A 288,358-nucleotide genomic window follows, 5' to 3' on the forward strand; every position below is an offset into this window, starting at 1 on the left:
CTAGGGTTTCAGTCTATGAAAATTTATGGTTATAATTTTAATAACATTTGATCTGATGAGCTGAGGCCAGAAAAGGGTGTTGGGAAAAGGACCACAAATACTATTATAAATAGCATACCACCTGTGCAGGTAAACAGGCCTTTCCAGTTGGTTCCAGGTGCTTCATTTTCCCTTCTGGTTATTTTATTCTGAAGGTGGAGCAGGTGCTGTTTCAGGCTAAACACTTTGTCAGTCCATTTGTCTGTGTCCTGACTTGGCCCATTAATTCTTCTCACGCCCTTACATTCCATTTTATGCAGGTATCTCTTACCTGGAAGCTTTGGTATTTGTAAGCCTCCCTTATAAAAACCTAAGAACAAAGACAATGATTGAATCATCTCAATAGTCTGGCTCCTCGTGGAGTCATCAGACTGTTATCAACTTTTAGGAGCTGCTTGAAATAACCACAACTTCCTCCATCTCTGTTCCTTTTTCTTCAGCTCCTTTTTTCTTGGTTATAAAACAATAACGCACAGCCATTTCAAATATATTACATGATACAAAAAATATAAAGAAGAAAAAAGTCATCCATAATCCTACATACAGAAGCAATCACTGAAAATTTTGGAGTCAAATTTGTTCTCTTTATGTGTTTATTATTTTAACATGGCTGGGAGCATTATATCTATACCTATTTTTATTTTATTTTGTTTTTTTGCTTAACCTTCTAACATAAATATTTCTCATTGTCAAAATGTTTACACTTTAAGTAATTGCATAATATATCATTGTATAATAATTTACTTAAATTAGTCTCACTTTGGGAATTTAAATCTCCAGTTTTCTGCTTTTATAAATAATAATGGTATTATAAATAAGAATGTGTTTATAAATAACAATTCTATTATAAATAGAAACATCTGCCACCAAGTAATTAGTAAATTTTTTGCCAGCATTGCAGCCTATTTTTTTTATCTTTTAAGATAAGCACTTTATTTATTATTTTATTGTTTTTTTAATGTTTATTTATTTATTTTGAGAGAGAGAGAGTGTGTGAGCAGGGGACGGGCAAAGACAGAGGGAGAGAGACAATCCCAAGCAGGTTCCATGCTGCCAGCAAGGCTGGATCCCACGTACTGTGAGATCATGACCTGCAGCTGAAACCAAGAGTTAGATGCCCAATCAACTGAGCCACCCAGGTCTCCTTATTTTTTATTAATTAATTATTTAATCAATTAATTTATTTATTGAGAGTGTGGGGGAAGGGCAGAGAGAGAGGGAGAGAAAGAATACCAAGCAGGCTCCATGCAGTCAGTGCAGAACCCCATGTGGGGCTCGAACTCATTAACCATGAAATCATGACCTGAGCTGAAATCAAGAGTAGGATCCTCAACTGACTGAGCCACCCAGGCACCCCTATTTATTTTTCATTTTATAGAGAGTGCATGAGGAGGAGAGAGGGGCAGAGAGAGAGAGAGAGAGAGAGACCAAGAGAGAGAGAGAATCCCAAGCAGGCTCCATGCTCAGCATAGGACCTGACACAGGGCTGGATCCCATGACCCCAGGGATCATGACCTGAGCTGAAATCAAGAGTCAGATGCTCAATGACTGAGCCACCCAGGCACACCACCACTTATTTATTAAGACAGCGTTTTAGACTTACAGAGACAAAGGCTATTTAGTACATAATGCGAGACTTTTTCCTGAAAGATTATATAAATTTTCAATCCTACTTGCAGTATATGAGAATATACTTTCACTCAACTCTTATCAACAAGGACATTCACCTTAAAATTGTTTTCTTAGTGATAGGCAACACATAGTATCTTATTTTAATGTACTTAAAAAAGTTATTTGTGTTATTGATATCTCTGGTTGTTGACTATTGTTTTGTGAATTTTCTGTTCAAATACCCACCTGTTTTTTTTCTGCAGTGTGGTAGCATTTTTATTTTTGAGGTTTGGTTTCTAAAAAAATATATAGAATTAGGTTTTTTACCTTGTGTCATATAACAGTGTATTTTTTTTTGCTGCCAATTTCTTTTTAATTTTGGATTAAATAATTAATTTGGATTAAGTTAGTAATAAATAATTTAGATCAAAAACATAATTTCCTTTTGTTTTGGATATATCACATGAGTTTACCTAAACTCTTGGAACCTATAGGATTTTTCCCCCCTTAAAAAAAAAAAAAGCTCTAGGGGCACCTGGGTGTCTCAGTCGTTTAAGCATCCCACTTCAGCTCAGGTCATGATCTCATGATCCATGGGTTCAAAACCCATGTCAGACTCTGTGCTGACAGCTCAGAGCCTGGAGCCTGCTTCAGATTTTGTGTCTCCCTCTCTCTCTGCCCTTCCCCCATTCACGTTCTGTCTGTCTGTCTGTCTCTCTCTAAAGAATAAACATTTAAAAGAAAAAGCTCTATTGCCCGACACGGGGCTTGAACTCACAACCCCAAGATCAAGAGTCACATGCTCTGCCAACTGAGCCAACTAGGTACCCTGGAACCTGTAGGATTTTTTATGTCCTTCAAGCATCTAGAAGTTTCTCCTTGTACTAATTTTCAGAGTTCGGTAAACAGTTCCTCAGCCACATTTAATTACCTTTCTTTTTGGCACTTTCCCTTTAGCCTTTACATTCCCAGACAGAAAAGGCTGAGCTTTTCAGTTGGTTTTCCTGAAGAATATCTTTCACCTCTAACTCTATTTGCAGAGAACAGAAATGCATGAAATATTTCCTGTGATTTGTACAACTGGATCTCAAAATTAAGATGCATATATTTTGCACATAGTCAGATGCATTTTAAGTTTGTGAGCATATGAAACAAATTTAGAGATTAGGGATTAGTTGGTTTGTTTCTCCATCTTTATGCCAAATTGTGGTGTTTTATCCCTGAACTATGTTTAACTGATTGTCAGTCTTTTCAGAATGATCATGCTATCAACTACTTTCATTGCTTCCCATCAATGTGTTCCAGGGAAATGAGGACAAGCTAAGGATTAGACTAGGATTTAAATTCTACTGTTACAATTTACTTGTCTAATAACCTTTGACAAATTATATGACCCTAGTAGGCCTTTGTTTTCTTATCTGTGAAGTGGAAATGATAGTAGTTACCTCTTAATTTTTTTTTTTAATGTTTATTTATTCTTGAGACAGAGACAGAGCATGAACAGGGGAGGGGAAGAGAGAGAGGGAGACACAGAATCTGAAACGGGCTCCAAGTTCTGAGCTGTCAACACAGAGCCTGATGCGGGGCTCCAACCCACGATCTGTGAGATCATGACCTGAGCCGAAACTGGACGCTTAACCGACTGAGCCACCCAGGCGCCCCCCTTTTTTTTTTAATTTTTATTTTTTTAATATAGTAGTTACCTCTTAGAACAGATGTAAAGATTGAATGGGATTTCATGAACTACCTCACTAGCTTAGGGTATAAATTTGGTCATGCCTTTTAAAAATTTCTAGTCACGGGGTGCCTGGGTGGCTCAGTCGGTTAAGCGTCCGACTTCGGCTCAGGTCACGATCTGATGGTCCGTGAGTTCGAGCCCCGCGTCGGGCTCTGGGCTGATGGCCCAGAGCCTGGAGCCTGCTTCTGATTCTGTCTCCCTCTCTCTGCCCCTCCCCCGTTCATGCTCTGTCTCTCTCTGTCTCAAAAATAAATAAACGTTAAAAAAAATTTTTTTTTAAAATTTAAAAATAAAAATTTGTAGTCACTTGAATCCCTACATGCCAATAAATTTAGAATCCCCTATTTAAAAATCTCCTTTTAGATATTGACAAGAACTCCAAGTGCTTACTCTTTCAAAGGAGTCTCCTTCTCCTTTGGGAGACAAATTGGGAAAAGCCTGGCATTCATTGATAGGCCCTGGTTTTAGCTACTGCTGTTTTGTTGGGACCTTTTGAATGAACTGGTTCCACCCAATTCATGGCTCTTACCCATTGCCACCATGCCCCTTTTAGTCCAGATCCTTGCATACAGCATGGTGGTGCTGAACTTGGCCTCTCAAGGTTACTTCTTTTCAGGTTATATCTACATACTCAAACATTGTGTCCTGTATCATCCTGTGACAGCTGTACCAGGGTGACTTGATCCAGAGGAAATCGTTACCAGTCCAGACACCCCTTGCTTTCATGGTGGGCAGTTGGACTTTAGTATCTTTTCCTAAGAGTGGACCTCAGTTGGAACCATCCTAATTCATTTGAGAGATTCTGATAACACTGCATTTCAAAAAGTAAGTGTCCAAGGTCACCTTCCAATTTAGAAGTTTCCTAACATCCACTATGAAAACATAGCCCCCTTCTCCCCAGCTCTCAGGGCTAAGTACCAACCAAATCACAAAAGTTCCTATCACATTGTCCTTGATGTTGAGTGGCTTATTAAACTCAAATTTGTATAATTAAGAAGGGCCATTTGATTGATTCCAGGAACAAAGAAGATGTACCGAAAGCCCTTTTGACATTACCCAGACAGAAATAATGTGATACCTTCTCTCACTAAAGTAAAAAAGAAAAAAAAAAAAAGTTCTGCTTTACCAGGCGCACACATATGTGTAAAGGACCTAGCATGGCCTGTTACATAGTAGGTGCTCAGAAATGTTTGTTGTCTCCCTCCTCCATTCTTCTTCAGCTTGACCGCATCTCTGCTTTCCAGAGACCTAACCCAATTCCTAAGTGTCCATTTCTCTGCCTAGCTCTGCATCAGTCAGCACAGGTGGTTCTGGGTTGTCTTCCGGCAGGCTTACCAAGCTTGGTGTACATGTAGGCTTCTTCTTGGGCAGGAATCAAGAGTTGGTGGCAGCAGGCCCTCGTGCTGACTTCGGATGGCCTCCAGCAAGGTTTTAACTTCAGAGCTGCTTTTAAGGTATCTTTGCCTGAGCCAGTTTATACTTTCTTCAAAGAGTTAGATTTTATTTTTACATTTGTATTTAACTTGTATTTTTATGTAGTAAACAGGCTCAGAGCATTTTGTCATGGAAAATACTTTGCTAGTCCAAAAATAAACAATGCATAGCTAATACACCTCTTAAGACAGGTAGAGGTGTTTTATAAAGTGTGCCTTGTTGCCAACCTTTGCCACATAAATAAACTTTCTGCTTTCTGTGAGAAAGGGCGTGGCATCTGCCCTTTTGTAGGTTTAGTTTCATGGAACCATATTTTCCTGTCTGGTTTTGCCAATGAAATGTGCATCTGTGTGGTTAAGAAACACAGAAGGGCCCCTGGGCCATTGCGGTCAGAAACTGGCCTCAGACTTTGTCTCCAGCCTTCATGACAAACTCTTAACTACATTCTTTTGCAGAATTCCCAGACCTCACCACGAGGGCCAGGGGTGTGGCATCTGAAAGCCGACTCTGTTCTCCAAAGGAAAGTGACAGCTTCCTTGAATTATTTTGCGTACAGAATTTTTCCACATTTGATGAAACAAATCAGGTGCTTAGTACCATATTATTCTTACAGGTGTTTAATTATTGGCTTTAGAGACAAATTCTAGTAGAAATAGAAAGAAGAGAAACTGAAACTAATTCTGAAGCACTCCTGAAAATATCCTTAGTCCCTCTCGACATTTCCATAACTGATCTTTCGCTTTAATATTTTCGATAGAGTTTTTTTGCTAGTGCTATGGGGAGTGGCTTTTGGCTTAGTGCCTTTGTTTTTTCCAGTTAGATTTCCCCTCTGCAAAACATTGCATCCTGGTTCTTTGAAATCCCATTGAATTTGGAGAAATTATGTCTTGGCATTCAACCTATTTTCCTGGAACATAGCGTGATGCTGACGACACAGCCCAGTCACTCCACTTGACAATAAATTTGCTTGTCTCATTTCGCTTGAATATTCAGTGGTGAGTAAGAACAGAAGTGGAAAGCCTTACTTACCAGTTTATTATATGTTTCATGCCCATGATAATTACTTTTATAATGCCACTCATGAATACATTGATCAGATTAGGATGAATCACCTGGCTGGCCAATAGCTATTGGAATGACTCTCCATGCATGACTTGGTTGTGTTATTACAAAACGTGGAAGAATAGACCTGCCTAGCTGTTGCGGCAGATGTTCATTTGTCATGCTGTCTTAAGGAGATGAAGAGATGAGAGCAAACTGTTCCAGCAGCTCAGCCTGCCCTGCTAACAGTTCGGAGGAGGAGTTGCCCGTGGGACTGGAGGTACATGGGAACCTGGAACTTGTTTTCACAGTGGTGACGGCTGTGATGATGGGCCTGCTCATGTTCTCCTTGGGATGCTCTGTGGAGTTCCGGAAGCTATGGTTGCACATCAGGAGACCCTGGGGCATTGCTGTAGGATTGCTCTGCCAGTTTGGCCTCATGCCTCTTACGGCCTATCTCCTGGCCATCAGCTTCTCTCTGAAGCCAGCCCAAGCCGTTGCTGTTCTCGTCATGGGGTGCTGCCCAGGGGGAACCATCTCAAACATTTTCACCTTCTGGGTCGATGGAGATATGGATCTCAGGTAAGTTACACTAGGGAAACCCAGAAGCCTTCCCCCTGATAGCACTGAAACGTTCATGTTCAAAACCCTACCAATCTTTAGGTAGAGATTATGGAGTTCAGTCCTGCAAGGAGTTTCCTTTCTGAGCTTAAAATGTACTTTGCTGTGATTGTCTTCTGTTTCACTGGCAACTGTCTCTCTGAGTAGTGGGGTTGGTTCATATGTCATAGGAGAAGCAGGTCTCCGCCTCACCCTGTGGCCCTTCCTAGGCATGAACTCATTCTCACCCACACTGGTAGCTTCCACAGTCCTGGCTCACAGTCTCCCAAGATGTAGGCCGAGAATCCCAGGAAGCTAATGATGGGTTTGTTTGGTAGCTGGAGTGGTGGTGGTAGTAGTGGTGGCAGAACCAGAATGAGACCCTCCATGCTCTCATCAGGTGTTACATTTGAGTCTACTTTAAGAAACAAATCTTTAGGGGGACTGGATAAAGGAGCTTTAAGGGTATATGATAGACATATCTTGTTTTAAGTGCAGGGGGATGGCCTAATGAGTTGACTTGGAGAGCAACATACAGAGTTTTAGGACTAAGAATGTTATCTTTTTTTTTTAATGTTTATTTATTTTGAGAGAGAGAGAGAGAGAGAGAGCTAGTGTGCATGCCTGAGTGGGGGAGGGGCATAGAGAGAGGGAGAGAGCGAGAATCCCAAGCAGGGTTCATGCTCAGCACAGAGCCTTACGTGAGGCTTGAACCCACTGCTGTGAGATCATGACCTGAGCTGAAATCAAGAGTTGGATGCTTAACTGACTGAGCCACAGAGGTGTCCCTAAAAATGTTCTTTCTTGTTGCTTTGCAGACTAAACATTCATCACTAGAATCTAATTCCTTTCATGTAAGTCAGGGACCTTATTTCCAATTATGGTGTAAATAAATGCCCTTGGGAGACATTAGGCTTTATCATCGATTTACACTTTAATGAGGATGAATTAATCACATATCTTTGGGAGTACATGTTTTGGTGCTGAAAAAGAACATTTGAAGAAAGAGTAGAGAAGTCACAATCAGAAAGATAAAAGCAAAAAAAAAAAAAAAAAAAAACCAAACAAACAAAAAAACAAAAAAAACCCCAGTGGTGTTTCTAGATTCTTTGCTTCCTTATTAACAAACTGTTTCACCTCCTGCCCAGGGGAAGAATGACTTATAAATGTAAATCTTTGTTCAATGTGTGTGCCATTTAGTTGAGATTTATTATGCGATGCACGGAATGAATCAGAGGTGCTGATGGTGCTGGGAGTTCACTTTAGTGAATCAGCTGCAGCTCTGGGTTTCTAGTTCCCTGCATGTGTTGAATGCTTAGCACATGAACATATTTCACCTGTAAATGTTAAGGGGCTCATGCCATGCAGAGGAATTAATCTTCATATGGTAACGTTTTTAGTTACCTACTTACCAGGGACTTGAAAAGAATCACGAATTCAAAACAATGCATTAATTTGCATTGTGGTTTCAAATTCAATAAACTTGATCATTAATGTAATAATTGGAAGATGATAAATATTCTTTCCACAGAGTCTACCTATCAGCGATAAATGCAGGACCTATCTGCTTTTGGAAAGAGAAAGGAAATGTTACTTACTGAATTTATTGAGGGGCATGAGGTAGATGCTTTCATGTACTCTCTCTTCTTTCTTGGTTCCCATAATAACCTTGTAAGTGACCTTTTATTTTTCTGAATGTTACAGCTGAGAAAATTGTGACTCAGATTGGCTAAGGAGGTTGCCAAGTGCTGCAGCTGAGCATAGAAGAAGGCAGATTTGAAGTCACATCTGTTTCTCATCAGTCTGCCATTTAGGCACATTCTTCCATGAATTTATTAACACAACTCGGTCTTCTGTTCTGAGTAGGAGCATAAATCTTAAACCAGTGTTCTCAAACACTTCTGCTCTGGGAAAGAGAACATTTATTAACTTCATCTTTTCTTAGCCAACATTATAATAAAAGCACCAGTGAGTAGGAAGTCTATAAAAGATAAAACTCATTTTGCTTCCCTTTGCCAACTCTATACCTAATTAGCTTTTCATTTAGTCAAATTATTTAACCTATAAGCCTCATCTCCCCATTTCTAAAATGGGGTTAAAATGACCTATTCCCCACATGACTGTATTTTAAGGAGGAAATATACATGCAGGATGCCAGGTACATGCAGTAATTATTAACTATCCCCCCCACCCCTGCCTTTTAAATTGATTCTGAGTCTCACAAACAAAACAAAAAATAAGCAAAATACAACCTGTAAGAAATGAAATTTTAGAATGGTGACTAAATATTACATTTTCAAAAGCTTATAGATATGAGAATAAAATCTTAACTCTCAATAAAAATTGCAAGTCGGAGAAAATTCAGTATTATTGAGTGAAACGATATCGAAGTTCACTACATTTCTTCCCACTTGATTATCAACAAAAATAACTTCTAGGCCAGAAAAATAAAAATAAAGGAGACAGTGCTTGATTGGAATTCTGTTTTCATGCTGGATAAAATTCATGAAGAATTATAACAATAACTTTATTTCACAAATGAGGAAATTGCGGTTTAGCTCTCTGCAGATCTCACATATTTCTCATGCCTTAATTCTGTGCTTCATTCAATCTACCTGTAGTTCTCATGTGTTTGTTCACCCCAAGCAGGGCATTTCAGAATCAACATGTATGAGCCAGTTTCTGCATTCTGTGTATCTGAAGATAATGCCGATCACTCTCCCAGGCATCTGGGCTCAGCATCTAAGCAGTCCCCTGTGGCTCTTTTCAGTCTTCACCTCATTCACTCAATCCGATGTCTAGACCTGTCGCCCATCCTCTTGCTGGTTACTCACAGACAGTGCTTCCTATTTATCTCCAAGGCCATTTCCTCAGGGCAGGCCCTCATACTTTCTTTCTTGGCCAATGGAAGTATCTTCACAGATACTTCTCTACCATGGTTTTGTAGTAAGTGGATGAGGCTGGCTCTGGGGTCAGACCATTTATATTTAAATCCTGACTTGCGACCTCTTTCCTGTAGCTGGAAATCCTAACACTTCCCTATGGTATTGTAAAGGGAAAATGAACATGTTAGGCATTTAAAGGCTTCTCAGCACCTAGTAACTTAGGTAGCAACTAAGCCAGGTCTACCCTACTTCTTTGGGTTTATTTCCCAATAAGCACAATGGTCTATAGTCAAAATGGACTATTCACTATTCTCTGAATATACCCCGCACTTTCCCACCTTTCCTTTGCCCATGTTGTTCCCACAGCCTGAAAAGCCAATTCTGTCCCTTCTAGTCATAACATTATCCTTCATTATAACTGTTCTAGAAAGCTACTGGCTGGTATGTATTGGGAATCTAAAAAATTATCCTATTCCTTGACTGAGCTCAGCAAACCTTGGCTGGGTTCTTCTACATGTCTGGGGACTAGATAAATGTAGATTGGTCTTGGATGGCCTCATCTGGGACAGCTGGGCTCTCTTCCACATGGTCTCTCATCTCCTGCAGGCTAGCTTAGACCCAATCATATGTCAGAGGCAGGGTTCTGAAAAAGAGGAAGCATATAAGGTCTCTTGATGTCTGGGCTGGAAACCAGTTCATCATTACTTTCCACCACATTCCATTGGCCATTTCCAGATTCAAGGAATGGAGAAGTCGATTCTGCCTCTTGAAGGATGAGCTGCAAAGTCACACTGCAGAGGGCATGGCTAAGAATGGGGTGAAGAATTGGGGACATATTTGCAACCTACTGTCCTAAAGATGGACAGGATTCTTGCCTTTGAGGGTAGGACATGAAAACTAAGATCTAGCATTACAGAGTAGTAGTGAAGTCCACTCTGGAGCCAGGAAGTAGAACTGTCACTTGCTAACTGTCATCTTGGTGGATTATATAAGTTCTTTATGCTTCAGTTTCCTCACTTCTACAATAGGGGGAAGCATAATCTACCTCATGGATTGTTGTGAAGGTTGAATGAATTAATATATATAAAGTACTTAGAATCTCACCAGGCACAAAATACTGCCTGAGTTATTGTATGAGGCAGATAAAAGAGCACTGTGTCAGGGTCTGTGTTTTAGTCTCTGCCCAAGGAGCTGTGTGACTTTGAGCAATTTACCTCTCTGGACCTCAGTTTCCTCTTTTGTAAAGTCAATGGGTTAGACTCTCTGAGGTCCTTTTTAAAGAGTATACAGTACATAAAAATCTACCATTTTCACCATTTTTAAGTGTGCAGTTCAGTGGCCTTAGTACACTGTTGTACAGTCACTAACACCCATCCCCATATCGTTTTCATCTTCCCAAATTGAAACTCTGTACCCACTAAACAATAACTCTCCTTTCCCTTCGGACCTGTCAACCACCATTCTGTCTCTGTGAATTTGACTAAGTATCTCGTACAAGTGAAATCATAAAACTTTTGTCCTTTTGTATCTGGGCTACTTCACTTAGTATAATGTCTTCAGAGTGCATCCATGTTGTATCACATGTCAGAATTTTCTCTCTTTTTTAAGGTTGTATATCATATGCATATAGCGCTTGTAGTCATCCGTTCATCTGTTGATGGACACGTCCGTCATTTCCATCTTTTGGCTGTTGTGAATAATGCTGCTATGTGTGCAATGCGTGGAAATCTGTCAGAGTCCCTGCATTCAATTCTTTTGGATATAAACCAGAAGTGGATCTGAGATCTTTTTAAGTATTTTGTACAACAGGAAAAGATAAGCAAGTTATAAGGTCTCTGTGTCCCCCTCCCTCCACCCCAGTTTTTAATGTTTCTCCTTAAACTATTTGACAGAGATGGCTCCCCAATCTGTCCCCATAGCGTCAAGTATGCAATTCTTATCATCTGTAGGAGGGAGTTTTAATAGCTCATCTCCTAATCCGCCTCACCCAATAGGTCTGTAATCTCCTTGAGGGCTTCTTCAGCTTTGCATACTCAGTGCCAGCCTGATGGTGGTAGGCGCTCCAGCAACATTGAGTGAATGACTGAAGGAAAGTTTCTAATTGCCTGTGTGTGTTATAAAAACCCTGCTTGAAATGCAATCAGTTTATTGGTGCAACTCAGGACAGCTGCCACAGTCTTTAGTTTGACAACTTTTGATATACAAGGTCCATACTTACCTGAGGATGTAGTTGTGTCGTGAACTGCAGAGAAAGGATTCTGACCGATGGTGGTGGTGGAGCCTGAGGGCTTCAGTGGCCAATTTTGACCTTTGACCTTTAAAGTAGCTCTTGGTCCTTTAGCAGACATCTGGCAAATAGAACTTCAGATTCTTCAGGTCAGTCTGACATGGCCTGGTGGAGAGCCAGAGATCATCTTAAGAGACAGAACTTAGATTGAATCCATGTGACTTCATGCAAGTTTTGGTAACTCTCTGTACCTTAGTTTCCTTGCCTATGAAATGGAAACACTATGGGGTGCCTGGGTGGTTCAGTTGGTTAAGCGTCTGACTTCAGCTCAGGTCATGATCTCCTAAGTCGTAGGGGTGAGCCCCACATCAGGCTCTGTGCTGACAGCTTGGAACCTGGAGCCTGCCTCAGATTCTGTGTCTCTTTCTCTCTCTGCTCTTCCCCTGCTCATGCTCTGTCTATGTCTGTCTCTCTGTCTCTCTCAAAAATGAGTAAAACATTTAAAAAAATTAAAAAAAAAAAAGAAACACTACCTACATATATGGTTATTGTATAGATGAAAAGATAAAATATATCTAAAAGCATGAGGTATAACACTTAGCAGGTAGTGTTGAATAAATGCTAGTTATTGTTTTTTTAATTTTTTTTAATGTTTATTTATTTGTGTGTGAAAGAGAGAGAGACGGTGTGAGCGGGGAAGGAGCAGAGAGTGAGAGACACAGAATCGGAAGCAGGCTCCAGGCTCTGAGCTGTTAGCACAGAGCCAGACACAGGGCTCAAACTCACAAACTGCGAGATCATGACCTGAGCTGAAGTCGGACGCCTTACCAACTGAGCCACCCAGGCGCCCCAATAAATGCTAGTTATTGTTATTGAGAAGCAGCAGACAGGAGTAACATTTATATCTGGGAGTGGAAAACCTGGCCTTTAACTCTTCCAGGACTGGCTCTGTTCACCTGATATGATAGCATACCCCCTGTCTGTCTGCTTAGCCAGGTGGTTTTTACTTTTTTTTCTAGTGGAGAAGCAAGTGTGTGCTGTCATAGTTTTGAGTGTCAGAGTTCCTAATTTTATTAGTTTGATACTAAAAGATCATTTGAATAATTTAAACCCAATAGCAAAATGGTATACTTACACACATTGCATTTTAATATAATGCATATATAGATAATCTACTTATTTTAAGAGAGGTGCAGGATTTACCTGTTTGTCCAGACTTGCTGAAGCAGTCTCATGATTTTCTGTAATAGCTTGGGGATGGTGATGCCATTCTTCTCAGTGCAAGTGGAATCTTGTTTTATTGAAGTCAGCCTTGGCCAACAATTTTCCTATACGTGAACAGCCAAGAGACCCAGTTAGCTACATCCTCCATTTATGCCACACTGGAATTTCATGGCAATAAAACCAAAGGTGTGACTTTGCACTGCACTCACACACATTCACTGTTTACAGTTCTGCGGGTGTTTCTAACAGCTGGCAGAGCACCATCTGCCAAACACCACGGGCTTGGACAGTCGTGTAAAGGATGAAAGCAGAAACCTATGTAATCGAGGATATAGAATCAGTCTGCTAGAAATCTCACATTTGCGTCCCACAGTCATGAATCTTACCTTTCTGCTGTTCGTGCCAAAGCAACTCAGTGGAAACATGCTGTGCAATTTCTCCAGAAGTTCAAGATCAGAGTGACGTAATGTGGAATTTCTCCCAGGACTTAGTATGAAGAGTCAAGGAATGTAGCATTATTGTAGGCTAAGAGTTTGGAAACGCTTCCCAAACACCTTCTTCGTGGACAGGGGTTTGAGAACTGTGGCAAACTGCTTTTCTTCCTTTACCTGTTCCTCTAGTTAGGAAGAAGTCTTTGCTCAAAGTAAACATTCTTTTTCTTTTTTTTTTAAAGTTGTTTTTGAGAGAGAGAGAGAAGGGGGGGAGGGAGGGAGAAAACCAGTCGGGGAGAGGCAGAGAGAGAGGGGGACAGAGGATCTGAAGCAAGCTCTGTGCTGACAGCAGAGAGCCTGATGTGGGGCTCTAACTCACGACCCATGAGATCATGAGCTGAACCAAAATCAAGAGTCTGACTCTTAACCGACTGAGCCACCCAGGCGCCCCAAAGTAAACATTCTTAATAGGATAGATTACTTAAATTAATTTATTTTTTTGAAGATTTTAAACATATTTATTTTAGAGAGAGAGAGAGAGAAAACATGAGCAGGGGAGGGGCAGAGCGGACCGAGGATCTGGAGTGGGCTCTGTGCTGACGGCAGAGGGTCTGATGGGGGCTGGAACTCACACACCGTGAGATCATAACCTGAGCCGAAGTCAGAAGCTTAACCGACTGAGCCACCCAGGTGCCCCAGGATAAAATAATTTTAAACTTCATAAAGAATAACATATGTACAAGAACTGCTATGACAAGTTTGAAAAAAACTTATGTGGAAGTATTTGCTCTACCACATGTGAAAACTCACTATGAAAACACCGTGTTTAAAAGTCTAGTATTTGATTAGAGTACATTTTGAGTACATTTCGGCATGTAACACATAATGAAGTTGGGACTTCAATTTAGTGGAAAATTATTTAGTGAATTAGATTAACATACTTGCCCCTCTTTATAGAAGACAATAGATTAGCCTCTGATCTTCTACCATATAAAATATAAATTTTAGATGAGCTAAAAATATAAATACAAAATATCAACCTATAAAGAAGTAAAAAGTGGGGACGACATTCGAATACCCTCAGGAGAGGAGGTCTTTAACAAGACAAGAAACTCAGAAGCCATTAAAAAAAGGGACACACGTGGGGGCGTCTGGGTGGCTCAGTCTTTTGAGCATCCGACTTCGGCTCAGGTCATGATCTCACAGTCCGTGAGTTCGAGCCCAGCGTCAGGCTCTGCTGACAGCTCAGAGCCTGGAACCCGTTTCAGATTCTGTGTCTCCCTCTCTCTCTGCCCCTCCCCCGCTCATGCTGTCTCTCTCTCTCTCTCTCTCTCTCTCTCTCTGTCAAAAATAAAACATTAAAAAAAATGGACACATGAGAATATCTCAGTGTTCATTATTTATTATGGCAAAATCCATCAGTGTAGTCAAAACCATGCAATAAGCTCGCTGAAGCTATTTGATTACGCATGATCATACATACTCTAATTTTAAAGGAGCTCCTACAAGTAAAGAAGAAAAAGTCAGACAAGCAAGGCTGCTTGGGAGAGGACATCCAAAAGGTCAGGGACTATGACAGAAAGCACAAGCACATAGACAGTATAACAAGATATCAGTGAGATGCATTTTTCAATGTTCTCATGAGAATTAAAAGGGATTGATCATATTCAGTGTGGGAAAGATTGTGAAATGTAACAATCTTTTTGTGAAATAATATGGCAGTATCTATTAAAAGTAAAAAACAAACCTTTGATAAAGCAATTCCACTTTGAGGAATCTACAGAAAAAAAAGAATTATTTCAAGGGAAATACATACAAGAATGTTTATCATCACTTTGTTTATAATGGAAAAACACTCAAAGCAATTTATTCATCATTAATGAAGTGATTGAAGAAATTATGACATATTTAGATCATGGTGTACTCTTCATTCTTTAAGCGAATGAGTTTAAGCTTCATGTATTGTCCTGAAGGGATACCTATGATTAAGTGGATTAAAAAAAGCAACCAAGCTACAGAGTAAGGTGTATTGTGTGATTGCTTCAAAGAGAAACAAACAAAGAAAAAGCCTCTATTCATTGAATAAGCAGCAATAAAATAGGACTGCATAAAAGAAAATCTTAGAAGACTAAAAAGAAAATAGAAGATTAAAAGAAATAAGAGGAGAAGGGAAATATATAATCACTTGTGAGTTACCTAAGTCTGGATTTCTGAAAAGGACTCCAATCAGCTAAATATTTGCTCCTCAAAATGTTTTTCACATTTGAACTTGGGAAAGCATGGTTTTAGTTATTTTTTAATAGAAAATTTCTGTTCCTGGATTACGGTTGGGATGTTTACCATTGCAATTCAGTGTAAAGGGATCATTTCACTAAGATTTGCAACGTTCACTTGCAGATATGTGACATATGAGGAAGAGCAGAGAGAACATTGTTCTAGCACCAGTGTTTTGATACATTGGTTCATTCTTTGATTTATACATTTATTTGGTATTTAATGAGCTCCTCCAAGATGCTATAGCATGAGACTGCCAGATCCTATGGGTGTGGAGGTCAATATAGTCCTTGCCCTTAAGCAACTCAGAGTTGATAAGTGTACCACACATTGATAGGTAAACAAGCACTTATGTAAGGTACAGTATGTGAGATAATGCAAATAAAAATGTCTACAGGGCAATGGGAGCTGTTCCTCAAGCCTGAATGTTCTAAGTGCAGAGAGGTACACAGCAGCCCTGAGGAAGGAAAAGAAAGCCCAAGGCCAGCCAGGGTTGGGCAGAAGATGCTTTAGATAACCCCATGCCGGTGTATGCATTATACTAGATTTACAACAAAGCCTCTCAACGTAAAATATGATACAAAAAAATCCTGAATCACCAGATTGATAGCAGTCTCCCACTGCTATCACTGTGGGAGATATACAGTCTCCCACAAAGGTGGAAGGGACATTTGTTTATTTTTTTACTGTGGGAAATGGCAAATATATATAAAAGTGGAAAGAATAGTGAACCCTCTGGTATACTTCACCCAGCTTTAGCAATTATTAACTTATGATCCATCTCATTTCATTTGTATCCCCACTTACCCAATGGATTTTTTTTTTGAGGCCACGTATTATTTTGACTGCGTATATGTATTTTAATCCACGTATTATTTTGACTGCGAATATTTTAGTATTTGTCTTTGATAGATCGCAAAATATGGCCACAGATTCCTTCCAGTCTTGTATGCACCTTCCTTTGTAATGTGATAAGGTTCGTCCTCCCATCCAGACAGGGGCACCTATTCCCCATCCCTTGAATCTGGGCTGGTCTGGTGACTTATTTTGACTAATACAATGACACAGAAGTGATGCCCTATTGCTTCCAAACTGAAGCTTCAAGGGGCTTTACAGTTTCCACTTCTACTCTCCTGGAACACTATTGCCAGAGATTGCCAGGTAGAAAAGGTATACTGAATACATATATAATAACCTTGGGCACGTGTCTTTTCATAGTTTTGATAGTACATTCTAGGGATAGATTCCCATAACCTATAGCATTGTTGGGCTAAAGGGTAAACCCATGTGTAATTTATCTATATCGTCAAAGTATCTCATTTTGCAAGTTCATCAGCAATGAATGAGATTGCAGAGGAGTATTTTTAATATCCTTGAAACAGAGTGGTTGGTGCTTTGCCAAGAATATAAACACTCTGGTAGAAAATGTCAAAATAATCATAGATGGTTTATAGGCAAGGTAATTAGATGGAAACATTGGTGATCTGTATTTTGAGGAAGAACGATGGTGACTTGAAGGCCTGATGAAGTGCTGGAGGACCCTTGTTATCCCTGCAGAAGACCTTAGCCCTGCAGAGGGTCTCCTTCTCCTTGGTGGGCTGGGAGGTGGTTCACCTCCCCGTCTCTTGGCCATTTGGGCCACGGACACAGATTGGACATATACCCTGCACAAAGTGGTCTGCTGTGAGAACTCAAACAATGAATATTAAGAAGTTTCCAGACTCTGGACCTGGATTTGAGGTGGATAAACTCTTGTTTTCCCGCGAGTTGTGTTATGCGATGCTCCATTTGCCTCACCTCATTGAATAGAGCAGCGTTAACAGTGTCTAGAAGCAGTTTGTGCATGTTTAGACAGATTGTGTAATTTTCCCCATCAGTTAGAAAATATTTTGTTGGCCTGAAGGATCTCTCATTTCCATTTACCCATTTCCTTTTGATTTATTCTTTCACTGGTTCTGTCATCCAGACAGGGACAAAAGGCAGCTTGGGTTTGGGAGCTGGGGGTGGAGGTGAGTGGAGGAAAGGATGGTTCTGGGGTAGAGGCACAAAACACTGGGGAAGGTTGGATGGTCCTAAGTGGACTTCTTGGGTTTTCATCCTTTTTGATCTACTTTTGGCTTTTAGCCTACATTTGAAGTCTCTCCTTTCTCAGCTTTAATCGAATGTAATCTCCTAGCTCTCCACTCACTTCTCTGTCTTTCTTTACATGCACGGTGGCCCCTCTCTGGCCCCAGTCCAAAGCAGGAGAGCTCTTTCCATGGCTCTGCTCCCCATGCCCCTGGTCCCATTATGCATGCTTTACCCCTTGCACTGAAGCTATGCATTTTAATGTGTGACTAAGTCCTGTTCTCCAATTAAGAAATGTAGAGACTTGGAAAACAAGTCTTTATTAGTCAGAAAAAATAGAAACAACATATTATAAATTGATGAAGCGATAACATTTGATAGGATGCAATAAAAGTACAGTAGTCAAGATACAGAGTCTTTAAAGGTTCTAAACTGATGGATTTTTACTCTAGATATTATGTATTTGCAAATCTTCCAGACCCACAGCACTAACTTTGTTATCTTTTTCATTTGGAGATAATCTCAATAATGACAGAGATAAACAAACCCAGTAGTCTATCAGAAATCATCCCAGCTTTGTTCAACAAAGACCAAAACTCTGTTCTGATCATTTACCTTTGTTTTCCTGGTGAAGTTGTGTGGCTTGGTTATTGTCAGGCTGTTTGGATTTGGTTCATTCAGCTCTTGCACCTACATTTCACTTCCCAAGATGGCCGGATTTGTGTGTCTAGTGATGACAGCAGCTGCGGTCCTGAGTTTTCCTTTGCCTACCTGGGATATTTCTGGTGGATGTTCTGTTGTCATCCCTAACTTAACATGTCCTCTCAGATGCTAAGTGACCACTTATTCTGTCAATCACACCACCATTTTGAAGTCTAGAAATCTTACTTTATCACTCTACTTCAATTCCTATCTATAATCATGGGGTTATACAATATTAGAATTCAAAGAGAATTTTTTGAGAGAGAGAGAGAGAGAGAAGGAGAGAGGGAGAAGAGAGTGAGCAAGGGAAAGGGGCAGAGGGGGAGAGAGAGAGAGAAAATCCTAAGCAGGCTCTTGGCTCAACGTGGAGCTCGACCCCATGACCCTGGGATGATGACCTGAGCCCAAATCAAGAGTTGGATGCTCAACTGACTAAGCCATGAAAGTGCCCCAAAGAGAACTTTTAATTTAGTCTAGCATCCCATATCAATTCTTTTTTGCTATGGTTTTGTAACTTCGCTGGCTCTGTCCAGCTTGCTCTGAGGATCTGTGCTGTGGGGGTCCCTTCTCTATCCAATGGGAAACTTAGGGCATGTGGTATTTGGATACCCTCTTCTGACAGATATTTATAGCACTTCACACTGGGCAAACACTTAGCCTTGTGGCAAAATTGCCCTATTCCCATCTCCCAGTAGCAAAATTAGACAAAGACATTACAGGAACATAAAACTACACACTAATATCCCTCATGAATATTTGTGCAAAAATTTTTAACAGAATGCCTTCATATATTGATGGCAGAGCATAAAATGGTGCAGCTGCTTTGAAAATGGCATTTCCTCAAAAAATTAAACTACGATCCAGCAATTCTGCTCCTGGTATACACCTTAGAGAATTGAATTCATATGTCTGCACAAAACATCGTGCACAAATATTCATAGCTGCATTATTCATAATAGCCAAAAAGAGGGAACACCTCAAATGTTTATCAGTTAGTGGATGGGCAGAAATAATGTGGTCTATCCATACAATGGAATATGATTCAGTCATAAAAAGGAAATGGTGTACTGATACATGCTAAAATGTGGATGAAGCTCAAAAACATTATGCTAAGTGAAAGAAGCCAGACACACCAAAAAGACCACATATTCTATGATTGTATTCATATGAAATGTCCAGAATGGGAAATCCTATAAAGACAGAAAGTGGAATACTGGTTGCCAGTGGCTAGGAGAAGAGAATGAGGGTGGGGTTCCTTTTTTGGGATGATGAAAAAAGTATAGAAATATATAATGTTTTTGCACAATCTTGTGAATGTACTGAAAACACTTTAAAAATAATGGATTTTATGGTCTATGAATTATATCTCAATAGAAAAAACTCTATAAAGAAAAAAACCCTTTAGGACCTGGCAGAACATTTAGAACAAGTAGATTCTTAAGTAAATAGGAGTTAATGGATGAACGTCAAATACTGCTGGAGATCTGTTTCTGGGCCACATATGAAGTCATTTGTTGAATAACAAGATAGGAGTGAGCTTCAAGTAATTCACCCCATGTGATCTCCAAGGTATGCTCTGGGAGTTGCTTTGGTCAGGACTTCATCATTCCAAACTCTTCCTCTTATGCATCCTTTTATTTTCACTTTCAGCATCACTATGACGACCTGTTCCACTGTGGCTGCCCTGGGAATGATGCCGCTCTGCCTGTATCTCTACACCTTGTCCTGGAATCTTGAGCAGAATCTCACCATTCCATATCAGAATATAGGTCTGTACTGGGCTTCTGAAATGGAACAGTAATAGTAATGGTGATGGTAATACTAATAGCCATTGTTTATTATGTGCCTCCTTTATGTGGATTTTAAAATAAACTACTCGGATAGTGAGCCTGGGTGGCTCAGTCAGTTGAGTGTCCAACTCTAAAAAAAATAAAAAAAAAAAATTTAGGGATGCCTGGGTTGCTCAGTCGGTTAAGCGGCCGACTTTGGCTCAGGTCATGATCATGCGGTCCGTGAGTTCGAGCCCCGCGTCGCGCTCTGTGCTGACAGCTCAGAGCCTGGAGCCTGTTTCAGATTCTGTGTCTCCCTCTCTCTGACCCTCCCCTGTTCATGCTCTGTCTCTCCATGTCTCAAAAATAAATAAAACGTTAAAAAAATTAAAAAAAAATTTTAAACTTAAATCCAAGTTATATAACATATAGTATAATAATAATTTCAGGAATAAAATTTAGTGATTCATCACTTATGACACCCAGTGCTCATCCCAACAAGTGTCCTCCTTAATGTCCCTCACCCCTTTAGCCCTTCCTCCCACCCAACACTGTCCATCCAACAACCTTCAGTTTGTTCTCTGTATTTAAGAGTCTCTTATGGTTTGTCTCTCTCTCTGTTTTTATGTTATTTTAGCTTCCCTTCCTTATGCTCATCTGTTTTGTATCTTAAATTCCACATATGAGTCAAATCATATGATATCTGTCTTTCCTTGACTGACTTATTTCACTTAGCATAACACACTCTAGTTCTATCCACATTGTTGTAAATGGCAAGATTTCATTCTTTTTGATCACCAAGTAATATTCCACTGTATGTATATACCACATCTTCTTTATCCATTCATCAGTTGGTGGACATTTGGGCTCTTTCCATACTTTGGCTATTGTCAATAGTGCTGCTATAAACTTTGGGGTGTATGTACCCCTTCAAAACAGCACTCCTGCATCCTTTGGATAAATACCTAGTGGTGCAATTGCTGGGTCCTAGGGTAGTTTATTTTTAACTTTTTGAGGAACCTCCATACTGTTTTCCAGAGTGGCTGCACCAGTTTGTATTCCTACCAGAAGTGCAAAAGAGATCCTCTTTCTCCACATGCTTGCCAACATCTGTTGTTAATGTTAGCCATTCTGACAGGTGTGAGGTGATATCTCATTGTCATTTTGATTTGTATTTCACTGATGAGGAGTGATGTTGAGCATTTTTTCATGTGTCTTTTAGCCATCTGGATGTCTTTGGAAAAGAAGACATGTCTTTTGCCCATTTCTTCACTGGATTATTTGTGGGGTTTTTTTTGGTGTTGAGTTTGGTAAGTTCTTTATAGATTTTGGATACTAACCCTTTATCTGATATGTCACTTGCAAATATCTTCTCCCTTTCTGTCAGTTGCCTTTTAGTTTTGTGGATTGTTTCCTTTGCTGTGCAGAAGTTTTTATCTTGATGATGTCCCAATAGTTCATTTTTGCTTTTGTTTCCCTTGCCTCTGGAGACATGTCAAGTAAGAAGTTGCTGCAGCTGAGGTCAAAGAGGTTGTTGCCTGTTTTCTCTTCTAGGATTTTGATGGCTTCCTGTCTTACGTGTATGTCTTTCATCCATTTTGAGTTTATTTTTGTGTATGGTGTAAGAAAGTGGTCCAGGTTCATTCTTCTGCATGTCGCTGTCCAGTTTGCCCAACACCATTTGCTGAAGAGACTGTCTTTTTTCCATTGGATATTCTTTCCTGCTTTGCCAAAGATTGGTTGGCCATATGATTGTGGATCCAATTCTGGGTTCTCTATCCTGTTCCATTGATTTATGTGTCTGTTCTTGTGCCCGTATCATATTGTCTTGATTACAGCTTGGTAGTATAGCTTGACGTCTGGCATTGTGATGCCTCCAGCTTTGGTTTTCTTTTTCAGGATTGCTTGGGCTATTTGGGGTATTTTCTGGTTCCATACAAATTTTAGGATTATTTGTTCTAGTTTTGTGAAGAATGCTGGTGTTATTTTGACAGGGATTACATTGAATATGTAGATTGCTTTGGGTAGTATCGACATTTTAACAATATTTGTTCTTCCAAGCCATGAGAATGGATGTTTTTCCATTTTTTTGTGTATCTTCTTCAATTTCTTTCATAAGTTTCTATAGTTTTCAGTGTACAGATTTTTCACCTCTTTGGTTACGCTTATTCCTAGGTATTTTTGGTGCAATTGTAAATGGGATTGATTCCTTGATTTCTCTTTCTGCTGCTTCATTATTGATGTATAGAAATGCAACCAATTTCTGTACATTGATTTTATATCCTGCGATGTTGCTGAATTCATGTATCTGTTCTAGTAATTTTCTGATGGAGTCTTTTGGATTTTCCACATCGAGTATCCTGTCACCTGTGAAGAGTAAAAGTTTGACTTTCTCCTTCTGACTTGGATGCCTTTTATTTCTTTGTGTTGTCTGATTGCTTAGGCTAGGACTTCCAACACTATGTTGAATAACAGAGATGTCCATGAGAGTGGACATCCTTGTCATGTTCCTGAGCATCTAACTCTTGATTTCAGCTCAGGTCATGATCCCAGCATTGTGGGATTGAGCCTTGCACTGGGCTCCGTGCTGAATGTGGAGCCTGCTTAAGATTCTCTCTCCCTCCGTTCCTCTTCTCCATTCATTTTCTTTCTCTTTCTAAAAAAATAAAAAATAAAAAATAAACAATCTAATTCTTTAAATAACACTTCCACATTGATTCTATTAGTAGTTCCATTTCCTAGATTTGTAGGATGATAGAAGTTAATTAACTTCGCTAAGAATGTGCAGCTGGTCAGCAAAGAACTGAAATTCTGACTTGGGAATATGACTGCAAAGCCAAGCTCTTAACACTGCAAGAGTTCATTTTTGCAAATAAAGAAAGAGAACTTGTTTATTAAAAACAAAAACAAAAACAAAAACACCATATATAATTCACTGTAATGCCATTGGTTAACTGGATCACAGTGGGTCTAATGAGACTTTAGTTCCTACAGTTCCACCTTTCACATGGCCTGTGAATCTTGATATCTTTACCGATCCCGCATGAATGATTCCTATTGATTATTAGAGAGCATATTCACAGGTCACAACTGTATCCATATCTCTTCCATATCTGCTTTCCTCATTGTCATTTCTCATTAAACTCTGTCCTTTCCCTAGAGATCTCAGTTTACTTACTAGGCTTAGAAGGAAACCTTGGTAAAATGATATGGCTATTCTCGTTTGCTCAGAGTTTTTGGAGAATTGGCAGAAATTATGATTCTTAAAAGTCTAAAGTGTTAATCTGGAGTCTCTAGTCATCACTTGGAGGGCTTTACAAACCATGACCCAATAGCTGAAAAACATGTGCTAATGACAGCTGGAGCCCATTACATTTGTAAAATTTGAGTGAAATCCTAGTTTAGGAAATCGTGATTTTATGCACAACTTATTCTGATCAGTAAATTAACATATTCTGTTTTGATAATATATTCTAAAAGGCACTTGTAAACAATTAAAACCCAACATATTATGAGCAACTCATGTAACTTTGGAGCCAGTATTGCAGGCATTTGGCCAGATTTGGAAAACAGCACTGGAAAAGGTTAGTGTGTGGATCCTGCTGGCAAGTGGGCCTCTGCTCTCCTGAGCCTGCCTTCAATGCCTTTACTCACTTGTGTTAATTAAAAGGCATTTTTTTCCTACCCACCTTTAGGTTACCTGGCCACACTTGCAGAATATGAGAAATTCTTTGGTATGTGTAACAGATGCTGTTTTTTATATCTGCAATAGGTATTCTTTACTTTGCAAAACAAATGGCCCATTGGCTTCACATAGGGAAGTAATAGCTGTGGTCGTAGAGAGGTGACCTCATGCATAGCAACCAAAGAATTTTGCCGAGTCTGCCTGTTTTCTAATGTTTACATTTCTGGTTGTCTCTAAAATTCCATGTGATTATCAGGGGGATTTTGAGAGAGAAATGATGGAACAAGAATGGTGGCATTCAGTGGTAACATATACCCTTCAAAGACTATCTTCCAAAGATTTTTTTCTTTCTTTATATTTGGAGGTGGATGCAGAAATGAAATGCAGCCTAAAATTTTTTTAATGTTTATTTATTTTTGAGAGAGAGAGGGAGAGAGAGATAGAGTGTAAGCAGGAGAGGAACAGAGAGAGAGAGGGAGATACAGAATCCAAAGCAAGCTCCAGACTCCGAGCTGTCAGCACAGAGCCCAGTGTGGGGCCTGAACCCATGAACCATGAGATCATGATCTGAGCCAAAGTGGGATGCTTAACCAACTGAGCCACCCATGCACCCCTAAAATGAAGCTTTAATTAAAGCCTATATCTAATTGAACTAGAAATTGTTGAGGACTGGACAGTCAAGGTAAGAGGAGATATCATCTGATGGATTTTTCTTCTCCCCAGGAATCACCCTTGTGTGCCTGACCATCCCTGTGGCCTTTGGTGTCTATGTGAATTATAGGTGGCCCAAGCAATCCAAAATCATTCTCAAGGTAAGCAGCTCCACATGGCAGTTAATGTATCCTTAGACTTAGACACTGGAAAGACAGATGTAGACAATGACTGTAACAGACTGGCCAGTCAGATACAACCCCACACCCAGCAATTTTTGTTTTTTTGTTTTTTTTGTATTTTTGTTTTTAAATTTAATTTTATTTTAGAGGCAGTCTGGGGGGAGAGGGGCAGAGGGAGAGAGAGAGAGAGAGAGAGGGAGAGAGAATCCCAAGCAGGCTCCAGTTCAACGTGGAGCCTGATGCAGGGCTTGATCCCATGACCCTGGGATCATGACCTGAGCTGAAACCAGGAGTAGGATGCTCAACTGACTGAGCCACCCAGGCACCCCAGTTCTGCTTTTTTTTGATCTAACCTCCATATTTCCTCCACTCTTCTCAGCCATCCTCTGTCATTCCCATAGGCCCATACACTGAGGCTTATGGACACAGTCAAGAATGGGACTTTTGCTTTAGTGACAGGAAAGCCAAGGCCTATGTGTGGCCAGAGAGAACCAGAGCCCATCTATTCACAAGATTCCACATGAGTGCTCTCGAGGTGAAAGCTGCTCAGGTGTGCATGCAATAGAGCCCTGGCGTTGAAGAGTATTGGCTGCTTTCATGAAAAAGTAGGGCTGTTTTTCAGAAGCATTCCTGGGGAAGCTTCAATGTTGTAGTCTCTACACATGAACAACTGCTGTGGCTGCTGACCACATGAAAAGCTGTCAGAATGAAATGCAGAATGCATTGAAGAGTCTGGTCATGGAATGATGGTAACTGGAAACTCCTACCTCCTCTTGACTTTCCAACATTGGCTTTTGTCTGCTGGAGAAACAAGCAAATGTCCTTGTTTTAAAAATATCTCTGAAATGACTTTTAAAAATATCTAAAAATGACTTTTAAATCTCGAGGCATTCTCAACAAAGGTGTCAATATCCTAGGGTGTTTTCAGTGTTTACAATTATGTATCATTTTAGAAGATGTGAGATTCCATTATGTGCCGCTTTATGAAGATTTTTAAAATGCTTTACTTATATTTTACATGTATAAAGAAATAAACATTTGGGGCTAACTGAAGGTTCAACAAATACATCTCAGGTCATATTAGTTTGGGGTTTATGGTTTGGTTCAGTGTAAGTTCCTGCTGTCTGGCTCCCCCTGACGGAGTGCTGCCCCTCCACTTGTCTGCACAAATGGGTGCTGCTTTCTCACTTTGGTACAAGACTGAACAGCTCTCACTGTTCCTCCAGTGAGATCAAGAGCGGGAAGAGGGGTTGACAAGCAGACAAATCAATTGAGCACAGAGAACTGGAGGAAGGCTTAAATGTTGTACATTTCGACTGCGTGTCAGTGGGTGACTTTGTTATTTCAGTAGGAGAAAATTTCCAATGTGGCCGTGTATGGTTATAATTTTATTTACAGAATAAGAGGACAGAGTATAACAGTGGGAACCTCTTACTTTTCAAATACTCTATTTTTGATGAAGTACTGTCAAGTACTCTATTTTATTAGTACTTTTTAGGTACTGTAATAAAAAACCCTACAATTTTGGTGTTTCCAGATCCTCTATTAGTCCCTCAGTGTCAATGGAGAAATAAGATAAATTTCCTGTAATCACTTATATTATCTGTAAAGAGCAGATCTAAAACCCCTTTCTTTTGCCTGTTTTATAGGATTTTTGGCAGAAAAAAATTTAATAATAAGCATAATATTCTAGAGCTCCTTGGTAAAAAACTAGAATAATCTAATCATTATTTTGATATATTTTCATTGTTTGTTCTTGGTCCTCTTTTAATTTTAGATCTGATACATTTTCTGAACAAATTGCTGTTGGTGAATTTTTAAACTTTGAGATCCTTTTTTGATAGAAAGATGGAGAGGGATTTTGACAACTGTAGGTCTTCTTGTGTGTTCTGGCATCTTCCCATTAAGCAGGGGCCCAGTCTGTCTTTGTATTTGACCAGTAAAAATAAACCCAGAGAACATCTCTGGTGCATTGGGTTATTTTTATTTTGTTCTGCTCCCCCATGACCACCTTCCTCCACGTCTTGAATCATTTCAAATCCAGATTGAGGCTATAACTAGGTTATAGTTTATGGTCTACATGGAATGGGAGCTTGTCAAAATCCCAATTTTCTCCAAACATTCTACGTCTGGCTTTCTCTCCATCTGATCTAAAACTCAAACTATCGGAAATTCTTTTTTGTTGAACAACAAAAGTAATAACAGTATTCATTTGGGAGACGGAAGAGGTATGTGTTAGTACCTCTATTCCAGTAATATTAGCCCAGATTATCTAGTAAAGAATGGGTAGATTTTATTTGGAGGAGAGAAGAACAGGGATGAAAGCAGTAGGAATCCATTGGTAGTTGAAGAAGTGATAGGAAGAGAGTGGCAGACGGCCAGGCAGGACAAATCTGAGACAAGAGGGTACCAGTGAGGGATCTAGGAAGTGTGTGTAGGGATGGTGGAGGCTTATTGTTACATTTTGCTTATTTCACAAATTTGTCCTATCCTTGAAAAACTCCACTCCCCAATCCTTCTGGCAAAATCTACTTCCAGGGAAAAAATACTAATCTTAAAATAAGACTTGGAATCGTGTTGAGCCCCATGAATTTCCAGTTTAGCCAAATCAGTTGACCACCTTGGAACTTAGGTTTCTTTTCTATAAAATGACATTGGATTTGGTGGTAAGTCCTGTCTTTGTTCCAAAACTTCTAGGTTCCCAGCTTTTTATTTTTATTTATTTTTTGAAGTTTATTTATTTTTAAGAGAGAAAGAGAGACAGTCAGACAGACAGACAGAGCATGAGTGGGGGAGGGGCAGAAAAAGAGGGTAAAACAGAATCCGAAGCAGGCTCCAGGCTCTGAGCTGTCAGCACAGAGCCCAAGGTGACCTGAGCCAATGTTGGATGCTTAACCAACTGATCCACCCAGGCGCCCCAGTTCCCAGCTTTTTAGAAGCAGTGATGGACTTTGCATCATAGAGCTGAGAGAACATGATGTTTACATGTACTTATTTTATTGGTTTGCTTTAGATTGGGGCCATTGTTGGTGGGGTCCTCCTTTTGGTGGTCGCAGTTGCTGGTGTGGTGTTGGCAAAAGGATCTTGGAATTCAGACATCACTCTTCTGACCATCAGTTTCATCTTCCCTTTGATTGGCCATGTCACGGGCTTTCTGCTGGCACTTCTTACCCACCAATCTTGGCAGAGGTACAGTGAAATTATCCGTACACTTTTTTTGAGGAAGTTAAAGTAAACACACTGCCACTGGCAGGCTTTGCTGTCTGGCTATGTCAGGAGATATTAAGAGTCTTGACTTACAAGGTGGATGGAACAGGATGACTCCTCATAAAGAGAATGAAAAGATCACGGTACTTCTTGCGTAAATGAGAGCAAAGGCTGGAGTGATGGGAAATTGTAATCTGTGAAATTAGGATTGGGGTGTTAACACCACATGTTGAAATCTGGACACATTTCTCTTCTTATCCTAGTAATTAGATAGGGGTGAGATGGTTTCATTACATATAGAGATCATTCTAGGGCATGAGCAAAATTCGAGATTAAGCATTTATCCATTGTGCCAAATTCTGTAAAAGTGCTAATTATAAGGGGCAAGAGGAGGAAGGGCAAACTGGAGATATAAGATGGGAATGTATCTGATACATTGTCATTACAAGCTGGGGCATATAATTTATAAATATTGTAATATATTAAAAATGATAATACTCCATGTTGTTATGTCTGGAGATGAGTTGTTGGAGGGAATGTAAATTGGTATAAACTCTCTGGAAGGCAGCTTAGTCATATCAATAGCCTTATAAATATTTATAGCTGTTCACTCAGTGATTTTACTTCTAGAAATCTGTCCTGAATCTAGGACTGTCAGATAAGCACACGAAAATTGATGTGCAAGGATGTTAATTGCAGTTTTATTTATAAATATAAAAAATAGAAACAATTTAAATATCTGACAATAGGGAGATATTTAATTCATGAGGTATCTATGTGATGGACTATGATGCATCAATTTTAATGCTTCTGGGAAATACTTAAAAGATAAATTTAAAAGAGAATAGGAAACAGTATGCATTTTGATTCCCACCTTGTAGAAGAAAGCAGAAGAATTTTATGTATGGGAAAATACTGGAAGAAATATACCATATGCTAAGAGTGTTTAATTTTGAGTAGTAGGATTAAGGATTTTTGTTTCTTAATATTTTCTTGGTATATTTCCTGAGTTTTTCAATGAGTATGTACTATCTCTAAAGTCAGAAAAGAATTATTGAAGAAACGTGAGCTATGTAGTTGAACTTCGAAGGTGGAGTTTGGGAAATTAAAATGCTTAAAAGATTGAGTTAAGTCAAAGAGAATAGAAAGTGGTGTGTGTTTTGATGTTTATTTTGTAGAAGAAATCTGTTTCTAGTCTACTTGGGGAGCATTTAGGATTATCCCAGGTACTGAGTGAGGCTCTGCTTATGGTATCTCATTTACTTCTTACTATGAGCCTGAGAAGTAGTTACTATTAGTACCCTCATTCTACAGATGAGCAAATCCTTCAAGACGTTAAGGAACTTGACTAAGTTCGTAGAGCCAGAATGTGGTGGAGTTAGGATTTGACCTGGAGTTTGTTTGCAAAGCCAATAATTAGGAACACAGGCTGTTGAGTGGTTGAAATATAATCAGATCTGGAGAGAAAGTATTCCTATTGCAAAGTGTAGTTAACAATCTTGTTTTCTCCATACTTGATGGCTTGAGAAAGATCAGGATGGAGACACTGCATTTGCCTTGTGAATGGTCCAGATGTGAGGTCCACCTTTGCAGCTTAATGATATCAGGTAATTGACAGGGGTCTGAAAGGAGTGAGAGTGGTCTAAAGAAAGCATTGCAAGCAAGAGAGTAAATAGAAATAAAATAAGAGCGGTAGAGCTTGCTCTGTACCAATGTTTTCATGCCCACATTACCTTCTCCTTGTTACCTCCCTATTCCAAACCCACTTGCATAGAGATGCTGGTTTGTATCCTTTAAAAAAAAATTTTTTTTAATGTTTATTCATTTTTGAGAGACAGAGAGAGACAGAGCATGAGTGGGGAAGGGACAGAGAGAGGGAGACACAGAATCCGAGGCAGTTTCCAGGCTCTGAACCATCAGCACAGAGCCTGACGCGGGGCTCGAACTCACAGACTGCAAGATCATGACCTGAGCTAAAGTCGGTCACTCAACCGACTGAGCCACCCAGGCACCCCATGTATTCTGAAACACCTCTTTTCCCTCTTCACTTCCATCTATAGAAACCTGCAGATCCCCTTTATAAATTACAGACAGACAAATCAGTTAACCCAGCCCCTGAGGTCCTGCTTATGTCTTCCTTTTGCTTTCTCCTGGTTTTTATTTTTCAAGTGAGGTTTATTGAATTTTTTTTCCAATTAGGAAACCAATAAAATACAGAAAAATAGAAAGTAGGAAAAGAACGTGTTCCTAAACTCTTTCACCAAAGAGTTTTAGACATTTGGTTTTAGACATTTGGTTTCCACTTAGGGTTTTTGTGTTTACCTTCAAGTGTTGTTGAGCTTATACTTTTTCCTACCTATTTCATCTTTCCATTCTCATCTCCAACTCTGCACTCCACACAGATTGGCTTACAGCATATGCACTGCCTCCTGGTAGGTGCAGGTCATACCTGTCCCTGGATCTTTAATTTCAGTCACTGTCCCATATGAAATGCCTCTCCCACCCTCACCCTTTCATTCCCCTCTGCCTCTGTGAAGCCTTCTCTAACCATATATGCCACTTCTATGAATTTCTATAGCATCTCCCTGACCCTCCATCATATTTTGTCTTGTGTTGTTACTGGGCCTTTCCTGTGTGTATATCATGTCTTTCCACCCTGATTCCTAGGGTGGGGTTCCTGGGATCCTGCTCCAAAGAGTCTCTTGGAGAGAAGACCACCTACAGAATAGGCACATTCAGCACATTATTATGAAACAAATGGATGTTTTTGGGGGCAGAGAGACAAGGAGAGAGAGAATCCCAAGCAGGCTCTGCACTGTCAGCTCCGAGCCAGAAGAAGGGCTCGAGTTCACGAACTGTAAGATCATGACCTGAGCCCAAATCAAGAGCTGGAGGCTTAACCAACTGAGCCACCCAGGTGCCCTGCGAGTAAACAGTTTTAGTGGCCTAAGCTCATAGCTTACATTTATTGCTATATATATGAGAAAAATTTAAGAAGAGTCCTAATTCTGGTATGTAACTCTTGAAAAATTCTTTCATTGGTAGGTGCAGGACGATTTCCTTAGAAACTGGAGCTCAGAATATTCAGATGTGCGTCACCATGCTCCAGTTATCTTTCACTGCCAAGCAGTTGGTCCAGATGCTTAGCTTCCCACTGGCCTATGGACTCTTCCAGCTGTTGGATGGATTTCTCATTGTTGCAGGTGAGTAGAGCCTCCACTGTGTAGATGTGATTGAAAATTGTCAACCCAAGCCACACACTTCTTTTTCAATCTGAACATGCATGTGCAACTCTTGTGATACATTTTTAGCCTGACATTTCTGGAGAAAATAAAGAGCACAAACAAGATCCTTTGCTTTCACAGAAAAACATTAAAAACATGTGATAGTGAGCTTATAATTACAAACAAATATGCTTCATAAAAGACAATGCACTATTAGAACTTAGATTCTAGGACTTGATAAGTCTCCATGAGCAATAATTTATCTTCAAAATGACATTTGTTCTATTTCATCAAGAGTCATGAGGTCTTCCAAATGCCAAGTTATTTCACAATGCTTCTGTGAGCAAGAATTGTTCTGAACGGCTGTGAAATATTTTTCAACTATGAAATATAATACATACACAGACATTGAAATACATATTTGCATACATATACATCATATGTATCTATCCATACAGCCAAATATACATCATTTTAGAGTCCGTAATTAGGTAGGTTCACAGAAAGTAAATTAAAAAAGACATAGATATGTACATACACACATATATTTTAATCTTGGGACATTGAAAATTTTCACTGTTATCAGGGAATAGGTTCTGTGTAAGATTACTGGTATAACTGATTATATACTGATTGCTAATATAACAATCAATGCAAGGAATACTTGGGGTTGAATTTTACCAAAAAATAAGATAAATCTTAGCAGAATAAATCTCCCTGGTCTTAGATCCAAGTTTTAATTCCTTCTCCTTGGTGAGATTGTGAGGGAAGGAACATGTCTGGCTCATTCCCAGGTATCTTCCAGCACCCAGATGAGCATCTGACTCACAGGAAGCATTCCACAGGTGTTGCTAACTGACTGACTGACTGAATGGATGAGCCATCAATGACCTGATGAATATTTCAATCACAAATGGTCCATTCCAGATAAAAATAGCCATTTTGATACATCAAATGATTTTCTTCCATTGTTTCTTCTTTTTTTTAATTGAGGTATTATTGACATACAATATATTAGTTTCAGGTATACAACATGATGATTCAAATTTGTATATATTATGAAATGATCACCACAGTAAGTCCATTTAACATCTGCCCCATACATAGAGTTTTTTTCCCTTGTGATGAGAACTTGTAAGATTTACTCTGTCAGCAACTTTCAGCTACACAATAGCATTATCAACTATAGTCACCTATTGTACATTGCATCTCTATGTCTTATGTATTTTATAACTGGAAGTTTTTACCTTTTGACTCCCTTCACTGATATCCCCCACCCTGCTACCCCCCACCCCTGCCTCTGGCTCATGCCTATCTCCGTGAGCTTGGTTTTGGCATGCTATATTTCCATTTTTGTTTGTCTTGGGTATTTTATTTCACTTCTGATTTCTTTGTTGACCCACTGGTTGTTCAGTAGCATGTTGTTTAGTGTCCACATATTTGTGAATTTTCCAGTCTTCTTGCAGTTAATTTCTAGTTTCATGCCACTGTGGTCAGAAAAGATATTAGATATGATTTCAATCTTAAATTTATTAAGACTTGTTTTGTGGCCTAACATATGATCTGTCCTGGACTGTTCTATCTACTCTTGAGAAGAATATGTATTCTGTTGCTTTTGGATGGAATGTTCTGTATATGTCTGTTGACATCATCTGGTTTAATGTGTCATTTAAGGCCAATGTTTTCTTATTTGATTTTTTCTCTGGACATTCTAACCATTTATGTGAGTGGGTGTCAAAGTCCCATATTATTATTATATTGCTGATAATTTCTCTCTTTCAGTCTGTTAATATTTGCTTTATATATTTAGGTGCTTCTATGTTGTGTGCATATATATTTATAAATGTTATCTCCTCTTGTTGGATTGACCCCTTCGTCACTATTTAATGTCCTTGTCTGTCTTTACAGTTGTTGTTTTAAAGTTTATTTTATCTGATATGAGTATAGCTACTTCAGCTTTCTTTTGTTTTCTGTTTGCATGAAACACGTTTCTCCATCCCTTCACTTTCACTCTGTGTGTATCGTTACATCTGAAGTGAGTCTCTTGTAGGCAGCATAGAGATGGGTCTTGTTGTTTTTTTTTTATAGTTTTTTTATGTTTTAAATGTTTTAAATATGTTTTTAATGTTTGTTTAAATGTTTGTTTATTTATTTATTTATTTATTTATTTATTTTTAATGTTTATTTATTTTTGAGAGAGACTGAGGAAAGGGCAGAGAGAGAAAGACAGGGATCCAAAGTGGGGTCCATGCTGACAACAGAGAGCCTAATGTGGGGCTTGAACTCATGAACCCACAAAATCATGACCCGAGCTGAAGTTGGATGCTTAACCAACTGAGCCACCCAGGTGCCCTGGATCTTGTTTTTCAATCCATTCAGCCACTCTGTGTCTTTTTTTGGAGAATTTAGTCCATTTACATTTAAAGTAATTATTAATAGGCATGTACTTACTGACATTGACATTCATTGTTTTCTAGCTGTTTTGTATTTCCTCTCTGTTCCTTTCTTCTTTTGTTCTCTTCCTTTGTGGTTTGATGGCTTTTTTCAGTGGTGTACTTAGACTCCTTTCTCATCTTTTGTGTATATGCTAAAGGTTTCTTGTTGGTGGTTACCATGAGGCTTACATTTAACAACTTGTATTTATAATGGTCTAGAGATGCCTGGGTGGCTCAATTGGTTAACCGTCTGACTTTGGCTCAGATCGTGATCTCGCTGTTCATGAGTTCAACCCCTGTCGGGCTCTGTGTTGACAGCTAGGAGTCTGGAGCCTGCTTCCAATTCTGTGTCTCCCTCTCTCTCTGCCCCTCCCCTGCTTGTGCTCTGTCTCTCTCTCTCAAAAATAAATTTTCAAAAAAAAAAAAGTCTATTTTAAGTTGATAACAACCTAAGTTTGAACACATTCAAAGGCCATACATTTTTATCCCCCTTCATGTTTTATGTTTCTGATGTCACATGTTACATTTTTTTTATTTTGTATATTTCTTAACTAATTATTGTGGCTATAATTATATTTACTACTTTTGTCATTTAACCTTCATACTAACTTTATAAGTGATTAATTCACTACCTTTCTATATATTTACCTTTACCAGTGAGATCTATACTTTCATATATATTTTTGTTACTAGTTAGCACCCTATCTTTTCAGCTTAAAAAAGTCCCTTTAACATTAGTTGTAAGTGTTGATGAACTCTTTTTAGCTTTTGCTTGTTTGGAAACTCTTTATTTCACCTCTGCTTCTGAATTATAAGTTTGTTGAGTAGGGTGTTCCCGGTTGGGAGTTTTTTGTTTTTTTTTTTCTAGCACTTTGAATGTATCATGCCACTCCTTCTGGTCTGCAAAGTTTCTGCTGAAAAATCTGCCAACCCTCAGAGGGGGTTCCTCTATGTGTAACAAGTTGTTTTCTCTTGCCACCTTTATGATTCTTTCCTTGTCTTTAACTTTAGACATTTTAATTATAATGTGTCTTGGTATAGCTCTCTTTGAGTTTGTCTTATTTGAAATTCTCTTTCTGGACCTGGATGTCTGTTTCTCTTCCTGCCTCTCAGTCTGATGCTGTAAAATGAAGAAATGAATCTCTTCCACATAAAGTTCTGGGCACTTTTCAAAGGGCTGCTTCTGGGCTGGGCCCTGGGGCAGGTGAGTTGGCATACAGTTCCTCCATTCAGCACAGCCCTGTGGTTCTCATGGGTACCAGACCTGTTGGTCTTAAAAGCCAGATGTTTTGGGAGCTCATCTCTCAGGTGACTGTCTTAAAAGTTGGGGTACCTGATGTTGGGTATGAGTCCTTTGTTCCTGAGGGAGAAGCTTCATGTGTTGAGTTCCCTCCTGATTTTGGTGGTCCTGTCTGGGGTGGGGCTTCTGGGGGGGGGTGGGTTCTGGGTGGGGTTTCTGACAAGATTATAACTTGGCCTTTCCTACTCATTCCCATGTGGTTTCTCTCTCATTTGTCTGATGCAGTGGGGTTGTTTTGACAGTGTTTGGGCTTTTTCCCAGAGGCATTTAGCATGTCTATGGGAGGAGGTGAGTTCAGAATCTACTTATGTTGCCTCCTTGAACCAGAACCCCCTGTTTCCATCTCTTTTCCTTTCTTTTTCTCCTTCTTTTTCCTGTGTATTTTCACATATATGGCCCAAAGCAAACACAGCCCCAAAGTATTGACAAGTACACAATATCACTACATTACAGTGTTTGCTAAGTGATGTTTTAGTACTTGTATGTTTTAACACCTAGCATACAAGATGTACAAGAGGAGATTGAAGAATGAACACAGAAAAAAGAACACACGTTGTGAAGAAGGCTGCCATAACAAGAAATCCACTTCTCCCAAAGAGACTGGTGCTTTTTTGGAGGTGAATGAGGAAGTCACCATAACTTCTGGGCCATCAATGCCAATGGATCTCCATACAACCCTTGAGCCAACTGGCCACATCTCTTCTGGTACCTAGTAAGGGTTGCTGGCCTGACTGGTCTCCGTCTTCCTCAGTGGCCAGTAAAGACAGTGCAGAACTGATGTTTGGATCTCATTGGCAGGGCCTATGGGAATATTGGATATTTATATTTTCATGTGGTTTGTGAACTGTCATAGGATCAATTTTTGAGAATGTATTCTGCCTATTTCCGGGAGTCTTTTGGGGGTTTGCACAATATATTTACTAGCTGCGGCTGTGTGTTCTTGTCTTCCCACGTAGTGAAGAGTAACACTGTTATGCAAAGTCATCCTGGATCTTAATTTTCCTGAGACATAGGACTCTGTAGAGGAGATTCCACTGCCTGCTGCAGGGAAAGAACAGAGTCTGGACCCACTTGATTTTTGGACAGGTTCTTTGGAGAACTGGAGAGGAAGCATACAGTTCCCATAAAAAATGAGGCCATTTCTCAAATAATAATAATTTTTTTTAGGGCTTGGAAATCTTTTTTGGACTGTAGATGCAAAATAAGTTTAGAGGGAATTTAACGACCATTTGTGGTTAAAATGTGAATGCCCCATATTTTCAGTCCCTAATGATAGGCACAATATATAAACACTTTTTGCTTATATATCATTTTAAGAAACATTCCATAGATTGAGATCATTCCATATGTACTATTTCATAAATCAATGACGCATTATGGAGCATCTTTACATGTCAGTCATTGTTGACCTACCTCATTCTTTAGAACTGTGGCTTCATAGAAGTGTTCCATTGCATGGAAGTACTGTAATTTATTTAACCATTCCTTATTTGTGGACATTTAGATAGCTTTCAACCCGCTGGTATTCTAATGCTGCTACGAACACCTGTACTGCTGTGCGAGCGTTTTTGGAGGATTACTTCCTATGACTTGAACAGCCAGGCCAGGTGCATATTAAGATATTGGTCAGACTGCTCTCTGGTGATGTAAGAAGTGACTGAGTGGGCCTGGCTTTCCCATGGTTGCACCAGTCTAAAGAATGATCAGTTCTGATTTGTGAAAATATCTCATTTACAATTGCGTTTAAAAAATGATAAGCGAATTAGAGTATTTTCCATGATCACTTGCCTATTCAGGTCCTTTGCCTGCCTTACTATTATAATTTTTCCTTTTTGATTGATAACATTGTAGCACATCATGGATAGTGACACCTTGTCCTATTATGTCAACATTTTGCCTACTTTTAATCTTTTAGCTTTTGTTTTTCTATGTCTTTTGCTGTATGGAAGTTTTATATTTTTTTATATATTTAGTTTATTAGTCTATTGAAAAATGTTTTTTTGACCTTGATATCTGTCAAATGTTCTATTTTTGTGTGGATTGTGAATTATGATAGTATTTCTTTTTGAGAATGTATTTAGCCCCTTTGCAAGGTGTTCTATTTGGGGGTTTGTACCTGTATTTACCATCTGCTGTGTGTGCTGTCTGGGAGTAGGTAAAACCCTTCTTCCTCTATTCTGACATTATTAAAAATATTTCCCAAATATTTTTCTATTACTTGTATGAGCTAAACATGTTTATTCCATTTTGAATTTACGTTTTTGTATGGTGTGTTAAGAATCTACATTTTTTTTATGACTAACTGCTCCAACATCATATATTGAACCATTCATCTTTTCTCCACTGATTCGAAATGCCACCTTTCTCACATAATTTCCTATATAATGTGTGTTTGTTGGGGCTGTATTTAGTTCCATTTTTCTCTGTCTATTCTTATTTGTAAGGTTTGAAATGTGTGAGAAAGTGTATTGTCTGAGATTTAGTGCTTGGCAATTTTATTTTGTAAGCATTCCCCAGAGCCTGTAGGTTAATATAATGATAACGATTATTAAGGTATTCTCATGACAATTAAGAACATCTTTAAAAAAATTTTTTTTAAACCTTTATTTATTTTTGAGACAGAGCACAAGTCGGGGAGGGGCAGAGAGAGAGGGAGACACACAGAATCTACAGCAGGCTCCAGGCTCTGAGCTGTCAGCACAGAGCCCGATGCGGGGCTCAAACTCACAGACCATGAGACCATGACCTGAGGCCACGTCAGATGCTCAACCGACTGAGCCACCGAGGTGCCCCAAGAACATCTTTGTGGTAGTACAGAAAGAGCCTCAGTAAGTGTCACAGGTATATTTATACGGAAAAGAACTATGCAGACTGTGACATGTTTGTTAATTCTCAACTGCTGCTTTACTACGTGAGGATTTCCATTTATCCACCTGATAAATGTTTAGGTGTTGAGAAGCTAGTCTGGGCTGTGTACAGGCACTTGGGACATGGGGGCAGTAACGAGGCAGGAAGGTTTCCTGCTGGCATGGTTCACACTTTAGTGGGACTAGATCCCTGCAATGAACACAGTCAGTGGAGTTGGGCATTCACAGAGATTCCCTGTCCTAAAATGAGCATTAACATGAATTTTAAAGAATCCATAGACAATGAATTTGTCAATTGTTTCTCTACCTAGGCACCTAACACAAAGTGGTGAAATCCAATGCTCTGTTCCAAAAGCATTAAGTACGTGGTCAGTATTTACAGTAGTCAGGACTGGTATGGGGATAAGACCACCAAAAGCCATCACTTAAGACAGACATGACACAAATCAACGTAAGAGTCTGAAAGTAGTCCCATCAGAAGACTGCCATCTCCAGAAATGGTTTGTAAACGTGTCACTGAGAACTGGAAACGGTCATGTTGTCCTGGAGGCTAGTTATCTTTAGCATGAAGAATGTAACTTAAAAAATAAATAAATAAATAAAAATAAAAAAAGTCTCTAACTGAATAAATTGTATTCTAACTGATTTAATTATTTAACTGATTTAAATAATTATGGGTTCATGAAAGCCAGTGCCTATATAAAGCTCAGCAGTGGGGCCAGAGAACTATGCCAAGCAGAATGAGTCCAGCTCTATGTCCTGAAAAGAGACGCTGGATACTTGAGGCAGCACAGCACAGTGGGAAGCACATGGCTTTGCCAGGGCCACTTGCTTTGTTCCACTTAAAAAGCTAGGACGCCTTGGGAGTAGTGGGATGAAGTCAGTCCAACTTCACATTGAATTCCAGCTCTGTTATTTGGGCAACATCGGGCCCGTGACGGTCCCTCTGAACTTCAGTTTCCTCTCTTGAAAAGGGTGGTAACATTCAACCCTAAACACCTTGAAAATACCTGGTTTAATACATGGGAAGTGCTCAGTGAGTGTTGTGAACCTTTCCCTTCCTTGTGCAGTCATAATTCATCCTGGAGTACAAAGGGTATTTTGGCCTAACACAGTTCAATGGGTCATATCTTAGCCTCTAGGCAACCTTCTGACCAGCCTTTGTGTGCACTTTGCCCACCTGGAGGAGCCCAACCTGAACGATCACTTATTCTGCTGGATAGAGCTAAGCTAAAAAACTGGCAACATGACTTATCAGCAGGCATCCTGAGATTTGCTTAGCATGATCTCTAGAATATACTGAATTTTGCGTGAATGGATAGGTTTCTAAACCCATGAAGCTGGAGACTACTTTAAAAAAAATATTTATTGGGGCACCTGGGTGGTTCTGTCGGTTAAGCATCCAGCTTCGGCTCAGGTCATGGTCTCACAGTTCATGGGTTCGAGCCCCACATTATGCTGACAACTCAGAGCCTAGAGCCTGCTTCAGATTCTGTGTCTTCCCTCTCTCTCTCTCTGCCGCCCTCTACCCGCACCCCCCCCCCCCACAGCTAGTACTCTGTCTCTCAAAAATGAATAAATGTTAAAAAAAATAGTATAAATGTCTTTAAAAATGTTTATTTATTGATGGGGGAGGGGCAGAGAGAGAATTGCAAGCAGGCTGCATGTTGTCAGTGCAGAGCTCGATGCAGGGCTCGACCCCACAAACCATGAGAACATGACCAGAGCCAAAATCAAGAGTCGGATGCTTAACCAAGTGAGCCGCCCAGTCCCCCCTGAAGATCACTTTCAAATACTTCTGGTCTGTGAATTTTCAACAGCTATAAATTCAGATACCTCTGGGGTCAGGAAGATCTTAGAAGATGGACACCATGTTAGCTACTAAGGAATGGTGGAAACTGGGAGAACTGGAAAGGCACACACTACTACCATATAGGTATTGTTTCCTTTGTCCTTCTTAACAGAACCAAGATTTTGTTCAGGGAAGCGATATGTAGCTAAAAATAGCTTTCTTGAAGTTGGAGATGGTCATGCGACACAGTTCTTGCTAATAAGATAGGAGTGAAGTCTGCTTGTGATTTCTGGAAAGTTTTGCTTTCTTGCTGTAGGGACGGATGGACTCTTTCTCCTTGTCGATACTATTTCGTTCCTAGAATATGGATAAAATAGCTGGAGCTGAAGCAGCCATTTCCAGACAGCGAAGCAAAGGTCAGGATAACTATGTATCTCTTGGCATTCTTGAACTATAGAATCAATGCCAGCAACTGCCTACTTTTGAATTTTTAAGTTAATTTTTAATGTTTATTTATTTATTTTGAGAGAGACAGAGAGTGAGCAGGGCAGGGGCAGAGAATCCCAAGCAGGCTCTGTGCTGTTAGCACAGAGCCCAATGCGGGGCTTGAACTCACGAACTGTGAGATCGTGACGTGAGCTGAAACCAAGAGTCAGACACTCAATTGAACTACCCAGGAAGCCCTTGAATTTGTTTTCTTAAGGAAAGAAATCTCTGATTTGTAGAAGTTTGTTTGGCTAGCTTTTGACAACTTGCAGTCAAATGTAATTCCAAGTTAATCTGTTACAATTTACATTGACTTTAAAATATTATGCAGGGTGGGGCGCCTGGGTGGTGCAGTCGGTTAAGCGTCCGACTTCAGCCAGGTCACGATCTCGTGGTCCGTGAGTTCGAGCCCCGAGTCGGGCTCTGGGCTGATGGCTCAGAGCCTGGAGCCTGTTTCCGATTCTGTGTCTCCCTCTCTCTCTGCCCCTCCCCTGTTCATGCTCTGTCTCTCTCTGTCCCAAAAATAAATAAATGTTGAAAAAAAATTAAAAAAAAATATTATGCAGGTCAATGCATAATTTGTTACATTTATCTCCACCATAATAAAGTACCTTAAATATTTCTGAATTAATGTAAAATGGAAACACATTCTTTCACTGTCAAGGCATCTATCACCAGAGGATAGCTTTGGTGAACTGTTCTTTTAATTTCTTGAATCTATCAGATTGCACTTAGATAACTAATCACTAAAAAAATTTTTTTTTCATTATTTATTTTTGAGAGACAGAGCACAAGTGGAGGAGGGGCAGAGAGAGGGAGACACAGAATCTGAAGCAGGCTCCAGGCCGTGAGCTGTTATAGCACAGAGCCCAATGCGGGGCTCAAACTCACAAACCATGAGATCATGACCTGAGTCAAAGTCAGATGCTTAACCGACTGAGCCACCCAGACACCCTGATAACTTGTCATTTTAAAAGCAAGAGATCAAGCAGGCTATCTGGAACCATAGATGTGAACACCTGATTTTTTCTCAGCAGCCATTTTTCTCCTTTGAACGTAATTGAGAAATACTTTTATTAATGACATTTACCAAAGCTGTGACTTGGGGATAAATGCGTTTTTGTTTTCATAAGTTTATTCATTCTGATAGCCCAAGAGGGGGAGGGGCAGAGAGAGAGAAGGAGAGAGAGAATCCCAAGCAGGCTCCACGCTGCCAGCAGAGAGCCCGATGTAGGGCTCACACCCACGAAGCTGTGAGATCATGACCTGAGCTGAAACTGAGAGACGGATGCTTAACCCACTGAGCCACCCGAGTGCCCCAGATAAGTGCTGTTTCTAATCTTGCAATGCTTAAGACTATACTTAAGATACGATTCTTTTCACAAAATTAAAAAAAAATTTAGTTTTTCTTATTTTAGAGAGAGAGGGAGAAGGCGTGAACAGGGGAGGGACAAAGGGAGAGAGAGAATCTTAAGCAGGCTCCGTGCTCAGCACAGTCTGATGTAGGGCTTGATCTCAGACCCTGGGATCACGACAGGAGCTGAAATCGAGAATTGGATGTTTAACCGAGTGACCCAGGTGGCCCAAGATACCATTCTTCTACAACATACTTTAGTTTTATACACAGATTCCCTCACAATCTGTGCTTCCCCTTCTGTAGCATAGAGTTATCATGGGGAACAGCTGTTCGGCCAACTCGTTTCCCAGCTTCCTAGTACTCAGGGGCAGTGTTTGGCCAGTTCTGGCTGAGGGAATGAGAGGCAATGTTGTACCTTGCTTCCAGGCCTGCCCAGCTCCTAAAACCCCCCACAGGTGGTCCTCTATGCTCTTTCCCCTTTCTGGCTGGGGGAATGGAGACAATTCCCAGGATGACCTTGGAAGTTGTGTGTTGACTGCAGAACCTCTGTCAACCTGGGTTCCTGCACACTGGAGAGAGCTATCTTGCTTAGCTGTTTACCTGCCCAGCACTGTTAAGGAAATGAGAAGCAAGCTTCTATTATGTTTGAGCCATTATGTTCTGGTGTATATTTTATAGTGCTTAGGTACCTAATGTGTGTTAAGAGCCAAGTGGTGTTTATTCATTCGATATTTGAGTGCCTTCATGTGCCACTCTGGCTCTGTGGCATTGCCATGCTTTCTAACCAGAGTGGCCCTAGCAAAGGTCTCCTTCCATTCTATGGCAGTGGGAGCCAGGGCCCAGATGAGAGCAGTAACATGTTTACTATAATGAAGTTTCCATTCAGGGGTTGTAAACTGAAACCACATTTTCTTGCCACAGTTTCCATTTCCTAGCTACATTCTTTCCAGAAAAGGATCCTTCTTCAGCTTTCCCCTCTCCCATCTCTGTTGACTTCAGATGATAGCTAATCATCTCCAGCTGTACTGCCTCCCAGAGCCCTGCTGGCCTGGTTTCCTGTGCTTATGACAGGAAAACAAGGGCTCAGGATTCCAACTCACTCAGAACAGAGGTTTCCAAATATCTTTTAAAGCAATAGAACCCTTTTCTCCCAAATGAAGTCTTCAGCTACAATGCAATCTACAAAACCTGTTCTTTTTTTTTTTAATTTAAATTTTATTATTTATTTTGAGGGAGAAAGACAGGTAGAGAGAAAGTGCACAGAGGAGGCACAGAGAGAGATAGAGAGAGAGAGAGAGAGAGAATCCCAAGCAGGCTCCATGTTGTCAGCGCAGAGCCCGATGTGAGATCTGTGAGATCTCACAAACTGTGAGATCATGACCTGAGCCAAAACCAAGAGTCCGAAACTCCACTGACTGAGCCACCCAGGTGCCCCTATAAAAACTGCTCTGAGGTAGGAATGGTGGCGTGGATGCTTCTGTTGCCAGATTTGTAACTACTTCCGACCAGGTGGGGAGTCAACTGTATCACTGTGGCCCTCTGTGCAGACCCTGGTGTCTTCTGCCTTCAAACAGCCTCAGATACTCAGGATTAGTTTCCATCCAATCGTTGCACTTGGGTGAGATCAGAAATTCAAGTTGCCTAGTTCAGAACTGGTTAGTCCCATGAGGATGAACTGAGCAGTGTCCCAGGTTTCGAGATGTCATCACTCACAGCTGAATGGAAAACTGCTGACAGAATTAGGACTGAGGGACGCGCAGCGGTCGGTACTGAGAATCAGAAGCAGTCTCTTTGAGGCAGATCTCTTTCCCTTCAGGCAGAACCAAATATAACCTCCCAGGAAATGTGATATTGTTTTCCTTGATTACCCCTTGTCAGCTTAGATATTCTGAGTTTTACCACAATTAGAACTTGAAAGTATTCTGATTTATGTATGAGGCACAGTAAGCTGGCACCACTCACGGCGAGGCGGAAGGAAGGGAGACTGAATGTCTTAGCTACAGTCGGTCAGGACACGGACCCTCACGTCAGACCCTGATGAAGATCCAGCAGGGTTTCTAACACCACTCTTGGTCCCTGGGGCCGGCACGCCTGGGGCCAAGTTGGGGAGATGGGAAGTTGGGGTCCAGAAGTTCTTGTCTCCCCAGTGCCTGGGTGTTAAGAAATAACACACTGAAAATGTTGAATTTGTCCGCACACACTTTGGCTTGCTCATATTTTTAAGATGTATTTTTATTTACAGAGTGAGATGAAGCATAACAGATAATGCAGTTACAAATGTATCTGATAACTCCATTTTCATGAAAAAGTATATAAATATATTATAGGAAATTCTATATAGTAAACATCAGAAACTGATACAGTAAACATTTGCTACGTTTTTCTATTCCAATATTACTGTCATTTAAAGCTTAAATACTGGTTTCAAGTATCTCCTATAAAATAACTCTATTAAAATACTGGAAAAGAATTTTGCTATCAACAAGATTGGTGCATTAAAAATAGACTTGGTGTGTGTGTCTTTGTAACAATGTCAACTATAATCAAAGGCTGCCTTAATCATCGCTAAGATCTGCATTGTTCAGTTAGTGCTAAAAAATTTTAAATTATCATCACAGGTTGAAGTAGCTGTAAAAATACAGCATTTCACCATCGTTGTTGTGAAGAATGCCCCTCTAAGGTAGAGGAGAATAAGCATAATAATGTTGTATGGACTTGCGGCCCTGTGATCATTATTTTAAACAGGGAGCAGGAAAATCTGTTGGAGGTCGGGGGGAGAGATGAAGAAGCATCCAGAAGGCTGATCTTTTCCTGTTATTTCAGAAGCTGTGGCTGTTCTGTTTGTTCTTCTTTAGCCTGAAGACGCGTCAGAACATAAAGGATGACCTGATAGCAGAAAATATACTGATCCTATGGCCAAAAGAGAGAAAAAAAAAAAAGAGACAGATTCTAGATTTATAATGTGAAATAGATAGGTCATGAGTAATTTTGGAAATACGGAGAATTTTGTTATAGTTACTATTAAGACGCAGGACATAGAGTTGTGCGGTATCATAAAAATTATAAGAAGCTGAAACTGGATGGACAAAACGAGGAGGGGAAAAGCCTTGGGGGTGGAAATATCCCAGAGTCCCAACCAAAATTGTCTGTGGTACTCCACTTTTATGTTTTGTGTTTTGGTAATATTTATGATTTGCTTTTATAAGGGAAAAATAAGCTTCCTACAGAATTTCCTGTAGAGTTTATTGAGCTCATCTTGATGTTCTGAAATGTCAAAACCCGAGACACCATACAAAATAATTTTCTTTAAATATCTGGAACAAAAGAATATGGAAATCAAAGAATCAAAGTCTTTCAAAATTAACTTTTTTTTTTTTTTGGTGAAATTACTCTCTGTTTAGTTGATGGTGCAGTGATCTGAGTTTTCTTGTTATACAAAGAATTAATTCACAATATACTAAATGGAAAGCAATAAAACAACTACAGTTGAAACTCATTCAAAGCAGTCATGCCTGTGCACTTGTTTGGACTAAAGAATGTAAGAACGTTCCCTAAAATGTTGACAATTCTGGAGAGTAGGAATACAAGTAACCCTTTCGTTTCCTTTTTGCTTATCTGTATTTTGACTTTCCCACATTTTGCACAAGTTCATCTTTGACTTTCTCGCACGCCAGAAACAAACCGTTAGCAAACCTACTTCCCATGATGCCCCCTTCCCCCTATATCCACCTGTATCCACCACTCCAGTCTGCGCCACACCTGCCACCTAATGGACCTACCTGCTTCTAACCCTGCAGCCTCCTCCCCAAATCCCGTATTGTTTTAGCACAGTAGCCAGAGAGGACCTTTAAAATGTGACTCAGATCAGGTCAGTCCACATCACTCAGAAGAAAGCCCAGGCTCTGCTCCTGTCACTTCCCTTTTCCACCTCAGCCACACCAGCCATGGCCATGTTTAAACACACAAGACCTGCTCCTGCCTCAGATCTCCACATGGGTGGTTCTGTCTGCCTGAAATGCTCTTACTGTCAGACAGCCAATGACCCGCACTGCCCTTCCTTCAGATCTTGGCTCCAGTGTCACTTTCTCAGTGCTGCCACCCTATTGAAAGTACCTCTCCCAGCCTGCCACCATGCTTCCTCTTTGCCCTGATCTATTTTTTTTCCCCTCTAAAGTACTTATTGCTTTCAAAGATCTTAGATAACTTAGTTAGTGTGCCTGATATCGGTCTTCCTCCTCACCACCCCATGAGAAGATCTTTGCTATTCTAGCAGGGATCTTTGTGTCATTCACAGATGTGCTCCAAGTACCTAGAAGCATGCCTGGTCCACAGCAGACACTCAGTAAATAACTGTCTGTTGAATGAATGAATTTCCTGGGTATAAAGAACTTATTCAGATCAGTAGGTTCTCTTTACCTAAAAAATGTGTATCAGCTTACTATTTAGGAGATTTAACTTGAATTAAAAGTGTACATGAATGGAAGGCAGGCAAACTTTAATTTTGAAGATAGTCATAAACTTTTATATTCTTCAGGAGGAAGAGAAATGTGAACTTACAGACATATAAAAAGCTTCCATATCCCTCCCCACAATACAAACAATAAGAATAGTGGAACTGCTCAGAACAGACAGATAATCTACATAATGCAGTTCTTGGAAAGATACAAGTCTGTAGGTCAGTGGGTGATATAACCCATGGTTTGTTATGGTTTGAAATGAACATGATCAAAACAGGAGATACAGATCCACACATTCACTCTCCCCCAAGAGTGCCTTGTCCAAGCTAAGCAACTCCAGCCTGCCTTCTGGCCTTCTGCTCAGTGCTGCTGAATCCATTCCCTCTCGGGGAATTTCTGTAGCAAGAATGTTACCTTTAACATCTTTAAGTTGGAAACGGGGAAAGAATGCCAATTATATGCTATTTGGTACCATCCCCAATTGTTGCCCCAACATGCCCCCCTGTTCTTTGCAGTGCAGATGCACTCGTTTTTAAAAAACTAAGAAAAAAAAGTATTTTTATTAAAAATATTTATTTTAATGTTTACTTATTTTTAAGAGATGGAGAGAGACAGAACATGAGTGGGGGTGGGGCAGAGAGAGAGGGAGACACAGAATCCGAAGCAGGTTCCAGGCTCTGAGATGTTATCACAGAGCCCGACATGGGGTTTGAACCCACGAGCTGTGAGATCATGACCTGAGCTGAAGTTGGATGCTTAACCAATTGAGCCACCAGGCGCCCCTTTTCTTATTTTTTAGAGACGGGGGGGGGGGGGGGGGGGGGGGCAGATGGGGAGGGAGGGAGGAGAGGGGGAGGGAGGGAGGAGAGGGGGAGAGAGTGAGAGCGAGAGCGAGAGCGAGAAGCCCAAGCAGCCTCCATGTTCAGCATGGAACCAGATGCAGGGCTCGATCCCACAACCCTGGGATCTCAACCCAAGAAGAATCAAGAGTTGGATGCTCAACCGACTAAGCCACCCAGGCACTCCCTTTTTCTTCATTTTTTAAAAAAATAAAAGGCAAAATTTAAATATTTTCATTTTTTTCTGAATTAGTCCTCATGCTTAAAGAAAAAAAAAAAAGTCCCTCACTACCACAGATGTTTGGTTTTAAGGAATAATGTGAAGGCCCATTAAGAAGAGAAATGGTTTAACCAGAACTCTGAAAAGATCCGAATCCTCATGAAAATCCTAATTAGAAGACACCAAGACTCACCTCTGTCTGAACCATCCCATGTCTTTGCAGTCTCATGCAGCGCACGAGGTCAGAGATGTCAAACTGCCAAAGGAAACGGCTATCCGTTAGAGAAAGTGTCACCGAATCTGAACCCCAAAGGTTCACAGAGGAAGGACTTCTATAGATTTCTATATCTCATTCTCCTTCTCCTTATAGCAGCTTTGGGAAATTGTTCCAGACAAAATAAGTCAATGGACTAACTCTGCCATCATTTCATAATTTTATTTATGTTCTTTGTAAGAATTAGGGGAAGTTGTTTTATTTGAAAGTCCCAAACAGAAATTGTCTTCCCTCTGGAATTTGACTTATTTCTAATATCACCATTTATTTTATTAAAAAAATTTTTTTTGAGTTTATTTATTTATTTTTGAGAGAGAGTGAGAGAGAGCACAAATGAGGAAGGGACAGAGAGAGCGAGAGAGGGAGACACAGAATCTGAAGCAGGCTCCAGGCTCTCAGCTGTCAGCACAGAACCTGATGCGGGGCTTGAATCCACAAACCGTGAGATCATGACCTGAGTCAAAATCCGATGCTTAAACTGACTGAGCCACTCAGGTGCCCCCTCATATCACCCTTAAAAAAACACAAGGCAAGCTATTTTTCCTGCAGTTTGCTTTTCAGAATGAAATTCCTGATCTTTTTATTTTCACTGATGTTAGCAGTTTGAAACAAGGGAGAAATAGACTGTTTTGTTTTGTTCCACTTAAATCATTAATGGTAGATACAATACTGTGTGAAGAGCAAGACAGAACTGCTTTTAACCAAAATTCTCTAAGACATGATGATTTTAATTGCTTATATACAGTAAGATGTTCTAACATTGTAAGGTTTATACTAATTTAATTTTAATAAGATTGTAATCAGTAATTTTGTTTACTGAGTAATTTTTTTAAAGTAGAAGGAATTGTTTAGTGACTAGCATCAATTTGTATAGTAACAAAGTATACATTTTCCACCTACAGGTAACAGTAACAAAAAAAGAATATGTCTTTTTTTAAAAAATTGTTTTTTTAATGTTTATTTTTGAGAGAGAGAGAGAGAGAGAGAGAGAGAGTAGGGGAGGGGCAGAGAGAGTGGGAGACACAGAATCTGAAGCAGGCTCCAGGCTCTGAGCTGTCAGCACAGACCCTGACGCAGGGCTCAAACTCATGAACTGAGAGATCATGACCTGAGTCAAAGTTGGATGCTTAACCGACTGAGCCACTCAGGCGCCCCAATATACTTTCTTTTGTGCATATATATATATATATACATATATGTGTGTGTGTATATATATATATATATATATATATATATATATATATATATATATAAAGTAAGCTCGAACTCAATGTGAGGCTTTGGAACTTAGGACCCCAAGATAAAGAGTTGCTTGCTCTACCAACTGAACCAGCCCCAGTGCTTCAATATTTCTATTCCTAAGTGTGATGGTGACACTGGCTTTATCTTATACAAGCCTACAGACTATAAAGAGTAACATGCAATAGTGCATAAGGGACTTTTGAGCACAGTTAAAACCAGTAAAACAAACATAAATTTGGGGCACCTGGGTGGCTCAGTCAGCTGAGCGACCTTCAGCTCAGGTCATGATCTCATGAATCATGAGTTCAAGCCCTGTACTGGGCTCACTGCTGTCAGCCTGTCAGTGCTAGGCCCGCTTCAGATCCTCTGTCCCTCTCTCTCTGCCCCTCCCCTGCTTGCGCTCTCCCAAAAAATAAATAAAAAATAAAAACAACAACAACAACAACAAAACAAAAAATCAAATATAAATTTGAAGTATTATTTCTTCTTGATTATGATCTGGGTAGTTTTGAACAACATTTACTAAATTATAATTTGATGAAGTAAGAAAATTGAGAGATTTATAGAAACTGCTAAATAAAAAATTCCAAGATTATAGCACACTATTAAAAATTAGATTTTACCATTAGTTCTGGTCAAATGCTAGTTCAGCCTATAACTTTTTTTTTTTTTTCAGAGAGAGACAGAGTGAGCACAAGTGAGGAAAGGGCAGAGGGAGAAAGAGAAAGAGAGAGAGAGAGAGAGAGAGAGAGAGAATCTTAAGTAGGCTCCACACCCAGTGCAGAGCCTGACGTGGGGCTTGATCTCATGACTCTAAAATCATGACCATGAGACCTGAGTTGAAATCAAGAGTCAGATGCTTAACAAACTGAGCCACTCAGGTGGCCCTAAGTTCAGCCTATATCTTGTACTCACGTCAAGATCTTGACTGATTAATCCTAAAACCACATCTATGCATATCAGGGTCCCTGAACGTCCAATGCCAGCACTGCAGTGTGTGATGATTGGGCCCGATTTGTGAATGTGTCTCATGTAAGAGATAAAAGTGAGCAAGTCATCTGGCTGAGAAGGTGTATCGTGGTCTGGCCAGGCAGTGAAATTCAGATGAGAAATATGTCGCATCTCTCCTGTCTGAAATTGTACAACAAAAGAAAATAGATAAAGGCATATTGTTATTGTTCACACGTAAGTTTTAATTCTTAATAATATACTGTTCTTTCAAATTTTGACTTGCCCATTGGATTGGATGAAAGGAAAGGTGAAAGAGACAAAAAGACTCTATCAAACAACACATGGAGGGTCTTTATCAAGGAGGTTGCTAAATCCACATTTTAAATACTGGTAAAAACTACTTTTTGGAAATCCTAAAAGCAAATTACATTTTGATGTGAATAACAACCTTTTCTAAATGACTGCACTTTTAACTCACTCTGCATAAAAGCCAAAGTCATTGCAATGGCTTAATTGCCTTACAAAATTTGGCCCAGCTACTCTCAGACCTAACCTGCTCCTCATGGCCACAGAGACCTCTTTGCGGCTCTTTAAAAACACTAAGGCACAGTTCAAGCCTAGGGCCTCTGCACTTGCTCTTTCTGACTGAAATCTACCCTCCCCCATCCCTATGGCTTGGTCAACTCCTTTAGGGTTTTTTCCACAGCACCATCAACATTAGTATTTCCTCATTAGCAAGTAAACTAAATATGTTGTTTATGGGGGAGTACTTGATACGTAGAGATTTTTTAAAAACTTTTACTCACTCTACTGAGAGGTTTGACCTTAAAAAAAACCAAAACATTTCCAGCACATAGCTTCGAGCCATTCTGTTGTATCACTACGCAAAGGATGATAGATGGTCACCTTAAGAGTCCTGTGTTCTCATTTTCATTCTAATACAGTACATACTGGAGGAAACGGCTTGGTAGAAGTCATGAAGAGGGTCACATTTAAGTTTACATTAGATAAAAAATAATGGGTGACATTAGTGCCACTGAAATGAGAACCCAGAAGTTGCTGGCTTTCATTTAGGAATACACTGATGCTATCAAAGAAAGCATCTAGGCCTACATTCCAAGTAGGAGATAAGCCTTGGGAGATGGAAAGATTTAATTTGCTTACCTGGATATCTTCTAGGGCCATTGCCCTGACGACAAAGCCCTTCAGCTGCTGCATTCTCACAAGAGCCAGCCGAAGCCTGTCACTGACCATTGTCGTTTTGCCCAGGATATTAGGCCAATAGCGCTGGCATTTGATTTTTTCCCCTTCTACTTCTTGGGTCATCATGGCTATCACTGTGGATTTTTGTTCCCAAATCATCTGCCAGAAATCTCCAACAGTTGTAGGGAGAGGTCCTTGGCAGGCAATGTAAACAAACTCTTCTTTTCCCACTGGTATCTTAATGAAGCTGGCGTTGATATATCCACCTTCATCTCCAAGAGGCACTCTTGTAGCGTCATCTGTGAATTTTCCACAAAACAAAGCCATCTGTATCATGCATTTTTCTTTCTTTTCCTTCCTTCCTTCCTTCCTTCCTTCCTTCCTTCCTTCCTCCCTCCCTCCCTCCCTCCCTCCCTTTCTCTTTCTTTCTTTCTTTCTTTCTTTCTTTCTTTCTTTCTTTCTTTCTTTCTTTCTTTTTCTTTCTTTCAGTTTATTTATTTTGAGAGAGAGAGAGAGAGCAAGACAGTGACAGAGCACACAAGTGGGGGAGTGTCAGAGAGAAAGAAAGAAGCCCAAGCAGACTTCACACTGTCAACACAGAGCTCAATGCAGAGCTTAAACTCACCAACCATGAGCTCATGACCTGAGCAGTAGTCAAGAGTCAGATGCTTAACTGACTGAGCCACTCTATTTATTTTTTAAAGAATTTGTTCTATTTCTTTTTTTTTCAAGGTTTTAAAATTATTTGAAGAGAGATAGACTGTGTATGCTTGCAAGCTCAAGTGGGAGAGGGTCAGAAAGAGAGGAGAGAAAGAATTCCAAGCAGGCTCTATACTGTCAGCTTGGAGCCCAACACGGGCTCGATCTCATGAACCGTAAGATCATGAGTCCGACACTTAACTGACTGAGCCACCCAGGCACCCCTGTATCATCCATTTTTAAACAAGAGCCTTACAAACAGGGTCACTCAAAGATTATGAGAAATTCCTCAGAGTCATAAATGAAATCACAAACACATTTTAATAAAAGCATATTTTCAAATTATAGTATAGCCAAATCATTTTATATTTACCCATTTCACTCATTACAAGTATATCTAAGATGTCAACTCAATGAGTTTGACAGACAATTAGATATTATTTACATAGATTTGGCTGAAAAACTGAAATTTATAAATTAATACATTTAGAACTTCTTAACAAGTTCCTAGAGAAACAAACTTAACTTTACTATTTCTTATCCATCCTTATCTTAATGATGACAATAAGACTGAATTTAATGAATGACAATGCCAAAAGATTATTTCATAAAACAAATATTAATATTATAGTGAGTTTACTAAAGTACTTATTATAAGTATAATTGGCATAATTACCTCTTGCTCATCTAATTAAATTATGTTCTTTTAAATCAGCAGCCAACTATAAACACAATAAATCAAAAGGTAGCTCACTTTATTCTCCAGGTATGTAGGCTCTTGTCTTTGTCTGATGGTAATTTCATAGTCAGAATATAAATTTTCAAACCAGTGAAAGTATACGTAAGCCATCTTATCCAAGATAATTAATTTGTATGTACTTACACATCAGAAGCCATTTCTACTTAAAACATTTATAAATTTAACTGGTAATTTCTAGGATTATCAAATTATGACTTTCTTAATAGGTTTCAAAATCCTCCATCAATTGCCCTTCAATTACTTGACTTTTACATCATAACTCATGGCAATAAATCCACTCAGCAGTTTTAGATTCATGGCTTACTCCATTTGATTTTAAGATACTAGTCTGACCATTTCTTTTTCTTTTTGCCTGAAATAATTCCCACCTACTGTATACTGAACCATTACGATTTCATGTTTATTTATTTGTTTATTTATTTAAGTTTATTTTGAGAGAGAGCATGTGTGCACATGAGTGGGGGATATGCAGAAAGAGAGGGAGAGAGAGAATCCCAAGCAGGCTCCACACTGTCAGTGCAGAGCCTGACGTGGGGCTCAATCCCACAAAGAAATAATGCCCAACTGACTGTGCCACTCAGGCACCCCTCAATTTAATTTTTAAGATGTTAAGATTCACTTTTTGCAGGAAGTTTGCCAAAATAAATTTTATGTCTTCTGTCTTGGGTTGAGAAAATTCAGCTATTATTTATTCCATGATTTGTCACTATTGGCTCCGTTACGGGTCTTTGAATTTATGACTTCCTTGAGGATAGGCTCATTGTGTCACACATGGTGGAATCCAATGTGCTAATACATAGATATGTGGCTGATCATTACTATGAGAAGTGGCTAAAGAAAACAAAAAGTTGCTAGACATTGATATTTCGGCTACAAACAGATATAATTTAAAAAATCACATGTTGATTGGTGGAATGGGTAAAATGTGGGTAAAAAGGAACTGCTTTTTTTCCTTCCTGTATCTGAAACAGTTCAAACTATAATGCAACCTGGTAGTACCACCGTTGGTACCACTGCAGCCACATGCACATATATCAGAGACGTTTCTCTACCATAAAGTGAGTGGAATAAATAGATGTTGGCATGACACATGAACTAAGAAACCACTCATCCAGAAGTTGATTTCATATTTTCAAGAAGACTTTAAAATTACTGATTTGGCATCACTGATTAATTTCTAATACTATGCTGTAAAAACTCACAAATGTCTGAAGAAATATTTAAGATTCCTCAGTGTGATTTTTAGTATATCATAGATGATTTGAAAAGGAATTCACATTCTATATCTAAATGTATTTGTTACTTATGTAAATCTCTGAATATGTGCTTGTGTGTGCGCACACACACTTATGTGAGAAATAGGTAAACTAGCATAAAAGTTTTCAATCAGTTCAAATTATATTAGACATACATTTGATTTGAAGCCAAATTGGAACTTACAGGGAAGTATATTTTTATATCGATTCTTTCTTCTGTTTTCCTTAGTTTGCCCAATTAGACACTGATCCAAAGGTTTTAATTCTTGAAGATTCTGCAAGCAAAAATGGAAATAAAGTTAAATTTGTCGAAATAAGCAGGAATTCAGTAATAATTGCAAATACGTTAAATACACAGGGTGCAAGACTGGCTACTGATCAGGGTAGACACTGAATGTTAAGAAATAGATCTGTCCTGGCAAGGTAAGCAAGTCTAAAATCCCAATATTAATCTGATATTTGAAATATATTTCTGCAAATATCTTTAACATGTTGTAGTCATTCAACTAATTTTGTGAGGCTGTACTTTGTATCTTAATTTTACATTTCAGTCTAAAAAGGTCTATAATTATATTTTAGGGAAAAAAACAACTTATAAAAACAACTTGCACTTAAAAAATGAGATGGAGCAGAATTTTTTGACAATACTGTCTGTGGGGTCATAGAATAACCTTTATGGTAGAGTTGTGGTTAGACAGTCCTATGTTTTAAAGTCAACTCTTTGTCACTTTTCATCCACTCATTAATCCATCCATCCATTTGACAAATATATATTGAAAATGCCTACTAGATGCAGGGCACTGTAATAAGTGCTGGGAATACAGTAGTGAGAAGGAAGATATGATTCTGGTTCTCCTAGAGCTTTCAGACCATTGGGCGAAAGAGGCAGTAAAGAAGTAAACATACTGTGATATATGTGTCAAGAACTTAACAAGCTACTGTGTTAGAGAAAAATACAGATTTACTTTATAAAGGGTTGTGATGGCAGGTCTGTGGGATGGTGACATTTAAACCTTAAAGAAAGAAATCATTTCTGCAAAATGGAGGAGAGTATACCTCAACTATTGTGAGCTGGTTTCCAAATCTATTAATGGGAGTTACATTATTGTGAGTATTTAATACAAAGCATCTAGCACATTGCAGAAGCTCTCAGGAGAAGTTAGCTCCTTTCACTTCAGTGGTTATGAAAAGCTCAGGAAGTAGGCAAAGCAAGTATATGGTTTGAGAGAGATGAGCCAGGTAAGCCCCAAAACCACAGGGGTGCTACATTCCTCTTTTGTCTCATGGTAAATATGGATGTTGCCAGCAAGATGACATGAGCAAGGGCTCTGAACCATTGCCTCTTTGAACTGAGGGGCATATTTCTGGAGCTGTATTAAACTAGAAACTATTGCTAATGAACTACATCAACAGTGTATTAATTATGAAGTTTAGTGGATGGTTGGAATTGACACTTAACTTGAAAAAAAAAAAGCCTCTTTATCACTACTATGAGGCAGGAAGGGTAATCTTTCGGGAGATTTATCAAGCTCCAAAGCAGCTAAAGAGATCTCTTTAAACCACTACTATTAGGATCCTAACTGGAAAAATTAATTTCCTGCTAGACAGGACAGGATGGTGTTTGTAGTTGGAAGTAGAGTTGTGAGGTAATGGGCCTTTTCAAAATTTCTCCTAACCTTGCATAAAACTTTGATAAAGAATCACTGGCAGAAGCCACTTACCTCCAGCTCCTTAGAAGGAATCCCTTGATCTAACAAACCTCGCAACATTCGAATGACTGATTTCAACTTGGTACCGGTGTATTTACCGGAGGGGGGCACTTTGACGATGGGGACTGCAGCAAGCTCCTCATTTGTCAGGAACGGATGATCTAACAGGAAGACAGCAGTCGATGTTTTAAAAAAAAATTCCCACATAATTGATTTAGCCAATAAGGGAACGGATTCGTGCCTGTTCTTACCTCCTCTATTTTTACCAGAGGAAGAGTCTTTAGAATTAATAAGGCAATAGAACAGGTAGGCAGATACCTACAATCAACATAGGAAAATCTTGGCCATGGCAAGGCCCTTGGCTCTTGTGTACTTACAGTTTCTAGAAGAGTTTGAATTTTTTTTTTTTTGCTTCTCTTGACTCAGATGGCACTATTTTCTTGATGAGAATGTATCTAGTCCTCTTATTGTTTTGCACTTTAATTAGCTTCCAAGCACATGGGGAAAAGATGAAGTGGGATGCTTCAGAAATTCTTCATAATGGGACATTGCATTAGAAACACTGATGTCTCCTCTCTCTACCCTCCCTTGGTACTCAGTGCCAGTATCTCTGGCATTTGACAGTTTTATCAATACAAGTGAAACGTTGGGGTCTTCAGGAGCTTATCAAATAAGTGATATCAGTGCCTTAGAAGAGATATGTATCTAATTTAGTACCTGCTCTGTGGAAACTACTCCTATCAGAAAGCAACTGTTATCCTGGAAAAAAGTAGGAGGGAGTTCTTGCTATAGTCTGCATAAGTGTAACTTTGCAGACATACCTGTAAATTAGTTAACTAAAGCATTCTGATGAGAGTTACTACATAGATAACAATAATGCCAGGCTCTGTAGGACATAGGAGGCTGTACAATATCTCAAGAAATGGAACATGTGGTGGGGTGAAGGCTAGTTGTAAACACAGAATTCACTCCTCGAAAGTAGTTGTAAACTTTTACAGAACTGAGCGTAAAGGCAATGGGAGCTCAAACACTGGAGATGGGCGTGGGCTACGGGATTTGACAAAAGCACCATCACGGACACTAACAGTCCACATAAATCAAAAAGGTGTTCATTCAACTACTTTAATTTCCTTTAACAACACTTCAAATTACAAAACCATGTCTTTTGTTGCATTAGTGTAACACTGCCTTCTATAAAAAAAAGAGAAATGCAACACTGAATAGAGCTTCATTTCTCTACTGGCTCAGTTATAAAGTCACAGAGGCAGTAACAGGACACAGCAATTGACTCTCGCTTTTAAAAAATGAGGTTGAGATTCAAGGGTAATAATTTTCCCTCTTTGAGCGATTCTACCTGTTTTATTATAAATTAAATGTACTCCTTGACTTCTCGTTCCAGATTGGCAAAACTGTGACTTTGTGTTTCCAGTTAACATATTTACACATTTATTTGTGTGTTTTACTTCAAGCCACTGAGAATTTTAGCCTCCAACTGTGCAAATACCTATTTAGAGAACTAAACGCTGATGTTTGCCTATGTAATTTCATTTAATGTATAGAACGAAATAATGCACACATATAGAGAAATAGCATATCTCTGTATTCTGAAAACTGTGATTTTCAAACACTTATTTTTTTATCCATTGCTTTTGATGAAAAAAATGGCTTATAAAATGCTTGCCTTTATTGGAATCCTCAAGGTTTGTTGTTTCCATTGGCAATTCATCACTTGCCCAGGCCACTTCATTGTCACCATCAGTCTTCCTTTCTTGTGGCTTTTGAATCAAGCTATGACAACAAAACACGTTTGTAATATTTTCTTCAGTTTTGTTCCCCAAATGCATTTAACTATTATATCCCTGAGGGACACCCAAGTGGCTCAGTCGGTTAGGTGTCTGACTCTTGGTTTCAGCTCAGCTCATGATCTCGTGGTTCATGGGATTGAGCCCTGCATCGGGCTCTGTGCTGACAGTGTGGAGCCTTCTTGGGATTCTCTCCTTCACTCTCTCTCTCTCTGTCTCTTTCTGCCCCTCTCCCACTCATGTGTGCATGCATGCTCTCTCTCTCTCAAAAAAGAATATCCTTGAACCCCTTATTTCCTGTACAATTATCAAGATATTTAAAAACAGATCGTCTGGGGGCGCCTGGGTAGCTCAGTCGGTTAAGCATCTGACTTTGGCTCAGGACATGATCTTGCAGTTTGTGAGTTCGAGCCCCACGTTGGGCTCTGTGTTGAAAGGTCAGAGCCTGAAGCCTGCTTCAGATTCTGTGTCTCCCTCTCTCTCTGCCCCTCCCCTGCTCATGCTCTGTCTCTCTCTGTCTCTCAAAAATAAGTAAATGTTAAGAAAATTAAAAAAACAAAAAACCAGCTGATCTGATTTGAAAAACCCAAGCCTACAAGTCCTAAGATTTATTGGTAGATGTAAATTAAACTGAAGTACAGAATTGTTTAATATAGTCTAAAATTTATTTTCAAACAAATCCTGTCTTTGGACGTTAGATTGAAGGAGTCCCTTGGAGATAGAGAAAGTGGTTTGTTGCCCGCTTCAACACAGATAACCAATTACAACTGTGTCAGTAGAGCTCTCTGTGTCTTTTTAACAGCTACCTACTATTATTGTACCATATGGATGTATCTTAATTTATTTATAGAAGTCTCTGTTGATGCACATCTGTCTTTTGCTACAAGTGGAGGCTGGAGGGACATTTCTGCATCAGGACACTCAAGTAATGTAATAAAACACAGTACAAGTTCCCATTATTCTAGGGGTACACAGTAGATGCCATCTTGCTGGTAGGGTGGATGACTAGAAAAGAGAATCCAGGCAGGACAAAAGTTTAGCAATGAGATGAAAAAGCATAATGTAAAAGGCTGAACACATTTTTGCATTTTATGATATTCAGGGGGAACAAAACAGAGTACATCTGTCTGACATTAGTATAGACCATTAAAACAAGACATGTACAATGGTTCCACAACGTCAATAACGGGGCAGCAATTATGTTGCTTTTATGGTGAATGTTTTCCTCTGTTCCAGATAATTATGGGTTGCAATTAACATTTAATTTGCAAGTTCTGCATCAATGAGGTTGCTTTTGTCATGTAATAAATATATTTTGTTTGCAAGGGTATAGTTTGGAGATCCTTCCGTCAGGCATTCCCTCCTTTATCATTCCTTTGATTAGCTGCTTTAGTGTTTCATGGGTGCTTGTAGGCGTATACCCTAATTTTTTTTTTTTAAATTTTTTTTTTTCAACGTTTATTTATTTTTGGGACAGAGAGAGACAGAGCATGAACGGGGGAGGGGCAGAGAGAGAGGGAGACACAGAATCGGAAACAGGCTCCAGGCTCTGAGCCATCAGCCCAGAGCCTGACGCGGGGCTCGAACTCACGGACCGCGAGATCGTGACCTGGCTGAAGTCGGACGCCCAACCGACTGCGCCACCCAGGCGCCCCTACCCTAATTTATTTTGTGTAATTATTTTTTTACAAGTATAAATGATGTTGCAATTACATTTTTGTAGAAATGTCTTTGCACACATGTGGTAGTGGGAGCCATTTTTTAGAAATGAAATTGCTAGATTGAAGGTTATGTACTACAATTCTTTGAATCTTTGACACTCATCATTGTAAGATACACTATTATTTTGTTCACATTAAGGAAGAAATTATATTGATGGTTGTAAGGCCCTTCATTTCAGAAATGTTAAAATCAAAAAGAAAGTGTATCCAAGAATTAGTAACATGTAGATAAAATTTATATGTTAATAATGTTTCTAACTGCCATTCAAATAAATTAGATATACTAGTTTCCCCGACCTCCTTCCTCCCCTTCCCTTGCCTAACAGGGCAGAGCTTGTATCTTTACAATTATTGGCAGCTGGCCCAGATTTTGCTAGACTTTCCTCATTATTGGCACTTTCCCTTTTAGACTTTCTTTCATTTTTTCCCCATGGTCAAGGATACTGTTTTTTGGAGGAATGTTATAACAAATACATTGTCACATGCCACCTGAACCCTTATAACAGTATTTTAAAAACATTCTTAATATTCAGCCATAGGTCCATAATTTAGTCAACATTCTCATTTCATTGGAAAAGAATAAATTAACTTCAAAAGCAACATCTAAATGAAAATCTTCAGAACACCTTTTTTTTTTTTTTAAAGATTTTATTTGTTAAGTAATCTCTACACCCAGGGTGGGGTTTGAACTCATGACCCTGAGATCAATAGTCACATGCTCCACCAACTGAGTCAGCCAGGTACCCCCACCTCAGAGCACTTCTAAAAAGCAATGGAATTTTTATACTTTAATTTTTTTAAATGTTTATTTATTTTTGAGAGGGAGGGGGAGAGAGAGAGAGAGAGAGAGAGAGAGAGAGAGAGAAGGAGGGGGAACGAACGTGTGGGGGAGGGGCAGAGAGAGAGAGGGAGACACAAAATCTGAAGCAGGCTTCAGGCTCTGAGCTGTCAGTACAGAGCCTGACATGGGGCTCGAACTCATGAACTGTGACATCATGACCTGAGCCAAAGTCAGATGCTCAACTGATGGAGCCACCCCGGTGCCCCTGTTATATACTTTAAGGGATTATTTTCTTACCTTTCACTTTTTACTTTTTCTTCATAATATTCTTCACAGCCATTCATTTTGATAGACTACAATAAAGAGAAATAAAAATTACATTAGCCCATTGTAAAAAAAAAATCAAACAATCTCAGTGTTCAATTTGTTTCTGTTACTTATTTCCTATATTTTCTGTCATGTCCATCCTCATATAACAAACACACGTATGACATTCAATTAATGTCAAACTGTGGCTAAGGCATCTTCAGTGGCCCAAGAGTTTTGCTGGTCCCACTTACTGACTGGCTTTTCATTTCTCATAAGGGATATTAATGGTACAGAGGTAAGGAGAAGACAAGATGTATAGCTGAAGTATGATTAGACATGCATATTCAGTATATATTTTTACACTACTTCAATTTTAAAATCTGAAAATGGGCTCTCTAGAAAAATCTTAGTAATTTTCAGTGTGTTAAATTATCTTGCCCTTTTATTTTTTTTTTAATTTTTTTTTTAACGTTTTATTTATTTTTGAGACAGAGAGAGACAGAGCATGAACGGGGGAGGGGCAGAGAGAGAGGGAGACACAGAATTGGAAGCAGGCTCCAGGCTCTGAGCCATCAGCCCAGAGCCCGACGCGGGGCTCGAACTCACGGACCGCGAGATCGTGACCTGAGCCGAAGTCGGCCGCCCAACCGACTGAGCCACCCAGGCGCCCCTCTTGCCCTTTTATTATTAAAGTGATGGGTCCTTCTGTGGAGAACATAGACCAATCAGCTCATACTTTACCTGAGTATGGTGTCTCAGAGACCCAAATACTGCAAGTGCAGTTTGCTACAATCAGAAGATGACAAGTTTCATTCTTAGATGATTAATAAATCTTACATTCCAATCTTTATTAGGACAAGTTATCTTAACAAATGGGACAGTCCTTTCGTTTCAAGACCCTGAATTATCTGGCCTCTGTTTACCTCCATAATCCATTTGCTTTTATTTGTAGCACTTTTTTTCTTTTTCTCTTATTTTAGAGAGAGAGAGAGCATGAGCACGAGTGGGGAGAGAGGCAGAGGGAGAGAGAGAGAAAGAATCCCAAGCAGGCTGCATGCTCAGTATGGAGCCCGATGTGGGGCTCAATCCCATGACCCTGGGATCATGACCTGAGCTGAAATCAAGAGTCGGACGTCAAACCAACTGAGCCACCCAGGCACCACTTCTTTTCTTTTTAAACTTCATAGACCTTATCACAACTTGTAATTTCATGTTTACTTGGGTGTTTATTTGATCATTCTCTTGTCCTCCTCATTAGACTATAAGCTCCACAAGGGCAGGAACCACGTCTGTTTACCACTGTGTGCCTACACGTGCTTATGCCTGAGCCACAGAAGGTTGTCTCACTTCTTTAATAAAGATATAAAAAATCTTTCTTTAAAAATGTGTATTCATTTTTGAGAGACAGAGAGAGACAGAACATGAGCGGGGAAGGAGCAGAGAGAGAGGGAGTCACAGAAACCGAAGCAGGCGCCAGGCTCCATGCTGTCAGCACACAGCTTGACATGGGGCTTGAAACCACGAACCGTGAGACCATAACCTGAGCTAAAGTCAGACGCCCAACCGACTGAGCCACCCAGGTGCCCCAAGATATAAATAATCTTTAATATGATCTTTCAGTTATAGACCTTTAGACTTAAGAAGTATTTATAATTAAGTTATTCTGATATGAACTTCAGTTTATTTGAGGAAAATGCAGAATTTCTATGGAGGAAGAAAAAAAATGTAGCTTGTTTTTATCCACGGATAACTAAAAGGAAGCTTCTTAGATGTTACCTGTTTCTGCAAGTTGATGATTTTAGTCTGGGTTGATTTTTTTCCAAGTAAAGTCATTTGGATTTCGTATTTCCCATCAAAAGCCTGGTCTAAGAATCTACCATGAGTGTGATACTTTTGAAAAGTATAAAGCCTTTTGTAAGAGTCAAATGTTATTATTATGAAAATGGTGAGATAAAACCCAATTGGAAATAAAATATAGTGATACTACAACAATATCAATTTTCCACTATTCCTGTCAGAATGGCTAAAATGAAAAATACAAGAAACAACAGATGTTGGTGAGGATGTGGAGAAAGGGGAACCCTTTGGCACTGTTGGTGGGAATGTAACTGGTGCAGCCTCTCTGGAAAAGAGTATGGAGGTTCCTCAGAAAGTTAAAAATAGAACTATTCTATGATCCAGCAATTGCACTACTGGGTAATTAAACCCTAAGACATACAAATACTAATTTGATGGGACACATGCACCCCCATGTTTATAGCAGCATTATCTACAATAGCCAAATTATGAAAAGAGCCCAAATGTCCACTGACTGATAAATGGATAAAGAAGATATGTATGTGTACACACACACACACACACACACACACACACACACACTGGAATATTACTCAGCCATGAAAAGGATGAAATGTTGCCATTTACAAGGATGTGGACAGAGCTACAGAGTATTAGGCCAAGTGAAATAAGTTAAAGACAAATACCATACGATTTTACTCATATGTGGAATTTAAGAAACAAAACAAACAATCATGGGGAAAAAACCAGAGAGGCAAACTAAGAAACAGACTCTTAACTATAGAGAAGAAATTCTATGGTTTACCACAGAGGGGAGGTGGGTGGAAGAATGGGTTAAATAGGTGATGGGGATTAAGGGGCACATGTGTCATGATGAGCACTGTATGGAAGTGCTCTAAACTATACACCTGAAACTAATGTTACACTGTATGTTAACTAACTGGAATTTAAAAACTTAAAGAAAAATTTCCCACTATTTTGCAAAGTTCACCTGTGTATGGGGGAGGTTTGGGTTAAGGAGATGGCCTTCGGTCTCTCTTCTCATTCTGGATTGTAGGCTTCTTGGAAGAGAAGGCAGCTGCAGCACTGCCTCAAGGAAAAGACTTAGATTTTACCAAGGCCAGCCCATCTGAAGGTTGGTTTGTTATCCTATTGCTCAAAGAATCCAGATCCAGCAACGAAGAGCAGAGATATCTCCTGGGTCCAAGACCAAACTGTATCATTTGTGGTGCCCATTGTCAAATGGAAATATGGGATATCTTGTTAAAAAATTGAGAATTTCAAGATGATGGCACAGCACATGAGGAGCTCTTCTAAGCATAGGGCTGTGTGACTACATCAGTCGAATGCCCATAAAGCCAGGATCCTACAGTCAGTCAAGCATGATTATCTTATAGGTGATGGAAAGCCACTGAAAGTTTCTATTGTTTTCTGATTAATAACCAGGATTAGAAACAACATAGGAAGTGTGCTGATGTATTTCAGCACAATGATGTCATGTCTTAGGAGGCCATGCCTTTCTTCTCTCCATCTTAGATGTTTTGAGCTAATGGGGGACATGTTTCTATCTCTCTCAGGAAAGTTGCCTGTCCAGAGGTGTAGAAAGACCAAATTCCTTGCCATGACATCTAAGTCACTTGCTCAACTCACCCCTCCCTATCTCTTCAGTCTTAGCTTTCAAGATACCACATGACACCCTACTTGCGATGATTTAGTGCCCTGAATGTCCCAGGCTGATCCAGACCTTCATGTCCTTGCTAAGCAGTTCCTCAGTATGGAATGCTCTTTCCTATTGCTTCTCACCTACCAAATACCTTTAAAATGCTAAAACTTTGGCTCAGGTCATGATCTCACGGTCCGTGGGTTCGAGCCCCGCATCAGGCTCTGTGCTGACAGCTCAGAGCCTGGAGCCTGTCCCTCTTCCACTTGTGCTCTGTCTCTCTCTCTCTCTCTCAATAATAAACATTAAAAAATAAATAAGTAAAATGCTAATTCTCTCGGAAGCCTTAATAACCATACCCATCTACTCCTGTATAGTCCCTATTATTCCACAATTCTTTGTAACATTCTCTGGATTCCATATAAACATTTATCAGGACATGTTTTTACTATAGTTTTAAAAATTGTACTTACTTATTTACATTGTACAGCTCCCAAATTGACTACTAGACTATACAAGCAAATTGAGGACAGAAACCCTGATATACCTTTTTACCTTGTTATCCCCAGCTTAATCAGGGTCAAACGAGTTCAGCAATAGCTAAGTGAATAGTTTTGAAACTTTAGATGATGATTTACACTATGTATATGACTGGCATTCAATCCTTCATTCATAAACAAAGCTCAGACATTGGCCTGAAGTACTTCATTAAGAGGTAGTTAAGTGTAGAGTGACAAGTTACAAGACAGTGACAAATGACCGTGTGTGATACTATACTATTTATAATATCATCATAATATCATTTATAATATCAAAAGTAGCTTAACTTTTGACTCATGAGAAAACCTTCAGGGTTAAAACCCTAAAACTTTCAGGGTTGTACATACAATCCAAGTAATTTCCCTATCGGGTATTTACACAAAGAAAATGAAAACACAAATTTGATGTTTATTGAAACATTTTTTTTTTTTTTTTTGTAATTTCTGCACCCAATGTGGGGCTTGAACTCATGACCCTGAGATCAAGACTTGCGTGTTCTACCAACTGAGCCAGACAAGCACCCCTACTGCAGCCATTACTTACATCAGCCAAGATATGGAACCAATTTAAGTGCCTAACAATAGATAAATAAAGAAGATATGGTATATATACATAATGGAATATCACTCAGCCATAAAAAAGAATGAGATCTTGCCATTTGTGACAACATGGATGGACCTGGAGGATATCATGCTAAGTGAAGTAAGTCAGAAAGACAAATACCATATGATTTCATTTAGATGTGGAATCTAAAAAATAAATAGACAAACAAAATACAGAAGCAGACTCATAAATACAGAGAACAAACTGGTGGTTGGCAGAGGGGGCAGGGCTGAGGGGATAGGTGAAATAAGTGAAGGGGATTAAGAGATACAAACTTTATAAAATAAATGTCATGGGACACCTGACTGGCTCAGTTGGTGGAGCATGTGACTCTTGATCTTGGGGTCATGAATTCAAACCCCATTCTGGGCATGGAGCTACCTAAAATAAATTAATTAATTATAAAAATGTCACCAAATGAAAAGTATAGCACAGGAAAGAGAATCAATAACATTGTAATAACTTTGAAGGATGACAGGTGATTAACTACACTTACTGTGGTAAGCATTGCATAATGTATAGAATTGTTAAATCACTATGTTGCATAACTGAAAATAGAGCATTGTATTTCAACTACACTTCAATAATAAAAGTTAAAAAAACAAAAAACAAAACAACTTCCAGGGTTGTAGAACACACTATTATGAGCCAGTTCAATAAATAATCTACAATTTGTTTAGGGTGGTCCCAAAGAAGCAAACTTATGAAAAACTAAATATTTTCAGAAATTCTAGGTAACTCTTAAAACTACTCAAATGTAGGCAACATTCTAGAAATATAAAATGAAACAGAAAACGTTTCCAGAATACTGGCTTAGTCTTCCTTTCAGCTACGAAGATTAGTCATATTTGTCTTTTTTGAATTTGTCTGCTTATGAATATAATTTCCATAGTGATTTTAACACATTTAGAGTTTGATACAAATATAACCTCTTCATGTTTTTATCTCAGTACTTTGTTTTCTCCTTTCCTGAATTTGTTTTTTCACTTTCTTTGTTTTGTTTACTATTAGTCAAAATCTCTTCTGAAGCAGATGTCCCACATATTCAAGTGTCAATTTATTAAATTTAAAGGATGGACTGTCCCAAAAGGTTTGGTCTTTAACATCTTGAATTCTCAACGTGTATATTTGCGGGATCCATCTACACTTTGGTGGTAGAACAACTTACGTGATATTTACTAATAATTGGTAGGAATATTCTCCCTCCATAAACCTTAATTTTTAGATTTGTCCTGAACAGTTTTACATCCTAATTTCTTCCAAGTGAACTTTAAAATCATTTTACCAAGCTAGTCTGCCTCTCATTAAAAGAAAGTTGAAGGGGCTCCTAGGTGGCTCAGATAGTTGTGTTGGACTCTTGATTTAGGCTCAGCATCAGGATCTCATGGTTCATGGGATTGAGCCCTGCATTGGGCTCTGCACTGACAGAGTGAGACTGCTTGGGATTCTCTCTTTTCCCCCTCTCTCTGCCCCTTACCCATCTTTATCTGCCCCATTACCCATCATTATTAACCTTACCCATTCATACTCCCCTCCTCAAGATAAATAAACATTAAAAAAAAAGTTGAAATATTTTATGGGACCATATTAATTTATGGGTAAATCTAGGGAGAAGTTAAATTTTGGGCTTTTCTATCAAGGAATAAGAAACGTTTCTCTTTAATATTTCTTCTGCTTCTTTGTAGAGTTTTAAAGTTTTCATAATATAGGTTTTGTACATTTGGGTTGAATTTATGCCTATGCTTTTATTTAACTATTGCGAATGAAATTTTATTTAATTATATTTTATAACTTGTTAAAGCATAGATTGTGTTATAGACTGAATTGTGTCCCTCGCAAGATTCACAGGTTGAAGCCCTAACCCCAAAATGACTGCTTGGAGACAGTTTTTATGGAGGTAATTAAGGCTAAATAAGGTCATAAGGATGGGGCTCTAATCCAATAGGATTAGTGTCCTTATAAGAAAAGGAAGAGACACCAGGGGTGCATGAACACAGACGAATGGGCATGTGAGGACACAGTGAAAAGGTGGTCATCTGCAAGTGGAGGACAGAGGTCTCACCAGAAACCAACTCTGCTGGCACCTTGGGACTTCCAGCCTCTAGAATTGTGAGAAAATAAATTTCTGTTTCTTAAGTCTTCCAGTTTGTGGTATTTTGTTGTGGCAGCCCTAGCACACTAGGATAGGCTGTAAAGTCAAATGTCTACAGGAACCAGACAAGTAAACATAAACCTGCAAATGCCAGAGTTGGGGCAGGGGATGAGTGGTGTTGGAAAATCAGAAATGGTGGGGTTGGTGGAGGCAGAGATAAGGCCTCAGCAGAGAAAGCAAACTTTATGTAAGAAGATACATAATTCTAACAAGACATAACATCCTATAGTGTTTATCTAGCTCTTATCCTTACCTCTGTAAAGTCTTCGGGTAAAGGTGAACCATCACAGTCTGTATCTTCTGCTCTCCCTTCAGATAACTTCCCATTGGTTTTCAATGAACCTGGGGAAGAAATAAGTGGGCCAAGAGAAATTAAAATGCTTCCTAGAGGCCTCCTTCTTGCACTCCTTAGTGTACCAACTTATTCATTCTGGTTCATCTACCTGGAACACTGACATCTCCTGCTGCATTATTTTGGTTTAAAAGATTCTGGGCTTCCTCATCCACGACATCCAGCAGAGACTGAATAACTTCAGCTTCTTGAGGATCATCATAAATATCATCTTCTTGTACATTAGATTCTTGAAAAATAGTAATTTTACATGAGATTTTACTTTAAAAATATTGATTTGAGAAAGAGACGCTACATCAGGTCTTTCAAATTTCAAGCATCTACTTCGAAAGGCAGCCATGATTGGAAAAGCGGTTAGACTCATGCAAACCAGACATTTCTAGTTCTAGCACTCCTCTGGCTGCTGTGACAGAAGATCACACAAATGTAGCTTAAAAAGAACAAACCAAAATCTATGTCTGTGAATAAATCTTTCCATGAGACATCAAGAATTTAATGCTTATTTTCCTAAATTGATTCCAAATTACTAATTCATGAAAGAAACTCAAGAAGTTAGGTTACAAAAATTAAGGATGTAATAGGGTAGCCCATACATGTCCAAGAAAAATTTTCTTATTAGGTTACCTGTGAATTGCTGCTTCCAAGGAATGTAAGAAACACTACCAAACAAAACCAGCTATCTTTTTAATCATCTAAAAATATTTTTAATATTAGGATACAGGCACATTTGCACAGTAATGCAATGAACAATAATTAATTTTACATTGTTCTTTTATTTCTTTGAACAACAATCTTCTCTTGTTACACTATAGAAACATGTAAGCCCAATACCTAATATTTCTTTATTACCTGAACTATTAGGACATTTAGAGTAATTGGATGACTGATTTGGAAAAACTACCTTTGGAGAGAATCAAGTCTGCTGATCCCTTCATCTGATAAGTAGAGCATTTTCCTTCAGGGCACAAAACTTCAATTATTTCTTCCCCATTAACCTAAAGTATGAAACCAGAGCAAATCATTAGTTTACTATTTTGCTAACTTCCAGGATTAGGGAGGGACTGTAGATTGCCCCATCGTGTCCTTCTCTCCCTCTTTCTTTGTACATAATCCATTTGATATCTCTCCATGATAGATGAATGTTTCTAGGAAACATCAGCACAATGGAATGTACAAAGAGAATGGGACTTTCCATCGCCAAAAACCTCTGGAAACAGCAGATAATACAACATCAAATCAGTATTTCTATTCTAAGAATTCTCACAGTGTTTACTAATATAAATTTTGAGTTGCCAAGAGTTTATTATGTAGTATTTCCTAAGCTTATTTGAGTGCAGAAATCTCTTTTTTGAGGCATATTTTATGAGACTTGTCTTCCTTTAAATCTTTTCTAAAAGTTTTATAGGATTACTAAACTAATAAGTTGGGGGAAAGGGAAAAAATCTTTTAAGTATTTGTGAAGCTGTGACTTGGACATAAACTCTAGTTTCACATCCTGGTCAACTGTTGGATATAAAGATTTTTAAGTCTAGTCTAAATCTCATCTCAATTTAAAAAGAATAACAATGGATTCATAAATACAAATTACTTATTGAACAGAATTTAACTTTCTAACTCAATGGTAAATTGTGAACACTTCATGGTACATGGCCTATTGAAAGAAAAATGATTTGGGTAAAAATGCAAAATTAAATGGTTAGGATAAAATGAAATAACTTTATACAAATAAAAGGTGGTTTGCTCCAAAGATTTTACTCTTTTTATCAAGATAAAAAGTAGAAATGATAGACGCAATAGAATTATTTCTTCATAAATAGTGGTTACACAATGTCCAATTTTACTGGATTGTGAAACTCCAATCTTCATGAGAAATTCATAGCACAGACATTAGCATCAAGGACAGAGTACTGCTTGAGAGACTTCCTGAAAGACTTTAACTCCAACAAAAAATGTTTGCAACCATGAATAACCAAGGTCCTAGCTTCTGAGTGTTTTATGTTAACTTAAAAAGAAATTCTCCCCTTCTCCCTTTCAACAACATGCTGATATTTAAAAAGAAAATAAGCACCATACAACATGACTAACACTAGAAATACATGAAAATCCAGGTGTTCCAGCTCTGTGTAACTGTAGACCTTATGAATAAACAGGGAATAGTGGGTCTTGCTTTCTCTCAATTCACAAACATACCAAGACCAAGGCATTTTTATTTCTGTGCCCCAATCATTTCTGCCTAATAATTCTTCTATTGCAATATCTTTTAAAGACTTGCTGGACCAGTGAGATGAAAGGCATGGAATTTTGGCCTTCTGGTCACTAAATTTACCTTCTATGCTAAATCCAGCTTTTGTCCAGATTTTGCTGAGATGACAGGATTTTCAGATTACTAGGAGAGCAATGCCTCAGCTCTGGAGCTTATGTGGAAAGGCATTCAAACAGTGGGGCTCAGACTGTATGGGATGTGTGTGGGATTAAACAATTCCACAAAGTGGATATCCAGCTGGGATCGTTTTAGAATGTTCATTACATGCCAAAAGAAAATCATAAAAAGAAATGTTAGCCAAATGAATGGGCATACACATAGCCTTAAAGAGAAAGCTTGAAGTGGAATTCAGCTACGTATTAAAGTAGCTTTGCTAATTCACTTCCAGATTTTTCTTTGTTAATCTTAAATGATTTAGGTTCTTACATTTTATTATGAGGTAAAGCATTTTCCATGTCCTTCTAAAAGCAAGTATGTCTATTTCTTTTGTCAGTACTGTTTTTCCTTACTAGCAGTAGGGGATTATCATTTGAGGGTCACTGTTGACCAATATTAACTCAAAGGACCAATTCTACTCTTAATTATGTATGTTCTTCTCTTCTGGGTATCTAACACACAACCAAAAGAACTGTGAACTTTCATAAAAAGATCTAAGTATTGAAGCTATCCATTTAAGAGCTTAGCTTACATAAGAGCTGAATATGTGCCAAATGATGTAGGGTTGCTCATGTAGGACCTTTACACTGTGTGCTTTATTCAGCAAGGTCTATTTAGTTCCCTAAAATATATTCCTTACATCAGTACATGTTTCTAAAAAAGGCAAATATTTAAATGCGAAATCAGTTTGGTTCAAGACACAAACAAGCTGGTTATTTAGCTAAGGCAGTATGATAGGAAGAAGGTAGCCTTTTCCTTACCTTGGAGGATGAATTACTAGGAGTGAGGGCAGGCTTGTGGCAAGGCTCCACAGTGTGGTGACCTGAAAGGAACAACACAGAGAGTAAGAGAAGAGCCAGTTGGAACCACAATAGGGACATCAAAACAGTGAAAGAAAACCCACATTTCTGTGCATGTTCTTATTTTCATTAGTGCACTAAAAGAGGTCATATTGCAAAATGATTTAAAACCAGCTAACAAAATCAAATATTATTAGAAAAGGGTTTATCCCAAGGGAAAAGCTAATTTCTTAAAAGAAAATACTATAGTCTGCACAAAAGCTCAGTTCGGTCTGGATGGTTCTAGTATCAGACACTGAATGTAAATTCTCTCAACTGAATGGGAGAGGCATCACAGGTGCTGATCTACACTAACTTCACTATTTAAGGAAAGATAGTGCGCCATTCATATCATTTCATAACGGCTATCAATTTAACACAGTAAAGTAAGTTACGGATACAACTAAACAGAACTTTTAATATATGTCTAAACCAAATGTTACTTTTAACTCTTAGCCACCAGTACAAAGATTCAATGCATATTACATTAAAAATGTAATACATATTACAGTTAAAAATCATATTTAAAAATCATTTGATTCATCAAATTATATTTTTAAGAGACTTTGAAACATATAGCAGAGTTTGGAAAAGTTAAAAAAGAAAAGAACAGAAAAGAAAAAAAATGTACCGATCTGTGTACTCAAGGACTTCTATTTGAAAATGACCTAAAAATAATTCCACCTAGAAAGATGAAGGTTGACATGAAATTTTTAGACATGAATTTCTGTAATTATGTGGATGATGTTATTACAAAGAGTCAAGAATGTTTTTTAATATTATTTCCAGGAGGTATAAAACATTATCAACCTTCCAAGAAAAGTACTGAAAAAGCATACCAGTAATAAACTACTAGTTCAAAAAGTCATATTGGAATAGTTCAGAACATCATAGCTTATTATTTGTACTGTCTCCCTCCTGTTCCCCTAATTGCCCTTCACCTTGTCTCTAAGCAACCACTAGTCTACTTTCGGTCACTATGATTTCCATCTTCTTTAATTTTGAATAAATGGAATAATACAGTATAAACTCTTTTCTGTCTGACTTCTTTCACTCAGCTGTCTTATTTGGAGGGGTTATTTTGGTTATTTTGATTAGGTTGCTATGAGTACCAGACCATTTTTATTACTGAATAGTACTGTTGTTTGGATATTTTGCAATTGGTTTCTTCACTCAGCAGTTTTTGGACATTTGAGTGGTTTTTGATTTTGGCTTTCACAAAGGAAGCTGCTAAAACATTAATGTACAGGTTTTTGTGTATGGATATATGCTTTCTTTTCTCTTGGGTAAACAAAAAGGAGTGGAATGGCTGGATCATATGGGAGGCACATGCTGAACTTTTAAAAGAAATTGTCTGTTTTATAAAATGGTTGTACCATTTTATATTCCCATCACTATAAGAGAGTTCCTATTATTGATACTGATTTTCAGAACTCATAAAGGATCAGTTCTAAGGGAGTCAAGTGAGAGAACCCCATAAAGACAGTTCACTAGGCAGTTTCTACAAGGTGGGCAGGGCTTAGCTCTCTTTAGCTCTGAAACTACAAACAGGCAACAAGTAACTACCCGTAAGTCACTAGAAAAATGCTCTCCTGACTGTTCTGTGAGATAGTCCCCCTCTAACGTGAACTGGAACTATTAGAGAGAAGCTGAGATCCCTAAGGCATTCAAGAAAACTGGCGAGGAGGGGAACAAATGTACTTTAGTGTTTTGAACATAAACTACAACTGTAGTAGTGAGATTCTTTTGGTAGATGTTACTGCCTGATAACCTAAAAGTTTAGTTATGTATGAAGTACTGAATTCACATTTCAAATACATTAATTTCAACCACATTCCCACGTCTATCATTCTTATCATGGGCATCAGAAGCTACGTTTACTGAGCCCGATTATGTGAATGAGAGCATGGAATCAGAAACCCCAGGTTTAAATTCTGGCTCTCCCATTTATTAACTCTGTGAGTTTGGGTAAATTATCAAACTTCTCTGTGTCTCAGTTTCTCCTTCTATACACGGAGGATAATAGTAACACTATTCTCACAGGGTTGTTTTGAGGACTCATGCACTTAGAAGAATGCTTATTCTGAAGAATAAGCATTAAATTTATGTTAGCAGGGGTCGCGACCACTAATACTACAATTTCTTTTATTATGCTAGAATGTAAGACGGATACTTTGTGTATTCATTACCATGCTCCCAATGCCCAGACCAATGCCTGGCACAGAGAAGAGATTCAATAACTGAATAAATTACTATGTGACAATCATTATGATAAGCATTTCACATATTATTATTGTATTTATGCTTCATTATAACCTTATAAGATAGATAGTACTAACATTTTTATTTTACTAATAGGAAATAGAAGCTTGGATACAGATCAAGTAACTTCCTAAGGGCACACAGAACTGATAAACTCAGGTCTATCTGGCTGTAAATCCCATGGTTCATGCTGCTCAACTATTTCCTATTACGCACTGAATTTTAGAGATGCTTTTATTTAAATGTGATTTTTTGCACTTAGAGAGATCCTGAAAAGCACTCTGGAAGGGTGATAAAAACACTGTAGTGATAGTCTCCAATTTTGCTTTTGGGAAAAAAAAAATAGTTATCTCTGCATAACTACTTGTGTCACAAAATGAATGTATCCTTACCGTTGGCTTTGGTTGACTGTGGGTTTGCAAGAGTGTGCCTCTTGGAACTGGGGATCACTGGATGGCCATCTCTGTGTTATAGAAAAAAGAAAAGGCAATTCCAAATTATTTAAGATGTTTGTTTAAATACCCTTCAAACCACCTGGTAACTATTGAGCCACAAGAATTTTATTCTAGATAGGCTTCAGGGGGTCTAGGCACCCGGAAGCTGTAGACAAAATATTTATCAGTTTTCATCTATCTCTTTTCTAGAGGGAGATATTCTTGACCCAAAAAAGATTAAGAATCATTTCTTTACATAATTTTTCTCTGGGTTTAGGATTAACACATTACTGTATTTCCCCTCATTTAAAACACTTGTAATATTCATGATCTAATAACTTAGTTCACTGTCATTCAGGTGATGGTTCAAAGATAACTTAGGAATTATAGATGACTAAGTTTTGTATATCTGAAACCCTTGATACATGCTTTTATTTTATTTTATTTTATTTTATTTTTTAATGTTTATTTATTTTTGAGACAGAGACAGCATGAACGGGGGAGGGTCAGAGAGAGGGAGACACAGATTCTGAAACAGGCTCCAGGCTCTGAGCTGTCAGCACTGAGCCCGACGCGGGGCTCGAACTCACAAACCGTGAGATCATGACCTGAGCTGAAGTCGGCCAATTAACCGACTGAGCCACCCAGGCGCCCCGATACATGCTTTTAAAAAAGTTATTTAAAGTGAAAATCTAGACAATATACATACAATGTATTATATACACATATACATTATATATATACATATATACAATATATGCATATATACATATATACAATATACATATACATTATATATATATACATATATACATATATATATATTTTTAAAGGATTATAAGAAGGATAGTACCACCCAATGTGAAAAACTGTTAAAAAGACATCACCTTGGAAACAGAGGACTGGTATGCAATCTTAACACTGCTAGTACTTGAGAGAAAAGAGAGGTTGCCTAAAGTATATAGTGCTGGGAGAAGCAATTTACCATGGGCCCTACACATCCTACATATTTTTCCTGGGTACCCCAGAAATGAAAGGCCCTGACTGCTTTTTATATGGGCCAGTTCTCAAGGCTATGTTTGTGATGAGCAAGCTTGAGGGATGAGGAAAACTCTTTCTCCAAATAAAAAGCATGTTTTCTTACAGGCTGCCATGAAGGGGAGGGTTCCTCTTCTTCTCATGGTATTTCTCTCTGGTACTACAACCCACTGCATGTGCAGGAATCCACTAGGCCACATGTGTCATCTTCAGGAGACTTAGAAGATGTGTGGAACTTGTCCCAATACCATGCCATTATTGCTTGTGGTTACCAAAAAAGTATTTTGTTTCTGACCCAGGAGTTTCATACCTTCTACCAGCATCCAAGAAACAATAACAGGCTGGCTTATTAGCTTGCAAGTTGGGTAAGACCACAGACCCTGTACAGTTCTTGACATACAGACAATTACCACAAATGTATACCTCTCTGTTATTGCTGGCTGTGGGCTTCAAAGAGGGTAGATATATATAGTAGTGGAGAGAGCTGGAAGAAGAACGAAGGGGAAAGTAATTGTGACTAGCACCACTATATCTATTGTGACTAAAGTGAAGAGAAAAGCAGAAGGGCAAAAGAAAGTGATTTTAGAGCTAGCATGAAGGGTACTCTACTAGTTTTGAGGCAAAAAAATTAGCTGGATCTATGGTTCACAGAGATGTTAATTTTCACAAAAATATTTTCCAGATTGAACACTTTCCTCTTCCACTCATTAACATTCAGCTACACCTATGAAAATAAATGTATTCCAATCTAATTTTTAGAAATATATGAGGTAGGGGTGCTTGGATGGCTCAGTAGGTTAAACATCTGGCTTTTGATTTTGGTTCAGATCATCATCTTGGAGTTCATGGGATTGAGCCCCGTGTCGGGCTCCACACTAACAATGTTAGTCTGGAGCCTGCTTGGGATTCTCTCTCTCTCAAAATAAATAAGTAAACTTAAAAAAAAAAAAAAAAAAGAAATATATGAGGGAAACAGACTAGGGATTATATTCAAAGAAAAAAAGTACACAATCAAATTTAAAGGTTTAGAAGGAACAAATGTTTATGATCAAATGATTTAATTATACATTCTATACTTTTAAAGACATACTATGTAAAACTCACCATGTATCACAGACATAAATGTAACATAAATGTGTAATTTAGAAAGTCTGGCTGTATGTACATTACGGTAGGCAAAATAATGGCCCCACAAAGGTGGCTACATCCTAATCCGCCAAACCTGTGAATATGTTACCTTACTGGGTAAAAGGGATTTTAAAGATGTAAGTTAAGGATCTAAAGATGAGGAGATTATCTTGGGTGGGCCCAATGTAATCACAGAAGTCCTTATAAATGAATGAGGAAGGGAGGAAAGAGAGTCAGAGAAAGAGATGTGACAACATAAGTAGAGTGTTATGCCTGCTGGCTTTGAGGATGGAAGGGAAGCTCTGGAAGGTGGAAAAGGCAAGAAATGGATTTTCTCCTGTAACCTCTTATTTTTTTTTTTTAATTTTTTTTTTTCAACATTTATTTATTTTTGGGACAGAGAGAGGCAGAGCATGAACGGGGGAGGGGCAGAGAGAGAGGGAGACACAGAATCGGAAACAGGCTCCAGGCTCTGAGCCATCAGCCCAGAGCCTGACGCGGGGCTCGAACTCACGGACCGCGAGATCGTGACCTGGCTGAAGTCGGACGCTTAAGCCACCCAGGCGCCCCTCTCCTGTAACCTCTTAAAGAAGGAATGCAACCCTGAAAACATCTTGATTTTAGCCAACTGAAATCCATTTTGGATTTTGGATCTTTTTTTTTTTTTTTTCATTTTGGATTTCTGACCTCCAGAACTATTAATAAACTTATCATTTATGCCACTACATTTGTAGTAATTTGAAACTAATGCATACTTTTTTTTTCAATTTATTTCTATTATTAAGTGAAGGAAAAGTTGCCATTAGCATTTCTTATAATGTGAAATTGTCATGAGGTATGGTGAAAGTGACAATTCTATGCCTCATTGGCTGTAGACATGACGTTTGGGCAGAACTGACTCTGTTCCAGCTCTGGGAATGGGCCAGGACTGGCTTAGGCCAATTGATATATTCTTATTTCTTTGTCTCAATTCAAGCGATAGCCTTAATTTAGGTCTAAGGCAATCAACAGACAGTCCTTGCTTTACCATGGTTATTGGTGAGAATTGTTAGAAGATTGCTCTGGACGGTGCCATGTGTTAAGTGACAAAGCCACTTAATCATGAAGGAAACACATACACAGAAAAGAGAGTAATTGAAAACAGCAAAAAATGGAGCCATAGCCTGCATCAAATTTCACCTGATGACCACCTCATCTTTGCACTTTTAAATCCTATAAACTAGTAAGTTCCCTTTATTGTTTAAACCACTGTTGAGTTGTATTTTCTTTTACTTGCAATTGAAAACATCCTGACAAATGTGGTAACCACCCTATTATCAACTGCAAATATGTATCCAAACACTAATCCACTTAAAGTGCTCTTGGAATCTCCTATTAAGAAGTCTGTTCTAGCTTTATAAACTGCCAGTTTAGTCTGTGAGTTACTAATTCAGGAATATCTTTTTAAGATAACGTAAGTGTGATCAACAGCCTGAAACATGAGCAAACACACAAAACCCACAAGTATTGCAGAGTACCTTGTTGCTTTCAGCACCACTGAAGGAAGGGACATGTCTAATGTTCTCTTAGCTTCTTCCAAGGTCATTCCTTGTGTGCTGACACCGTTCACATAGTGGATGATGTCCAATAGCTGGAGATTACCCTCAATGGCTGCAACTGACCTCGGATTGATATCACTAATATATATCACTTGATGAAGGCTGTCATGACCTCCAGATAAGGAAAAACCTTTAGGGAATAGAAAATATTGGTTTTCCTTAGTCTTAAGAGTACTTACTTTTAACCTAGCCAACAAAATCACACTGCACACAGCCTGAATGTGCATTACCCAACTCCTCTTTGTTGCATGTTAATATAATGTCAGGTAGCAAATGAGGCAGCACTGGCATCCTGGGTAATTCTAGAACTCGTCCTAGGACTAATCTGACTGTCTTGGGTGCAGCTCGGAGCAGATTCACTGCATCTGTGTGAGTCATGTTTGTCACATCTGTGTCATTAACCTACAAAAATGAGAAAGAGGCAAAATAGATTACAGTTTTGGAAAGAGAAGTTGCCATGAAAATACAGCAATCTCCCTAGCTCTACCTTAGCCAGTAAGAGAATGGTCTCTAATTTATTGCTAATTCCCTTTACTGTGGAAATCGTAAGTATAATGAGCAAGTAATTACATGTGAAATAATAATGTAAAATATCTAACAAATGCATCATTATTTTGCTAATATAGGAAATTTATCCTCATGGTAATTTAAGAAACTTTCTGTCCCTAAGACTCAAGACAGCTTATGTAATGCTTTAAGTAAGAGTAGAGGAACTTTCAAATTAAAAAGGGCACTTTCAGCATTCTCTAAACTGTTAACTATACAAAGGCCTTTATTTTTAAGAGGTGGAGAAGGAAAACGTAAACCAAACAAAGAAATGGAGTGTTATATTAACTCAACCTTCTTGTTCTTCCTTCTCCAGCCCTGACATGGTCTCTGGTCACATTTGCATAAATCCATTCTTTAATGTCTCACCTTTATGAGCCGGTCCCCAGGTCTTAGCCTTCCATCACTTTTGGCTGGATCTTGAATGACATCATGAACATAACAACCAATACTCTGATTGCCTTTGGTTACTGTAAAGCCCAGGCTTCCTTTTTCTGATTTAATTAAGGTAATGAGGAGTTCTACTTCCTAGGGAAGAAAACAGCGACTCTTTAGGTTGTCTATTTTTGCCCATTGACAAACAGAGATGACTATTATTTCTACTGAATAGCAGAGGAGGAAATCAAACCTTAAAAGATTACTGATCTTAGCCAAGTGAAGCTAGGTCTATCCAATTCTAGATAGAATGTATCCCCATCTAAGAGTTGGGTTTAGAAACAACACTATGTGTTTATCTAAAGATGGCTGAGACAAAACTTACTCATGCTTCAATTTTTGTATTTTCAAGGTAAACAAGGACACATGAATGGTTATACTTTGATGATCCTTTGATATGTATTTTGAGGGGAAGGTGTAGGAAAATTCTTCATCTATTTCTGAGCAATTAAGATAGATGTCAAGAGCCACAAAAGAAAAGGTTTTCTTGTAAAAACATGAAGCCTTTAGGTGATTAGATATTACAACTTCATTTAGTTGTACAAAAAAATTTTTTTTTAAAGATTTTGACTGAGGGGTGCCTGGGTAGCTCAGTCAGTTGAGCATCCGATTCTTAATTTCGGCTCAGGTCGTGATCCTAGGGTTGTAGGATCAAGCCTTGTGTTGGGCTCCATGCTGACTCTGGAACCTGCTTGAGATTCTCTCTCTCTCTCTCTCTCTCTCTCTCTCTCTCTGTCCTTCTGCCCCTCTCCCCTGCCTATGCTCTCTCTCTCTCTCTCAAATTAAAAAAAAAAAAAAAGATTTTGAATGAGATATGAAGGTTGCTTATAGTTTACAGGGGTAATGACATACTTCTAAAGGAAATCTTGCAAAGATTTTTTTCTCTTTTTGAAAAGATTATTTTCTATTGCTGAGAATGAAACTGAAGATGTATATGTCACACACACACACACACACACACACACACACACACACACACTCTTCTAGGCAAACCAAGTATCTGAAGAGATTAACTCCAAAATGTTTATGATTTTTAGGTGGTGAGATTATCAGTGGTTTCAGTATTTTTTAAATCTGTTTTTTTTAAATTTTCCAATGATAAATATTTATTACTCGGATAATAAAAACAATATTGAAAAAGGCTGACTTTCAATCAATGTAAAGGATATTATTCTTGGAGATTTGGCTTCCAAACTGAATTTAAAGATTCAGAAGTTATAGGGTTATTTGTACAATGTAAAGGATTCCATTTGGGCATATACAAAAAAGTGTGGAAGAGAAAAACTTACATTCAAATTTGATTAGAAATTAAATAGGCAACTCATCAGGATTCGGGAAATAGTAGATACTGTATTAGGTACTCTACCTATATTTCTTTTAATCCTCATCACAGTCCTAGGAGGTTACTAGCCCCATTTTATAGCCAGAACTACTAAGGCTCAGATGAATGAAGTAATTCCACAGGCATCTGCCCAATTATAGCAAGTCAGTGGTAGCGTCAGGATTTATATCCAGGTCTTTTTGTCTTTTCCCCTGATTCTCGGCAGAGAAACACAGCAGATATGTTATCTACTTACTGGACCTGGATATGAACCTACTCAAAAAGACAGCCTTTTTCCTAAAGGGAAGCTTTGTGTAACTACATCTTAACTGACAAAACATGGAATTTGTTTTTTACGTTTATTTATTTTGAGAGAGAGAGATTGGGTGTGTGAAGGTGTGAGTGGAAGAAGAGCAGACAGAATCCCACGTAGGCTCCATACCGTCAGTGCAGAGACTTTCGTGGGGCTTAAACTCATAAACAATGAGATCATGACATGAGATCATGAGTTCATGACATGACATGAGTTCATGACATGAATTCATGAAATCAACTCTTAACCAACTGAGCCATCCAGGTGCCCCAGAATTTTCTTAATACAGAGGAAACAACTCACCAGCTCAAAGTCTTCAAGGTGGTTTTCTAAGTCATTTTTCAAAGATGTCAAGCTTTCTTGTCTAGTTGGCTCAGAAATGTGATGCATATGATATTTATCCATTGAATTAGTGGAAGCAGATTCTGATTGGGGTTGATAGCTCTGCCCAAGAGTCATGTCCAGTGGTAGAGGGGAAGGAGGACTGCTAGAGAGAAAGAAGCAAGACTATTTTCAAATACATTTCAGTGTCAATACAGTAAGTTTGTGCCACAAACAGAAAGCGCTTAACACATATTCATATCTGCTTATGATTGCATTCCTAGCTAATTTTTGCCTAACTCTGGACTATGAATTTATTTCATGTTTGCTAGATGCTAACAATACCCATTTTTATTCTCTGTCCATATTCTTTTTTTTTTTTAATGTTTATTTATCTTTGAGACAGAGAGAGAGAGAGAGAGAGAGAGAGCGAGCACACAAACAGGGGGAGAGCAGGGAGAGAGGGAGACACAGAATCCAAAGCACACAGAGTCCAACATGGGGCTCGAACTCAAGAACTGTGAGATCATGACCTGAACCAAAGTCGGACACTTAACCGACTGAATCACCCAGGTGCCCCTGTCCAGATTCTATTTTGAAGCTCTTCAAGCTGCATAAATTAGTAAGACAGGTTAAATAAATAGACTTTTGATTCCTAGTCATTAACTAAAGGCTGAAGCCAATATTCTCAGAAGCCTAATGTGTGTTTCAACATAATAAGAAAGAGAAGAAATAGAAAAAGAATATAAGTCTTATTCCTATGGTTATTTTGGATGATCCAATGGGGGGAAAAACCCCCAAAACACCAAAAGAACTTGAACAAGTATGGCTGCACCTAGATATACACAAAGATGTAACCAAACAGTAAAACGTATGAATAATTGTTAGAGGTACAGATGTAGTCTTTTCCTTTTTTTGCCTCTATGCTTACCTTTTGCAAACTGCCTCCTCCCCACCAATCACTTCTCTTTATATTAGTACTCCCTATTCTCCTACCCCATCAGTATCAAAATAGGTCTCTTCTCTTTCTTGTAAGTATTATGAATTACGGTGAAATACAAACAACTTTCCCAATTACTGGTAAATATACTCAAGAGAGCAGCAAGTCTCAGGTTGAACGGCTAGACAGCTTACAGTTTTGCTAACTAAAACTGTCAGTCACAGTAACTGGATATCCAATATAGTCATCATCTGCCTGATCATTGTGAAGTTCACACAGACATATTTCATTCTTAGAGAAACGTATGTTGCTGCTCCTGTCACAAACAAGAAGCAGTTGCTTTGAGTGCTACACATAATAGTGACAGTACCTGTCATCAAGTTCTGGTTTATTAGGCATTTTCTGAGGATAGTAAAACATGGTACAAATGGTGTCTTCCTGATCGTTAGATGCTTCACGTTGGCTTTGTGCCTGTGATACCATGTTGCTCAGAGTCTGATGCAAAGCTGAACTCCAACTCATATTTGGTATCTTTGCTGGAGCTTTTACTAAGTCGTCTTCTCCACTCCCACTGCTGTCACTGTAACTGTCTCTCCTGGATGTACATTGTTTCTTGTTTTTGTCATATGTTTCGTTTTCATCTGAGCTGGTGCCTTGCTCCACACATGCTGCTTGAGAACAGTCTTTACTGTTGTTTGGGAGAACTTGTGCTGGAGAGTGCAATGGGGTCTGTAATGGACACATTTAAAGAGATCGGGGTGTGACAACTTATATTAACGCTAGAACACTTAATTGAAAAGGAACATGCTGAACAGCGGCACTTTCTATTAAAATATTCAATTATTTTCTGATAATAAAGGTAACCTATGCTCATTACACAGAAAAATCATATATAAATATATGTGAAAATAACAACTAATATCATATGACTTATACTTTACATCAGAATTATATATTATATCTTACTTTTTTTTTTTAAGATTTTATTTTTAAGTAGGGGGGAGCCAAGATGGTGGAACAGCATGGAAGATTTTATTTTTAAGTAATCACTATACCCAATGTGGGTCTCAGATTCACAACCCTGAGATCAAGACTCATATGCTCCACCAACTGAGCCAGCCAGGCACCCCTGTAGCCTACTTTGAAATTTAGGTTTCGATCATGAGTTTTTTCTGAGGTCCTTAAATATGCTTTGAAAAAAACTGCATAAAACTATGTAATGATCCCACAGATGGCTATACCTTTTATTTATTTCAGAATTCTTTTATTTTATAGAGTTGCTTCTAACTTTCTGCTACAATAGAAATCTAGAGCTTTTTTGTATGTACATTTTCACCTGAGTTTCTCATTATTTCCTTATAATTTTCTATATAATAGTACATAGGATGCTTTGAAAGGCCTTGCTAACTATTTCCAGATTGCTTTCTACAAAGATTGTAGCAATTTATATACTCATTAAGAGGAGAGTTCTACTCAGTTCTTCCTATCTGGTGCCAAAAATCAATGTAGTCTCATAAAATGCTGTTTATAATACACCTTACAGAAATCATATTTTCCTATTAATATCCTACAACTACCCCTCTCCCGGACATAAAGACCAAAGTTTCTGGGGCCAGACACTGCTGCCTTTCATACCCAGAGGTCATGTTTATTGGTAATGGAACACACTATAAAGTAGACAGGACAAAAGTCCTTCTTCAATTATATTAATATTATTATCCATCTATGTATGGATTCCTACCTATCAGCATGTAATTTATAAATAACCATCAAAATAGATTTTGGATCCTTTAGCTATTCCTTGACATAAGAAAGGGAAATGGACAAACATATTGCTTGCTCTGTGATTTCTAGTATTAAAAATAAGGGCAAAAACTCTCAAGTAAATTTTATTTATGTATTTATTTGTTTAAAGTTTATTTATTTATTTTGAGAGAGAGCAAGCGAGCACAAGTGGGGGGAGGGGCAGACACAGACAGGGAGAGAGAGAGAATCCCAAGCAGGCTTCACACTGTCAGTGCAGAGCCTAATGCAGGGCTCAAACCCACAAACCGCAAGATCATGACCTGAACCGAAGTTGGACGCCCAACGGACTGAGTCACCCAGGCTTCCCTCAAATCGTTTTTATTATTTAAACTAGCTCAGAATGAGAATTATGCTTCCCAGTTTGGTTCAATGAAGAAATGGACACAAGGGCTTTGTAACCATTATTGTATTTTATTTTTAATTTATTTACTTTTTAAATTTAGGTTTATTTATTTATTTTGAGAGAGAGAGAGAGAGAGGCGGAGTGTGTGAGCAGGGGAGGGGAGACAGACGGAGAGAGCACAAGCAGGCTCTGCAGAGCCCAATGCAGGGCTCGGACTCATGAATGCATGAGATCATGACCTGAGCCAAAATCAAGAGTCAGATGCTTAACCAACTGATCTACCCAGGCACCCCTGTAACCATGATTTGAAATCTTTTCCTATTTATGCTTAGAAAACAAACTCCTAAAATCCTAGAACTTTGTAAGTGGAAAGGAGAGAAGAGAAAGTGAATTGAATTACTTTATATTACATATGCAGAATGCACTCGGAGGTCACGTGACACACCCAAGATACTCCTAGTTAAAGAATAAAGTAGATGAAACCCAGGAGATCAATCAGTGACAAAACCATGACAGCTGAATTAATCACTCAATTGCTATTCTATAAAAATATAAATTAATTTTTCATAGTTCTCACCAAAAGAGCAGGGTCAATTTCTGGTAGCACACCAGGTGAAGGTCTACATAGAAGCAAGGATACTTCTGGGGATGTTCCCCGGAGAGCAGAGATGACTTCCTAGGGGTACCATGAATGACAAATGAAGATACAGTTAAGATAGCACTATGACATCATAATGAAAGGCTAATCCATCTCATTATTAAAAGTATTACATTCACCACCTGGGGGCTCACCTGCTGAGATAGTCCTTTCAAAGAGGCTCCATTCACTTTTAGGATAACATCTCCCACTTCAATTTTTCCACTTTCTGCTGCTGGCTGTCCAGGAAAGAGCTTTTTAACTCTTACTATGCTGGCATTCATTTGTTCAGGAATAAGACTGTCTTCTCGAGAAAAACTGAATCCTAGGCCTGAGCTATTTTTAAACAATTTAACCTCAAATGTATTCTCTGGAGAAGAAAAGACATTAAAAAAATTTAAATATTCTTATCGTGCTATGTACACATATGCACATACAAACGTATGTGCTTTCAGACACATTTTAAAAAGCCCATCTTCTCAGAATATTTATAGCTTTACAGGCACTTACTGCACTTTTATTCTATATTCAAATCCTATTTCACACTCTCTATCATTAAAAAAACTTAATAAACTAAGCTGCATGAACTAAGCTACTTGAACAGAAGAGAGGGTTTTGATATCTGGGTTCTGAAAATAAAATTATGCTTTAATCCCATGTGTTTTCAAAGATTATAGAATAACATTAAAAAAAAAAAAGAGAAAAATCTGGGGAAGGGTAAGAATGAAGGAAGTTTGGGGACACAATGGGAGAAAGATGGTAAGAAGAGTGAAGCAAATGTTAGAGAAGGGTAGGGGAAAGTAAGCTGACATTCCAGTGTTTCAGTGAGGTATAATTTAATCCAGTAAATTGATATGGCATTATAAACAAATTTCAATCAACAAAAGAAGTTGAAAGAATAATAACCAGAAAAGAATGAAGTAACATATTTAAGGAAGGAGTGATGGAAGAAATAAACAATACAAGGCAGTATAAAGAGGTAAAGTAGGTATGCTAATTTTATTTTCATAATCAGATAAAATAATACAGCCTGGGCTATTTTTTCTCCTTATTTTTGCGAGTATTTCTGAGGCACTAAACATTTGGTAATCAAATAAGGATTTAAAATAAAAGGCAAAACAATGGCTATATACCACCATCAGCATTCATAAAGTAAAGGACATTTATGCCCCTTAAAATGAGATAGATGGAAATCTCAGAATAAAGGGTATTTCTGTATTATGAACACTTAGCTTTATGAAAAGCTCAGTACTACCTCATTCTTAATTTTCTTATTTTTTAAAAACTTTTATTTATGTACTTTGAGAACAAGAGCGGGTGAGGAGCAGAGAGAGAGGTAGAGAGAGAGAATCCCAGACAGACTCTGCAGGGCTCGAACTCCTGAACTGTGAGATCATGACTTGAGCTAAGATCAAGAGTCAGATGCTTAACGGACTGAGCCACACAGGTGCCCCTATTCTTAATTTCTTATTTTACTAGCAAGTAGCAGTATGTCCAAGAGCTTGCAAAGTTTGTAAGAAAGATCATGATCTGGGAACTATGAGGTGAATTTCTACCTAGGGTTAGCTTGACAAGTCCACAGAATTAAACAAAAATATAGAAAATGTTACAAGTCAAGGTTTCATATGAGTTTGAAGCCATTCTCAGCAATTATTTATAGTTATTTTTTTCCTTGAAAATTTCATTTGAATTTTATAACTATTCAAAGGACTATTAAGTGACCAAAAGTTGTTTCATGGATGACTTCATTACCTGAGGTCTTTCAGACTTTAAGAGGTGCATATATATGTCCTTAAAAAAAAATGGTATAGTGGTCCATCAGATTATTTATACTTGACAAGAGTAATTAGAGGGACTCAGGCATGAATTATATGATCCAACATACAAAAATCAAATTTTGAGTAAGTCAAGAATAAGTTAAAGGTGAGATGACAGTCTCCCAAGGCCTGACCTTCGGTGACAAAGCTGTAGTCTTTGACATGAGTCATTTTCTTCATCTTTTCTGGGGCTTGACCTTGGGCATCTGGATCTGGAAAGGTGCACTGTGGGGTGATGGGGACATGTTCTTTGGATGCTGGAGATTGTCCTTTTTCTAATAACAGATGAACCACCTGGACAAATGGAATAGCATTTCATTAACTAAGAAGAATTATAAGAAAGTAGGTAAATTTTGAGGACTTTATATGGTTCATCTTATAAAATCATTTAAAGTAACTTGTCCACCAAAATATAGATGGAGAGAAAAAACAAACAAAAAAAACCCCACCAAAAACATAGAGGGAGGGGAAAAAACAAAAACAAAAAACAAAGCAAGGGATTGAAAATTTCACAATCAAGTTTTTCTTATTTTCTGTATAAAAAATAATTAAAAAGAAAAATCTCTCTTATAGAAATAACATAAACATGTTATAAGAAATTTGGGCACTAGAATAAAAACACCATTATACTATAATACATAGACCATTATAAATAATTTGGTAAACTTTAGAAAATAATTCAGCTTTGGGCTGAAAAATGACTAGAAGTGAAAATCACTAGATGTTTGTCCTTGTTGACAAAAAGTTAAAAAAAAATGCAAACTCCACCCTTCCTCCCGTCAGATCTGGTAATATTATGGCTAAATGTGATATAGAAAGTCAAGTTCCCTCAGTGAAAAACCTCTTGCAATAATACCTGCTTCCCAATTTGAAGGGAAAAAAAATACTAGAACGTTTACATGAATCAGGCTTGGTTTCTTGACTAATAAATTTGGAGATTTTAGTGAGACAGATATTATTCACAAATTATTTATGTTCCTGTAAACTATCTTAAGTGGTTGGTATAATGAGCTATTTATTACCTGTCCTGTATTTCTCAGTGTTTCCACAGCTTGCTTATGGGTAGCTCCTTCCAGACTAACTCCGTTAACAGCAAGAACACGATCACCTATAAATTAGGCAGCAATTTTGAGAAAAGTAGATGATAAAATAAAGATTCTATATGCTTTCTAATATCTTGTGGTCTTGTTTTGTATTAATTTAAGGAGAGACTCGGACAAATTCTGGACAAAATTCTGTCACGGAGTTTCTTTAATATGTGTTTACTTTCTTTCCTAATTTTATGACTAATCTTAAATACAACTTAGAAGAAGATATTGTATATATTATAAAGTCAATTTATTTATTTATTTATTTTATTTTATTTTTTTAAAAAATTTTTTAACGTTTATTTATTTTTGAGACAGAGAGAGACAAAGCATGAACGGGGCAGGGGCAGAGAGAGAGGGAGACACAGAATTGGAAGCAGGCTCCAGGCTCCGAGCCGACAGCCCAGAGCCCAACGCGGGGCTCAAACTCACGGACCGCGAGATCGTGACCTGGCTGAAGTCGGAGGCTTAACCAACTGAGCCACCCAGGCGCCCCTATAAAGTCAATTTAAATAAACTGACTATAAATGTAGACAGATTGGAGGGCACTAACCTAGTTAGCTGTTATTAAAAATGTAGATACCAGTGTTTTTACAAAAGCACTATTCGTTTCTCATTTTCTGGCAATTTGCTTCTCAGAAAGTACAAAACGTGAACTGAAACACTGTCAAGATATTTTCCGATACTAGAGATTAGGCTGGAAAGAAGAGTTTTGGAATGACATCAAGGAGTTTTTTTTAATGCTTTAGTCTTAAAAAAATTGCATGTGTTCTTCTATTATGAATATTTAAAGGTCTTTATGAATTTCCTAATTTCTACTTTATTTGTTGAAATGATAATCTTATATGCAATTCCTGTACACACACACTCTACCTTTGTGAATTCTACCATCGGACTCGGCTGCTCCCTTGGGAATAACAGCTTTCACATAAATGCCACCATGTCTGACGCTGGTATTCACACCCCCCTAAATGGAAAAAGACAAGTAAAATAACATTTTGTAATATGAGAAATTTCACACTCCATCTTTCAAATCTGAGACCTAGAAAGTGTTCAATCCATCAGCCAAAGCAGCAGTACCACATCAGCACATGCAATTAATTCGAAACCCAAGAATATTTCTAGCCAAGTTTTCCAAATGTAAAGCAGTTACATTTTAGAAAAACTCTTTACTCAGAAAACAACATGTCAGATCTTGACTGTATGAAGAATTGCTCTCCCTTTGTAAGTCTATACCATGAGTTATGAGCAAGCAGGAAGCAAAATCCATCTATGCAAAATTAGTAGAAGATGACTGTCTGAAAAAAACAGCAAATAGAATAATTTGCTTCAGATCATATCTGCTAAACTGAAACTTGCAAATCTCATGAGTCAAGAAAAACATTTTTTTTTTTTTTCATTTTGAAAGGCTTTGGTAGGTAAGTTTTGTTATAATGTAGATGAGATCTAATGAGTATATTCTCCATCTTTTGTGGATATACAGCTTTTCTTTCCCTACACAACAGAAAGATAATAAAATTCTAAAGAAGTTAAGGACAAGAGGTAAAGGATTATGATATTTTTAAAAGTGCTAGAACATTAGGTTTTCTTTTTGACCTCTGTATATTAATGGTGCTGTTTCTACCATGTTTCTAAATGGCTTTTCCTACCTGACAATACCCTTCAACTGTCATAAATGATAATGTTACACTTTAGAATTAATACAAGTCTCAAGCATTTTCATCAAATAGCCTATGCTCATATTTTAACTACCTTAAAAGTACATATATTCCTTGGGAACCTCTAATTTTAATATACTAATCACATTTACAAATTAAGATATATTATGGAGAGAAAGGGCATATAAATATACATTAGAATTTATTTATCATGTGGGTTAAAATGTATTATTCCATGCTTATGCAGAAGTGTCAAATGTATGCAAAACATACTTATTAATTTTATGTTTTCTAAGTCTTGTATTCAGATTAAACATTATGAAATGTAAGGGGTTTGAGTAGATAGACTTGTCTAATTTCTTTTAAATCACAGGAAAAAGTGCCTAGCACAAAAGTTATTTTTTAAAAAGTTTTAAGATACAATTTTAATTTTGGAAATATTTGACAGGTTTCCCTTTCGAAGCAAAATAAATTAATAAATTGGCATACAATAGGTTGCTGGAAATAGAGAAGAGAAAACATTTGAAAACCTTGTCAAACAGTACCGTGACACTTATCCCCAAGCTGTTATCATTTTTAGCCAGTTCAACCTCAAAGACATCTCCAGGTTTAGGAGGTGATGAAGGAAAAGTTTTAAAATTCATTTTGTTGGATGTATTCATTGAGGAGGAGGATTCCTTAACAAAGAAAAACAAACAAAAGGATTTCTTGTTAGAGTCAGAATGAATTACTACTGGAAGATCAATATGTGTTTTTTTAGAAAAATTAAGAAAAAGCAAGATATTAAAGGATAGAGTAAATTCAAAGATCATGAGGGCTGGAAGACATCTTAGAGATCATTTAATCCAATGCCTTCATATTTTATGGTTAAGGATATTGAGGTCTAGACATTAAAGGTCTTCCTTCAGGTCAAACAGCTAGATAAGGCAGAGGGAATCCCAGAACCCAGTTCAAACCTAGCTTTTACATAATCCTTGTCCAATGCTTTTTATGCTCCTGAATGTAGAAAGTATTTCTATTTCCTTTAAAAATCAATATATATCAAAGCAGCAGCTTTTAACTTGGACCTCTAAGATGAGTAGGCTTCATGTTTACTTTGCTTATATTTACAAATCCAATATAAACAATACCTAAGACCCATTTGTAAGGGCATTACCCTCTTGTGAGGAATGTTGGTTCCTCCATGAACAAAGAGCTTATGGGTCTTTTCTGAATCCGCTTGTGAATGTGAGTTTAAATTTATGTCATTTCTAGGAAATGAGCAATTTTGTATGTTGTTGTTCTTATTATTTTTGTACATTCAGAACTTCAGAAGAATTCAGACTATCAACAGTAAAGTCAACTGCCCATCATGTGAGCTATTTAAGAACAGAATTTTCAGATATTAAATTCTCTTATTAATAGAAATGTTAAATATGCAAGATATAAATGACTTGTAAAAAATAATCATAACCTGATTATTCATTCCTTTCTGTTATCAGGTAGCAAGTTCCCAGAATAATAGCCATTTTAGAGTTAGTATTCAAAGCTGTTAATTTGTCAGAAAGTTAGTATCAAATGCAACAGCAGTTAGTTAGTAACATAATATATACACGATTCCTCCTTTCCAGACTAATAAAAGCAGTTTAGAGTAGATTATCCTGCTCTGTAATATATTTGCTATTGTTTGCTTTATTAAATGAAAAAAACAAACACACACAAAAACAAAAAAAACCAGAGATTTAAATTAAACTATGCCTTTTTTGGTGTTTGATGATCCTGAGTGCTCAAATAAGTAGCTTCATCCATGTCTGAATCTCCACGGTCAGAGTAATCTGTTGCATCAGAAATGCCTGGGTTTTTAGTCTTGTTTCCATTACTGTCAGCGGAAGCCCTCTTTTTCTCAGTGGTTTTGGATATCACAGAAGGGGAAGGGCTGCCGTGCTGTGATTCCTGCCAGGTTCGGTCACCCGCAGGGCTGGCAAAGAAACCATTGACCTGGCTCTGGGACAAGCTGGCACTCTCAGTCCTGGAATCCTGAGAACTCAGGCTTCCTTCGCGCAGGCCCCCAGACTGCCCACAAGAGCTCTCTGAGATGTGCCTTGGGGTACCATGTGGCCAGTGGTGATCCTCAGAAGAATCTACAGTACTGTCTTGCATGTAGGAAGGTTTCTTCAGGTAGTTTTTCATGCCATTGGCAATGTGCACAGGAGTAGAAGGCACTAGAAGTCAAAAATCCATGAAGGAGAGTAACAGGTTAGTGACACACGTCTGGGCTTGCATACTTGCAGAGCGTTTCTTAATGATTGTGGGAGAATTTTACACAGGATAACAGATCCACAACACCTGATCCGGGGCCTGGAACCAAAATAAGGACCCCAAAGGTGTAGCAGGTGCTTTGTGATTCCTTTGTCCCCTCTTTTGGTCATTCCTGCTGCATCTCCTATAAAAATGCATATCCCCTTTGCCTTAACTTTTTATTTCCATTCTCCAAGACCTACTTCAAATGAGTCTCCTCTGTGAAGACTTTTTTGATTCCCTAACTAAAATTAATTTGAATCACCCAAACTCTTTAATCCTTATTTAATGGTTATTTATTTATTTATTTTATATTGTCCTCCCAGACTGCATTTTTTGGACTCCAAATAATTATAAAGGCAACTCCAAATTCATTATATATATATATATATATATATATATATATATATATATATATATTTCTTATCAAAAACCACTTAAAGTGTATCTAAGTAAGACACAAATCATAGATTTGTATGAAAAATTACAGATGCAAATTTATAAGAAATTGAAAGTTTTATGTAGCATGCGAAACCAAGGAAAATTTAAAAGAATGAGCAACTGGAAAAGGAATATTTGCAAAAATAACAAAAAATAATCAAAGGGTTAATATTCCTAATATGCAAAGAGTTTCTAAAAGGTAGTAAGAAAGAGATTTAAAACCCCTATGCAACAAGGGTGTGATGTGTAGACTGGAAATTCATTTTTTTGGTTAACATTTATTCAATTTTGAGAGACAGAGACAGAGTTGGGGGCGCAGGGCAGAGAGAGAGGGAGACACAGAATCTGAAGCAGACTCCAGGCTCTAAGCTATTAGCACAGAGCCTGACGTGGGACTTGAACCCATGAACTGTGAGATCGTGACCTGAACTGAAGTTGGATGCTTAACCGACTGCGCCAACCAGGTGCCCCTGTAGACTGGAAATTCAGAGTAAAATACAAATAATAAATATATAAAGCAACATTCTCATTGTTGCTCAAGGATATGCAACTTAATGCAGTTTTCTACCTGTATGGCTGACAAAAATGAGAATGACTGATAATCTCTCATACCACTGATGGTGTGAGAAGAGCCCTGTCACATCTACTTGGCTAAATATACATTGATAAAACTTGGGCAAATTGATAGCACTCTGTCGAAAATTTAAATGTGCATATTAAATACACTTTTAGGTATATAACCTCTAGAAATACGTACATTTTCCAATGGTGTGTATACAAGTATATTTGTTGAAGCAACATTTATAAAAGGACTATAGCTAACCTAGATGTACAACAGAAAAACATTAAAATTTAATACACCCATGACACGAAATGTAATGCCATATGAAAAAGGTGTATATTCATGGATGTTCAGAATATACAGTGTGCAAGTGACAAATTGATATTTAGATTATAAAAAATAATTGGATTTTTAGTTAAAAAAAGTGTGTGTGTGTCTGTGTGTGGACATGCATACAGGTACTACTTTTTTTTCAATAATGTATCTATAATATACAGAAAGTGACATAGACACCAAACAGTTTCCCTAGAAAATGGAATAAGGAGACTTTTTACTTCATAGATTTCTGTATAAATTGAATTTATTTGAACAAACTAGTATGTATTCTATAACTTTAAAAAATTAGCAAACATAAAGAAAAATAAAACTTCCTTTTTGGTGGTTGATACTTGAGAGGGATAGTCTAAGATACATACCAGTAATGTTCTACCTTCTTTGAGTTTTATTTTAAGTTACACTACAGTATAGCTACACGTGATGGGAAGAGTAATCTAGCTTTCTGAAGAAACTGTTTCACAGAACTATATTTTAACATTATGCTTTTAACTTTTATTGAGAATGAATAGTAAAAAATAAAATAACCACATGAAAGTCTCCTGGAAAAAAAAGCTTCATTGATCTCTACACTAGGTAAAGTTTCTCTGCTAAATGCTCTCTTGGCACCTTGGAACTCCTTCCTAATGTTTATCATACTTACTATGAAACATTTATTTGCTTAATTCAATATTTGTCTCCCCTGATAGAGTGTAAGTCTCATGAGGGTAGAGTGTCTGTGTCTTGCACACCACAGGCATTCAATAAATATTTGTTGAGGGGTGCCTGGATGGCTCAGTAGGGTACGTGTCTGACCTCAGCCCAGGTCATGATCTCATGTTCGTGAGTTTGACAGCTCAGAGCCTGGAGTCTGCTTTGGATTCTGTGTCCATCTCTCTCTGCCCCTCCCCTGCTCATGCTCTGTCTCTGTCTCTCAGAAGTAAATAAACATAAAAAAAAAAATAAATATTTGTTGAACAAATGAGTGAATTTTCTATAAAATATCTATTGAAAAGAAAATTAAGATGTGAATCCCTTAATGCTTTAAATATTTAGAGGAAAAATAAGCTTCTTCTGAATCATATGCTTCTTTTGCTAAAACATGGTGAGTAAAAGAACCCAATGTTTGTTTTGTTTTGTTTGATTTGGTTTGGTTTTGGGTGCTTGAAACTCAGAAGTATGCTACAACATTTTCAAATGCAATCATCTTCCTTTGCCTAAGATGACTAGACTACAATTAGATTATAAGGCTCTTTTGGGCAGTGATGGTGTTTTCTATCTGTTGTGTTTGTTCTATCTGTTGAAAATATTACTTATATACGTACATATTTATATATATATACATATATATACACACACACATACACTATATACATACAAAGTATTTAGTGAATATAAGAAACCATAGTCAAAATAACTCATCTGTACAAAATGTAAGAAATTTTTATGTCACAACACACTGTACAAAATGTTTTTTCTATTTTATCATAATTGTCTGAAATTATGCCTAAAATTCACTATCTAAACTTGTTTCTCAGCTAATATTTAATTATTCTTTTACATATTTCTCAGTATCTTTGGGATGAAGGTAACTTGCACATAATTAGCACTTCAATGTTTTTGAAAAATACCATTAATAATGACACCTAGGTGTGCCTGGGTGGCTCAGTTGGTTAAGCATTGACTCTTGATTTCAGCTAAGGTCATAATATCACCGTTTGTGAGCTCCAGCCCCTCCTCTGGCTCTGTGCTCTCTCTCCCTCTCTCTTTCTCCCTCCTCCTCCCCAAGTCATGCACACACACACACACACACACACACACACACACACACACACAAACACACACACACACACACACACACACACACACTCTCTCTCTCTCTCTCTCTCTCTCTCTCAAAATAAATGAATAAACTTAAAAAAGAAATAATGACACCTAAAATTCACATTTAAGTGCCTAATAGGTACCAGGCAATATGCTAATTCTTTACATGTATTATCTCATTTAATTTTCAAAATCTGTAAGATAGGCACTCCTATGTTCACCATTTGATATATGAGTATAGTGAGGCTTACCATGTTAAGTGATTTACTCAAGGTACACGGTGTTAAGCGGCAGAAACAGAGTCTGAGCCTAGACTTTGGAGCCATTCCCACTGTCCGGCATGTACTATATGTGTTTCTGTGTTTCTTTTTTATTTATTTTTATTTTTTTTATTTTTTCCAATTACTATTATTTTTTTTTAATATATGAAATTTATTGTCAAATTGGTTTCCATACAACACCCAGTGCTCATCCCAAAAGGTGCCCTCCTCAATACCCATCTCCCACCCTCTCCTCCCTCCCACCCCCCCATCAACCCTCAGATTGTTCTCAGTTTTTAACAGTCTCTTATGCTTTGGCTCTCTCCCACTCTAACCTCTTTTTTTTTTTTTTTCCTTCCCCTCCCCCATGGGTTCCCGTTAAGTTTCTCAGGATCCACATAAGAGTGAAACCATATGGTATCTGTCTTTCTCTGTATGGCTTATTTCACTTAGCATTACACTCTCCAGTTCCATCCACGTTGCTACAAAAGGCCATATTTCATTTTTTCTCATTGCCACGTAGTATTCCATTGTGTATATAAACCACAATTTCTTTATCCATTCATCAGTTGATGGACATTTAAGCTCTTTCCATAATTTGGCTATTGTTGAGAGTGCTGCTATGAACATTGGGGTACAGGTGCCCCTATGCACCAGTACTCCTGTATCCCTTGGATAAATTCCTAGCAGTGCTATTGCTGGGTCATAGGGTAGGTCTATTTTTAATTTTCTGAGGAACCTCCACACTGCTTTCCAGAGCGCTGCACCAATTTGCATTCCCACCAACAGTGCAAGAGGGTTCCCGTTTCTCCACATCCTCTCCAGCATCTATAGTCTCCTGATTTGTTCATTTTGGCCACTCTGACTGGCGTGAGGTGATACCTGAGTGTGGTTTTGATTTGTATTTCCCTGATAAGGAGCGACGCTGAACATCTTTTCATGTGCCTGTTGGCCATCCGGATGTCTTCTTTAGAGAAGTGTCTATTCATGTTTTCTGCCCATTTCTTCACTGGGTTATTTGTTTTTCGGGTGTGGAGTTTGGTGAGCTCTTTATAGATTTTGGATACTAGCCCTTTGTCCGATATGTCATTTGCAAATATCTTTTCCCATTCCGTTGGTTGCCTTTTAGTTTTGTTGGTTGTTTCCTTTGCTGTGCAGAAGCTTTTTATCTTCATAAGGTCCCAGTAGTTCACTTTTGCTTTTAATTCCCTTGCCTTTGGGGATGTGTCGAGTAAGAGATTGCTACGGCTGAGGTCAGAGAGGTCTTTTCCTGCTTTCTCCTCTAAGGTTTTGATGGTTTCCTGTCTCACATTTAGGTCCTTTATCCATTTTGAGTTTATTTTTGTAAATGGTGTGAGAAAGTGGTCTAGTTTCAACCTTCTGCATGTTGCTGTCCAGTTCTCCCAGCACCATTTGTTAAAGAGGCTGTCTTTTTTCCATTGGATGTTCTTTCCTGCTTTGTCAAAGATGAGTTGGCCATACGTTTGTGGGTCTAGTTCTGGGGTTTCTATTCTATTCCATTGGTCTATGTGTCTGTTTTTGTGCCAATACCATGCTGTCTTGATGATTACAGCTTTGTAGTAGAGGCTAAAGTCTGGGATTGTGATGCCTCCCGCTTTGGTCTTCTTCTTCAAAATTACTTTGGCTATTCGGGGCCTTTTGTGGTTCCATATGAATTTTAGGATTGCTTGTTCTAGTTTCGAGAAGAATGCTGGTGCAATTTTGATTGGGATTGCATTGAATGTGTAGATAGCTTTGGGTAGTATTGACATTTTGACAATATTTATTTTTCCAATCCATGAGCAGGGAATGTCTTTCCATTTCTTTAAGTCTTCTTCAATTACCTTCATAAGCTTTCTATAGTTTTCAGCATACAGATCCTTTACATCTTTGGTTAGATTTATTCCTAGGTATTTTATGCTTCTAGGTGCAATTGTGAATGGGATCAGTTTCTTTATTTGTCTTTCTGTTGCTTCATTGTTAGTGTATAAGAATGCAACTGATTTCTGGACATTGATTTTGTATCCTGCAACTTTGCTGAATTCATGTATCAGTTCTAGCAGACTTTTGGTGGAGTCTATCGGATTTTCCATGTATAATATCATGTTATCTGCAAAAAGCGAAAGCTTGACTTCATCTTTGCCAATTTTGATGCCTTTGATTTCCTTTTGTTGTCTGATTGCTGATGCTAGAACTTCCAGCACTATGTTAAACAACAGCGGTGAGAGTGGGCATCCCTGTCGTGCTCCTGATCTCAGGGAAAAAGCTCTCAGTTTTTCCCCGTTGAGGATGATGTTAGCTGTGGGCTTTTCATAAATGGCTTTTATGATCTTTAAGTATGTTCCTTCTATCCCGACTTTCTCAAGGGTTTTTATTAAGAAAGGGTGCTGGATTTTGTCAAAGGCCTTTTCTGCATCGATTGACAGGATCATATGGTTCTTCTCTTTTTTTTTGTTAATGTGATGTATCACGTTGATTGATTTGCGAATGTTGAACCAGCCCTGCATCCCAGGAATGAATCCCACTTGGTCATGGTGAATAATTCTTTTTATATGCTGTTGAATTCGATTTGCTAGTATCTTATTGAGAATTTTTGCATCCATATTCATCAGGGATATTGGCCTGTAGTTCTCTTTTTTTACTGGGTCTCTGTCTGGTTTAGGAATCAAAGTAATACTGGCTTCATAGAATGAGTCTGGAAGTTTTCCTTCCCTTTCTATTTCTTGGAATAGCTTGAGAAGGATAGGTATTATCTCTGCTTTAAACTTCTGGTAGAACTCCCCTGGGAAGCCATCTGGTCCTGGACTCTTATTTGTTGGGAGATTTTTGATAACCGATTCAATTTCTTCGCTGGTTATGGGTCTGTTCAAGCTTTTTATTTCCTCCTGTTTGAGTTTTGGAAGAGTGTGGGAGTTCAGGAATGTGTCCATTTCTTCCAGGTTGTCCAATTTGTTGGCATATAATTTTTCATAGTATTCCCTGATAATTGTTTGTATCTCTGAGGGATTGGTTGTAATAATTCCATTTTCATTCATGATTTTATCTATTTGGGTCCTCTCCCTTTTCTTTTTGAGAAGCCTGGCCAGAGGTTTATCAATTTTGTTATTTTTTCAAAAAACCAACTCTTGGTTTCATTGATCTGCTCTACAGTTTTTTTAGATTCTATATTGTTTATTTCTGCTCTGATCTTTATTATTTCTCTTCTTCTGCTGGGTTTAGGCTGTCTTTGCTGTTCTGCTTCTATTTCCTTTAGGTGTGCTGTTAGATTTTGTATTTGGGATTTTTCTTGTTTCTTGAGATAGGCCTGGATTGCAATGTATTTTCCTCTCAGGACTGCCTTTGCTGCGTCCCAAAGCGTTTGGATTGTTGTATTTTCATTTTCATTTGTTTCCATATATTTTTTAATTTCTTCTCTAATTGCCTGGTTGACCCACTCATTCGTTAGTAGGGTGTTCTTTAACCTCCATGCTTTTGGAAGTTTTCCAGACTTTTTTCTGTGGTTGATATCAAGCTTCATAGCATTGTGGTCTGAAAGTATGCATGGTACAATTTCAATTCTTGTAAACTTATGAAGGGCTGTTTTGTGACCCAGTATATGATCTATCTTGGAGAATGTTCCATGTGCACTCGAGAAGAAAGTATATTCTGTTGCTTTGGGACGCAGAGTTCTAAATATATCTGTCAAGTCCATCTGATCCAATGTCTCATTCAGGGTCTTTGTTTCTTTATTGACCGTGTGTCTAGATGATCTATCCATTTCTGTAAGTGGGGTGTTAAAGTCCCCTGCAATTACCACATTCTTATCAATAAGGTTGCTTATGTTTATGAGTGATTGTTTTATATATTTGGGGGCTCCGGTATTCGGCGCATAGATATTTATAATTGTTAGCTCTTCCTGATGGATAGACCCTGTAACTATTATATAATGTCCTTCTTCATCTCTTGTTACAGCCTTTAATTTAAAGTCTAGTTTGTCTGATATAAGTATGGCTACTCCAGCTTTCTTTTGGCTTCCAGTAGCATGATAAATAGTTCTCCATCCCCTCACTCTCAATCTAAAGGTGTCCTCAGGTCTAAAATGAGTCTCTTATAGACAGCAAATAGATGGGTCTTGTTTTTTTATCCATTCTGATACCCTATGTCTTTTGGTTGGCGCATTTAATCCATTTACATTCAGTGTTATTATAGAAAGATACGGGTTTAGAGTCATTGTGATGTCTGTATGTTTTATGCTTGTAGTGATGTCTCTGGTACTTTGTCTCACAGGGTCCCCCTTAGGATCTCTTGTAGGGATGGTTTAGTGGTGACAAATTCCTTCAGTTTTTGTTTGTTTGGGAAGACCTTTATCTCTCCTTCTATTCTAAATGACAGACTTGCTGGATAAAGGATTCTCGGCTGCATATTTTTTCTGTCTAGCACACTGAAAATCTCGTGCCAATTCTTTCTGGCCTGCCAAGTTTCAAAAGAGAGATCAGTCACGAGTCTTATAGGTCTCCCTTTATATGTGAGGGCATGTTTACCCCTTGCTGCTTTCAGAATTTTCTCTTTATCCTTGTATTTTGCCAGTTTCACTATGATATGTCGTGCAGAAGATCGATTCAAGTTACGTCTGAAGGGAGTTCTCTGTGCCTCTTGGATTTCAATGCCTTTTTCCTTCCCCAGTTCAGGGAAGTTCTCAGCTATTATTTCTTCAAGTACCCCTTCAGCACCTTTCCCTCTCTCTTCCTCCTCTGGGATACCAATTATGCGTATATTATTTCTTTTTAGTGTATCACTTAGTTCTCTAATTTTCCCCTCATACTCCTGGATTTTTTTATCTCTTTTTCTCAGCTTCCTCTTTTTCCATAACTTTATCTTCTAGTTCACCTATTCTCTCCTCTGCCTCTTCAATCCGAGCTGTGGTGGTTTGCATTTTGTTTTGCATTTCCTTTAAAGCGTTTTTCAGCTCCTCGTGACTGTTCCTTAGTCCCTTGATCTCTGTAGCAAGAGATTCTCTGCTGTCTTCTATACTGTTTTCAAGCCCAGCGATTAATTTTATGACTATTATTCTAAATTCACTTTCTGTTATATTATTTAAATCCTTTTTGATCAGTTCATTAGCTGTTGTTATTTCCTGGAGATTCTTCTGAGGGGAATTCTTCCGCTTGGTCATTTTGGATAGTCCCTGGCATGGTGAGGACCTGCAGGGCACTTCCCCTGTGCTGTGGTGTATAACTGGAGTTGGTGGGCGGGGCCGCAGTCCGACCTGATGTCTGCCCCCAGCCCACCCCTGGGGCCACAGTCAGACTGGTGTGTGCCTTCTCTTCCCCTCTCCTAGGGGCGGGATTCACTGTGGGGTGGCGTGGCCCGTCTGGGCTACTTGCACACTGCCAGGCTTGTGATGCTGGGGATCTGGCATATTAGCTGGGGTGGGTAGGCAAGGTGCACGGGGGCAGGAGGGGCAGGCTTAGCTCGCTTCTCCTTAGGTGATCCACTTCAGGAGGGGCCCTGTGGCAGCTGGAGGGAGTCAGATCCGCTGCCGGAGGTTTGACTCCGCAGAAGCACAGAGTTGGGTGTTTGCGCGGAGCGAGCAAGTTCCCTGGCAGGAACCGGTTTCCTTTGGGATTTTGGCTGGGGGATGTGCAGGGGAGATGGCGCTGGCGAGCGCCTTTATTCCCCACCAAACTGAGCTCTGTCGTCCGGGGGCTCAGCAGCTCTCCCTCCCTTTGTCCTCCAGCCTTCCCGCTTTCTGAGCAGAGCTGTTAACTTATGAGCTCCCAGACGCTAATCGCGCTTGCTGTTGGGACACAGTCCATCCGGCCCCTCCGCTTTTGCCAGCCAGACTCGGGGGCTCTGCTTGGCCGGCGAGCCGCCCCTCCGCCCTGGCTCCCTCCCGCCAGTCCATGGAGCACGCACCACCTCGCCGCCCTTCTTACCCTCTTCCGTGGGCCTCTCGTCTGCGCTTGGCTCCGGCGACTCCGTTCTGCTAATCCTCTGGCAGTTTTCTGGGTTATTTAGGCAGGTGTAGGTGGAATCTAAGTGATCAGCGGGACACGCGGTGAGCCCAGCGTCCTCCTACGCCGCCATCTTCCCCGACTCCCTGTTTCTGTCTTCCTTCCTTCCTTCCTTCCTTCCTTCCTTCCTTCCTTCTGTTTCTTTCTCTCTCTTCCTTCCTTCCTTCCTCTCTCTCTTTCTTCCTTCCTTTCTTCTTTTTTTTTTTTTTAAATTTAAGTTTATTTATTTTGAGAGACAGAGAAAGAGAGGGTAGGCAGAGAGAGAATCCCAAGCAGGCTCTGCAGCATTAGCACAGAGCCTGACGTGGGGCCTGAACCCACAAACTGTGAGATCATGACCTGAGCCAAAATCAAGAGGCAGATGCTTACCCGACTGAGCCACCCAGGTGCCCCTAGTATGTGTGCTTCTTTCACAAACGCTGCCTCGCCACTTGAGCCTCCTAGCAACTCTGTGCAAGGTAGACAAGGAGAGCCAAGATCACTGTCTCCTTAAGGAAAGAAAAACCACCATGGCTCAAACTCAAGTCATCCAATCTTCATTAAGTGCCCTTTCTCCTGCAACTTGCTAATGGCAGAAATTAAGAGACAAAATGACAAGGTCTTGTTTTTAAATTTCTAATGTTTTTGTCTTTTTACTTTATATAATCTTGTTCAGGGTGGGACTTCATAGATAACTATTATACAATTATATGAATTAGACAACGATAAAGAATTTTATTTCTGATTTGGCCTAAGACATTTACTTAAGTGACATCAATTTTGCACAACAAATCCATTTTTATGTATATATTACTAAAGATGAATGAGATAGGAAGCCTTGGAAGTGATGAATGAAAAGTTACACTAATGCATAATATTAAAACAAACTAGAACTACATACATCAAATTTTCAGAAAGGAAATAAGGAACTTAAATCCAATGTATTAGGCCATGATAGTGAAGTTCTTGTGAAAAGTGAAACAGAACACACAGCTAAGAAACATCTACAGCATTACCTTTGGGTATCTTTTCTTTTGGCTGAGAGATAACAAGTGTCACATCTTCAGGTGCATTTTGCAAAATTTCAATTGCAGCATGATGGCTGACCCCCTCCAGACTCACACTATTCACAGATATCAAACGGTCTCCTGTAAAAATAGACAATCCAATATTTTCAAAACTAAAGAGAAATTCATGCTAAGTCTTAGAAATGTCGCTGCCCCCTTCTTTATTTTTGTTTTGCCTGAGTTCCACTTTTGTCATCTGTGCAAATTCATGCCTATCAGTTAAGTACATAAGAAATTATCTAATATGTAAAGTACCTGGCTTTAAGCATCCATCCAAGTCAGCTGGTCCTCCAGGGGTAATTGAACTAATAAATACACCTAGATCCAGTCTTCCCATCTTCTCCCCACCAATAATTTGAAATCCTGTGAAATAGCACATTGAAAAAAGAGTTTCACGATATTGGTGTTTTCAGTGATTAATAATCAGTCTGTCCAATACACAAAAGTGTAGAGATTCTCATATCAAATGTAATAAATAGGTAACACATGTGAAACAGGACTGTTAAGTTTGGTGGAAGATTTGCTTGTGAACATTTCATCTTTCACATTTCCTGACCAGGTGGGTGGGGTGGAGGGGCTGTGGGTACACAACCGGTGCTCAATGCCAATGCTTTGCTATATAGATAGACCTTTTCTCTTTGATTCTTACAAACCTTTAAGAAACTTACAGTGACTTACCTAAGCCATACTTTGCATCTTTTTTCAGGTTCACCAAGGTGATCTCCCTTTCTGGTGAAGATACCATGCTCCATCTTTTGTGTAGAACATCTATTGGAAAAGTATAGTGTTAAGATAAACATAACATGCTCAGGCACTAAGACTGTCTGCTTGTTCCAACTTAAATGTTAACATTTAACAGATTTAATAGATTACTTGGCCACTTTAATATTGTATTTCAGGTATGATTTGATATTTTGATCTTCTTCTATTTTGATATGATTTATAGTTTACGAAAGGACTGATACTATCACCACATGGTTCAATATGTGATTAGCCTGCCACTGATATCACATTTATTCCTCATAAATGATTGCCTGTGAAATAAGTATATTACAGTTACAAATGAGTAAATAAATCTCAAGGGTTTAAATGATTTGAACAGGTTTACTCAGCTAGTACAGGCGAGAGCTGAACCTTAAACTTAGGTTTTCTGACACTGTTCCTGTTATATCACAGTTGACTTTCTGCATTTGACAGTGCTCACTATGGTAAGAATTTTCAACTAATAAGTGGTTCACATTTTTATTTATAATGAATAAAATATTCATGGTAAATTGTACGGTAAAGCAGCAACAAGAAGAAAATGGATTTACTTCTTTTTTAAAGCGTATTTATTTTTGAGAGACAGAATGAGAGAACGAGCAGAGGAGGGGCAGAGAGAGAGTGGAACAGAGGATCCGAAGTGGGCTCTTCTAGGAGAGGAGAGAGCCTGACTACAGCAGAGAGCCTGATGTGGGGCTCAAACTCATGAACCGTGAGATCATGACTTGAGCTGAAGTCAGAAGCTTAACCAATTGAGTCACCCAGGCACCCCTGGATTTACTTTTTAAAATCCTGTTAATAGGAGGAGGCGCAGGAAGATGGCGGCGTAGGAGGACGCTGGGCTCACCGCGCGTCCTGCTGATCACTTAGATTCCACCTACACCTGCCTAAATAACCCAGAAAACCGCCAGAGGATTAGCAGAACGGAGTCACCGGACCCAAGTGCAGACGAGAGGCCCACGGAAGAGGGTAGGAAGGGCGGCGAGGCGGTGCGCGCTCCACGGACTGGCGGGAGGGAGCCGGGGCGGAGGGGCGGCTCACCAGCCAAGCAGAGCCCTCGAGTCCGGCTTGCAAAAGCGGAGGGGCCTGACGGACTGTGTTCCAACAGCAAGCGCGACTTAGCGTCTGGGAGGTCATAAGTTAACAGCTCTGCTCGGAAAGCGGGAAGGCTGGAGGACAAAGGGAGGGTGAGCTGCGGAGCCCCCGGACGACAGAGCTCAGTTTGGCGGGGAACAAAGGCGCTCGCCAGCGCCATCTCCCCCGCCCATCCCCCAGCCAAAATCCCAAAGGGAACCGGTTCCGGCCAGGGAAATTGCTCGCTCCGCGCAAACACCCAACTCTGTGCTTCTGCGGAGCCAAACCTCCGGCAGCGGATCTGACTCCCTCCGGCTGCCACAGGGCCCCTCCTGAAGTGGATCACCTAAGGAGAAGCGAGCTAAGCCTGCCCCCCCCTCCCGCCGTGCACCTTGCCTTCCCACCCCAGCTAATACGCCAGATCCCCAGCATCACAAGCCTGGCAGTGTGCAAGTAGCCCAGACGGGCCACGCCACCCCACAGTGAATCCCACCCCTAGGAGAGGGGAAGAGAAGGCACACACCAGTCTGACTGTGGCCCCAGGGGTGGGCTGGGGGCAGACATCAGGACTGACTGCGGCCCCGCCCACCAACTCCAGTTATACACCACAGCACAGGGGAAGTGCCCTGCAGGTCCTCACCACACCAGGGACTATCCAAAATGACCAAGCGGAAGAATTCCCCTCAGAAGAATCTCCAGGAAATAACAACAGCTAATGAGCTGATCAAAAAGGATTTTTTTTTTTTTCCAACGTTTTTTTATTTATTTTTGGGACAGAGAGAGACAGAGCATGAACGGGCGAGGGGCAGAGAGAGAGGGAGACACAGAATGGGAAACAGGCTCCAGGCTCTGAGCCATCAGCCCAGAGCCCGACGCGGGGCTCGAACTCACGGACCGCGAGATCGTGACCTGGCTGAAGTCGGACGCTTAACCGACTGCGCCACCCAGGCGCCCCAAAAAGGATTTAAATAATATAACAGAAAGTGAATTTAGAATAATAGTCATAAAATTAATCGCTGGGCTGGAAAACAGTATACAGGACAGCAGAGAATCTCTTGCTACAGAGATCAAGGGACTAAGGAACAGTCACGAGGAGCTGAAAAACGCTTTAAAGGAAATGCAAAACAAAATGCAAACCACCACAGCTCGGATGGAAGAGGCAGAGGAGAGAATAGGTGAACTAGAAGATAAAGTTATGGAAAAAGAGGAAGCTGAGAAAAAGAGAGATAAAAAAATCCAGGAGTATGAGGGGAAAATTAGAGAACTAAGTGATACACTAAAAAGAAATAATATACGCATAATTGGTATTCCAGAGGAGGAAGAGAGAGGGAAAGGTGCTGAAGGGGTACTTGAAGAAATAATAGCTGAGAACTTCCCTGAACTGGGGAAGGAAAAAGGCATTGAAATCCAAGAGGCACAGAGAACTCCCTTCAGACGTAACTTGAATCGATCTTCTGCACGACATATCATAGTGAAACTGGCAAAATACAAGGATAAAGAGAAAATTCTGAAAGCAGCAAGGGGTAAACGTGCCCTCACATATAAAGGGAGACCTATAAGACTCGTGACTGATCTCTCTTTTGAAACTTGGCAGGCCAGAAAGAATTGGCACGAGATTTTCAGGGTGTTAGACAGCAAAAATATGCAGCCGAGAATCCTTTATCCAGCAAGTCTGTCATTTAGAATAGAAGGAGAGATAAAGGTCTTCCCAAACAAACAAAAACTGAAGGAATTTGTCACCACTAAACCAGCCCTACAAGAGATCCTAAGGGGGACCCTGTGAGACAAAGTACCAGAGACATCACTACAAGCATAAAACATGCAGACATCACAATGACTCTAAACCCGTATCTTTCTATAATAACACTGAATGTAAACGGATTAAATGCGCCAACCAAAAGACATAGGGTATCAGAATGGATAAAAAAACAAGACCCATCTATTTGCTGTCTACAAGAGACTCATTTTAGACCTGAGGACACCTTTAGATTCAGAGTGAGGGGATGGAGAACTATTTATCATGCTACTGGAAGCCTAAAGAAAGCTGGAGTAGCCATACTTATATCAGACAAACTAGACTTTAAATTAAAGGCTGTAACAAGAGATGAAGAAGGACATTATATAATAGTTACAGGGTCTATCCATCAGGAAGAGCTAACAATTATAAATGTCTATGAGCCGAATACCGGAGCCCCCAAGTATATAAAACAATTACTCATAAACAGAAGCAACCTTATTGATAAGAATGTGGTAATTGCAGGGGACTTTAACACCCCACTTACAGAAATGGATAGATCATCTAGACACACGGTCAATAAAGAAACAAGGGCCCTGAATGAGACATTGGATCAGATGGACTTGACAGATATATTTAGAACTCTGCATCCCAAAGCAACAGAATATACTTTCTTCTCGAGTGCACATGGAACATTCTCCAAGATAGATCATATACTGGGTCACAAAACAGCCCTTCATAAGTTTACAAGAATTGAAATTATACCATGCATACTTTCAGACCACAATGCTATGAAGCTTGAAATCAACCACAGGAAAAAGTCTGGAAAACCTCCAAAAGCGTGGAGGTTAAAGAACACCCTACTAACGAATGAGTGGGTCAACCAGGCAATTAGAGAAGAAATCAAAAAATATATGGAAACAAACGAAAATGAAAATACAACAATCCAAACGCTTTGGGACGCAGCGAAGGCAGTCCTGAGAGGAAAATACATTGCAATCCAGGCCTATCTCAAGAAACAAGAAAAATCCCAAATACAAAATCTAACAGCACACCTAAAGGAAATAGAAGCAGAACAGCAAAGGCAGCCTAAACCCAGCAGAAGAAGAGAAATAATAAAGATCAGAGCAGAAATAAACAATATAGAATCTAAAAAAACTGTAGAGCAGATCAACGAAACCAAGAGTTGGTTTTTTGAAAAAATAAACAAAATTGACAAACCTCTAGCCAGGCTTCTCAAAAAGAAAAGGGAGATGACCCAAATAGATAAAATCATGAATGAAAATGGAATTATTACAACCAATCCCTCAGAGATACAAACAATTATCAGGGAATACTATGAAAAATTATATGCCAACAAATTGGACAACCTGGAAGAAATGGACACATTCCTGAACACCCACACTCTTCCAAAACTCAAACAGGAGGAAATAAAAAGCTTGAACAGACCCATAACCAGCGAAGAAATTGAATCGGTTATCAAAAATCTCCCAACAAATAAGAGTCCAGGACCAGATGGCTTCCCAGGGGAGTTCTACCGGACATTTAAAGCAGAGATAATACCTATCCTTCTCAAGCTATTCCAAGAAATAGAAAGGGAAGGAAAACTTCCAGACTCATTCTATGAAGCCAGTATTACTTTGACTCCTAAACCAGACAGAGACCCAGCAAAAAAAGAGAACTACAGGCCAATATCCCTGATGAATATGGATGCAAAAATTCTCAATAAGATACTAGCAAATCGAATTCAACAGCATATAAAAAGAATTATTCACCATGATCAAGTGGGATTCATTCCTGGGATGCAGGGCTGGTTCAACATTCGCAAATCAATCAACGTGATACATCACATTAACAAAAAAAAAGAGAAGAACCATATGATCCTGTCAATCGATGCAGAAAAGGCCTTTGACAAAATCCAGCACCCTTTCTTAATAAAAACCCTTGAGAAAGTCGGGATAGAAGGAACATACTTAAAGATCATAAAAGCCATTTATGAAAAGCCCACAGCTAACATCATCCTCAACGGGGAAAAACTGAGAGCTTTTTCCCTGAGATCAGGAACACGACAGGGATGCCCACTCTCACCGCTGTTGTTTAACATAGTGCTGGAAGTTCTAGCATCAGCAATCAGACAACAAAAGGAAATCAAAGGCATCAAAATTGGCAAAGATGAAGTCAAGCTTTCGCTTTTTGCAGATGACATGATATTATACATGGAAAATCCGATAGACTCCACCAAAAGTCTGCTAGAACTGATACATGAATTCAGCAAAGTTGCAGGATACAAAATCAATGTCCAGAAATCAGTTGCATTCTTATACACTAACAATGAAGCAACAGAAAGACAAATAAAGAAACTGATCCCATTCACAATTGCACCTAGAAGCATAAAATACCTAGGAATAAATCTAACCAAAGATGTAAAGGATCTGTATGCTGAAAACTATAGAAAGCTTATGAAGGTAATTGAAGAAGACTTAAAGAAATGGAAAGACATTCCCTGCTCATGGATTGGAAAAATAAATATTGTCAAAATGTCAATACTACCCAAAGCTATCTACACATTCAATGCAATCCCAATCAAAATTGCACCAGCATTCTTCTCGAAATTAGAACAAGCAATCCTAAAATTCATATGGAACCACAAAAGGCCCCGAATAGCCAAAGGAATTTTGAAGAAGAAGACCAAAGCAGGAGGCATCACAATCCCAGACTTTAGCCTCTACTACAAAGCTGTCATCATCAAGACAGCATGGTATTGGCACAAAAACAGACACACAGACCAATGGAATAGAATAGAAACCCCAGAACTAGACCCACAAACGTATGGCCAACTCATCTTTGACAAAGCAGGAAAGAACATCCAATGGAAAAAAGACAGCCTCTTTAACAAATGGTGCTGGGAGAACTGGACAGCAACATGCAGAAGGTTGAAACTAGACCACTTTCTCACACCATTTACAAAAATAAACTCAAAATGGATAAAGGACCTAAATGTGAGACAGGAAACCATCAAAACCTTAGAGGAGAAAGCAGGAAAAGATCTCTCTGACCTCAGCCGTAGCAATCTCTTACTCGACACATCCCCAAAGGCAAGGGAATTAAAAGCAAAAGTGAATTACTGGGACCTTATGAAGATCAAAAGCTTCTGCACAGCAAAGGAAACAACCAACAAAACTAAAAGGCAACCAACGGAATGGGAAAAGATATTTGCAAATGACATATCGGACAAAGGGCTAGTATCTAAAATCTATAAAGAGCTCACCAAACTCCACACCCGAAAAACAAATAACCCAGTGAAGAAATGGGCAGAAAACATGAATAGACACTTCTCTAAAGAAGACATCCGGATGGCCAACAGGCACATGAAAAGATGTTCAGCGTCGCTCCTTATCAGGGAAATACAAATCAAAACCACACTCAGGTATCACCTCACGCCAGTCAGAGTGGCCAAAATGAACAAATCAGGAGACTATAGATGCTGGAGAGGATGTGGAGAAACGGGAACCCTCTTGCACTGTTGGTGGGAATGCAAATTGGTGCAGCCGCTCTGGAAAGCAGTCTGGAGGTTCCTCAGAAAATTAAAAATGGACCTACCCTATGACCCAGCAATAGCACTGCTAGGAATTTATCCAAGGGATACAGGAGTACTGATGCATAGGGGCACTTGTACCCCAATGTTCATAGCAGCACTCTCAACAATAGCCAAATTATGGAAAGAGCCTAAATGTCCATCAACTGATGAATGGATAAAGAAATTGTGGTATATATACACAATGGAGTACTATGTGGCAATGAGAAAAAATGAAATATGGCCCTTTGTAGCAACGTGGATGGAACTGGAGAGTGTAATGCTAAGTGAAATAAGCCATACAGAGAAAGACAGATACCATATGGTTTCACTCTTATGTGGATCCTGAGAAACTTAACAGGAACCCATGGGGGAGGGGAAGGAAAAAAAAAAAAAAGAGGTTAGAGTGGGAGAGAGCCAAAGCATAAGAGACTGTTAAAAACTGAGAACAAACTGAGGGTTGATGGGGGGTGGGAGGGAGGGGAGGGTGGGTGATGGGTATTGAGGAGGGCACCTTTTGGGATGAGCACTGGGTGTTGTATGGAAACCAATTTGTCAATAAATTTCATAAAAAAAAAAAAAGACCATTTCAATTAAAAGGCAAATAGCAATTGGTGAAAAACTTATTTGTAACATGCATAGTATCCTAAGCTATGTTGCCTTGATTTTCAGCCACTGCCCACACAGACCTTGCTTGCTGCCATTAGTGACTTTTCACAGCCCTTTACTACCCACTGAAGCTGAAGGCAGGAAGTAGTCAAATGATATCTGACTTAGGCTAATGGCAGTGATCTGTTTATTCAGATAATTCCAGAGGCCAGGCACTGGGAGTGAATAAAGTGATACCCAACTCTTAAAGCTCTCAACCTGCACTTCAAACACCAGCACTGATTTGTACGTTAATGTGACTGATGCCCCACTCAGTCCCTCCAAGGAGAGAGTCCAGGTGGAGATTCTGTTGGTACAAATCATCCCATTCCCCTTTTGTTGGCCCTCTTCAGTGGGAGGCTGGTGGGAGTTTGAAGGAACAAAAAGGGCAGGGACTTATAGGAGCTTGTTAGGAGGCTATGTGCACAGAGGTAGGTAGCCTTACACATGTCTTCCCAAATAGAAAAGTTGTTCCTCATGTCAGCTCTGTGGAGTCATTTGGCAAGATCTGTAACTTAATATACAAAGAATTCTTAGAAACCAGTGAGAAAAAGATAACCATGGGATGTGGCAAATGGAAAAATAAAAAAAAAAAAAAAAAAAAAAAAACAATTCACAGAAGAGGAAATACAAATGACCAATATATATATTTTTAAATGGCTTGATTTCACTATTGTTAAAAACAAAAACCAAAACCCTACAAATAGTGCAATGCCAATTTTCACCTACAAAGTTGGTAAAATATTAAAAAATAATACCAGTTCAGTGCGAGCATATTTCTTAATGAAATATAGTAATTTTTATAAGTTGATTTTGTATCCTACATACTTGCTAAATTCACTTATTAATTTTAGTAGCTTTTTATTAGATTGCTTAGTATTTTCTGCAGAGTTGTTCATCTATAAATAGAAACAGTTTTACTTTCCCTTTTTTTTTTCCCTCTTGCCTTAAGGTACTGGCTAGGACCTTCAACACAGTGCTAAACAGAAGTAGTAAGAGCTGATGTTCTTGCCTTATTTCCAATCTTACAGGGAAAGAACTCATTCTCTTACCTTTAAGGGTGATATTAACTATAGATTTTTTTATCAATGCCCCGTAGTCAGATTAAAGAACTTTCTTTCTAGCCCCAGTTTGCTGAGAGTTTTTATCATGAATGGATGTGTTGAATTACCAAATGTTGAATTATCCATCTATGGATATGATAATATGGCTTTTCTTCTTTATTTTTGTTAATACGGTGAATTACAGGGATTTTAAATTAGTGAACCATCCTTGAGTTCCAAGGATAAACCTCTCTTGGTACTGTTGTAAGATCCTATTTCTAGATTTGATTTATTAATATTTCAAGCAAATAAAAGTTAAAAGCAAATTTAAAAAAAAAAATAAAATAAAATCCTGTTAATAATGACTCGGCTAGCACATTTGCGTTCTCAAAGGATTTTCATTTATTTCTTATTTGTGAAGCAATCTCATGAATTGAATTAGGTAAAGAAATTTTAAATCATTGTTTTGCAGATGAGGAATAGTTCATGACTTGTTCAACATTACAAGTTAATATTACTCTCAGCAAAATGCCTTCAGTCAGTACTTGATAAATGCTGGTTAAATAGAGGGAATGTTAGCATCAGAACTAGAATTTACTTTTTCTTACTTCCAATGAGGGCTTTATTTACTTATTTTTTTGAGTAGGTTGATCATTCACAAATATCACCTAAATTAAGCCAATAAACATGCTACTTAATTGTCTGTTAATAAAATTACCTCATTTACTTAACAGTCTGAACATTTGAAATTGCGCGCATGCACACAAACACACCACTTTCTCTAGCTCTTCCTGTTATGGGCTGAATTTTACCCCACCCCCAAATTTATGTTGAACTCCTAAGTCCCTGTACCCCAGAACTTAACTGTGTTTGTTAAATTAAGAAAAAATTAACGTGAAGTCCTAATCCAGTATGACTGATGTCCTCATAAGAGGAAATTTGAATACTGACATGCGCACCCAGAGGGAAGACCATGTGAGGACAGAGGGAGAAGCCGGCCACTTACAAGCTAAGGAGAGAGACAGGTCTCAGAAGAAGTCAATGCTGCCAACACCTTGATCTCAGACTTCTAGCCTCCAGAACGGTGAGAAATGAATTTCTGTTGCTTTAGCCACCCAGTCTGTGAGACCTTGTCTTAGCAGCTCTAGCAAATTAATACACCTTTTTAACGTCAATTATAATTTGTTAGTTCAAAATGGTTTGTGTGTGATGTGGTGGTAGATGAAAACAACACACTCAGAAAGATATTTTTGTAAGCTAAACCCTCCAACTCATCTCTGCATGGTTCTTATACACATTGAAGCTTTTTGAAAATTACAGATTATTTGCCAACATATGAATATCTATGGATTTGAGATTATATGAATGTTATAAAATAAGTAGTAACTTTTTTACACAACATGGATTAATGCTTAAATGATGCAAATGTGATACTTCATGTTCTAGAAATAAGGCACTTTAATATCATAAGGAATAACAGCAATCATTTGCTCTCTGGAGTAAATTAACTTTATCCCTTAAACACCAAGCATTGATGCAAGTTTGCTAGCGCTCTGTAGTATACAAGTTCCTATTTCACTGTTTCTTTTTGACTAAAACTTAGTTATAGTCAATAAGAGTAGTAATTCAGTATTTCTAATTAATTTATAAGATTCCAAAAAAAAAAATTCCTTTGACAATGGTGTGAAGAGCCTTTATATTAGGTGTGTATATAAACATATGTGTAAGATATAAAGATATATGTATATTTATATATATACACATACATATATAAGCATAAAGTACATGAATTAGTTAATGCCTAGCTTAATATGATCATCTAAGTACCCAAAATACTTTTATCCTAAAATAGACAAGTATCCTAATTTTCAGCTAGAGCCAAATACAAACCACAACAGAACAAAATCCATAAAATAAAATAAACACGAGAATAAGGTCAGGTTAGGTATTAAATGTAAACTTTTGTCACCATTGTAAAGACAAAGTCCATTTACTTTATGTAAATTGTTTTTGCATTCAATTATAAAACCGATCAATATTCTTAATGTTCCTAAGGGTATCTGTTAGAAGACAAACGTATTGATTCAAAGAATAAAAGTGCCATTTTCTTTTCCAATGTATGTACTAACAAGATAGGTTATTTATATTATTTATTTGACTAATAAGTGTGTGTGTGTGTGTGTGTGTGTGTGTGTGTGTGTGTAAAGATATTTCCCAGGTAAACATTAATAGAATACACACACACACACAAAATAAATGTGCATTATTGTTTTACATATTTATTCTCCCTAACTAGAAGAAACAGATTAAGCTCTCTGTATTCAAAGATTCACCAGTGGGATGTGAGTAATCATTCATTTGATTATTTCATCCTTAAAATGTTGGCTGAACAACTTTCCTGTCAAAGTCTCTCACTAGGCAATTTGGGAAAATAAAACAAGATTTTATTTATGAAAGCTGCTGCATAGTAACTGTGAGCTGAATCAGATCAGGCTGTAAGAGCAAAGATCTAGCCTAACTGACACATAGAAATGTCAACACTGTCAGTGAAATAGCTGCATTACAAAGGCATGAATCAAGCTTCTAAGAGAGGAGAGGCTTCTTCCTGCCAGAAATAAAGACGACTTCAAGGAAACGGGGTAGGATTTTAATAAGTAGATTATGGAGCTGGTTATATAGCAACACAAGGAATTAGCAAAAGCTGAGATGGAAAGAAGGCAGAAAGGGTCCTGGAGAAATGTCATTGATCAGTCTGCCTAGAGTACAAGATTTGAGTAGGGTGGAGATAAGTATTTTTTTGGAAAGGGAAGCTTTGCTAGCCCACTCTTTTTTAACAGGGATGTCCTTCATCCGGCCCCTCATCCCACCCCACTGATATAAAGTAACTTACTAATGTGAGGAACAGAAAGAAGGAAGGATGGTGTGCTGCTGCATGTTACTAGACAATACCATGAACATGCCCAGTTTCTATTTGTATTCTACATGCCTTCTATTCATATAGATGCTCAAATACTTTTCCACTGGTTTAACAAAAAAGATGGAAGAGGAAGTATCTGAAATATATAGTACATGACAACTAACTGAAAAGATATTTACAGAGTTCAATGAGGACTGAATAGAATTTATGAGTTTGAAAGTAAGGCAGCTAGATATTTCAAGACATTTCTACTTCTTTTTTTATTTGAGAGAGAGAGCAAATGGGATAGAAGGGCAGAGGGAAAGAGGGGATCTTAAGCAGCCTCACAGAGCTCCATGTGGGGCTTGATTCCAGGATCTTGGGATCATGACCTGAGCTGAAATCAAGAGTTGGATGCTCAACTGACTGAGCCAGGCAGGCATCCCACAAGTACGAAGACATTTCTTGGTTATTGGTATTATTATATAAAACAAGCTTTAATATTGGAGAAATACATATTTTTAAGTCCTTAAAATAATTTTCTTTTCCCATTAGTACACTCTATGACCACAGCAAATTCTACAAATATTTTAAAGTTAAAAAGAGGCTCAACTCAAAATTTCCACTTCCTTAAATAATGGATGCTTGTGTCATTCCCAATGTTTACCTGGGAAATTTCTTTAGAATGATTGATAAATGTAAAATTTAGGAAGAAAAATGTATACCTTCTCTCCATCATATCTGTTCCACTGCTGCCTTTCTCATCTCTCTTAAGGTTCACGTGGACATAGTCCCCTCAAATAACTTTACATATTAACGATAGGTATATCTATGAGTAAATGAAATTTCCCAGGACGAGCATATTTCTGATAAGGCCAAGGTCACATAATCAATCTAAGTATGAGCCAACAAACTTTTTTTTTGCAAGAAAAACTGATTTTGTTGGTTATAGATAAAGACCCTTGTCAAATATCAAGCAGTTCCATGCCACTGATTCTGTGAGGAACTGGACTGTATGTAGAGGAGACTCTGGATAAATCCATCACTCACTCTAGAGAAAAAGATGCATTTCAAATCCTGGGGATGATGAATCTGTAGCACATTATTGGTATAAAAACAAAGACAGGTATTTTTCATTATTATCCTACCTAATATACTAACTGCCTCAGTGGTAGGGTAAGGAGGATAATAATGGCAATTTTGGTGTTTTATTTCTGTAAATTTGGGGCCATATAACATCTCTGGGACTTATTCAACTCAACCCACAGGATGTAAAGGCTTGGTTTGAATATACTATAAAGTTCCTTTCAGTCTCAATTTAGTTGACTTTATTTTTTTCTTCTGGTTAATTCCTGTTATCTGTTGAATTCTTTTGTGAGCACTTTGGGCTTCAATTTTATTATAATTTTCAACTTTGTATGTATTCTAATTAAGACTTAGGTAGAAAAATCTAGCATTAGCATTACAATTCTTCCTTGACATCTGACTAAACAAAGTGGGTTTTAAAATCTGTTTGTATAACATTTTATTCCTTGGAATTGAGATTGATTAGAAGGGCAATAATCAGTCCTAATATTGGGTTAAAAAGCTTATTTCAGTGTCTGTACCAAGTTACTCTGCACTTGAATGACCTACTTTACCTGAATTTTTTGTTTTTTGCATTTATCTGAGAGAGCGAGAGCGAGAGCGAGAGAGAGAGAGAGAGAGTGTGTGTGTATGTGTGTGTGTGTGTGGGTGGGTGGGTGGGTGAGGAGCAAGTGGGGGAGGGGCAGAGGGAGAGGGAGAAAGAATCTTAAGCAAGCTCCCCGCCCAGCTCCACCCCCATGCAGGACTCCAAATGAGATCATGACTGGAGATGAAATCAAGAGTCGGATGCTTAACCGACTAAGTCACCCAGGTACCCTTTGCATGTTGTTTGTAAGAGTCCAGTGTTTGACCCCATTTTTGTGGTTTGGATAGGAAGGAAGGTAACAAGTTAAAAGTTGCTTTTCAATTATATGGGAATTCTGACTTAGAGTAAAACAAGAAACACTGAAAACCAATTTTACATAATTCTTGCATCAGTTCTATATTTTCTTGTTTGGTTTTTACTCTCTTGGGAAGAAATAGAAGAAGTCTGTGTTTTCAAAGATTAACTTTTTTTTTTTTTTCTGAAATCACAATTAATCAGAGGATTGTAATCCTTCCCATATCTCTGTTTTATATGATTCGAAGGCTCATGCCTTTTTCCTTTATCTTCTTTTTCAAGTTTCACATTCTTTAAGGGTCTCTGAACATCATAAGAGGTTAAGATTGAATTTTATTTGTTGGTCTTTGTATTAAATGATGAATAGTTCAATATTAACTGATGCTCATTTCTAATCGTCTTCTAATAATCCTGACTAGCAAAGAAGAATACTGAAATGACAATGAGAAGTCCTCTATCTGATTCATGGACAAGTAATTTAAAATTCTTGGGACTCAGTTACCTTATTTGGAAAAATGTGTTTGCCATGCTCTGTTGAGTGAAAACTTGATTCTCAACAGAGCACTAATTCAGGGCTATGTGGGCGGATTCAAAGAGAATTTTGAAGAAAATAAGACTTGTCTGCAAGGCAACTGGTGCACACCTCCTCAGGAAGGTGGGTTGGTCATCTTCCTCATGAAGGAGCTGCCTTCATCAGTAAGCGGCACTAACCTCAGAGGATGAGGGTTCTGAAGGTTTAAGTAGAGCAATTACCCTGTACATGTTGTTCATTTGGTGTCCAGTGTAAATTCATATTCTTTTCCATCAGAACATAGGCTAAAACATTTTAGGTTCTCATCCTTTAATATATTATTGCCCAGCTTCTATCAAACCTTTACTTACAGAAATAACCCCTACAGATGATTAGGCATTAGAGACACTCTAAAGAGTAGAGTATGGGCTCTGGAAACACACTTCTTGTGTTCAAATCATGGCTCCAGCACTTGCTAGTTCTGTGAACTTCTGCACAACTCAACCTCTGTATGCTTTGGTTTCTCATTTGTGAAAAGAAAATAACATTAGCACCTGCCTCACAGGATTGTTGTGGGGATTAAATGAGGGATTAAACACTAAGTGCTTAGAACAGTATCTGGCACATGTAAGCACTCAATAACTATTAATCAAAATTTTTACCGTTATGGAGATGTTAAAACTGAGTTATTTCAGGTACAGAAATATTGTAAATTCCGTCCATGCGAGACATTTAATCATCACAGAGCTACATATCAGGGTTTTAGTAACTTAAGCCAAAGTATAAATTCACTGTTTTTTTCTTTAACGATACACCCTCAGATTTTTTTGAGTATTTATACATTAAAAAAATGAGATAAAAAATCTTTCATTTGCTATGAGTATTTAAGATGTTGTGTGTATTTTTACCCTTTGACTCAACTTTACTTCTGAGAAAAGTTTTCCTGTGTTGAAGAACTGCTGTGGGTATGTCTATTAAAAAATGATAATTATACAAAATGGTACTTGGTTTCTGACAGTTTTAACCTACAAAAACTGCAGTTTCATAGGTTCAATCTACTCTCATACCTTCATTTTTGCCTTGGCTCTCAGGAAAATTAGAACTAAACTTAAGGGTAAGACTGAAACATTTTTGGAGAAAAGTTGTATATACACAGTAATAAAATATTCTTTATACTCATGAAAGTTGTTAAAAGGATCAAGTAAGATAATGTACATGAAGGCATTTTATAATCTATAAACTAAAACTAAAAAATAAACTAAAAAATTTTTATAAACTAAAAAATTTGAATCCACGGGCTCAGGTCACTACACAAAATTTCTTCCTACAACTTTGTTACTTCTTAGACTCCTTCTGAACCATAAATCTCAACACTTAATGTCTTCAAATTCTTTCCATAATATTTAGGATAAGACTCGGAGGTAGTCCCTATTTAGTTCTCAAGCATCACACTGGCCCCATGTGCCTCCATCCTGAGACCCTTGCAGTTACCTAAGTCTGTCATCCTCTCACTTGTCTCCTTGTCTGATCACACTATGACCTTGGTCTGGAATGCTTATCCACTTGCCTGCTTGGATAATTTCTCCTTTTATCTTCAGATCCAGCTCAAGCATCCTCAGTTGAAATAACTGCCTCAGTTAAAACTCTTTAATCAAAATTACCTTTCACCTGAACTACTATCTTAGCTTCCCAATTAGTGTCTGTATTTATAGTTTGCCATTTCTCTAGTTCATCAATATTAGTCTAAATCACAGGTCCCATCACATCACCATGGTGCTGAAAAATACAGCTGTCCTTTGACTCCAAGATAAGGCCTAAAATCCTCAGCATGGAGTTGAAGACTCTTCAATATTACGTCCAGGATGATCTCATTAGGTACAAGAGAAAAGATACGATGGAAATGAGGGGAAAAACATTTTATAAACCTACCATTTTCTTTTAAGGGTACTTGGGATGAAGAATTTCCAGAACTATGCAAAGTCATTCCTGTGGCATAAATTAAATTATTAGACAGTTTATAAAGTGGTCAGATACTATACTAGTAATTTCTGATAAATTCATAAAAATCAATAAAACATTAAGGCAGAAACATGTTTTAAATTTACACTCAGAAAAATGTCTTCTGACATGGGCTTATTATTTTATGTCCAAATTAAGCATATCAGCTTGTTTTGCAGAATAAATTTAAACACAAGTGTATTGTTTCTGATAATGACATTTTGATATGTCAAATATGAAATGATGACACTGAAATGAGTTTTAAAAGCATTTGGTCAAATGTTAAAAGAAAATTCAGTAATCAGAATGAATAATCTTAATCAAAAAACAAATTCAGAAAAATATTTACTATTCTACATCTGATATGTGATGAATTTTTATGTAGAATTTTTATTTAGAATCTATAAGAGATCCCATTATATATGAATATACTTTGAAAAGTATTTTTGAAAGATTGAATTAGTGTCTTCTTAGGCTATTTTCAACATATTGAGTGACCTATAGGGTGAAATCTTGCCTTTAATCTAAAGTTTTTCACCAATTCAATTTAAATTGATGATAGTATCATCTCTGAAAGCTGTGGAAACCTACATCAATACAGTAATGTTACTTTCCGGAAATATCAACTGTCAACTATAGACTAGAGTTCTCTTTTGACTTCATTTACTCCACAGATCTTCAATCCAACTACAAATAAGAAAATATTTTTTAACTTTGTGTAATTAGGGTTAAATGGTCAAACTTTGGTCTAAGTAAGTTAACTAGTATTATTTGGTAAAACAGCAGAAGAGGGTGTCCTTGTTTCTCTTTTTTTTTGTCTCCCCAGCTGTTTCTTATTCTGAGTAGTCGTTCACACTTCTGTGCTTAAATATCTACTCCTCTGAAAGATTGCAGTGCATTTCCCTTTTAAGATGCCTAAAACAACAGGAAACCTGAACTATTTATAAGGTAGTATGCATTTATACACTTCTACATTTAAATAATTAATGTGACCCAGCTGGCTGGGAGAACTGGAAAAAAACTTAAATCAACTAAGAATTTCCACCTACCAACCATAGTATATTTCATAAAATTATCTGGTTTCAGAGACAATTCCATTCATGCTAAGCTGAAAGTACCCTAAAGAAACATTTCTTTAAAAAATATAGTATGAGTGGGGTCCACTTTCACAGGTTTGTAGGGGAGAATCCAAAGGGAGGCTATCCAAAACAAAGCCATGGTACCAGGCTGTGTGGGTTCTCTCAGCAAGACTGTCATGGTTTTTCTCTGCAACCAAGAGAAAGTGAAGTAACAGTCTGTGCCATGAAGTAATCACCTGTTAAATCAGTTTTTGATTTGACTTGGTGCATTTTTAGGCAGCCTAAAATTTCATATACATGAGCAGTTTTGGCAATTAGGACAAAGAAGCAAAGATATTATTTTGGTAGCTAACATTATTTCGTTCACTTCACTATGAGCATGAGGTACGGGAGAAAGAAGGTAAGCTTGTTTATGCTGACCTATAACATATGCTTGACCAGGGTCTTCAAAGGATGAGGAGTCTGATTCATGTTTCCTCCTTTCAGGACTTCTATTTAAACTTGCAACAGACTTTGAACTAAAGAGGGAAAAGGAAAGTAGGAGGGGGATGTGTCAATGTAAAAAGATATGGTGAAAATAATAAAACGTCAAAACAAAAACAAATGTATGAAATGTAGAATTTACAAAGACGTAGTTGGGTAATCATGTTCTTACTTATTAAGTTTTGTGAATCCTGCCAAAGATTCTGTATCAGATCTCGCCATCTGGTGTAATGGTTTTCCTACCAACTCCGCAATGGTTTGTGGTGGGGATTCCATGTTAACAATGACATTTTTCCGATGAGGATAGAGAGAGGCCTGACTGAGATCGTGGTATGATTTACTCATCCCTCTAGGCTTTTCCTCCCAGGAAGCTTTGTCACTCTTCTCTTTTGCACTGTTTTGCAATGGCTGGTAAAGCGACAGCTCTGAGCAGGATAACCTCTTCAGAATCTCAGCTTGAACGGACAGAGGTCGAAGGGCAAGTTTGTTCAGGGTGCTGCTGGCCAGACTGCCAGTGCTGATTGCTCGTCCCATATTAAATCCTCTAACGGACTCTGCTTGGAGGTTCAGGCTCCTAAACGAAGCTCTCTCTACAAGGAAATAGGAGGGCTTTACACGATGGAAACACCGAGTACCTTTATGAGAAGAGTTATTTCAATAAATAAAATACAGCATGCAGTTTTTTTTTAATTGTTTTGATTGCCAAGGTAAGCAGTGGCTTTCCAGTTGTGGCAATCAAGGATTTGAAAAAGGAGGCTAGAAGATCCTGGTTTTCAAACCATCTTTCCATCCCTGTAGCTCTTCCTACTCCATCTAACGAAACTTGTGCATCTAATACTGTCTGGGCTTTGGGCTTGCTGACTCCACATTCCCAATTTCGGGTTTCAGTTAAAAATGACAACAACATTTGGCATGGAAATGTTCAACCCTAGTAGTGTCTCTGCTAAAATATCAGCAAGCCAAGGATGGGGAGAGGGAGAGATGAAGCCTGGACGACTGACATAGTGAGATCATGCCTGAAAAAGAAGCTATGCATAGGAGAATTTTGCTCAGAGAAAAAGTTCTTGGTTATTAGATTTTTAAAAGCTTATGGCGGATTGTGGTGATAGTTGCACAAGTCTGTGAATATACTAAAAACTACTGAATTGTACACTTTAAGTGGGTGAACTATATAGGATGTGAATTATATATACCTCAATAAAATTTTACCACAAAGAAAAAAAAAAGCTTTTACAGAAAATTATTTTTTTGTTATTTCATTACTATGCCAATCTCACCTTCCCCACTTCGTTGATTTTTTGTGATTTAAGTGAGGCTCAGGGGGCATGGGAGAATCAGGTATTATTTGCCTTCTTTCTTTTTTGGTTTCTTTTTATTAACATGATGAAGGAGCTGGGGTTCTCTTTATGTTTAAATTCCTTTCACTCCGAAATACACATCTAAAGTCTTGCAGAGGCTAAATTTAGAGATACTTTATAACAAGTGCTTGGTTATTCTATTTTGTGAGAGCCAATGTCATGGCAGTACTTGACCATTTGAGGCTATTAATGAAAGAGCATTGTATCACAGAATTTTAGCATCAAAATTCTTTCATGTAAATAAAGGGCCAGGAGCACAAAATTTCACATGCTTCAGTTGTTCATGAACTAGTAATTCACATTACAATGCACCCTGTTTGGTGTCCCCATGGAAAATACCAACCCTGTGTTACACTCTATAAGGACTCTGGTTTGACCACTATGTAAAACAGCTACAACAACTTCCTTTAAAAAAACAATTGTCAAATGTTGCTAACTTAGATCTTTGGACTCTGTTTCATTTATCTTCTAATTCCTAGGAAGATTAATAATTAATATTTCACCTCAGGCCTAAACAGATAGGAAAACACTTAAGGTTTTTAATATGCATCAGAATGAAGTTTAGACAATCTCCTTGTTAACAGGAAAATTCACCGTTCTTTCTCTGACATAGGAGTGGACACCAAGTTAAAACATGAGAATAAAAATAAGATATTGGCTTAAAAATTCCCAGAATAAACTTTTTAGCTTAAAATAACAGTTTTATTAGAGCAAGTAATATTATTTATATCTATATCTATATCTATAATCTATATCTATATCTATTATTTTTGCTTTGAGAGCACACTGTAATCAAAGATACAAAACTGAGTCTTACACAGATTCAACTACCAGGAAATGCTTTTACACCCAACAGATTTCTTCACCCATAAGGAAAATGTACACCAAATTTTGGGAGAAATAGGGACAGTCTGTTTTGTAAACATATCAAAGCTTATGCTATTCAATTCCATTCATAGCCTACTCCTGGGTAGGACTTAAAATACTGTATATATTCATTGGATGGAAGCATAAACTATTCATTTATCTGGTCTGTCCTTAATCCCTTTCACCTAGAAAGGACTCCAATATGGACTTCCAGGATTGGAAAGGACATTGGAATGAGCCTACATCCTAATACTAATGTTTCAGATGTGAACTCAAAGGCTTGCTAGTTCCGCACTGATTCTGCAATCCACATTACCTCATCTCTGCTTGTGCTATTGTTTCAGTCCCTTGTACCCTTTTGTATTCCCTTACGCTGTCAACTTAACTGTATGCTCTTCTGGGGAGAGGGAGTTCATTTATTTTTGTTATCCCACAGCACCCAGCATGATATCTTACAAGTAGTTAAGTGCTCAATAAATGATTATTAATTTCATTCTATGTATGAAGTTGATTCTATTTGATGAAAACTCATCAAATAGAAATTAAGATACCAGGGTTCCAGCCTCGTTTGGCCTTTTTGAAGTTAGGTGAGACACTATGTTGTGAACCTGTTTCCTTGTCAGTAGAAGTTTGACTTAATGGCCTCTAAGGTTCTAGCACCAACATTCTATGATGCAAAAGAAGTAACATACATTTGTTAGCCCACCAGCCTCCTACAGATATTACCAGTTGTTTTCACTTGTTTAGTACTAATAGTTAAGTAGGCAGGTAGTTACTTTTAAGCCATTTTAAGCAAAAAATAATTCTTTTGAAGGTTTAACAAAATCTAGGATAAGATGTAGATAATACTGTTTTAAAGTGCTTTAACATAGGAGTTCAATGATACACAGCTGTTGTGTTCCTCGGTGCAAACCTGTGAGTTACACAGGGCATTCCTATTTCATGGATGAGGAAACTGAGACTCCAAGAAGTCAGTTCCTTTCATAAGGGGTCATTATACTGCTGCTATGATTACTGCTTCCATCAGTGGTAGTAGTGGTAAAACAATGTTGATGATGGTGATGATAACAATAATATTATTCAATACTTACTCTGTGTCAGGCACCTTTAAGGTGCTTACATGTATGAATTCATTTCATCTTTACAACAATCTCATGATGTAGGTATTACCATTATGATAATCACTTTACAGACAGGGAACTAAGGCAGAGAGTTTAAGTGCCTGCCCAAGGCTTCAGAGCTTGTAAGTAATGGAGTGAGGTTTGTATGCTGGTGGTCTGGCTCCACAGTTCATGCTCTTAACTCCTATACTATATTGTTTTTCAGTATAAGGAATGTGGAGGATGAAGGGCTAACTTTGTAGTTTTGTCTTCAGATTTTTTTCATTACAGCACATTATACCACATCTGTAATGGTGCAACCTTCAACTGTTCAATTTTCGTTTGTATTGAATAGAATATTAGTCCAGGTAGGAAAACTGATAGCTCTAACAAGTTTGATATTTCACTGCACTTGTAAAATATGTAAGAGCATACGATTTTTCTAGCAGAGCAAAGTAGGGAAAGAAAAGGAATAATTAGATTACATTACAGCAGTAATCACCATATTTTAGCATGCATAAAAATCATTACTGAGGAAAGCCTGTTAAAATGCAGATTCCAGAGACCCAACACCCAAATATGATGATTCACCAAGTTTCAGGTAGGTTTTTGGAATCTTCATTTTTAATAAGTATACAGCCCCTACCATCTTGGCTCTGAAAGGCTGAGAAACATCTATACATAGGATGCCATCACCCCAGTCTGATCCCATAGGGAACACACTTTTTGTAGGGTTTCAGGATATGAGAAAGTTTGGATACAGGATTTATAGGACTCTCTCTGCCGCACAAGGTCACCAGTGCCATTCCGTTAAATTTAAAAATCAAATTCTTCAGAATATTTCACAGAAAACTATAAGAATTTACTATGCACAACTAGGTTTTGTGTAACTTTAATCTGTACATGTGGTCTTACAGAGTAAGCTTTCAATATTTCATTTCTGACAGATATTTTTTTCATAGCTGAACTAGTTCCTTCTGATGGTTCCTTTTCAAAAGGAACTGAAACCACTCTCCTGAGCATTTACACTGTGTATGGTGGTTATTGACCTCAGTCTCTGAAGAAGGACACACTCAAGTAAAACTAACACGTGGGAAATCTGCCACCCTTAACTGTTATGGTATGTCACTTCACTGTCTTGGGTGCATACTCCCCCTGCTCCCTGCCCTGTTTCCCAGGTTTTTTCCCTCACCTGGAAAGCCCTGCCATTTACCTTTAACCTACTTATTTTTGTCCTTCAAATTCCAGTTCCATTGCCACCACTGGAGTATTCTGGCCTCTGACCTCCCTCTGTTCTTACAGTGTAGATCATGTAGTCTGTATGATGTAACCTGTTATTAAAACCTTGACCCTCTATTGTGTACTATTGTTTTGTGTATGTTGGTCTTACCTTCCCAAATAGCACGTAACTTTACTATGGGTAGCGACTGTGACCCAAATGTAATACTTACATCAGTTAGCCTAATGATAAGCACAAAATAAACATTTCAACAGGTACTACCTGACAGTTTTGGGTCACTGTTTTCAAAATGAACATGAAGTTGAAATCTTGGCTTCATCTGTGGCACCTTTATAAACTTGACTTAGTCTAACTTTCATCCTCAACATGGAAATTCTTTTAAAATCTGTGGCAAAAATCAAGCACATATCCTGATCATCTGACCCAATTTGCTTGTCCTTACCCATATCTTGGGCGTCTTGGTTGCTCTGTCTCGCTCGCATCTGCAGCTGGAACTTGTGCTGGGAAGAGCACAAATGCAGCAGGTACTGGCACACCTTACTGTTGTCTGTCTGGAAGGCATGTTTTATTCCATCTGATGTGTTCTGCAAGGTGATTTTCTTTTTCTGCAATGTAATCAGGGGTATTAATAATTAGGATGTTTTCCTATCACCTTATGACTAAATTCTGTAAACAGCAATTAATAAGTAGAGATATTATTTTTATTTCCCACGAGGCAGGAGTATTCCTTGACCTGCCTCTAACATAAATATGGAAAAATATAACCCTGTTATTATTACAGATTCAGGAAATAAATGAAATTAATATTATTTGTCACTTTCAGAAATTGTAGCCTAGATCAGACAGTGTCCGGCTATTGGCAAGGGAAAAATTACCCTTAATGAGATTATTAACATTTTGAGTTTACTACAATGTTGACAAATACCAAAGCTGTTTGAAAAAGACGTCACGGAAATATGTTCTTCTTGGGTAAGAAAATGAAGTTCGGCAAAAATTGATTTATTAATATATAAGAGCTGTGATTCTACCAAGAAGAATCTTGGTGGCCTGTAGGCTGGGATGGAAATTGGGAGAAGCTAACATGTGGGAATGGAGAGGCACTGGGTAACATGGCTGCTGGGATGAGAGATAAAATAAATCGATATTTAGAGTTAGAGTGATTCTTGCATTCAAATTCAGGGGAAACAGGAGAACCACCAATTAGTGTTATCTCTCATATATTTCTTGAAAAATGATGTCTCCTGCTTAACAGGCATCTGAAATGTTGCAACCTCTGTGGTGAGGCTTGCAGGTGATCCGTATATCTTAAAAGATTAACATTCAGCATGCCAGGGATCTAAGAATAATGTCTCTGGAGAATTGCTTATGTCCAGTTAGACTCTACTCTAGCTCTTGGTTGCTTCTACTGTGCAAATTATTTTCCCTATTCATGTCCCTTGTCTTCAAATGGAGAAGCAGGCATGGGAAAGTCAAATTTGGTAAGGCTAACAAATGACACAATAACAGAGTATTACTCAAACTTCAATCATGCAGGTGGCTTCTTCATAATTTCTGGTCTTGTTTATTCATAAATTTTAAAATTGACTTTGCTTATTTACATAAATTCATTTAAGCTTTGTATCACAGCTATAAATAGAAAACTAGTACCACTTGCCATAAATAGAGTCCAGCTATTAAAAATATGTAATCAATGCAATAAGAACAAAATGAGATCATTAAATTCTAGCTGGATGTGTTGCCAATGAAATCTCTGGGACCCTGTTCTCTCTTTGCTAAAAAAAGGAAATCAGGGAGTATTAAAGGGTAGTTAAAGACACAGTAGCACCAAATTAGTATCTTGACTATCAGTGATACACCTAGTAACTATTCAAATAGTAACAGGTTTCAAACAAATCATAAAAATAATTGATTCTAAGTGTTTACTGATAGACTGGACAAGAAATGTGCCCCAGGGAATTCAATTGTGAGAGATGAGAAGGGCAAAGGGTGACTTTTCCAGCTCCCCAGAGGCTAGTGGGGAAAAAAAAGGAGGGTTAAAAAGAGAGCTCTGTGTTGGAGAAGGAACTTTAGGATAAACAAGTTTTGCTAAACACAAGGATCAGTCTGCTTGGGAATGTGGTCTATTCTCCATTACTGGAGATCTTTAAATATGAGCTAATCACAGCCAGTTCTATATATAGCGGGGCTGGTGTGATAGCTTGGCAAACAACAGAGAGCTATATGCTAGACAATTTATTTGATTTGTTGCCTTTTCTAAACTGGTCAAAATTAGATTTGTATTTAATTAATCTAAGGTTTCCTCCAGATATTTGTGCTGCCAGCATTTCCATTGGGGAATGTACATTATACCCTGGTAATTTCCTGGTCTTGACTATCTTGGGAACATGAGAATGTCTGGGCTTTCCTGAGAGAACACATTATTATCTGGTAATCTTAGTGTATCTCAGAGTTTCACAGAAAACCAACCAGCTAACCATCAAGTCTAGAACTGATTTCAAAAGGTCTCTAGGTTGAAGATTAACCAGAGTGAGTTGGGACTTTGAGACTGGTATCCTTATAACCCTTGTACTAGTGAGACCCTATTTCATCCCAAGTATGAATTCGAGATGTCAGTGGACCCGGAATACCATTAGGAAAACAAATACCTCAACATAATTTTTGATTCATCTCTGGGGCTTCCCAATTGCATTTCAATGTTCAGATACTCCACAACAATTTCCAAAATCAAAATATGCCTTTACAGCTCACTATCTTTCATAAACATGATATTCTAAAAGTGTTATCATCACAGGAAGTATACACTAAAACTTAAATTTGCAGAAAGTCCTGGGACATTAAAAAAAAAAAAAGTCCTTTAGTTCATAAAATCCAATACATTTCTGGACTGCTAAGGTTCAAAAACAGTTGTTGTGATGGACCCAACATTGAGCTAGATAAAATTTACTAGGGTTAAAGTAATTATTTATTTTAAATATATTAGAGGAGCTTCTCCATGTGAGAAGTTAGTATGCTAGAATAAGTTCTGAATTAACAGAAAAGTCAACTTGGTTGTAATTTAACTAAAGTTAACTGAGCATGTAACCAGCTAGGAATGTATACTATTCTTTTAAAAATTACTTCCTGAGAAAACTAAAACCAAATAAAATCCTAATAATACTTCCTACAATTAAGAAAGGAGAGTAAATAGTATTAAAATGTATTAGCCCTACTGGATAGAAGGATGTAGAGTTTACTTAAGGAAAATCAACTAATATGTTACATTTGAAATTGACAACACCTATTTTAAAATATAATGAAAAGGGGTTAAAATGGACATACGGAAAAAGAAATCTTCTTGGTTTCCCTCCATGGAAAGCGAAGGACCAATGTGCGAACTCCATTGTGAACCTCAAACACAAGGACACCTTTAGAACAGACTCCAAGCAATATTCCAGTTTGTGACTTTTTCTCAGGGTGCACTCGATGAAAATGAACTCCATATTCTGTCAGCCTTTGACAGACCTGTGGGAACAATACCATACCATAGCAATGCACCTTAGTAAATGGTGGCATACAGATACAGAAGTTGTACCATCCTAGTTTAACATGGAAAGAACAGTTTTTTTCAACAAATGTGCTGAATCAAATAGATATTCACATGCAAGAAAATGAATCTTGACCCTTACTACACCCAGTATATGAAAATTAACCCCAAATGGATCACAGACCTAAATATAGCAGCTAAAGCTGTAAAGCTTAGAAAATCTTTGTGGGTGTGGGTTTGACAAAGATATCTTTAATGGGACATAAAAAACATGAATCTTAGAAGGAAGAATTGGTAAACTGAAAATTTTACTCTTCAAAAGTCAATGATAAAATATAAAGGCAAGCCACCGACTAGGAGATATATATATAAAGCAACTGCATCCAGAACATATTAAAAAAAACAGGTACTTCTCAGCGATAAGGAGACACTTAACCAGATACAAAAAGGGGCAAAATATTTTATTAGACACTTCAACAAAAAAGATATATGAATGGCAAATAATGAAAAGATGCTCAACATGAAAGTAATTAGGGAAATATAAATTAAAACCACAATGATATACCATTACTTACCTATTTCAATAGTTAAAGTGTAAAGGACTGAACATACCAAGAATTTTGAGGATGCGGAACAACTAGAAATTTCACACACGGCTGGTAATACATGAAGTTGGACAACCACCTTAGAACATTTGACACTTTCTTATAAAGTTAAACATACACTTACCATAGATCCCAGCAACCCTACTACTAGGTGGTTACTCAGAAGAAATATAAACCATATGTTCACATAAAAATGTGTATTTGAAAGTTTATAGCAGCTCTATATCCATCAACTGATGAAAGTGTAGTACAAAGGAAAACTACCCAGCAATAAAAAAAAAAAAAAAAGGAAAGAAAGAAAAGAAAAAAAACCTTACTGATACACACCATACTATGGATGAATCTCAGAAGTATTATTCTAAGTGAGAAGAGCCAGATACAGAAGACTACATAATATATAATTCTTTATATGAAATTCTAGACAAGAAAAAACTATGGTGATAGAAAGCAGATCAGTAGTTGCCAAGGGCTGCAGTGGGGGTGGGGGAAGTGGACTGACTGTAAAGGGACATGAAGACACTTTTTGGTATTGGAAATGTGTTATATCAGGGGTGGGTAAAACCTTTTCTTTGAAGGGCCAGATATGGGGCACCTGCCTGGCTCAGTCCAAAGAGCATATCATATGATTCTTGATCTCAGGGGTGTGAGTTCAACCCCATCCTGAGTGTAGAGATTACTTAAATAAATAATTAAAAAAAATATAAAGGGCCAGATAGTAAATACTTTAGGCTTTTGGGGGAGGTGTCATACGATTTCTGCTGTAACTACTCAACTCTGCTGTTGTAGTGCGAAAGCAGATAGGCAATATGGAAACAAATGAGCATGGCCAAGTTCTGATAAAACTTTATTTACAAAATAAGCAAGCCACAGTTTGCTAATCCTTGTTCTTCATCATGATTATACAGATGGTGGTATATATATATTTCTTAAACTATATATATTTCTCAAAATTTACTGAACACTCAAAAGTTATAAATTTTATTGTATGTCAATTATGCCTCAATAAAGCATATTTGCAGAAAGATAAAAGTTTTTCAAAGGTAATGCAATATATAGCAGAAGTGTAACTTTAGAAAGGTGTATTAATGAGATTTAAAAAACCTCAGGTTAGAAGAAAGATGCTGAAGTTACAGAGAACAGAGTAACAGAATACATTATTAGGAGTAGGGCAACCTACTGATGCATTATGCACACTACTTACACAGAGAAAGCTAATGCTCCGAAAGGTTAAACAGATTGTCCAAGTTCACACAGCTGGTTGAAACAAGAACTCAAGTGCAAGACTCTCTGACTAGAAATTCCCATACAAATTCTTACCACTGTGCTAATCTGCTTTCTACCTTTGCTAATAAAAAATGACAGAATTTGATATTTATGTCCTACAAGTATAAAAATGTAATGACCAAGGGAAAATATAACTATGTAATTTAATGCCTTTAAATGTTGACTCAAACAAAACAAACCACCTTGTCTTTCATACCATAAACTCTAGATTAAAGCTGGTGTAAGTCTGTGAGTGAAATCCTTTCATAGACACTTCTAGGGCTGGGAAACTTGGCTCCCTCCAATAAGGAGCAGCAAATGGAAGGAATACTGTTACACGCTAGGGAGGTGAACCAGGAGAATGTTCTGAAAGTTTCTCTTTTCAACAGAATACTATACTTGCTATTCTTATTGGAAGTTAACATAGTACTATCTTTCCTGATCACAAACGCACTATTTGTCTGAGGTCTCAAAGAAAGCTGGTGGCAGAACTAGAATCATAAGTCAGTTTTTTTCTGGCCCCCCTCCATTATGTGAATTATTAGATGTTAGTTGAAAGACCATTTTTAGAAGACATAATTGAGTTTTAAGCCTTTTAAGAAAAAAAAAGCCAGTAATTCTAGAATCAATATGAACAAGAATCCTATATCCAGTCAGTCACAAAATTCAGTTGTTACTTTATAATGCTTCTTGATATGTTTATAATGTGTTTTGAGTATGGAATGGAATAAAAGCAAAGAATCCATAGCCAGATAGATATGGGTTCAAATCACTGTTTCACCCTACATACCAGCCATCGACTTGGGAACATTACATTTCCTCTTTGTGCTTCAGTTCTCTCTTTTACAAGACAACTAAAATATCATGGTTTTAGTCAGGAATAAGTGACATGAGATAATGAATAGTATCCAGCTATTGGCAAATGAGCTTTTAGATATATGCCCTCCAATATTTCTTGCTTACTTTGAAAAAGATACAAAGTTTATCATTTGTAATCTTACATACTTACCTTTAAAAATTCTAACTCTGTCTCTTTTTCAGAAGCTCCCACATAGGTATTATGTAATTTGGGTAACTCTTCTTTAACATAGGATAAATCAAGTTTCTCCATCACTCTGGGAGGCAAATAATGTTCTAGTCTAAAATAAGACACACCATGAACCTGGAAAAGAAAATTAAAAAAAAATTTTTTTGTAACATTTATTTATTATAGAGAGATAGAGAGAGACAGAGACACAGAGCATGAGCAGGGGAGGGGTAGAGAGAGGGGGAGACACAGAATCTGAAGCAGGCTCTAGGCTCTAAGCTTTCAGCACAGAGCCCGATGCGGGGCTCAAACTCACAAACTGTGAGATCATGACCTGAGCCGAAGTTGGTCACCTAACCAACTGAACCACCCAGGTGCCCCAAGAGAATGTTTTTATAAGCAATTCTGTTTCCCTTCTTTGTCCTATCTTAAAGTTCTTGCCTAAACTGAGAGGTAAGACACCAAAAAAAAAAAAAAATTTTTTTTTTTGTTTATTTATATTTTGAGAGAGAGTGAGAAAGAGAGAGAGCAGGGAGGTGCAGAGAGTCAGAGATTGAATCTGAAGCTGGTTCTAGGCTCCGAGCTGTCAGCACAGAGCCCAACATGGAGCTCAAACTTGTGATCTGTGAGATCATGACCTGAGCCGAAGTCAGACGCCCAAAGGATGGAGCCACCCAGGCGTCCTGAGGTAAGACACTTTTATTTAGACTTCTCCCTGAGGAGTTTTAGAGGGAATGCATCACTCTTTGTCTTTCATTTTGAGGTAAAATGATTGAACTGATTAGCAAGCTTAAGGAGACAGACAACAAGGGGCAAATGTTACTACAGTCAGGGTTAATGTTATGAAGGATGCTACTTGAGTGGCAGACTCTTGCCCTTGCTTCCTCTGAGATCCACTTTTTTCTGGAATAATTGGCTGTGAACATCTGTTCTCTGCACTGTGAGCTCTGTCAGGTTCTCAGGCTATCGCTGCATGGATCCATGTGGAAGGCAGAAGACCCCTTAGATCTAGATTAGGCTGGTAACCCTGTGCCTAGTATCTATTAATTAGAAATTGGGAGAAGATATCCTGAAACTTGAAACAGGAAATTTTACATAGGAGGAAAAAAAAAAAAAAAAAAAAAAAAAAGGAAAGCTACAATGTGTGATTTTTTAAAAAAAATTTTTATGTTTATTTTTGAGAGAGAGAGACAGAGTGTGAGCAGGGGAGGGGCAGAGAGAGAGGAAGACACAGAATCGAAGCAGGCTCCAGGCACAGAGCCTGACGTGGGGCTGGAACCCACAAACTGTGAGATCATGACCTGAGCCGAAGTCAGACACTTAACCGACTGAGCCATCCAGGCGCCCCTATGCTGTATGATTTTATATACAAATGTATGCAGGGAACCTGGTCACTTTGAGGTACCAAACTAGCCTTAAAAATCTCCAGATCTAAATAGCAAACACATGAACTAGGTTCAGTTCTTAATTATGTTGAGGATAAAAGTATTAATAAAAAGGTGGCCCTGGAGAAAAGCAAATCCTACCTCTGGTTGATAATCTCCATACTCAGCCTGGAGAGCCAAGGATGCCAGCAATAAAGAAGTCTCATCATCACAGTGCACCCTTTCCTCCAAGATATCCTTTCGGAGCTGAAGATAATACTGATGACAGGTCAGAGTATGTCTAGAACAATAAATGCACGCAGAAAACATGTAAACTTTATCTTGAATCTAAGGTGGTTTTTATTATTGGCCTATAAATTTAGTTCCCAAGATGGTTTATTATTAAGCTTTTTTAAAAAAATGTTTATTTATTTATTTGGGGACAGAGAGAGAGAGAGAGAGAGAGAGAGAGAGAGAGAGAGAGAGCGCATGAGCAGGTGAAGGGCAGAGAGACAGGGAGAGAGAGAATCCCAAGCAGGCTGTGCTGTGAGCATGGAGTCCAACAAGGGGCTCGATCTCATGACCATAAGATCATGACCCGAGCCAAAATCAAGAGCCAGAAGCTTAACTAACTGAGACACCCAGGTGCCCCTATTATTTAGCTTTTAAGGCACAAGAATTTAATAAACTATGTTGAAGGAAATATTCCTTTTATGATAATAACATTATCATTGGTCAGAATCAAATAATTCAGTAGAAGTAAACTAAATGGTCAAAAGACTAGGCACCAAAAAGAGAAAGACAGAAACTCTTGTGTACTCACTGTATGAGAGTAACATCATCCATGAAAAATTTAATCCGGAAAAACAAAGTAAAATTAACAGTGGCTTTGCTCTTTTTCTTTGGTTCTTCTTTCCATCCCTCTGGGGCCACTTTGGTTAATTTTAAATCAGGATCAACAAAGAAATATTCATTATCTAAAACAGAAAGAGAAAACATTCAGATATAATAAAATACTTTAATGTTTTCTTCTGATTCCGTCAGGTTTTTTTTTTCTTTTTTATCAGACTTGCACAAGACAGTTTCACACGAGAATAAAACCGGATTTCTAAGGAGTATGGCAAGGAGCTCTGAGGCACTCCATGTGGATGGGGGCAAGATGCTAGGGCTCTGTCTTGTCAGAATGAGGGCTCTATGGGCAGACAGAACTGGATTCAACACCACTACATCATTTACTATCTGCGGGACGCTCAATAAATTATTTAACCTTTCTAGACATCAATTTTCTTGTCTGTAAAATCAGGATAGTGCAAATTCCTGCTTTCTAGCATTGCTGTAGGGAACAAGTGACCTAACGTATATAAACCACTTGGTAAAACACGTGGCATATGGTAGGCATTCAATAAATATTAGCTATTATTTATTATTATTGAGCTTCCAACCGAAACCTAGGAGAAACAATACTCATCATTTTATTTCTATTTTTAATTCATTTAAATATTATTGATTTTCCAAGTAAAAATTATCCAATAAAATCTGACTTGTCCAGAATGTTTAAGAAATTAATGTATTATAAATAGAAATTCTGGTTAATTATTCATGTGAATGGTGTCACCTGATTAGTCCAAAATTACAACTAGTAAAGTGACAGAACATTAGTAGGCACTAATTGAATATTTATTGGATGACTCTACCAAGTGAATTATTAGTTTTTAAGAAACAAGAATTCAAAAACTAAGTTGAAGAAAACATTTCTTTTGTGACAAAGAAGACATTATCCTGATCTTGTAGGGTTTCAGGATAATTTTATCCTTAATTGTAATTTATAGTACTCTGTTGTCTAAGCTAAGTGAAATTTTGAGGTAAATAGGAATCTAAAATATTAAAGAGTGACTTATAAATATAATGATTTATTAAAGAAGCATTTATTAAAGCCCAACTCCAAGGGGCGCCTGGGTGGCGCAGTCGGTTAAGCATCCAACTTCAGCCAGGTCATGATCTCGCGGTCCGTGAGTTCGAGCTCCGCGTCGGGCTCTGGGCTGATGGCTCGGAGCCTGGAGCCTGTTTCCGATTCTGTGTCTCCCTCTCTCTGCCCCTCCCCCATTCATGCTCTGTCTCTCTCTGTCCCAAAAATAAATAAACGTTGAAAAAAAAAAAAAAAAGCCCAACTCCAAAGCAAGCAGCAGCTATGGAAATTCGAACTGATAAATAGGAATGGTTTCTTTTAAAAAAAAATTTTTTTTTTAAATTAAGTTTATTTATTTTGAGAAACACAGACAGTGTGAGTGGGGGAGGGGCAGAGAGAGAGAGAGAGAGAGAGAGAAAGAGAGGGAGAGAGAGAATTCCAAGCAGGCTCTACACCATCAGTGCAGAGCAGGATGAGGGGCTCGAACCCATGAAACTGTGAGATCATAACCTGAGCCAAAACCAAGAGTTGGATGCTTAACCGAATGAGCCACCCAGGCACCCCTAAATGTTTTATTTTTTGAGAGAGAGAGTGCAAGCAGGGGAGGAGCAGAGGGGGCACCGCGGGGACAGAGGATCCAAAGCAGGCTCCATACTGATAGCAGCGAGCCCTACTGTGGGGCTTGAACTCATGAACTGTGAGATCACAATCTGAGCCGAAGCTGGATGCTCAAGACTGAGCCACCCAGGCGACCCAATAGGAGTGGTTTCTACTGAAGCTGTGCTCTGAGCTCACTGTGAATGTTTCAAAGTTCAGTGCACATAAAGCTTAAAAAATATGTAAAATGACTCATTTGCAGTCATGTACTGAAAACATTTAAAAAAGACACTGTATATTTCTTTTTGGATAGTAGGCTGAAGAAGTTGATGTGAGTGGGGATTCAGAAACAGGATCCTGCTATATATTCAAATTCAGATTAGCAGGATACTTAATTTCTAGAGTACATATGTAGGCAATTGACATATATAATGGTCCCCAAAACAGAATAATTAAAATCCACTTTTGTATAGTGAGAGCTAAAGGAAAATCTTCATGGTCAGGTATAGAAGACGCTACAAGATACAGCTATTAAAACAGTGAACCTAATTAGGAGAAGGGAGTTCCTAACTCCTACTTCTCAATGCTGACATGTTCATGTAGTTAATATTTCCCAAAACAAGTTGGGCAATAACAGGTATGGAAGTCAGCTTGTTGCCAAGTTTCTATACTACACCCTGAACTTAAAATATCTTGGTACCTCTGAGGGTAGCTAAAGCAAACAAATGATGTTCCACTAAGCCAATGTGGGCCACAACCATATCAAACACATCTTTACATATAGTTTTGGTATCACAAGTCAGTTCCAGTCTCTGCCCACTCAGAAGCATTATGTTTACTTTTCTTCGGTTATCTTCATTCTTCCCTTTCTTGGTCTACAATTGAAAAAAAAAAAAAAAGGAAGGACATCTATTAAAATGAATATTATAAGAATTTTAACTGTTTTTTAAAACAGTCATTATGGAAAATACTAAGAGTTACACAAATTGGTTTTATTACTTACAAGGATAGATCGTGGCAAATCCAAAGATATAAAGGGTTCAATCGTCATTTTCACAAACTCGGGGCCAAAGAAATTCTGCAAATCACACAGGTAGAATGAACAGTATTTACCATTTACTCTAGTGCTTTCCTTAAAGGGAAAATAATACAATAATAATATAAACAGAAGTTCTTCCTCAGTTTCATCTTCGACAGTGATGTCAAATGTAAAGCCTTGCTTCATACTGTTTTATAAGTTTTTCTTTTTTTGGCCTTTAGATAAACTCAGATGCTCAAACACAGTGGTAGTCTTAATTACCGATGTAATACAGTTATCAAGTTCATGATAAGGATTCGGTTTAGTACTGCTAATGTGTCAAGTGATTGAACACAGTTTCATTTGTTTTAGAGAGTGATATTTAAGGTATTCTAAAACAAATCACAGTTAAAGGACAACATGTACTTTGTAATTACAAAATATACATATCTATTCGTAATCATGTTTTTGGAACACTGTGACACTGTGTCTTTTTTCTTTTTGTCTAAATAGTGACAACTAGGGATATTAAGGCATCAGTCTTTGTCCCCAACTGCTGCCTCTAGTGAGAAAACATTGTCTCAGAAGATGGGGGAGATGGGGGAGACAAAAGTGGAGTCCACACACTGCATTTACTGCTTTTTAATCTAGTCTTTTCCTTTACCTCTTGTATATCTAGAAGTTTTGCCAAGAGTGGATAACTGGTTGAGGAAATAACTTAAACTCTAGATGGGAGCAGGATTCAGAATAGACTGAAAGCTTATGTCCAAATGGGCAAGGGCTATCTTGAGGCCAAAGACAACAGGTGGTGTGTGTGCATGCATGTGTGCTCGCGTTAATGCACATGCATGTGTTTGCACTAATGAAGGTTACCAGAGTTTTATTGTTTTTTTTTTTTTTTTTTTTTTTGGTTTCTTCTTTGGTTTCATGGTGTGGGAATTCTATCCAATTAACCAAGTGTGGAACATGTGACAGATACCATTTAAGTAAAACTTTAACATTAAGTGCCTGTTAATACTCAACGAACCAATTGGTAGGCCACATTTTAAACGAGAATAGAAGTAGAGCAGAAAAGATGAAAATGGTCTGCCGTGGGAAACACAGAATCTAATACAGATCAACTAAGGCAACAGTATATAAACAAGTTAAAGTGTGTCTGTACCAAAAGTAATAGAAAAAAATTAAAGGGAAAGAATACCATTTATGAATCTCTAGTGAGCCACAGTTCTGCATTAGAACTGTGCATACACACACACACACACACACATATATGTGTGTGTGTGTGTGTGTGTGTGCTCTTTATGCTCTATATATGCATATATATATATATATATATATATATATATATATATGTGCTCTTTATGCTTTATGCATGCCTTTAATTATTGGAGACCCAACTAAATTGTACAATATTCTGCCTAGTGCTTACTTTTGACAAAGGTATTGGTTCTAATCATAAATTGATGAGACCTCATTGAGTTTCTTCCTTTCAGCTTAAAATAAATTCAGTTATGTTTTATTAGAATCTAATAACTTTAAAATTAGACAATATCTTATAAAGTATGACCCAATTCCACATTCTAAAAATTAGCATGAGTAAGGCACAAACTGGTTTAAAAATTGACCTAAAGTCATTTAACAGCATTATTAGCAATAGAAACCAAGTCTTCGAATGTGTGGTTCAATGCAATTTTTACCCAATACTATTTCTTCTCCTTAGAAAACTATGACAGAAATTTGAATTCTCTCAACTCTAGGGCATACAAATGTGCTTTAAAGACAATTCTTTGAAACAAGCAACAAAAAACAAAACAGAATGGGGTAACACACTTTGTGCAGAGCTAAAAAGAAAAAATTCACTCTAGATTTTATTACTTTTACTACTATTTATTTCATGTTTGAAGAGTTATTTGTGAAGGAACAATACAAAAAAAGATACTGCCTCACCTATCAAATTTATGATGATAAAAAAATGACAGTATCCAGAGTAGGTAAGAATATCGCGAAAAGGCATGATCACAGGAAGCATAAATTGGTACAAACTTTTTGAGGGGCAATTCGACAATACATATCAAATGTCCTAAAAGGTGTTGGCCTTTGACTTGGCTATTCTATTTGGAGGAAATTACCTGCAAAGATTTAGCTAAAGGGATGTTCATCAGAGCGTTGCTTACAATAGCAACAACAACAAATTAGAAATATTTTTCATGTCCAATAACTGGAAACTGATTGAAGAAATCACCGTATATGATAAAGGCACATAATGGAGTATTTTACAACCATTAACAATAATATTATAGAAGATGTTAAATGTTCAAGATATTTTACATGAGAGAATTGTTCATTTTGAGCTTATGTTTATAAAATTATATAGGACATATGTTGAAAGAAAAATATAAACTAACTGAACATTTAAAAAATCCTCCACTGATACAAGATGCAGATTTGTTCCTTTTGTCTTTGAATATTGTAATATAAAGATATGATACTTGGAGCTAATGTGGTCATCTTTTGACTACAAAATAAATTGCTATCAAAATTCTGAAAATGGCAGAGCAGAAAGGTTGAATGCACTTGATAACATTCTTGAGCTTCTGAACCAACATTTAGTTCTCTGTTCCTGATCTTGGTTTGTGGGATAATAGATTTCTTAATATTAAAAGATAATCTCCTACATTGCTGAATAAATCTAGGTGACTTTAAGGATCATGAATATACTTTTAAAATACACAGTTATTATAAATCCATTTAATGTTATTCTAAAAATGAAATCATGAAAACAGCTAAATATTTAATATCAACCAATATGATATTTAACACTAATAGATTAATATGGGATTTCAATTTCATCTACAGGCAACTTTAGGACACCTATAGAATTTAAAAAGTATTTTGCATAATATTTCCCTGTGAGACCAAGTTTATTTTTTTATTTTTTTTCCATAAATAAATTTTATTTATTTATTTATTTATTTAATTTTATTTAATTTTTTTTAAATGAAATTTATTGTCAAATTGATTTCCATACAACACCCAGTGCTCATCCCAAAAAATGCCCTCTTAAATACCCATCACCCACCCACCACTCCCTCCCACCCCCCATCAACCCTCAGTTTGTTCTCAATTTTTAAGAGCCTGTGAGACCAAGTTTAAATGCAGTAATCTGAGAATTAACTTACCCTCAGTTTTCTTTGGGTCATGGCTGTTTCAAGGGCCATTTCTCTTAAGGGATCCCTGCTGATGTCAAGCATGGAGGCTTTGATTGTGTCTCCTGGATACAGGCTCAACCGAGACTGTCTAAGGGCCATTCTGGCTTGCAGCTGCATCATTTCTTCTTCTTGCCGTTTTAGCATAATCTCTTGATTAATTAAGTTGCCTTCAAGGGGTGTTTCATATTGTCTACTATATAGAAAAGAGAAAAGGGTTGGGAAGAAAATAATTATTTTAAGTCTAATCAAGAAAAAAAAAACATGTTAAGTAAGATATCAAGAATTTACACAGATTTTGTCATCTCAGAAGAACCCGTGCAGTAACATTTCAATCCTACTTTTTTAATGTATCGATATAGTATGCTGTCCCATTTTCACTGGATAGATCTATATGTTCCACCTCTTCTCTGAACATTCTAGCATCCTCTGAACACTGCTTCCACTGCGATTCTCTTCAGATGGGGCTGTTTTATTCTTAGAGTCTTGTATGTACCACTGGGCCTGGAGATGGGATAGAGATTCCCCTTAATTCTTGTATCAGCTTCCTGACCCTTGTTGACCTACAATAGCCCCCAGCCTCCCTGAAGTACATGCTATGAAATCACTCAATCCACTGCTCTGCTTTGCTGTAGATATTTATTGTCCTATTGATCAACACTCCCTTATTCATTAAAGATTTAAGTGCCTGACTCAGTCCTCTTCTCCACCAGTGCTCCTGTCATCATTTAAGGTGGTGTCACATAGACTGAGAAGTCCTCCAGTACTCTGGCCTCCTCCACTTCTGCCAGCCATCTACTTCCATGGTCATGCTGCCTATAAACAATAACTGTCTATTTCTATCCTCCAATGGCCTCTCCATATAATCCCTTCTTTTTTTGTCTTTTTTCTTTTTCTTTTTAGCTCACTACTTCGAATACCTTCTTCAAATAATTCATTGACTCCATCACTTTCTGTTATCTCTTTGCCCTTATCCTGCTTGAATTCCAAAGCCCATTATTAAAATCACCCCTTTGCAAACAATCTCAACTCTCCTGAAACTGCAGAACCATGCTGACTGATCTCATTGGGCTCTCAGCACTGCCTGGTAACTCATTTTCTTAGAGAACTATTTTATATCTTCTTCCTTCCCTTTTCTTTTCAAAGCTCAAATACTCTCTCCTTCTCTACTGATGACCTTTCCCCAGTTGTCTTGGTGAAATAAGAAGCAATCAGGAAATAACTTCCTCATCCTTCTACCACCAAACTTTCCACATCTACGTCCATGTATTCTGCCTTCTCTTCTGTTACAACGATGGATCTCCTGCACACTCACATGGGCCCAATACCTCTACTGTGCATAAAATTCCACCCCCTCTCCTACTCAAAGACTTTGCTCCTGCAATTATCCCCTCACATGCATTGTACACTATGTTATTTTCATTAGTATACAAAAATGATATACTATTTCCTACTCAGAACAGAAAATCCTCCTTTGGTTCTACAACCCCTTTTGGACTCTATCCCATTTTTTTTCCTGCTGTCTTTTAGAGTAAATCTCTTCAAATTATTTAAGCTTTATCTCTACTTCATCTGCCAGTCTCTTAGACTCAAACCAATGGTTTTAGTCCCTACTATTCCACCGAAGCTGTTCACAAAAATGACTGACCTCTGCTGTCAAAGCCAAAAGATAGTTATCAATTTTCATTTTACTTGACTTCTAAGTGCCAAAAGATATAGTTGCTTAGTCCTTCCAATTCTTAAAACATTTCCCATTGGGAAGTCCATGCTCTTTTTATTCTCCTTCTACTTTAGTGGCTCTTCCTCCTTAGTCTCTTTTGCTGGCTCCTCCCTCGTTTATAATCTAGTGTTAGACTACAACAGCCCTCAGCCCTCCAGATTTTCCAAGTCTCCATATATACTCCATACCTACATGATCTCATCTAATTACATGGCCTTAATTACTTTATATTTTCCTATAACCCAGTCTCTCCTCTGAATTCTAATTCTACTTGCCTACGTGAGTGTTTTACTTGGATGTTAATATCCATCCTTAGGTTAATATGTCTCGAACCAGATTCTTGATATTTTTTCCCCCATGTTGAACCTTTTTTCAAACTGGTTGCTTACAACACAACTGGGAATCATTCTTGATTCCTCTATCTTGCAAATCCCATGTCCAACTGAGTAGCAAATCCTGTAGGCAGAACCTTGAAAATATCTATATCTGAGTCTTCTCTATCACCAACATACTAGTCTGTGCTGTATCCATCCAAATGTACTACTATCACTGCCTAACTGGTCTCTTGCTCTAATCTGTTCTTCACAGAACAAAACAGAGTAATCCCATTAAAATGTAAATTAATCTAGGCTTTCAAGCCATCCAATGGCATCCCATTAAACTTAGAATAACATCTAAAGTATTCACCTAAGTTTCTTGAGGTCTGACATGATTTGGGTCCTGGTTACCACCCACTCTGCCCCCTTCACTCATCCTGCTGCACCCACACTGTCCTTCCTGTATTCCTCTAATAGTCTAACATGCAACACATCTCCCATACCTCTGCTTCCTCAAGGCCTCTACTTTTGTAATTTCTTTTGTCTGGAAGGAACCCTCTGCCTCCTGATATCTGCATAGTTCACACTGTCCCTTAAAATAGTTTTCTCTTCAAATGTAACCCTTTGGAGAGGACTTCTCTAATTGCCCAAGCTATGTAAAACAGAACTTGGACATCACACCCCTGCACTCTCTATCCTTTTAGCCTGCCTTCTCTTTGTTGTTTTTTTTTTTTTTAATGAATTTTTTAATGAAAAAAAATTTTATTATTGGGGCACCTGGGTGGCTCAGTGGTTAAGCATTCAACTGTTGATTTCGGCAGAGGTCATGATCTCATGGTTGTGAGATGGAGTCCCACGTGTCAGGCTCATGCTGGGTGTTGGAGCCTGCTTAAAATTCTCTTTCTTCCTCCCTTTGCCCTCCCCCGCTTGCACGTATCTGCTCTCCCTTAAACAATTTTTTAAATTATAAAAGTGTAGTTGATATACAGTGCTTTATTAGTTTCAGGTGAACAACATAGTGATGTGACAATTCTATAATATTCAATCTTACCACATTAAGTGTCATCACCATACAACATTATTACAATATTCCTAAGTATATTCCCAATGCTGTATTTTTCATTTCTGTGACTTATTTATTTTATAACTGGAAGACCATACCTTTTAATCCTCTTTATCTAATCCTCCTTCATCCCTTCCCACTTTGGCAATTAACAGTTTGTTGATTAGTAAGTCTGTTTGTGTTTGTTCATTTGTTTTGATTTTTAGATTCCATATGTAAGTGAAATCATATGGTATCTGTCTTTCTCTTATTTCACTCAGCATAATACCCTCTAGGTCCATCCATGTTGTTGCAAATGGCAAGATCTCATTCTCTTTTATGGCTGAGTAATATTTCATTGTGTGTGTGTGTGTGTGTGTGTGTGTGTGTGTGTATGAGAGATAGAGAGAGAGAGTGTGTTTTCTTTACCTATTCATCTACTGATGGGCACTTGGGTTGCTTCCATCTTGGCTATTATAAATAATGTTGCAATAAACATACAGGTGCATATATGTTTTTAAATTTGATATTTTAATTTTCTTTGGGTACATATCCACTAGTGGAATTATTGAATCATATGATAGTTCCTTTTTAATTTTTTGAGGAACCTCCACACTGTTTTCCACAGTGGTTGCACCATTTTACATTCTTAGCAACTGTGCCTGAGGATTCCTTTTTCTCTATATCCTCGCCAATGCTTGTTTCTTATCTTTTTGATTTTAGCCATTCTAACAGGTATGAGATGATATGCACTGTGGTTTTTAAATTGGATTATTTGGCTTTTTTTGGGGGGAGGGTTGAGTTGTATAATTTCTTTATATTTTAGCTATGATCCCTTATCAGATATTTTCATATAAATATTTTCTCCCATTCAATAGGTTGACTTTTCATTTTGTTTATGGTTTCCTTCTATGTGCACTCTCTATCCCCTTAGCATACTTTATTTTTCTTCAAAGCACCATCATTATCTGATTTTTTTTTTTTTATGGTCTTGTTCATGGCTTTATCTCCAGTACCTAAAAGTTGCTAGTACATGGTAGGTTCACAGGAATCATTTCTTGAGCAAATGACAGAATATAATATTATGGCTCTCTCACTTAAGGGGGTCAAGTATAATAATAAGAATTTGAATCTAGACATTTTAACTCACACCTGTTATTTTCATCAACTATATTGGCCTTCTTGTTCAAATTATTTTATACCACAGCTACAAACAGGTAGCCAAAATGAGTAATTATCATTTAATCTCTCTCAACACAATATCTGGTTGAAGTTTCTATAAAGGCTAAAAAGTTTGAGACCAAAAAAAAGAAAAAACCAAAACCAAAAACAACAACAACAACAAACCCAAAATAAAACAAAAATAAAGACAAAGCAAACAAAACAATAAAACTAAGAAAATCTGGATCATTTAGGAATGAATAAACAGGTTGTTTTAAGTCAGAAAAACAGGCTACCTTGTCAAGTAAATAGGTTCAGAAGCCATGGGAATTGTACTACGTATAAACTGAACTTTGTAAGTTAACACAGAAAAAACTTAGAGATGTTCTTTGGAAAATAGCTTTGAATATCCTTTTTGGTCACTGAAAGACACTTTTGATAACTCAGAATCAAAAAATTACTCATTCTGCTGCATCTGACTCATAGTTTCCTGTTAATTTCCCCCCACCCTTTACGATACAAATCAATAGACTGCCTGGATCTGTTTTTCCATTTAATTCTAGCTAAAGGGAATGGAAATTTTTATAAAGAAGCATGCAACATGTCAAAATACAATACTATTTATAGACCTCACAAATATATGACCTAAAGAACAAAACAGGACCTCCTAATTGTGTGCCAGCATGCTAAGGATGTTATCAGAAACCTTTGTATACATTCAGAAAATTCTGTGCTTGAATAAGGAATTTAGAGTATTTTAGTTAATGTGTTTTCCTGTGGGCAGAAAAAGAGGGTGAGACTTGTCTAAAAGAAGTTGAGTTTAGCATATTACATCAAGTTTAATATATACAGACTTAACAATCTACTTCTTGAAATATTTTTTATTATGTTTTCATCTAATGGAGATGCTATGGATGTTACATGGAGTTTTTTTCTCCTCTTAAAGTATGAACTAAAAGATAGTTTATCATTAGAACACAATTTTATAAGCTAAAGTGGTCTTAAAATTAATATCCCCTAAAAATAAAATCAGTCAGAACTAAGGTTCTCTCATAATCTTTTGAGGTAACTCACCAAGAAAATTGAAATAAGGCTCACAAAATGACTTAATTTTATTTGGAGGAATATATTTTTAAATAACTAACAAATGAACTATAAAAGCAATTAATTTTTAAATCATAAGCTTAATAATTCTCCAGTTGTTATCTTTACTCATGCTTTTCATCAACCTAAAGGGCATCATACTATTAATATAAATTTTCTCCAAATTAAATATATAGATAGGAGTGACTCCCTCAATTCATCATAGAGCTTAGTGCATTTCAATATTTGCATCTTACTGCTGTTCATCTCCAAATGCTTTTGTGTCTTTAAGAAAATGTATAATACCAAACATAAATCTTTTTGTCTCTTACCTCTTTGTTCAAAATTACTAAGTCAGGGTCTCACCACAATGGGGTCTTATTAATATAAAATGCTATTATGCAAATATAACACAGCTTTAGGTAAATGAATACTTATTAGAGCTTTCCTCAAAGTAAATAAAGTATCATGGACTATCTCAAAAAAGCGTAAGAGAGAAGAGAAAAAGACATAAATTTAATAAAAAATGGAATGCTGAAAGGAATTACTTTAGTGCAATGTAATTAATTGCTTGGATTCTAAACCCTAGATAAATTGTCTGCTTTAATCACATGGCTAGGGTTACCTGGTCTATTAATAGTTTACGGGTGTGAAACAGTGTCTACCAGAATTAATTAGCTTACGGGCAAGTTTCTGTTAATCTCCAAATGATTCTTTTGTATATGGTGGCACTTGAACTAAACAAACTGAGATATCAAATTTAAAAGAATTTGTATGGTTTATAAGTAAATTCTAAAGCAACCTTTTTATAAATTTCAAATTAATGTTTAACATTAACAATATGCTTTATTCATGTAAGGGAACTGTGCACATGTGAAAAGGATACACAACAATATATTCACTACTGGTTTGACACTTTTTGCTTTAAACAAAGTAAATCAATATACAGCTATGATACTACCACCCTAAGCCCAACACATGAATAATACCTAACACCTTATTAGAAAGTCAACCATTTCAGTATGAAAATAAACTCTAAACAGCCCAAACTGGGCTTAAAAAAAAACACAAGTTAAAAACAAAAACAAAAACAAAAAAACACAAGTTAACCTCTTGTAAGCCAGTAAATATGTAGTGAATAATTAACTTTTTACATAATAGGTTATTTAGTAGTAACCTATTCATTATTCATTCAACAAATAATACTCTCTGAAAATCTGCTTGTGGAGCCTATTCAACCTTTCAAAAGAGAAATTATTGTCTTAGAAATCAAGGTTTACTATCTTCTCACAGATGCTTAATGCCATGCCTTCTGAACTTCCTGTTAATAAATGATTTTATATTCATATTAACAATTTTAATTTCAAACACAGACTATAAATAATCAGAGCCAATTCTAATTTTAAAAGATGCAACAACTCAAACTACTACAATGTCTTTCACATAATTAAATGAATTTCCAAGAATTAAAAAGAGGAGGGAAAGGGAAAATGGAGAAAATAAAGAAAAAAGGATAATTTTCAAAAATTCTCCTTGATTCTAACAAAGAAAAAAAACCCACGTGTCACTGGAAATATATTACTATTTTTCCTATCACATACCTTGGTCTCTGTGATGGGCCTTGACCTGGGGTTTCATCCAGCCCTGGGAGACCACTGTTGGACTCAAACCTTTTTGAAGCTTCACTTTTTCGTACTAAAGAATGAAAAAAAATAACACAGGTAATAAAAATATAAAGTAACTTATTTAAAACTAAAACACTGAGCAGATACATAAGATAATTTTTACAAATTATATTCATACCACCAAATTAATGATATAATGTCATTAAACTCTTCAGAGGTAAGTTATTTTTGAAGACAGTGAATTATTTCCTATTATGAAAATGACTATATTGTTATTTGATGAAACTGCTATTAAGTTCCTATAATACTGTTAAAATGAGTAACTGGCAGCTTTTTTATAATTTTTAAATTTCATATAAAATTATTCTTTTGATACCTTATATCTTAACACTACTGAATAAGAAGAACATTCATGGATTTAAAAAAAATTTTTTTTTAACGTTTATTTATTTTTGAGACAGAGAGAGACAGAGCATGAACGGAGGAGGGTCAGAGAGAGGGAGATACAGAATCTGAAACAGGCTCCAGGCTCTGAGCTGTCAGCACAGAGCCCAACGCGGGGCTGGAACTCACGGACTGCGAGATCATGACCTGAGCCGAAGTCGTACGCTCAACTGACTGAGCCACCCAGGTGCCCCTGAAAATTCATGGATTCTTAAAAACATTCTGGTTGTTCAGATGCCTCTCACCTTGTCGGAAATCTGATTCAGAGGAAATAATAGATGGACTTTCACTGGAAGTACTAAAGATATCACTGTGGTAAGTTTTATATCTTCGAATTGGTTCTAAAAGAATTAAAAGAAAAACATTAGAAAGCAAATCCATTTCTGTTCCACACAAATCAGATATTACATTTACTCTTATGAGACTAGAACATTTTATGTATTGCTTTAAATTTACCAATTGCTGGATGATACTCAAACAACGTGATTCCAATTTTGAGGCAGGTTAGCATACTGGTTAAGAACCTGGACTCTGACACCAGACTGCCTGGGTTTGAATCTCAGCTCACTACTTGCCAGGTGTGTGACACCTTAAGAAGGTAACTGAAGCTTCCTGTGACTCATCTTCAGCTGAAATGGGGGTATAATAATAGTGTACACCTAGTAGTGTTGTTGCGAGCATCAGATGAAGTGATATATGCAAAGCTCTTAGAACACAGTGGATGTTATATAAACATCATCATTAAGCAGTTTTTGAAAGGTCACTGTGTAATTCTCTGTGTTACATGCTATAAAGGAATAGAAAACCCAAAGATACAGTCGCAAGCTCAAATAATTTAAAATGTTTAAGGACAAAAATACTTAATTGAAGACAGGATGTTTAAATCTACCAGAATGAGATGAATAAGCATTGGGAGTGTGTGTGTGTGGGGGGTACTTTGTGGGGTTGTGCAGTGTGTGCCCTGTACTAGGTGGGTAGGATCACATTAAAATAAAAATTCTATCTTCTAAATGTTTCTAATTCATTCCTCTTCTTCATACAGTTATAGATCACTATTCATCTCATGTCTAGACTACTTCATGTATCCTAGATTCCCTCTTCTGCAATCTTACCCATTTCATATTATGATTCACATTACAGAGAGTGAACTTTCCAGAAATAAAAATCTGGGCATATTGCTATCATCTCTTAAAGTTTCAAAATACAGTTTATAAACTCCTTAGCTTGATATTCAAAGCCTTTAACAACCTGATCTCTGACTACATTTATAGCAGTGGCTCTTCATATTGTGAAGTCACAGATACACTTGTTAGAATTAGATGGAAACTACAAACCTCTCTCCACCCACTCCCCAAAACATACAAAAATACATTTAAATAGGGCTTTAAAAACTCAATGTAAAAAAAAAAAATCGACTGAATGAGTTATCTGAATCTTTGTGGCAGATTGGAACGTCTGAACACGATGTTAATCAGTGGATAATAAGCCTGCAGATTGGGAAAGACTGAAATTGCAAATGATTGTGGGGAAAATTGATGAAAAAATGTGCTGAAGGAGATAGGAAATGGAAAAACACCCCAACATACATGGATGGTCAGTTTGGCAAGGAGGAAGAACCTTTTCTTCATAAGAGAAAGAAATGATGAACAGGGAAAGAGTGAAAATATAGAAGGAATCTAGGATACTCATATCAGAAGTTGCCTTACTCCTGGTAATGAAAAAGTGCAATTACTCCTGGGAATCAGTGGCCGGGAGCTTCAGAAGAGTAAAGAAATTCTGCTATGAAGAATTTACTGATAAGAGTCAGTAAAAACCACATGACACCCTTTATATAGCCATGAGAGTATAGATTAGGCTAGAATGCATGAATTTTATTGGAACCAATCAGAATGGTTTTGTGGCTTTTTCTTGGCAGTAGAGAAGGAAAACCATGGGAAACTCCTGGAACTGAGGGGAGACATGGGATGTATGACAGCACACAACGGAGACAAGTGAGGGATTCTTTTTTTACTAGTTTGCAAGCTTGAGAACAGGAACTTTGCAGAATGAATTATTCCTGTGCTGCAAGGTGTTCACTAGAGATTTTTGAAGGAAAAAAGAGATGGATAAATGAATGAAATAGTCAAATGGCATCACAGAACCAGGACGGAAATGATGTGCTGGCAGGATCGGGAGGTCATGCTGAGGCAAAACTTTAAAGAAGTGAGAGGAGTAGAAGTAAAAATGGCCGTGGGCTTGATGGAGATGAAATTGCACATTGTTCTTGTGCCAATGTTTACCTGGAACGGTAGGCATAATATAGAAGACCCCTACTTTGTTTAGCTTTATACACACTGAAAATGAGTATTAAATAATACTATAATTAGTGGAAAGGGTTTTAGGGTTGAAAATCCAAATATTTACCAGTGCTTCAAAAAAATGATTCCATTCTACCACAAGGAAGTCTTACAGTAAATAAGATAATTTTTAAAAAACTCCTCTGGTTTAAGATAAATGTGATTTGAAAAGATTGTAGAAGACATCAAACAATGGTTTTGTTTAATTCTATTTAAATGTAATGAACATAGTTAAATGGTTACTTAAGAAGAACTGCTATTTTCAAGGGGCACTGACAAACTTTTTGTTGTATTGTTATAGAATCCCTATGTTAAACTTCTGAGGGATTTTTCCAAGGTAACTTGAACAAATTACAAACCTGGCATTGCGATGTACACAGCACAGTAAATAGAATGAACAAGGCCAAGGAGTGGACTCAAAAGTACAGAGGCAATACTGTTTTTACTTTACAAAGAAAGATATGAAGTTGCAATATGCCTACTTAGTTGATAGAGAACTTCAGTCACTTAGATGTTATGCCATACAATAACAATTTCATACCCCACATTGAATGAATTTATTGTTTTATAACTATTTCTGCCAAGTGGCTGTAGGACAGCAAATACATCTTAATTAAAATTTCCATTCTTTGGTGCTGCTTTATAATTGTTCTTATATTATTTCATGTGTCCATATTCCTTTTCCTTTTTATAATTCTTGGGCTCCTTGTGTGAGACAAATTAATACAATGTTGATTATCCCCTCCTAAAAGTATAACAACAAATCATTTTCCCTTGATGAGGTATTGGTCTGCGAATGTTCTCAGCACCACACGTTTGGGGGAGGGTGGGCACTGCCTTATGATCCTTTATTGCTTTATAGTAATGGGGCACTAGCACTTCAGAAACATGCGATCGATGGCTAGTTTTGCAGCACTACCAGGGGATGGGAAGACTTCCTTGTTTTCTTCTAGGACTGGGGTAGGAATGGGGAGCCTATGTTAATTAGAGTGTAGGAATCTCTTTTGTAAGCTTCTCATTCTGGAATGTATCTTTTATAATGCTGCTAGCCATGTTCCTTTCATGTAATGGCATGGCCAGATTAAAGTTCCAGGCAACATTCACTACTCAGTCATGCTTATGAGAAAGGCTAGCCTTTGTAAATATAGGCTTTCTATTTCTGAATTAAATAATAAATTCAATCATTTCAGGAATTATTATAAAATTCACTACAAACATAAATTATTACAAACATATTCTTTACCAAGAGTATATCTTGCATTGGTGTATATGGAGAGGCACATTTTGCATGCTTACAAATCACATGATCTGATAGGAACATGGCTTGGCTTTCTGAGACAACCTACTTGAAGGCATCCAGTAGACACTAACTAGTTCCAGAGCAGCTTTTGTCCTCTATTCTGATCTGCAGAAGAAGGTTAATCCCTAATTATCCATGAGGTGTCCTAACATTATTGACAACTTTCTTTTTGAAGGATCCAGATACCACAGACATGTTTTCTATCTACATTTAAATGTATAATTTAAGCACTTTAGATTTGTCCTAGATCCCAGGAATGTGGTATTAACTGAGTGATTAAAAAAGAAAAAAAAACCCAGCTTTTTTATTGTGAAAACTTCTACACAGACACAAAAACAGAGAGCATAATAAATCATCACATACCCAGATCAATACAACCTGGTAATTTTTATTTTAATTAAAAAGTGTCAGACTATGTTTTTAAACAAAGAAATGCTCCTCAGTATTTATATAGTATACTACAAAGTTTTATGAATGCCAACATTCTTGAATGATGTGCAATGGACCTATTAAGAATATTCAAGACATTCAGATGGCTAACAGACACATGAAAAGATGCTCAACATCACTCATCATCAGGGAAATACAAATCAAAACTACGATGAGATACCACCTCACACTTGTCAGAATGGCTAAAATTAACAACACAAGAAACAACAGGTGTTGGTGAGGATGCAGAGAAAGAGGAACGCTCTTGCACTGTTGGTGGGAATGCAAACTGGTGCAGCCGCTCTTAGGAAGAGTATGGAGGTTCCTCAAATAACTAAAAATAGAACAATCCAGCAATTGCACTATTAGTTATTTACTTAAAGTATACAAAAATACAGATTTGAAGGGGTACATGCACCCTATCAACATATAGGGGTACATGATAGCAGCACTATCAACAATAGCCAAACTATGGAAAGAGCCCAAATGTCCACCAATTGATGAATGGATAAAGAAGATGTCATGTATACATACACACACACACACACACACACACACACACACACGTATACACACACACACAATGGAATCTTACTCAGCCATCAAAAACAATGAAATCTTCCCATTTGCAATGATGTGGATGGAGCTAGAATGTATTATGCTAAGTGGGATAAGCCAATCAGAAAAAGACAAATACCATATGATTTTACTCATATGTGGAATTTAAGAAACAAAATAGATGACTGGGAAGGTGGGGGATGGAAAGAGGAGATAGGGAAACAAACCATGAGAGACTCTTAACAATAGTGAACAAACTTGATGGAGGGAGGTGGGTGACAGGGGGGCTACATGGGTGATGGGCATTAAGGAGGGTACTTGTGATGGGCACTGGGTGTTGTATGTAAGTAATGAATGACTGAATTCTACTGAAACCAATATTGCACTGTATGTTAACTAAAATTTAAATTAAGAAAACCAAATAGGCATTTTATAAAATGCACATATGGCCACTTTCACTGAAATATATAGCAAAAGTTTAAGCCTTCACCATTATAATTGCAGAACTATATTTGGCTTTTGTGGGATAAAAATTAGATTAATTTGTTGGTTTGCAAATTTCTCAGTAAACATTTAAATGAAACCTATACTGAACAAATCAGTGTACCAGGGTCCATTTAGGGTCATGATTATTCCACATTTTACTGATTTCCTTCTCTTTGATTCCCTATGAGTACTTAGTTTTTAGATGTGGAAAATGAAGTTTTAGGAAAGAACCTACATTTAGTAGAACAGTGGTGAGAGGATGAGAAGAATAGGGTCTACAGAAGGATGACTTAATGAATTAACATTTGGAGAGAGGTCTAGTTATAGAGATTCAGTAATCATACATACTCTGACAATTGAAGACATCTTTTAGTTTCTAGTACTGTTTTACCATAATTAAGAGTATACTATTTCTTGTAAGAATACAAGATATGAAAATCTGACAAATATTTTATTATTCTTTAGCTGAAATCTGATTATTTTTTTATTTAAAAAAGTTTTTTAATGTTTATTTATGTTTGATAGAGAGACAGAGAGAGAGCATGTGCGCACAAGTGGGGGAAGGACAGAGAGACAGAGAGGGAGACACAGAATCTGAAGGCTCCAGGCTGTCAACTCAAGAGCCTGACATGGGGCTTGAACCAATGAACCATGAGATCATAACATGAGCCGAAGTTGGATGCTTAACCAACTGAGCCACTCAGCGCCCCTGTAATCTGATCCTTTCAACAAAATTCACTCCAACTCTAATATCCTATTGACTCTACTTATATAGTACCAATGAAGAGCAGCTTTTCAATAGGCTAGAGCATTTAGCCATAAGTTCTTGACAACTAAGAGTTCCAATTTGCACCAATACTTAACACTTCAGTTAAAATTTTATTTTCACACTTAATACTTTAAACATATAAAGTTGTGGGACATGATCATGAACACTATACTTTTAATATTTAGGGTATTATGATTTGCATAATATTCTGAGCTTACATAAAGCTATTTCAGATGAAACATTCAAATCTATAATCTTCACATTAAAATGAACCTAAACCAGCACAAACTGTAATCTATAAACATCATTTACAAGTGACACATATTCAAGCTCAGACATGTAACATGCAGAGAGACTCAGACAAGTGCAGCATCAGGAATTAAAGAATTATAACAATTTTTCAAACCCTGCATTTTTAAGGTTATTAGCCCTGACAAAATATTTCAGTTTTCAAATAAACAGAGAAACCAAAATAATGATACTATGTTTTCATGTATGAAATGTTTTTCTTTATGCTTTCTTTTCAAGGGAGTAATTTTCAGAGATTAAAGATTATACCTTTTATATGTTCACTGTATTCATATACCATACTACATGATCTATGAACAAACCATGTTCTAAAACCCATTGAGAGCTAGACAAAGTCAAAAATTTTTGTCAACAGGAGGAACAGAACTCATGCAAATATAAACACATGTAATTGAGGAAAGATACATAGGAGAATGCTCTGTGAACTATAAATTACTTTAGAGATGTAAAATTTGTACAAAGCAGGAATGGTAAAAATACATTCCCTCACAGGAGACTTGTGCAATGTAGTGGCCACCAATGTAGGCTGTGGCTTGCATCTGGGTTGGCTATACCACTCCTCTAGCATCCTCCAGGATCCCGTGTTATGACTTTATTGCCCATTCTAAATCTTTCAAATGAACAGTATAGAGTTCTAAAGGAAATTGATTGCCTTTACTCTTGGTTTGTCAGGTTATGACTTCTCTTGAAGTTGGATAAAACACAGGAGAAGAAGGATTTCTGCTCACTATGCATAATTCATCAGAGAATATTGTTGTATCACATATCTGAAACAGCACATGCCAAATATTTAATATTAATAACTACATTGCAATACTCAGTTTAGATTAATAAACAGTATCATGTAGGATATAGTGGTAGATACTAAGGATACAGTTATGGATTAGATTATGCCAAATTTCTGATATCTATAGGAGGAAAAGAAACAAGGTCCTTAAAACAAATAATTTCAATGAAAATGAGGCCATCATCCTAAACTGGGAAGGTGAGAGAAAGCTTCCTGAACCAGAAATGCCTGAAAGCTTTGATAGTCTTGAGGCAGAAAGCTGTATGAATAAAGGCATGGAAATGACAATTGGCAATGACAACAATTGGCTGGAGGGAGGAAGAGAGGGGAAGACAGAGAGACAGACTGAGAGACTGCACCACGTATTGGAGTGGGGTGTGAGATGGGAAATGCTAAAGGATGAGACTGGAGAGACATGATCTAAGGAGCTAGAATTTTACCCTGTTCAGATGATGACAAGTTCATGGCTGAGGCAGAGAAGAAATTATTCAGATTTGTGTGGCAGGAAAATGGAAGACGTAAATGGTAGTTGAAATAGCTTAGAAACCTATTTCCATAGTCCATGGTAGCAAGGAATTGAGAGATTGGGATGGGATGAAGAAATATTTCAGAGATTTAAATTGTTAGGTCTCAAAAATTGCTATGATACTGTTGCTACTATGATGCATCTTAAATCTTTCTTAAAACACATCAATCCATGCTTCTCAGGTATCTATGCCAAAGCCAAACTGGGTGTATGTTAATTATGTATCAGCTCAATTTAAATTAGGCCCCTAATTTCTGATAAAATAGCCTATAATTTCGTTAGACTCCAAAATCAATATTATGTTACTATGAATATAGATACTGGAAAGTTTGTATTTGTTTCACCATTCACTTTCTTTAGTGTTTTAAATGCAATTTCATTCTTTCTACTTGGATAAATCTAAAGAACGGAAGTAAATTGTCTATTCTCCTTCCCAAGTATTTCTCAAACCAAATCTTCTCTCATTTGAATACTGGTATTTTATACTGGACTAACTTTATATGAGAATGGTCTGAAGCTGTACTATTTTAATATGGCAGCCACTAGCCATATGTAGCTATGTAAATGTAAATAAAATATTCAGTTCCTCAGTTGCACTAGCCACCACAATGTAAGTGCTCAACTGTCACGTGTGGCTTGTAACTACTGAGTTGGGACTTTGTAGATATAGAACATTTCCTCCACTGAAGAAGTTCTATTGGACAATGCTGGTCTAAAATACAAATGTCTTTAAAATTTAGTCCTAGAAGTATAGCAGGCACTTTATTCTTTCTGGCTAAGATGTTGATTCCGTCTATAATACTGTGTTCTTCAGAGATACAAAATATATTTGCATCTTGGTAGAATAATAGAGTTATCAATTCTGAAATACATGTGATATTTGACCAATATCACCTAAAATCCCTGATTATTCATATTTACTTTTGTGGAACTGATATGAGTGAAACAGAAACTGAATATTAAATTATTTTAGTTCATGAAGTAATCCAAATAACAACTCAATCATATCTTTTTTTCTTTTCAAAGGGAAATAAGGTGAAGAAATAAAAACTGAATAGTTTGGATTTTAGAGGAGAGATAATTTTTGAAAAAAATTTCTCCCTTAGAATGTGTCACTAGAAGTATCCTACATGGTGAACTGTAATATTTATAAATCCATCCCCTTGCTTTTCTAAAATGCAACTATAAAAATGTATGAACTTTCAAATTCAATCTTCTCATGAAAATGAAACATTAAGGTGCCTCAATAATAAGAACAGGCTCACATACTTTAGTGCTTACATATTCTAGTTGCACAACACAGAGTTTAAGCTGCATTCACAAGGCAGTCACAGAACAGCAAAACTAGGCTAGACCAGAGGTCACAATATTGTCTTTTAAGCAATATTTAAGGTTGATATATAGTAGATTGACTTAAAACTCCTTAAATAGTTAACATTTAACCACAGTCACCTTTGAAGGACTTACTTATATCTATTCTTCATTTCCTTTTCCAGTATTTATACAGAATGTAGAGGAGTTTTAACTGTTGGAAGCAAAATGGTATTCATGGTCCCCACCCAGGGGGTGGAGTGCTGTTCATACTATACTCACAGTACTGGTTCCAAGTCAATCTCTCATAATCAGGAATGTGTTGCCAACTCACAAGGCAATGTTAGATAGGGAGTGTGTGGTAATTACAAACAAGAGAGATGGTGACAGATACTTCTATTAGAAAACATACAATTTCTCAGATATTGAGATGGAGTAATGTGGTAGAAAAAAGATATCAGGAACAAGGAAGAAGAAACAAGTAGACTAGGATAGTCCTATACTGAGGTAAAAAAGTGAAAAGAATAAAGCAAACAGGGGGATCCTGGGAAGATAGCAGCGTAGACGACACTGGGCTCACTGCGCATCCTGCTGATCACTTAGATTCCACCTACACCTGCCTAAATAACCCAGGAAACCTCCAGAAGACTAGCAGAATGGAGTCTCGGGAGCCAAGCGCAGACGAGAGGCCCACGGAAGAGGGTAGGAAGGGCGGAGATGCGGTGCGCGCTCCACGGACTGGCAGGAGGGTGACGGGGCAGAGGGGCGGCCCGCCGGCCAAGCAGAGCCCCGAGTCTGGCTGGCAAAAGCGGAGGGGCTGGATGGAGTGTGTTCCGACAGCAAGTGGGACTTAGCAACTGGGAGGTCATAAGTTAACAGCTCTGCTCAGAAAGCGGGAAGGCTGGAGGACAGAGGGAGGGAGAGTTGCTGAGCCCCGGGAGGACAGAGCTCAGTTTGGCGGGGAACAAAGGCGCTTGCCAGCGCCATCTCCCTCGCCCATCCCCCAGCCAAAATCCCAAAGGGAACCAGTTCCTGCCAGGGAACTTGCTTGCTCCGCGCAAACACCCAACTCTGTGCTTCTGTGGAGCCACCCCTCCGGCAGAGGGTCTGACTCCCTCCTGCTGCCACAGGGCCCCTCCTGAAGTGGATCACCTAAGGAGAAACGAGCTAAGCCTGCCCCTCCTGCCCCCGTGCACCTTGCCTACCCACCCCAGCTAATACGCCAGATCCCCAGCACCACAAGCCTGGCAGTGTGCAAGTAGCCCAGACGGGCCACGCCACCCCACAGTGAATCCCGCCCCTAGGAGAGGGGAAGAGAAGGCACACACCAGTCTGACTGTGGCCCCAGAGGTGGGCTGGGGGCAGACATCAGGTCTGACTGCGGCCCGCCCACCAATGCAAGTTATTTAAGACAGCACAGGGGAAGTGCCCCCCAGTTCCGCACCACTCCAGGGACTATCCAAAATGACCAAACAGAAGAATTCCCCTCAAAAAAACGTCCAGAAAATAACAACAGCTAATGAACTGACCAAAAACGATTTAAACAATATAACAGAAAGTGAATTTAGAATAATAGTCATAAAATTAATCGCTGGGCTTGAAAACAGTATAAAGGACAGCAGAGAACCTATTGCTACAGAGATCAAGGGACTAAGGAACAGCCAGGAGGAGCTAAAAAACGCTATCAATGAGCTGCAAAATAAAATGGAGACAACCACGGCTCAGATTGAAGAGGCAGAGGAGAGAATAGGTGAACTAGAAGATAAAATTATGGAAAAAGAAGCTGAGAAAAACACAGATAAAAAAATCCAGGAGTATGAGGGGAAAATTAGAGACCTAAGTGATGCACTAAAGAGAAATAATATACGCATAATTGGTATCCCAGAGGAGGAAGAGAGAGGGAAAGGTGCTGAAGGTGTACTTGAAGAAATAATAGCTGAGAACTTCCCTGATCTGGGGAAGGAAAAAGGCATTGAAATCCAAGAGGCACAGAGAACTCCCTTCAGACGTAACTTGAATCGATCTTCTGCACGACATATCATAGTGAAACTGGCAAAATACAAGGATAAAGAGAAAATTCTGAAAGCAGCTAGGGATAAACGTGCTCTAACTTATAAAGGGAGACCTATAAGACTCGTGACCGATCTCTCTACTGAAACTTGGCAGGCCAGAAAGGAATGGCAGGAGATCTTCCATGTGATGAACAGAAAAAATAAGCAGCCGAGAATCCTTTATCCAGCAAGTCTGTCATTTAGAACAGAAGGAGAGATAAAGGTCTTCCCAAACAAACAAAAACTGAAGGAATTTGTCACCACTAAACCAGCCCTACAAGAGATCCTAAGGGGGATCCTGTGAGACAAAGTACCAGAGACATCACTACAAGCATGAAACCTACAGACATCACAATGACTCTAAACTCATATCTTTCTAGGGGCGCCTGGGTGGCGCAGTCGGTTAAGCGTCCGACTTCAGCCAGGTCACGATCTCGCGGTCCGTGAGTTCGAGCCCCGCGTCAGGCTCTGGGCTGATGGCTCGGAGCCTGGAGCCTGTTTCCGATTCTGTGTCTCCCTCTCTCTCTGCCCCTCCCCCGTTCATGCTCTGTCTCTCTCTGTCCCAAAAATAAATAAAAAAAAAAAAAATAAACTCATATCTTTCTATAACACTGAATGTAAATGGACTAAATGCTCCAAGCAAAAGACCTAGGGTATCAGAATGTATAAAAAAACAAGACCCATCTATTTGCTGTCTACAAGAGACTCATTTTAGACCTGAAGACACCTTCAGATTGAAAGTGAGGGGATGGAGAACTATTTATCATGCTACTGGAAGTCAAAAGAGATCTGGAATAGCCATACTTATATCAGACAAACTAGACTTTAAATTAAAGGCTGTAACAAGAGATGAAGAAGGACATTATATAATAGTTACAGGGTCTATCCATCAGGAAGAGCTAACAATTATAAATGTCTATGCGCCGAATACCGGAGCCCCCAAATATATAAAACAATTACTCACAAACATAAGCAACCTTATTGATAAGAATGTGGTAATTGCAGGGGACTTTAACACTCCACTTACAGAAATGGATAGATCATCTAGACACACAGTCAATAAAGAAACAAGGGCCCTGAATGATACATTGGATCAGATGGACTTGACAGATATATTTAGAACTCTGCATCCCAAAGCAACAGAATATATTTTCTTCTCGAGTGCACATGGAACATTCTCCAAGACAGATCACATACTGGGTCACAAAACAGCCCTTCATAAGTATACTAGAATTAAAATCATACCATGCATACTTTCAGACCAAAATGCTATGAAACTTGAAATCAACCACAGGAAAAAGTCTGGAAAACCTCCAAAAGCATGGAGGTTAAAGAACACCCTACTAAAGAATGAATGGGTCAACCAGGCAATTAGAGAAGAAATTAAAAAATATATGGAAACAAAAGAAAATGAAAATACAACAGTCCAAACGCTTTGGGATGCAGCGAAGGCAGTCCTGAGAGGAAAATACATTGCAATCCAGGCCTATCTCAAGAAATAAGAAAAATCCCAAATACAAAATCTAACAGCACACCTAAAGGAAATAGAAGCAGAGCAGCAAAGACAGCCTAAACCCAGCAGAAAAAGAGAAATAATAAAGATCAGAGCAGAAATAAACAATATAGAATCTAAAAAAACTGTAGAGCAGATCAACGAAACCAAGAGTTGGTTTTTTGAAAAAATAAACAGAATTGATAAACCTCTAGCCAGGCTTCTCAAAAAGAAAAGGGAGATGACCCAAAGAGATAAAATCATGAATGAAAATGGAATTATTACAACCAATCCCTCAGAGATACAAGCAATTATCAGGGAATACTATGAAAAATAATATACCAACAAACTGGACAACCTGGAAGAAATGGACAAATTCCTAAACACCCACACGCTTCTAAAACTCAATCAGGAGGAAATAGAAAGCTTGAACAGACCCATAACCAGCGAAGAAATTGAATCAGTCATCAAAAATCTCCCAACAAATAAGAGTCCAGGACCAGATGGCTTCCCAGGGAGTTCTACCAGACATTTAAAGCAGAGACAAAACCTATCCTTCTCAAGCTATTCCAAAAAATAGAAAGGGAATGAAAACTTCCAGACTCATTCTATGAAGCCAGTATTACTTTGATTCCCAAACCAGACAGAGACCCAGTAAAAAAAAAAAGAACTACAGGCCAATATCCCTGATGAATATGGATGCAAAAATTCTCAATAAGATACTAGCAAATCGAATTCAACAGCATATAAAAAGAATTATTCACCATGATCAAGTGGGATTCATTCCTGGGATGCAGGGCTGGTTCAACATTCACAAATCAATCAACGTGATACATCACATTAATAAAAGAAAAGAGAAGAACCATATGATCCTGTCAATTGATGCAGAAAAGGCTTTTGACAAAATTCAGCAACGTTTCTTAATAAAAACCCTCGAGAAAGTCGGGATAGAAGGAACATACTTAAAGATCATAAAAGCCATTTATGAAAAGCCCACAGCTAACATCATCCTCAATGGGGAAAAACTGAGAGCTTTTTCCCTGAGATCAGGAACATGACAGGGATGCCCACTCTCACTGCTGTTGTTTAACATAGTGTTGGAAGTTCTAGCATCAGCAATCAGATAACAAAAGGAAATCAAAGGCATCAAAATTGGCAAAGATGAAGTTAAGGTTTCACTTTTGGCAGATGACATGATATTATACATGGAAAATCCGATAGACTCCACCAAAAGTCTGCTAGAACTGATACATGAATTTAGTGAAGTTGCAGGATACAAAATCAATGTACAAAAATCAGTTGCATTCTTATACACTAACAATGAAGCAACAGAAAGACAAATAAAGAAAATGATCCCATTCACAATTGCACCAAGAAGCATAAAATACATAGGAATAAATCTAACCAAAGATGTAAAAGATCTGTATGCTGAAAACTATAGAAAGCTTATGAAGGACATTGAAGAAGATATAAAGAAATGGAAAAACATTCCGTGCTCATGGATTGGAAGAATAAACATTGTCAAATGTCAATACTACCCAAAGCTATCTACACATTCAATGCAATCCCAATCAAAATTGCACCAGCATTCTTCTCGAAACTAGAACAAGCAATCCTAAAATTCATATGGAACCACAAGAGGCCCCGAATAGCCAAAGGAATTTTGAAGAAGACCAAAGCGGGAGGCATCACAATCCCAGACTTTAGCCTCTACTACAAAGCTGTAATCATCAAGACAGCATGGTATTGGCACAAAAACAGACACATAGACCAATGGAATAGAATAGAAACCCCAGAACTAGACCCACAAACGTATGGCCAACTGATCTTTGACAAAGCAGGAAAGAACATCCAATGGAAAAAAGACAGTCTCTTTAACAAATGGTGCTGGGAGAACTGGACAGCAACATGCAGAAGATTGAAACTAGACCACTTTCTGACACCATTCACAGAAATAAACTCAAAATGGATAAAGGATCTGAATGTGAGACAGGAAACCATCAAAACCCTAGAGAAGAAAGCAGGAAAAGACCTCTCTGACCTCAGCCGTAGCAATTTCTTACTTGACACATCCCCAAAGGCAAGGGAATTGAAAGCAAAAATGAACTACTGGGACCTCATGAAGACAAAAAGCTTCTGCACAGCAAAGGAAACAACCAACAAAACTAAAAGGCAACCAACGGAATGGGAAAAGATATTTGCAAATGACATATCGGACAAAGGGCTAGTATCCAAAATCTATAAAGAGCTCACCAAACTTCACACCCGAAAAACAAATAACCCAGTGAAGAAATGGGCAGAAAACATGAATAGACACTTCTCTAAAGAAGACATCCGGATGGCCAACAGGCACATGAAAAGATGCTCAACGTCGCTCCTCATCAGAGAAATACAAATCAAAACCACACTCAGATATCACCTCATGCCAGTCAGAGTGGCTGGAATGAACAAATCAGGAGACTATAGATGCTGGAGATGATGTGGAGAAACGGGAACCCTCTTGCACTGTTGGTGGGAATGCAAACTGGTGGAGCCACTCTGGAAAACAGTGTGGAGGTTCCTCAAAAAATTAAAAATAGACCTACCCTATGACCCTGCAATAGCACTGCTAGGAATTTACCCAAGGGATACAGGAGTACTGATGCATAGGGGCACTTGTACCCCAATGTTTACAGCAGCACTCTCAACGATAGCCAAACTTTGCAAAGAGCCTAAATGTCCATCAACTGATGAATGGATAAAGAAATTGTGGTTTATATACACAATGGAGTACTACGTGGCAATGAGAAAGAATGAAATATGGCCCTTTGTAGCAACGTGGATGGAACTGGAGAGTGTGATGCTAAGTGAAATAAGCCATACAGAGAAAGACAGATACCATATGGTTTCACTCTTAGGTGGTTGCTGAGAAACTTAACAGAAACCGACGGGGGAGGGGAAGGAAAAAAAAAAAAAGAGGTTAGAGTGGGAGAGAGCCAAAGCATAAGAGACTCTTAAAAACTGAGAACAAACTGAGGGTTGATGGGGGGTGGGAGGGCGGGGAGGGTGGGTGATGGGTATTGAGGAGGGTACCTTTTGGGATGAGCATTGGGTGTTGTATGGAAACCAATTTGACAATAAACTTCATATATTGAAAAAAAAAAAAGAATAAAGCAAACAGAGTCACATCAAATTTTAAAACTATTTTCCACAAGAGAAACCTGTTATTGTTTCTTCCTGTCCCATCCTTACTGCTTTCTGTATGTAGAGAACTATCTGAAAGATTAAGCGTTAGCTTAATGATTATAGAAACAATCTTACATTTATAATTTTTAAACTTCTACAGTTTCTTTCTTGGGGTCTTTTCTGTTCCTTTCTTGTTTTGTTTCTAAGGAAATCTGAGCATTCAATGCCAACCACAGCTTTTTAATAGTTTACTTTCTTATCTTGTCAGCTACAGGATAACTGTCTTACATCCTACTGTAGGAAAACCCTGTTAAAACACTACCACAATGGGGGCGCCTGGGTGGCTAGGTTGATTGGGTGTCTGACTTCAGCTCAGGTCATGGTCTCATGGTTTGTGGGTTCAGGCCCTGAGTCCGGCTCTGTGCTGACAGCTTGGAGCCTGGAGCCTGCTTTGGATTCTGTGACTCCCATTCTCTCTGCCCCTCCCCACTCATGCTCTGTATCTCTCTCCTTCAGATATAAATAAACATTAAAAAAATTAAAAAAAAAAAAACAACACAAAACACTACCACAATAGTCCATGCGACACAGGAGAGAGCTCCATCTTAACCCCTATCCAGTGTGGTTTGCTGCAGAAAGAACTAAAAGTGCCTTACTTGAGCCAATTTTTTTCATTGTAGTATCTTGTTTTACTGTATTAAAAATTACATAATTTTATTAGGAAGAGACTTTATTAAGGGTTTTGCTGGGTGGTTAGTTGAATGTCCAACTTTCCTGGCAGTAATAAATTTTCCAAACAACGTATCTGAAATGTATCTGGTTTCTGCTTAAAATCAGAATGGCAGAGTGGAAAAAAATCTTATTCTGGATTTCAAGAGATCTGGATTCTAAATACAGCTCTGCTATAAATTATGAATTATGTATCTTCTTTGGCAAACTAGTCTACTCTGGGCTTTTGAAAATGAGAGGTTTGGTTTAAATAGTATCCAGATTCCTCGCAGTACCAAATTCTGGTCTTCCCTGTGCTAGCTGGCTGATTGATGTCAGCTAAGGAGATGCCATAGAGGTGGTTTGGGTAAAGGCTCCTTTCAAGAGGATGGACTAAGGAAAGGGCTATATATCTGAGGTTGGAGGAGATGACTATCTTTCCCATTAGTTCAATGAGCCTCCCTGCATGCCTAAAAGGACAAACTGAAATTTAGCAATTTCTTTTCTTGCAATTGCTCTATTAACCCAATGAATACTGAAATACATATTTTTTAAAAATTAGGAAGTAGCATGTAGTTGGAAATTCTTAGACTGGAGCTCCCAAATCTAGATGTAAATCCACAAACTCCCACAATGATGGAAACTATCATTAACTGCTTATGTGATCTTGGGTAAGTCATTAAATCTTCACAAGCTCAGGGATATTGAGCTCCAAGACCTCTTCTTTGCCAGTAGCAACTGCCAAATTTAAAGATCACAAAAATTGTACAGAGCACTATTAATTTTTTTAAATGTTTTATTATTTTTTTTTAAAGTTTATTTATTTTGAGAGAGAGAGAGTGTGCTGTGCAAGCTGGGAAGCAGCAGAGAGAGGCAGAGAGGAAGAATCCCAAGCAGGCTCCTTGCTCCCAGCAGACAGCCCCAAGTGGGGCTCGATTCTATGAACCATGAGATCATAGCCTGAGCGGAAATCAAGAGTTGGAAGCTTAACCGACTAAGCCACCCACGTGCCCCGTTAAATGCTTCAGAACAAGAATATTTAAAAAGATAGGTGTACATTAATAATATCCACTGTTCTACTTGATTTATCACACATAAAAGGGATCTATGGAGCTTACTTTTCATGAGAATTAAATGAAATAAATGGGATTTGTATCATTTTCAATTCTTTTTTCTCCTTTGTATACTAGCTAAAATCTTTGTATAGCAATCTGCAATTGTGTTTGAACAGCTAATATAAATTATTTCACTTTTAGAAAAAACACAGCATAAAACCAGCAAAGTATTCAACTAAGTAACTAAGAGTAATTGCTTTTGAATTATAAGCATGAAACATTCTTTTTGAAGAATATTTTTCGTCTAAAGCAAATATAATTTATTACTACTTACAAGTTACTGTATAATAATGGAGTTTTTTTAAGATGGTGTAAGCATTTCCATAATATACCAACATTTTCAAGGTGTTTTGTTTAACTTGATTATAAAATATACTCTGGGGAAAAATGTATAGATTCTTTGTGAGAACAAATGTTTTTGAAAATTTGTCAATAGCCTTTCAGAATGGAAATGGTCCTGAATCAAACAATTCAAAGCATATTTTATTTTGAAAAAGAAATCTTTTTTGTATTTCTTGTAATAAATATAAAATTCCTAAATCTGGAAGTTAGGTTTCATAACAAGTTAACATTTTTAACAAATAAGTGTCAATAACATTATATACATCATCTTTGTAGATATACATGTATATTTGGAAACAAGATGCAAACAAGTTTCTTTTACATGTGCCTGGCACACAATCCCTGATAAAAGGCTCATATGCAAACTAGGACACTGCTTAGCTTAATACTCATTTTATAGGTAATAAAAAATTACCTATTCAAACAAAATATATCAGACTACTGTAGTGAAATTTAACAGATTAAATATATTTCCATTAGTGTTTAATTTCTTACTGTTTAACTCTCAAACCAAGGTTCAAGGGGTTAAAAAAAAAACATTTTTCCTCAGACTTCATTAATACACACTACTATTCATTTACCAAATAATAAGTAAATATTCTTTTGAAACACACACGAGAACATTAGAAATTATGAGTTAATTTTTAATATTTGCATGTTAAGAAAATATATTTCACATGTTAAAAACACATATATGTTAGAACTAGTCATCTATATCGGTATGTATCTCCATTATTTATACTCTGAGACTATCATGGTTTTATCTACTTGAATAATTAAGGGTTTCGTTGTTTTTTTTTTTTTTTTTTGGTCCATGATGGGCAAGAATTCTTCACATCAATGTCTCTATGAAGGCATGTTCATAAGAAGGTCAGGCGAAGTTTTTATTCATATGCTAGCTGTTGTGTAACATTAAATAATCATGAAGTACAACTTCTGAAAGAGGAGACCTTAAGCTATAGAAAGTGCCTATTGTTTGCTGTCATAACTCTAAAAGTTTACTCATCAGAGTTAAACAGTAAAATCATGCATAAGACACATTTCTAAGTTCTTATTTTCTATCCTTGAAAGTTTTCAGATCAAGATTATATACAACAATCTCATAAAGGTGGCTAATTTTTATAAATGCATATATACACACATGTATATATACATATATGTGTATATATGTGTATATACACATATATGTATATATACATGTATGTATATATGTGTATATACATATATACATACCCATAATATCAATTAAGTGTTTGATAATTTCCTTTATTTCAAATTCATCACTAATTTGCAATTCCTGAATTGAAAAAAAAGAAGCAAAGCTTCTTTTATTAGAAGTAAAGTACAACATGTAGAGTATGTTCAGCCCAGGGCTATGCTTAAGCTTAAGTAACAGAACAAACCTTTAGCAAAGCACTTTAAAGGTAATCTATGAATCAAAAATATTCCACTGGAACAATGGCCTTAAACATGAATATGACGATTGATTATGCCACTACTCTTGCTAAACTAGAAGGCACCTTAAAGTGACATTTCAACTATGTCCCAAAGTTTGTCTGGGACAAACTTTGGCAGATAACATAGCTTTAATCTTCAAAAATGTAGAGGATTAGATTGGTAAGTCTAATTTTGTTTTCTCTTCCATTTATTTAAGTTAAAAATAGCCTCTATCCATATGTCTAAAACATAATTTTATTCTACTCAATATATTGAGGTTTGTGTGTGAATCAGGTATTTTGAACCAGAGCTTTGTCCTGCAAATAATAAGAATTTATCATTTATAGGGGCACCTGGGTGGCTCAGTGGGTTAAGTGCCTGACTTTGGCTCAGATCATGATCTCACAGTTCATGGGTTTGAGCCCCATGCCAGGCTTTGTGCGGATAGCACTTAGCCTGCTTCAGATTCTCTGTCTCCCTCCCTCTCTCTCTGCCCCTCCCCAGTCCCTGTTCTCTCTCAAAGATAAATAAATAAACATTTAAAAAAAGGAATTTATCATTTATAAAGTTGTTTTTTATGCCCCTCATACTAACATTGTAATAATTTGATTTATTAATCACTTCACATTTATTACCTAATTCATCTATTTTGGTTAAGCACATTTTACAGATGGGGTAACTTACGTTTGGAGGGATTAAGCCCAGTCACCGAAGTAAGGATCATGTAGCTACTGATGCAATAGATAATTCAAACCTAGGCTGTCTGTCTTTAGATCTATAAACCTAAATACTATGACTTTTAAAATATGGATTTAAAACTTCATTCTAGAGCAAACAAATTATGATCTTCAGGAGTTGTGTCCCTAAGTTTGTTTCTTGAAGCTGGGGTTTGGGAACTATTGCATTATCACCATGCCACTCTGCCTCCCTAGAGTTTCTGATTTTGATTAACTGCCTCTTATTGCCATGAACCAGTCCTTTAGGGAAGCCTCTTATGAGACAGTGCATGATAGACGGTGCTGTGGAGGATTAAAAAGAAGAAGAAAATATGGCTCTTGCCTTGAGAAGATTACAATCTTAAAAATCTACTACCCGAAATATTGTAGGGCTATAAAGTGCCCAGACTAGGATGCTTAATAGAGATGACTTTGTGGGAGCAATACAGTTCTATTACAGTTTTGGTGGAAAGGAGAACAGAAACTGACAAAGAGACTAACCTGGGTATAAAGGTTTGACAGTGGAAATAAGACTTGTGGAATGGTTTAATAACCCTTCTTTATTTCAAAACACAATTTTAAATATTTCAATTCAATTTTCTCTCAAACACACACAAAATTACTAACCTTCTACATTCATGGCTTCTCTTAGAACCTGAAGTTTCTTTTGTCTCTCTCGGATTCGGTCCAAAGCGCTTGATATTGCTGAGGAAGTGGGCAATTCTCGAGTATGAAACATTGGATCCACTTTCTGAGGGCCAAAGATATCCAAGGCTATGCTTCCATCTGAGTATCTTGCCTCCTTTTTTCTAGGAGTAGTTGAAGTCCTCACTGTTACTGCTTCAGGGAGATATTGTCGGAATCCACCGGTTTCCCCAGAAAAGTCTCTCTCATCTGTGCAAAGCAAGTCCATGGATGAAGCCCAAATCTTCTTCTTGGGAAGCACATCAATACCAGGGATAGTTTTTTTTTCTGGGCCACTAGTTTTGAACTGGTAAGGGGAACAGGTATTTTCAGAATCTTCACGTGCAGAATTATTATCTGATGAAATGTCCTTGAAATAATCTTCCTCATCTTGTGTATCTCTGATGGACAGAAATCCCATAGATTTACTAAGCCCTTTGTTAAGAAAGGTCTGATGAGAGAATGGAGACTTGTGTATGTCTAGTACATCAGAAGTAGCGCTTCTTCCTGGAATGATAAGAATCTATCATGTATGTACAGAATTTTTAGAAAATAACTGGAATGTAATCTTACTATTGACAGTGAAAGTGCTGGTAATTTTCTAAATTTCCTAATGGAGGATCAGAGATGACATGGGATGGTGCCAATAGTGAAAGTGGAAAGAAAAGTTATGTTTGTGTAACTTTTCATGGTCCAATGTTTCTTACCTAATGAAAACAAGAATGTAGTGAACTTACTTTTTTGAGCAGTGTTATTTTATGTTCAAAGGTGAATTATTTGGTTTTTAAAAATAGACTAGACAAAAGTTTCTGATACTATCCAATTTGGCAGAATATTAATTATCCATGAAATGATTTGGCACAATAATAGAAGGTAGAGTATACTCCTTTAACTTCTAAAGGTATAATTCAAACATGTATCACTTCAACATAAAGCCTTGGTCTTTTCTGGTCATTTAAGTAAATATTTTTAAAGAAGAAACACAGAATTCTTGCTATATTCTGGATGAAAAAAGGACTGTAGCATTTAGAATCCTTAAGTATCAAAATTTTATTATAATTAGATATGTTTTCAGAAACGTTTGAAATCCAGATAATTTGATTGTTTAAATTATGTAAAAAACTTAATTTTTCCATGGCAGACCATCATGTACTAAAATAGGTTTTGTCTTAAACATAATGCATCAATATTTGTCAACTGGAATAAAGTCTTTTTATTCTTTAGTCTTTGATGTAGTTAAAAACTGGTAAGCCATTCTAATTTTTCTAAGGCACGAGTGTAAAAATGCATTGAGACACAGCAAAAATGTCCAACCAGAAATTAATTTTTGAAATCCATAAAGTGAATAACAAAAAAGTCATACATTTATGGCTCCATTATAGAAAAAGAAATGTAGAAAAATACTTCAGAGTTACTAACCCAGTAGCCCATAAACACTGAAGATTTCCTGTGTGACCTTCTGTGATCCCTCTCTAATAACCTATTTGCTATGTACACAATATAAAATAATGACTAAAACTTTCCTAGTAATACTAAATTGCTTAGTAATTGGTCTGTATAAGTCAATTGCCTCTTCAGGGCGATAGCTATAAGCTTTAATTCCCTGACTTCAAATTTTACCTTAAAAATCATAGAAAAGTGAATTTATTTCAGAATGGTCCACAAATAATTGCTTACTGGAGAATTAGATTCAAATACTTTGCTTTTCTTGCAACTCATGTTTCCCTGAACATGGATCTTTTTAAATGCAAATAAGTATAACATCAATATTTGGGGCATGTCATATCAAGATCACTGAGAATATACCACACCACATCTAGACATAGATTATCACAGACTCTAGCTTCTAATCTAAGATAATTTAAAACTGATAAACACATGTTTATGTTACAGTATTTTAGAGATAAATCACATTCTTAAACAAACCACATATTGAAACTCATTAATTTAGAATTTTATTAAAAATGTAGAACAGATATTCTTCAAAATTGATAGAATACATTAGATAAAAAATAAGAATTGAAAGGACTTAAGGGTCATACAACCACAGACGAACTCAACAATCTGCTTTCTTTTACCACTTAGCTACCAACAAGTAGCCAAACTTAGAGAAAATCAAACAAGTGAGTATTTTGGCAATGTCATAAATTCATAGTCAAACAAGTTGGACACTCAGCACCATGTGTTAATAGTAATTTCACTCACTCTCTACCATGCTTCACTTTTTCTCATTCTTCAATTTTCCCACCTTAATTCCCTCTTCTTTTTTCTGATGATCTTATCTCATATTCCAACCAGAAAATAGAATCTGTCAGAAGAGAGCTTTCTCACTTTTCCATGGCTAATTCTATACATCTACCCATGTCTGCCAATCTTTTCCCTTGTCTCAAAAGATGAAATCTTTTACCAGGTGAAGGCCAATTCCCAATACGTGTTCAATCCCCTCTCCTTTCATGTTATCAGAGATTTTGCTTCTTTGGTTAACCCGTCCTCCATGTTAATTAACCCCTCTTTCTATCGAGTGATTACCATTAGTACATAAACGTGCTTTAATGTCTCTATAATAAAAAGCAAACTAGGGGCGCCTGGGTGGCGCAGTCGGTTAAGCATCCGACTTCAGCCAGGTCACGATCTCACGGTTCGAGCCCCGCGTCAGGCTCTGGGCTGATGGCTCAGAGCCTGGAGCCTGTTTCCGATTCTGTGTCTCCCTCTCTCTCTGCCCCTCCCCCGTTCATGCTCTGTCTCTCTCTGTCCCAAAAATAAATAAACGTTGAAAAAAAAAAATAAAATAAATAAAAAAAAAAAAAGCAAACTAAACAAAACCTCTACCCTGTTACCACATTTCCCTCTTGCCACTGCTGTCTCCAATTTCTTACTTCTCATTCAGTAGTCTGACTTTAGCTAACTTCCAACTCCTCCACACCTGGGCAACTCTCCGTATGTATCACTAATGACCTCCATATTGCCAAATCCAATGATTTTATATCCATATCCTACCTACCTCTACAGCAACAAGTACCCATCAGCAACAACTGATGGTGATGACAGTCACTTAATAAAGAACAATCCTCTCTTTACAAGAGTGTTTTCTCCTACTTCTTAGACTGCTCATTCTTAGTCTTTGCTTTTTCCTCCTCTATCAGATATTCAAATGTTGGATGTCCTCAGATATCAGTTTTAGAACCCTATCTTTTCACTCTTTTCTTATATAATTTCATCTGCTAACAAGGCTTTAAGTATTATCTATATAATGATAACTCCCAAATTTAAATTCTTGGCACCAATGTCTTCTGGGAGCTCCATTCTTACATAGTTGGAACTTCTATTACTAAATCTTAGAAGCACCTCAACCTGAACATGCTGAAAACCAACTTTTTGCTTCCCACATCCAGAGATATCCATTCAACACCAATCTTTCCAGTTACAGAAAGTGGCATCATTATCCAATTGATTGCTCAAAACAGAAATAAAGGCACCATCCTGAAATCCTTCATCATCCTTACTGCCCATATCAAATCCATCAGAAGTACTGGCTATTTAACTTCTCAAAGATAACTTACTCCATGTGATTATTTCGATTTTCACTGGCATCACCCTATTCCCAGTTAACATTACCACTTGACTAGAAAACTGCAATGGCTTCTGGATAGGCCTCCCCCCTTCTTTCTTCATCCAACCACTCTCTATTCAGCAGTCAGAGTTATCTTCTTAAAGATAAATTCCATGATGCCACTACCTTTTTTAATAAGTCTCAAAGGCATAGTATTATACTCAAAATAAAATCGGACTCCTTTCAGGTCTGCTGTTTGAATCTTTCTTAGTCTCATCTCCACTTCTTTTATTCCATCCAGGCCACAGGTCTTCTTGTTAAGCTCTCTTCTATGTTAGGACATTTATACATATTGTTTTCTCTGCCCTGAATGGTCCAGACCTTTCTCATGATTAGTTGTTTCTTATTCTATACTTTTATTTTAAATATGACTTCTCCAGTGAGGCCTACTCTGACCACTATTGAAATAATCACCATATGTGCCATGAGTTTATTCTATCTGTAACAGGTAGATTTATCATTCTCCTTTAGGTCATTAGTATTTACTAACAATATATTAATGGGCCATGGGATCCTAAAAGCACCGTGTCTTCTCACCAGCCATATAAAATTTAAAACTAATTGCTAATAAGGTGGTTCTTGAATAACTACTGCTCTATAGATGATAGGTTTTTGTCTTTATGCAAAGTAGTAGATATAAAAATATTTCAGTTCCTATTTATTAAAAGTCCAGAAAATTATCATTTTTAAATTCTGTGAGGTAGGACAAAATTATAATGAAAATAATCCATTTAAGAGGCGCCTGGGTGGCTCAGTCAGTTTAGCATCCGACTTCAGCTCAGGTCATGATCTCAAGGTTCATGGGTTTGAGCCCTGCATCAGCTCAGAACCTGGAGCCTGTTTCAGATTCTGTGTCTCCCTCTCTCTCTGCCCTTCCTCTGCTCATACTCTGTCTCTCTCTCTCTCAAAAATAAATAAACATTAAAAAAAATTAAAAAAATAAATAAAAGAAAATAATCCATTTAAAAGTTTGCACTACTTTGCTGCTCTCCATCTACAAAATATGCCAAATTTAACCATGGTTCAATTTGCTCTCCATGTCTGAAAATCACATTATGATAGCAAACTTAAAGTCTCATGACTATTACTAATAAAAGATAGTTTTGAACCATAATAATGTCTCTTCTGATAGCCAATAAAATGAAGGAATGGTGTGATAGGAAGAGGAGTGAGAAAGAAAGAAGGGATGGGGGAGGGATTGATACTCTTGAGGAAAATGGGCAAAAAATTGTGGACATCTGAAACAAGGTTCAAAGTGATATGTATATACTTGGTATGTATATGCTCTAAAGTAAAATTGTAAGAGCTATCAACCACAAAAGCATTAAAGGCAGAAACTGAGTGTAGATCATTTTTTGAAGGAGAAAAAAGAAGAGTTAGGAAAGAGATGTTTGGAGTGGTTTCTCCAGTGGGTCTATTGGCCTATGACTGCTTTTGTTTGCTTTCTAGATGAGGAAAAAAAAAAAAAAAAGACAACCTTCAGGTAGGTAACAGAGAGATGGATTTGGGCTGGTATAAACACACCATTTTTTAAAAAAAAATTTTTTTTTAATGTTTTTATTTATTTTTGCGACAGAGAGAGACAGAGCATGAGCAGGGGAGGGGCAGAGAGAGAGGGAGACACAGAATCCAAAGCAGGCTCCAGGCTCTGAGCTGTCAGCACAGATCCTGATGCGGGGCTCGAACCCACAGACTGTGAGATCATGACCTGAGCTGAAGTCAGACGCTTAACCAACTGAGCCACCCAGGCGCCCCTAAACACACCATTTTTAAATCACATATTACTAACTGGCAGGAGTCTCAGTGCATTTTGTCATGTCAATGATACTCATTATCTTCAACTATACAACTGGGCATGTATTTGCCTGATTAACATTTCACAAGTGGATAAAATATATACAACATCAAAGAACATATCATGGTTGCCTTGAATTGCTAAAGCACTGTGGGAAAAATGTCACTAATCTGGGAACTAAAAATGAGAGTTCAAATATAGAATCTGGCCCTTTAAGTGAGGAGAAACATGGAATTCCAGACTCATTTATTAGGTGCACAAGTCTGTTAGACGAGCGAGAACCATGTACTGTTGTTAACACCAGTGCCCCTTACTTACTAACTTTATTTGAGGCTGCATAAAGTGCAATTTCTTCAACTGCTTTCCAGATATTTTTATTATATGTATTACGTATATACATATAATAGCTGGGCTATTACAATTATTTTATTTAACAGGCAGTAAACAGCACTGAAAACATTAAGTACATCTAAGAGCTGTGCTCACTACCCATTTTGATTATAGGAAGTTAATTATTTCTGAAGGCAGTGCCATTGGAACTACTCATAAAAGCGTTCAGGTGGAAACTTCTTTAATATTTTCCCATCCTGGGAGAATTACTAGCTCCTGTCACTATATTCATAGAGCATTCTGGCCCTCTCTTAGGGCATTTCTTTCACTATATTAAAATTATCCATTATATTGGTATCTGTCATCACTCCCACTCATTTCCTCACCCCTCCCTCACTGGAACAATAACATAAGAAACCACATCTTACCTGTTTTTGTATTTCTAGTTCCTGATTAAAGACGTTCCAAAAGAATGATTGTAGAATGGATTGAATGCATAACTTCTTGAAACCTTTTAAAGCCAATTTAGGTAGCATAATCTACCAGAAAGATTACTGTCAAAACACCTGGGTTTCAATTCTAGCTTTACCAAATTCAATCCATGAGCTTGGGCAAGCCACTTAATTTCTATGTTTCTCACTTCATTTACAAAACCGTGGACATAACTTGTTATGCTTTCTTCTTAAAGAGGACAGGATAAATGAACTAACCCCTAATGAACGATTATGAGATCTTCTGAATAAGGGCAACATAAAATTCTAAATTCCTCCTCCCTTTCATTTCTGCTTTATTTTCCTCAGCATATAATTATCTACCAAGGGGGAATTTAAAAGTTCCTTTGAGAAGAAATCATGAAACCAGAAATCAAAAGATCCCCAACAAAAGTTTTAGATTGTATAATTTAAAAAAATCAAATTATTCAAAACAGGATAAATGGTGACTACAGGTGGATTTTTCATCTCTCAAAAAGGCTCCGAGTTCAGAGAGAGTTTACAGATACAATTATTTTACATACAATTATGAGCATCCAAATATAAAATGAATCCATAAACATTTTCCTTCTGGAGAATATACAGCTTGCTAAAAACTAAATGGGGAAAATAAATAAAAATAAAAGATTTTAAGAATATAAAAAGTCTTCCTAATAGAACATAGTCCATTTATTTTAGCTAAATTAAAAAAAATCTCCCTTGTAAAGTACATTGTGTTTAATTATTTTTTATATATGATGAACATCATCCTTACTTGGATACCATCATTCACCTTTCCCCTCACACAAGACTCAAAAATTCAAGTGTCCCCTAGAAGCTAAGTTCAAAATGACATTTCAGTATTAAAAGAGGCTCCCCAATTACCCATCTGTCCTCACAAGTGTGTTCAAGTACATAAAAAAAGAAACATGATATTGTCAATACGCCCAAGTTCTGAAGCACTATCATGCTGATCTGATCATGGTGTAGGTTTCCGCCTTAAGCTTGGCAGGAAACGTCTGATTTCTTTCTGCTTACTGAAGCCATTTTATCAGCACTGGCAGTATAAAATAACAAAATGGGGGCAGACAGCCCAATAGTTTAGGCCTTAAGCTTTTGTAACAGATCTGAGAGGTAAGACATGAGGAAAGACCTTTTAAGGTCATTTACTGATAGATAAAAAATGTCATTGTTAAGTTTCAATCTAACGACCAAATCACTTAGATACAGGCGTTAACCCTAAAATCGCTTACTTCTTTTAACCTAATTTTGTATCTCACTGCCCATTTTGAAATTTTCTTTACTGAAAACTGTGGCTAGGAACCTAATAAACTAAAGCTATCACTACATAAAGGTTTCAGGTTGGTTTGCATCAAAGAGAATGTTTTAGTACTGATGTAGTATAACAAGGCCCTGTGCTGCAAGTGGCCACTGACAGTTAAGAACTGGCACCGCCTGGGCACTTGGGCGGCTCAGCTGGTTAGGTGTTCGACTCTTGATTTCGGCTCAGGTCACGATCTCATGGAATTCAGCCACATATGAGGCTCTGCACTGACATTGTGGAGTCTGCTTGGGATTCTGTCTTTGCCCCCTCCCTGCCCACACTCTCCCTTTCTCTCAAAATAAATAAATAAATAAATAAATAAATAAATAAATAAATAAATAAATAAGCAAGCATTAAAAAAATAACAAACAAACAAACAAACACAACAACACAAAACCAAACCCTGGCACTGCCCAAAAGTAACACTGGTGTCCTAGAAGAATATTTCTTCTTCACAAGGTAATTTTTTTAATCTTAAAGTTTTTATACTAACTATATATGCTATATTAGTATATACCATTGACTATTAGCTGCTAATTGCTTGTCTGGTACTGGCTATAAGTGGTATATTATATTGATTCTATCTTTGAGATGTGGTTTTATACATTTGTTAAAGGTAATTAAGAGAGCCCTTGAGCAGTAATACTACTGTGCAAAGCAATGGCTAAGAACTGAGGAATACCCTTCCATGACACGTGATCTAAAAAAGGCTATTGTTTAAGTATAAGGACCTCTAATTCTATCCAAAATGTAAACACAAACAAAATTTGGTTTATCTTGAATGATAAATTGTAATTCCTTACAAATTCTCCTGAGTATTGGTATAGAGATTTAATTCTCCAATAAAAGGATATGACTAGATATAAAATCAATGGACAGTCTAAAGATTTCTCTGTCAAAATTTTAAACTCACTACAGTCAAGCCAAAATTATCTGCATTTGGATAGTCTATGAATCATAACCATTCTAAAGAACTGTTAGATAATAATACTGAATACCTCTTAATATTATAAAAACGAAATCACAAAAGGCATTAATAATTTGGTTTAAAGCTTTTTTTAAAGTTTATTTTGAGAGAGAGGGAGAGACAAAGTGCATGTGTGTGAGTGCGGGAGGGACAGAGAGAGAATCCCAACTAGGCTCTTCTGCACTGTCAGCGTGAGCCTAATTCAGTGGGGCTCAAACTCACAAACCATGAGATCATGACTTGAGTCAAAATCAAGAGTCAGATGCTTAACTGACTAAGCCACCCAGGCGCCCCTAAAACTTCTGATATATTTGTTTTTATAGTAAGAAAATAGTCTAATAATATGAGCCAAGATGGTGAACTACAGCTTTTTTTTTTTTTACTTTGCATACAACTTAATGTTTACACATAGATTATCTAAAACAATAAATCATAGATCTTATATATTTCTTTATGGAACCATTAAAATTGTATTACAAATGTAGTATGAAATCTAATAGTCTTATAAAACTTTTTCTCATATCCATTGAATTGACAAATATTCATTTTTCATCTACAAAAACTAGTGTGTTTAATATAATAGGTATTCTCTCTCCTTAGCATCTACATGTCCAGAAAGCTTAATTTTGTATACAGATTTATTAAAAAATATGTATAAATATGTATAAATGTAAATGACAATAAAATAACCTTCTATTTAAAGTATGTTTTAGAGTAGATATAGATTCAGCTCAAACTATCAACACTAAAATAGTATGTAATAATTACTGTCTGTAACAATAAGACTCTGAGTGATTGAAAGTAATACAATCTAAACTATGTTAACACTTAAGTCTTTAAATATGGCATGATGATCTTTTTTGTTTTCTATAGAATATATGATGGACAGGGATAAAATGGGGGGCTCATATATACAGGAACATTTCTTTTTTTTTTTTAAGGAAAAAAATACTTAAAAATTAACAATTAATAATATAACATTATAGTTACTAACTCAACAAATAAACAAGAAAACCAACTTCAATTCTATAACATGGCCATTTAATGATAGTAGGAGATGATAGAAGGGAATTCCAGAAAAAGATTGGAGAAAGAAAGGAATGAGAAATAAGGAAGAAGAGAGAGAAACGGAGAGTGAGGGAAGGAGAGAGAGGGATGGGGGAAAGGGAGGAGAAACCAGAAAGATGATAAATAAGAGAAAGAAAAATCATTTCTTTTAAATCTAACATTCACTTACTAAAGTGCTCACTATGTCTTCTTGAAAAAGACTCTTCCAGCTTGCCATTGACATTTAACTATAATTTTCTATTATTATTCAGCTCTAAAACAGGAGACTGACTGAAAAGTTGATGGATTAACAAAATGCTGCTCTTCTTGGCACCAAAGTTCACGCTATATCAATATCTCAAGTTGTAGTATAGTGTTAAAATAAAGGGAAATATTTTTACCTACAAGAAGAAGGTAAAAATATTTCCCTTTATTTTAACACTATACTACATTATACTATATAGTGTATATATATATATATACACACACATATACATATACACACATATAGTCTGCCTTCTGTTTTTTTGACCCATGCATAAATAATATATGTATTAGAAAAGTAACCTTATGTAACCAGAAATAAATTGATTATATTGATGATATGAAAGCAAAGGTACTTTTTCAAAAAAGTAGTCCTTATTCCATAAGTAAAACAGAAGTACCAAAACAGCCACTTAACTAACTAAACCATTACAGAATCACTCCATCAGAAATGATTTTATTGCTTTTCCTTGATTTCTCAAGATAAGCAGTACACTTGCTGAGGGGCACATTTTTCCTTCTCAATATAAGAGTTCTGAATTCTGTAAAACATTTGGTTCAGATAATCAAGTGGCTATATTTAGGTTTCACAATGAGACTTTTTTCATAGGCTTTAACTAAGACAGCTGTGCCTGATTATCTGATTAAATTAAAAAGTTAAACATCTTAGCTTTTTAATCTATTATCAATTAGAATGTTTTATTAGAATATATTTAAGCAATATTTACATTTACTTTGCACAGCCCCAAGATTTAAGACAATAAAATGCTTCACCTATAAAATATTTTTCATGTTTAGATTATCGTAATTGTCAATATTGCTTGAGAAATAGAGAACAAAGATAATCAGCAAAAACAAAAGTTCATTTCATAAATAAGTCAAGCTTGAAATTTAACACAAAAATAAATTTTCATGTAAACATTAATTTTTTCTGCTTTCATTTTACATGTTTGGGATTTGTAATCGTTTTCTTAAAAAAGTGATTATATAATTATCTAATTATATATATCTATTATATATATAATTATCTAATTATATATATCTATTATAAATATCTAATTATCTAATTATCTAATTATAATTATATAATTATCTAATGCTGTTTGTAACAGCAAAACCACTTTTCATTAGTTTTTATTTCCTAAGTATCTTATAACCTAAAACAGTATTTGATAACTGCAAGTCATAAAATTAGTTGGTAATGAAATTGACTTAGGGGGTTGTGATTCCGATTAAAATAAGAAATAGAATAGAAAACAGTGTAGTAGGGGCGCCTGGCTGGCTCATTTGGGAGAGGGTGGGACTTTTGATCTCAGGGTTGTGAGTTCAAGTCCCAGTTTGGGTGTAGAGATTACTTAAAAAAATAAAATTAAATCTTAAAAAAAAAGAAACAAAGAAACAAAATAGAGTGCAGTAAAAGTAATGTTGCTTTCTGAAACTTTGTTTCAATAGTGTTCATGTGCTTATTTCACCTTGCTTTAAAATGCATTTTTGGGGCTCCTGGGTGGCTCAGTTGGTTAAGCATCCAACTCTTGGTTTTGATTCAGGTCTTGATCTCACAGTTTATGAATTCGAACCCCATACGGTCTCGGCTGACAGCACGGAGCCTGCTTGGAATTCTCTCTCTCCCTCTCTCTCTCTGCCTCTCCCCTGCTCTCTCACGCTCTCTCTCTCAAAAAAAATTTATTTTTAATATAAAATTCCATGATAAAGTAAATAAATTATATTATTGCTATAATAACAATATTGGAAAGGAAATGATTTACTATGGGAGTCCTGGCTGTCTTAGTAATGTTTTCTGCATAATTTTAAAGGATTTATATATTAATATAGTTACTGTTCCTGTCGGTTCCCTGCCTCCACTTTGCATACTTATATTCTTTTCTGTTTTTTTTAAATGTTTATTTAATTTTGAGAGAAAGAGAGAGGGCCACCCAGGCGCCCCTGCATGCATGTATTCTAATTATGGTCACAATTATCAGATTTCCAAGTCAGGTAAATATGATTTCATAAAAGAAACAATGAAATAAGGTTAAAGCTCAAAAGTTTCCCATTAATATATTCTTACCTGTTGGTAATCCTTTTCCTCTCAATCGGTCTCGAATAGCCTGGCTTCGATCAGGCTTTTGTTCACTGTTACGGGAAAGTTGATCTGTCTGTACACAGATAATCAAAAATCAAGTTTGACAAAACAACCTGCCTTTTGTTTTCATGGCAATTGTCTACAGAATGACATTAGTTAGACAATTTTTGGAGTAAAACATTAACTAAAGACACTCAACACTTACTATTGTTAATTTGTATTCCTTCAACAGGATTTATGTAGCTCAGTTCTGGCCAATTACTCTTCAGGAAATGAAAGGCAAGGCAGAGTTATAGAAGAAAGCCAAACTGAAGTAGTTAAAATGAGTTCCATCTGAAAACAGTAAACTTGAAGAGTTTTTTTTTTTCCTGATAATTACATTACTCTCTCAAGTTAGATTATAATTTTAAAATCATATTAATTCTGGTAGAATAAATTTTCTCCTGATTTAACTATGCATTGAGGGTACTGACTTAAATTATTTTCAAAAATAATTTACCAGATTTTTCCTGCAAGAAATTACATTTGAGAAATGCTTTAAACTAAATGACATATTGAGGGATGACAAATTTAAATCAATGCTCTTTTAAATCTCCTTTATAATAAAATGTTTAAGTAGTCTTAAGCTTTAATAACTTTAACTAAGGGTACTCCTTTGAAATAAAGCATGTTATTTTCTTCCTCCCTGGCTCCTTGAAGCTTGGTTGCCATCATGAACGACACAGTTAGCTATCCGGACTGGGAAGTTCATAACCAACTGAGTACTTGAGCGGAAACAAATGGTTATTGATGTTCTTCATCTCCAAAAGGCAACAGTACCTAAGAAATTTGGGGAAAACTAGCCAAAATGTACAAGACGACACCAGACACCATCTTTGTATTTGGATTCAGAACTCATTTGGGTGGTGGTAAGACAACTGGCTTTGGCATGATTTATGATTCCTTGGATTATGCAAAGAAAAGTGAACCCAAACAAAGAGATGGCCTGTTTGAGAAGAAAAAGACCTCAAGAAAACAGTGAAAGGAACACAAGAACAGAATGAAGAAAGTCAAGGCGACAGTGCAAAAGCCAATTATTGGTGTTGACAAAAAGAAATGAAGTATCTAGCAGTGAGCAGGAGACTGGACAACAGAAGGAATAAAAAGATTCTGCAGTGACTGTGGTGATTGTGCAGATTTCTTATGAGAAGATTAATAAAGTAAGAACTTTAAAAAATTGATAAAATAAAATAAAGCCTATCATAGGGGGAGATGGGTGGGCGGATGGGTGAAATAGGTAAAGGGGATTAAGAGTACACTTATCATGATGAGCAACTGAGCACTGAGTAATGATGTATAGAATTGTTGAATCACTATATTGTATACCTGAAACTAATATAACACTGTATGTTAACTATACTGGAATTAAAAACAAAATAAATGAAAAATGTATCGGTGGGAAAAAAAAGCATATTACCTTTAAAAAATAAATAAAACTGTATCAACTTAGATCAAATTCCACATAATTAGGGATGAAAAATTAGAACACTAGGTTTATTTAGATGATCAATTAGAGTAAAAACTCCAAGAAAAAGGAGAGATAATGATGAAGAGAAATTATTTAAATCTGGCACCAGGGGAATGCATACATATTTGTTTACACACATACACACACACAGATTTTAATATTGCTCCATTAGTGAAACCTGTTTGCATATGGATTATAAATCCAGGGGCACCTGGATGGCTCAGTCCGTTAAGCATCTGACTTCAGCTCAGGTCAGGATCTCATGGTTCATGAGTTCAAGCCCTGCGTCAGGCTCTGTGCTGACAGCTCAGAACCTGGAGCCTGCTTCAGGTTCTGTGTCTCCCTCTCTCTCTCTGCCCCTCCCTTGCTCTCTCTCTCTCTCTCTCAAAAATAAGTAAACATTAAAAAACAAAACGGTAGCTGTTGGGAGTTCTGTCCAGTGATACTAGCAAGAGCAATGGAACGATGACTGGAACGTTGTTATTTCTTCTTAGTAGAAATTTGCCTCTGGAAAGGTAGGCTCCCTATATATGAACTCTAATTGCCCCTTCTATTCTTCTCTCCTACTAACCAATCCCACAACACTCCCCATACAGACTTAATACTGTTCCTCAAACATACCCTCTTCTTTCCTACTTCACAGCATTTATCTAGGTTTACTTCCCTCTGCCTAGATTACTTTCTATCTAGACTTTTGGATCTAGTTCAAAGTGCTATTTTTCAATGCAGTCATAATTTGTATCCTTTCCCCTCAAACCTTCAAACAGTATGTTGCTTTCCATACCGTTCTCTGCATTTTATAATTAAGCAAATGGTCTTTAAATAAGAGCTCTTAGAAGGTAGAACAAACATTTTATTCAAATTTATATATATCTGCAGTATCTAGCACGTTTCATATGTAGATGAGCAATATATAGTTACTGCAATAAACTGACCTAAATACTAAATGTAAAGAGATAGACATCTTTTATCTAACATGGGAAACTATTAGAAGGATAAGAGAATTTAATGGAGGAATATTTCTTCATGGAAAGGGGAAGAAAAAGTATTTTCAACAATTTTACTGTATCAAAAAAATAGCAAGACAAGTCTTAGAGGAGGTGTGGTATAACAGAAAGATCCCTGGACTAATAGGAAACATATATCCCATAAGCTGTGTGAATCTCAATTTCCTTATTTATAAAGTGAGTTAGTACAGATCAATACTTCTCAAAGGGAGCTTTACAGATCATTAGTATTATGGGAAAAATCTATAAAAAAAAAAAAGACACAAATAAGTTTGGGAAATGTTTCACCTATATGTAGGCATATCATTCTTGAAGGTAAGACAGTCTAGTGTATTAAAGGTTCTGAGAAGTTCTGCAGTGAAAATATATTTTAATTTCTCTTAAATATTAGATTTTCCTCAAAATTATTTGATCACAAAGGAATTTTTATTTATTTAATTAAAAAATGGTTATTTGAGAGTGAGAGAGAGAGAGAGCACAAGTTGGGGAGGGACAGAGAGAGAAGGAGGAGAGAATTCCAAGCAGGTTCCACACTGTCAGTGCAGAGTCCGATGTGGAGCTCAGTGCCACTAATCCTAAGATCAAGACCTAGCCAATATCAAGAGTCAGATGCTTAACTGACTGAGCCACGCAGGCATCCCCACACAGGAATTTTTAAAAACAAAACTATATTTGAAAATATTTAGGCAACTTTGGTCTGGATAGAGGGCTTTCATAGATTTTTAGTAGTTTTACCTGTTTGTTTTTTTTTAAGTCACGTGCAGGAATATAAACAAATAAATCAATTAAAATTGGAGGCAACTCTAGTTAAGGAGGGGAAATCAGCAGCCAAGAATTGCATTCACTCAGTCTCTACTACTTGTATTCCTTTCACTGCAGAAGTACCAAGGCTGCATGGGGTACAGTTTACAAACCATTTGCCCGGAAGAATCTATGAGCCTGTTTCTTGTTAACTGGCAAACTGCATGGAATTTGGATATACCCCTGCCAGCCATACAACATCCTGGTTAAGATGACAGAGCTGAACTCCTAGGGAAGAAGTAAGAAGCCATCATAACACTGTGTGACAGTAGCAAATTGTGGTCCACACGAAGGAGAAGGACTTCACTTGAAAGGGTAAGAGCAGATGAAGTTTGGATCTAAACAGATATCAGAAACCAAGGGAAACTAGGCAAATGGGATAGAATGTAGCTCAAGAAACGCAGAGGTGGGACGATAAATACCGTGTGTGTTATTTTGGGGATTCTTCACATCTGAGACAAGAAAGAGAATGGGAGAGTCCAGGTCTTGGGGCAATCTAGCAGAGATACAAGCATGTATCACCCCTGCCCATCAGGTGACAGTGTCCCCAGAGGGTGGAGAGGATTTCAGGAATAGCCTTGTCCAGACAAGTAAGCGGCCAAGAAAGAGGTTACAGAGCAACAGAAAGTGCGTTATTAATGTGAAAACCCATTTTGTATGTCAGTGCGTTTTTCATAATAGACAGAACCACTTGCTGAGGATGTAAGAAAGGACGCAAGAGCAGATGATTTCAGCTCTAACATGCTGTGACTCTATAGTACTTGTTGGAATACAGTTCTAAAAAAAAAAAAGACTAATTCTTATGAAATCTAGGAGACTAAGTCATTGACTGGGCTTCTAAATTTTAAGTGCCATTTCAAATAAACCATTGACATTAGAACAAGAAATTTACTCTCCTGTCCTCATCTTCATTGAGAAAATGCCACCAATATTATCTTTAAAGAAAATCCTGTGATACTCTGCTAAATTTTAAAATATGACTATCTGCATCAGTCAGAACTGTGGCTTACCCCAGAAAGATTTCCCAGAACCAGTTTGACCAACTGTTTCACGTAGGAAAATGAAGGTGCACAGTTGCTATTCCTAATGTGGGCGCTGCAAGCATCCAGGACAGTTCGGACAGAAACTCGAGCATATATAACATCTTCGCACATTCCAAGCAGTATGCTGTTGAGGTGATCTCCAAGCTTGATAGGCTAATGTAAAGAAAGAAAAGGCCACTTTCAGAAGTGTGGGTAAATCTTATCTAACAAAGTCAAGCCATTTCAGGAGTCATAGGAACCACACCAAACACATTTCAAATACTCGGAAGAAATGAGCTCCTTATCTAGCAGTATGTACATTTTAGTGTATTTTATCTTTTCATAATCCAAAAAAGTTATTAGCAGAAGATGGTTAACACACATCTCCCAAGACAGGAAGTATTACAGAAAAACACTTTTTTGGGGGTAGGGGGGCTAAGGGGGTAGGGTATAATAAAGAAATGGAATTCCTAGGTCATTCAAATATTTTGGTAAGCAGTTATGTGAGTGTGTGTGTACATTTTGGGTGAATAAATGATTTCCTAACAATTGATAAAATGTAACATATTCATTATATATTAAATATAATTTGATACTCTCATGATAACTTAGATTTCAAATACTGCAATGACTCAAGTCATTTAAATATCAGTTCTCATTATGCTGGTGAATCAGAGAAACTGGAATGTAAGATTTTTTAATTAGTTGACATGATTTGTAGAACATTATATCCACATATCCAATAAGCATACAAAAAACGCAAATTAAAACCACAAAAAGAAGCCACTACATGACTAAACAGAATGGGTAGAAAGAAGACTGATAATATTGATAAGGAGAAAAGCACTGTTGGTGGGAGTTTAAACTGGTACATCCACTTTGGTTGAAACATGCTTTCCCTGTGACCCTTCCTTTCCGCTTCTCATCCATTTGTATATTATGTCATCCTTTAGATCTCACCTTAGATGCAGTGTCCTTTAATAAACACATCCTAACCCTCTAAATCTAGTTAAAGGCTCTGACTCTGGTGTTCCATGGCACCCTCCAGTTCCCTACCACAGCATTCATGCATTGTTATAACTGGTTATTTAATGCCTGGACTCATTGATATACTCCACAGGCACGGGCCATTCTATTCCTACTATCTAGTACAGTGTCTGACACAAGACGGGGCTTCAACTTTTGAATTGGTATTGAATACTTGCAAAATGACTATGATTTCTGATAGCAAAATACTAGTGAAAGTTTATACACTTCCTCTCCAATTTATACATTATTGATACTGACTTAATTTTCAGTTATCTGAAGAGTATAAAGTGTTAGTCATAGGCTGTGATCACATTTTGCACGTATGTTAAGTTGTATAATATATGATACCAATATATCCAGTAATAATTTAACTTTTTCACTTCTATTTATCAAGTTGAAACTGAGGGTTTTTCATGATACAAAATGAGACTGAACCAAGTTGAAGCCATCATCCATCTTTCACGGATCTTAGGATATCTGGATTTTAGAATAAAAGCCTAAAATGCCTGTTACTTCTTAATTTAATTAAAACAAACTCTTACACCTAGTTATTTTTCTTTTCGACTTCTAAATGTCTAAAATAAAACCTAATTATGTATGTTAAATCTTTGCTCTGATGAAATATAGTTATCTTTTTTTTTTTAAGTAGGCTTCATGCCCAGCATGGAGCCCATTGCAGACATCAGTGCAGGACTTGAACTCATGACCTTGGGATTAAGACCTGAGCTGAGATCAAAAGTCACATGCTAAATTCACTGAGCCACCTAGACAGTCTGAAATAAGTTATTTTTATAGTTTCAGTTACTATTTGTTATTATGTTTATATTGGGTCTTTAGGAATCAGTTATTTTATAAAATAAGGACTAGAAACAGCCCAATGGTCATTGGAGCCTAAGACTTCAGAAAGTGTTGCTTTAATATTGGTGTTTGCTGCCATAGGCTTAGCGAAGTATACTTTTGAAGGGACAAGAAAAAAAAAGTAATGAAGTATATACTTTGAGATCTATTATTCCTATGCTTCTGCATCAAAAAAGGTTATCACTTTAGTTCAAGAATGAAATCATCAACATCTACAATCATTCTTATAAGTCATTAAATTAGAAGAAATTATGTGGACTTGCTGTAATTTTTGAAGAGGCCGCTACATTTCACAGACTAAATGGTTGAAACCTGGGTAGCAACTGATACAATTCCAAGAACATTCTGAGAACAATAATTGTCTTTAGAATTTTATTATTTCCTTCTGAGAGTATGACATTATTAATGGAACAGCATAGAAATGCTGGTATGCCTGATAATATGCTGTAGAACATATATAAATACAGGGAAGAACTTTCTAAAAAGGGTGAAATTGTACAGATGTGACAATTTGACTTACTTGGCTCTGAGGCACTTCATGATCAGCTCCCCAATACAATGTCATTCCAAGAGAATAAATATGGATCTAGGAATAGAATTTTAAAAATCATATTATGGTAAAATAAAATTTAAAACTTTAGCAAGTACTAAAAAAATTAGCAAGTACTATATATTCATGACTTTTTGTCCCAGATAAAGTATAACATATGATTTGAGAAATTAATCATTTCATACTTTGCATAAACGTATGTAAGAACTTAAAACAGAAAATAAGACTAGAAATGATCAGAACAAATTTCCCCCTTTATTTCCTAGCCTATCATCTGTCAATAATTTTATTAGTTCTTATTTATTTTAAAGTTTCTTTATGTAAACTCACACTAATACTGTATATTTCTTTTTTTTTTAAATAAAAGGTGAAAGATTTATTAGATCTGAAGAGAAACCTGAGTATTCTCCTTTCTTTTTAAAACTAAATAATCTCTATGACTAAGGTGGGGCTCAAATTCCTGAATCCAAGATCAAGAGTCACATGCTCTACAGACTGAGCCAGCCAGGCACCCCACAGATACATCTTTTAATTTTTCCCCTTTTATAAAATGTCAGAAACTTTAAAATTACTCTGCACTTGCATTTTTAATTTAACAAGAGATATAGGTGATGTCATTTTGTACATGCAGGTATTTCTCTTGACTTGGTTCTCAGAGATTATGAATAAAAGAGTAAATCATCTGTAATTTTGATACACATTGTTGAATTCTCCTACAAAGAAGTTGTAGTATTTTGCATTTCTACCAGCAACATGTAAGAGATTTTTTTTCACAAAAAATTTTTTTGTCTATAGTATGTGCTACAAAGATCTAGATTTTTGCCAATCTGAAACGGGAAAAAAAATCTCACTGAAAAAAAAATTTTTTAATTGAAATTTTGATTAGCATTTTTCTTACTAAGAATGGATGGGGTAGTAGATGGAGGAAGACGTTGGGTGAAAAAAGATTTTACTTGCATTGTTTGTTTGCTTCTTAAAGATTAAAAAAATAACAACACATTTTTTTGCTGATACAAGTGATCCGACAGGGAAAACTGGAAGTGCAGGAGAGAGCAAGGTTGCTGGGAGAGCACTGTTGAGTAAGTGGGAGAGGGTGGAAGGTACAGCACCAGGGAAGGAGTTGGCGGGACAGAGAAGCACAGGGTGGCTCAACTGTAGCAAGGAGGCAGAGACTGTGGGAATTTAGCTGAGTAATCTGGTAGTGAGATCCTGGGAAAAGTTTCTTCTGACTGCTTCTACTTCTTTCCTGTGAGACAGGAAGTGAGATGAAAGTGAGGACAGTTAATCCTATAAGTAATCATTTCCCATTTTTTCCTCCTGTGAAGAAATTTAGAGCTAAACTTTTAGCCCATCTCTATCAATACTGTGTAATCTTACTATGCGTATTTAAAAAAAAAAAATTTTAGCGTTTATTCATTTTTGAGAGACACAGAGGGACACAGTGTGAGCAGTGGAGGGCCAGAGAGAGAGGGAGACACAGAATCCAAAGCAGGCTCCAGGCTCTGAGCTGTCAGCACAGAGCCCGACGTGGGGCTCAAAGCCAAGAACCACGAGATCATGACCTGAGCCGAAGTCGGGTGCTTAACTGACTGGGCCACCCAGGCGCTCCTTACTATGTGTATTTTTTTTCACCAATCTTATTCCAACATCATCTTATTTTCTTGTCTTTATTTTTACTTTGCTCTTATTTTCTCATTTTTATTTTTTAATTCTGGAAACTGTGTCAAATCCTCTTTAGAAATAGGTGAGGTATGCACAAATAAAACTGGCTCTTTATAACCTCACAGCACTTTAACCTACTCTAACTTTGCCTCCTAATTTATTCCAAATCACAGATTAGAAAAGTTGTTCCTCTTTTCAAATATTTTCATAGCTCCCATCTTAAAAAAAAATCCCAATTTTTTATAATGATAACCAAGAGTCAGTCTGACTTGTCTCCATTTCCATTTTCTAGACAGATTTATAAGCTTTCCTCTGTAATACTCCTCCACCGATTACAACCTAAACACTTCAGCACTATGAAATAATTTTCTGTTGGCAAAATAAAACCTCTCAATTTTTCTTGAGCAGTTCTTTCTACTAAGAATTTTTTTCCATCTGTCAATAAAATTCCTACATATTACTGATGGTCGAGAGATGTATGCCATATAAATTTTCCCAAACAGGATAAAGCATTCTCTCTTGCACGTACAGATATATTTCATTTGCATCTCTAATAAAACAGTTAACTAATACTGCCTGTAATATAATTAAGATGTGTCCATGTTTGTCTTCCTGGAGGAAGAGTTTTTTACATAGCTTAGTATATCTCTCAACTACTAACACAGAACTTGTACACAGTAGATATTCAATTCACACCTGCTGGACTTAATTAAATGTACATTAAGTTCAAGATAGCATAGTGCAGGCTATTGGCATATTTCAGTTTCGGTTCCTTTTCAAAGAACCTCATATGTGAATCCCACATATATGAAAAATACTTCATGGCTTTAGCATAAAAAACTAGTTACATATTCAAATATATTTCTTTTAACACGTTAATATTGATTTGTGATTCTGAGATAGTACTCTAAGATTCTTTATTATATTTACTTCTCAATATGCCAAATGAGTTACGATATATTAATTTTTATAAATGACTATATAAAGTTAGTAGCACAATTATTAAAATTAGGTTATAAAATTGTATACCTGCTGATCATCTATGTATATATTACAATGATTGATTTTATGTATCAACCTGACTGGACCACAGGATGCCTAGATAGTTGTTTAAATATTTTGGGAATTTTTGTGAGAGTTTTTTGGATAATATGAACACTTAATTAAGTAGACTGAGTAAAGTAGATTGCTCTTCTATTGTGGGTGGGCCTCATCCAATCATCTGAAGGCTGAACAGAATAAAATGGTTTACCCGTTCCTGAGGAATAGAAAATATCTTTCCGTGAGACTGTCTTTGAACTAGGACATAAGCTTAAAAAAAAAATTTTTTTTTTTTTTGAGTGACAGAGAGAGTGAGAGCGAGAAAGCGTACATGAGTGGGGGAGGGGCAGAGAGAGAGGGAGACTGAGAATCCCAAGCAGGCTCTGGCTGTCAGCATAGAGCCCGACATGGGGCTAGATCCCAGAAATCGTGAGATCATGACCTGAGTGGAAATCAAGAACTGGATGCTTAACCAACTGACCCACCCAGGTGCTCAGCTTTTTTCTTGCCTTTGGACTTGAACATCAGCTCTTCTGGGTCTCAGGCCTGCTGGCTTTCAGACTGGAACTTACCATCAGTTATCCTAGTTTTCAGGCCTTTGGCATTGGAAAGGACAAGGATGGCTAGGCTTGGGAACTGGACTTAAGAAATTTAGGCAATTAAGTGGATATGTGAAAAGGGAAGAGTCAGAGATAAAGATACAAAGAAAACGTGCATGGACAGGAGGGCACTTGAGTGAGCTAGTTAATATAACTGATGGGGAACAAAAATGTGTTTTTATCTTTACAGTTAGTTATAATGGGCTGGAATGTAAACTCTATCAGTGGAAAGACTTTGTCCTATTCACTACTCTATCCCAGGACCTTGAATAACACTTGACATATAATAGAGATAGATAATATTTAGTGGGTGCTTACTCTCTGCTGAGTACTGTTTTAAGTACTATTTTATTTAACTTTCTAATAACACTATGAAGCAAGTACTATCATCGTCTCTTTATATATAAGTCACCTGAGGCACAGAACAGTAAGCAAGTTGCATGTGGTCACACATCTTTCAAGTGACAAAGCCAGAAATTTTACTCAGAACCCAAATTTGATAAATATTTGTTGAAAAATAAAATGGGATAATAATGAAACAGTCATCACTGAGAAGGCTCAAAGAATACCCTCTACCTCTACATCCATTCTGTAAAGAGGAGCTGGAAAGTCTTCAAAGCTTTGGCTCACTGACCCTAAGACACTGGGTAAGATACTACAGTCTGATATGCAGATCCCTCCCACCCAGTGATCTCTCTGAAGAAATAAGAACTGCTTTATATGTGCTACATAGCTCCTTTTAGCAAAACCCCTTGAGATTTTGTGGCTCTCTATTTAATAGCAATAAAGCATAAATATCTTTGGGTGAAAAAAAAAATCCTTAATTGTTTCTGCTCACTCAACAAATTCTGAGCATCTCCTAAGAGGCAGATATGGAGTGCAGCAATGGTTCTCCAACTTTATCACAGATCAGAATCATCTGGTAAAACACAGATAAGGGTCCTACCTCTGTGGTCTCTGATTTAGTAGATTTGGTGTGGGGTCTGAAAACTTGCTTTTCTTTTAAAAAAAAAAATTTAAAGAATGTTTTATTTATTTTTGAGCATGAGAGTGTGAGTGGGGGAGAGACAGAGAGGGAGAGGGGAACAGAAGATCTACAGCGGGCTCTGTGCTGATAGCAGCAAGACTGATGCGGGGCTCAAACTCACAAACTGTGAGAGTATGACCCGAGCTGATGTCTGTTGCTCAACCAACTGAGCCACCCAGGTGCCCCTGAAAACTTGCTTTTCTAACAAGTTCCCATATGATGCTGATGCTGATGGCTGGGAGACAACACTTTGAGAACCACCAGCATAGAGCAGAGGCGATATAATAATGAGTATTATAATAATGAGACAGGGTCCCTTCCATCTCAAACCTTCTACTTCAGTAACCAAGACAAGATAATGTGGTGTACAAGAGAGTACAATTAGTGTAAGAGAAAACTTTAGATTTACAGGAAAAGTTAGCCAGACAATGAGGAGATGAGGCAAGAGCTGAGATGGTGTGAAAGAGTATTCGAGGCTGGAGGAAAGGAATGTGCAAAGACTAAGAAGAAAGAAAGCACTTAGCACATCCAAGACATTGAAGTAAATCCAGAATGGTTGAGGCATAAAGCTTGAGATAAAGACTGCTCAGAGAGAAGGCTGGTGCAGTGTACCCTCAAAGACCATGGGAAGGAGTCTAAAGTTTCTTCAAGTGAAATGCAGATCTAAACATTTTTTTAATGTTTATTTATTTTTGAGATGGAGACAGACAGAGAGAGAGAGAGAGAGAGAGAGGCAGAAAGAAAGGGAGAGAGGATCCAAAGTGGGCTCTGCACTGACAGCAGAGAGCCCAACGCAGGGCTCGAACCCACGAACTGCAAGATCATGACCTGAGCCAAAGTTGGATGCTTAACAGACTGAGCCACTCAGGCGCCCCAAGAATGTGAATAATTTTAAGCAGCAAAGGGACAATATCAAATACGAGTTTTCAAAAATGCACTGGCTAGTTTAAAGAATGAACTGGCCAGGGGCAAGACTGGAGGCAGGGAGATTATTAGAAAGTATTTGCAGCACTGCTCATTCATGATGGACTGGACAAAGTAGAGGCACTGAGGACTAACGGAAATAGATGGATGTGAGAGACACTGAAGAATTAGAATCAATAGGAATTAATCACTGACTAGATTTAGGAACGAGGGCCTGAAGTGAATGAAAAGTTAAGAATGACATCTTAAGAGTCTTTCTTGCAAACTGGGGAAACGATGGCCCATTTATTTACAGGGAGCACACAAAAGAGGAGAAAGCTTCCAGTGTGTGAAAAGATATTTAGTTTCAGATCTAGTGAGTCTGAGATGCCTGTGGGACATTCTGGTGAATATATCTAACATGTGGCTGTATATTTAAATTAAAGAGCTTTGTGTTAAAGATATATAAACTTGAGGGGTGCCTGGGTGGCTCAGTTGGTTGGGTGTTCGATATTGGCTCGGGTCATGATCTTGCAGTTTGTGGGTTCAAGACCTGCATCAGGCTCTATGCTGACAGCTCAGAGCCTGGAGCCTGCTTCAGATTCTGTGTCTCCCTCTCTCTCTGCCCCTCCCCTGCTCATGCTCTGTCTCTGAAAAAATGAATAAGCATTAAAAAAAAAAAAAGATACATAAGTTTGGGAGCTAGCAGCAGATAGTCATGGATGTTTAGCCTTTAAAAAAGAGGAAACCAATTTGACAATAAATTGCATATAAAAAAATAAATAAAAATAAACAAGAATCTGATAAAAGCCAAGAGCCCTCTATCCAGAAAAATACATGTATTCATATTTTCTTGGCATATAATTAAAAAAATTTTAATGGCCTCCTGAATCCATTTCTTTGACTTTGAAGGGTATCATGGGTTAGGATCCCAAAATATAAAACAATTGTAAAAATTTACTTGGTCATAACTCTTCTTTTCTTTCTGTACTTCCTGGGAGGGGGTACCTCCCCCCCACCCCCAATTATTTTGAAATCTCAAATCAGCAGGTTGGCATTTTCTAGTTTTAAAATTAACCTGTTCCCCTCACCCATTACCTTCTACATCTCACCACATTTTAGATATTTGAGAAGTACATTCAGCTAGTTTCTGATAGATACTACTATCTTAACCTATCTGACAACTTAGTTTACTCTAAGCTATTGTAGGGCTTGAAACATTAGTTTATATACACTACAGACCATGAGTATCTGGAGGAGACCCACTCATTATAGACTGGCCTCAGGAATCTGCTGAAATGGGATATTTCAGGGTCTATTTTGGTCTCCTGTGTCTCTCTTTCATGGTTTAAGTTTCCATCATAAGAATTATTCAAGTATATAAGACCCTATATACTAAAAGACTAATATGATGAAACTATATTACCTGACAAGAGTACCACATAATGCCATTAGCTCTGAATAACATATTATCAGAGATTAGTTTATTAGGTAGTGGAACATGGTATATTGAGGTGATGATACCTTAAAAAGAACTAAATTTAGGGGCGCCTGGGTGGCTCAGTCGGTTGAGCGTCCGACTTCAGCTCAGGTCATGATCTCACACTCCGTGAGTTCGAGCCCCACGCTGGGCTCTGTGCTGACAGGTCAGAGCCTGGAGCCCGCTTCCGATTCTGTGTCTCCCTCTGTCTCTGCCCCTCCCCCACTCATGCTCTGTCTCTCTCTACCTCAAAAATAAATAAAAACAGTAAAAAAAAAATAAAAAGAACTAAATTTGTATAGAGCTCTGTACCTATCACAAACATAGCATTTGACTCTTTAAAAAAATTGTGGTACAAAATATAACATTAAATTTACCATTTTAATAATTTTTAAGTGTACAGTTCAGCAGTGTTAGCATATTCACTTTGTTGTATGCCAGATCTCTAAAAGTTTTTTATCTTGCAAAACTGAAACTCTGTGTATACTAAACATAAATTCCTCCTTCAGCCACTCACCAGCCTTGGGTAACTACATTTCTACTTTCTGTTTCTAAGGTCTGACTAGTTTATATATGTAACATGAGTATAATCAGAGAGTATTTGTCTTTTTGTGATTGGCTTATTTGTTTAGCATAATGTCCAAAGGGTCACCCATGTTGCAGCATGTGACAGGATTTCCTTCTTTTTAAAGGCTGCATAATACTCCATTGGATGTATATGCCACATTTTTTTTTAAATGTTCATCTTTGAGAGAGAGACAGAGTGTGAGTGGTGGAGGGGAAGAGACAGGGGGAGACATGGAATCTGAAGCAGGCTCCAGGCTCTGAGCTGTCAGCAGAATCCGATGTGGGTCTTGAACTCATGAACCGCAAGATCATGACCTGAATCGAAGACGGATGCTTAAACGACTGAGTTACCCCTGACACATTTACCCGTGCCACATTTTCTTTATCCATTCATCCATCAATGGACATTTGAGTTGCTTCAACTTCTTGGGTATTAAGAATACAGCTGCAATAAACATGGGTATGCAAATATCTCTTCGAGATCTTGCTTTGAATTCTTTTGGATATGTACCTAGAGGTGAGATTATTGGATTACACAGTAATCACACAGGAAACTCTGTACTGTTTTCCATATTGGTTGCATCATTTTACATTCCTAAAAACAGTGCACAAAGGTTCCAATTTCTCTGCATCCTTGATTAACACTATTTTCTGTTCTTTTGATAGCTGCCATCCTAGTAGGTGTGAGGTAGACATCTCCACAACCCCAATATTTAAAGTTTTCAATCTAATTGTGTTACTGCATATTGGACTCTGGTACTAGACAGTCCTGGAGCTTCTTCTTTAGTGATCTGCATAGTGCCTGTCATATAATAAGTATACTTATCAAATTTATGGGTGAATGAATAAACAAATGAGAAGGAGGGGAGAAAGGATGCATTAATAAGATTTAATATGGAGTAAGTATAGTATAATGGGGGTAAAGATATTTGGTCTTTTTTTTTAAAGATTTAATTAATTACTTAATTAATTAAATTTTTGATGTTTATTTATTTTGAGAGAGAGAGTGAGAGCACATGCATGGGCAGGGGGAGGGGCAGAGACAGAGAAGAGAGAGAATTCCAAGCAAGTTCTGTGCTGTCAGTGCAGAGCTCAATGCTGGCTCAATCCCACAAACTGTGAGATCATGACCTGAGCTGAAATCAAGATTTGGATGCTTAACCTACTGAGCCATCCAGGCACTCCTAAAGATTTTATTTTTAAGTAACCTCTACCAAATGTGGGGCTCGAACTTACAACCCCAAGATCAAAAGTCACACAGTCCACCAACTGAGCCAGCCAGGCGCCCCTGGTCTTTTTTGACAAGTTCAGTTGAAGCTTCTGCTAAGGTTGGAAAACCAAATTTCTAGTATTGTTCTTATAAAGATGACCCTTGATTTTCAAGAAGAACAGAGATGATAGGGGCCACAATTCCTGATATTTGGATTGCAAATTAGTGGCAATAAACACTTAAACTAAGATTCCTTTAGTTTATCAGGGATATAGTACAAATCCCTGGAGTATATCAATATTCCTGAAGACAAATCACAACAAGAATTTGTCTCAGGTTCCAATCCCATCAAATTGATTTCAAAAGAACTGCCAAATTAAGCACAGCATGTACCATGCAAGCAGGAAGTGAACAATTACCAGTAAGACAGAAAAGCCAGAGGATCAAAAATCTTAGTGTGACCTGTATAAACCTGTCGAGTTTTTTTTTTTTTTTATTAAATTTTTTTTTTCAACGTTTTTATTTATTTTTGGGACAGAGAGAGACAGAGCATGAATGGGGGAGGGGCAGAGAGAGAGGGAGACACAGAATCGGAAACAGGCTCCAGGCTCCGAGCCATCAGCCCAGAGCCTGACGCGGGGCTCGAACTCACGGACCGCAAGATCGTGACCTGGCTGAAGTCGGCCGCTTAACCGACTGCGCCACCCAGGCGCCCCAACCTGTCGAGTTTTTAAAGAGGCATGTTATCTTGAAAAGTAAAACTTTAAGGCAAATAAATGAAAGTGCCTATTTATAGAGCTGGTAGTTGAGGTAAATTTTTTCATACAGCTGTACATATACAGTTTACAAAACAAGTTCCATTGAGTGAAGAAAACATTTTTATGCATCAAGATCTTACCAAATACTCATTGTTATTCACAATACTGTGCTAGGCATCGAGTATTATTTTAAAAAATATTGATATATTATATACTATCAATAGCAAGAATGTATTGCATACTAGTTAATGACATATCCTTAACTCATAAAAGTTGTGAAATGCAGTTACCGTCCTCTTTTTCAGTACACCCCTGCCCCATTAAAATCATAATACTAGAATAGTGCTTTTTAATTTTAATTTTCACACCACAATGTGAAATTAGTAAGTTTCCATGAATTTATTGGCCATTAGTGGTCAAATAAATGTAATTCCTTTTGCTCCACTCCCCAAAAAGAATACTAGAATATAAGACTACTCCTCTGACCTTTGCTTTATACTTATATTGCAAACAGGAATGGGATCAAAAAACTTGTCTTTGATTTTCTTCATACTTAGAATTGCACTGGAGCTTTTAAGGCATGAGGTAAACAGAAGTTCCCATTAGATTCACAAATAAATCAACTTTACTTTACCACAGTAATGGCAACAATACCACACCCATCCCATCTCAGCTCTGGCTCCTAAAACTTAGTCTAGTTAACAGGCAGGCTTCAATCACTTTCTCAACCATGTGCTCTAACAATTGAACCTAAACACAAGGCAGTTTACTTGTTTGGGTATCCTGACATCACAGGGCAAAATGGGAAAGCCTTACGCAAATTAGAAAGGCACTTGTGCACCTAAAAGTTTTACTAAGCACTTTTTTCTTCTATTGTGGATTTTAAATGCCTTCCAGAAAGAATTCATAAACCACTGTGCAAAACTTTTCATAATTTGAAAAAACCCTATTATAATTCAGTAGAAGTTTTCAAAACTAAGACATCCATGGCTTTACTCTATTGCAGAGGTCACCAGATCCACTTGAGAGACTGATAAAGTTATGGACACCCTTCTCTGAACATGCTCAAACATGCAAAACTTAGTTTGCCATTTCACTGGTTTGTAGATATCCTGGAGTTCAATTAAGGTCTAGAGATATCAAGTGTTAAATAATTTGCACACACACTATGCCTATTTCCAATGTTCTAATTACCTTCTATCTTTTAAAAGTTTATTATTAAATGAACCACACACACAGAATGTACAGAATGAATGCATGCTATTTAAATAATAACAGTAAATAACTATATATATGCTATCCAGCTTAATAAAACACACTACCAGTACATTTGAATACTCTCATGATCTATAACAATGACCAACACTCCCAAAATTCTTAAGCAGTTCATGGAGTAGATAAACTGGGTAGATAAACTTGGATTTTCTACCAATTCTATTTAGTCTTCTTTTAGAAACACAATAGCTCAAATCAAGATGCCTTCTTCTAGCTTAATCAATACACGTGTGCACGCACACACACATACACAAATACACACACTTTCTCCTCCTCTTTCCTTCTCTCTCTCCCTCTCTGAAAAGGGAAACATTCACTGACAGTGATAGGATGGAAGGATAAATTAGTACAATTCCTTTTACATGGAAATTAGGCAATGTATATCAAAAATTTTTTTTTGATGTCACTAATGTTTTTTTTTATTTTTTTATTTTATATATATATATATATATATGAAATTTATTGACAAATTGGTTTCCATACAACACCCAGTGCTCATCCCAAAAGGTGCCCTCCTCAATACCCATCACCCACCCTCCCCTCCCTCCCACCCCCCATCAACCCTCAGTTTGTTCTCAGTTTTTAACAGTCTCTTATGCTTTGGCTCTCTCCCACTCTAACGTTATATCAAAATTTTAAATGCACAAACTTTTTGGGGCGCCTGGGTGGCTCAGTCGGTTGAGCGGCCGACTTCAGCTCAGGTCATGATCTCGCGGCTTGTGAGCTCAAGCCCCGCGTCGGGCTCTGTGCTGACAGCTTGCAGCCTGGAGCCTGTTTCGGATTCTGTGTCTCCCTCTCTGTCTGCCCCTAACCCACTTGCATTCTGTCTCTCTCTCAAAAATAAATGAACATTAAAAAAAAAATGCACAAACTTTTAGGTTTTACTACCAGGAAATTATTATGTTAGTTTTTACACTTATGTGGAATAATGTAAGGGAAATAATATTCATACCCAGTTCTTAATTCTCCAGAGTTCCATATCTAAATTATCACAACCTGTATGTGTGTGTGTGTGTGTGTGTGTGTGTGTGTGTGTGTGTATATATATATATATATATATATATATATATATATAAACTTTTTCATAGCCTTGACAATGAAATGAGATCTTCTGATGTCAATGCTATTGCCATCCTCAGATTGGATATTTCCATCATGAACTTTTCCTTCTTAATTGTTCCATCAAATGAATTGTCAAACTGTGAAATTTGCTTCCATTGTATCCCTTTCATCCATGCCTTTACATTCCCAAGGCATCACATGATTTTCAGCTCTTTCCCCAGATTATTAAAAGTCCCTTATTAGATTTCTACACAATTCCTATACATTTTGTTATGTGTGTATAGATGTGTGTAGTATAGACTTTGTATATTGTATATATTCCTATATAATACAATCCCTATATGATCTTTCATCTTATTAGTTATCCACACTTTTGTCAAACTTCCCCTCTAAAATCACAAGTCACATCATAATCACTCTCCTAAAAATATGCCTCAGAAGCAAGTCTCAAGTACTGGTATTCAAAGTCTTCTTTATTCTGATTTAATAGTCTCCTTCTCTTTAACCACAGGCTTCCAGGTACCTAATGCTCTAGCCTAGCTAGTCTAACCAAACATTCCCTTATCATAGTGGACAATTTTTTATCTCTTATCATTGCATATACCAACAACCTTGAGTGGAACGTTCACATCTACTTATTTTTACTTTTCTAAATTCTACTCATTCTTCATAGCCCAACACAAATGCTACCTTTCCTGTGATATCATTCTAAGCTAAAAATTAACTGCTCCTCTTCCAACATTCTAAAATAGTCTACCCCTGTATATTTATTTTAATCCATATATTACAGGTTGTTCTATATACATTGATCAGGATCAATTCTCTAGTTATTTTTGCATCTTCCTCACAAATACAGTGCTTTAAACACAGCAGGCATTTAGTATTTTTAAACATGACTTAATAATGGCTCACCTTACTAATAAAAAATATTGTTTCTTAGATCCATAAATTTTTATAAAACTATTCTCACACAAAATAAATACGCACTTCTTGGAATACATGATCATTTAAAATTCAGTGGCTCTTTTTCAGAGGGTGGAGGGCGGGTATCCCAGGGTCTTTTACTTTTCCTACCCCCACCCAAAATAAAAAAACAAAACCAAGCTAAAAACACTTAACAGTTACCTTTTCAACATCCGAGAGAGAAGTTAGTGATTGATTTTGAAGAACTTCTGGTGCGGTGAATGCGCGAAGATCCTGATTGGAAATATTTTCATCTGTAAAGGACACACTACCAGATGGCAGCAACAGCAGAGACCATGGAGAAATGATGAAACCAAGAGCAGCAGGATCAGCTACGCTTACTGGTTTGTAACCACATAGAATAAAAAGAAAAAAAAAACTGCTTAAAATTATAATCAAAGTATAGATCATTTAAATGACTATCCCAGCCTATGCATATTGTGTCCAAGTGCAGTGACAAACACCAAATCAATATGCTACAAACAGAGTGGGTTTCACGTATCTGCTGCTACCAGCATTACCAGCAACACCACCTTGGTTGGACTTAATCTCTTAAAACTTAGATGGTAAACCTTAGAAAGTAGAAATACAGATTTTCACTGCCAGTCATGAGAATTACATGTGGTTCAAAAACTTTACCGCAGTGATACAAATGTGCACAAGGATCAAGTAGTTCTTAAACTTTGGGGGGGGGATCATGGATTCTTTTGAGGATCTGGTGAAAAGTATGGTCTCTTTTTCATGGGAATGGATAAAAAATATAAAACTGTACACAAAAGAGATTCATGGATCTCCTTATAGCCCTTTTATGGACCCTATGCTAAGTAAGATTTCCTGATTTAGACTATAGTGTTGTCAAACATAAAAAATAATTTCTTTGACCATTCATCAGATTTGGAATTAGCAAAGTCTCAACTATATGAAAGTCTCTTGTTTTGTATCAAAATATGTATTTGTCTGAATTCTAATTTTTGTTTTGTTTGTGTTTGTTCATTTCACTAGAACTTCAGGCAGCTTCTGTACTACCAAATGTGATCATTGGGGTCTCTAACAATTTTTTGTTTCAATGCTTGCCTGTGTGGTGCCTAAGAGCTCATGTTTAAAAGCATTAAAAAAAAAATTCCTTAGGGGCACCTGGGTGGCTCAGTCAGTTGGGCGTCTGATTCTTGGTTTTGGCTTAGGTCATGATCCCAGGATCTTGGGATCAAGCCTCGCATCGGGCTCCACACTGAGTGGGGAGCCTGCTTAAGATTCTCTCTCTCTCTCTCTCTCTCTCTCTCTCTCTGCCTACCCCCCCCCTTACACTCTTTCTCTCTCCAAAATAAAGAAAAAAATTAAAAAATCTTTTGAAAAAAATAATTCCTTAGATTTTAGCAGGCCTTCTCCCAAAAGTAAAGGTATACGTTAGGCTCAACAAAATATACTTATTAGAGGGAATTTTATTTTGTCCTCCCATTTCAAAAGGAATTTAATATAAGTTTTAAGGTAACTGCTATGTGAACTGGATCACAGACTCAAGAAACTGCTATAAAGTCACAAAAGACCTGTGACTGCCAATGCCGCTATTATGCAATCTGAACAGGTTGTACTGATATCTAAGTCAAATCATAAGAAATTGCCAGAGTTTATGGCACAGTTTGTTAAACATCCTATAGTACCTATTCTTTCCTGAAAACAACTTTTATTAGAACTGAATCATCCATACTTTCTGACTTTTAAACCTCTACCTATGGTCAAGATTCTGACCAGAATAAAATGAAATAAAAAGTAAACTATTAAAATTCATTCCTTTTTTGAAGACTAAAAGGACAACTATATGTTCTCCTGCATTTTTCATGAATCTGAAACATGTCTTTAATAACTGTGTCAAGGGAGAAAAGTGTGTTTGAATGTATCCTTTGATCAGTCAGCACATCTTACATTGCACCAAAGCTGAGTTACAGACCAATGATCCTTACAGTCCTACCCAATCACATATCAGACCGCTAAAAACATGGCTCACAATTCTTAAGGTAACGTATGTTTTAATGAATCATTGCAGCTGGTAAACCTAGGTATATTGTTGTCTTTCACAGCCACTTTACACATTTTCTGTTAAATGCTTCTTCTTGGGTATTTCATGCACAAATATTACACAATCAAACTAAAGAGAACTCAAACAAGGAAGAACAATATTTTCTTTGCCAAATGATGCTGTCCGAAATACTGGTATTTCCCATGTCACAGATATTTATAAAACAGTCCACAACCAATTCCTTTCAAATTAGCAATAAAAGGGAACAAACACTAGGAGACCAGTAAGGAAGGCAATTCACTAATATCTGATATGAGATACTGATGGCCTAGAACCATCTTAGTAACAGTAGGGGTGGTGGAGAACCTGTTAAAACCTGAATGTATTTTAAAGGGAGTGACAACAGAATTTCCTGACAAACTGGATGTGAAGCAAGAGGAAGAGAAGAATCAGGATGACTCCTAGATTTTGGTCTTAGTAACGGGAAAGATGGAGGGTCATCAACTGAGGTAGAGAAGATACAGGATGGCACAGGTTGCTGAGGTAGGGCTTGCAAGATGGTGGTTGGAATGGGATCTGCTACATTTAGTATCTACTAGATCTGTATCACGTAGGCAGCTGGATTTGGAACTGGGAAAAAGGTCTGAACTGGACATACATTTGGGGAGTCACTGGCCTACTAGACAGTATTTAACGTCTTATGATTGGGTAAACTCACCAAAAAATTAGTTTGAGATAGAAATCAAGGACAAGGATTGTACCCTGGGGTACTTCAACATTAAGACTGACTGCCCCTTGTCAGTCTTTTTTCTACAGGTTGTTCTTCTCTTGGGCATCTGTGCAAGCATGGTATTGTAATCTCCCTCTCACACTTCTTTCACTCATCACTCCCAATCTCCACCTCACTATTTTAAATAATTCTTTTTGTTAGTCTTTCCAAACAGCTGCCCAGTTTCTAATCCTAAAGCTAAGAGAAGAAGCTGGGATTCTAACTCTCATATCTAATTCCTGTCAGCCTTATTTGGGGGATAGAATTATGATTTCTAGTATATCTATTACCACTTGAATTTGTAAATAATTGGACATCACAGCTAACTCAAGAGGCATAAATGCCACTCGGAAATCTAAAGGCTATGTTCTGTCCTGCCATACTGGATACTGGTGTCCACTTAGACCCAAAAGAGTTTGCTACTCTCCTCCTCATCCCAGGCCGCAGACTAACCCTATCCTTGACAGGGTAGCACAGTATAGAAACTGTAAAAGGTGAAAGCAATCCATAATCGCTTAACAATCTGAAATTAAGAGATTTATTTATGAGCACAACCAAGGTCAGCAAAACTACTGTTACTCTGGCAAGAACTTTATCTTTCAAATTGTACTTTGTACAACAGGTTTGTGTTTATGTAAAGTATGCCATTATTATAAACACTATTCACATTTAAACATAATCTTCTCAACATGACAAGTCATTTGCTCAAGAGTCCACAGTATTACAGACAGAAAGCATGAGGTATCTGAGAAAAAAGAATACAAAGGGAGTATTAGAGGCAGCATAATTACTCTAACTACAATGAAGAAAGAATTATTTCTTTGTTTTATATGTGGCTGTTTAATATGAGTAAGATTTGACCATGGTTAAGGGGGAGATTCCAAGGAAAAGAAACAGCCAAAGTAAAGACACGTGGCCAGGAAATTGTTAAGTTTGTACAAGGAACAGCAAGAACTTTGGGCAGAGAAATGGTAGAGAGCAGTGAGAAACAGAATTACTAAGGTTGGTCATATTTTTGCTTGTTAGAAAACACACACACATAAAGGAATGACACGGATTATTTTCATTGTTTTCAAATGCGTTTTTTAAATGTCTTGTAATAAAACTAAAGCAGCTGCAACAACACACTGCATTGTTGTCAAATACCCAAAACATACACACATGCAAACCCACAAGTGAGGAGAGGTAGGGTACTGGTTCAAATGAGTGTAATTCACTGTCCTGGTCTAACTACAAGGAAAGAATTTAAAGCAAATGCATTCAGAATCCTTCACAGAATGCTAACAAAAGAATATTTAAAAATGGAATTCCAGAAGCTTGTAATTTGATGTCCTACAATGTTTTAGTTGTGTGATGATTATCCTCAAGAATGCTATTATTATGAAACAGTAAATCTGATGTGAACTGATTCCAGGAGTCAAATGATTCTATTTATAGATTTTTACCAACATTCCACAGAAAAAGTTGCTTAAACAGAATTTCAAGCAGCTAGAGGCAAAGTTAGAAATAAGCAAAAATCTGATATGCAAAGCAGCATCTTACTTAGAGCTTCTTTCTGACGTTCCCTTAAACTAAGACCCATATCCACACTTTTTTTTCCTCCTGAGGGAGCTTACTTTCTATTGTCCCCTTCATTTTATTTTTCAGCCTTTCAATTATGGCATTAAGAGGGAAATGATCATAACTGGTAACACAAACGATAACAGGACTAAATAAAAGTATCAGGAAATCATCTAAAGACTTAGAACAACAACATCATTTTGACCTGAAAAATCCCTTTCCCTATTTAAATATATATACAGAAATTGTAGTCCTACTTCCAAATGTTCTGTTAGAGTGATTGGCAAAAATCTATGCAGAGGTCACTGTTCCAAACTCCGAAGAATTTCACGAACTCATTCTATAAAACAGAATTCTCTAAAAAATTCAGTTCATATGTGCATACAAATATAGACATTGTTAGATAAATCATCTGGTATAACAATGCACAAACAGAAAAAAATAATTGGTTTAGAATGTTTCAACATTTTCTCGATTAGTAAAACTTTGTGATAAATTATTTAAGATTTACTGGAAATTACAGTCTATCCTATAGATCAATTCCCAATTAAAATTTGATACCTCATAAATTTTGTTACTACTTTTTTAAAACTTCAGTTTTTCTTTAAAAAAATTTTTTTTTAATGTTTATTTATTTTTGAGAGAGACAGAGACAGAATGCGAATAGGTTAGGGGCAGAGAGAGAGGGAAACACAGAAGCAGAAGTAGGCTCCAGGCTCTGAGCTGTCAGAACAGAGCCTGACGCGGGGCTCGAACTCTCACGAGCTGTGAGATCATGACCTGAGCCAAAGTCGGACGCTAAACCGACTGAGCCACCCAGGCGCCCCAAAACTTCAGTTTTTCTAATATGAATCAGAATAGAACAGCAATCCTGTTTTGAACAAATTGTGTAAATAATGGGAATTAAGAGATCTATATAGTGTACATTAATAATGATAGTGTCTTCAAAGACATTAATGTTTACATCATGTATATTTTCTTTTAATAAATGCCTACAAAGCTTTGGTCCTCAAGAATTTATATTCTGGTGCAATAGGTCCCAGACTTTGCTAATCATCAAAATCTCTAAACTCAACCAGGAGACTTAGAAACACACCAGACAGCTGTAAGCTTCATTTCATTCCTTTTAGTATCTGACTGTTAATTTAGGATGTAGTCTTATTTAAGAGCAGAAGTATGGTATAATGGTTAGGAGTTTAGACTGAAGCCAGAATCCCTAGGTTAATATCTTAGGTTTGACCTTTACAGCTTATACTGTGATCTTAAATAAGTTTCCTAGCCTCTCTGTGCCTCGACTTCTTCAGGTAGGTAAGGTTGTTGTGAGGATTCATGGAAAAAGCTCTTAGAACTGTTCCTGGCACACAGAAAGTACAATACAAAAGTAGTAGCTGTTATGCTCACGTTGGCAGCACATACACAAAGTGGTAGCTGTTATTATTTAATAAGTCTTTTCTCTGAAGATATCAGATGTAGACAGTACATCTAATAAAAAGACACTATTTAAAGTTCATCTCAGGGTGCCTCAGTGGCTCAGTCAGTTGAGCGTCTGACTTCGGCTCAGGTCATGATCTCATGGTTCGTGGGTTCGAGCCCTGCGTTAGGCTCTGTGCTGACAGCTCAGACCTGGACTCTGCTTCAGATTCTGTGTTTCCCTCGCTCTCTGCCCCTCCCTTGCTCACACCGTCCCGCTCTCTCAAAAACAAATAAACATTAAAAAAATTTTTTTAAGTTCATCTTCTACCACCTATTAGCTTTTTTTTTTCTTCAAAGGAAGAAGGTGCCTGTATTAGAAGTACTGTAAATTTCAGAAAAATAGAAAATATTAGATTTTTAGGAATTTTTTGGCATCTCTTACCTAGAAGTCATAAGAAATAGAGATGATTTAAAGTACAAGGTATCATAAAATATTATTTTTTTCTTTAGTTCCTTGGGGGAATCTACCTTCTATAATGTTTTATTTATTATATGGTATTCCTAGTTAGCATAGACCTCAAATTTAGGAAACCTAGTTTAAAACTTTATAATCAGGGGCGCCTGGGTGGCTCAGTCGATTGAGCGACCAACTTCAGCTCAGGTCATGATCTCACAGCTCTTGAGTTTGAGCCCCGCATCAGGCTCTGTGCTGACAGCTCATAGGCTGGAGCCTGCTTCTGCTTCTGTGTCTCCCTCTCTCTCTGTCCCTAATCCACTTGCATTCTGTCTCTGTCTCTCTCAAAAATAAATAAACATTAAAAAAAAATTTTTAAACCCAAATTTATAATCAATACACATTGTACTTCCTGAGTAAACTACTCATGTGAAATTGATTGCCTTAAGGTATGACATGAATTATTAGATGATGTTAATTTGAATGTACACATATCAACTATGGTATCAGCAGTTTTAAAAATTTTTATTTGTAACAGAATTTTATAGCATGCCAATAAAATGAAATTATGCAGACAGGCCCTCTAATTGATGTATTTTTATGAGTTTTTTTTCATTAGAAGAGGAAAAAAAAAGACATTTTTATTTCTTAATGATGACACTTACTCACACAAGTACACACATTCGTTTTTCGTTTTTGCTTTTAAACACTAAACACATGTAAGCCACCTATCCAAACCACAACCACTGGAATCTTGGTAGGGCATCTGATCAATTAGACTTCTAGTAGTTTTGTTTTGTTATGTACGTGCAAGATTCTTGAGGTAATTCCAAATCATGCATCTTGTTAACAAAACACCAGTGATATCTGATTTTAACAAAGGTGGTATGTAGAGAATCTATTAGTAAAACTAAATTGGTTACGATTATTAAAGGCAACAGGGCATATATGGCTAGACAATATGTATAGAAGGAAACTGGTCTTAAGAATTTGCCCTCTTCTTCAGCAAATTTCCAGGCCACCTGATCCAAACAGCATGAAAGAAATAGTAGCAGTTTCTATCACATCTTCTTTCATTCTTTATTCTGAGGAAGCTGCCCACTTCATTCTTTTCATATGTTAAGTTCCTACTTTTTCATTTTTCTTTGGTGTTTACCTTTTCCACCAACTTTCTTTATGCTCATCAATAAAACCTACATACCCAGGGTGCCTGGGTGGCTCAGTTGGCTGAGATTCTGACTTTTGATTTTGGTTCAGGTCATGATCCCAGGGTTGTGGGATTGAGCACCAAGTTGGGCTCTGCACTGACAGTGTGGAGCCTATTTGGAATTCTCTCTCTCTCTCTCTCTCTCTCTCTCTCTCTCTCTCTCTCTCTCTCTCCCCCCTCTCTCTCTCTCCCCCTCTCTCTCTCTCTCTGTCTCCCTCCCTCCCTCCGTCCCTCCCTTGCCTGCATGCTCTCTCAAAAACTTTTAAAAAATTAAAAACAAAAACAAAAAAGCCCCTGCAAATCCAAAAATTATATGTCAAAATACTGAAAAAAATGCTTTTGTAACACTGTTTTTACACATTTTTTTTCTAGAATGTAAGTGATTTAAGGATATGAACTATGAATTTCTTAGCGATCAAGTATAATGCTATCATAATAATACAATCGTGATACTTGAAAAAAATGAACTTGTTTACAATTCCAACTCTATACTACAGGTCCACAATCTTTTAAAGGTGTCCTTCTGCCCTGTTCTGTTATGACCATAATTTATCAATTTACATTTTGCTGGTCACCAAAAAAAGGTTATTTTGGAGCTTCATTATGAAAAAAAAATCCTCCAAAAAAACTAAAGTTTTCTTTGGAACTTTAAATTATTTACTGAGAGATTACTCTGGATCTTTATTTTATTCTCCAATCTTTATTATTTTCAGTTATTTTTTCCAACTATGATCCAAAGGAAGTGTCAGTTTTGTTAATCGGAATATTGAAACAAAGTCAAATTTACGAAGTATCTGCCTTAGGAGGGTTGGGGTAATTAAGAAAGTACACAAGCCTCCTGACTCCTAAGTCATAGGATTTTGGTGTGGATTCTGGAGACAGGGCACAGGATTCTACACAGTATTTTCTAAAAGCTTCCTGGGGATTCGGATAACCATACCAGTTGATCCGACACACATATGAGAACTACTGCCCTTAACAGAGTCAGTAAAATGGTATCATGGCTTAATCAACTTGCTTCTTGTGCTTGCCTCATTTTTATGTCAACTAACTGATAGTAAGAACATCATGAGAGGAGTATGTATACCTTTATATTCTACCCTAATGCTTAAATTTTTTTTTTCCGCTTTATGCCACAAGTGAGGTAGAGATATGGCAAATCAGAAAGCGTTACCAAGTAACTATTTTATCCAAATTATAATAAAGTCATTTTGTGTTAGAAAGGCAGAATGGCTGTCATAAATAACTTTAGATTGGAAGTGAGACCTAAATAGTTCTTTTCTATTTATGAGGAAGAAGCTGAATAAATGGCATCAAACTGAAGATCTCACTGTGCATTTAGAAAGAAATTGCCTTACCCACCTAATAAAGTTAACTTTTGTTTTTTTCTTTCTTGTTCCCAAAGTAAAGCAAACTACAAATGAACTTCCTATGCATTGTTTCTTCTTCAACACTTTCTAGAAACGCAGGACCTGTGTTGTATCTCCTTAAGCCTTGTGGTGAGCACTCTGATCCCCTATCCTGTCTGATATATGCATGTGTCATTAAGCATACAGCTTGTACCTACAAAAGATCCTGGGACTAATAGCAATTTTTATTTCCTGAAGGAGGGTCCAAACGGCAAGAGCAGCACTATTTCCTACATATGTAATCTTTCACGCTATAGACTTCTTAAAGACAAATTTGCTTGAAAATGGTTTCTTTCTTAAAACACATCAATCGGGGCCGCCTGGGTGGCTTAGTCAGTTGAGCGTCCAACTTCGGCTTAGGTCATGATCTCAAGGTCTGTGAGTTCGAGCCCCGCGTCGGGCTCTGTGCCGACAGCTCGGAGCCTGGAGACTGTTTCGGATTCTGTGTCTCCCTCTCTCTCTGACCCTCCCCCGTTCATGCTCTGTCTCTGTCTCAAAAAATTAATAAACGTTAAAAAATTTTTTAAGAAATACATCAATCGTATCTTATTTCACCATTCCATTCAAAAGCAGTTGCAAAAATGTGCATCTTGAATGGTAAAGTCTATTTAAAGCCTTGATTATATTGCTCGCTGAACAATTTTGGAACCAAGTGCTAATCTTCTTGAAGCAGTGGCATTTCTACTGCCACCCAGCAACTTCATGACAGTCTCTGTAGATCACACAGTAGCTGCATTATATTTTGCCAAATTAAAGTATAACGGAGGGAATTAGCAACAGAAATGAATTTTATAGTAAAGGCCATTATAAGATAGCAGGTTTTACTTTTTCTCCCCCCAACACAAAGTTCCAAGTTCCTAAAAAACATCTTCTTCTACTCCGGCTATCTGCATAAAACCAGGGGAAAAAAGATTACACATTTTCAAGAATGAACTCAGCAACTTGTAATTGCTTTCGAGGACTTGTAATTTATACAAAGACTGGAAAACTAATAATATCAAGGGTGACTAGCATTTATTTTATCTCTGGAGAACTGGATGAAAAGGTCAATGAAGATTACTGCATATTTTCGGTTTCTAGAAGAAGGAAATATATAGTTTTCCAGAGAGAAACTGGCTTTAATTATGATGACATGATTCCACATAACCATGATCTGAAGCTATTTATGAAAAATATTTTTGTATTTACTAATGCCATTCTCTGCTGCTCCTCAGATATAACCTCCCTATTTATATTTTCAAGAACTTTTCCTTCTCAAAGAGAAAAGGGAAAAGGAGGCATGTTTGAATGGTAAACAGTTCCATTTCCAAAAGGAAACATTTCTTGTGGAAACGTAAAGAATGACTGATACACATCACCCTGAGAAGGTAAAAATCTTAACCTGTTACTAAATGATACAAGACATAAAGCCCCTTTTTAATTTCTATATTTGAGAACAGGAATAGAGAATTAATTGTAGAATGCTTTCTTTAAAAAGCTTAGTTACAGAACGTTAAATCTCAAATGTTGACTAAAAGAAATCAGATAGAAAAGAGTTTAATTTACATTGTATGATTCTATTTGTATGATGTTTAAATTCAGGCAAAATCTATCTATGTAACATGCTATAATAATGATTACTCTTGGTAACCAAGAATTATCTAGGAAAAGAAATAAACCCATACTTACATGCCCAATTAAAATACAACAAAGAAGGCAAGAATATAATAATTGGGAAAAGACTCTCCTCAACAAATGGTGCTGGGATAACTGGACAGCTACATGCAAAAGAAGAAACCTTTCTTACACCATACACAAAAATAAATTCAAAATGGATTGAGACCCGAACCATAAAAATCCTAGAGAGAACACAGGGAAAAATTTCTTTGACATAGCTGTAGCAACATTTTTCTAAGTATATTTTCTAAGGTAAGGGAAACAAAAGCAAAAATAAACTCTTGGGACTACATCAAAATAAAAAGGTTTTGCATAGAAAAGGAAGCCATCAACAAATAAAAAGCCAGCCTACTGAAAAGAAGATATTTGCAAATGATATAACCAATAACAAGTTAATATCCAAAATATAAAAAGAAATTATACAACTAAACACCAAAAAAACCCAAACAATCTTATTACAAAATGGACAGACGACCTGAAAAGACATTTTCTAAATACAGATGGCCAACACATAAATGAAAACATGGTCAACATCACTAACCAGCAGGGAAATGCAAATCAAAATTACAGCAAGATAGCATCTTGCACCTGTCAGAATGGTTAAAAAATACAAGAAATAACAAGCGTTGGGATGATGTGGAGAAAAGGAACCCCCCACGCATTACTGGTGGAAATGTAAATTGGTGCAGCCACTGTGGAGAATAGTATGGAGGTTCCTCAAAATATTAAAAATAGAAACACTATATGATCCAGTAATTCCACTACTGGGTACTTAGCTAAAGAAAATGAACACACTAATTCAAAAAGATACAGGCACTCCTCTGTCTACTGTAGCATTATTTATAATAACCAAGATATGGAAGTAACATAAGTGACCACTGATAGACAAATGGATAAGGAAATGCGGTGCGCGCGTGCACGCGCGCGCGCGCACACACACACACACACACACCCCAGAATATTACCCAGCCACAAAACGGATGAGATCTTGCCATTAGTGACAACATGACCTAGAGGGTATTATGCTAAGTGAAATATGTCAGAAAAAGAAAGACACATACCATATCACTTCAGTCATATATGAAAACTAAAAAACAAATAAAGAAACAAAAAATCAGAATCAGATCTATAAATACAGAGAATAAACTGATGCCTGCCAGAAGGGAGGGAGGTGGAGGGTGGGCAAATTAGTGATGGGAAGTGGGAAATACAGGCTTCCAGTTATGGAATGAGTAAGTCATGGGAATAAAAAGCACAGTATACTTAATAACATTGTAAGAGTGTTGTATGGCAACAGGTGGTAGCTACATTTGTGTTGAGCATAGCATAACATATAGAGAAGTTGAATCACCATGCTATATACCTGAAACTAATATAATATTGTATGTTAACTACACTCAAAAAGAAAGGGCTGCGGCGCCTGGGCGGCTCAGTCGGTTAAGCATCCCCCTTCTGCTCAGGTCGTGATCTCCTGGTTGGTGGGTTTGAGCCCCGCATTGGACTCTGCTGTCCACTGGAACCTGGAGCCTGCTTTGGATTCTGTGTCTTCCTCTCTGCCCCTCCCCTGCACATGATCCTTCTCTCTCTCAAAAATAAATAAACATTATAAAAAAATAATTGACTAGGAAAGAATGAGGGAGACGTTATCAGGTCCTGGAAATGTTCTATATCTTGATCTGGGTGGTTGTTACATGGGTGTGTACTTTCATAAAATTCATCAGGCTGTACAATTAACAATAATGTTCTTGTGAAGCCGATTAAGAGGTACAAACATCCAGTTACAAAAAAGAAAAAGAATAGCGCTCTTTACTATATATATTATACCTCAATGTATATTTTTTTAAATCCTGTAACTATAAAATTTAAACAATATATATGGTGAGTAAAATCGTATTTATCAGCCTAGGATGAGGCTAGAAAGCATGATCTGTAGCAACTTTCCTTCATAAATGTATGACTTTAAGCGTTTTTTTTTTAATGTTTGTTTATTTTTGAGAGAGAGGGAGAGAGACAAACAGAGACAGAGAGAGTGCGCGCGAGAAGAGTGGGGGAGGGGCAGAGAGGGAGACAGAATACAAAGCAGGCTCCAGGCTCTGAGCTGTCAGCACAGAACCTGACCACAAGATCATTACCTGAGCCGAAGTCGGAGGCTCAACCTACTGAGCCACCCAGGCGCCCTGTATGACTTTAAGTTTATAAAATAGTCTGTCACATCTAGAGCCAAAAAAATTCCAAATCAAAACAGTGTATTGACTGTGTATTTTCTGGGGGTGGGGGGTGGTTACACTTGTTAAGCAAGGGACATTATTCATTTTAAGAATGCTAGATATTAATTTCACGTTTTATAGTTTGTTTCCAGGGAGAAAATGGGGTAATGTTGTCTGGCTCCAACACATTTAACTTGAAGGACCTGTTCATTGTGGCTTTAAAAAGGCAAGGCAAGATGTAGCTTGTCAAGACAACTGATACACCCTGTTAATCAAGAAAATTATGATTGTAGATAATTAGGAATGTAATATAAAGAGACTAGTTAGGATTTGGTCTTTTAAAAGCTGCACAGACTATACAAAGATTTACTCAAAGGCTTTTAATCCATAAGAACTTTCTATATTTCCTGCAAAGGTTTACAAAACCAGGAAATCAGTTTGAAGTTCAGTGCTTTGTCTCCCTTCTCATGCATGAGGTTCTACCATATTGGAAGTTTTACATTTCTTTTTGTTTTGTGATTATCCTTCAAAATCTTAAGGATATTTGATTATGCAAGGTCTAAAAATGGTCAATAAACCTACCATTCTCATAAGTCAAACTCTTAAACTGTTTTGCCTTCTATCATCTATCCTAGTCTAAATGTCATTATTTAATTGACAATTTTAAATTTGACATCATTATTATTCATGTTTTAATATAGCCAATGCCTATTTAGAGTTACTGTCAAGTTAATGAATTATTCTGCTTATCATTCCTTCTGGAAGTGTTCTTCTTCCTTTTGGGCTACATTGCCTTCTTCCTGAGATACATCTTTTAATAGTTTCCTCAGTGATGTTTTGTTGATGGTAAATATTCAGTTTTTATGTGAAAATGCTTTTGTTTTGACCTGTTTCTTCAACTACAGTTTAGGAGGACATTAAATTCTATCTGCACATTCTAGTACAGTAGCCATTAGCCACATACGGCTTTAAAGAAGTAGAAATATGATTAGCATAACTGAGGAACTAAATTTTACATTATATTTAAATTTTAAAATGAATATTTAATCATTTACTGGGAAACTTTAAAAAGTATGCTTGCAGGGCCCCTGGGTGGCTCCCTTACTTAAGCATCCAACTCTTGATTTAGGCTCAGGTCATGATCTCACAGTCGTGAAGTCAGACCTATGTTGGGCTCTCTGATGACAATGCTGAGCCTGCATGGGATTTTCTCTCTCTGCCCCTCCCCTATTTTCTCTCTCTCAAAAGTAAATAAATTTCAAACAAACAAATAAAAGTATGCTCACAACAACTTGAGTATACAAATTTTTTTTATCATTGTATAAAACCTAAATATTTTGGATGAAATTTAGAGTCTGAATTCAGATGGGCTGTGAGTGTAAAATAGATTTTACATTAGTATAAAAAAGTGTATATCTTATTAATATTTTTATATTGGTTACATATTAGAACAGTTTAATATATTGGATAAAACAAAATATATTAAAATTAACTTCATCTATTTCTTTTTTAACCTTTTAAAATGTGGCTCCTAGATAATTTTAAATTATATATATGACATATTGTATTGCCATTGGACATTGTTGCTCTAGGTTATTACTCTTCAATGATTTTCCGTTTTACTATTTTTAAAATAATTATAACACATTCTCATAGCAGTTTTAATATCTTACCAAATTCTGATTTATTGTTGCTGCTATATAGTCTGCTATTAGCCTGTTTTTTCTTTGTAAATAATCCATCTTTCCTTTTCTGATGGCTTTAAAAATCTTCTCTTTATCTATTGTGTTCTTTATGTCAAGCCCACAAATCTAGGTATGGATATATTTTTATTTTGACTATGATTTAAACTTCTAGAATATAGATTTATGTATTTAATCAACTCTGAAAAGTTCTCTACTACTATATTTTCATTTATTGTTCTCTTTCTCATTTTCTCTAGAGCTTTCTTTAGGAACTCATATTAGAGGTAGGTTGGACCTTCTCATTCAATCTTCCGTGAACCTTAACTCCCTTGTATTTTTAAATCCAGATGAACTCCTCAGTTCTATGTCCATATTACTAATTTCCTCTTTACAAAGAAAAAAGAATCTGTGTCAACTGCTGTTAAAGATCTCCTATGAGGTTATAAATTTAGGATCTATTTATTTAATTTCTAGATGTTTTATTTAACTTTTTTTCATCCTACTTGTGTTACTTTGCTAAGGCTACCATTACAAATATCAGAGCCTGAGTAACTTCAATTAATGAATTTTCTCACAATTCTGGAGTCTAGAAATCTAAGAGCATGGTGCCAATAGGGCTGGTTTCTGGTTAAGGCCTCTATCTTTGGCTTGTTAGTGGCCATCTTCTCCTTGTGTCCTCACATAGTCTTTGCCCTGTGTGTGTATGTCCTAATTTCTTCTTCTTATAAAGGCATCAGTCATATTGGAGTAGAGACCATTCAAATAACCTCATTTTAACTTAATTAACCTTTTTAAAGACTCACCTCCATATACAATCATACTGTGAAGTATTGGGGGATAGGACTTCAATATATGACTCTTGAGAAAACAAAATACAGCCTGTAGCACTACCTATTTTTAAAATTTTCAGTGTCTTGAACTTTGTTTTTCCCCTCATATCTTTAATCATTTTAATATATTAAACTTAATATACCAATTTATATATACATATTAGATGATTCTATTCTTAGAATTAGATGATATTAATTAAAAAAAAATTTTTTTTTAACGTTCATTTATTCTTGAGACAGAGAGAGACAGAGCATGAACAGGGGAGGGGCAGAGAGAGAGGGAGACACAGAATCTGAAACAGGCTCCAGGCTCTCAGCTGTCAGCACAGAGCCCGACACGGGGCTCGAACTCACGGACCGTGAGATCATGACCTGAGCCGAAGTCGGACGCTTAACCGACCAAGCCACCCAGGCGCCCCGATGATATTAATTTTTTAAGGTGGGGAATCTACTTCTGCTGTTTGCTCAATGAAGAGAAAAATAAACCAAGGCAGTCAGAGTCAGCATTCGACTGGAAAAGATTTTTTATTTTTTTTTAATTAACATTTTTTTTTGAGAGATAGAGAGGCGAGCAGGGGGGAGGGGCAGAAACAGAGACAGAGAGAGAGAGAGAGAGAGCGCGCTAGAGAAAGAGAAAATCTTAAGCAGGCTCCATGCTTAGCAAGGAGCTCAACGTGGGACTTGATCTCATGACTGTGAGATCATGACCTGAGCAGAAATCAAGAGTTAGCTACTTAACTGACTGAGCCACCCAGGTGCCCCAGAAAAGATTTTCTTTTAAAAACACAGAGTTCCAAATGAATAAGAAAAAAAGGCTAGTTCTAAATTTAAAAATAATGGTTACAGAATGTTTGATATATTTTTAAAGTAGCTTTATTAAGCATAATTGACACACAATAACTGCATATACTGAAAGACTACACTTTGATGTTCTGATACGAATATATCTGTGAAACTATTATCACAATCAAGACAATAAACTTATCTATCACCCCTGAAAAATTTCCTCACAAACTTTGTAATTCCTGCATCCTATCCCTTCTTGTACCTCTCATCCCCAAGTAACTACTTATCTCCTTTATCATTATAGTTTTCATATTTTAGAATTTTAGATTAGCACCATACAGTACAGTTTTCTATGGTCTGACTTCCTTCACTCAGCATAATTATTTTGAAATTAATCCGCATGGCTGCATGTATCAATAGTTTACCCCCTTTCCTTGCTGTATAGTGTTTATTACATGGACATACCACAGTTTGTTTATCCATTCACCTGTTGATAGAATTTGGTTTGTTTCCAGATTTTGCCTACTGCAAATAAAGCTAAGATGAACATACACATGCAAGTCTTTGGATGGAGGTAGGTTTTAATTTTGGGGGGGTAAGTGCTTAGAAATATACATGATAAGTATATATTTAACTTTTAAAGAAATTGTTAAGAGCATCCAAAATGTGAAATTATATCATTTTATATCTCCACTAATGGTAAATGAAAGCTCCAGTTCCCCCAACTCCTTGCCAATTCCTGGTATGGCCAACCTTTTAATTTTAAGCACTCCAATAGATGTGTAGTAATATCTCTTTGTGGCTTTAATCTTATTACTTTTCTGATGACTAACGATACTGAGATTTGTGTATTTCCCTGGAGACTAATAAATTTCAAATTATTTGAAATCTGAAATCTGTATATCTTCTTTGGCGAACTATTCAAATCTTTTGACCCATTTTGGGGGGGTCATGTTCTTCTTACTACTGAGTTTTAAAATTCTTTATATATTCTGGATACAAACCTTTTATCACATATATCATTTACAAACATATTCTCCCAGCCTGTGACTTCTGTTATTTTCTTAATAATGTGTTAAGAGTAGATGTTTTAATTCTGGACTGCATTTTATCTATTTTCTCTTATGAATCATGCATTTGGTATCATTTCTAAAAAGTCTTTGTGACCCAGGGTCACAGTTATGGTCTCCTATGCTTTTTCCCTAAACTTCTGTAATTTTAAGTTTTATGATTAGATCTATGGTCCATGTTTAAATTAATTTTGTCTTTAGCATGAGGTAAGAATAAAATTTAATGGATATCCAGTGGTTATAGCACCATTCATGAATCATACTTTGTATCTTTGTCTAAAAACAAGCATATGAATATGGGTCTCTTCATAGACTCTATAATATCCCATTGATTGCTGTAATTTAGAAGTCTTAAAATCAGGTAATGTGAGTTTCCAAAATGTTCTTTTTTCAATGTTGTTTTGGCCATTCTAAGTCCATTAAATTTCTATATGGATTTAGAATCAACTCACCAATCTTAACAAAAAATGCTCGCTGGGACTCAACTGAATCTATAGACTTGACAATTCAAAGAATTTTGACAATATTGAGTTTTTAAATCTATGAACACAGCATAGCTCTCCATTTATTTAGATATTCCTTAATTTCTCTCAACATCGTTTTTGTTTTCATTATATAGGTCTTCACATCTTTTGTCAGATTTATTCCTAATGGTTTCATATTTTTTTACTTCACAACTTATACTTTACTTTTTTTTTTTTTATTATCTGTTTTTATTTTAATCCCAGTTAGTTAACATACAGTGTTCTACTAGTCTCTGGTGTACAACATAGTGATTCAACAATTCCACATATCACCCTGTGCTCATCACACCAAGTGTACCCCTTAAATTTCATCACCTATTTAACTTATTTTCCCACCCTCCTCCCGTCTGGTAGCTATCAGTTTTTTCTCCATAATCAAGAGTCTGTTACTTGATTTGTCTCTCTTTTTTTCTTCCCTTTGCACATTTGTTTTGTTTCTTAAATTCCACATATGAGTAAAATGGTATGGCATTTGTCTTTCTCTGACTGATTTATTTTGCTTAGCATTATACTCTCTAGCTCCATCCATGTTGTTGCAAATGTCAAATTTTCATCCTTTTTATGGCTTAATAACATCCCATTGCTATATACACCACTTCTTCTTTATCCATTCATCAATCAATGGACACTTGGGCTACTTCCATATCTTGGCTATTATAAATAATGTTGCTATAAACATAAGAGTGCATGTATTCCCTCTGAATTTACCGTTTTTGTATTCTTTGGGTAAATACACAATAGTTCAATTGCTGGATCATAGGCTACTTCTATCTTCAACTTATTGAAGAACCTGTATACTGTTTTCCACAGTGGCTGCACCAGTTTGCATTCCCACCAACAGTGCACGGGTGTTCCTTTTTTCTCCACACCCTCACCAACAACTGTGTTTCTTGGGTTGTTGATTTTAGTAATTCTAACAGGTGTGAAGTGATACCTCATTGTAGTTTTGATTTGCATTTCCCTGATGGTAAGTGATGATGAACATATTTTCATGTGTCTGTTGGTCATCTGTAGGTCTTCCCTGAAGAAATATCTACTCATGTCTTCTGCCCATTTTTTAATTGAGTTATTTGTTTTTTGGGTGTGAGGTGTATAAGTTCTTTATATATTTTGGATACTAACACTTTATCATATATGTCATTTGCAAAAAATTCTCCCATTCCATAGGATGCCATTTAGTATTACTGATGGCTTCCTTTGCTGTGCAGACGCTTTTTATTTTGATGTAGTACCAATGGTTTATTTTTGCTTTTGTTCCCTTTGCCTTAGTAGACACATCCAGAAAAATGTTGCTACGACTGATGTCAAAAAGGTTACTGCCTGCACTCTCCTCTAGAATTTTAATGGTTTCCTGTCTCACATTTAGGTCTTTAATCCATTTTGACCTTACTTTTGTGTATGGTGTAAGAAAATGGACTAGTTTCTTGCTTTTGCATTTGCTGCCCCGTTTTCCCAACATCATTTTTTAAACAGGGTCTTTTTTCTGTTGGGTATTATTTCCTGCTTTGTTGAAGATTAATGGACCATATAGTTGTGGGTTTATTCCTAGGTTTCTACTCTGTTCCATTGATCTATGTGTCTACTTTGGTGTCAGTGCCATACTGTTTTTTTACTACAACTTTATAATATAACTTGAAGTCTGGGATTGTCATGCCTCAGCTTTGCTTTTCTTTTTTAAGATTGCTTTCATTATTCAGGGGTCTTCCATGGTTCCACACAAGTTGTTCCAGTTCTGTAAAAAACACTGCTGGAACTTTGACAGGAATTCCATTAAGTGTGTAGACTGCTTTGGGTATTGTAGACATTTTAACAATATTCTTCCAATCCATGAAAATGGAATGTCTTTCCATTTCCTTGTGTCATTTCATTGTGTCATTTCCTTGTGTTTCTTTCATCAGTATTTAATAGTTTTCAGAGTACAGGTCTTTTACCTCTTTGGTTAGGTACATTCCTAGGTATCTTATTATTTTTTATGCAATTGTAAATGGCATTGCTTTCTTAATTTCTCTTTCTGCTGCTTTATTATTGGTGTACAGAAATGTGAGAGATTTCTGTACATTGCTTTTGTTTCCTTCAACTTTGTTGAATTCATTTATCAAATCAAGCAGTTTTTTTGGTGGAGTCTTTAAGATTTTCTATATATAGTATCATGTCATCTACAAATAGTGAAAAAGCTTCTTCCTTACCCATTTGGATTCCTTTTGTTTTTGTTGTCTCATTGCTGTGGCGAGGACTTCCAGGACTGCTGAATAAAAATGGTGAGCATAAACATCCTTGTCTTATTCCTGACCTCAGCGGAAAAGCTTTCAGTTTTTCCCCATTAAGGATGATGTTAGCTGTGGGTTTTTCATATTTGGTCTTTATTATGTGGAGGTATAGGTCCTTCTAAACCTAATTTGGTGAGTTATCATGAATGGATATTATACTTTATCAAATGCTTTTTCTACATCTACTGAAATGATCATCTCTTTTGTCCTTTTTCTTTTTTTTTTTTTTTAATTTTTTTTTTCAACGTTTATTTATTTTTGGGACAGAGAGAGACAGAGCATGAACGGGGGAGGGGCAGAGAGAGAGGGAGACACAGAATCGGAAACAGGCTCCAGGCTCTGAGCCATCAGCCCAGAGCCCGACGCAGGGCTCGAACTCCCGGACCGCGAGATCGTGACCTGGCTGAAGTCGGACGCTTAACCGACTGCGCCACCCAGGCGCCCCTTTTGTCCTTTTTCTTATTGATGTGATGCATCACACTGATTGATTTGTGAATATTGAACCACCCTTGCATCCCAGGAATAAATCCCACTTGATTGTGGTTAATGATTTTTTAAAATCTATTGTTGGATTTGGCTTGCTAGTATTTTACTGAAGATTTTTGCATCTCTGTTCATCAGAGTATTGGCTTGTAGTCCTCTTCCTCCACCCCGCCCCTGCCCCATGGTGTCTTTATCTGGTTTTGGTATCAGGGTATTGCTGGCCTTATAGAATAATTTGGAAGTTTTCCTTACCCTTCTATTTTTGGAATAGTTTGAAAATAGATATGAACTCTTCTGTAAATGTTTGGTAGAATTCACCTGAGATGCAGTTTGGTTCTGGACTTTTGTTTGGGAGTTTTTGATTATTTCTTTCCTTCCACTGGTTTTAGTCCCCCAGCCCCCTGCCGGCACCTTTAGGTGCAAGGTTGTTATTTGAGATTTTTCTTGCTTCTTGAGGTAGACCTGTATTGCTATAAACTTCCCTCTTAGAACTGCTTTTGCTGCATCCCACAGGTGTTGGACCATTGTGTTTTCATTTTCATTTGTTACCATGTGCTTTTTTTAATTTTTTCTTTTAATTCCTAGTTCACTCATTCATTGTTGAGTAGCATGTTATTTAACCTCCATGTATTTGTGGTCATAGCATTGTGGTCATAAAATATGCATGGCATGATTTCTATCTTGAATTTGTTGAGGCTGGCTTTGTGGGCTAATACATGATCTATTCTGGAGACTGTTCCATATGCACATGAAAAGAACATTGTATTCTGCTTTTTTTAGGATGAAATGTTCTGAATATATCTGTTAAACCGATCTGATCCAGTGTATCATGCAAAGCCATTGTTTCCTTCTTGATGTTCTGTTTAGATGGTCTGTCCACTGATTTAAGTAGGGTGTTAAAGTCACCTACTATTATTATCAGTTAGTTCCTTTATGTTTGTTATTAACTGTTCCATGTATTTGTGTGCTCCTATATTGGATTAATATTTACAATTATGATATCTTTTTGTTGGATTGTCCCCTTTATTATTATACATAGTGTCCTTCTTTGCTTCTTGTTATAGTCTTTGTTTTAAAGTATATTTTGTCCAATATATGTATTAGTACTCCAGCCTTATTTTGACATCCATGTGCATGATAGGTATTTCTTCATCCCCTCATTTCAATCTGCCGCTGTATTTATGTCTAAAATGAGTCTCTTATAGGCAGCATACAGATGGGTCTTGTTTTTTTTTAATCCATTCTGTCACTCTATGTCTTTTGATTGTAACATTTACTCTGGCTACATTCAACGTAATTATTGATAGATATGTATTTATTGCCATCTTATTATTTGTTTGCGGTTGTTTCCAAAGATTTTCTCTGATCCTTTATTGTCTTTCTCTCATGTTTAGTAGATTTTCTTTAGTGATATATTTGAATTTCTTTCTCTTTATTCTTTGCAGATTAGGGGGTTTTGATATATGGTTACCATTAGGTTTGTATATAACCTCTTTTGCACACAGCAGTCTATATTAAGTTGATGGTTGTTTAAGTTGCAATCCATTCCTTACTCCTCTGCTTCCAACATGTTTAGGTATATGTTCTCATATTTTACATCCTTTTATTTTGTGAGTTCCTTGACTGGTTTTTCACAGAAATATTCATTTTTACTGCTTTTATGTTTCACACCTTATCCTGTCACTTCTGGTCTCTTGATTTAAAGAGTCCCCTTTACTACTTCTTCCAGGGCTGGCTTAGTGGTCATGAACTCCTTTAGTTTCTGTAGCTCTACTTCTCAGAGGAAACTCTGTAGCTCTACTTCTATTCCGAATGATAATCATATTGGATAGAGTATTCTTGGCTGCAGAGTTTTACTATTAAGCACTTTAATTTTGTTTTAAATATTTATTTATTTTTGAGACAGAGACAGAGCATGAATGGGGGAGGGTCAGAGAGAGAGGGAGACCCAGAATCCAAAGCAGACTCCAGGCTCTGAGCTGTCAGCACAGAGTCCAACGCGGGGCTCGAACTCACAAACCGTGAGATCATGACCTGAGCCAAAGTCAGAGGCTCAACCGACTGAGCCACCCAGAACTTTAAATATATTATGCAACTCCCTTCTGGCTCATAAAGTTTTTGCTGAAAAATCTCCTGCTGGCCTTCTGGGGTTTCCCTTTTAAGTTACTGTTTTCTTTTGTCTTGCTGCCTTTAGAATTTTTTATTACCATACTTTGACAATTTAATTACAATATGTCTTGGTGTGGGCCTGCTTTTGTTGATTTTGATGGGAATTCTCTGTGCCTTCTGGATCTGAACATCTGCTTCCTTCCCCAGATTAAAGAAGTTACAGCTATTATTTCTTCAAATAAATTTTCTGCCCTATTTTCTGTCTTTTCTTCTTCTGTGACTCCTATAATAAGAATGGTATTACAGTTGATGGAATCACTGAGTTCCTTAAGTCTATTCTTGTTTTGTATAATTCTTTTTCCTCTCTTTTGTTCAGTTCCATTACTTTCCATTACTCTCTTCTAGGTCTCTAATTCATTCCTCTACTCTTCCAGCCTGCTGTTCATTCCATCAAGCATGTTTCTCATCTCATTTATTGAGCCCTTTATCTATACTATGTTATTCCTTATCTCTGTGTCAAGAAAGAGTGTCTTCCACTCTTTTCTCAATTCCAGTGAGTATCCTTATGATCCATTATTTTAAATTCTCTATCATGCATGTTACTTTTATGTTTTGCTTAGGTCTCTGGCCATTGCCTTGTCCTGTTCTTTCATTTGGGATATATTTTCTGTCTTCTCATTTTGTGTAAGTCTGTGCCTGTTTCTCTATGTTAGGAAAAGTCAGGTATGTCTCCTGTTCTTGAGGATAATGGCCTTATAAAGAAGAGGTCCTGGAGTGCCCTGCCATGTAATGTCTCATGTTTCCCAAGGCCTGGCTCTTCTGGGACTATTTCCAATGTAGGCAGCATGTACTCTCATGTTTTGTCCTGGACACTTTGTCCTTCAGGCCAGTTGTCTGCAGAGGCTTTCTTTGAATGCTGTGGGCATGTTTGGTCTCTGGTCTGAATGTGGTACATTGTAACCAGATGTGCTCTTGTCTGTTTGTGAAATAAAACCTGTTGCCACCATGGCAGGAACTGAGGCTCTGCAAAACTCTTGTGTGGGGAAATGTGGTATTGGCTGGGGTTTGGGCCAGTGTTCTGGGAGAATGGGCCCACTGTGCTGGGACTAAGGCCAATGTGACTGGGAGCGGTGGTTCCACCAGAGCATAGGGTGGGGGTTGGCTCGGTGTGAACAAGTTAGATAGTGAATGTTGCCCCTGAGCTCTTCCTGCAGCTGGCCTTGTGCTTATGCCTAGTGCCAGGGGCACAAAATGGTGCCAGTCAGTTCCTTTTTTCTCAGAGGGGTCTCTCCCTAAATGCAGTCTCTCTGGGACACACTCCAAAATGAGTAAATAACCTCCCCAATGTGTGCCTCAGGTGCTCTTCAGATCATTGTTTTCCATGCTATATATTTGTAGGTTGTTTGCCTACCTTCTCTCCAAGAGCAGCCCCAATATTGCTCAAGCTCTCTCAGAGCCAAGCCAGTGACATTTAAAAGTCCAGGCTTTATACCCCACTGGTTGCAAGAACTCATGAAATTCAGGCTCTTTCCCTTTCCAAGCCAATTGCTATGAGGATTTGTTTTCCCTGTGTGCTCCCCTCTGTGCTGGACTGTTTCTCACTCTTCTCTGCAACTATGGCTCCCTTCCCAGTGCAGCAGCCAATCTGTCTGTCTCCCAAGTAATGTCTCCACACTTCCTACTTTCTTTGATGTGGCTTTTTCTCTACCTTTAGCTGTGGAGTTTGTTCTGCCAGTCTTCAGGGCAATTTCTGGGATATTTAGGATGATTTGATAGTTATCTAGTTGTATCCATGAGATGAGGTGAGCCTACAGTCCTCCTATTCTGCCCAATTTCTGATTGTTCATTGCTACTATGTAAAGATACAATTCATTTTTGTATATTAATCTTGTGTCCTGTAACTTACTAAAGTCACTTATTAGTTCTAATGCATTTCTTTTTTGGTAGATCTATCAGATTTTCTATGTAGATAACCATGTTGTTTTCAAATAAATATAGTTTTACCTCTTTCTAATCCAGATACCTTCCATTTCTTTTCTTGCTTTATTGCATTGGTTAGAACATTGAGCACAATGTTCAGTATAAGTAATGATAGCAGACACCCTTGACTTATAATCTCAGGGGGGGGAAATTCATTGTTTCACCATTAAGTATGATGTTAGTGATAGGTTTTTTGTAGATTCCCTTATCAAGTTGAAGTAGTTCTTTTCTATTTCCAGTTGTCAGAGAGGTTTTTTTGTTTTGTTTTGTTTTTTGTTTTTTTTTAATCAGGAATGGATGTTAGATTTTATTAAATTTTTTTCCTGCATCTACTGAAATGAATATGTGGTTTTGCTTCTATAGTTTATAAATATGGTGAATTACACTGATTGATTTGTGAATGGTTAGCCAGTCTTGTATTTTTGGAATCTACTTGGTCATGATATATTAACATTTTTATATATTATTGGACTCAATTTGTTAAAATTTTGTTAAAAAGTTTTGCTTCTACATTCATGAGATATATTAGTCTACAGTTTTATTTCCTCTAATGGCTTTATCCGATTCTGATATTAATGTTGACCCCACAGAATTAGTTGGAAAGTATTTGATCTTCTTCAATTTTCTTCAAGTGTTTGATATAAAATTATTATTATTTCTTTTATAACTTCTTAGAATTCTCTAGTGGAGCAATGTGGACCTGGGGTTTTCTTTGTGGAACATTTAAAAATATACATCCATTCATCTTCATAGATATAGGGCAATCCAGGTTATCTACTTTTCTTGAATGGACTTTGGTAGTTTTTGTCTTTTAAGGTGTCCATTTTGTTTTTTTAATTAAATACAGAAAATATATTTTATTCATCTCTGTCTCTCCAATACCAAACACAATAGTTTGATGAGTGAATTTTGTTAAATGAAAGTATGGAAAAATTGACTTCTATGCTCAAAAGTAATCTTCGTAAAAATTCATCTGTGTTGATTTTTGTGAGTACACAAAGGCCATCCTCATTATAAACAATTCAATACAAAAAAATTTAATTAGGAAGTAAAAATCCAAAGTTCCCCAATTTTTTGTTTTTCAATGTCTAAAGGTAATATATATTTAGAAGAATTTTTTTTACTTTAAAAAACAGGATCACATTATGGAGCCAAGTTTTGAACCTGTTCCCTTCTTCCCCTTTAAACATATATCTAGCTCTCATTTAGTACACATCCAGATTCTCTCTCCTTCTTAAAGGATACATAGTAATCTCTCATTTGGCAGTACCATAATATAATCATACTCCTACTGATGGACATTTAGATTATTTTTAATTTTGTGATATAACATACAGTGATATAATGATATCTTTGCATTTTGCATTCTTGTGCGAGTATTTTAAAGTTAATGTTGTATGAAAGCAATATGCATACACAAATTAATAAATCAAATATCTTTAGAAGGCTGATTAGTAGTCATTTGCTTCATTTTCATTGCCCTTCCTATACCCTCCAAAGAATTGTTAAACCTCTCTGAAAATGATTAATAGTTCTTTTTCCCTGAAAGACATCTTAATGGAGGCTTCTTTTCTCCTGCTGTTTAAATTAGACATGTTCTAGGATTTTTGAACAGCTATCAGCCCAGGATTTACTTTCACTTCTCGGCTGTGCATATATCATGCACCTTCAACCCAGGGTCTTCCATTTTTGTTTATTTGTTTGTTCCTTTGTTTTGTAATAGCTTCTTTAAAAAATGGTGTATAGAAGGTACATTTTTTGAGACACTGTATGTTTGCAAATGTCTTTATTTGATACTTACATTTGATTGATGATTTGGCTTGGAAAGAATGCTTCCTCAGTAATTTGAAGACATCACTCCATTGTGATATGGCATTCAATGTTGCTATGGATCTATCCAATACCATTGTGATTTTTTTTCTTTTCAAATTGTTATTTAATTTCTAGTTAGTTAGCATACAGTGCATTATTGGTTTGAGTAATCACTTACACACAACACCCAGTGCTCATTAAAAGTACCCTCCTTAATATCCACTACCCATCCAGCCCTTCTCCCACTCATCTCCCTCCATCAACCCTCAGTTTGTTCTCCAACATAACTGTCTCTTATGGTTTGTTTCCCTCTCTCTTTTTTCCTCCCTTCCCATATGTTCTTCTGTTTTGTTTCTTAAATTCCACCCATTAATGAAATCATTGGTGTTTGTCTTTCTGTGACTTATTTACCTCAGTGTAATACACACCAGCTCCATCCACTTCTTACAAATGGCTAGATTTCATTCTTTCTGATGACTGAGTAATATTTCATTGTACATATATACATCTTCTTTATCTATAAGGTGTGCATTTCAATTCCAGCACTGAATTTCAATTTCCATTTCAATTTTTTCAATACCTTTGGTCATAACTTTCCCTTATTATTCTTTTAAAATGTGTAGAATCTGAAGTGATGCCACTTTTGTCATCTAATATTATTTCTCTAAACATCCTGTTGATATGCTCATAGGAAAGTTATCAATTTTAAAACTTTACTGTCATGTATACATGAATTAATTTTATGGCTTTAAATAGGTACTGCTCACAATGACTTATTTTAAAATAGTTATATTATTTCTGCTCTGCCAATATTCTTACAAGTCATTTAAACTGGGCCTTATTTCATTATCTCTAAAAATGATTAGGTGAAATGGGTTAAGATCTTTCCAGCTCAAAGAGTTTGATTCCATAAATTAAAAAACATATGTATGCGTGGTTCTAAGTTTATATGTTTCTGGTATGTTATTTTTCATTTTTAGTAGCAAGAAAATTTCCCTGAAAGTATTTATTCATGAAAGCAATTCCACAGAACAACAACAAAAAATAACAAACCTAATATTTCACTTAATTTTGATAATAAAATAATAGGCAATTCTCTAATAAGACTTTTTTTTTTTTATTTTTTTTTCAACGTTTTTATTTATTTTTGGGACAGAGAGAGACAGAGCATGAACGGGGGAGGGGCAGAGAGAGAGGGAGACACAGAATCGGAAACAGGCTCCAGGCTCCGAGCCATCAGCCCAGAGCCTGACGCGGGGCTCGAATTCACGGACCGCGAGATCGTGACCTGGCTGAAGTCGGACGCTTAACCGACTGCGCCACCCAGGCGCCCCTCTAATAAGACTTTTTTAAAAAGGTATTCCAAAACTCTAATTTTTAAACACTTTTCAATAAGAACAGAGAAGTTTATTTGATATTTGTCCCAGATATCTGTTGTAATGTATTTTCACTCATGCATATAATAAGCAAGTGTTTACATGAAATAGAGCCAAAGGAGTCTATATGCCCTGCTCTCTGCAACCTTATTCAGATTTGTTTCCCAAAAAGAATATGAAATATAACATAGTCTTCTTAATTTTCTAAGGATACTTGCTGGTAACTCTTTGAATGTTTTTATTTAGACAGTGAATGTTTGTTTTTTAGCACTTTATCAAAATGCTTTATTTTATTATCTTTGTAACTAATTTACTAATTTCACTAATTATTACTTAATAAATAGGGAACCAGAAATGACTACATATAAAGGGATTTATATCCTTGATTCATAAAGGAAGATTGTCTCTTTTCCTCTGATTAGTCATGAAGCAGCAACTTTAGCAACAACCAATCATCCACCCTAATACTTCGAAATCCCTTAGATTCAAAACATCTGGTTTCTTCAAAGAGCAACAGTTCCATAACTAAGAATAAAAAATCACAGTCTTGGGGAACTAATAAAATTGTAAACTAAATTTTCCAAGGCAGCAATAATTTCAGTTCTAAAGATTATCTAGAATGCACATGAGAATGGAATTGTTTTTTCATTATCTAGGACCACTGAGTCTCGCATGAGTTCATCCATGATATAAAAGCTAAAATCTTAAACGTATATCTATTTTCTGGCATTAGCTATGCCTCCCAATCAATTTATAAAGTGGACTGAGAAGCACACAAGTAGAAAGTCATAGTATGGAAGGACCCTTAATGAAATTCTTCCAGAACTTTCATTTCACTGGCCACATTTAATTTCCTAATTAAAAAATAGCAAAAAGGGGCGCCTGGGTGGCGCAGTCGGTTAAGCGTTCGACTTCAGCCAGGTCACGATCTCGCGGTCCAGGAGTTCGAGCCCCGCGTCAGGCTCTGGGCTGATGGCTCAGAGCCTGGAGCCTGTTTCCGATTCTGTGTCTCCCTCTCTCTCTGCCCCTCCCCCGTTCATGCTCTGTCTCTCTCTGTCCCAAAAATAAATAAATGTTGAAAAAAAAAATTAAAAAAAAATAGCAAAAAAAGTATAAAATCTAGCTGTCTACTATTTATAAGTGATACCTAAATTGCAATACAGACAGTCTGAAAATAAAGAAGGAAAAAAGATATACTAGGTAAATGGTGAGGAAAAGGAAGATGTACCAATATTAAGAGCAGACCAGATAGAATTTCAGTCAATAAGTAGTAAAAAGGGGAAAAAAAGCCTTATTTTATATTGATAAAATATTCAGTCCATTTAAATTAGTCATTAGCCATTATATGTACCATACAAAATAACATGAAAACACATGTTGGCAGTAGTAAGAAGATAGGCATAGACATTACTATAATGGGAGATTTTAACTATTTCTATGAATTTGACAGATTAAGTATAAAAAGTAATTATGGGAGGGGCGCCTGGGTAGCTCAGTCGGTTAAGTGTCCGACTTCAGCTCAGGTCTCACGGTTTGTGGGTTCAAGCCCCACGTTGGGCTCTGTGCTGACAGCTCGGAGCCTGGAGCCTGCTTCAGATTCTGTGTGTGTGTCTCTCTCTCTCTGCCCATCCCCTGCTCATGCTCTGTCTCTCTGTCTCTCAAAAATAAATAAATGTAAAAAAAAAATTTTTTTTTAAGTAATTATGGGAGCGCCTGGGTGTCTGAGTCAGTTAAGTGGCCGACTCTTGACTTTGGCTCAGGTCATGATCTCACGGTTTGTGAGTCTGAGCCCTGTGTCAGGCTCTGCGCTGACAGCATGGAGTCTGCTTAAGATTCTGTCTCCTTCTCTCTCTGCCCCTCCTGGGCTTGCGTGGGCGCACACTCTGTCTCTCTCAAAATAAATAAAAATAAACTCAAACAGAAAAAAGTTAACTATGGTTACAGAAAAAATTTAAAACCATGAATATTAACCAACTTAATTTGTATCCTAGAAATAGAAAATATATATTCTTTTCAAATTCCCACAGAATATTTTTACAAAATAGACCATATGCAAGGCCACAAAAAAAATCTCAAAAAATTTTAAGAAATAGTCAACATAGATTGCACATTATAATAATAAAGTTTTACATTTTTCCTTCTCTGAAGAGAAACTCATTTACATATGGTGTCTTTCAATAAGGTCATGCTTAGATATCGTTATTCTTGAATAACAGCCACAAAAATTTCGTTTTAAAAAAAGCAAAAGACTTAAATTGCTAAGAGGCTCAAAAAGATGAAGAAACAACATTTTCTTGATTTGTGTTCAATAATCCCCCAGCAGAAATGTTTATTTCCAGCCTTGTATTCATAAGAATGCAAACTTGCACTTACATACTGAAAATGACATAGGAGCAATATACAAGTTCAAGAAGAAAAACCGCCAAAAGAGCCAAAACTAAGGTTTACGTAATAGACACAGAAAGATAAAACCGAGAAAATACATTTTAGAAAAACAAACTTCTTAAAGACCATTGTATTTTACTTGCTTCCACCCTCCACCATTCTTAGTTTTATATTCATAAGGGTGTCTAATAGAAAACCAAGACCAACACCATTCATTCACAAAATAAGCAAACTAATAATTATTTTATTTCAATTTGTTATAACAGGTGATGAACTTGTGCCAAAAAGACATTGTGCTATCAAAACGAGGAATGAAAAACTACAGAGATTTCAGATACACTAAGTCAAATAAGCATAAATTTCCTCCAAAGAAGTACAAATTTCCCAGTTGGCAAATATAATAGTTGGCAATTCCCAGACTGCCAAAGAAGCCAAATGCAATTTCTATTACTGATGTTACCCTGTGAATTGAACTGAAGGCCCTATGGTAACCAGCCCCCACTGAACAGTGTTTAAAATATAACTGCCTCACAATTAATTTTATAACACATCCAGTAAGTCTCTTCTCTGTAATGTGCCAATATGTTATGCAATAATTGTATCTTAATTACAAGTACTTTATATTCAGACATTAAAACCTTTATTAACATTTCAAAATTTGAAAGAAGAAAACTCCTTCTTAAGCATTCACAGTGTGGAAGGTGCTTTATATTGCATGAATCATGGACAGGGCAGTGATCCTGCCATTACTATAATAAAAAAAGGTATTATCTCTCCTTCCTTTGAACATCTGTAGTACTTATCATCCCAATCACTCATTTGGCACAGTTTTGAAGTAGTAAACTCTTCACATGCATCTGTCTGATCTGAATGAATCCTTAAGGGCAATAGTCTCATCCTCTGTTTATTGGGATCTTCCATGCGAGTAAGAGGATCTACCTCACAAGCAAGAACTGTTTCTTAAATATTAAATTGACTTTTGTTAATTAACTAAGGAATGTCACCAACATACCCTTCCTTCAACAGCATCTATGGAGCATGGTTACCGCTCTATATTCCAGAGTGTCTATACTTCCAAATTTTCCCCAAAATTAAAATGAAGCAAACAAAACAACAAGGTCTACTTAACATAGCTAGATTTTAGGTAAGCGGCATTAGAGAAAATGAATAAATTTTCTTTAGATTAATCCTAACTCTAATCAAAGATCTTCAAACATCTAGGTTCTAGCAGAATTAGGTGGGCCGTAACACTATTTTAAATCCCTGTCCCAGGGTTAGAAAATAATAGCAACAATAACAAAGCTTTACCATCTGTCCCCAAAATTCTTCCTTTCTTCTCTAGACCTTCCTACACTCAATCAGCGGTTACCCCTACACCTTCCAAAAGGTTCCCATGGCTCATGTCTTTAGCAATTCCACTGTATAATGACTCAAATTTTAACACACGTTTTAGAATATCCTTAAGGACTTGTTAAACACAAATTGCTGGGCTCTACCCCTAGAGTTTCTTATTCAGTAGGTCTAGTGTGGGTCTGCATTATTTGCATTTCTAACCAGCTTCAGGTGATGCCGATGCTCCTCATCCAGACACCATACTTTGAGAATTACTATACACTCAAATCTGCCCCCATTTCTCTAATGTTTACTGTGCCTGATTATATCATGCAAATCAATTTTAAAGTTTAATTCTTCTTTTAGATGAAGCTTGGTATCTTTACTATTCTAAATAGGAGTTGGCCATGTGGAGTGAATGGATGGCAAACACCATTTTCAAAGTCTTCACGTGGAGACTTTCAGTATAGTATTAAATGTGTTTGGACAAAGAGTGACTCCCTAACTTTTCTAGCTGCAAAATGCTACACAGTCATTTGGACCAGGTGACTGTCTCTACAGGGAAGCAACAAACTAGTTAGTTATTCGGTCCACATTAACCCAATTTAGAGTTACAGGGATGCACATATTATCCCCTTTGCCAGGAACCTTTCCCCCTCCTTCTCATATGGTTAACTTGTTTTCTTTCAGATCTTAGCTCAGAGATGACTTATTCATGGAACCTTCCTTTTCTTCCCCATGACCAGGTCAAACCTATTACGGGTTTTCATAGAGTCACTGAATCCCCTCCTTTGTAGCCGTTGTCATGGTTCCATTTTTCACATTTGTTTATATAAGTATTTTACTAATAGTTATTTTCTACACTGGATTACAAGCTCCAGACAGGGAATGTTTTTGGTTTTGATCACCATTATACTTTCAGCACCTAGCACAGTATCAGGGACATAGAAGATGTTCTCAGATATTGAAGCTCGGATATCTGAGCTTTTTTTAGCCCAAAGAAAGATAAGGGGAAGTATTCCTTCTATACTTTGCCCTTTTCAGCTACCTGATTAAAAAAAAACAAACAGAAAAACAAACAAACAAAAACCCCAGAAAAACAAAAAAAAACTTACCTTTTCTGAATAATTCTTGGAGACTTTCAGCACTTTGATTTAATACAGCCCATATTTCTTCCTCCTGCAGAGGTCCACCCCGAACCTCCAGGGCCTCAGCTAGTGACACATGCATATTACCTAAGAAACAAAGGAAACAGAAGGGGTACATATCATCAACTTGCACTGCATTTGTAGTGGTGAAAGTTCTACATCAGTGATGAGAGACTGAGGTTCCTATCTACCTAATTTCTCAATATGGCCTTTAATCTGAACATAATCCTACAGCTTAAACCCATGGAGGATAAAAGAATTAGAGGGAAAAAAATCTGAAAATAACTACTTGCCCTAGCCCAACAGGATCAGCTTCAGAGCCTGAACTGGAAAATAGGTGGTGACTATTTCATGGCAGAAGAGAGAGACTTGAAGGTACCAGGAGGCACCAAAATGTGGATGATTAAATCAGAGCAGAACTGAAGGCCTTTCAGATTATACTTCCAGGCTTCATCCTATCCATCCCAGGTAAAAAAGAGTAAAGAAGAGCTCCTACAGCCATGGTGCATGAAGCTGAAATAAGATGGAACACATTTCTTCTACTCACTAATTGATTTCTACATCTTCAATATATACAGTATAACTATAAAATTTTTCACTGATGGACTTAACTACTTCCAGACCCAACTTTGCTGCCAACTTACCATTTGCCCCTGGAAAGACCATTTCACCTCTAACCACAGTTTTCTATCCGTGACATGGGAGTAATAATAATAGTAACAACATTGCCATTTTGGGGTGGCTATGGCAGGGAAAAGGGTTATTCCTGTAAACATGCTTTGTAATCTAACTCTGTAGAGGCTGAATTAATAAAAAATCAGGAGGTTGACTCTGTGGTGACATTTTTGTAGGGACAATCTTTTTCAATGGCATTAAATTAAGTGGGTGATAATATTAATAAATTTTAAGGTTTTCTACGGTGTTCAATAATTCTATTTTCGTTATGAAGGCAGGGGGTGGGGGGAGTCGATATCATCTATATAAAGTGTCCTACATTGACATTCCTTGAAAAGAACATTATTCCTTACAATGATCACTAAGATTTCTATCCAAACTAACCAATTTGAGCATAATGTGTATCTACTGGTAGGTAGAAGCAGATGGGTTTAGCAAAGAAGCTAGAGGGAGTGAAAAATGTTAAATGCTTATTTTCTGTAATTATAACCATTAAATTTTAAAATTAACCAACAAAAAACAGCTGTTTTAGAGAAAAGTTGATTTTGTTTACTCAACTAACAAGAATAGCTAATATTTTCTTTTAAATTACATTTATGATACTTTAACCCAGAGTGAAAAAAAAGCAACTCCAGCTACAAATGAGGTCAGCCTTGTCCTGTTACTTTTCTTTTCAAATATTTACTATAGCATTTTATGCTTAGAGTCTACCTTGAGGGGTGTGTACTTAAGTGCAACAATGTGGTAGTTAAAAGGGAAGACAGAAGATACTGCTTAGAAAAAGCCAAAGTCATTTTTACTTAGCTTGTATAGAAGTGATTATTTATTCAAACACCTCTTCCCCCAAAAAACTCTCAGTTTCATATTCACTTTATTAAATGGCAGCATATTTATTTTTTAAAAAATAATAAGCTTCATTCCTTTCTAAGAGATAGGAGTTATTATCTTCTACGTAAAATACTGTATTGAATTGGAAGTTTCAACAGATGCGTCAAGATACTATTAGGAATCAGATACCCAACAAGATTTGTGAGTAAGTCAACCCTGCAGCAAATTTCCAAAGTAATATGTCTGAGAACTGGTTAGATAGCTCTAAAGCCTACACATAATATATAAAGAGTACAGAGAACATTACATATGAGGAATTTCTTTGAAGATAGTTGTACTGATTTTCATGTCTCCCTCAAAGTAGAAGGGATGCAGGAAGGTGCCTTTGTTTAACATCTAGCCAGCAAAAGAGGCCTCAATGGAACCCCCAGGAGCGCTTCCCCAGTGTTAGGGAGTTCACCAAAAGGAGGACACCATAGACTGGTGCCTGATACTTCAGGAATCTACAGGTTTTGGCTGTCACTCTGAGACAGCAGCCAGAGAGGAGAGAGCATACAAGACTCAGAGTGAGGAAGCATGCTGTATTTGGGGTGGGGTATAAACAGCTTGGAGCTAACAAAATTCTACCCAGATGAAAATGTTATGAAATTTAGGTTGTGGCAATGGTTGCACAACTCTGTACCTATACTAAAAACCACTGAAGGTAAATTTTAAAAGGGTAAATTTTATGGTATGTCAATTATATCTCAGTAAAGCTGTCTAAAAAAAGTAATCCTACTCAGAGTACCTCCTGTGGTTCCCAGAGTACCATCAGGAGGGGAAAGGTGGGAGAGGGGTAGGAGGGATGAACAGGAAGGATGAGGGGGTAGGAAGACAGGAGAAGGAGAAGGAAGCAGAAGAAGAATTAGGTACTGGCTAGTAGAAGGGATCATATTTTGAAGTGTCACAGAAAGTACAGCTCCAGTGAAGGTCTCTGAAGAACACATTAAAGTACATATAAGAGAAACAGTTAGCCTTAAGCACATATCAAGTTCAAAATGAGTTACAAGTCAGGCAAAAAAAATTATTTGCCTCTCTATCTTTCTTCCTTCCCCCAGTTTAAATCCTAATTGGGTCAGATAAAGCAACTTGCAAGTGCGTGAGGAGATAAGTAACAAAAGAAGAAGCTAAGCACATTGCCTCCCGCCTATAGCTAATTGTAGCTATGGGAAGGAATAGCTTTGAATGAAGACTGAAGTGTTGATTAATATACTAACTAGGCATTTTTAATGATGGAATTGACCTTGTATTTTCAACTGGAGTGACTGTAGTTCTTAAGTGACTGTAAGGAGAGAATTATGGACCTGAATTTCTACATAGAGGCAAGAGAAGAACTTCCCTCATGAAAGGAAGGAAGGAAGGAAGGAAGGAGACAAAATAAGTTGCTTATGATTACACCTTATGCATTCCATTGTAAAGCAAATGATCTGTATCATATACAAAGTTCTAAAACTTAAGATACAGGTTTATACTTAGTTTTAAAGAAATTGGTTTTTAAAACATAATTATTTTCTTCAATAATGGCCAAACTATGGAGAGAGCCCTAAAGTCCATTGACTAATGAAATGAAAAAGAAGATGTGGTGTTTATATATATATATAATATGGAATAGTACTCAGCCATCAAAAAGAATGAAATCTTGCCATTTGCAATGATGTGGATGGAGCTAGTATGTATTAGGCTAAGCAAAATAAGTCAATCAGAGAAAGACAAATACCATATAATTTCACTCATATGTGGAACTTAAGAAACAAAACAGATGAACATATGGGAAAGGCGGGGCTAGAAGAGAGAGAAACAAACCACAAGAGACTCTTAATGATAGAGAACAAACTACAGGTTGATGGAGGAAGGTGGTGGGAGATGGGTTAGATGGGTGATGGGCACTAAGGAAGGCATATGCTGTGATGAGCACTGGGTATTGTATGTAAGTGATGAATCACTGAATTCTACTCCTGGAACCAATATTGTACTGTATGTTAACTAACTAGAATTTAAATTTAAAAAAAAAGAAAGAAAATCACCATAATAAATATATAATTACTTCCTATAAGAAAATGAAAAAGTAAAAGTAACTTCTGAACACAACAGAATTTTTCAGTGCTGGATTTGTCTTATAAAGATTACTGATTATACTTCTGTTGTTTGACTCAATCAGGCTGAATTATATATTAGTCTCCTGTTAATTTTTATTAGAAAGTATTTGTCTATTCAGTGAAGTAGGATCTCTATGCATCTCTAGCTGGAACTCGTTAGAACTTCAAAACATAGAAGGAACACTATTTTTGAAAGCAATATTATATAGCTAACAAAATAGATTTGATATTTTTAATTTACAGCTTGCTAGAAAAAAAGCTTAAGACTTTTTAAAACTGCCTCGCCCCTCAAATCATCCAATCTCAAAACTTAATGTATTGCTAAAACAGCTTTCTAAAAATCAAACAACACTATAATTTAAAATTATCTACCATCACCATGTTTGATAATTGCCATCATTATCCTTATCAGTTTTCTCTATTTTTATTCACCTTTACTATGGCTTTCCATATCACTATCTCTGAAAGAAGACAAGGGAGGGGCAACTGGGTGGCTCAGTCGGTTAAGCAACTGACTTCGGCTCAGGTCATGATCTCACAGTTTGCGGGTTTGAGCCCCGCATCAGGCTCTGTGCTGATAGCTTGGAGCCTGGAGCCTGCTTCGGATTCTGTGTCTCCCTCTCTTTCTGCCCCTCCCCCACTTGTGCTCTGTCTCTGTCTCTGTCTCTCTCTCAAAAATAAAATAACAAATGTAAAAAAAATTTTTGAAAGAAGACAAGGGAATGAAAGAAATGCAGAAGTAGAAGAAGAATGCAAATAAAAAATAAATAAAAAGTGGAAAAGTGGAGGAAAAAAAGCTTGAAGTCAACCAATAGATGAAGGAAACAATTTGTCATGAAAATTCTTAAAAGTGTATTAACTTCAGTTGTTTCCTTTAGACACAGTACTAGACAACTTGGGGTATAGATATATGACTGGCATTATTTTACCATCAAAGAGGTTCTGTTTTACAATTAACATAGCTGTATTATTTACTTGTTTCCTTGAATGTGGTAGGCTACATGATAATGAAGGTTAAGGGAAGATTTTCAAATAAGAAAAATTAATTATATTACATAACCAGAATCTTTGTGTTTTTGGTTAACACAAATATTAGGTCATGACCTTAAAACTGTGCCCAGTCAGAAAAGCCACAGAAGGATTCTAACAGATGTCATTTTAATCCTGAGGGATTTGTGGCACTCAAAAATAGGAAGCATAGAAAAGTGTTTCCAAAAAACTTGAAATAGTAAACAGATTAACTGAATCCAATCAAGTCATGTAACAATCCGTCTGGGGTTAGACTAATGAATTAGGTTTGTTTAAATTGATTCTAAGGAAATAGGGCTACAAGATTACCCTATTTTAAGAACAAAACAACTATAAAATAGAGCTCTGTGTGTGCCACTACAGAGCTCTTTGTGTGGGCAAAGATCTACTCACCATCCTAGCTAAGGACTTCGTTGGCCATTAAGACACAATAATGAGAGGCACCTGTGTGGCTTAGTCAGTTAAGCATCTAACTCTTGATTTCAGCTCAGGTCATGATCTCACAGTTCATGGGATCGAGCCCTGTGACGAGCTCTGTGCTGACAGTGCAGAGCCTGCTTGGGATTCTCTCTGTCTCTCCCTCTCTCTGCCCTTCCCCTGCTCACTCAAGCTCTCCCTCAAAATAAATACATAAACATAAAGAAAAGAAAAGAAAAGAAAAGAAAAGAAAAGAAAAGAAATCATAATGAGTTGAGAAGGCAACCTCCAAAATTATAAGTATCTTTTGATCCAAAAGATTCACAATGAAGTTTATAAAAAGTTTAAGAGATGCAAGCCCATATAATAGTATTTTTTTAAAATTAAAGAATCTGTACATATTTGGTATTTTAGGTATTTCTAATATTTAGGAGAAATAGGTCAATTAGAATAATAGATCTGGTCTTTGATATCAATTTAAATAATGTAATTGAGAAAATGAGTTCAGACTTGTATTTTAAAATGTATCAAATACCACTGGAACATATAAAAGAAATTAATCTTAGCATACTTGTAAGTTTTCATTCATCAGATTTATTTAAATAATCAGGAAGATGATTTTTTTGTCAGACAACAGAAATACTTAAATTTTTTTAATTTAATATTTAATATTTAAAAATATTAAGCTTAAAATTTTTAAAAAAGTTTAATTAACAAAGTTTTAAAATTATATACCCAATTAAATAACTCCTTGAAAGTGACTTAAATTTTTCTACAATAAAGTAATTAAATTGACCTTAGAAGCTTAAGAACTAGGTTTTAGAATTTTTAATTTAATAAAAATTTAAAAATAATTTTAATAATCTTTTTTGCATACAATAATACCCCAGAGGCCATTTTTTCAAAGTTAGGAAAAAAAATCAATTAACTCAGAAAATCATCCTGGGTTACATAAAGTTTTCTTTTTTTTTTTTTTTTTTTTTTAATTTTTTTCAACGTTTATTTATTTTTGGGACAGAGAGAGACAGAGCATGAATGGGGGAGGGGCAGAGAGAGAGGGAGACACAGAATCGGAAACAGGCTCCAGCCTCTGAGCCATCAGCCCAGAGCCCGACGCGGGGCTCGAACTCACAGACCGCGAGATCGTGACCTGGCTGAAGTCGGACGCTCAACCGACTGCGCCACCCAGGCGCCCCATAAAGTTTTCTTAAATACAATATCAAATGTTTGATCCTTAGAAGAAAAAAAAATGATAAATTAGAATCTATCAAAATTGAAACCTCTACTTCTTGAAAAGAACTGCTAAAAGAATGGGGGAAAAAAGCCACAAATTAAAGGGAAATATTTGCAGATCACATAGCTGATAAAAGATTTTTATTCAGAATATATAAAGCATTGTCAAAAGTCAATAATGGGAAACAATCCCACTTAAAAAAAATTGGCAAGATATTTGAATACACACTTTGTCAATGAAAATATCCGGATGGCAAATAAGCATATGAAAAGATACTCAACATCATTAGTCATTAGGAAAATGAAAATTAGAACAATGAGACATTGTTACATAGTTATCAGAATGGCTAAAATGAAAAAGACTGTCTATACTAAGTATTGACAAAGATGACAAGGAACTAGAACAATGGCTAGTGAGAATGTAAAATGGTACCCTTTGGAAAAATATTTGGTGAAAGTTTCTTAAAAAATTAAATTTAAGTCAACCATATGGTCTAGTCATTCCACTCCAAGGTATTTACCCAATAGAAATTAAACCACATATGTATATGAAGTCTTATATGCAAATCTTCATTGCAGCTTTATTTGTAAAAGCCAAAACCCGGAAACAAGCAAATGTCTATCAACAAGTAAATGGATAAACAAATTTAGTGTATTTCCACAATGGATTATTAATCAGCAATAAAGAGGAATGAACTGTTATTGATACATGCAACAACGTGAATCTCGAAATAATCATGTTGCATAAAGGAAGCTAGACAAAAAAAGTATATAATTTATGATTACACATGTAAAAAATTATAGAAAATGCAAACTAATTTATAGTTAGAGAAAATAGTTTAGTTGCCTGAGGATGGCCTTGCTCTTTGGAGAAGCATGTGGTAGTGATTATTAAGGGACATGAGAAAATGTCTGGAGATGATGGATATGTTCATTACCTTTACTGTGATGATGAGTTTTACAGATGCATCTGTATTTCATAACTTACCAAATTGTGTCCTTTATATGTATAGTTTTTTATACATATGTCAATTATGCCTCAACAATGCTGTTTACAAGAGAAAAAACAAACTAAACGTGACAAAAGTGAGACAGCACTGCCTTTCTTTGTCCCATGAAGCTGTCTGAATGTTTTTTTATTGTCAGAAAAAAACAAGCCCCAACTTCAGGTAACACATGCTTTGATAAAACAAAAAACAAAAGAGATGTGTTTTCTAAAAGGAAACTTCTCCTATTTAAAAAAAAAAAAAAAAAAGCTGTAAGGCTAACGAAACCAAATTCTATGGCTAAAGTCTAAGATCTTCCCTCCTCAAACAGCCAAAGCGTATCCAAGATGCCACTTAGATGTTATTGAAATTAGAATTTGTGAACTGATAACACAATTGTTTTAAAAATCCATTACTCAAGATAGCAATCTGTTGTTTTTCTCTTAACTTCTAATTTCCTAAGCATTTAAATCCAAAATGATAATTACAATAGTTAGAGGACATGTTAAATCATGTGAAAGTATTTCTTTTATCTATTAATCTAGAATGGTCAACACCAAGACCGATATATACGAAGTGGAAACAATAAAAGCACTATTATAACTCTAGAAGACTAAAAGCTAATTAAAAAAATACATTACTATTTCTTTCTATTAGGGTGTAGGTATAGATAGATCAGGTAGTAGAGAAAAAGCATTATTGCCTAATATAGTTAGGAAAGACTGAGGAAGAATTGGGATTTTAAGGAGAAAAAGATAAAACTCAGTGAAATTTTAATTGGATGTTGCCTCAAGATAGAAAACAGCATGTGTCTAAACATTTTTATTGAAGTTGGAGTAGTGCTTAATATTTGTCAACTTTTCCATTACATTTTTCCAGTGAGAGAAGAGAAACTAAAACAAACACAAGTCTAAATTGCCTTTCTGGGCCTCTGGTTCATGTCAGCCACTTATCTAAATAGAAATCATATATGCCTGTTCCCTGCTTTCAGACGACAGCTTCAAAAAACAAGAAGAAAAACTGTGGAATTCTTCACTCTCTATATGTCATTTAAACTTAGGAGAGAAGTAAAATGGAAGGAAAAATCCCTAATTTCAACGTTACATTTCTTCTCACCAACTGAGAGTTACCAACAGAAAGTAATGTAGTGGTAGAATTTCAGTTTTGAGCAGTGCCTTTCTATATCACCCCTCCTCCCCACCTACTGACTCTTGATAAGATCATTGCTTTAGAGTATTTGCTAGTCTTCTTCAAGAAATGTCGACTTAAAGCGTATCAGAATGGTCAGCCATTAAAGGAAACCAATATGTATGAAGCATAAAAGACCAAGAAAAAAATAATATTTGTCCTTTATATTGTAATAAACAAATTACTTTGGTAGGCAGAACTTTGAGATTGCCCTCAATATTCCTTTCATGTTATGACTGCCTATGTAGGGGACACACAGCAAAGACCAAAGGGTGGCCTCTAGGAATGGACAGTGTACTCCACCCAACAACCAGAGAGAAAATGGTCCTACAATCACAAGGAACTGAATTCTAACAATAACCAATGAGTTTCACATAGGACTCTGAGCCTCAAATGATACTGTAGTCTCAGCTGACACCTTGATTTCAGTCTGGTGATATCTTGAAAAGGGGAACCAGCTAATCTGTACCCAGACTCCTGACCAAAGAAATGTAAAATCATAAATTTGTGTTGCTTTAAGCTGCAAAATTTTAAGCTGGTAATCTGTTACACAGCAACAGGAAACTAACACAGATTGTGGTACCTGGATGTGGGATGCTGCATTAACAATAAAAATGTGAGAGTGGCTTTGGAATTAGATATTGGGCAGAAACTACAAGAATTTTCAGAAGTGTGATAGGGAAAGCCTAACTTAAATTGAATAGATTTTTAATAAACATTTGGATCTTAATCTGGATGCTGCTGGTGAGGACTCAGAAGGAAATGAGGGGCATGTTATAGGCACACCTCACAGATACTACAGGTTCGGTTCCAGACCACCATGGATAAAGCGAATATTACAATAAAGTAAGTCAAATGAAATTTTTGGTTTCCCAGTGCAGATCAAAGTTATGTTTACACTGTAGCCTATTAAGTGTACAATAGCATTATATCTAAAAAAAACCCTTAACTTAAAATTTTTATTGCTTAAAAAAATGCTAACTACCATCTGAACTTTCAGTGAGTTGTAATCTTTTTGCTGGTAGAGAGTCTTGTCTTGATAATAATGGCTGCTGAGTGATCAAGGGGGTGGTTGCTAAAGGTTGGGGTGACTGTGGCAGTTTCTCAAAATAAGACAACAGTGAAATTTGCCACATTGATGGACTCTTTTTTTCACAAATAATTTCTCTGTGCATGGATTGCTGTTTGATAGCACTGTAGAACTTTAAAAACTGGAGTCAATCCTCTCAAACCCTGTTGCTGCTTTATCAACTACATTTATGTAATATTCTAAATCCTTTGTTATCATTTTGACAATCTTCACAGCATCTTCACTAGTAGATTCTATCTCAAGGAACCACTTTCTTTGCTTATCCATAAGAAGCAACTCCCCATCTGTTAAAGTTTTATCATGAGATTGCAACCATTCAGTCACACCCAGGCTCCACTTACAATTCTAGTTCTCTTGCTATTCCCACTACAATTGCAGTTACTTCCTCCACTTGTACTCCTCAAAGTCATCCATTAGGGTTGGAATCAACTTCTCCCAAACTACTATTAATGTTGACGTTTTGACCTTTTCCCATGAATCATGTATGTTTTTAATGCTATCTAGAAAGGTGAATACTTTCCAGAAGGTTTTCAACGTATTTTCCCAGATCCATCAGAGGAATCACTATCTATGGCAGCTATAAGCTTTACAAAATGTATTTCTTAAATAATAAGACTTGAAAGTCATAATCACTCCTTGGCTAATGGGCTGCAGAATGGGTGTTGTGTCAGCAGTCATGAAAACAACATTAATCCTGTACCTCTCCATCAGAGCTCTTGGGTGACCAGGTGCACTGTCAACGAGCAGTGATATTTTGAAAGGAATCTTTTTTCCTGAGCAAGTAGGTCTCAATAGAGGGCTTAAACACTCAGTAAACCACATTGTAAACAGATTTGCTATCATCCAGGTTTTGTTGTTTCATGGAAAGTACAGGCAGATTAGATTTCTAATTTTTAAGGGTACTAGGATTTTCAGAATGGTCAGTGAGCACTGGCTTCAACTTAAAGTCACCAGCTGCCTTGGGCCTCTAACAAGAGAGTCAGCCTGTCCTTTGAAGCTTTGAAGTCAGGCATTGACTATTCCTCTCTAGCTATGAAAATCCTAGATGGCATCTTCTTCCAATAGAAGTCTGTTTTGTCTACATTGAAAATCCATTTAGTGAAACCACCTTTAGTAATCTTAGCTAGATCTTCTAGATAACTTGTTGCAGCTTCTACATTAGCACTTGCTGCTTCACTTTGCACTTTAAGTTATAGGGATGGCTTCCTTTCTTAAACCTCATGAACCTCTACTAGCTTCCAACTTTCTTCTTCAGACTCCTCACCACTCTTAGCCTTCAGAGAATTGAAGAGAATTGGGGCTGTGCTGTGGATTAGGCTTTGGCTTAAGGGAATGTTGTGTGACTGGTTTGATCTTCTATCTAGGCGACTAAAACTTTCTCCATATCAGAAATGAGGCTGTTTCACTTTCTTATCATTCCTGTGTTCCCTAGAGCAGCACTTTTGATTTCCTTCAAGAACTTTTCCTTTGCATTTACAACCTGGTTTAAGTGTCTGGCACAAGAGACTTAGCTTTTGGCCTATCTTGGCTTTTGACATTCCTTCTTCACTCAGCTTAATCACTTTTAGCTTTTGATTTAAAGCAAGAGACATGGGACTCTTCCTTTCACTTGGACACTTAAAGGCCACTGTAGGGTTATGAATTAGCCTAATTTCCATATTGTTGTATCTCAGGGAATAGAGAGCCCTGAGGAGAGGGAAAGAGATGGGGTAACAGCCAGTTGGTAAAGCAGCCAGAGTACATGCAACATTTTTCGATCCACCATCTTACACTGGCACATTTGTGGCACCCCAAAGCAATTACAATAGTAACATCAAAGATTATCAATCGCAGATCACCATAACAAAACAACTTAAGATGTGATATACTACAAGAATTACTAAAATGTGACACAAAGACACAAAGTGAGCAAATACTGTTTGAAAAATGGCACCAAAACACTGGCTTGAGGCAAGGTTGCCACAAACCTTCAATTTGTAGAAAATGCAGTATCTGCAAAGTGCAATAAAGTGAAGTACAACAAAATGGGATATGCCTGTATTGGAAACTGGAATAAGGGGAATCCTTGTTATGTAGGAGCAAAAAGCTTAGCAACATTATGTCCTATAGTTATATGGAAAGCAGATCTTATCAGTGACACAGCTGGATATATGGCTAAGGAGATTTCCAAGTGATGTGTTGAAGGCACCGTCTGGTTCACTTTGGCTCTTTATAGTAAAATGCAAGGGGAAAGTGACAAATTGAGGAAATAGCTATTAAGGAGTCAGGAAACAGGACTAGATGATGAAAATGCCCAGCCTCTCCAGATAGCAAAAGATTTAAAAATCAGAAATGGCTGCCAAAAACATACTAGAGCAAAAGATAACCTTCTGGTAAAATTTCAGAAAGATCAAAGGCCAAAGAATTTAGTGCACAAAGGACCCTTTCAATGTTTTAAGGGTCTCTGGTAAACTTTAGAGTTGTCTATTAGCCATCTCAGCAAGAGGCAAAGACACAAAAAGATTATTTCATTTCTTGAAAACATTGCAAGTGTAGCTTTTGTCTAATGCAGTGAATCCCTGAAAAATCCACTCAAAACCCAGAGTTTGAGAAAAGTGTTTCAGCATAAACACTGCCAGCTTGAACTAAAAGGAAACAGAAGGAATAGAAAATGGAAAAATGTTGCTGGACTCATCCCAAAGGCCACTGGTGAAACGGAGGCTGATAAAACTAAGCAGTTGCAAACATATGCTACCTTCCTAGAAAAGGAAGACTGTTCCAGAAGCTGGAACCAAGACTGAAAGGACAGGGTTGAGAGCCATGAAGGGCAGTTCCCAGGCCTTGAAACCTAACCAAAACCCTGTTGGAGTCTGCCAACATGGATTTCAGAACTGTTATGGACCAGTGACTCCTTTTTTAACCTATTCTACCCTTGCCTGTTTTTTTTTTTAATGTTTAAAAATTAAAAAAAAATTATTATAGAGAGTGAGAAGGGGAGAGGGGCAGAGGGAGATGGAGAGAGAATCTTAAGCAGGCTCCATGCTCAGCATGGAGCCTGATGTGGGGCTCAATCCCACGACCCTGGGATCATGACCTGAGCTGAAATCAAGAGTCAGATGTTCAACCGAATGAGGCACCCAGGGGCCCCTGCCCTTGCCTGTTATGAACCATAATGTCTACAATAATTACCCCATGCCCCTACCACCATTTTATGTTGGGATACTCTTTAATTTTTACAGGTTCACAGAGAGATGATACACAGGAGCCTCATCTACATCCAATTTAGATGATTTAAATAAAGTTTTAGACTTTGAGGTGATGCTTCAACAGGATGAGAACACTGGGAACCACACGAACAGGTAGATTTTGCTTCTTTGTGTGTATGGGGTGGGGGGACATGAATACTTGGAGCCCAGAAAGCAGACTGTTGTAGGCAGAATTCTGAGGTGTTGTCTAAGATTCCTGCCCCTCTGATATACCAGATGTGTATAATCTCCTCCTCCCCTTGAGTGTGGGTGGAACCTATCAGTATCAAAGGACAGTCTCTCAGTTGACTGGGTTATGTTAAAGAAGACTCTGTTGAAGCAGATGGTAGGGAGATTCAAAGGCAGGGAAATTTCTCCTGCTGACTATGATGAAGGAAAAAAATCATGTTCTGAATTGCCTGTGGAAGGGGCCATATGGCAAGGACACAAGAGTAACACTGATGAGCTAAGAGTAGACCCTAGCTGACAGCCAGCAAGTAGACATGACCTTTTGATCTACAGCTGCAAGGAACTGAATCCTGCCAATATCCAGTGAGCTTGGAAGAAGACTCCAAGCCTCAAATAAGATTTTATCCCTGGCAAACACCTTGATTTCAGCCTGATGTGATCCTGAACAGAGGACCCAGTTAACTTGCACTTGGACTCCTGACCCACAGAAACTGTAGGATTATAAACATGTGTTGCTTGAAGCTACTAATCTTGTGCTAATTTGTTATACAGCAAGAGAAAACTAATACAACCAGGGTATAGATTTTGAAAAAAAATGTAACACAGCAAGCCCTCTTACTACACTTCTGAGTTTTTCTGGATGCTGTTTTTAGACCACTGAAAAGAAATCTTACAAGACAGGGAACATTCTAAGTAAATTAATCATTGTCTTTCTCGAGCTTCAAGACCTCAAGCTTCTTACAAACCTATCACTTCATGTTTTAATTGGCAAAGCGATTTGCACTGAGGTGGCTTTTATAATATTTGGTTTGGGATGTAGTGTTAGATGATCCAGAAAGGTTGATCAAAGCTCACTCTACTCCAAAGTGAAGTACTAACATAAGCAAGGCAGTGACAGCCCATTAAAGAGATTGCTGCCACTTTTCTGATTTTCCACCATTTAGCATTCTCATGACCAAGCAGCATGTACCTTTATGATCTAACTGATAAGCAAGAAGCTGGCTATTAGAAGTATTAAAAGCAGAAGGTAACAAACATTACTTATTCAGCAACTACTAGAATACTGAAGGTGAAAGTGAGGTCTATCTTCTTCCCTTGTCTTTTCTTACAAAGCTACAATATCTAAAAGTTTTGGGTAAGTTTATATGCTGGTCAAGTAAAGTAGCAGGAGTCATTCTATATTAATGTGTATAAAATCAACTTTGATTCTAGAGAAAATAAATGAAAAGAGTAAGCCCAAACAACCCCACAAGCCACAAAAGCAGCATAATAAACCTACTGAGTAGTTGCAACAATAATTTCCAGTTATTGGAACAATACTCCAGTAGTTCCAACAATAATCTCAACTGAATATTGAGATTAATATTAAGCTGGTCAATTTTTTGACCATAGATGGTCAAAATTTTACTTAAACTACTCTGTTCTAATAATGATTTTGATATTACCAATTTCCAGTTTGAAATGTGTTATACAACATTTCAATCTTAAAAATAACTAATTTTGGGGGCACCTGGGTGGCTCAGTTGGTTGAACGTCCAACATTGGCTCAGGTCATGATCTCATAGTTTATGAGTTCAAGCCCTGCATCAGGCTTGCTGCTGTCGGCACAGAGCCTGTTTTGGATCTTCTGTTCCCCTCTCTCTCTGTCCCTCCCTGGCTCACACTCACATTCTCAAAAATAAATAAGTTAAATTTTTAAAAAAAAGTTAAGAAAAAAATATTTAAAAATAACTAATTTTTGTATCTAATAAATAATTCAAGAAATCTAAAACTCAAATCTAAAACACTAAGCAATGACACAGAAATATTCATATTGAATACTGTTTTTCATTATATCATTTTCAAACTACTTCACATAATTGTGACAACTAAATTAGATTATTGCTTATAGCTTAAATAGTAGCATGACTTGCAAGAACTCATGAATTTAATTTCAAACCATGTGGTTTGGGCTTCTCATTCTGTTGCAATCCAACTAACTCTATAAAATGTGTTTCTCAAGGTATAGTTTTTATATCTACAATTTTAATTTTAATTAACTACACAGTTCTCTTGTGTAACTGCCATAAATAAAAATGACTAATATGCAAAACAATGGAGACCTTTTTACATAAGATAAAGGAATTCTGGCTTATAGACAAGTGACAAAATCACTCTGGATCAATTATTCAAATTTACTGTTAACATATGACAGAATAGCACTGGAATAATATGCTCCACTACAATTCACTTGTCAGAATTCTGGCTTAATTTCTGATTACATCACATCATCCCTTCTAACTCTAACGAATGACACTCAGGGTCAGAATTTTTACTCATATAATCTCCATCCGTTCCCCTAAAGCTAGTGTTCTCTATATCCAGTTCTTATTGGAGAATGCACCTGCTATCAAGACTTCACCTAATCACCTTATGGCAGATTATTCCTAAATCTCACTCCAGCCTTGAGATAGCCTTGTTCCAAATACTAGATTTTCAATTTTTAACTATGTATTGTCCATTTTTTACTTCAATACTGTCTGGATAAAATTCAATAAATCTAAAGCCTAAAACAACCTTTTCCTCCAAATTAGCTCCTCTAACTGTTCCAAAGAGATTAATGGGACTACTATTCCTCCACCTGCCAGGCTCAAGGTCTCTCTTCTTTGTCTTTTTTCCTCCCTTTCCTCTTAGTCTTGTCATCAATAACTGTTGCTTATTCACTCTTAACTTCTCCCAAATTAATCTTTCTTTCAAGTCTCATTTTTCCTACCATCCATTCTTTCCCCTCATTTTTTGTAGGTATACATACTTTTGAGTTTTTAAAAGAGTAATTATTTTGTAAATAGGCTTCTGTGACTTGCTTTCTTCACTCCAAATTATTTTGTGAGTCATTCATGTGCATTTGGGTTACTTATTCACTTTTACTACTGATTAGGATTCCATTGTTGGAATCTAGGAATCTAGATTGTTTTCAGTTTTTTACTAACAAAAATAATGTTGCTATGAACATTTTGCATACATGATAATTGAATAGAAATTCTGGGTCATATAGTACGCATAGCCTGGACACCTGGATAAAGCGAAATTTCTTTCCAAGGTGGTTACACCAACCTATACTCCATCAAGTAGCATAAAAGACCTTGCTGTGTCAAATGCCAGTAGTAGGTATTGATAGGGTTGATATCAAACCAGTAAGTATGAAACCATATTATAGTTTTAATTTACATTTTTGTAATTACTAATGAGGTTGAACATTAACCTTCTACGTTTGGTTACTATTTCAGTTTGCTAGGGTTGCCATCACAGGTGCCACCAACGGGGTAGCTTCAACACTAGAAATTTATTTTCTCACAATTCTGGAAGCTAGAAGTCTAAAATCAAAGTGTCGGCACAGTTGCTTTCTTCTGAGGACTCTCTCCTCAGCTTGTAGATGGACATCCTCTCCCTCTGTTTTCCCACGATCTTTTGTCTGTCCCAATTGCCTCTTCTCATAAGGACAGGATTGGGGCCACCCTGAACCCAGTTATAACTTAATTACATCTTAAAGACTCTATCTCCAAATCCAGTTACATTCCGAGGCATTAGACATTAGGGATTTAATATATGAATTTGGTGAGGACACACTTTAACCTTTAGCAACCATCATTATAAGTATAACATACTTATATCTAGGTTTCCTGAGTTATCTACTAAAGTCTCACTACAAAAGATTAATTTTGTATAAACTACATCTCATCTACTTCACCTCTAAATTAGCAATTCTAAAGCAGAGTTGTCATCAGATCTTTATCTCCCTCATAAACCTCAACTAAGGCCATACTGATTACTAAATAAACTCCAAACTTATCCATAAATGAACTCACTACTTAAATATTAATCGACTACCTCTTACATAGTAAGTTATATGCTGAGTTCTGAAATAAAAAAATTAAATAAGGCATGAAACCTGATATTAAACAAACAAACTCAGTATCTGTGAATGAGACAATAAATCAATGATAGCAACACACGGTGTTAAATGTTATAATGGCTTAAAGTACCATGGGATTCCAAAACGCTTTAATTAGACCAGAAAGAGCATAGAAACAATTCTGAGATTGGAGTGGGGAGGGTGACTTTTGAATCATTCTGGAGGAATAAACAGGAAGAAGGTAAATGGAGAAGATATCAAGGGGTCAGAGTTAAGGTCTTCCAGGCAAAGGAAACAACGTATGTGAAAAGAAAGATATAAAACAGTAGTATGCTTTCAAATTCTGCAGATTATCTAAAGAAGGGGGGGGCAAGAAATGAGGCTATAGCAGTCAATAGGAATCAGATCATAAAAGTGTTTTTTTTTTTTTAAAGTAATCTCTACACCCAGATCAAGAGTCACATACTCCACTGAATCAGCCAGCCAGGCACTGCTAAAAGGTGTTTTTGTGATTTGCAAAACAGTTTAAAATTTTATACTGAAACCTATGGGGAAGCATTGACAAACTTCAGAGTGAGGCATACAATGATTTATTTTGAATTTTTAAAGGCTCATTAGTTTTCTTAGTGTGAAACTAATAGAGGTCTTACAGATTTGGAAATGATCAATAGGTAGCAACAGACAAAATCAAGGGTAAAGTGTCTCAGGAGGAGCATATAAAGAAAAAGAGCCAAATATAAAGACCTAGAGGAGAATAGCATATAAAAGAGGAGAAAAAAGAGCCTACTAAGGTAACTGCAAAGAAACAGCCAGAAAAATATGAAGAAAACGGGATGATTGTTGTTAGAGAGGATGAAAGAGAAGTTTCAAACAAGAGATTTGTAGAACAAAGATTAAAAATGTGGATCTTTGTGTCAGTTTGTCTAGGTTCAAATCACCAGCTCTGTAATTTGGGGCCAATTAACATCTCTAGGCTCAGTTTTTTTTCTCAAAACAAATTATTAACAGTTCCTATCTCATAAGAAGCCAGCAAGAATTAAACAAGATGTATATGAAGTTCTTACACAATAATTGTTATTAATCATCATCAGTCTCAAATAACAGAGAAGTCATACAATATAAGAGCATATGGATTCGCCTATCTGGATGTCATAGGTAACATTATCAAAAGAAGTTTTAGTCACGTAGGACAGAAAACAAATTGATGCGAGGCAGGAAGCAAACAAAAAGACTTTTTTAATGTTTATTTTTGAGAGAGAGAGAGAGGAAGAGAGAGAGAGAGAGAGAGAGACAGAATCTGAAGCAGGCTCCAGGCCTTGAGCTGGGAGCACAGAGCACAGAGCCTGATGTGGGGCTCTAACTCATGAAACTGTGACATCAAGACCTGGGCCAAAGTCAGATGCTTAACTGATTGAGCCACCCAGGCACCCCAGAAGCAAACAGAATCTTAAGGGTTGACTACTTCCTAGAAGCTTGGTTGGTAACTGAAGGAGTAAAATTAGGATGACAAATTTCAAGGTGAGGGTTAGATGATCTTTCCTTTGATTTTTAGTATGTAAGAAGCTTTGTGTTTACATGCTGAGGGAAAGAGCCAGTAAAGAGGTTGAAGGTACAGGAGGAAGTGGGCAACCAATAGGCAAGGGTAATTACCTTTCAGATGCTTCATCAAGTCCACTGAAGTGAAGAGAAAGAAACATGTGTGCAGATGGAAATAAACTGGATGGAAGACTTCTTGCCTAAATGTCTCATGGGCTCAGTGAAGCAGTCCTTGTGATTTATTTCAAAATGCTTAGTACTCAAGTCCATTTGTAACCATACTGCAAAGATTGACTTTCTTTCAGAATGTACTCAGGAAACTGTAGTTGTGCAGGTAATTCCCATACACAGTAATGTTAGTATCACTGCACTAACCATCTCTGGATAAAGCTTTAACACTCAATTCCAATAACTCCTATGACCATCTTGATACTAATTCTAAAAGGGGAGTAGTCAATGTCAGACATTCTTTTTATGACTCAGAAATCAGCCTGGTGAGTACTTCCTTACCATACATCCTTGATTTCTAGCAATTGGAGGCTCTTGAATTAAATCATGAATAAAGGACTATTTTAGTGATAACCCTTCAGTGTAGAAAACTAACCAAAGCAAAGGGACTGCTGGAATTGTAGCATGGAGCTATGAAATCATATGTTATCTCCTAGTGACAATACTGGCCCTGGGTGTTCTCTTTCTTGGCTGCCCCCAGAACTAGAGTCAGATCTTCGGCTTTACCTGGTTGCACTTAGCAGCCAATGAATAAAAACAGAGAAGCCAAAGCTTTGCTTGGTGGATATGATAAAAGAACAAGAGTTGAGAGCTGTAAGGAGTTATTGAAGGGATGGACCGTGGAATCCAGGCTAGATGAAAATAAAACTACAAGAGAGTCAAGAAGATTAGGAAAAAGACTAGGATGAGCCATTACCAGATTACTTAACCATTCATTCATGTAAATATTTATTAAAGCTCTATTGTGAGCTAGGCATTGGTAGGTGATGGGTTTTTATTAATTCAATCAACAAATACTGAGTACTCACTATAAGCTAAATACTCATTTAAGCACTAAAGATATAGCACTGAACAAACCAGACAAAAATACTGGGCCCCATAGAATTTACATTCTATTAGAAAAGAGAGACAATAAATAAGGAAATAAAATATATGTTTATTAATGCCATAGAGGAAAATAACTCAAGGAGGGCTAATGATTACCAGAGAGGTTAAAAGGTATACATTAAAAAAAAAAAAAAAAAGTCAAAAGCTTGTCATTTGAACGAAGAACTGAGGGAAGTTAAGATATTAAGCCATGCAGATATCTAGAAAAGAACATTCTGGGCAGAATGAAACATCCTGAGGCAGGAGGATTTCCCAGGAATACCAAGGAGAATGAGAGGAAGAAAAAATACAAGATAAACTATGGAGGATCTTCTACATCAGAGAAAAAAGCACTGATAATATACACTGAAATGGAAAGCTCACCAGAAGGTTTTCAGTTAAAATGTGATCTGACCACTCTGGCTGCTGCTGGGAGAATATACAGAAGTGCAAGGGTAGAAGCAAAAAGACAATTAGCAGGCTGTGGCAATAATCCCGGCAAGGAACTACGATGCCTTGACCCAAAATGGTAGCTGGGGGAAGATGGGAATTAATCAGATTCTGGAACTATTTTGAAGGAAGGCCAAAAGGATTTGCTGATATGGATGCTCTTTGCCCTGAGATATTGGTAGGATGGAGTTACCATTTTTTTTAAAATTTTTTTTTCAACTTTTATTTATTTTTGGGACAGAGAGAGACAGAGCATGAACGGGGGAGGGGCAGAGAGAGAGGGAGACACAGAATCGGAAACAGGCTCCAGGCTCTGAGCCATCAGCCCAGAGCCTTACGCGGGGCTCGAACTCACGGACCGTGAGATCGTGACCTGGCTGAAGTCGGATGCTTAACCGACTGCGCCACCCAGGCGCCCCTAGTTACCATTAACTAAGATGGAAAAGATGTTTGAGGAACTGGTTGGGAAGAAGTTTCAGAGCTCACTTTTGTACGTGTTAAGTTTGTGATGCTGATTAGACATTCAGGTGAAGATGCCAAGTAAATAGCTGGATATGAGTGTGACGTTTATGGGAAAAGTCTGGGATAAAAATATAGATTTAGATTATTTTCAGCATATACTTGGCATTTGAAAGCCCTGAATCTCAAGGATGGAGGAATGAAGACTAATAAGAAAAGAACACTGAGTATGAATGGCTTTACTTCAAGCACACTTCTTTTAGAGATCCCAGTGGTCTAAGATGTGTGGTTCTTTTTTTTTAAGTTTATTTATTTATTTTGAGAGAGAGAGAGAGAGAGTACGCATGCAAACAGGGGTGGAGCAGAGAGAGAAGGAGAGAGAGAATCCCAAGCAGGCTCTGCGTTACCAATGCAGAGCCCTACGCGGGGCTCCAACTCATGAACTGCAAGATCATGACCTGAGCCAAAATCAAGATTCAGATGCGTAACCAACTGAACCACCCAGATGCCTCTGGGTTTTGGTTTCTTTTAATTGTAATTGTTCAAATCAGGATCAAACAAGGTCTGTACACTATATAGATATTTTAATCTAAAACATAATCCCTTAGTAATTTTATGCCAATGATTTGTTGAACACAAATTGATTATACTTTTAAAGTCCAATTTTTTTTCTCTCTCATTTTAAGCTCTAGACTCCCATCATTAGAAACAGATGAATTACAGTCACAGCAAACAGGTAAGGTTTTTCTAGTCTTCATTTGTTCACTTTAAAAAGATTTTATGTATTTATTTAGTTATTACCCAAGACTCTCCATAGCCTGCATTATGAATTCTGCAATTCTCTCAAAACTACAGTATCTGTTTTTGAAGTTAGTCTTTACTAGCATTAGCTAAAAAAAAAAAAAAAAAAAAAAAAGAAAAGAAAAGAAAAAAAAAATCCAAGCTAAAATAAATGATAAAAAAATAACACTTATAATTTATGTTCAGACTGGTCTACAGGTATGGAATAGGGCAACTGCCATAGTTCTCATACTGTACCTGTCTAAAGATAAATTCAACTGAATTTTATTATGCTGTGAGGTTATTACCCAATGTGCAATTCAGAAGGAAGAAAATAAAATGACCTAATAACAGGGTTGCAATATTAACTCAAATGACCTTTCAGAGGCAAAGCAAAAATTTTACAAAAGAATAGTGTTTCTCTTAGATTCTGTTATGAATTCCATTATAAATGATAAACTACAGAACTTATTAAGGTCAATTAAAATGTATTAAGAGGGGCACCTGGATGGCTAGTCGATACAGCACATGACTCTTGATGTCGGGTTTGTTAAGTTTGAGCCCCATATTGGGTGTAGAGATTACTTAAAAAAAAAATAAAATGTTAAAAAATATATATATATAAAGAACAGAACTCCTAGCACATCTGACATTGCTGGTTGGATTATAATTATTGAACGTTTGTTAAAAGAGGGAGGAAGAAAAGAAGAAGAGAGGGATGGGGAGAAAGGAGATGGGTGACAAAGGAACATTAAAAGAATCAGAAAGAAAAAAAAAAAGGCTAGCTTCCCTCTATCTCTTATGTGTATTTGTATACAGGTTCCCAACCATTTATGTGAAACTCCGGACCAACTGTGCTTTAGTAATGAGAGTTTCTCGGATTTCAGAAAACTAACGCAGTGTTTATACTGTGTACTATGAAACATTTCCAGCAAAGGTGTGGATCAGCAACCAGTAACCCAATACATTCACATTTCTATAGCAAACTTACTAATATTCACACTAAGTAGGATAAATAAAAACTATAAATAGTCTTAGGTCAAGTCAGCTTTTGTCACCAACAAAGCTCAGGTCAAGTCTGCCTTCAAATAAGTTACAAAAATGTTTCTGCTTTTTCTAGAATTGCAGATAAGGGATTGTGGACATCTATTTCATTAAAGAGGCTCACTAGATTTCTAAGAAATTCTATTACCTTAGGGAGCACTTTGACATAATGCTAAGGACTTGAGGGTGGAATTGAACCCAATTAAAATTTATATGGTAAAGTCAAGATTATATTTAAGGACTATTTTGAAAGTAGAGATTAAAATTAAATTAAATTAAATTAAAATTAAAAATTTGAAAGTAGAGATTAAAATTAAATTAAAATTAAATTAAAATTAAAAAAAATTCTGTTGCCTATTGTGAATGTAAGAGTTTTTGATCCTCTAATTGTTAAAGTGATCACATTCCTAACAAAGAACTTCCTGTTTACATTCATAGTTTGCAGTGTGAACTCCACATGTGTAGCCCAGGCTGGGTTTTGTCTGCCTTCTGAGGATAAGGAATTCAGTAAGCCAGCGAGAAACTGGAAGTACAGGGTCCAGTCAGAGGTAGTCGGTAGTCTACATGACAGAGAGTTACACTGCATATGTGTGCTTTAGGGATAAACAGGAGAGGCTTCCAGAGACAATAAATATGTAAACAAAAGAGGGAAATCTTCAATGGTAATTAATTAGTTGTAAAAACTCAGGTAATTAGAGGGAAGCAGAGCTGTGGCTACAAAGCAATAATAGTTATTTGACCTTTATTTCTAAACTCGCTTCCAAAGCAGAGACTTTATCAGTTTGAGAAGATCTAAGGGTATCTACAGATAGCTAGGTCTCCAGTAATCTGGGTTGTAGAAACAAGACTTAAACACTGGCATCTGATTAATGAGCACAGTGGTGAGTTAATTATGTTCTATGTTCATTACTTCTGGAGAATGTGACTCAGTTTATATGAACATTATGGTTCAAAGAATATGATGCTTAAATATTGTTATTTATATTATATCATATGTGATATTCATGACATCATAGCCTAAATGGATGGAAACTTTCCAAATCACCAAGTTGTACTATATAAATATTTCATGTATCTAAATGGATGAAATATTTGGGCATGTTCTCAACTTTTAGTCCCTCTAGGAACAGTTCCATTTTCATTTTTAAAGTTATCAGGGCACTACCCACACCACAAGAGAACATTCCACACAGGGCTCAAGACGCATAGTTTTCTTTTTTCTCTTTAAAGTTCTTTATTTCCAAACATTTCATTTGAAACCATGCTTTGATTAAAGAGACTTCATTTTGTGAATGGTTTCTCTAAGAACACGCACTAAATTATTGACACTGTTTTAAAATGAAGTGTGTTCTTCTCTTCAGTCCCATTGTAAGAACTTCACAAGCTATAGAATATATTTTTCTCCCTGATGCCAAACTGCAACCAAACCAAACCAAACAAACGAAACAAGGAAGGTTTGACTTTTGAATTGAGCTAATGGGCAAACTGAGTATAGTTAACAGGAGATATAGCTCTATACAGTTCTGTTCAATAACACAGGAAAATATTGTCTTATCTCAACAATTCCATGAGGTAGGTACTATGACGATGTTACAAATGAGGAGCTGAGGTGCAGAGATTAAATAATTGGCCCAAGATTATACAGCTAGTAAATTGTGGAGCTGGGATGTGTAGTCAAGCACTGTGGATTTCTTCATCTGAAAATGGGGATTGCTGAGTTAGTACATGCAATTTGAACATGTGCCTAGCACAAAGTAATTGCTTAATAAATGTTAGCTATTATTGTTAAAAATTAGATTACTGTGGGGCACCTGGGTGGCTCAGTTGGTTAAGCATCCAAATTCGGTTTCAGCTTAGGTCATGATCTCATTGTTTGTGACTTTGAGCCCCACGTGGGACTCCCTGCTGCCTGTGCAGAGCCTGTTTGGGATCCTCTCTTTCTCCCTTTCTCTGCCCCTCTACCCACATGATCTCTCTCTCAAATAAATAAACTTAAAAAAAAGTCCAAATCTCAAATTATTAAAAAAAAAATAGATTATTGAGATCTCAGGGAAGAAATTAAAAAAAAAAAAACCTGGATTTTTCAGTCTTTCTGACAGGTCACAGACGATAATTTGATAAAGAAAAGGAGAATGTAGGCTACATTATTACAAGCAAAATAGCCTAAGATGAGCTTAATACAGTTGAAGAAAGAAAATTCAAGCTCTTTGATCTTTTAAATATTTAATACAATGGTAAATCTTAAAGAAGAAAAAGGCACAGCTGGTCATTGTAGTAATCAAACATGCTGAAACTGAATTAAAATACAGATAGTTCTGGAAGCCTTCCATATCCTGAGGCCTTTCACTTCTTAGGAGGAGTGGAAAGGAGGCAGTGGAGAAGAGACCCAAATACAACTCCTATCACTATATTTCCATATTTCTAAATGTCTTTCCTGCGTGTCGATTATTACATTTGGCTTGTGATTGGGCTTTTCTAAGAGTAATACTTATAAATAAAGAAAGAATTTCTGTAGCTAAATTTTAGAAAACTGAATTCCATAATAAGCAAGTTACTCTGTTTTTAATTGTTTCAATACTTCTGATCAGGTCATGCAAAAAGTCCCAGTTTAGTGCTAGTTTGTTTTACTTGCTAATCTCCCTTTTAACAAATAGAGACATGTCCTGAGCTTGAAGCCTTGCTGCACAGGCAAGCCATCCTATCATAGCTGACATTTCATAACATTATTATGTTTTCAGATATCATAATGGTATTGACTTTTGCACTTACCTACCATTAATGGGACATTTTACTGGTTTTCCACTTTAGAAAATAATATTGATCTAAGATTTCCTTTTTAAAGAAATTCAAGCATGAAAATGAGATATTTTAAAAATATTAAGTAAATGGCATTAGGATATAGCCAAGATTATAGTATAATGGCAGTACTCAAACAAATAAAGAAAGTATGGGAAATACAAGCTATAGAAAATTCTATTCTTAAGGGAAAAGAGATGAAGATGATTCATTAATGGGCTCACTAACATTTAATGGCTATTTGTGTAGGGGAAGAGAGCAAAAGCATTCTAGAACCTCTTTCTCCAAATTTCATGACCCATAACTATACATCAGAATCTCATGTCTGCATAGACAACACTGCTGATTTAATGAAACATACTATACCTAAATTAAACATTCCAATTAGATCATGTGTTTACGTATTTTTTATATTTTCTAATTTAACAAAAGAAACAGCATTTTTACATAAATGAATTCATACTTGCTCCTCTTTCAGTGGGTCTAATTTCAGGCTATCCAATTTCACCATTACTGAGAGAATTGGGGGTGAGAAGGCACACAGAGTAAGATTTCAATGTACTGAATTTTCCCTGTTGTGTAGCTAAAAGGTAATTCTTCCTAATTCCCTCTTTGTCTGAGGCAAAGAGTAAGAAATGGGACAGGAAGCACTTGAAAATAATTCCTTCATATTTAGTATTCCATTATAATTCCCTCCTTTCTAATTATGCCACATGAGCTATATATCTGGATTGTCTCCCCCAAAATTAAAAATTAATTGGGATTCAGCATACAATGAATACATGGTCAAGGCTTGGAGTATCTTAAATTGTTTTAATGCTTTCACAAATTTTTTGAAATTATATATTATGTATACTTTGAACTTTCACCGATGTTAAATATTGTTTAAAATAGTAATAATTTAATGGGATTTTAAAAAATAAAAACTGAAGCACTGGGTGCCTGGGTGCCTCAGTCAGTTAAGCGTCCAACTTTGGCTTAGGTCATCATCTTGCAGTCTGTGAGTTTGAGCCCTGCGTCAGGCTGTGTTGACAGCTCAGAGCATGGAGTCTGGTTCAGATTCTGTGTCTCCCTCTTTCTCTGTCCTTCCCTTGCTCACGTTCTGTCTCTCTCTCAAAAATAAAGATTAAAAAAAAAATTAAAAAACCTTTAAAAAAAAAACCCTGAAGCACTAATAAACTTGATATGTATTAAATCTTCCAATCCATATCCTTGTTTCCTGTAGCACATCCCATTTCTGGTCCCCTTCATACCTAATGCTTCTGAATCCTAGGTTTGTCCAGGGTTCTGTGGGACAAGATGAGTCCATTCTTTTCTATCCCATTCTGTTTATTTTCTGCACTTGATTTCTTCCACTTTGATTCTTCAAATACCTTTCCTCCTTATGATCACTTAAAATTTTTGAAACTTTGGGGCGCCTGAGTGGCTGAGTCGGTTGAGTGTCCAACTTCAGCTCAGGTCATGATCTCATGGGTTAGTGAGTTGGAGTCCCCCATCGGGTTCTGTGCTGACAGTGCAGATCCTGCTTGGGATTATCTCTCTCCCTCTCTCTCTGCCCCTCCCCTCCCTCTTAAAATAAATAAATAAACTTTAAAGAATATATATACGTGTGCGTGTATACACACACACACACACACACATATATATATATATATATAATCTTTGAAACTTCTACAGATGGTCCCCGTCAGTTCACTTTTCTTTTTATAATTGCAGCATTTTAATTTAATTACTTAAAAATGTCTCCAACTTTATTGATATATAACTCAATATCTTCTTTATCCATTCTTTTTTATTCATTCATCTGTGGACAGACACTTAGGTTGTTTCATTGTCTAAGCTATTGTGAATATGCTGAAATGAATATGGGAGTGCAGATATCTCATCAAGATTCTGTTTTCACTTCCTTTGGATATATACCCAGAGTGGGATGGCTGGATAATACACTAGGTCTACTTTTAATTTTCTGAGAAACCTCCATACTGTTTTCCATAGTGACTATACCAATTTATAATCCCACCAATGGTGCACAAGGGCTCCCTTTTGAACACACCCTGGCCAATACTTGTTTTTTGGTTTTTTTTTTTTTTTTTTGATGGTTCACTTTTTTTATTGTGTTTGTAGCATTTTAATTTCTTTACTATCATTTAAGCAAAGACTTAGGAAATTAAGCTAATATGTTCAATCTACTTAAATTGGAAGTTTGAACACTTTTCTGATGTAGTTAACACACTAAACAATTATATCCTCATTTATAGATCAAAGTACATAGTATATAGACAGACTCAATTATTGTAGGGCAAATAATAAACAGAAAAATCAGTAATTTGAAAAATTTTTTTAAAAACAGTAAGTTCCTTGTTGCCAAATCTAATCTTCATTGTATACTCAAATCTCTGCATGAGGCATATCATTTCTCAATTTCAAACCTGAATTTCTCAAATTCAAGTACTAAACTTCTTTGCCATTTTGAAATGGACTGAGCCATTTATTCAAGCCTCAAAATTTAGAATCACCTAACTTTTATCTTCCTCTCATATCCAACATCCAATCTGTTAGAAAATACTATTAGCTCTTATTTCAAAATACGTCTTAAATCTATCTGACAAGTCTCATGACCTCTATTGCTACCCTATAGTCTTGGCTACTATACATTGTCTAGAATGGTACTGTCTAAACTTTCTGTGATGATGGTATGTCCTATATTTGTGCTGTCCAGTATGATGAAGTTACTAGCCACATGTGCCTACTGAACCCTTGAAATATGGCTAATGCAAGAGAACTGAATTTTTACATTTTACTTAATTTTATTTGTTTTAAATGATTACATATAACTTGTAGTTACTGTATGGACACTGAAAGTCTAGAAGACTGTAACAGTGGGGCTAGAATGGGTCTCTTTGCTTCCTCTCTTACCCTCAAGTAACTTATTCCCAATATAGTAGCTATAAGTGATCTTGTTTAAATGTAGATCTAATCATGTCACTCCTCTGCTTCATGGTTTCCCACCACACTTAGAAATAAATCTCAGAACTCTACTTAGATTTATAGCTCCCTGCATAATTTTTCTCCAGGCTACCTCTCCACCTCAACTATTCTCTTACCTTCAGTCCTGACATATACAGTTCTAGCCACGGTGACTCAAGCCCTTGCATTTGTCCACAAGGCTCCTGTCTCAAATATCTACAAGGCTGAGCATCCTCACTTTATTTAGTCCTTGATCAATTACCTCACAGAAAGGCATTCCTTGAGCACTCAATCTAACATAAGAGCATTACCTCCTCTTTCTCATATCCTTATCTAATTATATAATACTTCACAGCATTTACAATACCTGACCATATATTATAGATTTAATCTTTATTGAATGCTGCTATCACAGCAAAATATAAAACTCCTGAGGACAGAGATTTTGTCTCTGTTGTTAACTGGTGTATCTCAAATATCCAGGACAGTATCTGACACACAACAGATTCTCAATATTTATTGAATGACTGAATAAACTTAAATCTCATTAACCCTCTCTCAGTCTCACATTTATTCAACAAATGTTTATTCAGTGCTTGTTATTTATAAGGCACTGCATCAGATAATGTGGAGAATTCAAACTGAAAGCAACCTAGATGTTGTAAATTGGATCACCTCTGGAAAAATCTTAAAGATTCTTAAATATTAAAATGCTGATTCTATGACTTTAATTGGAATAAGTTGGGATTGTTTCTCATGAGGATGAGAGTAAGAGTATAGAGCACATCTCTCCTCTAATATTACATCTGCCATCTGGAAGGAGTAGTCTTTTTTACAGTATACCTAACAATATAGATGTGACTGATGAGTTAACATTAAATAGTTTTCAGTTCAACACATACACTTTCTAACAATACAGAAAAACTCTTGAGGGAATATCCTGAAGTGGTCAAGCAGAGGGAAATAACTACATGTAGGGGATGACATATTTTCCTATATTAGGTGAGTGGGGTGGCCTCTGGTAACCTTTAACATGTTTTCCAAGTCCAACATTATACTGTCTGTAAAATGCTATAATGAGTGCAAGTTAATGTATCAGTCATTTTCTGACAAGTTGCTTCTTGCTTGCTACAAGTAATAAGTCACAAAGCTGACCACAAGGAATAAAAATGAGAATCAAAACAGAGTTATAACACACAAATAGTCTACTGAATAATTACGAATACTTTGTACTAGAGGCAACTGAGTGGCTCAGTCAGTTAAGTGTTTGACTAATTTCTGCTCAGATCATGATCCCACCCGTCATGGGATCCAGCCCCATGTTGGGCTCTGCGCTGAATGTGGAGCCTGCTTGGGATTCTCTCTGCCCCTCCCCTCAAAATAAATAAATAAGCTTAAAAAAAAAAAGAATATTTTGTCCCTGTATTATAGAAATATACCCAACTAACAGGTTGAATCATATGAAATCAACATTATTTGACCATTTTTATGGTTCAACTTAAAAACAACTTGCCAGATCTTATTACCGTAGTCACAATGTTATTTGTACATCAGCACTATTAGAGTCAGTCATAATTTAACAGTACTTGATTAAGAAAAACAAAATGAATTTAACAGCAAATGCCTTCTTCTAAAATTTCACTTAGACCAACAAAAAAGAAGTCTTTGGTTCCAATCAGTAGACCATAGAGAGTTGGTCTTAAAATCTACAACTAATAGGTCAATCAATTCTTAAGACCTTTAAAGAACAGCTAAAACAAATTGTGTACTCAAATATATGTTAGTACTAAACATGTAGTTTGGTAGCGGATTCAAACTTGTTAGTGAATAATCAGAACCTGGATGACAATATCTTACTTTCATTAGTAATTACATCTTGGGTAATCAGTGCAATTATATTCATACCATGTTTTTTCTTCACTCAAAAACGAGGCATAATTTTTAAGCCTGTTCATTTATGAAGGGTATTTCAGCATTCTTAAACCTAAATCTCCATTTTAGTAGTCTAATGTTACAGATATTTCCAAAATCAGCAATCCTTACTGCAACTAGTACCACTCACTTAATACTGAGATTTTTGGATAAGCAAGTTTTATTTTCTCCACTACAGGACTATTCTGTTTAAATCCATGGTCAACACAGAACAACCTTCATATCAGGAAATGAATTCTGATGCCTTTTGATTGTGAAAGCCCAAGGTGATTAAATTTATCTGATAATTCCAATGGATTTTTTTACTTGAGTCAAGTATTTAATTGACCATGACAAAAGTATTCTGTCAAAGGCAAAGGAAATACTTAGAAGTCAAACTAAAGATAATGACTTCACTGAGAAATGATGAAATACTTGTGATAAATAAGGTGATCTTTTTGAAGAATAGTATCTTATCATCTTGGAAAATCAATCATATAAGCATAGACAAAAACTCATATGAAAATAAAATTGTGATATTATAATACAGAAAATTTCCTTTAAACTAATGAATCAGCCTTAGGAGCAAGTCATGGTGGGGTTACTTTGTTTTGCTCATAAATGGGAGTAATCTACAATTTTGTTGTCCTGTTCAGCTTATCGATAAAGTTTTTGTTTTAAACAATGTCTATAAATCTGTTTTACACATTAGAATACAACAAAAACTTCCTAAATAGCTGAAAATTTGCTACGACGATCTGTCATACTAAAAGTAAGTGGTCATGGTACTTATTTTTCCTAGCCAATGTATCTTAGTGCCTCACCCTTAAAAATATTAGAACTGACCATTATGAATTAAAAAAGTATTCAGCATCTTAACAGACATTCTCTCCCAACTGCTCTTCTTTCTTGTTAGCACAATCTGTCTGCCACTATAGAAGCTGGACATTCTAGATACTTCCCAGCCTTCTGTAGTCAGGACACAGATAGCAACCTAACCTAGCTAATGGTACTGAAACACAATCTAGTAAGAGGGAAACCAGGAAGGATTTTTATTCCTAATAAAAAGATACATGAGAGAAAATGTCTTTATTCTTTGTCTAGCTATGCATAAAAAGTTAACATAGCAGGCTGGCTGGCGAAGTTGGCCTTTGGCTGGGGTCTGGGAACTTGGATTATGAGAGGGTTCCCACCATTCCCATAACTCAGAAGAGTGCCTCATTGTGTCTAAACTGTGCAAACAATGTGGTTTATGCTGAATACCTGCTTTCCTTCTGGGAGTCTGGAATTTTGTACATGCTATGCAGAGAATACCCACCTGAATAGCCCCAATAAACACTTGAGCACTGTCTAATGAGTTTCCCTGGTAGACAATATTTAACATGTGTTGTAACAACTTGTTGCTGAGGGAATAAGCACTCCTGTGTGACTCCACTGGGAATCTTGGAAGTAGGCTCCTGGTTTTTTCTGGCCTTTATCCCACTGCCTTTTTCCCTTTGTTGATTTTGTTTAGTACCCTTTTGCTGTGACAAATCTTTTGTGTTGAGTCCCATGAGTTCTCCCAGCAAATCATGGAACCTGGGTTGGTCTTGGAGACCCTCAAAACACTCGCCAGTAGGGTGTCTAAAGGCAGTATCTGGAACATTAGCAGCCATATTTACAGCAACTACTAGATGATAAGCCTCAAGGACTCAAGAAAATATTAAGAAAAAGAGTGGGGGGAAAAAGGAAGCAGGAGCAAGCTACAAACCTTACGAAACGCATGATTGAGCTGCTGAATAAACTTTGAACTGCCCTACCTCCAGACTTATGTTTAACATTTCAAAAATAAGACATTAGCATTTGCAATGAAAACAATCCTTACAAGTACTTTTCCAAGCTTTCTAAAAAAGTGATCATATAAAAGATAGGGTTAAAGACCTTACTCTTTGAATATTTTAAATTTTAGATTAATTTCTCTAGAAAAGCAAGAAAACAAAAGAAACAGTTGGAAAACTTTTCTAGTTCATGACATCTCTTTAAATAGTAATATTTAAAGTTGGAAAGTGCCTAAGTTTCAGTAGATTATTCAAAGCATTGTCCATTTCATCTAAGTTACTGAATTTATTGGCATAAAATCGTTGATAATATTCCTTTATGATTCTTTTAATAAATGCGGAAGCTGTTGTGATGTCACCTCTGTCATTCTTGATACTGGTAATTAAGAGTCTTTTCTTTTTCCTGATCAGTTGGGCTAGAGGTTTATACATGTAATAGCTCTTCTCAAGGAAGAAACTTCAGGTTTCATTAATTTTCTGGGTTTTTTTTGTTTTCTTTTTGATTTCTCCTCTGATCTTTGTTCTTTCTTCTACTTACTTTTCTGCTACTTAACTACTTAGCTCCTTTATCTAGGTGAAAGCTGGTTTGAGACTTTTTTTTCTATTATTGGTACTTAGTGCTATAAAATTTCCCTTAGGTCTTGCTTCAGGAATTACACCCCACACATTCTGACATATCATGTTGTCATTTGTATACAAACAATGTACTTTCTCATTTCTTCTTTTTTCGCCATGGATTTTTTTAGAAGTGTTATTTAGTTTTCAAATACTTGAGGATTTTCCAGAGATGCTTTGTATGACTTGATCACATTTAAATGCAATAAAACTTCTTTTATGATCCAGAATAAGAACTAACTTGGTGAATATACTGTGTGCACTAAAGAGAATGTATATTCTGCCATTGTTGGGTGAAGCGTTTCATAAATGTTAGTTACGTCATGTTAGTTGATTGCGTTGTTAAAGTATTATATGTTATTGATTTTCTACTTGTTCTGGCAGCTATTGAGGGAAACACTGAAATCTCCAACTATAATTGTAGATTTTTCAACATCTTCTCACAGTTGTTTTGCTTTGTGTATTTTGGAGTTCTGTTATTAGGTGCATAAATGTTTAGACTTGTTATATCTGCTAGATATATTGATCTCACCGCCATTATGAAGCAGCATTTTTTTTTTAACCTGGTAAAATTCTTTGTCCTCAGATAAACTTTGTCCAATATTAATATAGCCAGTTTTCTTTTTTTAAAAAAACTGTTTTTAATTAATATAGCCAGTTTTAGTCAAAATGGTACATCTTTTCTTGCATGTAGTTGGCTCGGGATTATTTAATCCAATCTGACAAGTTCTGGCATTTAACTGGGGTTTTAAGTAATTTACATTCAACGTGATTACTAATACAGTTAGGTTTATCATTTTGTTATTTTTTGGATCTTCCCTTCTGCCTGAAGGACTTCAACATTTCTTGTAGTTCAGCTCTGTTGGTGATGAATTCTTTCAGCTATTATATCTCTAAAAAAGTCTTTATTTCACCTATTCTTGAATGATTTTCATTGGGTAGAGATTTAGGTTGACAGTTTCTTTCAGTAAAGATATTGCTGTACAATAAAGTTCTTCAGTAAAAAATGTTGATGTTCTTGTTTGTAAGGTTTCTGACCAGAAATATACTGCCATCCTTATCTTTGTTCTTCATATGGAATGTGTCTTTTTTTCTTTGGCTGCCTTTAAGATTTTCTTTTTATCACAATTTGAATATGATGTGCCTTGGTACAATCTTCATGTTTTCTATGCTAGGGTTCATTGAGATTCTGAATCTGAGTGTCTACAGCTTTCATTAAACTTGGAAAAGTTTAAGCCATTACTTATTGAAAAAAATTTTTTTCCCAGCAGGCTTTCTTTCTCTTCTCCTTTAGGGACTCAAATTTAATGTGTATTAGGTCACTTGAAGTATCCCACAATTCATTGATGTTCTGTTCATTTTTTTAAATTATTTTCCTTTCTTTGTGTGCTCCATTTTGAATCATTTATACTGGTATGTCTTCAAACTCACTAATCTTTCCTTCAGTAAAATTAATCTGCCATTAAGCCCATCCCATGTATTTTTCATCTCAGACATTATAGTCTTCATCTTTAGAAGTTCATTGTGTTCCTACTTAACTTTTACACATATGGAATACAGTTACAACTATTATAAAGCTATTTTAATACATTTATCTACTAATCCTAACCTCTGTATCAGTTCTTGGGCAGTTTGACTGATTTATCTTCTCATTATGGGTCTTATTTTTTTACTTCTTTGCATGCCTGGAAATTTTTCATTGGATACCACATACTGTGAATGTTACCTTGTTGGATGCTGGATACGTTTATAAGTAAACAATAAAATCTTGGGACGCCTGGGTGGTTCAGCCTGTTAAGCAGCTGAGTCTTGATTTCAGCTCAGTTCATGATCTCATGGTTGGTGGGATCAAGCACTGTGTCAGGCTCTGCACTGACAGCATGAAGCCTGCTTGGGATTCTCTCTCTCTCCTCTCTCTGTCCCTCCCTCTTCCTCATAGTAAATAAATAAAAAAAAAAGCATTTAAAATCTTGAGTTTGGGGGTGCCTGGATGGCTCAGATCATGATCTCATGGTCTGTGAGTTAGAGCCCCACGTTGGGCTCTGTGCTGACAGCTCAGAGCCTAGAGTCTGCTTTGGATTCTGTGTCTCCCTCTCTCTCTGCCCCTCCCCCACTCATGCTCTGTCTCTCTCTCTGTCAAAAACAAATAAACATTAAAAAAAATCTTGAGTTTGCTCAGGAATGAAGTTAAAATACTTGAAAACTTGAAGTTTGATCCTTTTGGGTCTAGCTTTTAAGTAAGATTTGTTAGTCTGGTCCAGAGCAATGCTCAGTCTAGGTCTAATTATTACTCCCTATTGGAACAAGATTCTTTTGTGCACTCCACCTAGTGCCCCATGAATCCTGAGGTTTTCCCTTCTGGTTTGTGTATTCCTGGCCCTGCTGGACTACACAAGTACTGTTTCCTCTAATTCTTTTGTGTGGTTCTTGTCTGCTTAGGAAGGTTCCTCATATGCCTGTGCTTATTGAGTACTTGGCTAATACTTGAAGGGGTAGATCTCTGTAGATCTTCAGGGTTCTCTCTGTGCTGTTGTTCCCTCTCCAGTACTCTGTTAACTCTAGCTGCCTCAGTCTTTCTAGACTTTCAGCAACATCTCCTGAATGCAGGGAGTCTACCATTCTCTACTTGGCTTCCATATCTTGCACCACAGCCCAGAAACTCTCTCAAGGTAGTAAGCTGAGAAATCATAGCCTCCCCTTATTTCCATCTCTCAGGCATATCACTATTTGATCTCCAGTGTCTTGAAAATTGCTGTTTCACATATTCTGTCCATTTTTTAATTGTCATGGTCAAGACAGTAAATCCCATCCCTGTTATTCCTTCTTGGCTATAAGGGTTAGTTTCACTAGCTTATTATGTTTATTTCTCCGTACTGAACCACTGTAAATGGCATCTCAGTTCAATAATCCCTGATGGATTGGGGTCAAATCTTACATGGTTATGAGGCCGACTCTTTAGATTGTTTCTGTGTGGGTCTTTTCTCTAACTGCCTTAAAGGCAGTCATTCTTCTGTTTAAAAAGCACATTTCAAAGAAATAGTACTAAGCCTAAGGAATTTTAATGCTATGGGGAAGAATGTCTAGAAGTTTGTGCAGCTAAGTAAGTCACAAAGTGATTTTCATTCTACAGAGTTTCTATAAGAAGGATATTTCTTCTTTTATAACTTTTGCAAATGAAAAGAACATTCATGGGAGGAGCAGGGAAATACTGAATACCAAGTAGGAGGAGGCAGGAAAAAGGAAGAATAGCAGGCCTTGAGAGAGGGTTGAAAATAAAACTTTTCTAAGAAAAATCACAGAAACCAAAAATCTGATACATTTGCACATCAGACATTATCTTCTATATATTTTACAAAATAGTCTTTTGTTCTTTTCTTACTTCCTACACAAAAACCAATGTTTACTTACTTAATATGCTAAGGTGAAATATTAGTAAAAGCAGATAGCTGGAAGCATTATTATTATCCCTTAAATGTCAAAACAAAATATGGCAAGTTCACGCAAGTGTAAGGTACTTAATTCCTACAGCATAGGTTTTATGCCAGTGGTCCATGGACTTTCTTTAGCCTGCAGACATGTTGTATTTGGCCTATAAAGTAATGGTCATATCAAATTTACACAAGTGTTATTTGTAGCCAATATTTATAAATTGGAAAATTTCACAAATTGGAGAGACTTCATACAAAAATCTTGGGGAAAGAGATATGGTAGCACTCAAGGTGGGGAGCAGATGTCCCTTTTAGCTAGAGTCTGAGCCCTTTAGTTTACTACAGTGTCCATCACTCACTACCGTTTCCCCCCACCCCCAACTACCCCCAGCACTTGTATAATCATATCCTAACAAATTAACCCATTCTTTTTAACTTAGAAAACAAACATATAAAAGCATCACTAAAATATCTTTTTATTTTTATTTTTATTTTATTTTTTTGAAGGGGAGATGTGATTCCTAGAAAGATACATTGAAAAGAGTACTTATTTTCTACCAATTGTAGGAAAACTGCATCTGGGGAGCATTTTTAAACTATAGATTCCTGCGGAGTCTAGGAAGTATCCCAAAATGTTTATTTTTAACAGATTCATTGATAATTCAAATATAGCTCACATCTAGAAACCACAATCCACCTTACCTTTTGCCAATGTTTTAAAAGGTACACATAAAAGGAAGCATAATTACAAAGAACTAAAACAATGTTACTAGAAAATTATGCTCTGGCATACTTTTCCTCCCAATGCACTCTACTTAAGCAGAAAAAAAAAAAAGTCTGAACTTTAGGTACACTTTAGGTACACAATAAAAGTAATTCTGTATTTAGTTTTCAGTATTCATGCTTCAACCAAGAAAACTAGAAAAGAAAGCATGTTTAAAAAAGAATGCTATACATCAAATTTCTATACACCAAAAATCTCTATATTGGAATTTCTCTGCACCTCAGTGCTTTATAAGAAGAGAACTGAAATAGGGTCTAAGTTCCCCTTCCAACTGTAAAAGGATCCAACTTCAGCTATACCCAATCTTTGTCAACCTCAGCTAAAAAATTTCTTTCAACTTAAATAAAACAGTATAATTAGAGATAAGTCATTCATGTTTGCTATTACCGTAACATATTTTTAACTGGTAATAAAAGAATGGGAATTAACAGGCCAAAAGTATGAGAAATGTTGACTGATAACATAACTTGAGAGAAAAAAAGAAAAGCAAAAAAAAAAATGAAGACACACTATTTAATATATAAAAAAGGAAAACTTTATTTGTATAAATTCTTTTCAAGAAATGTGTACCATATTGAAATGGTACATGTTTCACATTAAGAAAGACTAAAACAGTTTGGCACATCACTCAGTGTTTCCTCCTGGCTTTGGAGACACTACTGAAAATGAAGAACACAGCAGAGCACCCCAGGGAAGGCACCTGGAGATAGGAATAGAAAGCTGACTTCTCTTCAATCTTTGTACCTTTAAATCTTATACAATATATATGTTTTATCTATTCTAAAAATTAAGAAAGCAAACTTTATCTGCGATAATAATTAAAGTCTAGACAACTCAACCACTTCATAGGGCAACAAAACTGTTTACTTAACAAAAGAACTACATGATCACCGAAACTAATTGTGTGAGAACAGTATACAACTTTTACGTGCCAAAAAAAAAAAAAAAAAAAGAAAGAAAACAAAAGTATGTGAAGGCAATTAAGGGAAAAGTTTAGTAAGTGATTTTAATTTTATATCACAAAATACTTTAAAATTCTACATCTCTAAATAAGAATAATCGTCAGCCAATAATATTGTGAATGAATTTTAAAACCACATGATAAACTAAACCTTTTTGGAGTTCTCCTATCAGATATTTTTTACACTGCCACATACAAAGCATGCAGGCCTACTGAAAGAGCTGATTCAAAGGAGAAGAAAAGAAACTTTGTTAGCAGTCACCAACAGTTTGGGACTCTGTAAATAACAGTTGTCAACAAATCAAAGAACAATTTTTAAAAGCACTAAGAATGGAATGGCAAGTTGGTCAAAGAATTCTTAATGACCATACCTTAATAAGATCATTACTTCTAACCCTGAACTAAGTTATAAATGATTCTCACTATTAAAATGTAAACATGGGGAGGCTGCGTGGCTCAGTAGGTTAAGCGTCTGACTCCTGATTTTGGCTCAGGTCATGATCTCATGGTTCGTGAGATCAAGCCCCATATGGGGCTCTGCAATGACAGTGTGAAGTCTGCTTGGGATTCTCTCCCGCTCTCTCTGCCTCGCCCTGCATGCACGCACTCTCTCTCTCAAAATAAATAAGTAGACGTTTTTAAAAAATGAAAACAGGCTTAAGGGAGCAGACTGAAGAGATTCATAATGCTGGCTCTCCCACTTAACCACCTATATTACTTTAGGCAAATGTCTATCTCTGCTTCCTTACCTATAAAAATGAAAATAACAATAGTATCTATTTTAAGGTTGCTTTAAGGAATTAAATTTTTACTACATTAAACAGTACACTTAATAAGTGTGTATTATCTTTATTAAATAAATATTCTTGTAAAACAATAACCCAGCCTCAAATACATTTACTAGTTGTCTGAAGTATTGGCTAAGAGAACTCAATGCATTATAATAAGCCTCTTCCATATTTAAAAGAAAAATCTTCAGGTAAAATATAATCTGTTTTTCAACAGAACATTTCTATATGTTATAAGCTCCTCACAACCTAATCTTTGAACTCCTAAAACAGGTTGGTTTTCCCTTACATATCACCATTTGGAGGATTTTTGTTTCTTTCTGGTCTTTTCTAGAATTAAAATTTTCATATTTGTATTCTTTTTGTATTCACCCAAAGAATACGAAACTACTAATTTAAAGGGATACATGCATACTGATGTTTACAGCTGGATTATCTACAATAGCCAAATTATAGACAGAGCAATAGCCCAGTGTCCAATGACTGATAAAGAAGATGTGATACAGGGGCGCCTGGGTGGCGCAGTCGGTTGAGCGTCCGACTTCAGCCAGGTCACGATCTCGCAGTCCGTGAGTTCGAGCCCCGCGTCAGGCTCTGGGCTGATGGCTCGGAGCCTGGAGCCTGTTTCCGATTCTGTGTCTCCCTCTCTCTCTGCCCCTCCCCCGTTCATGCTCTGTCTCTCTCTGTCCCAAAAATAAAAAAAATAAAAAAAAAAAAAAAAAGAAGATGTGATACATACAAACACACAGGAATATTACTCAGCCATAAAAAAGAATTAAATCTTGCCATCTGCAACAACATGGATGGAGCTAGAGAGTATAATCCTAAGCAAAATAAGTCACAGAAAGACAAATACCATTTGATTTCACTCACATGTGGAGTTTAAAAGAAAAACTAGCAAAGGGGGGAAAAAAGAGGAAGAAAGGCAAATCAAGAAACTTTTGTTTGGTTTTGAAAGTGAGAGAGCAAAGCAGGGCAGGTGCAGAGGAAGAGAGAATCTCAAGCAGGCTCCATGCCCAGTGCAGAGCCCGATGTAGGGCTCAATCTCACAAATGTGAGATCATGACCTGAGCCAAAATCGAGAGTTGGACACCTAACTGACTGAGCCACCCAGGCGGGTGCCAGACGCTTAATTACAGAGAACAATGTGATGGTTACCAGAGGGGAGGTTGATGGGGAGATGTGTTAAATAGGTGATAGGGATTAAGGAGTGCACTTGTGATGAGCACTGGATGTTGTATGGAAGTTTAGAATCACTGTGTTGTACACCTGAAAATAAAACAACACAGTATGCTAATTGGAATTTAAATTAAAACTTTAAAAAATACTAAAATAAATAAAACCATCTATATCTCAGAAAAAGAGGTTTTATTTTAGACCAACCTATTAAAGATTATATTAAATGCATTTTAAAACAATTTTTAATAATTTTAAATACACAAAGACTAAAAAAATAGACTAATTTTTCATTTTTTTTAATATATGAAATTTATTGTCAAATTGGTTTCCATACAACACCCAGTGCTCATCCCAAAAGATGCCCTCTTCAATGCGCATCACCTACCCTCCCACCCTCCCACCCCCCATCAATCCTCAGTTTGTTCTCAGTTTTTGAGAGTCTCTTAATGCTTTGGTTCTCTCCCACTCTAACCTCTTTTTTTTTTTTTTCCTTCCCCTCCCCCATGGGTTTCTGTTAAGTTTCTCAGCATCCACATAAGAGTGAAAACATATGGTATCTGTCTTTCTCTGTATGTATGGCTTATTTCACTTAGCATCACACTGTCCAGTTCCATCCACGTTGCTACAAAGGGTCATATTTCATTCTTTCTCATTGCCACGTAGTACTCCATTGTGTATATAAACCACAATTTCTTTATCCATTCATCAGTTGATGGACATTTAGGCTCTTTGCAAAGTTTGGCTATCGTTGAGAGTGCTGCTGTAAACACTGGGGTACAAGTGCCCCTATGCATCAGTACTCCTGTATCCCTTGGGTAAATTCCTAGCAGTGCTACTGCTGGGTCATAGGGTAGGTCTATTTTTAATTTTTTGAGGAACCTCCACACTGTTTTCCAGAGTGGCTGCACTAGTTTGCATTCCCACCAACAGTGCAAGAGGGTTCCCGTTTCTCCACATCCTCTCCAGCATCTATAGTCTCCTGATTTGTTCATTTTCGCCACTCTGACTGGCGTGAGGTGATATCTGAGTGTGGTTTTGATTTGTATTTCCCTGATGAGGAGCGACGTTGAGCATCTTTTCATGTATCTGTTGGCCATCCGGATGTCTTCTTTAGAGAAGTGTCTATTCATGTTTTCTGCCCATTTCTTCACTGGATTATTTGTTTTTTGGGTGTGGAGTTTGGTGAGCTCTTTATAGATTTTGGATACTAGCCCTTTGTCCGATATGTCATTTGCAAATATCTTTTCCCATTCCGTTGGTTGCCTTTTAGTTTTGTTGATTGTTTCCTTTGCTGTGCAGAAGCTTTTTATCTTCATGAGGTCCCAATAGTTCATTTTTGCTTTTAATTCCCTTGCCTTTGGGGATGTATCAAGTAAGAAATTGCTGCGGCTGAGGTCAGAGAGGTCTTTTCCTGCTTTCTTCTCTAGGGTTTTGATGGTTTCCTGTCTCACATTCAGGTCCTTTATCCATTTTGAGTTTATTTTTGTGAATGGTGTCAGAAAGTGGTCTAGTTTCATTCTTCTGCATGTTGCTGTCCAGTTCTCCCAGCACCATTTGTTAAAGAGACTGTCTTTTTCTCCATTGGATATTCTTTCCTGCTTTGTCAAAAATTAGTTGGCCATACTTTTGTGGGTCTAGTTCTGGGGTTTCTATTCTATTCCATTGGTCTATGTGTCTGTTTTTGTGCCAATACCATGCTGCCTTGATGATTACAGCTTTGTAGTAGAGGCTAAAGTCTGGGATTGTGATGCCTCCTGCTTTGGTCTTCTTCTTCAAAATTACTTTGGCTATTTGGGGCCTCTTGTGGTTCTATATGAATTTTAGGATTGCTTGTTCTAGCTTTGTCATTCTTTTCATTTAATGAGCAATGCATATTCTCTCAATGATGTAAGAAAAAAAGTTTTCATAAAAAATAAAGCAAAACAAAAATTATAGCCATACTTATGATTTACTAAGTTTTATCTTTTTTCTATCTAACATATTTCTATGTTATAAACAACCTCTTACCAACCTAATTTTTGATGATCACAAAATTCCATTGTAAGGATTTAGAATACTTCATTCCTCCTCTGTAAGCTACTTATGTTGTTTCCAATTTTATAACATTACAAATAATGCTGTGATGAGCATGTAAGCAGTTTTTAAAGATTTTCAAAAGGATGCTTTATTATCTTTACATAACAGTTGATAGGAACTTGATGCTATGAAGACCACAGGTTAGAAGGAGACCTTCAGGGGAAAAAAGCTGAAAGGAAAATATACTACCATTGCAAGAACAGTTATTGAAAAGCTCACAGTTATTGAAAAGCTCACAATTTCATAAATTTAGATTCCAACACAGACTGTGGAGTTTTCTATACATTTTCTATGCAAACTGAGATAATTTTTTTGCCCCTTCTTGATATTGCTCATTTTAAAAGATTCTATTCACATGAGAAGCTATGGTTAAGATCACTAACTTTGGAGTCAGACACAGATTCAAATCCCTGCTCCACTACCAACAAGCTGTGTGACCTATGACAGCTCATTAAAGCCTTAGTTTTCTCATCTATAACATAAGAATAATAGCACACATTTCATGGGATTATAGTCAAAATAAATAATATTCTATGTGTCAAATTCTTAAAGTTGTGACTAGCACATAGTAAATACACACACAAACAGCATCTTGTCATTTAAACATTTTTAATGTTCAATGTTTAGGTGGTTTCAAAGACATCATAAATATATATGTGTGTGGTTTGTGTATCAATTATTGGCTTAATCTCTAGATTATGATGGCACAGATGCATATCTACATACTGCTAAATTATATAGTTAGTTTTAAAAATATTGTTCAGTCTAAAAAGCTAGTTGTCAAAAAGAGAGATAGGAGGTGGCTCAGTTGGTTGGGCGTCCAACTGTGGCTTGGGTCATGATCTCACGGTTCATAGGTTCGAGCCCCACATCGGCTCTGTGCTGACAGCTCAGAGCCTGAAGCCTATTTCAGATTCTGTGTCTTGCTCTTTCTCTGCCCCTTCCCTCACTCTCTCTTTCTCTCAAAAAATAAAATAAAACATTTAAAAAATAAAAAAAAATAAAGATATGAAAATTTTTGTAATGTCTGTCATTAGGGTAATAAAGAGTATTTAAATAATTTTTTAAAGATTAAATAATAGTTTTAACGGCATCATAAGAAATGAATTTCACTGTTTATATCATACGTTATTGAAACTATTTCTCTTAAGACAGAATAAATTCTTGATTAAGATTTTTTCACATAACTAAAGGTCAAATATACTTACAAGGATGCTAAGCAAACTAGCATCTAGTGAACTAATTTATAAGCTAGAGTAATATTAATTCTAGCTTTTTTTTCCCTTAGAACTATTTGGTAGTTTATAAAAAGCACAGAAAAGGAAAAGGCGGCAGCCACCACTATGTACACTTTATTAATCAAGGCAATGACAATTAATCCTTTAAATGATTTGGCCAGCTAAGACACTATTTTTAGAGGCCTACACCAAATTTTGCTATTACTTAACAATCAACTAGGTGACTTTAGGCAATCAACCAACTATTTGGAAATAGCCAAGAGTTTTAGTAATATGTTGTTTCAGAAATTAAAGAATAAAGTTCTGAGTTGGTAAAATACTAAATACATTTTTGAATTGCATTCCCTACATCACACTTGATATAGCAGATAAAACATTTACTTGTATTGAAAATGGAAAGAAGAGTCTATTGCTAAACTTTTTAGGGGTTGATATCTGCCAATGATAATGCTAACTTCTAAGAAGAGGATTAAAAAATCTCTTATAGCCAAAGCAATCTGCAGACATTTCTAAATAATTTTAAGTTTTGAATCCTATTGGTAACTATCATCATAATAATTAAGTATACAAGCTGACAGGAAAGTTACACTAGTGGCAAAAAAATAATCCAACTATTATAGCAGAATACTAAACAACAGAAATGGATTCTTATTTAAACACTTTTTCTGAATTTATAGCTGAGATAGTTCATTTTAAATATAATCCCCAATCTTAGATTTAGCAAATCAAGCAGTAACTAGTCTACATAGCACTTTCAATTGAAAATTACACGTTACAGAGTTAATATCCTTTGTCAGCTTATTTGGTTAAAGTGGCAGATAGCAAATGATAAATACCTTCCAATCAATCAATAGTTGACTCATTGAGCAAGCCCAGTAAGAGCTGATAAAAAATTACTTCCCATTTGACCCAATCTTCCCAGCCTCGGTGAGGTTTCCTCATTATTCTAAGTCTCATATTCTAGTTGAACATCACAGACTACATTAATACCTATCATTACTTTCCATTTTCTGCAGATTTAGCCCATCACTGTTCAAATTATTCAACTTTAAACTGATAAGACCTATAAGTCCTTTATTAATCTCCCATCACTTTCCTAACCGTGATTTCTAACCTTTACCTCTCTCCTCAAATCTCCAATTCTTCACCACTACCCAAATCATACTTAAAAACAGGTAACCTTGCCTCTGACAGCACTTCCTGAAGATAACAGCGTTAAGTGTGAAACCTCCTACACAACCTTATTTTCATTTCTATTCATCAATAGGCCCACATCTATCTTCATAGCCTTCCCTTCAATCTTACAGAAAAATCGCTCTCCTTATGACTAATGCTAACAATTCTACCTAGGGCTCATTCCTTCCCATCTAGAGGAAATTACTGTTTCACCCTTTCTGGTATTTTAAATCACTTAATCTTACAGAATCTGTTCTTTTACCATCTTCAATCCTGCAACTAAATTTTTTTCTTACCTATGAAATCTCTTATATCATCCAAATCTCATCTGTTTTGCCACCAAATGCTATCCTCCATTTTAATTTCCTTGCTATTCCCTCCCCTTCTTATCAGTATAGTAAAATGCTTCTTTTGAAGGTAATAATATTCAGCTGATCATACCATTCTTTTTCTTTTGCTTTTCTCCAGTCATCTTTCTTTGGATCCCTGTGGCATCTGGCACTATTAGTCACGTACTCCCTTGACAGACTCCCCTAATGCACTTTTCTTCAACATTACACTTTCCTAGCTCTTTTACTCTTTAGACACTTCCTTCCCCAGCTCCATACTTTCCTCACTTTCACATGCCATCTTCAGCACTTTTTAAACATTTCCTCTCTCTTGAATTCACTCACTCAAATCTTCTATTCTGTTGATTCACAATCCTCATTCCCAGACACCTATCTACTAACGTCTTCCAACCAGCTCAGGCTCTGGCCCCCAAGTGAACCTGAGTGAATCATGCCACACTTTCTTCCTTAAAACTTTTATTGCACTTATTCAGTGTTTTATAATATAATGGTTTCCTACATACATTTTTTTAATGTAGATTTTAGGTATTTTGGTAAGAACCGTTTTCCTTTTATTTTTCAGTATTTCTCAAAAATACAGAAAAAAATTCTGAACACAGAGTAAATACTTGACAACTGTATAATTCGTTTAGACAAGAAACAAAAGACATTCAAGACAAAAATAAATTTATACTACTTATAAAACATTTCTAACCCCCTCCTAAAAAAAACTAAGCTCTAATTGTTACTATTTTAACAATAGTCAGATAATCCTGTCGATATTCTTTTCTACCAACTTCCAAATTTTCCACATATTCAAAGGGATATGGCAGATTTGCCCATTTTATTTCCTTTAAAATATTAAATATTTTTGTCTTAACATGACCTATATGTAGCTACCATGTCTAAAAAGATCAGACATAAAAACCAATCTGATACCCAAGACATAGTCAATGACATAATCAAGACAATGTATATTAGAGAGGCTAATATTTGGGTGATAAAGAGATAAACTATGTTTTTGTCTAATGATTATTCATCATACGTCTGGCTGCTATTTCCTCCAATATATACACAGCTGAAGAGGGAAGTGAAAGGTAAAGAATTTTTGTAAAGTGAATCAGTGGGCAATAACCTGTATGTGCAATAACTCAGGAAGAAATGCACAAAACCTTATGAGATAGATATTACTATTTCCATTTTATGGATCAGATCCAAGATTAAATGTCTTATCCAAAACAACTCTAATTACTAAAAGAGCTAAATACAAACCAAAGACTATCTAAATTTAAATTATGTGCTCTTTCTACTACACTATACCACCTAATTCATGTCTGGATGTGAATAAATAAATGACACTAGCTATAGTTTTCACAAAAGCTGAACACTTAAAAATGAATATAAATACATTAATTTTGTTTTGCTAAAGATTAACAATAACTCAATTTAAAATTTCAATGGTAGGTCAAATATTGATTTTTAAAAGTCGTATGAATGAAGACATATTATCACAAGGAATTAAATATCAAACAATACAAAGTATAAAAGTACCAAATAATCTTAATGGCCATGATCCAGCCTGCACAGACAGTAAATAGAGTTTCTTAAATATCCTCTGGGTCAAGGCACTTTAATTAGCATTATTTATGTGTTAGATATCAACCTGTAAGTCAATAAAACAAAGTCCCCATCCATCCCCCCACAAAAGCTAGCATATGGTCTATAATTTATCTATGTAAACTTCAGCAAAATTCCACTAAACTGGAAACAAATGGACATCAGATGTTGGGAACTCTGGCAAGAACAATAATCGAATCCCCAATATCTAGTTTCCTTAATTAGTTTTGGAATAGCCAAGTATCCGGCAAAAAACTTGAATCCCCAGCTTCCCTTACAAGTAGGGGTGGCCAATATAAACAGAAGCCACTGGGTAGGGCTTTCAAGAAAACTTTTGAAAGAATCTGACTCATCTGGAAGGCACACCTTTTTTTGCCATTTCTTCTGTATTCTGTCTGCCTGGAAACACAGTGCATTTTGAGTAGAATGCTGGCAGTCATTTTGTGACCACAGGCCATCTTGAGATGAAAGCCATGCACCAAGGAGGTGGAGAAGAAAAAAGATGTCTGGGTTCACTGCCATGTCTTGAAAGTGCCATACTTACCCTGGAATATTATGGCTGGATTTCGTGATATGTTAGAGAAAAGTAAGTCCTGCCCTTCTTTAGGCCATCCTACACTGTACACTGTATTCAGGTCTCTTGTACTAGCAATGCAATGAAACTTCTAATTAGAAAAAACAGAACAAGTAATTCATTGCAGTGGTCTTGGATAGGACAAACACAAAGAATACCTCAGGGAGCATTTTTCCCAAATCAGTGCCTCTATTATGAGTGATGCTAAGACATGTACTATAAATTCTGTAGTTATTGCCAAATAAATGAAAAATTACACATATGACATCATCTGGGAGAGTCATAAGGTATATCAGTATATTAAAAGTTCTAAAAGCGTTCACAGGATTAGTGGGGAAGTATGCCCACAAACACATTCTAAAGAATTTTAGGTTATGCTACACAACACTCCCAGAGGACACACAAGATTTGCGAATATTAGGTAATAACTGTTTGTGAGACTGTGAACATGTACATTTAACTATACTAGAATTTATATATCTGAGAGTGTTATCTTTGAAAATAGATATTTTGGAAAGATACATACACTTGTCCTCAAACATAATGATATCAGAAACATTTTTGGGACTCTCTTTTCTAATTATGCTTTGAGCCATATTTTAAAAATCACTCCTTATTTTATAAGCATTTTTCATTTTAATTCAAATTATCCTCCTTACATGCTCACCTTTCTAAAATAAGAATAAATCTATTATTAAACTGAATCAAAATACTCTTAAAGAGATGTGCCACTAAAAAGGAGATTCAAAGAAACATGCCATAGTTTTAGGGGCACCTGGGTGGCTCAGCTGGTTAAGCATCTGACTTCAGCTCAGGTCATGATTTCAGGGTTCAAGGGTTTGAGCCCTGCATCTGGCTCTCTGCTGACAGCGCAGAGCCCACTTTGGATCCTTGGTCTCCCTCTCACTCTGCCCCTTCCCCACTTGCTCATGCACTCTCTCAAAAATACATAAACATTAAAAAAAAAAAAGTTAAAAACAACACACTATACACTTTAAAAGTAACTCAAAATAGGAGATATATTGTTCTAAAAATGAGTAGTTTGAGAGGAATGACATTTATAAGTTCCACTAACTGTGTAAAAATCAGGCACACGTTATATATACCAACGAGCCCAAACAATGAGTGGAAGAAACATGCAGTCCAAGGAACAAAGTAGGGCCATAAAATTTGAAACAAAAAAGCATATTTAAGTTCACATATTACCTTTACCCAGTGCTAAAAAAAAGAAAAAAAAAAACAACCGAAAAACAAACCGATAAATCAAAAGTATATCACAAATAATAATAGCTAATATTTACTAAATACTTAGTATGCAATGGGCACCGCTCTAAGTGCTTACATGTACGAACTCATTTAGTCCTTACAACAATCCCATGAAAGCGGTCTGATCATCATCCTCATTTTGCAGATGAGGAAACTAAAGGACAATAAGGTTAAGAAACTTACACAGGGGTGCCTGGGTGCCTCAGTTGGTTAAGCATCTGACTCGGGATTTCAGCTAAGGTCATGATTTCACGGTTTGTGAGTTCGAGCCCCGTGTCTGTTTCTGTGCTGACAGCACAGAGCCTGCTTGGGATTCTCTCTCTCCCTCTATCTCTGCCCCTCCCCTGCTCGTGCTCCCTCTCACTCTTTCAAAATAAATAAAGTTAAAAAAATTTTTTTAATTAAAAAAAAAAACTTACACAAACTAAATCATAGTCAGAAATCAAACCCCAAGCAGTCTAGCTCCAGAGTCTATGCTATACCATGCTATTCTGTCTCTCTAAATCAAGCAGAAGTGGTCAACATCATGCACAGTAGCATCTAAAAACAATTCATATATACTTAAATAGGTATACATGCGTCTATGGGATTTTATAAGGCAATTTTACATGTCATTTAATTTTATCTTCACAGCTGTTCTATGTCAGTATATCCTGTCACTAGATGGACTCAGTGGCATGAATTCGAGTAATTAAAGCTATGTGGCCAGAGACTACTCCATTTATCTGCTGTCTTAGAAATGTGTCCTTTCTGTGTACCACCAGTGCCTTGCAGAGGGTCTGGCAGAAAATAGGAATTCAATATATATTTACTGAATAAAGAACAATTAAAAAGGGAGCTGGGCATCCCATCTGAATGTGGTCAGATTGGTCCAGATTCATCAATACTGGTACTAGAAAAACACTCAGCTAGCTTGGCTCACCAAAAGTGATTCTTTAGTATCCATTTAGATAGAAGAACAGTATTACTCATTTTTCAATTAAATCTTAGTATCTCAATACAATCTTAAAATCCCTTTGAAGTTAGAAGTCTTGGTGTACTAACATAAACACTGAGAAAGATTCAGATAAAATCTTACTTTAAAGACATAGCTCAGTTTGGTCTTCAGTTACACAATGAGTATGATATATTATGTGACCACATTAAAATATTTTTTTACTTAAAAATTAAAGGAAATTCCTAGTAAATTTTAATAATGGAGAAGAGTTTAGATTTCTCATTGTAACTTGAAGAACTATATCATATGAGTGTTGGAGAATATGTCCAGTTGAATTATAACTAAAGTAACAGTATTGCTGGGTACTGTGTAATAACACATTTCCAATTTGCTATTCATTTGTATACACCTCAAAGTAGAGCCAGAATTTTGAAGTTCTGATTGAACTCAACTGAATGGTACATACCTACAATACAGTTTTTACCTAGCTTAGATTTGAAAACTGAACATTCTTGAACTAAAGTTTCTATTATATTTATTATATATACATATATTTTTAATTTTCAGGGTTTTGTTTTGTATTCTGTTTTAACAAAACACCTATTCAAGCTTTCATGGAGTGTAGCTATAATTCAATTTAGCCTTGGTAAATTTCACACAGCACTTAGAAAACTGAAATACATTATATTTGAATCATTGCCTGAAGCTCATTCCTTAAACTAAGTATAGACACTAACATCAGAATTAAATTAAAACAGATTGTGTGAAGGATGAATTAATACTATGCTCAAATAATTCCATAAAATTACACCTCAGCACAAGAATATGAAAGACATTGAGAATAAATCAAAACCTTACAATAAGGGAAATTTCTGTACCAAAATACTTATTATTTATTTTTACTTCAAAACTGAATTACGTTATATTCTCCAGAAGATATATCCGATTGCCCTAAGACCTAAAATATTCATCTCCTCATAGTTTATATGTTTAGTTTAAAAATTATACTTCTCTAGAAAAAGTGCATAAGTAATACTTAGCAGTACTGACAAAAACTAAATTTCTTAAAAAGGCTCCCTTATTTAAAAAAAATTCCCAGGCTTTATCTTTCTTCCAAAAAAAAAACAAACAAAAAAAAAAAGAAGCAGACAAAAAACACCAACTTTGAATATTTATACCACATTCTCAGGTTATATAGTCACTGTAACCTTAATTTAAGGTATTCAACAAGAATGTTTCATTTTTTGTTCCACGGGCTACATTAGAACTAAGGGGAAAGGCACCTTGGTGGCTCAGTCAGTTAAGCAACAGACTTTGGCTCAGGTCAAGATCTTGGTTCGTGAGATCAAGCCCCATATTGGGCTCTCTGCTATCAGCGCAGAGTCCATTTCAGATCATCTGTTGCTCCAACTCTCTCCCACCCTCTCTGGCTCCTGCTTTCTTTCTCTCAAAAATGAACATAAAAAAAAAAAAAAGATCTAAGTGGAAAAGCATTAAAATGATATTGTATACAAAATATTCCACCAGGCATCCTTTCAACAAAATAACTCTCAATGTTCTGGATGCAACTTGTCTGATCTGAGTAGGTAAAAAAGCATGTGTTTATAAAAAAACAAAAGTACCATCTACCTGCAGGAGAAAAAAAAAAAAGAATACTTTTAATTGAAAATAATTTGGGGGCACCTGGGTGGCTCAGGTTAAGTGTCTAACTTTGGCTCAGGTCATTATCTTGCAGTTCATGAGTTCCAGCCCCGCATGGGGCTCTGTGCCGACAGTTTGGAGCCTGGAGCCTGCTTCAGATTCTGTGTCTCCCTCTCTCTCTGCCCCTCCCCTGCTTGTGCTCTGTCTCTGTCTCTGTCTCTCTCTCAAAAATAAACAAACATTAAAAAAAAAAAAAAACCTTAAAAAAAAAGAAAGAAAATAATTTGATTCCTTGTCTACTTACACACTAAAGCAATAAAGAAAACTGATTTTTTTTTTTTTTAGATGTATTAAGGAGGCGGGGAGGACAGGTGAGATGGAACATTACTGTTTCTTCTAAGCTGCCCATCAGTAGTTAACAAGTGGCAAACACCATTAAAATTCATGACACAGTGTTAGCTTCCAATCACCTCAAATAGTTTAAGAACTTCATTTTTGTTGAAGGGGATGCTTTCCCTTATGGGAAAAACATAAAATCTCTCATGCCTCTGTATGTTCATGTTGAAACTAATATGATGGTTTTCTCTTGGAAAATTCAATCATATTATATGACAACTAAGGGTCTCCATATCTAAAAGAGAAAAAGAAACCTTCACCAAGGATTTGAAAATCCTTGAATCAAATTCCAACACTTCAGGTGAAATGATGGACTTTATTTTCAGATTTGAAACTGTTGTAGTACACAAGGGCAATTAAGCCACTGGTTTGATCCAGGACTTACTGATACAAATAATACACACAAGGACACTAAAGTTCCACCCCTCAGTTAACTTTGGAAAGGAAACTCTTACAACTAGGTATAGCAGACTGAGAAGAGACGTAATATAAGCATCAAACGTGCAGTATTTCTCCTTATTAGAAAAAAAGTATCAAAAATAACATATTTAAAATGATAAATCTGAAGGAAATGACTATATTTATATACACACCCATTTCAGATGATGAGAAATGGAATATAAATTTGAAAATCTCTAGGTAGTGTGCAAACTATACTACAATAAAAATTAAAAATTTTTAAAACCTTCAGGTAACACAGAATTTTGTGATTACAGAAATGTCCTGTATCTGAGCTGTCCAATATAGTGGCTTCTAGCCACAAGTGACTACTGAGCACTGAAAATGTGACTAGTGGGAATGAGAAATTGAATCTTAAGTTGCATCTAATTAAATTAAATTTAGTGATACATGGCTGGGACTACTACATCGGACAGTGAAGCACTAAGGAAGTAGAGGGATTTGTACCTTAAACTCTGATTCAAATAGTATAAATCCTGTAGATAGACATATACACAGATGTTTCTGAAACATAAGTGTTTTGGGTTTGTTTTGTTTTGTTTTTTTGTTTTTACTTTTCTGATTTATAAAGAGGAAAGGACTATGCCACACAACATAAAAACGTTGTTGCATTTGTGGGAATCAAATTTTCTATACTCACCTTCTAGGGAGGACTAGAATATTGGTTCACAAATTGGCTCCATGTTGTAATTTCTTAGTAAACTTCCAAAAATATGGATGCCTGGGTCTCATCTCCCCAGGCTTCTGGTTTAATTGGTCTGGGTGGAGTCCTGGACATAAAAAATTTTTTAAGCTACCCAGGAGATTCTAACATGCAGCCAGAGTTGAGAATTACTAAACTAGAAAGAAAATGAGAAATTATTTATTATGCATAGATGCAATATGCGACTGAAGACATTTCTTTGCTGGTAGGCAAAGAGGGCAGCCTTTAACAACCCAGATGCAGGTCAAAACACCTGGGGGCTAAATATGAGCTTAACATTCTAAACATTCATAAATAATTTGGGTTTTACAATCATAAATTTTTGTGATTACTGAATGTTATTCAATTATGTAAAAGAGATTAGAAAGGAAGGAAATAAACTAAATATTGACTATCAACTTGCCCTCGCCACTTTTGTGTATATTATTAATTTCATCCTCAACATATGCTGGGAGGTAGATATTAATTTATTTACAGATGTGGAAGGTAAATTTAAAGATATTCTCTAGGATTTGGACACGTTTATCAAACAGTAAAGTCCACACTCTATATATTACAGTAGAGGGTGCTCTCTGAGGAAGTTTGTTGCAGTAAATTTTCACACTGGAATCAAACAAAAGAAAAGAAAAAGAAAAAGCAGCATTCAGTGGTAGAGCAAAGGAGAAGGCAAACACACTTAAACAGGTACTTAAACCAGTCCCTGTTCCCGCATTATCTAAGTATCTGATAGCAAACCCTGGGGAAAACAGCTTTGCCGATGCTTCAAATCTATACCTTGCTGCCTCTTATCCTAAGAACTTAAAACAACTGATCTCCTACTGTCTCATAAGCTATTAGCTATAGTCACACATTCTTTGGACAGGATAGAACAAGACGCTTATGCACAGCGCCTGACACTAAACAGGAATAAGATAGGGGTTTTAAAGAGTTTTTCATTTTATTTTTTCATTTTTATTATTTCATTTCATTTTAAAGACTTTTAAAAGGCTGTAATCCTTTTTTCCTCCACTCCAAGATTACAGGAACTCCTCACAGGGCAGTTTACAGACCACAGTTTTGATATGATCATATTTACAGTGAGTAAGGAACTCTTATTTTATCCTAGGTCATTGAAAGTCTTACATTAATTTACTCATGAAAACAATGTTTTAAAAACTCGGTTCCTGAGTTGTTCAATGCATCTTAATTTTCTTTTTCTTTTTTTTTTTATTAAAAAAATATTTATTATTGACAGAGAAAGACAGAACATGAGCAAGGTAAGGGCAGAGAGAGAGACACAAAATCCGAAGCAGGCTCCAGCTCTAAGCTGTCAGCACAGAGCCCCACGCAGGGCTTGAACTCACAAACCACAAGACAATGAACTGAGCTGAAGTTGGATGTTTGACTGAGCTACCCGGGCGCTCCCTCAATTTTCAAATTAAGGCAGAAAACTTCTCAGAGGAAAAAAAAAAAAAAAAAAAGAAGGTAAATCCAGAACAGAGGTCCTCACCCTTCCCAACAGCACTAATCCTTCTATCCCAAGACTCAAGATCTTTCTTCCGTTTTCAGGCCCCTACCTTGTAAAGTGACATTAACTCAAATGAGTCACATTTGGTTACATCAGAGGCCAGAAAGGAGAATACCTTCAACTCACTGTTCTAATTAATGGCACAGACTTCTTCCAAAGCCTGTTCCAAAATAAGAATATGTTGACAGGATTAACTCCTAAATGCACTGGCTTGGTGTATGGCAGTGTTTCTTTTCCATTTCAAATGGTATTAATTACTACTTAATTATACCACAAAACATGTTTCATAATTTATTTAAAAATTACAAACTCTGTCAAAGAGAAAACAGCAGCAGTAGCTTAATCCCCAGCAACCTTTCTCCCCAGTATGTTTAAGGCTGGGTAAGAAGATGAGCTAGAAAAAAATATACTCAATTGATACAAGAGAAGCTACAAGACTCCCCCATCCAGTCCTTAGCCTATTAAAAGTGGAATAAAGCAAGGATTTGACCTGTTTGTTTTTTTTTTTTTTAATAAAGGATACATAAACTCCATTCATTTAAAGAATGACACCTATCTACCCAGAAACAACTGATTAGCCAATTCTCACACTCATTCCCGGCATTTGAGGCACGCCTCCAGAAAAAGATAATGTAAGTTCTACAACTTTTGACCCCAATCATAGTGTCAAAATTCATCCTTTAAATTGACATTGGTTTTAACAGTTTGTGTATGTGTGTGTGTTACTTGTGACATGAAAAGTTACTTATAAATATTTTTGGATGCTAGTAATCACCCTCCAAAAACTAAGTAGGCTTTACATGCAAGTAAAAATTTTGGTGGGGCAAATGTCAATTCAAAAGACAAACGTACACAATGGTAAAAGAAATAATTCTCTAATTGTAAAAGTGAAAGTCACTACAAATTAAACCCTTTTCTTAATAACTAACCATAGATACTTTTCTAGTTTTAATTCCAGCTTCCATCCTACCCTCTCCCCCACGCATACAAAGCCTCTAGGACATCAAAGTCAGAACACAACGTTATTATAAAAAAGTACAATAAATTTAGGGTTGGTTAATAAAGCAGTTAGTTCGCCTCTGTGTGAACTCACTGAATCAATACAAGCATAAACTGAATAAAAATGCTAATGATATTAAAGGGAGAAATAATGTTTATCAAAGCACCACCCAGAAGCAACCAGTGAGCAGGTAGCAAGTTTTCACTTTGATCCTGCCAACCCGGTCATCACAAATTTGGGGAAATACCAACACTTGTTTCATAATACAGCAACTTTTCTAAATTTTCCCAACGTTTAGTAAAACTCTGTAGATGTAAATTTTAAAATCTTGCTAATTAGTTACCAGCGCCCTTCATCCCACAGATCAGGTGTCCTACATTTTGTTTAGGTCCCCGCCTTGAAAACAAACCCGATTGCCCCATTTTCTGAGAGGTAAACTCCGCTCCAGGCAGCTCCCTATGAAGTCACCGCGTTTGTTGTTTCAAAGATGCAATTAAACGAACATGACACAAGGCCGTCGAAGAGATTAGTTGGAAGTGTGTGGAGGTGTCAATCACATATGTGTAAAGCAAATGAAAACTGCATTGCTACAACTCTATTTTAGTGGTAATAGTTCTCTCCATTCCCCCTTCTCCAGTATATTCACAATTAAACTTTTTAAGAACTTTCTCGACTTTCGCAAACTTTAGCTTTCCAGCTTTTTGTACTAAGTATCATGTAATGAGCAAAGGCCGGGTAAGTGGCCGGGCAGGGGGGGGCGGGGGGCGGTATTTAACTGGGACACGGAGAGAAAAGCAATAAAAGAGCTTGCATCAGGCAGTGTCTCTCCCTCTGCCCCCTCTTCCCCCCTTCCCACCCCTTCTTCTCTAAGCCCTTACATATACACATTCTTCTGGGCGGCCTCTAACCACACCATGTCCACAGTCATTTACAGAAATTAGAAACAGACTCCGGGATCCCTTCCCACAGCACGCACAGAGCAGAGCTGTACTAGCAGGATGGGGCGATGTCACTCCCTACTACCCCACAACCTATTCTTACGCCCCCTCTGGGGTTTCATTCCCAGGAATCCGGCCGAGAAGGTGGATCTAGAGAATTCACAGTGAAACTTCGCCTCCTCCTTCCCCACGCCAGCCACCCCACCACGAAGACCAAAGCAAACTTCCTTTCCCAGCTGGGCAACAGAAGAGTTGATTGCAGGGGCAAGAGCAGAAGCCGAGAGAGGAGGAGGACAGGGAGCGTGGTGTACTTTGTTCTGCACTTCTGCATATCCCCAGCAGAGCCCAGGGCTGCTCTCGTCCTTACCCGCTCGTCCGGAGACCCGGTCCTGCTACTGGAGCGCGGGGCGAGGGCTGAGGGGACGCAGCGTTGGGGCGGGCCGCCGGCAGCCGCCTGGGGCGCCGAGAGCCACCACCTCTTCTCCGCCAAACGGCTGCGGGCGTGGGCCGAAGTAGCTGAAGAAGGAGCCTGGGGAGGGGGAGAAGAGGAGCAGCATCTCCTCCTCCTCCACGCCTCGGAAACACCCCTCCGGCGGCGACCCCGACCGACCGCCTGACCCCCGAGTGCTGGCGCACCCTCTCTGCGCTCCTGTCCTGTGCGCGCCTCCTAGAGCTTCGCCAAAATCCTCCGGCGGGGGGCGGCTCAACGCCTGCAGCCGGCTCCGAGCGTTGCCGAGACGGCTGAGGCAGATCGGGGAGCTAGGGAGTGCTGCGCGCCAGCAAGCCGGTCTCCAGGGGCCGCGACCATGGTGTGTGACCCTCGCCGCGCCGCGGCCGCCGGAGCTACTAGCACAGCTCTGGCTCCACCTCGGGCAGCCGGCACGGCCCCGCCCCCGTCCCTGTCACTCAAGCCTTTTCCCGGGCTCTAGGAGCACCGTCGATCGGCGACCCTGCGCTCCCCTCCGCCTCATTGGCCTGCCAGGCATCCAGCCCCGCCCCCCTCCCCCATGGACGAGGTCGCCGGGGAGACCAGCGCCCCGGTTCCCCTGACAACCGGTGCCTAGGGCCTGGCTTTTAGCGTTCTGGCTAACCAGAAGCTCAGGTTGATAGCCGGGCGGCCAAGTCCCTAGCCCCTGCACGGTGGACTCCTACTTTTAGGCCAAGCCGAAAACGCCGCCGACCGCCCCCGCACTTCCAACTTCAGAAACAGAACTTTATGGCCCTGGGGAGTGTGAGGGGAGAGTGAAAAATGTCTAACTGCTTGCTCTTTCCCTGTGAATCGAAGTGAGACCCCTCCCCCACCTTGCCCTCCCTTGCTTCCAGCCTTGTTTCCATACTCTCACCGGGCGGATTTGGGCTTTGAAAGGGTGAGGAGAAGAGGGGAGAGAGAGAAAGGGCTGGGCTCTGCCAGCTCCCTGCAGCAATATAGCAACTTGGAAATGGCGGGGTCAATGAAAACAGCTCGGTGAGTTTTCCCACAGTTGTAAAGTGATCTTCAAAGGTGTGCTGGCAGCGCTGCGTCAACCCACATGCCCTCGGGAAAACTCAAATACTCATATTTTGGGGGGGAAAGTATGTAAATTCTTATGTTAAAATTCCTCTGAAACTAAGATAATCCTAAAGTTAAAAAAATTAAAAGGTTTAACGTAATCGAATAAAATAGAGAATATCCAATTTTCTATGTAGGACCACACATTGCGACTTGGCAAAGTAGATGTCCTAGCAGCAATTCCCCTCCTGCAAACAGATTTGGATTTCAACAATCAAGAAGGAAGTCTTGCTGAATTCAAGAGCAAACAGTATCTTGTCATTTGAGTTTCAAAAGTTTGGGTTAATTCTCGGAGGTATAAGGGTAACCTGGGCCACTCCGGGAAGGGGACCTGGGGGTAAATGTAGTCCTGGACTGACAGCATTGAGCCCTAGGTGAATCTAAACTTCTTGGTTGGCTCCAAAATGGAGAGATCTGAGGCGAAATTAAAACTGCAGTCCTAGGCTCCCTAACCCCTGAGGCTGCTGTACATGTATGATGAATGAGGGAATTAATAGTAATGATTTACCTCTGGCGAGCACTCGAGTTTTCATTATCTCATTTACTAAATGAATAACTGTGATGTATGTGTTCAGTCAAATATGCCTTGCAAGTATGCACTGAATGTAATTACTCACACTGCTAAATACAATGGAAAATGCACAGCGAAATTTTGAGATAAGGTCCTTGCCCTCAAGGAGCTAACCACAGAGCCTAAGAAAAGTAGCATTCTTGAAACAAATTGAGATTAGGGCTAGAATGTGCAGCTAAACTGAGTACAGGAGCAGATGAAAGAAAGTCTGTGGTAGGTAGAATGGACTCGATCAGTCACATTAAGGAGCAGGGGAATTTAAACTGGGTTTTGAAGGGTACCTAGTGGGATGAATGAAGCACAGAAGAGGAAACAGAAAATTGAGGGAAACAACGTAAAACCAAAGTGCAACAGCAGGAATAGAGTGGTGAAAGTAGATAATAGTAGAATAATAGAGAAGACCAGCCCAGTCAAACTGGAGACAGAAGTGAAGGATTGAAGTCCTTTCCCTAGTCCTTCCCCCATTTTCTGATATAGGATTTTTTTTTTTAAGTATTCTGGTTGATGTATCAGGGTGGTAAGGTAGAATATCTGCCTCTATTTGCCATTGAAAGAAAGCAAATGCAAATTCAAGTCAGAAGGAAAGTGTAAAGAGTAGAGTGTTGGAAATTTTCACAAAAGTAGACAAACCACAGTGTTGTGAGCATTTTTTTTTCCATTAAGGCCATTTCAGGTGGTTGCCCTCAAGGCCTTTTCACCAGTAATCCCTCTGTTTTGTATAAGCTAAAAGGCTGGTTTTAAAATAAATGGCTGTGATACCAAAACCTGATAATACAAAAGAGAAATCTACAAATTAGTCTTCTTCTGGATATAATGGAAAATGAAAATACATACCTAAAATACAATTAGAACCCAGAACTATGTCACAAATGCTATAGCAAAATTAAGAGGCATTATGTATCTGTATGAATGTTTCAACTGATAATGAAAAGTATTTTGTAAAATCTAGCATCATTCCTTAAAAACTTTTAAAGAATTTAAAATAGATAATTTAACAATATGTATTTTATACCAAAGCCAGGAACTTGCTTTATAATGAAACATTGTAATTATTCCCATTGAAGTCAGAAACAAGGATATGATAGCCAATCCAATGAGACATGGAATAGAAATACAAAAGTAAATACTGAAAGTAGATTAGGATTGTCATTTGTTTGCAAATTATATGAAAACTCCATAGATCAATTGAAAAACTTTTAAAATGAGTTAAGGTAACCAGTTATAAAAATTAATATACAAAATCAACAGCTTTCCCATGTACAAACCCTAACTAGTTAGAACATACAATATAAAAAGTATCCTATTTATAATAACCACAGTTAAATAGCTAAAAATGAATACCAAAAGAAATTAATAAAATTTACTTTAAAAATGATGGCCTTATGACACAAAAATGTTTGAATAAAGAAGAGATATACTTTTAGGTTAAATACCAAGACTCAAACATCATATAATTATAATATCTTCTACAAGTAATCTACATACCTAGTACAATTTTAACCAAATGTGTAACAATACTTTTGGGAATTTGAGAAAATACTTTCAAAATTCATTTGCAATATTAACCTTTTAGAAATAACCAATGATTATGGCACAAGAACAGACACTCAGATCAATGGAACAGAATAGAGAACCCAGAAATGGACCCACAAACGTATGGCCAACTAATCTTTGACAAAGGAGGAACGAATATCCAATGGAATAAAGACAGTCTCTTCAGCAAGTGGTGCTGGGAGAACTGGACAGCAATATGCGGAAGAATGAACCTGGACCACTTTCTTACACCGTACACAAAAATAAGCTGAAAATGGATGAAAGACCTAAATGTAAGACAGGAATCCATCAGAATCCTCGAGGAGAAAGCAGGCAAAAACGTCTTTGATCTTGGCCGCAGCCACTTCTTGCTCAACACATCTCCAGAAGCAAGGGAAACAAAAACAAAAATGAACTATTGGGACCTCATCAAAATAAAAAGCTTCTGCACAGTGAAGGAAACAATCAGCAAAACTAAAAGGCAACCGATGGAATGGGAGAAGATATTTGCAAATGACATACAAGATAAAGGGTTAGTATCCAAAATCTATAAAGAACTTATCAAATTTAACACCCAAAAAACAAATAATCCAGTGAAGAAATGCACAAAAGACATGAATAGCCACTTCTCCAAAGAAGACATCCAGATGGCCAACCGACACATGAAAAAATGCTCAATATCACTCATCATCAGGG

At 37.0% G+C, this 288,358-nt stretch overlaps 2 protein-coding genes and 2 long non-coding RNA genes across 11 annotated transcripts in view; 3 read left to right on the forward strand and 1 right to left on the reverse strand.

The window, feature by feature from the left end:
* The first annotated feature begins 5,820 nt into the window (after positions 1 to 5,820).
* SLC10A6 (solute carrier family 10 member 6) lies at positions 5,821 to 37,334 on the forward strand. The gene is made up of 6 exons (XM_030313483.2): positions 5,821 to 6,445; positions 19,924 to 20,042; positions 24,451 to 24,539; positions 27,574 to 27,749; positions 30,813 to 30,970; positions 35,225 to 37,334. The coding sequence occupies exons 1-6, from the start codon at positions 6,069 to 6,071 to the stop codon at positions 35,437 to 35,439; spliced, it is 1,134 nt and encodes a 377-aa protein (XP_030169343.1). The 5' UTR covers positions 5,821 to 6,068; the 3' UTR covers positions 35,440 to 37,334.
* Positions 37,335 to 42,619: 5,285 nt separating this feature from the next.
* On the reverse strand, positions 42,620 to 228,738 carry PTPN13 (protein tyrosine phosphatase non-receptor type 13). 8 transcript variants are annotated; one of them, XM_032592941.1, is made up of 47 exons: positions 228,624 to 228,738; positions 196,343 to 196,521; positions 183,604 to 183,669; positions 181,185 to 181,370; positions 176,845 to 176,932; positions 164,913 to 165,476; positions 144,694 to 144,789; positions 143,981 to 144,074; positions 137,030 to 137,252; positions 133,836 to 133,910; positions 133,533 to 133,707; positions 131,153 to 131,306; positions 130,492 to 130,630; positions 128,948 to 129,100; positions 125,866 to 126,048; positions 122,990 to 123,152; positions 118,155 to 118,572; positions 117,920 to 118,017; positions 116,352 to 116,408; positions 100,892 to 100,981; positions 100,469 to 100,576; positions 100,163 to 100,294; positions 89,236 to 89,699; positions 88,029 to 88,175; positions 86,714 to 86,807; positions 85,775 to 85,860; positions 84,887 to 85,046; positions 83,091 to 83,305; positions 82,876 to 82,974; positions 80,520 to 80,878; positions 79,192 to 79,375; positions 77,189 to 77,347; positions 76,504 to 76,675; positions 76,193 to 76,403; positions 72,468 to 72,538; positions 69,736 to 69,797; positions 67,457 to 67,550; positions 66,647 to 66,784; positions 66,457 to 66,545; positions 59,440 to 59,495; positions 56,520 to 56,626; positions 54,851 to 54,999; positions 53,314 to 53,404; positions 50,376 to 50,713; positions 49,176 to 49,391; positions 46,938 to 47,000; positions 42,620 to 43,378 (listed from the first exon to the last, which is right to left on the reverse strand). In XM_032592941.1, exons 1-47 carry the CDS (start codon positions 228,736 to 228,738, stop codon positions 43,286 to 43,288), a joined length of 7,473 nt encoding a protein of 2,490 aa, XP_032448832.1. In that variant the 3' UTR covers positions 42,620 to 43,285. The 8 variants fall into 8 exon arrangements, with proteins under 8 accessions (XP_032448832.1, XP_032448834.1, XP_032448833.1 ...); XM_032592943.1 differs by lacking the exon at positions 42,620 to 43,378 and adding an exon at positions 43,443 to 44,138 and having other exon boundaries at positions 79,192 to 79,372; positions 88,044 to 88,175; XM_032592942.1 differs by lacking the exon at positions 42,620 to 43,378 and adding an exon at positions 43,443 to 44,138 and having other exon boundaries at positions 88,044 to 88,175.
* Positions 158,777 to 177,839, forward strand: LOC115512454. Its single transcript, XR_003968390.1, has 4 exons — positions 158,777 to 158,786; positions 172,267 to 172,273; positions 173,814 to 173,821; positions 177,773 to 177,839. It is a non-coding gene; the product is annotated as an uncharacterized LOC115512454 (long non-coding RNA).
* A 56,368-nt stretch (positions 228,739 to 285,106) lies between the features above and the next one.
* Positions 285,107 to 288,358, forward strand: part of LOC116738041 — a 9,876-nt gene continuing 6,624 nt past the window's right edge. Inside the window, exon 1 of the long non-coding RNA XR_004343580.1 lies at positions 285,107 to 285,474. This is a non-coding gene — a long non-coding RNA (uncharacterized LOC116738041). The remainder of the gene's footprint in view (positions 285,475 to 288,358) is intronic.

This window comes from Lynx canadensis, chromosome B1 (assembly GCF_007474595.2).
Source record: "Lynx canadensis isolate LIC74 chromosome B1, mLynCan4.pri.v2, whole genome shotgun sequence".
Classification (NCBI taxonomy): Eukaryota; Metazoa; Chordata; class Mammalia; order Carnivora; family Felidae; genus Lynx; species Lynx canadensis.

Excerpts from the sequence above, each read along its gene's own strand:
- PTPN13 (XM_032592939.1), bottom strand. The coding sequence starts at position 228,738 with ATGCATGTGTCACTAGCTGAGGCCCTGGAGGTTCGGGGTGGACCTCTG. Across the intron at positions 165,477-176,844 it reads AGGAAAAGGATTACCAACAG|GAAGAAGCGCTACTTCTGAT; the intron begins GTAAGAATATAT and ends TTATCATTCCAG. Across the intron at positions 100,295-100,468 it reads GGATGGATGCTTAAAGCCAG|GAGACCGTTTGATATCTGTG; the intron begins GTACTTTACATA and ends CTATTTTTACAG.
- SLC10A6 (XM_030313483.2), top strand. The coding sequence starts at position 6,069 with ATGAGAGCAAACTGTTCCAGCAGCTCAGCCTGCCCTGCTAACAGTTCG. Across the intron at positions 20,043-24,450 it reads CATTCCATATCAGAATATAG|GAATCACCCTTGTGTGCCTG; the intron begins GTCTGTACTGGG and ends TCTTCTCCCCAG. Across the intron at positions 30,971-35,224 it reads TGGATTTCTCATTGTTGCAG|CATACAAGATGTACAAGAGG; the intron begins GTGAGTAGAGCC and ends TTTAACACCTAG.